At 40.5% G+C, this 288,358-nt stretch overlaps 10 protein-coding genes and 1 long non-coding RNA gene across 24 annotated transcripts; 4 read left to right on the top strand and 7 right to left on the bottom strand.

Moving 5' to 3' along the window:
• Positions 1-16,649: 16,649 nt before the first annotated feature.
• smad3a (SMAD family member 3a) lies at positions 16,650-35,949 on the bottom strand. Its single transcript, XM_062989378.1, has 9 exons — positions 35,710-35,949; positions 27,529-27,722; positions 27,211-27,345; positions 22,668-22,742; positions 21,761-21,811; positions 20,955-21,167; positions 20,734-20,871; positions 20,089-20,233; positions 16,650-16,874 (listed from the first exon to the last, which is right to left on the bottom strand). The coding sequence occupies exons 1-9, from the start codon at positions 35,910-35,912 to the stop codon at positions 16,751-16,753; spliced, it is 1,278 nt and encodes a 425-aa protein (XP_062845448.1). The 5' UTR covers positions 35,913-35,949; the 3' UTR covers positions 16,650-16,750.
• Positions 35,950-48,674: 12,725 nt separating this feature from the next.
• smad6a (SMAD family member 6a) lies at positions 48,675-58,057 on the bottom strand. The gene is made up of 4 exons (XM_062989557.1): positions 56,499-58,057; positions 53,918-53,974; positions 53,743-53,820; positions 48,675-49,597 (listed from the first exon to the last, which is right to left on the bottom strand). The coding sequence occupies exons 1-4, from the start codon at positions 57,184-57,186 to the stop codon at positions 49,062-49,064; spliced, it is 1,359 nt and encodes a 452-aa protein (XP_062845627.1). The 5' UTR covers positions 57,187-58,057; the 3' UTR covers positions 48,675-49,061.
• Positions 58,058-76,907: 18,850 nt separating this feature from the next.
• Positions 76,908-79,873, bottom strand: crybgx (crystallin beta gamma X). The gene is made up of 7 exons (XM_062989314.1): positions 79,858-79,873; positions 79,512-79,533; positions 78,608-78,656; positions 78,246-78,367; positions 77,790-77,925; positions 77,565-77,704; positions 76,908-77,140 (listed from the first exon to the last, which is right to left on the bottom strand). Exons 1-7 carry the CDS (start codon positions 79,871-79,873, stop codon positions 77,008-77,010), a joined length of 618 nt encoding a protein of 205 aa, XP_062845384.1. The 3' UTR covers positions 76,908-77,007.
• Positions 79,874-82,352: 2,479 nt separating this feature from the next.
• Positions 82,353-84,896, top strand: tipin (timeless interacting protein). Its single transcript, XM_062989720.1, has 8 exons — positions 82,353-82,414; positions 82,970-83,120; positions 83,215-83,296; positions 83,381-83,456; positions 83,545-83,667; positions 83,842-83,911; positions 84,006-84,188; positions 84,325-84,896. The coding sequence occupies exons 2-8, from the start codon at positions 82,982-82,984 to the stop codon at positions 84,537-84,539; spliced, it is 888 nt and encodes a 295-aa protein (XP_062845790.1). The 5' UTR covers positions 82,353-82,414; positions 82,970-82,981; the 3' UTR covers positions 84,540-84,896.
• A 236-nt stretch (positions 84,897-85,132) lies between these two features.
• Positions 85,133-93,609, bottom strand: dis3l (DIS3 like exosome 3'-5' exoribonuclease). Its single transcript, XM_062989574.1, has 17 exons — positions 93,480-93,609; positions 91,378-91,531; positions 91,105-91,233; positions 90,860-90,995; positions 90,471-90,638; positions 90,302-90,380; positions 90,038-90,214; positions 89,581-89,750; positions 89,303-89,464; positions 88,946-89,196; positions 88,727-88,819; positions 87,870-88,394; positions 87,630-87,784; positions 87,154-87,332; positions 86,711-86,856; positions 86,451-86,622; positions 85,133-85,690 (listed from the first exon to the last, which is right to left on the bottom strand). Exons 1-17 carry the CDS (start codon positions 93,607-93,609, stop codon positions 85,364-85,366), a joined length of 3,153 nt encoding a protein of 1,050 aa, XP_062845644.1. The 3' UTR covers positions 85,133-85,363.
• Positions 93,610-96,315: 2,706 nt separating this feature from the next.
• muc15 (mucin 15, cell surface associated) lies at positions 96,316-100,284 on the bottom strand. Its single transcript, XM_062989944.1, has 3 exons — positions 99,441-100,284; positions 97,528-97,698; positions 96,316-96,569 (listed from the first exon to the last, which is right to left on the bottom strand). Exons 1-3 carry the CDS (start codon positions 100,180-100,182, stop codon positions 96,448-96,450), a joined length of 1,035 nt encoding a protein of 344 aa, XP_062846014.1. The 5' UTR covers positions 100,183-100,284; the 3' UTR covers positions 96,316-96,447.
• Positions 100,285-111,532: 11,248 nt separating this feature from the next.
• On the top strand, positions 111,533-113,913 carry LOC134304357 (uncharacterized). Its single transcript, XR_010007830.1, has 2 exons — positions 111,533-111,633; positions 113,450-113,913. It is a non-coding gene; the product is annotated as an uncharacterized LOC134304357 (long non-coding RNA).
• An 8,167-nt stretch (positions 113,914-122,080) lies between these two features.
• On the top strand, positions 122,081-123,277 carry fibinb (fin bud initiation factor b). The gene has a single exon (XM_062989879.1). The coding sequence runs from the start codon at positions 122,319-122,321 to the stop codon at positions 122,946-122,948; it is 630 nt and encodes a 209-aa protein (XP_062845949.1). The 5' UTR covers positions 122,081-122,318; the 3' UTR covers positions 122,949-123,277.
• Positions 123,278-127,422: 4,145 nt separating this feature from the next.
• On the top strand, positions 127,423-145,158 carry bbox1 (butyrobetaine (gamma), 2-oxoglutarate dioxygenase (gamma-butyrobetaine hydroxylase) 1). Its single transcript, XM_062989872.1, has 8 exons — positions 127,423-127,498; positions 128,663-129,035; positions 129,177-129,291; positions 136,739-136,937; positions 139,748-139,853; positions 140,154-140,350; positions 141,470-141,636; positions 144,017-145,158. The coding sequence occupies exons 2-8, from the start codon at positions 128,676-128,678 to the stop codon at positions 144,175-144,177; spliced, it is 1,305 nt and encodes a 434-aa protein (XP_062845942.1). The 5' UTR covers positions 127,423-127,498; positions 128,663-128,675; the 3' UTR covers positions 144,178-145,158.
• Positions 145,159-146,244: 1,086 nt separating this feature from the next.
• On the bottom strand, positions 146,245-197,593 carry madd (MAP-kinase activating death domain). 13 transcript variants are annotated; one of them, XM_062989421.1, is made up of 37 exons: positions 197,508-197,593; positions 197,014-197,063; positions 185,210-185,427; positions 184,794-185,071; positions 184,174-184,501; positions 177,549-177,852; positions 177,253-177,384; positions 177,050-177,163; positions 176,862-176,942; positions 173,790-173,962; positions 173,457-173,692; positions 173,205-173,364; positions 172,775-172,878; positions 172,486-172,688; positions 171,759-172,012; positions 171,541-171,680; positions 170,744-170,845; positions 166,684-166,792; positions 166,005-166,191; positions 165,738-165,888; positions 165,253-165,456; positions 163,346-163,402; positions 159,852-159,952; positions 159,663-159,746; positions 158,858-159,016; positions 158,598-158,718; positions 157,772-157,834; positions 157,166-157,286; positions 156,944-157,049; positions 156,739-156,849; positions 156,069-156,176; positions 155,803-155,967; positions 155,567-155,639; positions 155,032-155,138; positions 151,570-151,639; positions 148,517-148,563; positions 146,245-148,408 (listed from the first exon to the last, which is right to left on the bottom strand). In XM_062989421.1, the coding sequence occupies exons 3-37, from the start codon at positions 185,266-185,268 to the stop codon at positions 148,295-148,297; spliced, it is 4,926 nt and encodes a 1,641-aa protein (XP_062845491.1). In that variant the 5' UTR covers positions 185,269-185,427; positions 197,014-197,063; positions 197,508-197,593; the 3' UTR covers positions 146,245-148,294. The 13 variants fall into 13 exon arrangements, with proteins under 13 accessions (XP_062845491.1, XP_062845504.1, XP_062845492.1 ...); XM_062989434.1 differs by lacking the exon at positions 197,508-197,593 and adding an exon at positions 168,716-168,775 and having other exon boundaries at positions 197,014-197,232; XM_062989422.1 differs by lacking the exon at positions 197,508-197,593 and having other exon boundaries at positions 159,666-159,746; positions 197,014-197,231.
• Positions 197,594-201,422: 3,829 nt separating this feature from the next.
• nr1h3 (nuclear receptor subfamily 1, group H, member 3) lies at positions 201,423-211,988 on the bottom strand. Of its 2 annotated transcripts, XM_062989487.1 has the most exons (11): positions 211,940-211,988; positions 207,576-207,686; positions 206,350-206,419; positions 205,680-205,859; positions 204,547-204,813; positions 204,256-204,461; positions 203,498-203,677; positions 203,177-203,279; positions 202,893-203,006; positions 202,319-202,413; positions 201,423-201,930 (listed from the first exon to the last, which is right to left on the bottom strand). In XM_062989487.1, the coding sequence occupies exons 3-11, from the start codon at positions 206,384-206,386 to the stop codon at positions 201,784-201,786; spliced, it is 1,329 nt and encodes a 442-aa protein (XP_062845557.1). In that variant the 5' UTR covers positions 206,387-206,419; positions 207,576-207,686; positions 211,940-211,988; the 3' UTR covers positions 201,423-201,783. The 2 variants fall into 2 exon arrangements, with proteins under 2 accessions (XP_062845557.1, XP_062845556.1); XM_062989486.1 differs by lacking the exon at positions 211,940-211,988 and having other exon boundaries at positions 207,576-207,958.
• Between the last annotated feature and the right edge of the window lie 76,370 nt (positions 211,989-288,358).

The raw sequence follows: 288,358 nt of genomic DNA, 5'->3' as shown, positions 1-288,358 counted from the left end.
TTCTCCTATGCTATTATCGCCATCATCATGAACGCATTTTCCTGCCGAGACCAATTTGAATAAGACGAGCAAGCCGTCTCCGGGCTGTGATATGTGAGTGTGTAATGAAGAGAGACATAGAACGAATGAGAGAGGGAGAGAGAGCTGTAATAATGGGTGCTGGGTAATGGCCCTCCTGAAAAACCTGAAGTGCTTCTAGTTGGTTCCCAGCTGCCAGAGATCCACACAACCATGGGTCATTGACGAGGGGTTGTTACGCACCGCGTACCCCAACATACAAGAAAATCCAAACACGATTGAGAGGGTCTAATATATCTTTATAGCACGGGTACAGCACCCACAATTACATTAATCAAATCAGCACAGACCCCCCCCTACACCTAATTATATACCAAGATGGTCAGAGTACTACGGGGACGTTTTACAAGTAATTAGGCAAAAAAATGATGTCTTAATGGGACATATTTTCAAGTATGCAGCCAATGGTGCTAAAACAACCCCAACAACTTCAAGGAAAAGTTAAAACAAATACAGGCATTTATGTTAAAACTACATAAATTACATATATTAAATGTTTCACTTCACCAAATCCCTTATTGAAAGCCTTTAACAGATTGCAAAAACTTCCTTACACCTCAAAGCTTCCAATCGACCATCTCTTGAATCACAGAGCAGGATAAATGACTCGTTTTAGACTTTCAATTCACACGTTCTTATTTTTACAATTCTTCTCTACAAATGAAAATATTGTAGTCTGGGAAAAAGACAACACTGCCAATGTTTTATATAGACGTAATTAAATGAGATGATTAAAATACAAGTAAAAAGTAAAAATACATAATATGTAATAAGAGAAAAAAATGAGCATAAAATGTTGTAAACTGGTGGGATGCGACCACCTCTACTGTGCAGCAGTACTACTGAGCAGACGCTGATGCCAGTAGTAGCACTCTGCTCTACTGTGCCTACTGCTGCTGAGACTGCTGGTGCTCATCTAAACCTGCTGCCAGTTAAAACTTCCTTCCCGCCTGCTGTATGTGCTTTTGGTTTTGAAATCTGCACCATTTTAAGCCCTTTATGGGACTTAATTTTGGAACACCAGCTATGTAAAGTTGTAAAATTCAACTATAATTACTAGTTTTAAACATGCAAACTATGTAAACAATGTTTTTTTTTTTTTTAAATAGAAGGGGCTTGGAAGATTGCTGTTTAGGCATCTGAATAGATAAGAGGCCTTGTGCGATCCCTTGTTTGTTCTTCACATTTTAAGTTTCTGTTGGCATTGAATATCTGCTTAACTAAAAATGTAAGTATATATATAATTTTGTTGTACAATTTATACACACACACACACACACACATATATATATATATATACAGTGTATCACAAAAGTGAGTACACCCCTCACATTTCTGCAGATATTTAAGTATATCTTTTCATGGGACAACACTGACAAAATGACACTTTGACACAATGAAAAGTAGTCTGTGTGCAGCTTATATAACAGTGTAAATTTATTCTTCCCTCAAAATAACTCAATATACAGCCATTAATGTCTAAACCACCGGCAACAAAAGTGAGTACACCCCTTAGTGAAAGTTCCTGAAGTGTCAATATTTTGTGTGGCCACCATTATTTCCCAGAACTGCCTTAACTCTCCTGGGCATGGAGTTTACCAGAGCTTCACAGGTTGCCACTGGAATGCTTTTCCACTCCTCCATGACGACATCACGGAGCTGGCGGATATTCGAGACTTTGCGCTCCTTCACCTTCCGCTTGAGGATGCCCCAAAGATGTTCTATTGGGTTTAGGTCTGGAGACATGCTTGGCCAGTCCATCACCTTTACCCTCAGCCTCTTCAATAAAGCAGTGGTCGTCTTAGAGGTGTGTTTGGGGTCATTATCATGCTGGAACACTGCCCTGCGACCCAGTTTCCGGAGGGAGGGGATCATGCTCTGCTTCAGTATTTCACAGTACATATTGGAGTTCATGTGTCCCTCAATGAAATGTAACTCCCCAACACCTGCTGCACTCATGCAGCCCCAGACCATGGCATTCCCACCACCATGCTTGACTGTAGGCATGTCACACTTATCTTTGTACTCCTCAACTGATTGCCGCCACACATGCTTGAGACCATCTGAACCAAACAAATTAATCTTGGTCTCATCAGACCATAGGACATGGTTCCAGTAATCCATGTCCTTTGTTGACATGTCTTCAGCAAACTGTTTGCGGGCTTTCTTGTGTAGAGACTTCAGAAGAGGCTTCCTTCTGGGGTGACAGCCATGCAGACCAATTTGATGTAGTGTGCGGCGTATGGTCTGAGCACTGACAGGCTGACCCCCCACCTTTTCAATCTCTGCAGCAATGCTGACAGCACTCCTGCGCCTATCTTTCAAAGACAGCAGTTGGATGTGACGCTGAGCACGTGCACTCAGCTTCTTTGGACGACCAACGCGAGGTCTGTTCTGAGTGGACCCTGCTCTTTTAAAACGCTGAATGATCTTGGCCACTGTGCTGCAGCTCAGTTTCAGGGTGTTGGCAATCTTCTTGTAGCCTTGGCCATCTTCATGTAGCGCAACAATTCGTCTTTTAAGATCCTCAGAGAGTTCTTTGCCATGAGGTGCCATGTTGGAACTTTCAGTGACCAGTATGAGAGAGTGTGAGAGCTGTACTACTAAATTAAACACACCTGCTCCCTATGCACACCTGAGACCTAGTAACACTAACAAATCACATGACATTTTGGAGGGAAAATGACAAGCAGTGCTCAATTTGGACATTTAGGGGTGTAGTCTCTTAGGGGTGTACTCACTTTTGTTGCCGGTGGTTTAGACATTAATGGCTGTATATTGAGTTATTTTGAGGGAAGAATAAATTTACACTGTTATATAAGCTGCACACAGACTACTTTTCATTGTGTCAAAGTGTCATTTTGTCAGTGTTGTCCCATGAAAATATATACTTAAATATCTGCAGAAATGTGAGGGGTGTACTCACTTTTGTGATACACTGTATATATATACTGTACAACAAAAGTATATACACTATAGTATATATATTTAAATTTTTTGCATATAAATGCACATACACACACACACATATATATATATATATATATATACACAATATTACAAAAAGTTGTATATATACTATATACAGTGTATCACAAAAGTGAGTACACCCCTCACATTTCTGCAGATATTTAAGTATATCTTTTCATGGGACAACAATGACAAAATGACACTTTGACAATGAAAAGTAGTCTGTGTGCAGCTTATATAACAGTGTAAATTTATTCTTCCCTCAAAATAACTCAATATACAGCCATTAATGTCTAAACCACCGGCAACAAAAGTGAGTACACCCCTTAGTGAAAGTTCCTGAAGTGTCAATATTTTGTGTGGCCACCATTATTTCCCAGAACTGCCTTAACTCTCCTGGGCATGGAGTTTACCAGAGCTTCACAGGTTGCCACTGGAATGCTTTTCCACTCCTCCATGACGACATCACGGAGCTGGCGGATATTCGAGACTTTGCGCTCCTCCACCTTCCGCTTGAGGATGCCCCAAAGATGTTCTATTGGGTTTAGGTCTGGAGACATGCTTGGCCAGTCCATCACCTTTACCCTCAGCCTCTTCAATAAAGCAGTGGTCGTCTTAGAGGTGTGTTTGGGGTCATTATCATGCTGGAACACTGCCCTGCGACCCAGTTTCCGGAGGGAGGGGATCATGCTCTGCTTCAGTATTTCACAGTACATATTGGAGTTCATGTGTCCCTCAATGAAATGTAACTCCCCAACACCTGCTGCACTCATGCAGCCCCAGACCATGGCATTCCCACCACCATGCTTGACTGTAGGCATGACACACTTATCTTTGTACTCCTCACCTGATTGCCGCCACACATGCTTGAGACCATCTGAACCAAACAAATTAATCTTGGTCTCATCAGACCATAGGACATGGTTCCAGTAATCCATGTCCTTTGTTGACATGTCTTCAGCAAACTGTTTGTGGGCTTTCTTGTGTAGAGACTTCAGAAGAGGCTTCCTTCTGGGGTGACAGCCATGCAGACCAATTTGATGTAGTGTGCGGCGTATGGTCCGAGCACTGACAGGCTGACCCCCCACCTTTTCAATCTCTGCAGCAATGCTGACAGCACTCCTGCGCCTATCTTTCAAAGACAGCAGTTGGATGTGACGCTGAGCACGTGCACTCAGCTTCTTTGGACGACCAACGCGAGGTCTGTTCTGAGTGGACCCTGCTCTTTTAAAACGCTGGATGATCTTGGCCACTGTGCTGCAGCTCAGTTTCAGGGTGTTGGCAATCTTCTTGTAGCCTTGGCCATCTTCATGTAGTGCAACAATTCGTCTTTTAAGATCCTCAGAGAGTTCTTTGCCATGAGGTGCCATGTTGGAACTTTCAGTGACCAGTATGAGAGAGTGTGAGAGCTGTACTACTAAATTGAACACACCTGCTCCCTATGCACACCTGAGACCTAGTAACACTAACAAATCACATGACATTTTGGAGGGAAAATGACAAGCAGTGCTCAATTTGGACATTTAGGGGTGTAGTCTCTTAGGGGTGTACTCACTTTTGTTGCCGGTGGTTTAGACATTAATGGCTGTATATTGAGTTATTTTGAGGGAAGAATAAATTTACACTGTTATATAAGCTGCACACAGACTACTTTTCATTGTGTCAAAGTGTCATTTTGTCAGTGTTGTCCCATGAAAAGATATACTTAAATATCTGCAGAAATGTGAGGGGTGTACTCACTTTTGTGATACACTGTATATGTACTGTTAATATATATTGTAATTTTGCTATATATATACATATAATATTCATTAACATACATATATATTATATTGCAAAAAGTATGTGTATATATATATATATATATATATATATAGCAATTTTGCTATATATACATATAATATACACTCACATATAAACATACATATATATATATATATATATATATATATATATTGCAAAAGGTATGTGTATATACTGTATATATGAACTGTACATATATATGTATATTTATAGTATCTATGTGTATATATAAACACTTTTTACAATTTTTAATGTTAAATTTTATTAATTATTACTATTATTATTTATTATTATTAATATAATTTTTATTCTGTTGCGTATCAAACACCTTTATAAATAAATATATCATTTTTAGCAATTTTATAAATTACTTTCAATACATCACCGCATGTCCCTGTCCTTCATTGTTGCATAAAATTTATACTTGCATTACATGCTTAGCTTACATGATTCTCACACAGCAACCAAAGATAAAAATATAGAACCCAGGTTCTTATGAGCTTTGTTGCACCCATTCCAACATCCTCACCACTGCACCGTCTACTAAAAATAATAATACTTAAAACATCGATTTAATAAATCAAAGTGATAACAGCACTGTAAACAAATCTCTCCTGTCACTCCATCATAATATGTCTCTAAATGTTGTAACAGTCATGAGTTAATCACTATCAGCAGCCGAAAGTGCACCCAGCGTTCCCAGCTACACCAAACATCTGGTAAGAGCAGACACGAGCAAAACAAAACACGACAGCAGAACCAGAACCAGAACCTAGGAGCTCCATTAGCTGACAGCATCTGTGCCACTGTTCCCTGCAGCCATGCTGGCACACCACGGGCGCATGGATGAACCACTGCTAAATGAACAAGCTGCTGCTAAACCAGCTTCCTGCTAAAACGGTTCCGTGTAATGTTTGATATGACATTGACACGAGTAAGAATAAGTAAGCTATTAGCAGATGTGAAAACTCTACAGAACTTCTGATGTTTGAGTTGCTATGAAGTAACTAATCTGTTGGTTGGCTGTATAAACTTAGCATTAAGAAATAGATACAAATTATGGCAAGACAAGCACATGGTATTTATTAGCCTTGGTGAGCATATGAGACATGCTGGGCAATTGAAAACGTCCACTACATGCCCAAAAGTGGCTTGTGGAACAGCTTATTCCAAAACCATTGACATCTGTAAGAAGTTCAACCTCCACACAGAAAGGACCCGGACCGCTCCACCTGAAAATCATACCCAGGACCTTCTTGCTGTGAGGCGACAGTGCTACCCACTGAGCCACCGAGCCTCCTCTAAAATGGTATGTGTTCCTAATAAAGAGGCCAGTTAGTTTAAACAGAATTAAAAATTCCCAACAACACTGCTGCACCTGATGCACTCATACCAGAACAACACACACTACCATGTCAGTATCTTAAACTCAAACATGTGCTTAGCAGGTGACAGTTTACATAGCAACAGATGGGCTACAGTCAGTATTTGTGTACCCACAAAGTTTATCCGTATGGCTGGTGCGGCTCCTAAAACAATCCGTGACCGTACGCACCAGGTAAGTGTACCTAATAAAGTGCTCGGTTCGTGTACATTTGATTCAGCAGCGATCCTAACCTTTAAATTTAAAGACCGTTCTTCAACCCGTTCGCCACCTATATACTTTACTGTTCATCAGTTACAATCAACACAGGCCGTCCCAGTAGATAATCCGGGTCATTTTTCTCCCCCTGCCGCGCGCAGCCCCGGTAAAACCTAGTGTTTGGACTATTAACCCTGTGGCCTGTTTCACTTACGGTCCATGCCGCTATCAAACAGCACAATAAACAGTGGAGCTTTGCGCTCGATAGCCTGCTCAAGTAGAAGGTTATTAGTTGCGGGTCAGCGGCTGGATTTCTCCGCTGTTCAAAACGGCTGCTTTTCGGCAGGCACGGAGATGGGCGGCCATTAATCAGAAGTCTGGCAGCTGCTCGAGTCACCGAAATTTGTTGAGGGGACAGGAAAGATCTAGCCATGACTTATACTATATGGACAAAGTATTAAGACATCAACTCTAATATTTATATGCATGTGCAGCCACTATAATTGCTAAAAGGTGCTATAAATCAGTTATGTAAAGGAAATACATTAGTTTGCATAATCTATTGCAGCAACAGTTTAGGGAAGGCCCATCCTGTTCCAACATGACACAAAGCAAGCTCTACAAATGCATGAAGAAGAGCTCGATTTAAAGGAACTCCAGTGGCCTGCACAGAGCCCTGACCTCAACCCTACAGAACAGCTCTGGAATGAACTAGAACATCAATTGATTAACATCAATGCCCAGGAATACAAACTCTCTTTTGACTGAATGTGCACAAATTCCCATAGTCTTGTGAGACACCTTCTCAGAAAAGAGCCTGTTGCCTGTTAAAGCTGAAAATATCACTCTATTTAAATACCATTTGTTTTGAATGGGATGTCCAGCAAGCTCAAGGTCAGGTGTCCAAATACGTTTGGCCATATAGTGTCTTGTCACTTAACACAGTCAACCGCTGCATGAAGAAATTCAATACGAAACTCTGTTACACAAAAAGACACCCAAACATTCATTCTTTGCAATAATGCTGCCAAGTTCTCTGGGCCCGAGCTCATTTCAGATGGACCAGAAGTGCATCATTGCCTACTGCATGGTCAACTTACAGTATATACTGTATGTCTAAAAGTACCACTGACATGATGGCATATTTGGGGTTTTAGACATGCTGCCACCAAAGTGACATCCATGGCTATTTCAGAAAGTCAATACCAGACCTCACTTTGGAGTGTTTGTGCTTGACTGGCCAGCCAGCAGTCCAAATCTGTCTCCTGTTAAAAATGAATAGAATGCCCTTATTTGTCATATATACATATACACATGTACAGTACAACCAAATCCTCCCTTCACATATCCCAGCTTGTTTGGAAGCTGGGGTCAGAGTACAAGGTCAGCCATTGTACAGCACCCCTGAAGCAGAGAGGGTTAAGGGTCTTGCTCAAGGGCCCAACACTGGCTGCATGGCATAGCTGGGATTCGAACTCTCTGCCCACTAGACTACCACTGCCACAAAAAAGACACCCGTTTTCACTTTTTGAAGAACTTTAGTATCCTGACTATACTATTACTATACTAATACTTCAACAGACTTTCCAGTAGACAAAAGCTCTGAATATACAAGAGCAGGTGGAGATATTCTTACTTTTCATGCACGGAAGAAAACAGTGGCTTGTATCTGGCTCTGTCATGAACAGAAGGCCCAAGGCCTAAGGCAGAAAGCATTGGGCAGCCGCTCTCACCGGTGGGCAAGGGTCCAGCGAGCGCCAGTTGGAGAATCGAGCGGTATTCTGATTGGCATGCACGAGCTGGTACGGGCTCGTGTCTCGAAACAGCTGTGGTGCAGCAGCGTGCGACGCTGCCATCAGGTGTGTGTTAGCGCCGCAGAATGCTGATAGCGCGGTGAATCTGCAAAGAGCCGGTGAGCTCCGACTCGCTGACAGATTTTCTTCCCCCCTGAACAGGGATAGGGGGAACGAGAAGGAGCGAGAGGGGCACAGCGGGACAAATGGCGACCTTTGGGAAGATTAATTTGTTTACCAACAAACGCGGGAGCTGTCATCGGTGTGTGCGGTTGACCTTTATGTTACTGTCAGCAGGTTGTGTAAGTTTGAGTCATCTGTTCATCCTCATCATCAGTTGGGGACGGTTGGACAGTCGGCTAATAGAGAACGTATAGTCAATTTTTTAAAGACCGATAGGCCAGAGTGGGCAGTGACATACATTTAATGCTGAAAAATTGAAAAGTGCAGGTTTAGTGTAAAGACAGATACATAACTATTTTTTTTATAAATCAAGAAATTTAAGAAACATCCCAGCTTTTAAACCTGATCATTATTTATATCATCTGTGTCAGATAGGCGATTAGATCTAACAGGAATATGACATTCTCTGGAATCTGATGTGTTTTGTAATGTAGCAAATAAGGCAGGGGTCGCAGAGAAGAATAATAATAATTAAATAAACTTGCACACAAGTGCCATCTTGTGGAGGCTTTATGTTACATCTTGTAAACCACAGTGGAAAAAGATTGTACCGGGCAGAGCAGAGAAAGTAAGATGCATTGTTTGTGTTGCCTGGGTCACACTTGTGGGTCGCTTGAAAAAAAAAAAAAAAGCATTACATTTGCACTAGAAATAGAACGAAAAAAAAAAGTTTGTATATCTTCTTTTGCTATTTCCGAATGAATACCTGAAAACAACAGTTAACCAGTTAGTACTTTCTTTTTTACTTCCATTGTCTATACTGTACAAATGCAGTGAAGAAATAAACACACTGGTATACGTCTTTAAGGACAACCTATAGCGTTATTAACTGATATTGTAAAAGTACATACATTTAGAAGTGACCTACACATAAGAACACCTGTCCAAATATCTCAAAAGCAAGGTAAGTCAATTCATTAGACTTCATTAGGATGCTGATAGACACAGGACGAGAGTCCATACTGAAATTCAGCAAAAGCAAAACCAGGTTTTGATTAATAGACACTGAAGAGCTTCAAACATTCAATACAAGTGCTAAACCACTCAAGAGTCCCAGGCCAGCAGGTCTGGCTGATTGCCTATTTGACCAACAGAGGGCACCAGAAGCTACTCAAACAGAAAAAATCAGTTGCATTAAACGAACAACTCACTTCCAGCATCATGACAAAGGTTTGGTGAAGGCTTTTTTGTCCCAGCATTAAGTGCCCCCCGTGTACAAAATGAAGTTTATAAAGACATACGTTGACCGGTTTGGTGTGGGGGAGCTCTAGGAATACTCTAATGATGAACTGGAACAACAAAACTGACTACATGGCCAGAAAGTCCCAAAGACATACTTTAGAACTCTATAATAATGATCAAGTCTGTTCAACAAGGTCATTTGTCCATATAGTGTAGGTCATAAAATATATACTAGCTAGAATACAATTAATAGGCAAGACATAAAAGTTACTACACAACATTATAACATCTATTATAAAAACAAACACTAATTCTAACACCATCATGTAGGTAAATCAGAGACGGGACACTGTAGATCAGATCACGTAGGACCAAAATCTAACAGAGATTTGAGTGTTTTCTCTTCTAGCACACTTAATCAAAGCCATAAATGCTTTGCTAATTAGCTGATGAGTTGAATCAAGTGTGTTTAATGAGGTATAATGCAAATGCAGTACTGCAGAATCTGACATCACTGCTCAGTATATAAGACTACAGAGATTGGGATCATACAGGACTTTCTCTATTTAAAAAATGATGCTGCAGCTGAACTCTCGTCTGTATTATATCTGAATGCTGGAATATGAGCAATATACCCTAGAATGTAATGAATCTGCTAAGCATTAAGCTGTAGGGTATTTTCCTTCATCATGGTTCCCAATTACCTATTATTTTTGGATCACATACAGTTACATACAGTAGGTGGATTTGCTGGTCTAAATTATTAAGGTATACTAAGGCCTTGTTGCTGAGGTTGGATGCCTGCATCGTGTCCAGTTTTAATGTGGCACCGGACTGCAACCCTGATCAGGATAAAGCGTTTTTTAAAGATAAATGATCATGTATGTATGTATTATGGTATCACAGTGAATATGGCAAACAAAAGTAAAAAAAACAGAGAGTGGTCTGAGTAGGTAAACAACACAACAGCCAAACATGATCAACATAAAGGTTAGAAGACCATCTCTAAAGAGCTTGATGTTCCTGAGACCAAAGCTGCCAATAAAATTAAGAAATGTAAAACCCATAGGACTGTAGCCAACATCCCTGGACACGATTCCAAAAAAAACATTTGGCCCAAGATTGAACAGATTGTTCAAATGCTCGAAAAGAACCAAAAAACTTTGAAACACATTCAAGTGCACCTTCCATCTCCAAGTCGAACAGTTCCAAGTTGCGCCATCTGTCAAGTGTCTGAATGAAAATGAGCTCCAAGGCAGAAAAGCCAAGAGGATCCCTCTTCTACAAACAAGACAAAATAATAAAGAGAGATTGGATGTTTGCTGGAATTCATGTTGACAAACCACAGTCCTTCCGGGAGAATGTGCTATGGCCAAGTAAAACAAAATTAGAATTTTTGCCTACTGTTAAACTAGGAGGTGGCTCAATGATGTTTTGGGGTTGCTTTGCTTGAATCACTGAAAGGCACAGTGAAGTCAGAAGACTATCAATGCATTTTGGAGTGGAACGTGCAACCCACTGTCAGAAAGCTCATGTGTCCTTTAGTAGGATAATAACCCAAAACACACAAAAAGCTCCCAAGAATGGGCGCATAGATCATTTTTGACCATTTGTCCTGCTATGAGTCCTGATCCTAATCATCTTACACATCTGAGGAAAAAGCTGAAACTTTCCATATAAAACTTAAGACCTGGAGGAGAGTGAATTAAATTACCCAACAGAGAAGTGAAGAGATAAAATAAAAGTACTTTGAACCTGCTATACCACCATTCATTCCCAGCAAAATGAGACACTTTCTGCTGTACTTAAAATACTTGTAGTGAAGACAGATTAGATTCTTAGCAACTATTTGTCACATACGAACAATGTGAATGTTTGAACAAGCACAATAGGGTGTAGTCTAGCTAAGTGAGTGATTAAAGCATGACATGAGTCATGTAAGTGCACATCTGTAGGTGAGAGTGAAAACTGTATGTGCTATAATTATACCAGCGGAGATGATGAGAGTCGCAGATTAACAGCTTCTTCTCACCCTGCCTTCAGGGTCTGCTGAACAAAGCCTCCTGTCATTTTACAATAGAAAGCACTGTCTGTATTGTCTGCTGTAGTTAAAAGCGTAGAGATTTTGTTACCTGTGATACAGACACACTTGGGGAGCCAGACATCACAATGCATCCAGGTCAGTGTAGTCATGTGGATTGGTCTGCAATTCTACACCAGTTCAGTCACAGAGAGACCCTGAGTAATAAAAAATACTTCATATTCTTTCATTAACTATAGAAACTCACTCGCTTTTGATGCTCAATGGTGGTTGGTCCATCAAGGCTCAGTTGACACGGCAGCTTAAGAAGCCCAAATCAGACAGTTTTCCTCATTTGACAGATTTGTGACAAAATGAACAGCAAAAATTATACACAGCACTTAATTCTATACATAAACTATATTTGATAATATGACCAGATCCTAAATCATGCAACTCTTACTCTTACGTATATGCTGTCCTATTAAAACAATCCAATTATAATCAAAACAGTTCTGTCTATACAAACACAATTTTAAAGCTATAACAAGTAGATTAATTCTGAACAATTTAATTTATAGCAATTGTAACATTTGTTTAGATGATAAATTAGAAACACTGAATAAATCAATTTTATATTTTTTTTTACCTAAACACTGCAGCACTCTAAATCTGTTAAACATTAAGCAAGAAAACTGGTTTTACTAAGTATGAGAACATTAAACTACTTTTCAGACAGAAAACACAGCATGACATTTGACCCAAGATTTTTCATTTCTCTCAAGTGTATAAATACAAGCTCATAAAGTCCACCCAAACAATCAAAACTATTTGATATAAAAATGCTTTAATACAAGTACAATAGCAACAAATGATTCGACAATTAAAATGTAGAAACATAACATTTTCTCATATAAAACAAAAAAAACATTAACCAATTTCAAGCATAAACAAAACAAAGAGAAATATCATAGCAAGGAACCAAACAATGAACGAATAACACATTCACTTCAAATGAGACATTTTCCTTTGTCAAGGAGGATTGGTTTTCTTTCTACTGGCAACAGAAGGCTTATCAATCTGAATATCAGCCTGCTTTATCAAACATTATTACAAAGAAATCATAACATGAAACATTTAAGCATGCCCCTTCTCAAAATCCTTGTTTTTTGAACGTGATTCTGTATTTTTCCAGCCATAAAACTCCCTCAAAAATCCGATGTCTTTAACTGCTGTCATCAGTTCCTGTAATTAGGCTGCAATTACTGAATTACTCTAAAATGTTGATGGTTAAACGTCCTCCAAACAGCCACTGTGTGAGACTGAGACTTGGCATGGTTCTTTATAACTGATAGGATGTGCTACTTAAGGAATAACATTTAGTCCTTGACACATCTCCCTTATCCAAACACCATTTACCTTCTTTGAAGCACCTTTGAACTTAAGAACGAGATTTTAATGGCTGATTCTGAAGGCGTAGTTTGTTAAATTAGTACAATACCAATAGCAGTGTGCTAGATTGACATATCATTACTATTATTACTATGCAAATTGCATGTAACACAGCTAAAATAACTGTTTTATTTTATTAAAACATGATTGTTGCTCTGCAAAATACTGGAGATGTTTCAGCTCTTATATTTAGGATCAGTGTGCGATACAGATGCGTTTATACATAAATACAGAACACATAAACTAATTTTAATATAATGACTTTATACTTGTAAAGTTCTGCATTAATTGTCCTAAAGAATTGGCTCGGATGTCATGATCAGATTAGTATACAGCTACCTAAAATGAAAAAAATGGCAAAAAAAACAACTTATTTCTACTCATGACCAAGTTATTATAATTATTATAATAGCTGGACTTGTTTCTGCATTGTATTTTTATATGATTTATACACAGTATTAATATGCTAGTGAGCAAAATCTGACACAATCACTGAAAGTACATGAACAGCCAGCATTATATCATAATATATCAAGTATGGCCCTGCTAAATCCTTTGCTTTTAGGGACTGGACTCTTCTCTTAACCTCGTTATCATAACACAGTTAAGAAATGAACATATGAGAATAAAATCTGCCTGCAATTTTGAATTCACTGACTGACTAAAATGAGCTGAGTGAAGTATACTGTACAAGTCCGTTTTACACAGAAAACAGAATAAGGTAAAAGAAAAATCAGACATTTAAGTTCTATTTAACTGTATGTACAACCAGCTTAAAAACAATCATGCAAACACACTGAGTAGATTTTTGTGTAGTGTTTGCAATATGTATTCATGCAAACTAGTACAAATGTTATAGCTGCTGGTCTGGAAATAGATTTTCAGCTTTTATGTAGTCAGATTAGTAGAAAATATATACATGTATACACACCAATGGGTCTGGGCTGCATTGACAGCATATTAGGCGGGTGTTCCTAAAGTCTTGGTATTTACCTCAAAACATTGCTTTAAAATTAAGATATGTACTTTAAAGTACACTCACATGCACTGTAAATTCTATCGAAAAATACATAGCTTCATTGCATTACGCACATTAATGTACTAGACATTTTTATTACAGTGCAGTGAAAACCTGATGGGGAAAACAATCAATTCAATTGACTTAATAATTACAATAGCGTATATACAAATACTTACAGACACCTTTGTACATACAAAGTAGGTACAAGTACTGTTATTTGGCGAAAAATGCAAATGCAATGCAAATTAGCATATTAACAGACAAATATTTGGTTAAATATAAATGAGTGTGAATAGCTGCGTCCAAAATCGCATACTTCCATACTGAACAGTACCCGAAAGCAGTATGCGAAAACGGTTAGTACCCGGATAACCTACTGCCTGGGCAGCCTTTTTTGAGTATGCAAACGATGCACACTTATAGTCCGATAATCTATCCCATAACGCAACTGGAACTGCAAAGGCGTTCGTAGCGAAGAAAAAAGATGGTGTAAAGCGGAGTAAGACAAACATTAAACTTAAGTGATGATTTAGTACAACCCTGAATAATGATGTTATCAGTAGCTTTGTGGAGAACTACAAAACACACTTGCGTACTGAAAGAGCGCATTGCTTTACCCACCGAGCAGTGCATACTGCCTCAAATCTAGTACATACTGGTTAAGTATGTGATTTCAGACAGCCATAGTTCTTTTTATAATCACAGACAGATAATGAGAGGCAAAAATTAATTTACATTTAAATAATGTAACTGGAAATGAGATCTGTGAAGGCTCTGCAAATTAACTTAAGTTAACTGGCTTTAATATGGTACTTTAGGTTATTGGTTTAGTCTAGTTTTGTTTTTTATACTGCTAGTACTGCGATATTTTAGCATTGTATTGTTTCTAAAGCATCTGCTACATACAGTACATCCAAGGACAAAAGAAAGGAATAAGCATAGAAGACCTAAAAAGACCTTGTCAGACCTGGATAAATACCTAACTGTAAGTCCAATCTCATTCATTTTTAATGCTGAAATTAATTTTTAAAAAGACTGTGTAATCAGTGACACGTCAATCTGCTACAATACCATGGCAAATATCAAAACAAAAAATGTACACAGTATATAGCATGTTACCCTATATGTTACCTCATTTAATAAGTCATAGCACCTTCTAGAGGGAAACATTAAAACAAAATTAAAGAAATATTATTTTACTACAATTTAGTTGTTAAAAGTTACATGATGGCTGTAAAAGTGGCTCAAAAAAGTGTTTGGAGGTTTGGTATATGGGCCCTATATAAAACTCAATAATGCTAATTAAATAAATACTATGATTTTACACTGAATCATACAAAATGCTAACATTTAAAGAAAGGCTGGGTCATAATTTCTTTTAAGCAGGTTCTTATGGTCAGATGGGTGCTGGTGCTCCTTTAAGACAATGTAATAGGACTCTAGATGAGGTCAGTGTTTATGGAGTGTATTAGTAGTTTGCTGAATACACAAAACAGGAGCATGATTTTGGACCTGATTATTACTGCACATTAGTAATAAACTGACAAAATACAACAGGGTGTGAAGGTTGGTTAGGGTCAACTTAAAATACTATTAATTACTTGTGGCACACTGTACAACCAAGAGTTACCAGCCATGACCAGTACATGTTTTCCTACCCTCATGTAGGACGCCACTGAAAGTGCTTCTGGAATTTCCAAAGATCATTCTGACTGCTTCATGAGTATCAGTTCCACACACCTTCCACATACAGGAAAGAGGGCAAAGTGTCAAGTCTTTTCACACAGACAGAAACTAGTAGTCTGGCCAGACACACACAGTGAGCAGACACAGCTGGCACACAGCTCTTATAAGCACATATTAAGAGATTACACACAGACCCTGTAGCCCTGGCATGTTGCCATGTAGACGGATTAAAAACACTGATGGCGAGACCTTTTATCTTTAGTCAAATACAATGACGGCTCTCTGCACCTACCACCGTTCTGTATTCCTACTGCAGGTTTGGCTCATTACATACAGCCAAGTAAGTTAATACTATGTACTTATGTATATTTAAATTAGCTTAAACTGTTAATAGTGGTAAATTTAACTGTGCAAGGCACTGCTTTTTATATCATTAGGTTTTTATTTTGCTTACTTGGTACAGATGCCCCTCTTCATCTGGCATGAGATCACAAACCAAAAAGCTCAAGCTTATAAATTAGATAATGAATATATAGCTTTTTTCCAAAAAAGTGAGATTTCTTAACAGTTCTCATTTGAGAGGACCTATTCTATCCTATTACTGTTCAAACAACAAGGATTTTCTTGTTTTTTTCTTTAAAGAAAAAGATATTGAAAAATAAGCACATGTAAACTGAAATTTATAAAATTCCATTAATAGTTCACTGTACATAAAAGAAACAAAATGATTCCAAACTAAAATATATAGTACATATATTGAAAAAAATATATGATTATATTCACCAAAATAAAAGCTGTACTGTAAGTGTAATACACACTCTCTCTTTGAGAAGAACATGTAAAAGTGCTGCTTAAAGTGTTTTTTAAAAGGCTCTATTTCCTATGTACTCATGGCTTTTTAGATTGTTACCTCTCAGTTCCTGAAGTATCTTTCTTTTCTTTTATCTGTTAGACTGCTTTTTTCACTGCTATGCCTCTTTCTACGACTCGCTGGAGCATCGGATGGAGGGGGAGCCCATCTGGGTGAGCACCTTGTCCAGCCACTGCAGAGGTCCGTTCAGGTGCAGCTCTATCCAGCAGGGGGTGCTAGTGACTGTCTGTCGCCTGGACAATAAATAATACAGAGCTTATAGGCACTGCTGCAAAGCTGCTACACACAAATTCGTGTCTAGACTAAAGGGGAAAGCATAATTTTTAGGCATTTCATTTAATTAAAATGTGTATAATGTCCTTTTTCCACTGATGAAAGAAAAAAAACTGTTCATATATCAACACAATGTGATATTATATGTATTTTATAGAAATGTGGCGATTGGGTGGTGCAGCTTCCAGAGATCTAGGGATGTGGGATTCGAATCTCAGCTGTGCTATCGGCCATGGCTGAAACAGTCTAGCAAGTGGGAGGTGCTGGTCCCAAGCCCGGATAAAAAAATAGGAGGTTGCATCAAGAGCGGCATACCGTGTACAAACACCACTGCTACTGGCTGGTGAAGGGGGTGTGTGCTAGTCTGCAGCCCTCCTAGGCCAGTATGGGTATAAAGGAAAATTTAGTCACATTCAGTCTGCACACGAGCTTACCTCACTCAAAGTAAAACCCAGAGCACTGTCTTTAGGCAGACAAGAGATCAGAACCCAGGCTTAATTTTACACACGAGGTACCAAACATGAGGTCCAAATGGTAAAAGAGCAAAGGTAAACACACCCTCAAAAGCCAATAATACAATACAGATTACATTAATTAAGAAATAAGAAGCTTAATGCTTCTGGTGGCTTTTAGAAAGTAAAGCCACAGTGTTAAAGTCAACAATCAACAAACGAGATGGTCTTGTTGGACAAATGATCAAAATTGGCTGATTATTTGTAATATTGTAATTATAGTTTTAGCTATTACTGTACAGTCCTAATATAGGTGTGGGCTACACTGATGGCAGTGTGTCTGGAATTGAGCTCAGTCTTAAGGCACCACACGACTCCAACAGGGAAGACCATCAGGACCATCAGAACTGCCAAATACTTTCTCCTACATTCCACACCGCTTACACAATGGCCTGTCTCTTTCTCTCCGTTTTATACACACATTTTGTTTAAGGTCTCTGACACCTAGATTTTCTGCTCTGTGTAACTCCTTGATGGATAATTAGTTTTTCATTTGTTCTCAAGTCTTCACCCATTTTCTAACAAAAACAAACACACAGCAATGATAAATTAAATTGTGTTTTTTTTTCCGGTGTCTGTAATTCAGTTTTAATAGCTGCTTTGACATTTCAGGATATGTTCAACCAACGAGCAGCGCACATTCTTCTCCTTCCTTAGTGTCTCTCAGTGTCTGTCAGTGCAGACAGTTAATAATCTAGTCTCAGTGCAGACTGCTACTTTCTGCAAAGCTATTTAACTCCTTCACATCTCTAAATGACGCTTAAAAACAGCCTTGAGTTGTCGGCAGCTCCTTCGAAACTACTGTAAATTCAGATCAAAGGCAAATGAGAGGAAGTGAGAGGTGGTGTAGGACTGATTAAGTGGGATAAAAAGCACGATCCAAAACATCAGATGAAAAGATAGATAAAGTACTATTTGAAAAGGATGTGTATCTGAATATGCACTACAGTGTGTGTGTGTGTGTGTGTGTGTGTGTGTGTGTGTGTGTGCGCATATTGAGGGTGTTTAACCAGTTTTGCTTTTGTAATTAAACATAAACTTACTTTGAGGTGACACTTATTTTATAAGCATACTATACAAAGGAAATTATTTTGTTGTTTTATACACTTTATCACCCCAATATACCCCTGTATTTATTAATTAAAAAGAACCCCCACAGCCCCCTGGCTGACCACATTGAGTGTTTTACCACCACTTTATCCTGGACAGGGTCCGACTCATTGGACAAAAGGTAGGAAACCCAAATCAACGCTCCCCCACTTCCCAGACAGGTCACCGGTCCATCACAGGGCAGACACACACACACTCACACTTAGGGCAATTTCTAGTAGCTCCAATTGGCCTGACTACGTCTTGGCCCGACATTGCTACCCACTGCGCCACCATGCCGCCCTTAAAATACATTGTGCTTGTAAATCTAAAGTGTGTGTTTGATTTAGATTTTTGGTGTCTGGACTTTTAAGCGGTATCCAACCCCTATTGTTTGTATTCCGTATCATATCGTAGAAGTTGTCTATCGTTACACCCCTAGGTAGGTGGTGTATATATTTTTTTATATTTTTAAATGTGTACGGTAATTATTTTTACAGATTTATGATTACTAGCTTCTTATTAAACTTACAGGAATGGTGATCATAAAGTTTACAGTTTAAGCAGACTTTTAAAAACGTGTTATAGGAAAATGTTGAAATGTTTGGGAATCAACCATGCAACCAAAATGTCTATTTTTACCTTCTTTTTTCTTTTTAAAAATCTTTTATTCCCTCACTCTTACTCACCCTTTCATTATGGTGCATTTCCCAGTGGAAATCAATAAATGGTTTCAATTATGGCTTTGGGTTTTCCTTTTCCGGCAAAAAGATTAGTCACGAGAGACGGTATGAAAAAAATACACAGACGGTGAGAGTGGAAAGGGTGCAGACCGGGAAAGTGTGACACTTCTGGGAGCACGGTGGATGTGTGTTTTTGGAGTGGTGTGACCTGCTAACATAGACCTAACAGTTTACATGAGTGGCGTGTTGACATAGGGCTCGTCCAGCGGCTTCGTTTAACGAGGAAGCACCAAAAGCAGGTCAGTCGAAACCAGACAGCTCGGGCAAACAGCTGGTTCACACACCACCAGGTCTCATCCAACTCATACAGTCATTCAGCACGACTGCGTTTAAATGAATTAGCCTAGCACTACCGGGCTTATTCTTACTGATTTTAACCAGAAATAGAAAAAAAAAAACACTGGACATGAAGTTACTGTAATGATTTCAATAAATAAATACTAATTATTACCAGAATGGGTGTGTGCATGTGTGTGTGTGTCTGCCCTGCGATGGACTGGCGCCCCGTCCAGGGTGTTACTGTGTGCCTTGTGACCATTGAAAAGCTGGGATAGGCTCCAAAGGAAACCAAAATCAACACTCCCCCCACTTCCCAGACAGGTCGCTAGTCCATGACAGGGCAGACACACACACACACACACACTCACACACTCAGGGTAATTTCTAGTAGCTTCAATTGGCCTTATCGCATATTTTGGCCTGACCTACTACGCCACCATGCCACCCTCAAAATACATTGTGCATGCAAACCTAATGTGGGTGTTTGATTTAGATTTTTGGTGTCTGAACTGTCCTGTAGCATTAAGGCTCAGTGTTTTTGAAGTACTCACCTGTACTCAGCTCCCCAGCCCTTGACGAAACTCATGCGGATCGTGCACATGCGGGTCAGCTGATACACTGCCTCGAAGCCTTGGTTCACTGACTGGGCCAAAAGGGCAGCAAACTCCTGATTATTGAAAATTTTCAAGTTACAACCTGAGGAAACAATAACACCGATATTAGATACAACTTGGATTAATCACAAACTAAAAGATAACAAAAATGGATTCAAGTTTGAGTACTATGAACATAATCAAGACATAGTCAAATCTACTAATCTCATTTCTATTAATCGCTTTATCGTGTGAAGGGTCACGGCGGGTGAGGTTTCACTGAAAAACACTAGGTGCAAGGGAGGAATATCCTGGACAGGACGCAAATTTATCAGAGGGCTTCAGCCATTAACACACCTGTGCCCAGGACATAGCCAATCATGTCTGTGTAGACGTCAGCTCAAACCTGGATCTCAGTATTTACTTTATATTTAACAAACTGGTGCATAACTACCAAAATCAGTAAAAACAGAAAACAGAAGGACCACAAATGGAGAGGGGTCAACTCTTAAATTTTTGTAAGCTGTATATACAATTACTAAAATAAACAAGATGCTAATAGTAAAAAAAACTGATGCCAGTTATTGATAAAGTTCGTCAGACCTGGTGGAATCTTGCAGACGGTGGCAGGGTGCCATCCGTATCGCTGGTTGCAATTTGGACTTTGAACAAAGATGGCACTGTCACTGAGACACTCAGCAAACACCTCACCTCCGATGTAGTATAAACGCACGCCCCGCCCTGGGGAAGACACAAGTAGACAAAAGTGATATTTTAGTCTGAAAGGACATACGTCGAATTGCTAAACTTGGGGCTGTGCATACCGATGTGTCTCCGTGTGAGCTCAACAGCAGCGTTGCGATTGATATTGGACAGCAGGCCCAGACAAAAGCGCTCCGAGTTGGACGGATCGGTAAAGCCATCTACCGTGAGAGAAGGCTGAGAGGCATGGAAGATCTCGCCAACCCGCTGGTTTAGCTCATAGTATGATATGGAGCACCAGAACACCGGTTCACAATATGTGACAGGCTGCAGGTCTAACAGGGATAGAGAGAAAAGACAAAGACAGTGATGGTAAAAAGGTTAAAAAAGTGAATATTAATGAGACAGATGTTAAGGGTATGTGTTGATTCCCAGAAGTGAAACATTTAAGTGCAGTGGAAACACTAGCACAACTTGGGACCAGAAAATTACTGCCTTATGGTTACGTTTGGTAAACACACCACATTTCCTCTAACCGCTTCAAAAAATAGACAAGAATTTACAAAAGAAAGAAAAGGTTCCCGGATACAGGCAGGACAACAAAGCCCATATCTGCAGTATGAGGAAGTGCAGTATTTATTATTCTAGCAACAAGTGGGAACCCAAGCTTCCAGTTTTATCCCCACATCAGAAAATAAGAGACAGGATACTGTTCTGCATGTGAAGAGTGTGTTGTGTTTGTCCAAGTACTGGTACTGAGATCAAACCGGGCGGAGACAAACGCTTTATTCAGCTGTGGCTTCCTCTGGGGCAGTCACCACAAACTAGAACTTAAGTCACATGTGCAAAAGAACTCAAATACATATACACACACACACACCACAGCTGCGGTCATATGTACACAACCACACATTTTCTGAGATCTTACCCAAGTTACTGGGTGCTGGAGATAATGAGTTGGGTGACAGGTTCGGAGATCCTACAAATAGAAAGCAATATTATCACACATGAAATAATTTCATTTAATAATCAAACAAGACAGAATAGACATTACTAAAAGTAAAAACCTATTTAAAACTATTTACATTTACTGATCAGCCCTTACGGTGTAATTTATTTATTTATTTAATAGAATTTTAATGTATGTTTTACACACCCCGTTACATTGATGACAGAAGCAGGTAGTTACTGGTTACACAAGATTCATCAGCTCACAAGTTTTAATGTCAAACACGGTCATGGACAATTCTGTATCTCTAATCCACCTCACTTGCATGTCTTTGGACTGTGTGAGGAAACCAGAGCTCTCGGAGGAAACCCAAGCAGACCCAGGGAGAACATGCAAACTCCACACAGAAAGGACCTGGACTGCCCCACCTGGGAATCGAACCCAGGACCTTCTTGCTGTGCGGCGACAGTGCTACCCACTGAGCCACCATGCCGCCCGCAAGGTCCATAAAGACGTAGTTTGACAACTTTGGTGTGAAGGATGTCCAGTGGTCTAAATAGGTCTAAAGAAGTCCTGACCTTGATCCTAATGAATTCTTTGATGTTGATTTTAAGCCAGGCCTTGTCCAACATCAGTACCTAAGATCACATATAATCCTGTGACAATGAGTACCAAGTGCCAAAGATACACTCCGAAATTTTGTAGTCAGCCTTCCCAGAAAAGTGGAGGGTGCCACAACAGGAAACAAGCCCAGATAGTTAGCTAGCAGCCTAAGCATGCAGGTTGTGTGACCAAAAGTGTCTTGGTATCAATCATCTAATAGTCACACCATGACAGATTGTCTGAAGCACTTTGTCTATGAACTTTTAACAATGTTAATAATCACCTGTGTCCATGCTAGGGTTCAGCGGATAGTCGTTGGTCTCTCCATCCTCACTGAGGTACCCTGGAGGGGGTGTCTCTGAAACACACATACAGACACAGATTGCAAACAGTTCTACTAAGGTGAGGTGTAAGGACTTTCCTCAGACTAGGGTTCCTGTTAACAGTAAGTTGAGTTTAAACAGCAGCTCAGCACCGCTCAGCCTAAGAAATGGAAAAACTAAATACTTTATTACTGTAACTGACTTCTTCCCCCAAACCTTGAATCAAATACCACTATGACGACGCAAATCCCAAGCACACACTGAGTCGAATCTGCAGAGTAGATGAGCACTTTCCCTTCTGTACAAAAGATTTCTAGCCATTGGATTGAACCCAGGATTCAAAGCAGCTTAGTATTAGTTGTATAAGGACATGGCTTTACAGTAGTACTGTTTAGTCCTGCAGGTTTAATCTACATGTTGCTTGTTATAACACCTACCATATACATTTATGTATGTTGAAATACCTTTTTTGGTTAATCTAAGCCAATTCAAGGTTGTTGTTTAGATCTATTATTTTATTTACAAACTGTGTGAGGTTGATTTGAGTTTATAAAATCCCTTGTAGTTTTTATGAAACTAGTTCACATATCTGTAATTGTGCTGTGCAATGTTCTGGATCTTTTCATTTTGATCTGGTAACACAATGTCTTTGGTATGCACTTATTTGCCTTATGAATTGCCAAACTTCAACGCTGTTATTCATATATACAGTGTATCACAAATGTGAGTACACCCCTCACATTTCTGCAAATATTTTATTATATCTTTTCATGGGACAACACTATAGAAATAAAACTTGGATATAACTTAGAGTAGTCAGTGTACAACTTGTATAGCAGTATAGATTTACTGTCTTCTGAAAATAACTCAACTCACAGCCATTAATGTCTAAATAGCTGGCAACATAAGTGAGTACACCCCACAGTGAACATGTCCAAATTGTGCCCAAAGTGTCAATATTTTGTGTGACCACCATTATTATCCAGCACTGCCTTAACCCTCCTGGGCATGGAATTCACCAGAGCTGCACAGGTTGCTACTGGAATCCTCTTCCACTCCTCCATGATGACATCACGGAGCTGGTGGATGTTAGACACCTTGAACTCCTCCACCTTCCACTTGAGGATGCGCCACAGGTGCTCAATTGGGTTTAGTCCATCACCTTTACCTTCAGCTTCCTCAGCAAGGCAGTTGTCATCTTGGAGGTTGTGTTTGGGGTCGTTATCCTGTTGGAAAACTGCCATGAGGCCCAGTTTTCGAAGGGAGGGGATCATGCTCTGTTTCAGAATGTCACAGTACATGTTGGAATTCATGTTTCCCTCAGTGAACTGCAGCTCCCCAGTGCCAGCAACACTCATGCAGCCCAAGACCATGATGCTACCACCACCATGCTTGACTGTAGGCAAGATACAGTTGTCTTGGTACTTCTCACCAGGGCGCCGCCACACATGCTGGACACCATCTGAGCCAAACAAGTTTATCTTGGTCTCGTCAGACCACAGGGCATTCCAGTAATCCATGTTCTTGGACTGCTTGTCTTCAGCAAACTGTTTGCGGGCTTTCTTGTGCGTCAGCTTCCTTCTGGGATGACGACCATGCAGCACTGACAGGCTGACCTCCCACGTCTTCAACCTCTGCAGCAATGCTGGCAGCACTCATGTGTCTATTTTTTAAAGCCAACCTCTGGATATGACGCCGAACACGTGGACTCAACTTCTTTGGTCGACCCTGGCGAAGCCTGTTCCGAGTGGAACCTGTCCTGGAGAACCGCTGTATGACCTTGGCCACCATGCTGTAGCTCAGTTTCAGGGTGTTAGCAATCTTCTTATAGCCCAGGCCATCTTTGTGGAGAGCAACAATTCTATTTCTCACATCCTCAGAGAGTTCTTTGCCATGAGGTGCCATGTTGAATATCCAGTGGCCAGTATGAGAGAATTGTACCCAAAACACCAAATTTAACAGCCCTGCTCCCCATTTACACCTGGGACCTTGACACATAACACCAGGGAGGGACAACGACACATTTGGGCACAATTTGGACATGTTCACTGTGGGGTGTACTCACTTATGTTGCCAGCTATTTAGACATTAATGGCTGTGTGTTGAGTTATTTTCAGAAGACAGTAAATCTACACTGCTATACAAGCTGTACACTGACTACTCTAAGTTATATCCAAGTTTCATGTCTATAGTGTTGTCCCATGAAAAGATATAATGAAATATTTGCAGAAATGTGAGGGGTGTACTCACTTTTGTGATACACTGTATATATTTTTTCACAGTACCACGGTGGGGTAGCTGGAAAACTGGAAGCTGCACAGCAACATCGATTCTGGAAAACAATGTTTAATCTTTACCTGAGATCACCTTGAGTGTCACATTTTTATGCATTGGTTTCTAACTAATAGTTGTTTTTTTTCAACCACCCAAACCAAGCTGCTTCTGCTTCTGGCTGCCTTAAATGATTACATTAACGAAGACAACATCAGAAATGCAATCATTTGAAATGTACAGTGTGGTCAAAAAGTATTTAGTCAGCCACTGATTGTGCAGGTTCTCCTACTTAGAAAGATGAGGGAGGTCTGTAATTTTCATCATAGGTACACTTCAACTATGAGAGACAAAATGAGAAAAATTGTAGGATTTTTAAAGAATTTATTTGTAAATTATGGTGGAAAATAAGTATTTGGTCAATAACAAACAAGCAAGATTTCTGGCTCTCACAGACCTGTAACTTCTTTAAGAAGCTCTTCTGTCCTCCACTCGTTACCTGTATTAATGGCACCTGTTTGACCTCGTTATCTGTATGAAAGACACCTGTCCACAGCCTCAAACAGTCAGACTCCAAACTCAACCATGGCCAAGACCAAAGAGCTGTCGAAGGACACCAGGAAGAAAATTGTAGACCTGCACCAGGCTGGGAAGAGTGAATCTACAATAGGCAAGCAGGTTGGTGTGAATAAATCAACTGTGGGAACAATTGTAAGAAAATGGAAGACATACAAGACCGTTGATAATCTCCCTTGGGGTCAAGATCTCATCCCGTGGGGTCAAAATGATCATGAGAACGGTGAGCAAAAATCCCAGAACTACACGGAGGGACCTGATGAATGACCTGCAGAGAGCTGGGACCAAAGTAACAAAGGCTACCATCAGTAACACTACGCCGAGAGGGACTCAAATCCTGCAGTGCCAGGCGTGTCCCCCTGCTTAAGCCAGTACATGTCCAGGCCCGTCTGAAGTTTGCCAGAGAGCATATGGATGATCCAGAAGAGGATTGGGAGAATATCATGTGGTCAGATGAAACCAAAATGGAACTTTTTGGTAAAAACTCAACTCGTCGTGTTTGGAGGAAAAAGAAGAACCCAAGAACACCATACCTACTGTGAAGCATGGGGGTGGAAACATCATGCTTTGGGGCTGTTTTTCTGCAAAGGGGACAGGACGACTGATCCGTGTTAAGGGAAGAATGAACGGGGCCATGTATCGTGAGATTTTAAGCCAAAACCTCCTTCCATCAGTGAGAGCATTGAAGATGGAACGTGGCTGGGTCTTCCAGCATGACAATGATCCCAAACACACCGCTCGGGCAACGAAGGAGTGGCTCCGTAAAAAGCATTTCAAGGTCCTGGAGTGGCCTGGCCAGTCTCCAGACCTCAACCCCACAGAAAATTTGTGGAGTCCGTGTTGCCCAGCAACAGCCCCAAAACATCACTGCTCTAGAGGAGATCTGCATGGAGGAATGGGCCAAAATACCAGCTACAGTGTGTGCAAACTTGGTGAAGACTTACAGAAAACGTTTGACCTCTGTCATTGCCAACAAAGGTTATGTTACAAAGTATTGAGTTGAACTTTTGTTATTGACCAAATACTTATTTTCCACCATAATTTACAAATAAATTCTTTAAAAATCCTACAATGTGATTTCCTGGATTTTTTTTTCTCATTTTGTCTCTCATAGTTGAAGTGTAGCTATGATGAAAATTACAGACCTCTCTCATCTTTCTAAGTAGGAGAACTTGCACAATCAGTGGCTGACTAAATACTTTTTGACCCCACTGTACTTGGGGTGGTTGTTAAATAAATGTATAGCATAATAAACAGTAAGTACTAGGGTGCGCAGGTAAATGTACCATGCAGGGTCTGCCAATTTCTTAGGGTTGTAGTAGCTCTCTTTCCTGGCAGGCTTGGAGAGGACTAAGGAAATGTTCACCCTGCACTACACTGTCTCTTTGTCTCTCTCTGCCTTTGTCTGTCAGTCTGACAGCCTTCACCAGTCTTAGTAGACATGGCTTATACTGTAAGACCTTAAAGATAAATTCCTGCTCAAGCATTATGTGTGTATGATGCTATAAGGCCAGCTACTGAAATACATGTCTTTATATGCAATCTGAAATAGGCTTCTGTCCTATATAACAGGGTTTTTCAAATAGGTTGCAGAGAAAAACAATAATAACACACACACACACACACACACACAGAGACTCCCATTCATGCTAATACCTGCAATATAGTTGCTAGAAGGCTCGATGCCAGCTGGAAAGTTTGTGTTTTCAGGAATGGAGTTACTGTAGTCATCCAGAGGAGGGAACTCACTGGGTATCTCAGGGTGGCGAGGGACCAACACGGGTGGAAGAACTACAGAAAAAGAGAGATTCTGGCAACCAATTCTATGGGATTACCACATGCGTATTTCATTCATGCAAAAGTAGCAGCAATGCACCTTTAAAGCAAGGTGATTTTCTATTCTAGCTATGATGTAGTTACTCATAGTACATATGTTGAATGGCAGAATACAGATCTGAATGAATGTAACTTTACCTGGAGTCTCTACACGCTGATAGTGGTAGGGGTTCACACAAACCTCATCCTTCTTCATGTGAAAGGCAAACTCACACAGCTCTATGGCTCTCAGCTCGTGGTGAGACTGCAGGTCCGGCCAGCGCCAAAGCCGGCAATATATGACGTGAGGAAGACCTTTCCTATGAGAAACCTGCAACCTCCCATCAAGAGACCTAACAGACAGAGACAAAGAAATCAGATAATTACTGGTTACACAAGATTCATCAGTTCAAGTTTAATGTCAAACACAGTCATGGACAATTTTGTATCTCCAATTCACCTCACTTGCATGTCTTTGGACTATGGAAAACACCTGAGCTCCGGATGAGAACCACGCAGACACGGGGAGAACATGCAAACTCCACAGAGAAAAGGCACGGACCTTCCTGCTATGAGGTGACAGTCCTACCCAGAGTCACCGTGCCACCAGTTTAATTAATATTAATGGTAATGTAACAGTAATAAACATGCATCATGCAAATGTGTTTATACTTACAAAACACAATTTAGTTGGTCAAAGGTCAATTATAGCTTGTTTTAACATAATCTGTGGTGAAATTCAGAGCAGTATGAGTGTATTTCAACTATAAGATGTTAGGACTAAAGAAAAAAAAGAAACCCTATAGCCCTCTAAATTTGTAGCCCCTCCACTCCACAAATGCATTATGCATGACATTATGCATTAGATATGCATTACAACCCTCTCACCCCATGGACGTTTGAATGCGAGACCGAGTGAGAGAGAGACTGACAGAGAACGTTATCCTAGTTTAGCGAAGTTTTTATTTACACTTCAAAGCGCAGACACCATTCATGTCACAAGCGCTTGCTATATGTTTTTAACAATGGTAAAATACTTACAATGTTTAGCGAGAATGCTGCAATAAGCAGGAATGTCAAACAGTCGAACCTATACCTGCATACAGAGCAATCATCTAAAAGTTTCTTTCAGATAGATTCTTAGATTTACCTTGGCATTGCAGCGCTCAGACAACATTGTCAGTAGAAATACTGTGGGCGAAGCTGACTTTGAAAAGTGATGCTATTGATTTTGCTCTGTGGGGAAAGTTGTTATACAACATTGTGGTGTAAATTGACACACACACACACACACACACACACACACACACACACACATACAGAGAAAAGGTTTGCCCTACTTCTTCGAAATCAGCTTAGTCCAATAAAGCGTCATCTGAACAGAGAGAGGAATCAGATTTGGTTGAAAGGAAAAGTGAGGGAGGGAAACAGAGGATTGGGAGCTGATTTAAAACAAAGAAGAATGACAGCAATGGCACCACGGTTTAAAGTCGATCACTTCTCTTTTCAACATGTGTACAGACATCCAAAATACCTTGATTAATCCACTGCTACTGTTAAGGAGGCTTAACCATGGAATAACAATACAGTAGCTAAAATACCAAATTACTGAACTAACCTGAAAATGAAGCCTAAGAAATCAATAAACGAAACCAAACGAAAAAAAAGCCACCGCCAGAAGCAAGACTCGAGAGTAGAAGACTGACTGGTGACCCAGAAACACCGCATACCACATGATGCAATAGCCAGAAAACTCAGGAACCAGTTTTTTAAAATTCTCATACATTTATTTTGTGTTCAGCTTTTTCGTAACAAAACTACATCTATATGTGTCGTTGAAAGTTAGACTTTATATTGGCTACAGATCTGGTTTATACATAATGATGTGTGTGCAGCTCTGTTAATCGACTCCTACAGAATAACTAATATCAGTTGTTCAGTTGATCAGTTCTAAAAGAGGCTGTATTCATTTGACTAATTAATCTTACATGTTCTGTCTATTTAACTGGCTTCCTAATTTACAACAGCTTAAACAATTAATATTTTTTTTCTTTTTATGCTATCCTTGTTGTATAAAACATAAAACAGAAAGCATGTCAGTGCTTATAGTTTGACTAATAGTTTTAGTGTTTTGTCAAACTTTAAAAAATATATGGACCTATTTCTTTCCAAAATAAGTCTCTTTTAACTCTGTGAAAAACTGGCTTCTCCTCTTGGCGGGCTCTAGTTTTTTCCAGCTTCTGCTAAAGTCATCAGGACCATTATTGTGTAACTAAATACTGAACTGGAGTCTGATCCACAGGTGATATTAATGACCAGCTAAAGAAAGATTATAGAGGCCCAATCTCATGGAAGCAGAATATGTAGGACTTGAGTCAAAAAAGTCCAGGCAGTATCCTCAGCACTAGAATGTATGCTGGGTTTTGAAAGTTTGTTGAGGATTCTACCCAACTGAATTAACTAGCTGCTAAAATAATAAAAGTAAGCATTAAATCCTGACAGTTTGAACACAACCAGACCAAAATCCGTTTTGCTGGGCACCCGCGTGGCTGGACGTTGGGCTGTATTTAGTGATGGCAACTTAAGTCTGCAATGTAGTTGAAGAAAATTACAAAAATAGTTCTACAGAGGTAGGTATGCATACCTGTGTAAAATGTTATGCGTGCAAAGCAAGTTTGGAGCTCCCACCTTATGGCCATGTGATGGTCTGTGCTACTCACTATGTGCACATTCCCCGTTTTGCTGTCTGCAGACTTCAGAAAGTCTCTGAAACAGTGTAAACAAACATTAAGACACGCCCTACGAGCAAACCCTTCCCCATGTCAAACGCACACCCTCGCACACTTCTGAAGCACTTGACAGATTGAAAGTCACGCTATTTTGGTGCGTCAGTCTGGGAGTGGTGGGGGTAGGATGTGTGCTTGTTGGCCGTGATGACAGAGCATCACAAAGCGGGCTTGTTGTCTACGCTGCAGTCTGTTAATTATCGCGGCAGATATGAAGGCGGCGAGCGGCTTTCTAAACCTTTAACCCCAGCAGCAACCACAAACCAAGCAGCAGCCCACACCCTCCCCCGGCTACGCGCGGCATTTTTTCGGGATGACTAACCCAGCCTTTACGACGGAGAGTCTGTGCGTGCACACACGGACTTACACAGTTGGTCAGATCCAACCACACAAATGACCGCAGATTTGCATGTTTGGATAGCTCATACACACTGGGGCAGTCAATACAATTGCAGTAAGGACAATGGGACTGATGTGAAGCACCAGTGTGACTATTATAAGATTATTTAAGTTAATCATGACTGTGAGGTGACCACAATCACAAGTCAGGTATTCCATGATTGTACTGCCATATTAATGTGTGTATCATACGTTGATGTTAAATATCAATATTTAACTGAGCATGTCCCCCTTTTCCAGAAATTTGGTTTGTAAATAAATTAACCTACATTATAACAAGAATATTCATCCAATACTATAACATTATAATATTAACATTAAGTTTACTGAAAAATGTACATTATCAGGACTAATGTAAGGTGAAAAAGGAACTCTGTTTAAATGGCTCCTTATCACCGAATGACTTGTATTCATCTAACAATCACTATGTAAAACTATTTGACTATCCACTTGAACCCAGAAGTTCAACAGCATTAAGCACTTTGCATCACTGCACCTTGTACTTTCACTGGCACACAGGAACTACAGGACCTGCAACAGACATGTTGACTTTACTGTCTGCCACCTCTGAACAAGACCTCTGAGTCATCTTTCATCTCTCGCAGACAACCTTCGCTTAGATACGGGCCACCCACACAAAAAAACACCCGGCAGATCACTTACAACCCAACAATATCTGATCAAACACAGTTTTATCAAACGCAGTCTCAAGTACCAGGAAGATCAACACGATGCCAGACGTATCCTCGGGGCGCAGACGGATTTGACCTTGAGGAGAATGCAGAAGTATAGACACGACGGCAGTCGTCTCTCGGCTGTGCTCGCTGATAACCCTGCTAAAGCACGATGAGAGAGATGCAGAGCAAGAACACACTTTTAGAAGTGTCAAAGCTGTCATAGGTTTCAAACATTACAGAGCACAATCCAGATATCCAGAAGATTGAACCTAGTTCTGGGTTGAAACGGCGGGGAAGTCCCCATTGGCAGAGTATTTGATACCCATAAAGTAAAGTTTCCTGAAAGCAGAGTTTCAGGTTTCCCCCACTGATTTACCTCGCAATCTAACTCACGAGTCCATAAGTTAAATCAGGTGTGTTTAAGAGCAGAGAAAGCCGTGGGCGTCTAGAACTGAACGTGAGAATTCCTGCCTTGAAGAAATACCACAAGTATTTTCCACTTACTATATGTACACTAGGCTAACACTGTAACATTCACAAATGCAAATGTCTTCTCACTATTAAGTACCCATTCATAAATTTGCCATGTAAATAATGTAAATATGTAAAACTACCATATAAAATGAATTTGGAGGTGGCCCAGCATTCTAAAATGCTTGCCCACTCTTAAAGGACCCAGTTATAAGTCCCAGTGAGGCTACAGGCCTAATCAGGCACTTTACATACACAATTGGTTGTGTCTGAGGTAATGAGAAGGCCGGGTGGGGAGTGACCTCTTTACTGCTGCAGCAGAGACTTCTGATGTCTGGTCGAGGCATCAGCATGAGAGGTGGAGGAATATTGAGAGCACAGCATGATCCTTCAGTGGTGTTAAAACTCTCTGGAAGGATTCTTCATGTGTGTTGAAAGCATGTGCTAGTCATCTGCACTTCTCAGCTTAACACTGGTGTTGTGCATGAGGTCACGAAAGCAAAACATAATTGGAAATGACATTAGGGGGAAAAGATGCAAAAAACACAGTATATGTCCATTTGGTCCAAATGTCGCCATCAGATATGGACACTATCTGTTTATCTTAATAAGGCTAAGCTTGTTGTCTGCCCAGGAATGCATTTGACTTTATGATAGGGTAATTCTGTAGATTAAATAAAGCCTTTCCTGTACAACCCAAGAGCTGTTGTGCTTTCATGCTTACTTTCACAACACTGCTGTACCCAACAAGCACAGAGGGCTCGACCACAAAGCCGCAGTCTCACTCCTGAGTGACAAAGACTGATCACTGGCTTCAGGCTTTGCTTTCACTCCTCGAATTCTGGTTTTGAGTCAAACTCAAAAACAACACCACTGCAGGCTAAAGCTTACAGCTCTTTGGCTCAGAATAGAAACACACCTTCTACCAACACCCCAGTACTACAGACTAAAAAGGTTTTTTTTATTTAAAAACTGCTTTTAATGCTAAAAGAAAGATGTCTAATGCATGTAGCTGCGGTCACACAATTTAGTAAAATTTAGTGAAATCAAAGTTTCGACTTTCTAATGTTTTGACCTTTTAATGTGCATGTCTTTTGCATCCTCAGACCACCATGCTACTGTGAAAAATGCAGCCACATGGGCTCTGGAGTATTTCAGAAAACCATCGTCACTTAACACAGTCTGCTGCTACATCAAGAAAGATAACCTGAAACTCTGTTATGCAAAAAGAAAGCCAGACATAAATTCTATGCAGAAATGCTGCCAAGTTCTCTGAGCAGAGACAGAGACGTTAAGACACATCAAGGTAATGTCTCTTGCTGGGAAGTCCATGGTTATTTCAGCAAGACAATGCCAGGCCTCTTTCTGCATGTGCTAAGTACTGCTGAAGTACTGGATAAAGCAAGAATAGGCACAAATTTCATTTGCAAAACTGCAACAATTAGAATCCTTGTTCCTAAATGAATGAACAGTGTGATTAATAGGAAAGGCCAGCATCCACGGTGTCTTAATGTGTACTGCTTGGTATAGCAGGTGGACACCTGAAGTGAGCTTTAAAATGTTCAGAAGATGACAGCTCATGATTCAAACTGAGGCACAAATAGATGACAAAAAACTAAAGCTATGAATACATCTGCAGTTCTCCAATGAGCACCAACTTCAGTAATAATTCTGTCTTTATTTTTTACATCTTGTAAATGCTTATTGGGACTGGATGCTGTAACGGTTCAAGCCATAGTGCAAGCATTAGTGTAACCTTGCTCTAATTAATTAACACAAAAAGTATCAGGCTTATAAACCTTTTTATTTTCAAAACTTCCACATTCTGTACAGTAGCTGGGAAGCTCTGCAGATTAATAAAGGATGTTATATAACATTATCAGGCACTATACCAGGGTGAAAGACTGAGGCAGCCTCTGGTATGTCATTAAAAGGCTTTAAAGCAAATCACAGGTCACTTAAGTTTACTAGATTAAACTCACAGCTTAAATTATATAAAAAAAAGGTTGAACCCACAGTATTTTAATAGTGGTTTATCCAGATATAGATAATATCAGTGTACATTTCAGAATACAAATGTTTTTACACCTTAGTAAAAGAATCCGTGAGGATGTAGAGTACCCAAAACCTAAAGAGATAAATTATGCACTCAATTATGACCATTTTTTTACTTTGTTACAAGCATATATGCAGTACAGCTACTAATGCATGATAAATAAAATAATGATATACAGTAGATACAACCTTCATACTGTATTGGTATAATCCTCAAAAGCTGTTAAATTAAACGGTCACAACTGTAACAAACAGCATCACAGTGGCTCATTGTAACTACACAATGACTTACTGTTGCTAAAACTCTTTCATGTAGCCCGGCATGAACTGTTTGACTAGTGGTTTGCAACATGTGGCCAGTGACACATGGATGTGTGGCATACTCGCCTATTAGGTAGGAAAATAATTAAAACCCTCTATGAATCTGGGATCTGATAATAAACAACACTTTGAGCATTACTGGATCCTGCCTGGACACCAGGACATGGTGCATGGGGCATCACTTACTCACATATTCACAATTTAGACTAGTAAATTTACCTACTGGCAAGTGTGGAACATGGAATATAATAGAAAAGCATTCAAAACTTACAGTGGGGTCTCCAGGACCCGTGTTGCGGTGTGGGATTTCAGCAATACCAATATAAACCAGAGCATCAGTCACTACCTTACTCACTCCCAAAGGCAATTTAGAGACGCCAATTCACCAGCTGTCATTTTAGTTAGGAGGGAACTCTTCAACCTATTATAGAGTGGTTGACTTGCTGTATTTGTAGTTATAGAAAGTGGGAGGAAGCTAAAGTACCTGAAGTACCTGCGTAAACAGTAACCAGAGGTCACATACCTGCTTGCTGCACAATGTATTGGCCTTGATTTTAAATGTATTGCTCATCGGAGGCGGCACGGTGGCTCAGTGGGTAGCACTGTCGCCTCACAGGTCCTGGGTTCGACGTGGGTTTCCTCCGGGAGCTCCGATTTCCTCCCACAGTCCAAAGACATGCAAGTGAGGTGAATTGGAGATGCAAAATTGTCCATGACTGTGTTCGATATAACCTTGTGAACTGATGAATCTTGTGTAATGAGTAACTACCGTTTGTCATGAATGTAACCAAAGAGTGTAAAACATGACGTTAAAATCCTAATAAATAAATAAATTGCCCATCAGCCTTTCAACCAGAGTAGCCAGTTCACCTACTGTTTTTGCTTTTCTAGTTTTGCTTTTCCAACAAATTTGCAAATGCAAACAAACCATTGTTATGTGGCGGAGAACAAACACAAAATTCCAGTTTGCTGTGGTTTTTTTTTTATGGGTGACCCAATTCAATTCACTGAGTATTGTCATAGAGGCCAATACTGGTGTTCAATGATATATGACAGATCTGATCCAGTGGCTTATTTTGTGCAGTAACAGTATTTGATGTTGACTGACAAGACACAGTTTGTGTACTGTGATGCTGGACTTTGATCCTTCTCTCCAGTCACTGTCTGCAGGAAATTTGGCATGTTCTTCACGTGCCTGAGTGTGTGTTTCTTTTATCTGTACTCTGGCTTCTATAAACCACAGTCAAGGTATTCAGGGAGTGTGTAATTATGTGATGCCCAGTAATATTTGTGTATTAAACACTATGATTGAACACATTTGAGATGGTTCTATTTGACACGAGACAAACTACTTGGCCAAATAAACCTCACGCGCACAAGCTTGTTATACAATTGCTGGGGCATCATAACAAACGTGTCAATTCAAATACCGACATGTGTTTTATTTATTATTTAACTTATAAACTTCCTGAGGTAAACAAACAGCTGTCAAACTTGACACACCAGGACACACCAGTACCTGAAGTTAACTTGCTCTTATCTAAGAGGTCTCTGTAGTAAACTATAAGCTACCTGGTGTGTTCATTTGGATGTTTTTCTCAGGTTTCTGAGGTAAATGTTCTTAGACTCACCTCGGAATAGTGATACACTTGGTGTTGGCGTTCTGGGTAGTAATGGCTTTCTCTAGCTCGTCCAGCTGTCCAGTTTTCTTTAGCTTTTTCACCAAACTTTTCACCGCTTTTTCACACCATTTCTCCTCCTGACTGTTCTGCTCTCCCTTCTTCCACCCTAACAGTCTCTTCACTATCGGCGGGGTGAATGGTAAAATAGACATTGTGAAGTTCAGAATTCCTATGTGTACACTTTTAGTCAAGAAAATGTTACCAAAGTAAAGCTAGTCTTTAAAAATAAAAACTTAAAGACGAGTAAACAGAAGCATGAAGCGAAGTCGACTGACTTATTATGCGCGCTCACGCCTTCAGCCGCGCGCGTGTGTGCACGTGTATGCGCGTGTGTGCGTTTACTATCACTGGACGCACTCTAACGGTATAACTCCGCATCGAAATATAGTCCCGCGTCCGGCCTGAGACTTACCCCAAAACGACCATAAATTTTGCCTAATATATACCTAAAATAAACACATGACTAATAATAACATATTATGTCTGTCAAAACACGAAGCGTTCTCTAAAAGCCACAAAACAAAACTGGTGTTTTCTAAAGCTGAATGCATTTTTCTACATGGGCAGTTATGCGGTTACTCTGACGTCTGCAGTGCGTCTGCCTCTAACACAAATAAACCACTGCACTGTTAAATCTCCCAAATTTAGCAAAAGTCACATTTAGACTTCCTCAGACTAAATGTAAAAACAAAAACCCCAAAAAACTATGAATGTGGTTTCATGTGCATCCTGGAGTCAAGTCATTCTAGGTTAATTAAACTAGACCAATAATGCTTGTATTAAATTGTATTAAATGATAAGGACTTATGCATTATTAGGTTTTCATGTATATTAATGCTTTTAGCTGTCTAACTTTAAAATGAAAAGCATCGTATGGGTCTGGCTTGGGTTTCTACACTAAAGGAGGCTATCAGAAGAGCAGGCCAAAGCAATTCACATCAATGACAGTATACTAAATCATTTATAACTAATTTCAAAGTCATTTAATCTTAAACATCTTAAATTCAAGTGACCAATCAAAAGAATAAAATATCTTATGGACTCCCAGTAGTAATATTAAAAAAAAAACATGAATTCTGTTCTGTATTAGCAAATGTGCAGCTGGGTAATGTAACACTCAAACCCTATTGAGATGCTATAGCAAGACACTAAACAGGCAGTTCATGCTTGAAAGCCATTCAATTTGGCAAGATGAAAGCAATTTTAAACATTGAAAATAATGTAAAAAACCGATCTCCATTGTTGAGAACATGTGGTTGCAGTTGTTGCTGTTAAAGGTGGCACAACCCGTTGTGAAGTTTTAGGTGCCATTTTTGTATGTACAGGATAATATAACTGTTTTCAAGCTTTTGTACTTTTTAATGCCTCTCTTATCTCTCTATTGAGAACACTTGTAAAGCCTAAACAGATACTTCAATTACATAGGATGCCACAGAATCAAATTCATATTCTTCAGGAAAAGGCAAGTGAGTTGTTCCTTCCCTCTTCATTCTTTACTGCATGTCTTTAGGCATATGTCCAAGTGCCAATTACTACATCATTCATCCAATTCATCTGATATCATGAAGAGCTGGGAGCGTGGGATTCTTTTTTTTAATGAACTGAACGGGTAAAGGATGCCATGGAGAGTGTGCAGAAAACTAGCTCTGACTTGCACCTCATAACACAAATGCATAGTGCCCTAAAGTTATGTATGGCACAAGTCTAAACAAATATCTGTTATTTGGTAATGAACATGCTGATCAGTATGCTGGGTAAAGTATAAAACATATAATTTAGTATAAAACATATAAAATTATACTATGATAAAATATGTATATCATTAACAGTGACACATGGCTTACTTTGTCTGAATTTATAGCTTTTTATTTATTTTAGCTTCATGCACAATTGACACTAAATGGTTGACTACAGAGGTTATTCTTTGTACCACATCTGTGTCAACCAGTGTGTCAATTTATTACACTTTCCCATTTCTATCCACTTTCTCCAGTGCACTCTGCAGATGGATTTCCATTAATGATTTCCATTATTTTGGCCACTCTTTCACAATATATCCTTTTTAGGTGTGACTCTGTCTACAGTATTGTTCTAACTTGTTAAGCATTCTGTAAATTGGGCTTGATTTCAGCTCTTGCAGGTGCAGGGCTACACCTGGTTCCTTAGAGGCGAGATGTTCCTCTGAGACACGTGTGCGGAAAAAAATACATACCAAGACCAAACCTTTATTTTAAATATGATTCCTTGTAAAAGAAGCATCGTGGTTTTGGGCCACCGTGACCCTTAAGAGGATAAAGCAGTTGTAAAACAGACAATGAATGAATAAATAAATGAATTAATGTTTACAATATTTAACAAAGATAGTTCTGCTCTAGTAGCCATTCTGTTGATAATTATTGTAAGACAACCTGCACTGCAGATGTATGAACAGGGACGTCAGCAGCACTGAGAACGCAAGCTGTGTTAGCCCTGGACTCTTCCTCTCTGTAATGGTGTGTGTTCCTTTCTTAAAACATCAGGCTAATAGTACTAAGAATAGACCTGGCTGCCACTCAGCATGGCTCAGGCCCTTCCGTTTAACTATTTTAGACAACCATCAGTGTATATTTACACATCTAATCGTGCCTGCTGTTTTTCCTTAGCTCACATGGTAACCATCAGGAGAAGCTGCACTGAGCACTACAGGCCAAGAACTTGAACCCTGCTTACTGGTGAAAACATTACTGTTGGTTTTTTTTTTATATAAATGTCTTATTATTCAAACATTACGTCGTAGTCTGTAAAAGCAATTAACTTCAGAGGAGGAAGGAGACCATTTCTCTCCAATGTTCTACGTTGTTTGTGCTTGTATGTGCTAGAGTTAGTGTATTTTGTGGCTGGACAAACCCTAGATGTTCTTCCATGTGGTCCAGCACCTGTTTATTCTTTTAGGGTTTGAGCTCCAGGACAGCTGTTTGGGTGTGTGTGTCTGTAAGTGGACATTGGAATACGTGGGGGGAATGGGGCAAAGAGGATTTAGCAGACAGATCTAAAGAGGAGATTTGGGGTGAGTGGTGTTCGGGTGTGCATTTAGAATTGCCACATAAGATGAGCACAATTAATAGTAATGACCATAAGCATATACAAGTTTCCTGGGGATACATCCATTGTGGATGACCATATTTAAAGGACCCAAAAAAATGGGTATAAAGTGAGGCAAGGAGAATGGATGGATGGATAGAAGGATGGATGGAAATGAAGAGCTGGGGAGTTTAAAGAACACATAAAACACACATTTAAAAAAAAAGTTATTTTATTACTTTTTCATGAACCATAAATAACAAATATCTTTTACTGTTCAATTACTCAGCTCAAGTTATTAATATCATAAAATCAAAACACAGATTGAGAAAATTTTGCCAATTCTGTGTTAAAAACACAACAGAGAGCTAAATAAAGCTGTCAAAACTTCTATCTGTTATTGAGATATACAGCTCTGTAAGGTGTTATTAGGTCTAGTTTAATAGAAAGCTTATGATGAGGTGTTTCCAGCCACAACAGAATTCCTCTTAAACCTTTCTTGGAATTCGATGAAGTCTGATATTTCCCTTCCAACCCCATTAATCCTGTCAGTGCTCAGACAGATCTAAATCTGCAGTAGCACATATTGTGCTGACCCCAACCCCCCCCCCCAAACACATGCGCACACATCCTGCTGTCCCTCTTTGACCCTTTTACTAAGCATCTCCAAACCATCATGTGCCTAAATACGTTTAAAGAATATACATGCCTAAATGCATAGTATAGTAAACATAGCACTGTATAATATCATATTTGTATCAACTTCTTTATCCTTATCAGGTCTGAATCCTCCAGGAAACATTGGGTGCATTTGGATTGGCTTTCCTGAATTGTGTACTTGGTGAATGTGTGGTGTCTTCCATTGTTATTTGTGCCTGGTTCAGGCTGTATTACTTCCCTGCACCCAGTGTCTCTGCCTGGCTCCAGTTCTACCACCATTCTGATCAGGATGAGGCGTTCACTAAACAGGAATAAATAATACAAAAGATACATGAGCATAACTCCCACTGACAGTAAATATTCTTAGTCATACACATTCAATTACAATCAGCTAAACTTTACAATACACTTGAGGATCTTCATGTTAGTGTCAGTGCTGATGTGAGGTAAACCAAAACAACATTCAAACCTTGAGTATTATGCAATAGCAGGAAATGACTGCATGGAATAACCTAAGATTTATGGTGTTATGTGAAGTAAAAAAAAAAAGCCTGAAGCTGAACTATGATTCATTTATAGCAAAATAGGCTAGAGTTAAACCAAAGGTAAGTAATTCGCAATTTCTTGTTTGATAGATGATTTTAAAATTCAGTTCAAATTAGTCACCACAGCACAAAAGTCAGAATCAGAATCAGAATCAGAATCAGAATCAGAATCACTTTATTTCGCCAGGTATGTTACACATACGAGAAATTTGCTTTGGTGATACACTCAATGATACATACATACACAACAGTCCACATAGTAGTACAAGTAAAAGTCAGGTTAGTAAAAGACCTAGTAATTAGTAATTATAAGATACAGGGTTAAGTTTGTACTATGTTCCTCTATTACTACTAATACTACCAATAGTAATAGTAGTTATTGAAGTAAATTCAAGGTAGTTTATAAGAAAGCACTCTAAACAACGTCAACCTCCAAACAAAGCCTGTAGTATATATCAATGACACCAATTACACATAATAAGTTCAAACAAATGTGGTTTGGGACAATGCTGATGTTCTAGGGTTATTTTCCATTTGCCTCAGAAATAGAATTGTAAAGGAGCCAAGATCAGCATGGTGGAACACACCCGATTCATAGCATTGATTATAAACTAGGTTTAGTTAGCATGTTAAAGCCAAAAAGTCTCCAAACTTTAAAGAACTCCAGACGTACAAGGCACTAGTTACACACAGACTGAATATTGTTTAAAATGAAACACTAGATACACACTGAAATAAATGTAGCTATTTTTTCTGACATTGAATAGTAAAACTGTACTTTTATCTAACTGTGATAAGTGTGAGCTAACATAGTTTATTAGCGGTATGCTAGCCAGACTGCTATTATGTGTTGGCAAAAGGTCATTGGCATATTTCAAACGACCCGGTATATTTAATAGTAATGCTGCAGTGTTGTTCCAAGGCCTTTTTAAGCGTTTCTTTAATCTATGTTTTATGCTACATAGATGATTGAAATGGTTTGAAGATTTAAGGAGTTCATGTGAGGTAATAATGAACAGACATGAAGCCAAGCAACTCTAAAATGATTTAGTCTGATAAAGCCATTTACTTTTGTTAAAAACCTCATACGTTTTAACCGACTTTTTTGAGGAGCTTGAGTTTCTCACTGAACCTATTATTCATTTATTCTTTCATTCATTTAAAATAGGTAAAAAGGCCAAAATGGGGTCATGAGGAACACACCCAGCTATATAGTCTAACTGTAATAGCAGTGTGCGCCGTACTACAGTGATGATTCACGTGTTAATATGTACACAGGCCTGGACGCAGCCTGCTGAGCTGACTCTTCTTTTGTGCTGCAAGGTGATACATGTTAGTTTTACCCCACGCGTCATACTCTAATGGTTACTGAGTATTATGGAAATACAGAAAAGGGAATGACAGGGATTGCAAAGTGCTGACTCAGATCTCACCCATATACTTCCATATATAGTCACAGAGGCCAAACTATGCCAAATTATTGTTTTGTTTGGCCAGTACAAATTTCAGGAACTGCAAGGATTATTTTAAATGGATTTATACATACATTCAATTTACTGGCATATTTGAGAACATTTAGGATTGGGATAATTTTTGGGAATGTACTTGTGTAGTTCCCTCTGGTGGTGAAAATGTATTATGCACAAGGAATTGCACATTGTTGAAGTTCAACATACATTTTTAAAATACTAATATAGTTTTTATATACGTGTGAATTCATTATTGCTGTACATGCCTTGTCTGTTTACATATTTGACATACTGTACATTCTACTAGTTAGCTTGATAAATGTTCCATGAGATGGAAAGTTTTATGATTGGGTATACTGGGCAAGGGTGCAGATGTAACATGTTGGCCCCTCAAACAGAATGCTGAATGATAATCATGGATTGATAACTTTCCTGTTGGAACACTTAAGATTTAAAGCATTATTTAAAGATCACGTTTAGTAAGTGTGCCATAGCAGAAAAGCCTGCATGTATAAAGAAAATGTGTACAAGCAGGGAGCAGCAGACTGTATACAATTTAAAATGCAACACTAAATGCACACTTAAATCATGCAGTAAACAAGGCTTAATTTTACATGATTAATGCCCCAATCTTGGAAACTACTTATATACTACTTAAATGCATGGAAAACAGAAACTGGTGAAGCTAAAAGTAAATAGTATCTTTTACTACTGTAATAAATAGTATGTCAAATTAGTGCTCTTTAATTGGTATAGCTATACATCATGTAGTGCATAGCATGCAGTTTGAAACAACCAGGAAAACCGTGTACCAACAGTGAACCAACTACAATCAACACAGTAAAATAACTTTAACTATTTGTTTAGTATAAACTGCAGACCTGACTGTAAAAAAGGGATGCAAAAATACAGCAGTGCATTGAATTATCTCCAAGAGATCTAAAAAGTTCATTTTTAAAACCTTATAAGTGGTTATAAGAATAATTTTGTACCTACATGATCTATGTCAACAGTATCAGTTATACACAATGAGATCACATTACTTTAGCTTATAGTTGAGTAATCACTACCCAGGTTAAGTACCCAGTTGAACATGTTGACGAAGTGTAGTAAAATTATGTTTTATTGGCTCCAGTCCAATAAAACATTTACTTGAACCTTTGCTAATTCCTAGACACCCCTGTAGTTAAGTCACGCTCCTTGGCCCAATGCATTTGCATGGATTGGTTAGTTTAAATATATGAATGACACTTTAAACTCCACTTATAGTGATAGATTTATCTATCGGCAGCTCCTGAAATTGGAAGGCTGGGTATATTCATCATGATTAGGAAGCGTTTGGATTTGATGGAAAGGTTTGCGTCTGCTGGTGTATTTGTGCAGATTAAACAATAGGCCTTTTGCAAGGTTATAAATCACCAGTGGATCACTCAGCTATTTAGGCTTGGGTCCAGGTTTGTGTAACTGGGTGAAGAAAAGGCAAAAAAAAACATTTTGAGCGGGTTAAGCTACAGTGGACATTCAGATCTCGTGTTTCTTTCAGGGAAATATTGACTAGCTACATGGCTGCAAGCCAAAGGCTAATGCCAGATACTGGCTTGCTTCTTAGTCCTGCTCCCAGACCAAGGTCATTGGAAGATTAACTGTTCAGCAATGTAGCACTAGATGGCAGCAAGCACTGCCAATTATAAAGAATCCTCAAGGTCTCCAAGTTTTGGATGAAACTAAAGCCTGTTACAGCTTTATTAAAATACTTTAATCTGGAAAACAAATGACGATGTAATAAAGATATGAAAAGTTGGCTGCAAAAGCACATTACTGTAATGACATATGTGAAGGAGTAAGATGTAGTAAAAGTCAGTGTTACAAATGGGAGTGAAAAATGATAGCATTACGGCAATTTAGTAATTCATCCTTGGCATTTTGACTCTATTAAGTTAAAAAAGTATTGCATAAAATGTGTAAGATTTATTTTGTATATTAAAATATAAAATTCCCTTTTACTACATTAAATTCAGTGGGTGGGCCTGACACCATTCACTTTATAAGCATTCATTAAAAAATAAATATGGCATAAAATATAAAGGCTTATTAGGTTCTTAGTGTGATAAGACAGATTAGTTAACACTACTATGGCTGTGCAATAAAGCATTTTTTAGTTAATACAAGTTTAGCTGTAAACTGGGGTAATTCCAATTTGCATACAAAGGTGCTATTACTTTTACTTTCAATACTACTACTATTACTGATTGTGATTCCACAAATACTACTACTGATGCTTATATTACTTTAATTACTTCAAATACTACCACTGCTGCTTCCACCCCAACAACAGCTACTACTACTAGCACTATTTCCACTGATTCTACTACTACTGCTATTACTTCCATTATTTCAAGTACTACCACTACTACTAATACTACTACTTTTACTTTTACTAATACTGCTACTGCAATTACTATTACTACTGCTGCTACTACTGCTATTACTTGCTCTAGTGGAACTTACTTCCGCTACTACTATACTACTACTTCTACTATTGCTACTACTACTTCCACTTCTAATAATAACAATATAAAAATAATACTAAGACTATTAATAACTGTATTACTGGTATTACTTTCACAAACACTACTACTATTACTCATTTCCACTACAAATATTACTACTATTTCTTCATGTGGCCACTACTACAACCTATAACAATAATAGTAAGGAAACACCATTTGTTTATTTATTTGGTGAGGGCCACATTAATTCAACTAATATGAATATTAGAGTTTACATTACTGTCATCCCTTTAATTAATATACTACATATTGATCCTGCTCATGCAACACAAAGAATATCTCTTATACTTAATACCAGCTGCAGGAAGGTAATAAAAACTGAGAATACCTGTTTATACATATGCCTGGAATCAACCAGCATGATGGGCTGAGTTTAGTGGGAGTGAAGCAGACGAGAAAATGGCTGCATGCGGATGCTGGTATGGAGCCAGTCCGTCTGCCGACCGACTGCCCTCCTAGAGACACATCCGACCATCCGATCCTGCTGCACAGAGAACGTAATCGAAACAGTCTGTCAGCTTTATTCTGTAAATACCCTAATCAATTTCATTACGCAGGACATGGAGAAGTGTGTAAATGTAGAATTCCTGATACAGCACAGAAGTCAGGAGGATCATCACATTTCTGTGTAGAAACATGAGGCACAGTAAACAGTACAAACGTATTATATTATATTATACATGTATTATATTATAATATGTATTATAACATATATTAATAGAAAACCTTCACGTAATAAAATTGGAAGCTCATGGGCAGTCTTTTATTTTCTGTTTATTCATTCGTTTCTTTTTTACCCAATTTAGTCGTATTTAACTGCAACCTTTGCTCCTGCTACTGCTGCCCCCACCCCCCATCGAGGAGGGCCGTGTACTGTCACACGCCCCCTCCAACACATTGTAATAGGAGATTGGAAATGACTACACTGGAGGAAAGCGGGAACATGTTTTCAGACAGGTGTACAGCATACAACAATTAGGCAATTAATATCATACCTAGTGCTTTGGCATGTACAGGCACTGTTGAACACATTTTTAGATCGAGAGGTCAGAGCGCAGGGTCAGCTGTTCGGCGCCCCTGGAGTGAAGAGGGTTAAGGGCCTTGCTTACGGATCCCCAAAGTGGCTGCATGGCAGAGCTGGGATTCGAACTCTCAGCCTTTCAGTTGATAGCACTACCCACTAAGCTACCACTGTCCCTAAATTTACTAACACGTGTGTGTATTGTGTATATGTATATAATTTTTGCTTCTACTTTTTACTTATTGTATGTGTAAGCACCGTTGGATTGCTACTCAATTTCGTTGTACACTGTGCAATGACAATAAAGGCATCTTATCTTATCTTATCTTATCTTAATGCCTCTATCTTAACGAAAAACATACTGTTCTATCTACATTTTAACAATTTTCCAACAGATTTGTGTTCTTAAGACTGTTTACTACATGTACTAGAGTAGGGAAACATTTACTAAAGAAGTACTTCTGTGTCTCTAGATAAGAGTGTCTGCTAAATACTGTAAACGTGTAAGACAGCATTATCGTGTCCAGTGTACCCCACATTATTTTTTACTGCAGTGGTATTGACAGAGTAAACATGATGAAAGACTGGTTGTATAAACCGTAAGACTGTAATACTTTCCAGGACAAACACTTCAGTTTTTTTTGAAGTAAGAGGAAACAACATCCTGTTTTAGAGAATAATGCTTCCATGTTTGGGATAGACTCGAAGGCAAATGATTTTGAGATAAAGTAAGAAGGGTTAAGCTGAGAGAACAGTGTGAGGGAAGAAAAACGTTCTTGGCTGACTTTCAAGAGCAAAACCTGAGGAGCACTGTGGTTGAAAGCTGTTGAAAGAGAGGGCCGTCCCATCCCCGGCTCTCTGTCTCTCTGTAATTACCACAGCGGCTGACAGACATAGTGCTTAAAGAAAGAAAACAGAGCCCAGATTAAGAATAAACACCAACACAAGTGTACACAGAGGACGCTTAGCGTACAGAAAACTATATATCATACTTCAGGGCGTGTGACAGTCTTAGATATACACGGATTTAAAATGCTTTCCTCCTAAGGGTTATATAGCTGCTGAAGGATTTATCCAGATAATGGAAGACCAGAAAGACATACAGATAGAACACACATGGCCATGTTAGGTTTTTATTACTATTTCAGCAACTATTTCAGCACGAGTTCCCAGATCTGCAGAAGATCTAGTTGTATTATAATGAGCTGTTGAATAATGCCAATTACTGACTAAGTGACTTTACCCTTTATTTCACTTAGTTACCTTAATTAGAGCTACCATCCCATCCAGAATCCTCTCTTGGGAGACACGGTTGTCTGCACCTGTATCATAAGATAAGGGCTAACACGTGCTTTCTCAGAGACGTGATACCAGTCACCAAGAAATGCAAAACTGCAGCTCTTGCTAAACAACAGGGCAGGTCGACATGTTTAGAAATGGGAGCTAGCTAAGTGCCCACTACTGTAAACATAAATGCCCCAAATTGGCTAGTATTGCTGTGATTGATAGGGGAGACTAAAATGTCATGTCTTCTAGCAAGGTCAACCATATACTTTGGGATTTAGCTTGAAAATAGTGGGGCTGTTTTACTTGTCTCAGAGAGCGCATGTGTTAACCATCACCACATGTAGAAAGCAGTTGCTTTAGTTGCTGTTGCATCTGATAAAAATGATGGACACACTGTGATTTATGTCAGCGATCCCCAACCTTTTTTGCACCACAGACAGGTTTCATATAAGATATAATTATACAACGAGCATAATAAAAAACAAAGTGCGTAACAATACTACTCGCCATTGACTGAAAATCAGTTGGAACCCTGAGCTTTTTTCAGTGCAATGAGACGCTCCCACCGAGGGGTGATATGAGACAATAACACCCGAAGTGTGTAAAAGCAGGTTGCCAACACAGGAGCCGGCAACTCTTTGAGAAGGAACTGTGATGCATAGTAACACTTCCACCTGGAGCGAGTTAACGCTTAACAAAGCAAAGATGAGAGGAACTGACACACATCAGTCATGTGTCTCCATGCCCCCTCTGCCAGCCATAAATGGCAAAACAGAAGGGCATGATTTTGTAAGCACTCACCCCACTATGTAAGTGTAGTCCAATTTAGAGTCATAGATGTAATTGTTAAGATCCTGAGTCATTATGGCCACAGTAATCTTGGCTGTAACAGAGGCATTGTTCAACCCTGTATCACACACACACACACTCAGTAATACGGTTCACTGCAAGATTAAAGACAAACGGACTGTAACAGTATAGAACCTGACAGTCATCTCAATATTTTTTCGAGGGCTACCGCAGACTACTGAGCCCCTATAGTTGTGGGAAAGCCTGAGCCTGAGACTTTGGTTTTGTTTACACTGAGGATTAAAGGAAACATTTAAAATGCAACAGCCCCCCTCTTTACTAAGGGTTTTCCAGCGTCAGGCCCCATTTTTAAGCTTCTCGGTGCAAATAAAACCAGACAAACCGGCCAGTTTTTCTTCCCTGTCTCCACAGTCATAATGTAGCATTCATGGGCTTGAAGAATGCGTCTGGAGGCCTAGAGGCCTGGGCACCATGGTGAAGGGATATAACGTGCATGTGGCTTTCTAAACTCCTTGTTTGAAAAGGGATGAGGTGGGGCCGGCCTGAATGCTGAACAAGCCGGGCGCAATGGCGGTCGCCTTCCAGAAAAAACAGCAGCTTTAACAATAAAAAAAAAACTGCCTTCCCCCGACCCAGGGGTCCAAGTCCACCTACAGGCCTTGCAGGTCAAGTGGAGTTCAACGTGTACTACGTATTTCTAGTAGCATACACTTACACTTAACTTAAGATACATTTGTATGTACATGGATAATCTGCTCATTATCGGATGTCACAAAACAAACTTAAATCAACAAAAAGCAAGAAAATCCATTTAAAATAGAGACGCTATGCTGTGTTACCGTAAATACTTACCAATAATTATTTACCAGCAATGCGATGACAGCAGACTCTGTAAGATGCAAATAACTGAAACACATAATTTTAACACAGTAAAACACAACATGATACATTCACTCACTCACTCACTCACTTTCTTAACTGCTTATCCAATCAGGGTCGTGGGGGTGGGTTCCTGAAGCCCATCCCAGCTTCTCAGTGGGCGCAAGGCACAGTAACACACATGCACACTCATACACACAGCCATTCACCTATAGCGCAATTCAGCATGTTTTTGGACTGTGGAAGGAAACCGGAGCTCCCGGAGGAAACCCACGCAGACACGGGGAGGACATGCAAACTCCACACAGAAAGGACCCGGACCAGCCCGCCCCGGGATCGAACCCAGGACCTTCTTGCTGTGAGGCGACAGTGCTACCCACTTAGCCACTGTGCCGCCCCAATCTGATACACTAAAATAAATATTAATGCACATTAGCAAACAAATATTCACTTCATGATCAATGAAATAGCTTAAGCTATCAACTATTAATAGTTAATAGCTTAACTGCTAACTATTAAACTAGTTACTAGTTTCAAAAACACATCACTTCACTATTGGAAAATGTATTGGACAGTATAAAAAAATCAAAATAAGAACACCTGACAGTACAACTTATACTCTTGAATACTTTATTATCAATATGGCGATGGTACTTATCATCTGGGTATTGACTGTATGAAAACTATACACCAAAACCAGGTTCTCTGTACACATCTTTTAGCAAAAAATGGCAAAGATTCCATGTGAGCGCACAGAATCTGAACTGCATCACCTGAACATCTTTTTTCCTTATGCCCGTTACACATTGCACCTTATATAAATAATTACACTGTAAAAAGAACTCATTATTTACACATATAATGTCCTTTATATAATATGCATATATAAAACTTTATATTAAATCTAGATAAAATACATTTAGGGACTGTGAATGTATGCGTGTGCCTGTGTCGGAGGGTGAGTTTTTAAGTAAGTGGGCACAGTGAGGTCGTCTCTGTGCTATCTGTGGTTATTAAGCAGAATCTCAAGCCAGCAAGGGCATGACGTTACAAACTGTCTCGAATAGCATGGGCCCCAGCCCTTGGCGAAGCTGATCCTCACGCTGTTTGGATCGTACGGGCCTTCCCGGTGCACCCGGTGCCCGATTTGGCATGACATGTCATAGTCAAACACTTTAATGGAGTAGCCTGGCATTACCCTTGTGACGGTGGGGCTACGGCAACTGAGGAATTCCAGAGTGGGCGAGTTGATGAACACAGGGTGCTGACTGCGATTATAGGCCCACACGCCGTCGGCCTCTTGGCTGAGCAGGATGCCGTGGCCGATCTTGGCTCGGGCCCGCTGGACCGAGGAGCTTGCGTGGCCCGTGTTGGGCAGAAGGCCTAGACAGAGGCCTGTGCCCTGAGGTAGATCATAAAAGATGCTGAGGGAGGAGTCGTACACGGGATAGAGGCGGCCAACGCGGGTCCGGTGCTCCCAGTATGCCACGTTACACCAGTGAGTACGTCCGTGTGAAGAGGGAGACGTGATGGCATCTGCGGGTGAAAGTAAACGCAGAGAAATGTGAATAAATTTGCAAGTCTATGTTATCCATTATACATAATAATTATAATAATGAAAAGAATAAAATATCAAATATTATTTGTTATAGTGTTAACAACTGATATTAATCCAAAAGGCTTAGAATAGCTGAGAGTTCACTTTTTATTGCACCTATATGGCAGAATTAGCTTAAATATTGCTGGAAGTTACTGGATCAGTGATCCAAAAGTTGTTCAAGCCCCAACACTACTAAGTTGCTATGGTTGGACTCCTGAGCGAGATCTTAACCGTCAAGCGCTTGCATTTTATTCGACCACAATTGTAAGTCGCTTTGGATAAAATCTCCATCTAAATATAGTATATCTGACAAGCCAAGCACTTAACTGAGCATCGTTTCGCAGCAAAGTTTCATGTCCGTCCAGTTCAGTGTTGAATACAAGCTGTACCTAATTTCCGTCCACATTTACAGCCAACGTTGCTAGAGATTTGCAACTGACGAGGCAACGGTTCCCACTTAAAGTCCCAAATCTGTCATCCCAGCCTCCAACGCACACCGCACACCCCTCCCAGCATTCCAGTGGGCAGCTCAGGGACTATTCTCCCCCTCGGAGGGCCGCCATTCAGCTCTCTGACAACTTGCAACCTCCTGACCTTCCAGCCGCCAGCCTATCAGCTCTGATTAACTGGCACACAGACTGATAGCATAGTATTTTGCTTCGCAGGCTCCATTGAGGGGGAGGATCTAAAGGCTTGGGCCTGTGGCGCCATTCTGCTTACACTCCTCTCTTAGAGCAGCCACAGAGGCACTGCTAACCAAACCAGGCTTAACGGAAGTGCAGGAAGAGTCAGTGTAGCTTAGAGTGTGATATGAAGAGGAAGTAATACTGGTAAAGGATGTAATTATAGATAGTAATTAATTTATGGGAATAAATGTGTATGGGAAAGAGTATAAATCGCTACTAACTAATAACAATAGGCCACAGTTTGATAATTATTTTTAAAAATTGGGGACTGAAAGAGTTTCTAAAGCAACCTACGCAACACACTAATCACAATCTAATTTGTCTATTATCTGGCTGCTCTTGTGTTTAGGAGTGGCCACAGTGGGTCTAGTCCAGATACCAGACTTGGCACACTTTTTACCCCAAGCTCACTTCCACACAGAACTCTCCTTATTTTTATGGGATTCAGGAAACCCCCCACAGTCAGGCATGACCAGTAATGTCAGTGCAGACACCTGAGATCCGAACCCCCGGCCATGTGATGCGCCACGTCAGTGCATAATTTTCCATCCATATATCTGCACATATCTTAAACAAATCACACCAGTCACACAACAGCAATGTAGCTTTTTTTTTTAACTCCTGCCTTATTTCCTGCTATAAGAGTCTCTTCGAAAGTGGTCGTTCAAATATACACCCTACTTGGACGCCATCAGGGTCCCAAGCAGTGGATTGGCTACAATAAATTGTGAGAAACAAAGGGGGGAAAGGAATTTACATGTCTAATTTATTTATTTAATTGTATACACCCGTTGGCAATGAGTGTGACTAAAACACCAACTTAATATAATGTTATTACGTGCTAACATACTTTTGGATATAGAATATTGTGTACCTGAAATGAATTTTGTTCTTCTATTATATTTTCTGTATTAGGTATGTGGCTAAGGAGTGTCTATAAGCATTAAAACATCAAAGTTGGGGTGGTGTCATAAAGGAAAGTTTAACACCCCTACTATTTGTTCCTTTTACCAGTTACTGTGTGTATACAGAGGTTCAGTCAAATAAGATTTACAGAACCTGATCCTTCTAAAAAGTGGAAAAGAATAATCAACATAAAATCTCCAAAAGTTCACTGAGTACGTAGGAAGCTCATGGGTGGTGAAGCATGTCGTCCATCAGAGCCCGGCTAAGCTTAAACCAACACTACCAAATGAGGGGAGGAGGGGAGCGAAGCATTGCTGTGTGTCCCGCTGAGCCAAAAATGAGATCTCCCTTCACAGATTAGACTCTTCCAGCGTGCTAGGCGGGAGTGAGGGATTTGAGGGAGGGACGTGCAAAAGCCGAAACCGAAAAATGCTTGCAACAGTAATGCTGGTTAACAATGTTAGTAGTGCTTTTGGGAAAAAGGTTACAAGTAACAAAAGGTCCACACATTTCAGTGTTCTTTAAGCGTATTATTTCTGAACACGAATGCTTAAATGCAGCCAATCAAGTCAGTAATTGTGGCACAGCTAATAGAAGCTAATAGAAAACTTAAAAACAACTGGAACTGACTCTGGAACTGACTGAAGACTTTAATTTGTAAGGTCTGGCTTGCAATCAATGTTCCATTTCATCCCAACGTGTTTGCTGCTGGAGTTCCTCTACACCAAACATATCAAACCGTGTCTTTATGGACCTTTAACTTTCACCAGTCATGCATTTATTTAGCTAATTTCATACCCCCGAATTCAATAACTGAAAGGGGTCTCTACAGGTGTCCACATACTTTTGACCATGTAGTGAAAAGATGTTTTTAGGTTTCACTCGTCAACATGTTATGCAAAAAAAGGAAACAGGGTAAATATCGATCCAGTTTCAAAATGAGGAAAACGGTCAGCGTCAGCTTCAGAATAAAATAAACCAGACGCTTCTCTGCGTCACAACAGTTAGAAATCCGCTCACTCACACACACACACACAATGAAAACGAACACACACACACTGTACAGCAACACACCCTTAACTGTCTCTTTCACCGCGCGCTAGAGCAAACTATTTTCCGACAACTGATACAGTCGTCCCTCGTCGACATCTGTAAAGAATCTCGGTGCAGACTGGCAGGATTTCATTAGTTAAATTGCGTGTTGGCCTGCACTCAGTCAGGAAGAGGAAAAGCCACAGCGAGCCCTGTAATTTAAACCTTATTTTAAAATGCGACTGGCTGGCTGCGCCGGAGCCTGCGTTGCAAAACTCAGCAGGAAGCAACAACATGCAAATAATGGAGCAAGAGCTGTGTGTGACACACCAAAAGAGGATCTCGTTGCTTGTCTTCAGACCACAAAAGGCGCTGTAATTATGCGCTGCTCCCAGACTTCCCACTGCCTCTGGAGGCACAGAGGCCCCCGTGCTCACAAAACTGTCCATTGTTGTTCATAATCTAATTTACGGGGAGCCGAGCCTCGAGTTTGGATGTCGGAAAAGTGTGCGGACGATGTTAAGAAATCTTTTTACTGACTCTTGAGAAGCATGGCTCGACTGGCAACAAGGGACATTCCTGGTTGTTAACCTTTTGAACTAGAAACCATTAGCGAGTGTACACACAATTCAGCAGCGACAAGACGCCACAGTACAAAGTCAAAGGTGCGTACACTAGACAATACCACGATTACAAAAAAGAATTAAATACAGGGCCTTCCTTGGTACAGATGAAGCCAAAAGTAAGGGACAAGTAGGGCATCGGGATTTTAATGATTGCAGAACAGTCAAGTCATGTCAAGCCAAGCCAAGCCAAGCCAAGCCAAGCCAGGTCAGGTCAAATCAAATCCAGTTTATTTGTATGACTAAATGTAAATGTGAATAGAATGTGTTCAGTAGGTGCATTCCCTACAGCAGTGTTTCTTAATCCTGATTCTCAAATACCCCTGCGTTACAGATTTATGTTTTCCATTCTTCCAAAGCACCTCATTTAAATAATCAGCTAATTAACAAACATGAACTGGGTGTACAGGAGCAGAAAAAATACACTTATATCAATGCTCTGACCATCATCCAATACACACACTGATCTGATCCTACTGAGTATCTAAACTTACTCCTGCCAACCAAATAAATGTCATCATGTCAGTCAACACACCTCCACGACATAAAATGTCATCAAACACTGTAAGTCTGATTGAAATCGATCACTTTCAGCACAAATACTAACCAGATATTGTTACTTTCTTTCATTAACTTACAGATCACTTGAAATTAAATACAACTGTACCAGCACACAGGCAGTCAGACCAATGAAGATACTTTTTTACATCCACAAAGGTGAGTTTGACTTGTCTTTTACCATTATGAAAAAAGACTGGGTTTTAAATGCCTATATACAAGCACAAAGAAGCTCCAACTCGAATAAAACACTTCATTAAAATTACGTTTACTCACTTGAGTGGTCCCCGGGTGTGCTGCTGGGTGAAACTGTCGCCTCGAGCTCAGTAGAAGGTAATGCTGGCTGTAACGGATCTATAAAGTATATATTAATTATACAACATTAGGTCATCTTAGATATGAAAAAACAAAACAGTTTTATGAAGTTCATAATAAAATGCAGATGAGTTACCCAGAGACTCCTGTCCTAGCTTGGGGGAGAGCTGTGAGTACGGAGGAGGGGGCGAATCTGAAAAATAAATTGCTTGTGTTAGTGTTAGTTTATATTCAGCATCACAAACTAATGAGTTCCACAGTTCCATTATTTACATTTACATTCACTGCATTTAATAAATGCCTTTATTCAAAGTGACATACAATTAATATCAAATACAATACTAGCATTTTAAAAGGCTAGGAGTCTTGCTCAGGGGGGCAACAAATTTACTAACAATACTGCAAAACACTTAGATTAGATACAATGTGTGTATGAGAAATGGGTTGTGGCGGGATTAAAACTGTAAAGCTTTAAATTCTCTGAACAGGGTGCCAATACATTGCAGGGCTTCAGCCGCCCCACTCAGACACAGCCAATCACGTCTGTGTAGAAAAGCACCGCTTGGATTGAAGCCCAAGCTAGCATAAATGGCCGCTGTGTCATCCGAGCGCAACATTTAGATTGTTTATAGAACACAGATTGTTTTAGCACAACTAATCCCACAATTCTTTGCTTTAAAATAATCATACGTATATACAGTACTTATAATTACATAATTAAAATGCTGTGTAATTAGAGCTGTATTTTCCTTCAATGCAGAAAGCAAGGAACGCTCTGGATAGACGACCAGTCTATAAAATAGCACTACATAGTCATTCATGCTCACAGCTAGGGACAGCTTACAGTAGCCAATCTACCCCCTGGCAGTTGTCAGAGGGTAGGAAGTAACTCAGCTCCCAGTACAAGAACAAACAAGTTAAACTCAACACAGATATTAATGTGATGTCCTGTCAGTCATACTAATGCCAATCAACTTGTAACTGTTATTAATTCTAGTTACAAGCTACTGAAGAGTGATTTGTGTATGGACACAATTTTTGATCCAAATGTTCAATTTCTTATCAAATGTTCCACTTTTTCCTTTTCTCTACCATCCTCCCTGCTTATGGAGCCATTATTAGCTTCCACTGTGTCTGCAAACGAATGATTTATCCAGAATTTCTATTGGATTGTTGATTTTAAAAAATGATTATTTGATACTACATACATACAAAAGCATTGTTTACTATATATAAGCGTTTAAGTACTGAGATATTACCTAGTAATTGATTATAATACAGCCAGAGGGATGAAATAAAACAAATCATCTATAAAACTCAATATTACGAAAGACTCGTGAACTAAATCTCCGGTCCAGATTTTATAAACCCCTTAAATAACAGATCTCATGAGAACTACTACACCCTGATTGGGCAGCAGCACTGAGAGCTAAGCTCCAAAGCTCTGAGCGTGTGTTTTTGTGAATAACATAGTTGAATAGCGAGCAAAGGAACTGAGTGTCCCAGTTGGCTAATGAATTGGGAGTTCCACATCCTGAATGAGTGAGTGTCACAGGGCTTGCTTGTCTCTCTGCAATTCCTAGTATGTAAGTGGATCGCAACCAATTATTGTGCAACACCGTGCGAGATCAGAAATGACAAACCATTTGTATAGCCATGCACGTCTTCACATTATTATTTATCTCAGAAAATGCTATTAGGCTTTTCTAATTGTCTGACAACCAAATCGGTTTGGCCTTTATCCTGAACAGACGCAACCACAGCCTTACAGTGATCCTAGACCTTTACATGGGGCTGACTTGCTGGTCTAATTTTAGGCATGTAACATACTACTCATTCATTTGTAGCTTGATTCCTTGATTCCCGGACTGGAAACACTGGGTTTGAAGCATGAATACACCCCAGACAGGGGTGTATCCACAACAGTCCACACTTTCCAGTCCATATTTTTACATTTCGAAGCAATTCAGAATAACCAATCAAATAGCTGGTGATGTTTTGTGATGTTTTATGAAGGTTCAATCACACAGTTCCAAAGTTAAGCATCCAAATCAAGGGGACATGCATACTTGCATACATGTAAAGTGAGGGATATAGAAACTAGCTTAATTAGCTTAGCTGGCTAGCCTTAACCTGTTCCTGATCATAGCACATTTTATACTAAGCTCATTTGTCACTAATTTAATGTGGAATCTGGAATACACTGGACAGGGCACTAATCTACTGCAGGGCTTCAAGCCACTCCTACCCCTCCATCCTTCTCAGACATAGCCAATTATGTCTGTGTAGATGCCCAGTTGGCTGATAGCACCACAGAGATTCAGACCCAGGTCACCAGCAGTGGTTGGGTCCAGCAAAGGATGCTGCACCACCAAAGCACCTTCTCAAATCTTGTAACTGGAATAAGTCTTGTAATTGGAATAGCATTCAGCCAAAGGAGTGCAAACTCTCTGTTCTTCGCCCCTTTTAGTCTTTAGTTTTCAACCTTACATGCCAAATTGTCAACTAAGTAAGGCAAACTTAATGGGTTAGTTTATTTAGATCTTATAAATTACTAACTAATTTTACTTTACATTTTAAGAGACATACTAGCATCTTCCTACATGCGGTGTGCACCCAAGAAAACTAGTAGAACTCCTGAATCAAGTGGACATTTCAAAATATTTGACCATACAGTCCAACACATGAAAGAAATCCTTATTTTGTGGCATCCTCACCTGGTCCAAAAAGGCGGCTGTAATGATAGGGATTGCAGCATGATGCTTCTCCACTGGGCACCCCAAAACTCTGACAGTGGCACAGAGCCTTGAGTGGAGCTGCAAGCTTTAGGTCTGGCCAACGAAAAAACCTACACAGCAGGTACTGAGGAGACACAACATGGCTGCTGACTTGCAGCTCGGCTTGGGGCGCATTAACACAACCGCCCAGTACCGCCCCTTTGGACTCCACTGCCTCTAACAAGATGCCCAACGGCTTCTGTTTCAACTTTTTAAGAAGTGCATAGGTACACCTTTCGAGTTCTTGTTCAAATAAGGTACGAGTTCTTGATTCTCCTGGACCAAGTCCATCACGGTCCTGAGAGTGCTGATCTCTTCTAAACCAACAGCAGGTCACTGTGCTGCTATCACTGTCCTCTGATGTAAGTACTGGATGCCGGTCCAGGACACACATGTCCACCTGGATGTGTTCTTGGTCTAAAAAAACCTCTGATCCTGAACTTTCCACCAAAGCCAGGGTGTTGCTCGATCCTCGAGGATCTCCCGCCTCCTCTCCAGCCCCCTCCGTGTCGGAGACCTTCTCCGGATCTTCTCTGCTCTTGGAGCCTCCATCGGCCTCCACTGCGTCTGCGATCAAACGGCTTCTCCAGAGTCGCCGAACCAGAGCGCCGCGTCTCGTCCTGAACATACGACTCCTTAGCCGTTTCTCATGCGAGCTTTTTCCTACGTCTGCTCCCGATCCTGATTATGTTCAGAGTCCGACATCAAGGCTATATGCGCAAGCCCACACTTACAGCCAAGGGCGCATTCCTCCGAGCCAGACCGCAACATCAGACTCGACGATCGTAGCAGGTCTGCAGCGAAGTGGGGACGCTGTCACATAGGTCCCCAGAAGAAACGGTGCAGTGCCAGGTCCTCACAAGGGGCAGCTTTACATACCAGAAAGAAACGGTGCAGCCTTGAGGTCCCCACAAAACGGTGCAGCGTCAAAGTCCTCACAAGGGGCAGCTTTACATACCAGAAAGAAACGGTGCAGCCATGAGGTCCCCACCAAGCGGCGCAGCGTCACGGTCCCCACAAACACGGTGCAGCGTCAAAGTCCCAACAAATACGATGCAACGTCAGGTCCGCACAACATGGGAATAAGAGTAACTTTGAGAAAGGCTTTATAGATGAATAGACCCAAACAATCCTGTGCATTCGTGTGCAGTGTTTAAATTGTTCTTATATATTACATTTACAGATCATAACAAGGTGGAGTAAAACAGATCTCCAGATCTTTTAAGACCAACCTCGCTCAAGCAGTCCTTAAGATCCGCACAGGCGCATCAATGGATCATTTTCCGATCCGATTTGATCTGAAACAACAGAATCCGACTCCTAATTCCGATACATAAATCGGTTCAGTGCAAAACAAATAGGTGCATTTCATGTGTGCGCAGAAGTCGTGCCCTTTAAATCCAATCGCTGTGTGCGCGAGATGAACGGGGTCCTACAATTGCGCCTTACCGTTCCTTTCTCTTCTATACACACACACACACACACACACACACACACACACACACACACGAGCGTGCGGGATCATTGGCCGATCTTAATCACGTGCGCGTCTAGACTCGGTGGCGGCTGCTGAGCGCGCGGGGTGCTGCGCAGGCGCGGTGTCGGGTTTCTCTGCTCTTAAAGAAGCCACGGAGCAAAGATGTCCTGGTTCTAGTCCAAAATGGTGTAAAAATCTAATAATTTCAATTAGGAACAACAACAGCAGCATAAACACACACTAACACAGAGAGAGAACACATAAATATAAATATGGTTAGTTTGACTTACACACCTTACACCTAAACGTCTGCAGACGAACATATCAAAAATGGAAGGAAATGATAATTGGTAATATGCTTCAGGGACATTAAATTTTTAAGATCTTTTTGTGGTCCCAAGATTAAAATGGTTTTGTTTTTACTAAGGCAAAGATAATAAATCTGTCTTAGAAGACCAGAAATGTTATCGCCACCAGTAGCACAAGCAGTCTATAAGCTAAAACACTATCTCTGAAGACCTTGGCATCCCGGCTTCAACAGCCTGACATGTTATCAAGAAGTTTGCTACTCATGGAACAGTCAATACCTTCCAGGACATGGTAGAAGAAGGAAATAGGCAAACCACAATCTAGAGCTCTTTAGCAATGCATACCAGCACTACGTTTATGAAATGAAGCCTATACAGAAAAGTGCTTCTTACCTACAGTAAAACATGGTGGAGGAACCATAATGTTGTGGGGCTGCTTTGTTGCCTTGGACTTTGAACGTTTTAAAATTAGAGGATTATCTGAGCATTTTAGAGTGAAATGTGCTCCCACGTGTAAAACAACTAGGTTTGAGTCAAATAAAAGAGGTCCTACAGGTGGGTAATAATCCAAAGCACACATCCAAAAGTACACAAAAATGGGACTGTTTTAAACCGGCCAGCAATGAGTCCTGATGTCAATCCAACTGAAAATCTTTGGAGAGAGCTAAAATCTGCTTTTGGGAAAGGGAACTCTGCAAACATTCAAGAGCTTGAGAGAATTGCAGTAGAAACTACCAAAATGGAACTTGGCCCATGATACTCCATCTTATTTACATTAACTAGCATTGCATAAAATGTCTCTAATTAGTTTTGTGGACATTGTGAAAAACTTTTTTTTAACTGAGGGAAGAAAGGTAAAACTCGATAGCAATATGGCCCACCCTTTAAAACACTTCAGTAGGCAGGATGCAGACATGCCCATGTGCTATTAATGGATGAAATCATCAGGGTGTAAATCATAGCTTAACTCCTGAAGACTTATGCTTAGGCCAGAGCTTTTGATCATCCTGACAGACAGGACCATATCTTAGACTATTTACGGGGTGTGTTCTTGTATACCTTTGTGATTACGGTTAGGGTTAAGATGTACCTAATTGGTTACTTTTCAATCGATTTACAAATGTAGGATTAGCAGGTTAGTAAGTATAATTAATATTAAAGGTTTACAACATTCTGCTCAGAGTCATGGAGTCTATTTCAGAGTCTGGAGCCTATCCCAGAAACACTGGGCACAAGTTGGAAATACACCCCAAACAGGGTGACAGTTCATTGCAAACGATTTAGCTAGATTGACGCAATAGTGCATAATGTTCAAAGATTTAGGGATTTAGTGTTTGGGAAAAAAAACATGGACACAGGAAGAACATGCTAGGAAGAATAGCTTAGCAAATCTTAGCTTGATAGCTGTGCAAATGTGTAAAATGGTTAGCTAGTTAAAGGTGCAATTTCCATGCTATAACCTGAGATAGCTAGCTTTCAGGAGCAACATTGTAAAACATGCAAATTAGCCACTAACCAAGACATCTAGAACAAATAAAGACTATAAGAAGCAAATATTACTCGCTGTATGTCTGCACACAGAGCACAGTAGAGGTTTTGTGTTCCAAATACCATCATATATACTATATAGTACGCTAAATTACATTTTGACTTGAGCAAAGCTACAAAATCAAACTGCCAGTTAGGACATAATACAGTATTACTGATAACACTGCTGTCATCCAATAAGGGTTCAATTATTTAGCACCTGTAATAGCAGGTCAGATGAAGTTATAACATTTTTTTGTACAAGCACACATCATGTAAATATGGTACTGTTTTCTGACAGTAAAGTGTGTATAGTGTAGGTTTTTTTGTTCTGTACTTAGTCGTCGTTTTAGTAGCAAGTGACTAATTTAATCATACTCATGAAGTCATTCAGTCATTCAATGTGGTACTACTGTTTTTGCTTGCTTTATGTTAGCAAAGTGAATGTGTCCTGTAATGATGTGGTATTTTTTTATCACCTACTCGCTTAAAACCATGCTTTTAAAGGTGTTAAAAACTTGTGGATGAACTCGATAAAGTGCTACATTATTGCCTTCCTCTCCAAGAACACTGGTGCGATCCTCATCAGTGTTCCAGTCACTTATCAGCTCTTTGAGTGGACGATAACTCGGCTCGCCTGGCGTCAGGTTCATAACTGTTCTGACTCCCATTTAGTCTCATGTAGATAATCTATCAGCAGAGAGGTTTAGAGCTAAGGAGACAGGGAGTCCGGCACCAAACTGCTTCCCAAAATAGTCTCGTGTCCAGCCAGGATCTGGGCAGCCATGGTGCTTTTTGTAAGTGGTCTAGCAAGACCCAACAGAGGAATGTCGTGTCGTATGGGGCAATAATGGTGCCATGGGAAAGACATAAGTGGGATGCCATGAGGTAAGCCGGTCTCGTTCCATAAGCCATGTATGATGTGAATTGGGGTAGACAAAAGTAAGACTCGCAGGGTGGAATTGATCCCAGACAACTGGAGAAATGGATAGTGAGAAATGGATACAGATCGTCGAGTTATTTAACTGGCTGGATAAAAGACGCCGTTGTGAAGTACATTTAAACTTGTACTGTACATGTATTGAGTTTGTAATGCAATAAAGCAGAAATCAGACTTTCTGACTCCAGAGCATGTTCAAGGAATGTCAAAGCAAAATAAGTTAGTTATATTTAATTAAAAATCAAATAAAGCCTTCCAGGATCCAATAGATTCCCAAAGACATTTGTACACGAGTTTTAAAAATACTAAAACAAGATTAATAAGGATTGTTATTAGTAATCACAATTATCAGAATGGAGTACGAGCCTAGAAAGCCGACTTGCTAATTAAAGCTAATTTGCAAGCTATTGCTTATATTTTGTGTAAAATTTTTCCATTAAAATTTAGATAGCAATAAAAAGTAAAATGGTCCACCCGAGTCTTCCTTGTTGGCCCAAATGAACACACAACATACCAGAGAGGAAACCTACCAAAGGGAAACAAAACAGGACTTAAATGGACAGGTTAATTACTTCTCCACAGGTTTAACCACTAAACAACCCTCAAGTTCATCCCATAATCTCCTCCCTCACATTGCATCCACTGCAACCACACCTCACTTGTCACACATAGCATATAGGATATGCATATATTTACATTCATGTTAAACATTTGCATTGATCTATTGATCTACACACGTGAAGGTCTTGCATATTCCAGATTAAACACAATTATATACAAATATACTAAAATTGTCTAGCTGCCAAAACAGCTCTGACCTGTCGAAACATGGACTCCACCAGGCCTCTGGTGTCCTGTAGTGTCTGGCACCAAGATGATAACCAGCACAAACTCGACCAAGATAAAACAGGTACAGAGGAGTAATAAATAGAAGGTATTTCCTAAAAAAAGAGAAAAAGGCATGACCAGTGCACAAAGTAGAATACTGGATTATTGTTGTATTGAAATTATATTAAAATGTCTTTAAAACATATATTTTTATCAATAAGACAATTATTTGGCCTAACTCCAAGTGTTTTTTTAAACCATAGTGGTTTAAATACACTTTTATAACATATTAAAACCATAAGAAAAGGTCACATCCAGTCTCAAGCCCGCTCAGCTTCTTCAGCTTCTCTAAACACTTTCTAAACATGCCTGTGTTTAGACTCAGAGTGGGAAAGCGAATATCTAAGAAATTGAGGAAGGAAGTGAGTTAAAAACAAAGGAAAGGGCAAGAGAGGCAGTATGACGGGGGGCTAAGCGGCTACTGATTGCGGAGGAGGCTCCAAAGTGCTCGGCGCCGACTGAGCGGGCCAGACAGAGAGATTAGCCTCAGCACTTATGCTGGTGCAAATACACACTGTCTGCACTAAACTGGTGTGCTCATAATGCCAAAATGCATGTAAAAATATCTTTAATGTCTTTATCAGCTCATCAACTTATAACTGCATTAGAAAGTACAACAAATATTAGAAAATATGGATTTAAAATAGGTTTTATATGAAACGTGGCACATACAAAGGAAAAAGAACAACCATGACTACTTAGCCAACAGATAACTGGAAATCCATTTGTTGCCTAAGAGAAGAAAAATCAGTGTTTTTAAATGCATTTCTCTCAATCTAGTTGTATCCGATTACCCAATTGTATCTCCTCCACTGCAACAGACCCCGACCCTGACGAGGAAGTCTATACCTAACACACGACCTCTCTAACAAGTGTGCAGTTTGTTTCTTTTTACCTGCACAAGGCAGGATCACACAGGGATCAGTATCACATATGGAGAGTCATGCACTGATCTCCATTATCGCCATAAATCAGACAGCAGCAATGAGGAATATTTCCAGACATAACCAATCACGTTTGTGTTGGTGCCCGGCTGGCCGATAGCTCACAGTTGCTGACTGCTTCTTTTCTCCTGCCAGCGACAGATTTACTCACTACTATCTGTGAACCTGCCATCTCTATCGCATCCCTCGACCAACCAGTAGAGGCCGCGGTTGCAGTGTCAATAAGGGACCCTTTTAAAATACCCCCACCCCCATCAGACATAGCCAATCTTGTTTATGTAAACACCAAGCAAGCACTGCTGAGTTTGGTTTACCAAAACTGCCACAACTAAAACGCAAAATTGTAATTGTGGCTAAATGTGGCTTAAAGTCCAAACATTAAACACATTCACTAAATTAAGTTAGCAAGTTTTATGTCCAAATGAATGTCATGTAATACTCACACAGAGCAGTACATTTTTCAGGGAAGAGATAAATAACTGATTGTGTACACAACCACCTTTCCAAAAGCGGAGCCAGACCCGTCCTGTAGACAGCAGTGGCCTTTGCGTGCATTTGGCCAGCTAGCGTTTACGTCAGCAGGTACAGAGAGCATATCTAATCTCCAGAAGTGAGACGGAGCAGGGGGGCTCAAGTGGCACTGCGGGCTGGGGTGCCTCAGGGCCCGACTGCACTGGTGAAAGGAGACAGAAAGAGAATGAAAGCTAAGGCGGGTAGGAGGGAGGGGGGCTGAGAGACAGGGGAGGGAGAGTAAATCAGCAGAGGAGATTTGAGACAGGAAGAGCATGGCGTCAGTACAGGCTGGAGATAAGGACTTGGGCTTTATACACAAACATGCTTTTCCTCTGCGCCTGGCAAATACATACTTAGCCTATTACTTTCCCTTTTCTTTTCTTTCTGTCTATGTTACTTTCAGTAGAAGAACAAAGCAGGTGGCAACTTCAACTTTTTATATTTCTTGCCAAAGTGCCTATTTACAATTTATCACTGAAATCTGCTTTTTTTTTTCTTTAATTGTTTGTATTATATCATAGAGTCCTTATCAGACTCTAGTCTAAATACATTAACGTTCCAAGATGAAGTTCTGATTTTTTATTTATTTTGGTTTTCAGTGGCATGCCCCTTTTAATTCAATTTTATTTTTATTATTCTACAATACCTTATTTACGTTAATTATGTTTTGTAGAATATGTACAACTATTTTTGCAAAAGTTCCCATTTACATGCTCCATTATTTTTGGCTTGGCTGCTCCAAATTGCCCCCTGATGTTGTCATGCCTTTACAGTGACCATGATCAGGTAAAAAATGTCCTAAGCTAAGGAATGACAGTCTAGATACAGTAATGCTGTATAAATTAGATAACTGTGGGAAATGACTTAGGGTTGCACACTGGTATAGGTGGATAGTAGTAGAGTGATAGTCAAACAGCTCCAGGGTCCTGGGGACCTGGGTTTGAACCTTGCTTCCAGTCACTGCCCAAATGGAGCTTGGCTTGTTATTCTCAGAGTATGTGGATTTTCTTTCAGTATTTCAAGGCACAAGAGACAAGAGAGTGGTATCCTAGTGGGTAGAGCTTTGGGCTATCAATCAAAAGGTTGAGAGTTCGAATCCCAGCTCTGACATGCAGCCACTGTTGGGCTCTTAAGCAAGGCCATCAACCATCTTGGCTCCTGCGCTTTGACCACAGCTTTCAAATGAGCCAGATAAAGACATTCTAATTCTATAGTGACCGAGTAGAGGTTTGAGTGTGATACCCTACAACAGACCCACTGGGACCATGAACAGAATAAAGTGGTAGCTCACTGGACTAATGATTAGAAGGTTGCTGGTTCAATTCCCACTACTGGCAAGTTAGCACTGTTGGGCCCCTAAGCAAGACCCAGCAATTAACCCTTAATTAACCTGCCTGCAGGGCATTCAGTCATAACTGTAATAACTGGAAATGTAAACAAAAGGGTGAAGAAAACATTACCAAATACATACGACAACCTGTTTGTTATTCCTTTATATTTTGCACTTTTTGCAAGGTTAATTTGGGGTTAAACATGTTTTTCTGAATGACACGTCAACATGTTTATGCCGTGCTGTAAAAGAACAGCAACAATAGAGCAGCTGAGCTTGGTGGCAGTTTCTTCCCCACATTTGCAGGGAACAGAAAGCACCACTGCAAGTAAACACGGTGTTAAGCGAGGGATGTTTTGAGTGTTGGACCCACCAGGGGTCAGAGGAACTTTTCCTTTAAGATAAGAAGGAGCGAGGAGACGGAAGGGAGACATGAAGGAAAACACTCAGTCTCTGGGGAAGAATCGTTTTAAGAAAGCCGGTTGTAAGTGTGATGATGGATTGATGTAAAGGCAGTGGTTTGTTGTGTATGTATGTACACCAGTTTACGTGTTTGGCACTTGGTATCTAACCCTGTTTTCCTTATTTTCTTATTTTCATTTATTTTATCACAACCTTCTTTGTGGCATGTCTGATAAAACAATCCTTGAGCTTCTTAGCATTAGGGAATTAATATTCTTAGAATATAATTTACCTTATTATTTCATTAGCATGTATCACAGAACAAGTCTTAATCATTATCTCATACTATATACGATTTAAAAATAATAAATTGTATTATTTTAAAAGACACACTGTGGTATCATGTGCACAGTGTCAAATTGTATCAAATTATTCCACATCAGACCTGCTTAATACTTTACTGTTATGATATTTAGCCAAGTGCTAATGATTATCTTGCATTAGTCACATTGAACATGATGGACTTTTAGGATCAGATGTATAATCAACAAGCGATTTACAGTTCTGACCGAAAAGTCAAGCAACTGAAGGCTAAAGGCCTTCTTTATACAGTATAAGCACTTAATAAGTCAAAGGTAAAAATAAACAAACATTATAATAACCGATTTCTTTCTAGTTAACATAAAAATGGAAACTAAAGTCAGTTAAGCCACTGATAGCAGGTAGCAATGTTATTGTTTATGTGAAGTTTGACTTGTTCTCTCTAGACACAGTGCTTTATGTAAAAGAGTGAGTTTTTAGAACACTGTGATGGATCGGTGCCTAGTTTAAGGCGTTTCTTTCTTTGCACTGAGTGTTCCTGGGATAGAATCCAGACCCACCACAGCTATGATCAGGATAAAGCAATTACTGAAGATAAATGAAGGAATAGAAGAATGAATGAGTTCATAACTAAAGAATATCTACAGTAGAAGCCATAAGTTTACGTACACTTTGAGATTAAAATGATATTTATCCCCTTTGCAGATTCCATGTCGAATAAGTACAGTTTAACAAGTTGTTAAGGAGCACCTAAACGCATTTATTCCAACAAATATAATTTCACTCATGGTTCAGTATATAAAAATTCCAGGGGGTCAAAAGTGTACATACACCAACTTGACTATGCCTCTTTTTTATGCCACTGTGTGCAGTTCAGTATGCATAATTAAAGAAAGGATCTTTGCACTAAGTAGGAGGACTTGGGCTGTTATTTATTGTAAGAAGTTTACTCAGTACATGTGTGTGTCTCTGTATATATAACAGAGAAAGGATGTGCTCAGCATGGGTTAAGCACTCTTGAAAAAAACATGCTTTATATCACAAGTAATTGCATGTGATTTTCCTTTAAACTTCAAAGCATGCAGCGTTGCAGTTCAGGGGTCGGAGGCCACACCACTACCACAGCGCTCCCCAATTTCCTGCCCCTGTCTGGCTTCAAGCAGGACAAGAGGCCCAGTGGTGGCACAGAGCCGGGGGATTGGAGAAAGGTTAGCAGTGGAGATGCTACATATCTGAACCCTGGCACAATTGGAATACAAATTCAATACCTTAAATCTCAGCCTTCATGGTCATGCCACAAACACTTATATATTGGCCAGCAATGTTTTTCTTCATGTACCTGTACTCAGAAATAAGTGATGTATACCTAATAAGGCATAGAATAATAAAATTGGGCGCCAGGTATTCAGATCAAATACTTACATAGGGACTTAAGTATGAATCTTATATTTTTTTTATGTTACTTGTACAACACAATAATATAATTAGAATGTCAATTTAGTTATTCCCTAGTAAAGTTAATTTTTTAATACATCATTATTACTGTAGCTAATAGCTGTCCCATAGTGGCTTTTAATTGTGTCTTACATTTAAAAAAATTTGCTTAAAGGACAAGCACTTGTTTCAAGCGACAGTTTACTTTTATATATGGGGCATTTATCGGACGCTTTTATCTAAAGTGACTTACAGTTATGACTGAATACAATTTAAGCAATTGAGGGTTAAGGGCCTTGCTTGGGAGCCCAACGGTGACAATGCCCCAATTAGGAAATACATGGCAACTTTATAGGCGCAATTTGCACTAGGACATTTAATTGTTTCCAACAGCTTTAATATGTAGAGCTTTATGTTATGCTACCTTTACACACACATGTACAGACAAAAATCAAGCTCTTAAGTGTGTAAATTCAAAGTGGATATATGCACCAAGGTGTCAGAAAAAACACAGCAATGGCTGGATACTTGTTTTCCCTTATCTCTCAAAAATATAACTAAGATTAAATGCTAATGCTATTTATTTGGCTATCAGAGATTAGCTGAAATCCACACTGGAAGGGTTTTGCATACAGGGAGGAGAGTAGAAGATACACTGCAAGATGCAAGCACCGTCCACATATACACAAATGAATTGCACTGCCATGATTAAAAGAATTAGGAATTATTTCACAGCATCACCATTTCTGTCAAACTAACAGAGATTAAACCTAATGACTGAAACTGTGTAAAACAATAAAACATCATTTCTCTTCCCGAATACGCTGGCACTGGAAAAGCTCAAAACCTCTGTGCCTTTTTTCTGCTGCAAGACTTGGATTAATAGACCCCCGAACTCACACACAAACAGTGCTGGAGCTCCAGATCTTGGCTTCGTGGTCCATGTCACGGCTCGCAGCAGGGATTGAGTCTGACATGTGAATGTGGAGCTGCCCTCATTTAGGTGGCCATATTTCTAAGCCTTTAATGGCGGCACTATAAGAGCGATAGACCAGGCAGAGACACTCCAGAGCACTAAGACGGTATTTCATAACCTTTGCAGGGAATGTAATAAGAAAAGCCTATTTGTTCTTGGTGCCTATCAGAAAAAACTGCAGTCATAAGTTGTTCTTACTGTCATTATACAGTGTTGGTGCTGCACAGCTTCAAGTTCAGTTCCTAGCTGAGGTTACAAGTTTACAGTGGACAATGGACTGTAATTGGGTGCCTTTGATTAAAAACATGTTACCAAGGAACTGTTAGTAAATGTGTAGGAGTGTATTGCCCTGTGATGGATTGCTGTCCTGTCTTGCCTTACGTTTAGTCTTTTCAGGGGGCGGCAGACACACTATGACCCTGATCAGGTAAAAAAAAATACGAACACTCATAAATTAAAACAATAATAAAAAAGACTGTTGTCCGATAGACTATACAAAAACGAAATCAAATTGTAATTGTAAATAGCAACACATACTGTAATTCAATTACTTTTATCATATCAGTTCTATCCTGGACTAAATGCTGTTTTTATTCCATCATGTATTGACTATATCTATTTTATAATTGGCAATTTAAATAATGAGAATAAGAATATTATTGATACTGGAAAGCCTTTATTGGTATTTCAGATACTGAAGGTCTAAAGGATTGTTTTAGGAAGGCAGCTCATGATGGCGGCTGCTAGGAGGGCCGTGGCACGCCTGCGTATCAGTCAGTAAAGTGCATTTTGGCTTGTGTTTGTGTTTGATAGGATCAGTAGCACAGTGGGTGGCGGAGAGTCTGATGACTTGAGGGCTGAGCCTTTTTAAAAAGTGCTCTCTGGTTAGCAGGCTGATCCTCATCACCGTCTCCACATGGCCGCCTGGGCCTGAATGTAAACAACCAAACAAGCTTGGGCCTCTCTAAAGAAATGCCCCCAGCCTCCAGGCTTAATTGGAAACAGACTGCGAGGAGAAAAATCACTTTGATATGGTAGTACATGTTTGGTGGGTGGGGTATAATATTGCTTTCTGGAAGTGGCTGCTATTTTGCAGCATGGTCTTGTTCTTGAAAATGTGTAGCAATAATTCTGATAAAACAGAGACGGGATAATGAAAGGATAAGTGTTGTTCAACCTTTTGAAATGACCTGGATCTCTGGATTAATATTTATTATATGTGGTTTTTCTTAAGCCAAGTCATTATAAGAGACCCATGATGTCTATATTAAAAAAAGAACTAAAAAAATGTGTCTTTATTATACATGTTGCTTTTCCATTTACGATAGTAACTGAGAAAGCATGCATTTAAAGCAGCAATAACCTTGAACCTCAAGTTTCAGACTTGCACAATGATCAGGAGGAATTTTTGAACATTCTGGCCACGAACAATCCTCTTCAGACCTTGCAACAGCATCTCAACTTTGTTAAGGTTTGGAGTCTGGCCTGTTCAAACCAAGCAGCAGATAGTTTTCTAAGAAGCAAAAACTGTGCCGAAGCAAAGGGCTCTTGAGCACATATTTATAATATGACTAGCAGAAAAAATGTAAACATACCAGTCCGTGTTTTCAGGCACTGTTTTCATGTTGTTTCAAGAAATCTGTTTTCCAGAAACAGTCATGGACAAAAATATGGGCATCTCTGAAGTTCTTCTCAGAAAAATCATGACGTCTCTGAGAAAGTTGTTGCAACTGCAAATACTTTGGCATTCACATGTTTATTTCTATTGGTATTCACATGTTTGAGTTGTAACAACTCACTGAGGAAAAATAAAAAAAATGGATTACACAAAATTATGGATTAGACAAAACTGGTACCTTCTAAAAATTGTAAGAAATAATGAGATTTTAATCATTTGATGCTTCTTTAATTGTATTCGTATGTACCACACTGACTGAAAAAAGCAGTGTCAATCCCCAGAGGACAACACTAGCTGACCACACCTAACATAGACGAAAGACAAAGTATGATGGTGGATAAAGAAAAAATGGGATACGGCAGCATCAGCTCTATCTTTACATCTTTATCAGAGCGAAAAAGGGGCACTATGCTAGTAGACCCGGGATGACCCCACTCCTGCCACAAAACCATATAAACCCAGACTGGTGAGGTGTCGAGTTTTACAAAACCTGACTAAGCCAGAATCCTTCAGGGAGAACCCTTCTCAGGACAGATGAGACCAAAATAGAGCTTTATGGCGATCACATCATGGTATCATTTACAGAAAACAGAGGCCTTCAAAGAAAAGAACATGGTCCCTGTGGTCAAACGTGGTGGAAGTTCACAGATGTTTTGAGGTTTCTTCACTGCCAATGGCACTGAAATTATGAAATCTGAAGACTAACAAAGAATTTTGGAGCACAATATAGAGCCCAGTGTCAGAAAGCTGGGTCTCCCTAAGAGGTCATGGGGAGGACAATGACCCTAAGAATACTTCAGATCCTGGTGCAGTTGGTAAAAGAGGAGTGGACCAAAACTGCAGAAGAAAGTTAAAAGAAAGAAGAGATTTCACTCCAGGGTATTCCAGAACTGGTTCCTTAACCAAGCTTTGGTTGATCTGGAACTGTGCTTGGGTTCACTTATAAGCCAAGGTTCAAATTTTACCTCAGAAGGCATAGCAATCCTCCTCAAAATGTCTTGGTATTTCTGTGAATCCATGATGCCAGTCACACAGTTAAGACTGCCAGTTCCTGCAGCTGAAAAACATCATCACATCATCATTGACTCATCTCCATGCTTGACAATGTGGATAGTATTCTTCTTGTCATAAGCCAAGGCTTTAATGCACCAGACAAAATGCAGATTCATATGGCCAAACAGTTCCAGTTTTGATTCATAAACCCATAGAACTGTGTTCCAGTACTCTGCAAGCCTAGCCAAACTGCTTCTGGCATATTATAGTCGACCCTTCCTGTGCTTCTTGGTCAAGAGCGGGATGCATCATGGAATCTGGCTATAAACATATGAATTGTCATACCTGACCTTTGTACAAATCTTGTTTAGGTTCATTTTCTTCAGAATAGTTAATAATAAAAATGAGATTATATACAGTATAATTACCAATAATGCTGTAAAATATTTTTCAAGTATGTGTGGCCTTGCATGGGTATGGACTGGTGCCCTGTCGAAGGTGACCATAAACGGAATACAGCTGGTTGTAAAAATACATAAATAAATGTCAGATTGGAAGTACAGAGAGGTAAAAGGCAGGTATGGCTGGAAGTGCAGAGAAATAAATGTAGTATTGCTGATTATACTTGGCAACTCACTTAGCTGACACACATACAAACAGTGTTGAAGATCATTAAGGAGAGAAAGGGAAGAAAGTGAGTGAGTCCTGGCAGCAGCAACAGCTCTGTTAGTTATGGCTGAATGCAACAGAGTGTACAGAAGGCTTAATTGGTCTAGTGTGCGTATGTGTGTGTGAGAGAGAGACGGAGAGAGAGCACACTGGTGATAATTGTGGTTCACAGGTGGCCACTGTGGTGGCCTCACACAGTTTACATCAATCAGGGCCTGGGACAAAAGACATACACATTCCAACACATCACGTCACTTACTGTGATCGAATTTTCCAGTCATGCTGCTCACTCACTTATTTAATTTTAACTACTTTACTAAGATGATTATTGACAAAATTCAGGGCTAGATACACTAAGGTGCAGTGCTTTTATGTGAGCACTTGACCTTAATTTGATGGGTGTTGTGACTTGTTTTTATTTCATCACTATGGGTAATTAAGTGTAGGTTAATGGGAAAAATGGCAAATATACCTTTCAAAATCAAATCCACAACACCATAATGCAAAAGTGTGCCAAAAGTCACAGGTTTTGAATACTGTCTGAATCCCACAGTCCTACAAATTAAATCCCCTTACAGTTTATACAAGTATCTTCTATTTTATCCTTTTTAGAAATATTTTACACTTCTTTACCTCATTTAACCAAAGTTTCTGAAAATGTTCATTTGTCCTCATTACGGAACCAGCCTCCCTAGGCATTTCCTTTCTCTGTTGGCTACAGAGCCGAAAGCGTGTTGTAACAAGACGCCACGCCGCATACTGGCTTGTAGCATCAAGATTTTTCTGATAATCATCCTGAAATAGCTTGTCAGACATTCTGGCATGTACAGTTAAGCCATGCAAGGTATTTCTCGTGAGATCATCTGCAATTAAATCTCACCATACCCTAGACAGTGCGTGCTAGGGTGGTCGGATTGGCTGTTCCAGTATCTGGGGATCTAGAGCTAGTGAAAAGGTATCTGACTGTATAGGAGTGGCAAGGGGGGATGAAAGTGTTATGATACACAATAACGTATAAAATCTTTACATACAGGGTTGTTACACCCTCATGCTTGGCCCAACAATCTTAGATTTGCATATTAAACACATATTTTCTGCTTATTGACATTTCCCTCTCATTGTCAAATTAACCCGTTTCAAAAGCACAGGTAAACTATCACAGGTAAGTCCATGTTTCACAGTGGGTCCATGTTTCAGGTCCCTAGAATATCGACGTTACACAGAATTTTAGAATAAGCACCTTTGGTAACAGATGAGTGTATGAAAGGAAGATCCCCCAAATGCATGGACAGATTGTTTCATTTGCTTAGTACACATGACCTCGGTTAGACCGAACTGCATGCAGTTCTTCCATCTTTAGGATATGTAAACCTGTAGGAATTTCCCAGTTTAGACAGAGGTAAAAACTGGACAAGGAATCAGTGTTGTGTTTGCACAGTGCCTGCGGGAAAGCAAGCTCACTGCAACACCCTTCACACTTTTGTGACAAAGCTTGAGGGTTGCATGTGGTCAGTAAGTGTCATTTTGTAGATGAAAAAAGAGCTCTGGGGAAATTGCCACTCTGTAGCCAAATTCTGCCATCCTGTGTTAAGAACCCAGAGAAACACTGTGCTTTTACAGAGTAAAACAGTGCTATAAGGGGTTGAATGCATGTTATGCGACTGTATTGACTGTACTGTATTGGGTGGGCAGTTAAATTTTGCAAGGGGCCACATGAGAAACTGGGACTGTTGTGGAGGGCATGACCAATAGGCTGAACTTAATTCCATTCAATACTTATTTTATCTCTTTAAGGCAGTACATTGATAAGCTGTTATTGGTCACAATAAATGTTACAATCATGCAGTAAAAACGAGAAGCAGACAGAGTAAAACATCATTATTCACTCATCTTTTAACTTTCACAAAAACAATAGTAAACAAAGGGTGCAGGTTTAACTCTGCACAAAGTGCTACTTTGTTTGGAGTCTAATTACCTTATTTGCTGTTCTTCAGTCCTTTATTCTTGTTGTATATTCTTGTTGGATATCACAAAGCTGGTCCTGACTGCTCCAGTCTTGTAGTATGTGTACAATTTTATATATATAAACAAGTCATTGTTGCTATTACAGTTAAAACAAGCAAAGCTTCAGGTGTGACCTGTGTGCAGCGTTCAAGTTCTTGTATTTCTCTGTGTTCTTGTATTTCTCAGTGTTTAGTACCGTAAAGGCGATTTAAATTGTAATCCTTAAACACAGCGTTCTGTTCTTCACAAACTAAACACACAGCTTTACATTTGAATTAGGAAATAAATACTTAGACGTCAATGTCTTGTTTTAAGCTCTTTTTGTGTCATTTTGTATCAATCGCGTTCATTAGGCTGAAGCTGGAAACACTAACACACACAAAGGAACGTAAATTCGTATAATAAAAAATAACAGTCCCTTCAAAATAAAAACAATACTATTGTATTGTATGTTTGATATACATTTACTTATGTCTGATTTCTAATTACCACTGACCTCATCCAGGCCTGGCTGTGGACCTGTGGCTGTACAATGCCCTGGTGTGTAAAATGTAAATGATCATCAAATGTGCAATAGAATAGAATGAATAGAATAGAATGCCTTTATTGTCATTGCACAGTGCACAACGAAATTTTTGAGCATCTCCTTGACGGTACATGTATGTACACACAGACATATATATACACATGTATTTACAAAATAAACATATACACATCTAGATACAGAAATAAACGTGTGGTTTTAAGAACTTTCCAGAAAAGAAAAGAAGAAGAAGGTTATTGCACGGTCCCTATAAATTGCACATTATTTCCTAGGATGTAAAGTTTGATAGTTTTTGAATACTTTCTATGTATTTAATATTACCCAGCATTGTGTGGGGTTCACATATTTAGGAATTGGGAAAAGAAAACCCCATGTCAGGGTCATTATTCAGATGCAAATGTTCTCTACCAAAGATTATAATTAAATGTCAACCAAACACACACTTCAGTGGCTACACATGAACACTTTAAAGTCCCTGAAACTCATTTTCTACAAACAAAGCAAATGTGTTAAAAGTGTTTGTAAAGTGTTTGCTCATATGATACAGATGCAGTAGACAGAGAACTTGACCTTTGACAGCTGAATTAAAGCAACACATAAAAAGGATGTTTCCACTCTGTTAATAGAGAAGAAAAGGGAAGAATGGAGCAAGGTTGCAATTGCTTTTAGAAATTGATGCTGTTTAAAAGTTGAGAACACTCACTGGCTAAATTGTAAAGTGTAAATAATATGTATGGCTTATTAACTGCATTCTATTGATTGTAGTGGGCAGCTTTCGTGTTTTACTGGTTAAAACATAAATAACTGATCACTGGTTTAACTGGGGGCGAGTTGAGGCGGAGACGCCGATGTGAGCATGTAAACAGACTGGGGAAACGAGCATCTGGGGGATTGAAGACTTGATGGATAGCATATGAAGTGTGGGTTGGTTTGTGTGTCTGAGTAAGAGAGAAATAGAGAGTGTCATGGAACTCATTCATAACTCATAGGGCAGCAGGAATGTGGTACATGGGTGGTCAGTTAGTTTACGATGTCTGCTGTGACCAAGGGCCTTACGCTGGAAAAACAGAGGAACTCTGCCTTCCATGTAACCTACATCTTCAGTGCTACATCTAGCAGGGAATATAAATTTGTAAGAGTCATTTATAATTAAAGACTGCGAGACATAGCATTGTTTTGCTGAAATAACTATGGCCTTCCCAAACAGGATGTCACCTTGATAGCAGCATAAATCTCTCTAAAGCCCTAATAAACGCCTCTGCACAAGTGGTACCTTTACGCACATGTAAGTCCACTGATGCACCCCCATACCATGACAGATGTTGGTTTTTGCACCTTTCACTAAAAAGTCTGGATGGTTTGTAAATCTGCCATATACAATAAATGTAAATATATATTAAACAGGTTTACATATGATTATGTAAATTGAACTGTGATTCTGAAAATATAATCATATATCTATTATGCAGAGGCGTTCATTGGGCATAGATATAAATTATACTAATTAATTCAGCATTTCCCATACTATACACAAATTAAATAATGGTTGTTTAGAATGACCGGTCCCTGAGTACATTAATTGCAGATCCACATTATTTTTTCCTTTGAAAGCAGTTGCTTCAAACAGAAAACATGCAAGCCTAACCACGGCTTTCCTCTACAAACCTCTATCTTTTGTTCTCTTTTATACCCACGCTTTTCCCCTCTGGTCTAAACAAAGAACCCAGAGCTAATCAAAGTTGTGTATAACAAGACATTACATGGCTGCCTATTTTTTGCAATGCTCTGCATCTCTGTGAACCATTTATGTTTAATGTCAGAAGATCTGAACAAATTGTCACACTTTTAACATTAAACTATGTATTTAAAATGCAGAGGAGAAACACTGTGCTATTTTTTTGAATAACACTAGAATGTATAGATGTAAGTTGTAAAATATCAGGATATACAAATAATTCACAATAACCTACACTAGACTGTTGTAAATTCCCTTTTATTATTAACAGACATCAGTAATGCATTCATTTTCACTACGAAGAATCATTACCCTCAAGACGGTATATGTAAAGGTGGGTGGACGGTAGACACCCAGGTTTTTAATTCTCCTAAACTTAAAGTATATATGTATTCACCACCACAATATTTTAGACATAAAGGGCAGCAAATAAATACAAATGAATAATGTGCTTGAGTGAGTGAGTGCTTGGGTCACAAAAAAGGATAATTTACAATACATTTACACATATATTAATGAATACTAAGCATGCTTTGACATTTTATTTGATTAGAATTTTCATCCTGCCTCCCTACAGGATCACAACAACTTGTTGACTGATGTTTAAAGTGTTACATTCTTCAACTGTTTCCCAGACCTGCAATAATAGAGTCATCAGCTGGCTTCATCCTGTATCTCAGCACCATTACTGAAGACGGATCTCTCCGAGAGAGATGGATTTCAGTGTCATTGGGCCAACAGGAGGAAAGCAACTGCCGCTCCCACGGCTCACAGAAATACCCTCTCCCCAGACTACCCCATACAACACTAACGTGGTTGTAGGAGCCAGGAGCCTGCACTAAACCCGTGTGAATTCCTTATTGTATGCTCACATGTACACAGAAGGGGGTGCAGCTGCCCTCCAAGCGGTTAGGGCATTAAGGCCTTAAGCTCTTTAAATACTGCTCAGGGTCACAGGTTGAGAACTTGGAGTTTATAGCCTACCGAAAGAGGTCCATAATATCTGATGCATAAATGACTATTATTATTATTATTATTATTAATGCTTTACGTCATAAACATTTCATGCAATGCATAGGATATGTCATATTTTACAGTAAAGAACTGTTATGAATTAGTAGGGGAACTTTGTGAAGTCATATCCAGACTTGCACTATGCATCCAAGTACGTCTACTTTCTAGAAAGCCTGATTAGATTAGCACTCTGCACTTTACACCTTCAAGGTTGACAGGCTTTTCCATAGTAGAGCTGCAGTGTATACATTTTTGGAATAGCTTATGTGCAGCAAAAAACATCTACATTTAAATGGACAAATCTCATCAGAAATTTGAATCTTGGATCAAATGAGCAGATATAAACAGTTCCACTTCAGTCCACGGGGGGGCAGTATAAACCTCCACTTCTGGTCACTACCTTGGAACGTTAAATGAAGTCATTTAAATGCAATTTATTTATTGCATTTATGAACAAAACCTGTGCTGCACCTCAGGAGTTAATTTAGGTTTTTTTTTTTTTTAAATCATTGGATGGTTGGTATGTTGGAAGTATAGACAGTTATAGTTGAGTTGAGACCCCTGCTCAGTTAATACAGTGTCTGCATTTTTGGCTAATAATAAACCACAATGGAAATTTTTTACTAGTTTATTACCAAAAAGTTGTTTTTGTTGTTGAAACATGGTTGTGGCTGGCATGACAAATGTAAAAACACTGGAAGAAGGGTTGGAAGGAATTTACAGTGTTATAGTACAGGGTTAGATAGAGGAGTTCAGCTAAAGCGGATCCGGCGCATAGAGCCTACAGTGCTGCTCTGAGCTCCCCAATCTGAAAAGTTGTTGAAGTCTTTCTTCTCCAGGATGTAGTGAGCTCCTTTGTAGTTAGGCTCCTGGTACACCACCCAGCTACAAAATGCACACACAGTAAATTCGGTTACACTGGAGGGTTTTCTGCAGCATCTCAATGGGATTCAAGTCAGGACTTGTGTGCTTTGGATCATTGTTCTGCTGCATAACCCAACTGCGATTGAACTTTAGGTTACAAACTGATGGTCAGATATTCTACTTTAGGATTTTTTGATAGAGGACAAGTCGTTTAGGTCCAGTGCTAAAGCAAAGCAGCCCCAGGTTTCCATTAAAACACTGGACGCAAGGTAAAGCCAAGCTGGCCGATAACACCTGCCGAGATTCTCACCCAGATCTAAGTAGTGATGGGCTAGCATTACAGACCGCTGCACCACCCGAGCACCTTCAATAACAGTTGTAATTGTAAATATGTACATTGTAATTATGGTAGATCTACAGAACTACAAAGCAAGCATGAACTCACGCTCCACCCAGCACCCGGATTGAGAAGGCTCTGTTTAGGTTATATCTGGTCATCAGGTTAGGGATGTCATCCTGAAATTCATTTTTTCTCCCAGAGAATCCAGGTCTCTCAAACAGCTGAACACGGGGCGGGTTTGTGTCCTGCACATGCCACACATTCACATTTTAGTGCCATATGCCAAGTCCATAAAATAAGACAATGTAAAGGAATGTGCTCGCGTCTGACCTGCTTTATGGCGCGTACAGATGATATGCGGTCACCTTGGCCACACCACTTATCTGTGCAGTTATAGTCACCGTGGTCAAACATGTCCCACAAATACTGGCGCCCACGGAAGTGCTCGTATTCATAGCCCACCCAGCTGTTCACAACAAACACACCCACATATTAACAAAGTTTAGAAAGACTGTAAATAAAGCTTAGAACACTTGACTGAAAGGGTTTAGGAGTACAAACATATCTTCAAAAGAAGAGAAACCCAGATTAGATGTGGAGTAAATGACAAGTAATCGATTTAAACTTTAGTATACATGTAAAAACTGTAAAGTATAAAAAAATATGGCTATTTTTATACTTTTTTTATACCTTACAGTATTTGTAGGTCTAAAGCAGAACTATATACACATTTCAGGGACCCATTCTACCAGTATACGTATCTGTGGGTCATTTCTATATACTCACGCTCCACTCTCCACCTGCACAGAGTTGCATCTTTCAGGAAAGTTCTTGTCACTCAGTCTCTGACAGTCCGAACTGAGATCCAGCCGCCGACCGGCAAAGTTCCTCTGCTCAAACAGAGTCACCTGATCCAGAGCATAAAAATATAAATAATCCTTCTGTTTATTACATGCACTCTCAGAACAATTAATCCATGTTAATTAAATAGAAGTCCACAAATACAGGTAGAACTGAATGCACACAGATCAATCCTTTTGAAATAAGAGTGCTAGGAATTAAGTTGTTTGCAAATTATGACAATTAATTATGTAAATAATTAGGACAACACTTTACTAACATGCATTTTGCTTAATGTTGTTACTTACTTTACCACTGGATCCATAAAAGGCACGTTGGAGCACAGACCCCAGTTTGCTACAGCATACGGAAAACAGAGATAAAAACAATATTACCACTGTTGTAATGGAACTTTAGTAATGGTCCTCCTGGAAGGGTAAGTAACTACTTTTTATTCTAAACCTAGATCACTAATGTGAAAAAGTATTTGCTCCCTAAACCTTATAACTGGGTGTGACACCCTTGGCAGTAACAATTGCGATGAAACGTTAGATTCTAAATCATTAGAACCCAGCCCTACAGGCAGATTATTTGGAGCTGCTGTTGTTTCTCAGTACCTGGTTTGTTGGGCTACTCCAGGGATCTTAGTAAAAATGTTCATTTCAGCTCATGGAGGGCAGTATGGTGCCCTTTAAATACTGCAGGTCAAGTGAGTTAGGAAGCACTAGAACACTCATTCTGTTGCGCTTTTTCCCTCAGCAGCTTCTCTCAGTATTGATATGCTAAACTCTATGGACACAGTGAACTGTGTTTGTGTCTAAATACATTCCTACACTTACATGCTTTCACATATAGCATGTTCTCCAAACCAGTTCTGTACACACACAAAGCACAGATTGCTTTGTCAACACTTTCTGTTAACAGTTCAGCAATTGTTTTCCAGTGTTATGTTGTTCTTCCTTTAAATGCAGTATTTGGGTACATTTGAACAAATCGAAGTGATTTACTGATGTATTTATACAGTTTCTCAACCACTGAAAAGTTTAAATAAGAACTGTACTCCCTTATATAAGCTGGTGTAGCCTAAAATTCCATTAGTGATACAAGACATTAGAAATTGTGAAGAAATTGTGATTTAAATGTGTGTATTAATAATGTGCATTAATTCTATTTAAATACATAACGTTTAATTTAATTCAAATGAATATTTACCAGGGCAACTTGAGGATCAGAGCTGTTAAGACAGCAAATTACACTGGAGGTCATAATTCTCTGGCTCATCAGTCTAAAACGGATATAAAACAGAAAATTCTGTTCAGCAGGGCAGGTGGAAATAGTGATTTTTTATCTAGTAAAGATGTTATTGTTTACTGTAATGCTATACATTATTTTAGATTCAGATTTTACATTAACAGCACTATTACTCCCCTACATATTTTTGATTATCCTCATCAACATTAGCTTTGCTTACAGAGTCAAATCTGAGTTTCTATTAAATGTGTCTGCCCCAGCACTTTTCTCCTCTCATCACATGTGCTATTGTGAACAGAACTGGGACCTGCTGGATGCTTCATCTCTGTTTTGTGCTTGGATAAAAGCACCTATGGAGAGCAGTGTACGACGTGGAAAACTTTCTAGTATCTTGCAGTAGATTCTAGCAGAAACAAATGCAAGGCCAGGAACAGAGGAGAGCGTATATATGCTCTGGCCCAGGTTAAAGAGAGAAAAAGGGAAGTACAGTAGAGAAATGGAGAAAGGCATTTAAAATTTCTATTCACATTTTTTTTAAATCAAGTCTATTTTGAAATAATATAAAATATAAAAATGTAATGTCATAGTGTAATAGCAAACCATCTAATTGTATATTACATAATACAATACAACATAATATTATACATTTTAATACAGTAAATATATATATATATATATATATATATATATATATACATATACTGTATACTGTATATATATATATATATATATATATATATATATATATATATATATATATATATACTGTATACTGTATACTGTATATACAGTATATATATAAAATCCCTGGGGTATTCAACAAATCTGGAGACGCATTATGTCTCCATCTAGTGGACCAGCGGTGAACTACACACAAACACATAGTTGCACTTCACTAAAATGTTATCATACGTAGCGTAACTCATCATAATATTTATACAAACACACTCTTTAGGGTAAGAAACAACAGAATTTTGCATTTTGTATAGTGCATTCCCTGTACAATAAGTGGAGATTTGATCGTCGCTCTTTTTCGGCCATTTTTAGGAAAAAAAGTTAGTGTTAGACGAGTTAGTGGATTATTATTACTGAATCTGGAGACGCTCTATGTCTCCCTCTGGTGGACCAGCAGTGAACTACATAATGTAATAATTCCTCCCCATACGCACACATAATTGCGTAACTCGTCATAATAACTATACAAACACACTACTTAGGGTATAAATCAAAGGGTTTTTGCACCTTGTCCTGTAAAATAAGTGGATATTAGATCGTCGCTCTTTTTTCAGCCGTTTTTAAGAAAATAAATAGAGGAGTTGGTGGATTATTACTACAGTCGTAAACCTGGAGACGCTCTATATCTCCCTCTGGTGGACCAGCGGTGAACTACATAATGTGCAACACCAGAAGGGCCCGAGGACCAACAGTCCCTGATTACATTATTTTAAGCAATAAAATATGCATACAAATACGCTGTTATTTAATATTTAATAATGTTTTCACACAGCGAACAACAACCAAATGTAAGCATTCAGATGAACAAATCAGAACACACAGAACAAGCCATTTCAGTTTCTAACTGAACTTTAAAACCTTAGAAATAAAAGACGGGGCGGATTTACAAAAATAAAGTTTAACGTATAATTATTACTGCGCATAAATTCTCTTCACTACTCAAATGCTTAGGTCGTTGTTTTAGTACAAGACGTCACGTTAAATTTTGTCCCCGTTAATCGTTGTTCGTACAGTCTGTGTCGCTTTTATTACGTCACACATTAGTATGTCTCATTTACGGGTTTGCCGCTTTGCATCTGAATGACTTACACAGTATTGCTGCCACCATCTGGTAAAAAGGGGGAATTACATCTTGAATTGATATACCTAATTTTTTTCTGTTTGACTGTGCTGGCGGGCCACAAGTAATGCAATTTAAGACAGAAGCGGGCCGGACTTTGGACATGTCTGGTATAAATCAAAAGGTTTTTGCACCTTGTCCTGTACAATAAGTGGATATTAGATCGTCGCTCTTTTTTCAGCCGTTTTTAAGAAAATAAATTGACTAGTTGGTGGATTATTACTACAGTACTATTAAACCTGGAGACGCTCTATATCTCCCTCTGGTGGACCAGTGGTGAACTACATGATGCATTTTAAATTGTGTAAATGTAATTCAACTCGTTTAGTGAATTATTGAATCAAAAAGCATTGCAAACAGGTAGATAATACATTATATATCTATTATTAACAATGCTTATCTGGTGACAGCTTACAGCTTCGACACAAAGTCTCTGAATTTTAATTGCTGGCAGGTAGATTTGCTGCTATGTACAGAGTCCAACCCATTTCAACTCATGTTTATTTATCAGCATCACGTTTGGTCGCTAGATGGGGCTCTTACATAAATAAGTCTAATTAATCACTTTAAAGTCACTTATTAGGATTACAAAACAATTTCTTCTGGATTTTTAAGCCTCATCCGTGTATATATCAACGTTTGTGTCCACCAACATTTTAAAAGCTTCTCTGATTAGACCACATGCACAGAAAAAGGCTTTTAACACTGGCTCTGTCCGAAATCACACACTGATCCCTATTCCCTACAAAGTGCCAAACTAAGTGCATTATAGATCCTCTGCCTTCTTAACATCGTTTGAACAATAACTTACTATAATGCATTTCACAGTAGTGAGTTGGCTTTTCCTTTTATGTTTCAATACACAATTACTAGCATAACACACCATGTAGTGCACTAGTGTAGTGGATAGAGTGTGATTTCGGACACAGCCCGTGTCTGGGAGGCGACTAAAAAAACCCGGGGAAAACAACAAGCTCAAACGGCTCTGTTCCAGTCTATCGTCGAGAAGGCAAGTATCGCTCAGTTTAACTCGACTGAGTGACTGAGTGTTTAAAGAAAGAAGTAAATATATATTGTTACATATTTTGCAGTGCTGGCATGAGTGTGTGGTTAATTAAATATCTGTAACGTATGTAGTAGTATTGTAGGCAGCCACATTTACATTCCTACCTGTTTCTACGAGGTCCCGCCTCCTGCATAGTGATTGGATGCATTTGTAGAAACTTGATGCTGATTTGATGATTTTGTAGACCGATCCTAGCTCAGATAGCGGAATACGGGTGAAAAAGAAACACAACTAATAATAGTACAGAAACTTTTGATAAATTACACGCTTGTTTTTTTTTTAAGCTTTACATTTATTTTTGCCTAAAAGAAACGACGTTATAGACGCATTTTGCTTAAATTTATACCCAAAAGTGTGTCAATGTTGGTGGATGTGTTAAAGAGAGCATAAAATGAGTGTGTGTGTATATACTGTATATACACACACATACATATATTAATGTGAGGGAGAGAGAGTTATACCAACTAACTATACCAGTGGTACTTTTTTCCCCCCCAGACTCCATGAAAAATGCATGATCCATCAGAAAATGGTCTGTTTGGAACTCCTAATTATGACAATCTGGAGGATGAGTCCTTTCCCCCTCTTCCACCACCTTTGTCCCCTGGAGATGGAAATTTTGAAGAGGACCCACTGGGCACTGGAGATGGTTTGTGAATTATGCATATGCATGCAGTTTGTCTTTACTTGGATAACTCCAATACCAATGTTGAATTCACTACATGTACCATTCATGTATTTAGGTGAGATGTCCAAGTTACCTGATGTTCCAGTTGCTAAAAGGAGAACAGTTAAAAGACCCCAGCCTAAACTTGACTCCATGAGGTTCTTACTGTTTACACGTTCTGCATTAATACTGAATTCATATATGCTTTGAACTAATACATTTTCTCCTCCTCGTTGTTATAGGCTGCTCTCTGATCGAGGACTTCCAGCCTTACGGACGTTATTTGCTGATGTCAAATTTAAGGGCAAAGGCCATGAGGTGGATTTACTGACACATTTTCTTTCTATGTGACAATTTAATAGTTTATTAAATATTAATATAGCTCTAATCCCACTATCGACTTTAGGCTGAGGATCTTAAGATTCTAATGCAGAAAATGGAAAACTGGGCTCACAGACTCTATCCAAAGCTACAGTTTGAGGACTTTATTGACAGACTGGAGGTTCTAGGAGGCAAAAAAGAAGTACAAGTAAGTGTAATGGAACAACTCAATCTCTGGGATAGACTGTAATACTGTGTTTGCCAGCAATACGGTAATTAAAGTATTTTATTTCACCCATAGACTAAAATAATGAACAATTCTAATGAAAAATCTCATGTCTGTGTTGCTGCAATGTGTAACAGCGGTCTATTTTTCTTGTAGACGTGTCTAAAACGAATACGTTTGGACATGCCTCTGACACACGAGGATTACGGTGGAAACAACGAACATGGTAAGGAAGCCACCCAGCAATACTGCTCACCGATCTCTGCAGATCACATCCGGTTGTAATGCAATGTTGTTATTTTTTTGTACGTTTTGTTAAGCTGAAGCAGAAGGCCACATGCAGGAAGACGAAAATCCGTTTGGAGATGGTTTCTCTGAAGATCCATTTATCCATTCCACTCCCGCCCCTGCAGCAGTAACTCTTACCGAGGAGCAGCAGCAACGGATTGAACATAACAAACAGATAGCTCTGGAGAAAAGGCTGGCTCGACAAAAACAAATGGGTATAAGATTAGCATCCACACTTATTTCATGTAATACACTGTGGCCATATTTCAGTGTTACTGAGTAAAAAAAAATCTAATAAAATGGTCATATAGTACACAACAAATTTAATTACGATTGTCTAATCTTTTTCAGAATCATCACAGTCAACTTTCCCGGATGATCTGGTTACCAGTCCTACAGCGCACAACCTCAGTCAGGATGACCACACAGACCTAAATCAAACCCCAGCAGAAACCGAGACACCGCTCAAACAGAAACCAGCCGTGTCTCAAAGCCCCCCTCTTAACGAATCCGACAGATCAGTTCCGCAGCTAACAAATGGCATCATTGATGATGATAGCGACTGATCTGCCAATCTTTTGTATATGCAGGTAATTCATTGGAGTCGGCACAAACTGCAGCTGATAAACCATGACGTTCTATCTAAGCTCCAAATGAACCAGGAGAACAGATGGCTTCTACTGAAACATAAACCATTAACTACCTACTTTCATACCTATTAAAACATTGACTACAGATGTTTCAGACAGTTCAGCTCTAACAAAATGTGCACATGAGACTTCATTCAAAGTGATTTTAAGGCACACTGTGAAGGTTTAAGATCAATTCCAATTTAAAGTTATGTTGTTGCTACTTTTAGATTGTCCTGGTAAAAACTGTAACTAACCGTTTTGTAAAGTTTTATATCTCAAATTAAATGAAGACTATAAAAAAAACCTTTCTACTTTTCTGTTATACTTCTGGTGACTGAGATAGCCACGCCAGGATATTCCAGCTTTGGTTGACTTGGAAATGTGCTTGGGATCATTCTCTTAATTTCACCACAGAAAGTAAATCATTCCAGCTGCAGGGGGTCTTTTGTGGTCTGCACCTATAATTAAAAAAAAGCCTGCACAAGCATACATTACATCTAACAACTTTACATTTATTAACAAGTATTAATAATGCAATCAATAAAATATTTCATCTAAAGCATTCCTGGTTCACAAAACACATACATTTGTGCACTGGAAACCAGTTTCTTTCTATAGAAAATGAACGAAAGTGTAAATTTACAAACCTGCCACAGTATTGAATACCAATATTGTTATGGCAACACCTAAGCAATTCTATCCATCTTTAACCAATCTTAGAGTTCACTTAAAATTGGACTGTGGTTGAATTCCCGTAGCTAAGCTAATGTAGCACATGTCTGTGGTTCAGTGATGGTTAGGTCGAGCAAAGCGAGCTCACTGATCTCCTGCAGGAGCGAGTACAGGTTTGGCCCTTTGCTCTGCCTGAACTCCCTCTCCTCTCGGCTCAGTTTGGGTTTCCTTGTCTTCGCCTCTTCCGCCTGGAGTGTGGCCTCCTCCTTGCGGACCACCTCCTGCACCAGCTCGGACTGGGCGCGACCAATCGGACGAGATTCGGTGAGGTCGGTGTGATGTGGCCGGTCACTGATGAGCTCCAGATGCAGATTGTCAGGATGGCAGCGGGAAGGCTGGACAGAGATGCGCACCTGTGGAGCATAAAGAATGAGACATCAAAAAGTTCTATCAAGGAATAGTTAAGCATCTGATTTATTCTTCATTTACTGGTCCTGTAGGATATGTATGTGTGTATAATATTGACACACAACATTGAATGTAGGAACTTGCTGCAGTCCTATATACTGTACTAACCCAACAATATTGAGAGTTTGAACTCCTAAGTTCAAGTCTTTTTGGTGCTTTTGGCCTGGCGTGTCTGTGGGAGGAAAGGTTGTACTCTCCTAATTGCTGTTTGAGCAGGTGGCATGAGTAGTGGAGATATACAGGACACAATTCCAAGTGGACCAAAAATTGTATGCCTACATTTTCCCCCAAGAGTCCCTTCAGTAATAAATTTGGTGAGGTTAGCCAACCACACCTTTAATCCTGAGCCTGAACAGGACAAGTTTATTGTTTCTTATAGAAAATCAAAATGTCTCTGGATTCTCAGCATATCAGCTTACAAAGGAAAATCATTTACCGGCTGAAGTTCAAGCTGTCTCACACAACAAGTAATGAAATTAATAGGTATACTGTAACAATACTGTAATACCTGAATAATGTATGTGCCATAATGTTTATCAGCGTCAAACAGCTACACCTGGCATGCTAGAATTGTTACATAATGGAATGTCTTAGCAACACTTTGAATTTCATAACTGTGGGATAACAGTAGGTGGTGGTTCAACTAAGAATTGGATCAACAGTTTATCTGTGTGGTTATATTCATACTGAAACGTATGTACTTACAGTCACATGGTTGAAGAGGTAAAAGGTGTGTGTTCCTGCACTGGTGCAGGTGCTGACTCTGTCTGGATATCTCTTCAGTGTCCCCACCTGCCACTCGCATCTGCCATCACTCCCAACACTCACCACCTGGTTCTCCCGGTTCTTCAGGTACACTGCACCCTTCAAACCGTAGCTGCAGGCCCACACATAAAGCAAAACATTCATATATACTCAATTCACAACAGTAGCTGTTTTAGCAGACGTGCTGAACTGAATTTTACCGTGGCACAAAGACCAGCACGCCGTTGGCCCTAATGGAGTAGATGACAGCATCGGCCACACAGAGCTCGTCCGTAAGTGGGTCCTTGTCTCGGAAGTACAGGCACTGGAAAAGCTCTACGGACTGTTTTTGAGCATGCTGAGCTGCCTGCAGATCATAAAGAAACATCTACTGTAATATCTACAGTAAATTCAAAAAGTAAAAGTCAAGTATCCTCTGTATATTGGGTAACAATGCATTATATTAATTAGAATCCTGTTCCCAATAAAGAGTGAAGAAAGTTGATGTCTGTGTACTGTTTTGAATCCACTGTAAGCCAAAATGTTACACAGATTGACGACACAGCTTATTAAAAGCATTTCATGTGAAGCCCAGTGTGTAAATGACTTAAAGCCAGAATAAAACACAACATACTGTAGGTATCTAGTCAGATTTCATACTTACTCTGTTTTTGTTGTTGATTTGCTGAGCCAATTCCTCCAATTCCTTGTTGTTAGCTAGGCTCTTCTGTAAGCATTCCTCTTTATCAGACTGGACAGCAGTCATAAGTAGGCGGTGTACTATGATATCAGCATAGCGCCTAATTGGGGAAGTGAAATGGGTGTACCGTTCCAGAGCAAGACCTAAATAAATAAAAAATACATAAATAAAACACAGAAACAACCGAGTTATGTAAAGTTGTGTTGGTTGAATGTGTTGGTCTGGAGAAGCTTCAGTGAGCTAATGCTAAAGCGTAAAGGCTTTGTTAGCACTGAGCTCACGTTAAATAAAAAGATCCAAAACCATATCACTAAGGTATGTATCAGAAAGTTGTGACCCAAGAGTTGTTGTACAGTAATTCAATTGGCTCATCAGTGGAACTGACAGGTTTTACTTTTATCAGTTAAATATGTAGCAAGCAGAGTAAAAATTAAGTGTACCATAGTGGAAATATTGATCCTCGGGGCAAGCTCCGGTAGAAAAGTAAAGGGCGTTTGACATGGCCTGGGTGGCCATCACCCTCAGCAGTCGGTTTACCAGAGGATCCTTAGAATCCACTGCCTGGTCCAAAGAATCAGCCAGAGCCTTGTTTGATCTGTTATAGATATACTGTAGTTAGTTTAGTTCAATAACTACATCAAGGACATATAAAATATTACATGACTGAAAATAATCCTCACCGCGTATCAATGGAAAATCCTTGACTCTTAGCGCTGTCGATCAGCTTGTTAAAGAACTCCTGTCTGGGTGGCGGATGCCGCCTGAGCAACGCCTGGTGTGGGAAACCCTCCTGAATCTTGCGTGCCACCCAGTGATTGGCGTAGATCATGCACTCTGCCACCGTCTCGTGCACCTCCAGAGGCTGTTTGGGCACCAGAGCTACAATGTTCTTGTCCTCATCCAGCTGTGCCCTCACCTCCACACCTTCCAGCTCCAGAGCGCCACCCTTGTCCCTCTGTGAACGCAGGTGTCGGGCCACTCGGGTTAGCGTGTCCAGGGCATTCCGAAGCTCGGCCAGTTTCTCGTCCCGTTCAGAGATCTGTAACCGGGCCAGTTCTGGTACCTCGACCTTCTCTCTGTTTAACAGGCTCTGAGCCAGCTCGTAGTGAAGCTGGTATGAGGAGCGGATGACAGTGCGCCCGTACCACACATTACACACGTTAAGAGATTCAATGTCCAGCTCCCATATGACACTCACAGCGTATCTATATAAAAACAAAGCAAAAGCTTTTAAAGTTTTTTTTTTTTTTTTTTTTTAAACAAATAACACCCTAATTTACTTGTTTTAAAGCTACACACCTCTGGAGATGACATTGCTACTGCCACTGCTATATTACCTGGCTACTATTGCACGTGACACATTATATGGAAACCGGGAGACCACTACTACCAGCATCCTTTACTACTACCTCATATTTCCCTGTCCAAATGTACAAATGAAGCATTGCAATTCTATTTCCTAAGCACAATGAATCCTTGTTATACAGGTATTTGCATTTATATTCGAGAATAAAATTTAGTCTGGTGTGTGGCTTACCTGTCCACCCCTTCCAGCAAAGAGCAGAGGTCAGCACTCAACACTGACGGCAGCATGTCATACCTACGGTCCGCCAGGTAGTATGTAGTGGCCCTGCATGGATACATACAGTGCTTGTTAGAGTGGTAAAGTACCTACTGAGAATTTAACTATTTACTTTAAAAAAAGTAACACAAAGGTAATCAGTACCATGATGCCATACAGGGCAGGAAACATTACCTAGAACGAGCCTCCAGATCAGTAAGGGATCCTTCTTTAACGAAGTGTGTAACATCTGCAATGTGCACTCCCAGCTCCAGGCGCTTTCCATCAGGCAGGGTTCGCACCGACAGGGTGTCGTCTACGTCCTCGCAGCCCACAGGGTCGATACTAAACACCAGGTGTGTGTGGCGCAAGTCCCGCCGAGTGCTCACCTCAGAGTGGTTCATCTGCCAGGGCTGCTCCTTAGAGTTTACAGGCATCTCACGCAACTGGAAACACACAAGGATGCACACACAGTTTAGGGATGGCCACTGGAAAAAAACCAATTCAACATAAATCAGCACTGGAATACTGGTAGTGACTTCCTGCACTTACCTGTGCTTCAGAGAATGGCGACACGTGGATGCAGTTTTCCACCAATATAGTTTGAATTTCAGTCTCCACCTCACCCGTCCTGCCCAGGACTCTAACACTGTGGCCATTGGGATAGAGAGACGTGCTCTCCCAGGAGTCCACGCGAACAACAATCCTGTGGTCCTACACACAGCATTCACACATCTTAGCAAGTCCACCTCACGGTCACAAACTAAACGCATATATGCAGTATTAAGCTTAAATAATGTATTAATATTACAAAGTGTTATCCTGATTACCTGCAGGGCTTCTGCCTGTTGTGTGCTGATGCGGATCTTTGGAATACGACAGTCCCAGGGAATAACCAGGATCTTTTGAGAGTTTCGACTTTGGGACTGCAGTTCTTCCCGAGGGGGAAACGTTACCACATAGTCCCTCCAGTTCCTCTGCACAATACCGACAACAATGCCTGGAAAGAAGTGGTAACCATGTGACTGATAGCCATGGATGTCGGTTATTTATAAACATTATAGACTTAGTCAATTTGGGCAATTTGATTCAGCACAGGTCTTGGGAGCAGCACTAAGTGCACTGATATGTTATGTCATATACCACAATGGCTCGGTTCACGTAATGACCTAGATTTACACCCCTAGAAACTGTAAGGCATTCCGATAGTAGTATGTGGTAGTAAGAAATTATTACCAAGAGTATCTTACGACAATGTTCTGATGCAGGTAAGTCTACTCTGGTTACCTGTAGGCATGGGCTGACTCGGTGTTTCCTCTACTTTCTCCTCCCCTCGCTCCTCTGTTAAAGCCATACTACGACCCCCCCATTCACTCCGCGCCAGCAGCTCCACCGCAACCACATCACCATGTATTGCCCGGTTACGATGTCTCGTCCCGCTGATAAGCACATCACTGTTCAGCTCTGAGGACACAAAATTACACAACATGAGAGTTCAGCACTAAACTGAACTGATTTATCAATTTCAGGAGATTTTTTTCTTTTGCTGACCTGCGTTCTTGCTTGTCGAGCCCTCAAAACGCACAAAGGCCTCCTGCTGGGCACGATGCTTGTTCACATTGAGAGTGCCCTTAATTAGGAAAATAAGACATGACTAAAACCAAAAAACCAAAACCAGTGCAAGAAAGGATTTAATCCGATCTGAAACATGAGGCTTTACCTGAATGAACCTGCCAGATTTGATCCCGGCCTCCAGTACCTCCGCAGGTAAGTGCTCAGTGTACTCCTTTTCTGTTCCTTCGCTCTCTCGCTCTTGTAGAGTCTGAGCGATGGAGGCATACAGCTCGTGTGCTGCCTGCAGATCCGGCCAGAAACTTCCCAGGTATTCCTAAGGTAAAAAATGCTTTAAAAGCTTTTAAAATGGGTACTAGTATAGGGCTATTATTATTTATTTTAACTGAAAACTGTAAGTAAAACCCAGCAAGAGTTTACAGAGAAATTCAGACAATAAATCGAATTCAAATCAAAACTACAAAGCATATGAAATGTATACAATCATACACATTAAAATAATTAAAACACCCAAGTGTAAGAAAAGTATACACTTACTTGAGTTGAGATGACAAAAACACCACTATTCAGGCTGCCATACTCTTTTATGGCCTGCTGATCTTCTGTGATCATAACTACTGACATCATTCCAGCCAGATGGTTATAATACCAAACTGCTGCCTGATACACACACCTACAAGCAAACACATATACATATATGTGGTATTATAAAGTGTCACCTTTCAGCGAAGGAGAATCGTTTGCACAAAAAACACACACACACACACACACACAAGTCTCACCTTGTATGCCATTTCTCTGGTGTTTCTCCTTTATCTCTGGCACAGTATGAATAGCTCTGGAACTCATTGGCAAAATAGATGCAGTCATGACGAGGGTCCTTGAGGAGACTACGTAGTCTCTTATGGTGTCTATAGAATACAAGCACAAACAATAATCATGTTTTATTCACTATCATAACCAGGCTGAGTAATTAAGTAATATGTTTATTAGGAATAATCATTGTAATACTACTAAATGCACACAGTGTTCAATGACTTGTATTATGGGTGTACCTGCGTCCCCGTGCGCTTTGTGCAGCCTGGCATGCTGTCTGGGTAAACACGATGCCATGAAACTCCCTGAACTCTAAAATTTCCAGAAAGTCTCTTACCACTCCAGCATCTGGCACTACATAGTGGGTTACATCTTCAGACAGCAACTTGGCATCTGCAAGAGCATACAGATACAAACCCTGATTAACATTTATACTTTAGTTAACCATAAAAAATGCCTATTATTGGATGTAAGAGAAGAAAACAAACTAGTATTAGACCAATCTGAACAACAAATTAGTGAGAAAATGAAAAAAAAAAAAAATTATTAAGTACTTGTGAGTGTATATATATATATATATATACACAGGGGTTGGACAAAATAACTGAAACACCTGGTTTTAGACCACAATAATTTATTAGTATGGTGTAGGGCCTCCTTTTGCGGCCAATACAGCATCAATTCGTCTTGGAAATGACATATACAAGTCCTGCACAGTGGTCAGAGGGATTTTAAGCCATTCTTCTTGCAGGATAGTGGCCAGGTCACTACGTGATGCTGGTGGAGGAAAACGTTTCCTGACTCGCTTCTCCAAAACACCCCAAAGTGGCTCAATAATATTTAGATCTGGTGACTGTGCAGGCCATGGGAGATGTTCAACTTCACTTTCATGTTCATCAAACCAATCTTTCACCAGTCTTGCTGTGTGTATTGGTGCATTGTCATCCTGATACACGGCACCGCCATTGGATGCACATGGTCCTCCAGAATGGTTCGGTAGTCCTTGGCAGTGACGCGCCCATCTAGCACAAGTATTGGGCCAAGGGAATGCCATGATATGGCAGCCCAAACCATCACTGATCCACCCCCATGCTTCACTCTGGGCATGCAACAGTCTGGGTGGTACGCTTCTTTGGGGCTTCTCCACACCGTAACTCTCCCGGATGTGGGGAAAACAGTAAAGGTGGACTCATCAGAGAACAATACATGTTTCACATTGTCCACAGCCCAAGATTTGCGCTCCTTGCACCATTGAAACCGACGTTTGGCATTGGCACGAGTGACCAAAGGTTTGGCTATAGCAGCCCGGCCGTGTATATTGACCCTGTGGAGCTCCCGACGGACAGTTCTGGTGGAAACAGGAGAGTTGAGGTGCACATTTAATTCTGCCGTGATTTGGGCAGCCGTGGTTTTATGTTTTTGGGATACAATCCGGGTTAGCACCCGAACATCCCTTTCAGACAGCTTCCTCTTGCATCCACAGTTAATCCTGTTGGATGTGGTTTGTCCTTCTTGGTGGTATGCTGACATTACCCTGGATACCGTGGCTCTTGATACATCACAAAGACTTGCTGTCTTGGTCACAGATGCGCCAGCAAGACGTGCACCAACAATTTGTCCTCTTTTGAACTCTGGTATGTCACCCATAATGTTGTGTGCATTGCAATATTTTGAGCAAAACTGTGCTCTTACCCTGCTAATTGAACCTTCACACTCTGCTCTTACTGGTGCAATGTGCAATTAATGAAGATTGGCCACCAGACTGGTCCAATTTAGCCAAGAAACCTCCCACACTAAAATGACAGGTGTTTCAGTTATTTTGTCCAACCCCTGTATATATATATATATATATATATATATATATATATTATATATAATAAGGCAAATAAGACTAGTCCCCAACAACATACTATTATGAAACTAGACTTTTAAATAAACAAAGTACTGTGAAACCTGAACTCAAATAAAAATCTGTTATTAAACCAGACCTTTGAACACACAAACCAGCACAATACCAATGCCCAAACAACAAACCAGTATAGGACCAGTGCCCAAACAACAAACCAGTGTAGAAAGGTTCCCAAACAACAAACCATTATAGGACCAGTGCCCAAACAACAAACCATTAAAGGACCAAGGTCCAAACAACAAACCAGTACAGAAACAGTGCCCAAACAACAAACCGGTATAGGACTAGTGCCCAAACAATAAACCACTATAGGACTAGTTCCCAAACAATAAACCAGTATAGGACCAGTGTCCAAACAACAATTCATTGTTTAATTCATTATTTATTGATAAATGTAGCTCTGTATGCGTTAGTCAAGTTTAACGGACTCACTGTTCTCACATCCCGCCTGACACAGCTTACTTCCACACGGTACCTCGTCTCTTAAATAATGCTCCCTGACCACACGAACCTTCCTCCCACGGGAACTCCTTAAATGTAAAACTTTCTCTGTTTTTAACATTTTTAAAACGCCTAAATTATTTATCAAAACAACAACAGTAACTTCTGCGTTTGGATTTTTCTTCTTGTGTTTTAATGTCGGTTGGTGATTCTGTTTAGGGTGCACTGGCGCCACCAACTGCACTGGAGGGCGGAGAACCAAATTGAAACGACTAACCTCATTAATTAAAGAGATCAGCAATGAAAGGCACAGAACACTTACATTATATTAATAATCCCTGTTGTTTTTCAAATGTAACAGAAAATTCCTTAATATGACATTGAATTTTCCTTATATAACACTCTATTCTATGATAGTTCATTATTTTTTCTATGCTGGGCACTTAAGTAGGTTATGTATGATTAGAGTAAATACACTTCGCTATTGGGTGTGTGTTTATTCCCAAGACTGGTTAATCCCACAGTGTTCACAGTGTTTTTTCAACTGTTTAACATTATTAAATATTAAAAATGGTTTCATATCTACTTAGTATTACTGTTATTTCTTTACTGTGTACATTAAGTGCTTTATCTAGAACTTTATTGCCTTTGACCTTTACATAAGCAAGAACCGAAGGACAATTTATAGACAAAATCTGTATATTCTTGTCTAGGCTAAAAAATCAAATAGGCAGTTGATTATTTTAACTAAATCCTACTACTTCTAAAAATATGATTAATAAATAAATATATAAAGATAAAAATATATTAATAACAATTAGAACTGTACTAGTACAATTATTTCAAAATAAATAACAAAAAATATTGTTATTGACTTATACCACTACTTGTAACAAGCTGGGTTGCCAGGTATAATAGCCCAATACGTGCAAGAATTGAAAATGAACCCACTTTGCAGGATGCTTAACCAGAGTAGAACAATACTGTGATTAAAAAACACAAAAAAGGGTAAAGGGAAAAACAAGCAGTGGCCAAAATAACAGAAACATACACAGCCCACGATGGGGAAAGTGAATAGAAACAGGTTACCACAATACAGCAAAAAATATTTTTTTACTCACAGTCCCACAGTTTACACTGCATTAAAAAAAAACCAAGCCATAACACTTAAGGAACTGTCTGTAAAGATCATGACACTGATATAAAACAAGTTCTCAGAACCACAATGGTCTTTATTTTTAAATGGTAGCAGCTTGTATCATCCTAAATCTCTGGTAAAATTGGGTATGAGTCAATGTGGTAAGAATGAACCCAATGGTAACTCTAAAATAGCTCTAAAAAGTCTAAACATAGATGACAAAATGTTTGAAAGACAACCATCTTTGGAATATGCTTGCAGAGTGGCAAGACAGAAGCCACTGTTAAGTAAAAAGCCTATGACATCCTTCTTGCTACACGGCATAAAAAACACTTAATTAACATGATTAAACAATTCTCTTGTGCAATGGCATAGAAATAGTTTGGGCAGAATAGCAAGCACTCTATCTGGCACATCATAAAACCATCCATACAGTAACACATGTTGGTTGCAGTATCATTCTTCTACAACATGTTGAATAAAGGGTCTGACTACTATATATACATGAATTATTAACCACATATTGTAATTTAACCTTGCACCTAGTGTTTCCAGACTCACTGCAACATTAACCATTAAAAATAAATTATTTAATAATGATGGTATGCTTTTACAATTACTGCATACATTTTCTAAACATACCACTGAATACACCAACATGTATTACAGTATTTGTTATAACAAAAACAATTCAAGATGGAACAAAAGCTCTCAGGTTATTATTTTTAAGATGACTTTAATAGTAAGTGTATAAAACTAAGTGCATGTATTTTTTTTGAACAGTTGTTCTAATAATTTGCATAGAATAAATCATTAATATACTTCTGTAAAATAGCACTGATCTGATATATCATATATTGATATGACAGCATACTTAAGGATGTACACCTTTAACAGCTACTTTGCTAAAATTGCTTTAAAATACAACCACACCTTAACTGTTTTGATAAAAACATTCTAGCAGCGGTCAATACATTTTAACTTTATTTCTTAACACTGCACGTTTGACTGTCTTGTTGCAGTAGGCCTTTATCTCCTTTTCAATTAAATTAAATAATAATAATTTGTAATGAATTATGTGAATATACAATAGGGACCAAAAATCTGAGAGCGCTGGTGAAAATCTTCACGCGGACACGGGGAGAACATGCAAACTCCACACAGAAAGGACCCGAACCGCCCCACCTGGGGACCTTTTTGCTGTGAGGAGACAGTGCCACCCACTTAGCCACTGTGCTGCCCAAAACCCCATTAAGGAATTATTGGGGTACATAAAGAGAGAGAAGATTAAGCATTCAGTACCATCACAAGATGCTCTTATCCATGCATGGATAAGGAGAACCATATTAAACCTTGAGAAGGTTTGCTATGGTTTATAATAAAACATTGTTTTAAATGAGAGAAAATGCTAAATAAAAGCAGGTTTTCAGACTTTTGGTTCCCACTGTACATCAATCGGTTTATCAATATTCATGTATTCATTCATATAACAGTATTTTAATTATTAGACAATACAGCTTATAGTATAAAATGAGATAATAAATTTCTTTCCTTTTAATAATTACTACTGTAAAGTATAAGAAAACACAAAAATGTACATTATTCAAATAAGAACAAATAAAATACATATGCAAAAGATCCATCTCAGTTTGTTCTTTCCAGCAAACTGTGAAAAGACTTTAAGCTCATTAGGCAATTTGCTCATCTTGATTTTGCAAAAGGTGCTTAACATATTTGAAAAGAAACAGATCTAGAGACGTCTGGTTCAAGATCAAGCCACAGCTTATTGTGGAAGTTTTTTTTGGCATAGGAGAATAATCATCAGTTATACTGGCCCCGAGGGAAGTTGGTCATTCGGATGTTGTCCCCTTGTTGTCCAGGATTGTAGTAAGCAAAGCCGCCGAGTTTCAAATCCAGAGGCTCGCTGTTGTCCAGACGGAGAACTGAGAATTAAAAACATATAATACTGAAATAAAGTGTGACTTAAACTAACACTAAAATCAAGCACAGAACATGAACAGTAGAAGAAAGGATTTCTGTAATTCAATCATTTGATTTGTGACAAATACATGGTATACAATGATAGAATAAATAATTATAAACAATTATGAATTTCCTTTCATTTAATTTTCATCAACTGCTTTATCCTGGTCGGGTTGTGGCAGGTGTGGCAGGTCCGGTTCCACCAACAAACATGGCGTTAAAGAACTGTTTTAGGGCCCAGCTCCTGTACTCCATTAAGTACAATAATTGTTGCATTGAACTGGCTTCACATACACTAAATGATCAAAAGGAAGTGGACATCCTTCCCAGTTTTAAGGTATTCCAGTCACTCCTATTGCTAAATGTATAAAATCTAACAATTATATTAAATCAATGATATGCTTCAAACTTTGTGGCAACAGTTTGGAAAAGACCCTTTCCTATTCCAGAATGATTATGCCCATGTACAAAGCAAGATCCATAAAGACATTGGGTGTGAAGGAAATCCATTGACCTGCACAGAGCCTTAACTTCAACCATATTAAAATATGTGGTGATGAATTCTTCTGTGCAGGCCATCTCATCCAACATCAGAATGCTCATAGATTCCCACAGACATACTGCAGGATTCTGTTCATATCTGAGCATCTTGAAATTCTTGCTTGTGATGATCACACAAACCACAGATGGACCCTTTCCTGTAAGCCTGGTAATGCAACAGTGATGTTTAGGCTTCACACCCATTTTATTGTTTTGATTGTCTATTAAAAGGCGAAAGGGTAACACACAAACCCTATTCAAATCATAGAAAAGAGTCAAACATTAAACAGGCATTTAGGTTTTAGTATATGTATAGTAGCTTGTAATTACATGTTAATAATAAGCAATAATATAATTCGATGATTTGGTTGTTTTTACCTGGATCCTGTGGTGCGTCCTCCACCAGTTTCCTGTGTGAGAAATCTCTGTAGCCTCTTCGTTTTTGGATGACATAAATCACCATGGCTACAATTGATACAGCAATGGTAAAACCCAGAAATGCTCCCCAGGCCTGATTTTTGTGATGATCGTTAGTAGCTGATGACAAACCTGCAATCATAAATTATAATTATTGATCAAACAAATAATAACAAAATGCAAAATAACTGTCTATTTATTTAAGTTATTTACAGGTTTTTCTAAAGCATTGCCTGTTAAGATTAATTCACCATTAATCTAGGTTTAATATGGCAGTACAGAAATAGTCAATGATTGTAATAGTGAATGACCATAATCACTTATTAGTTAGATATACTAGGTACACACTAGTAAGTTCCTAATCTGGGAACACAGCCTTTTCCAGGACTTGTTGAGGAAACACAGCACTCATTGTGCTGCAAGGTTAGGTGTCAGTAACCAGAGAGCTTGACCGAGCACATGAAAGAAAACTGCACTGAAACAGTACCCAACGTATAAAGCCTGTAAGAGTTATATAAAGGAAATGAGACACTAAAAAAGTGGGACAGCTAAAGGGTGAAAATGAGTAAACTTGTTCGACTATGGATGCACACTGTGTTCTAGTTCCTAAAAAAACAATTACAATGTTTATGAATGAATCACACATCATATCATCATGTTGCTCTTTAACCTGCTCTTTGGCTTACACTTTAAAATGAACTAACTACATTATGTGAGCCATATATGTAAATCCCAGGCCTATATTTAATCACGAAAGACTAAAATTTTCCTACCTAATCACTATCAATGGCATCTTTTGAAAATAGGTGTTTACCACAGGCATAAATCTGAATATGTACCAAGTACAGAGTTGAGACTTTGAGATGTTTGCTAAGAAGCTCTATTAGGACGTGGTTAACAGAGGCGGTTGATTAATACAGATTAACTATGAGGAAACACACCTAGAGAACACTTAAAAACAATATCTGAAATTGCTGCTTGTGTGAATTCTTGATAGCAATAACAAGTTTGGATTAAAGAGGAAGAACCTGAGAAAGCAGATTTTTACCCCACTAAAAATTTCCTTCTGGATAAATAAAGTCTCTATCTATCTATCTATCTATCTATCTATCTATCTATCTATCTATCTATCTATCTATCTATCTATCTATCTATCTATCTATCTATCTATCTATCTATCTATCTATCTATCTATCTAGAGTTTGTGTGTTTAAATTCATAAAACTGCATAAAATAAACAGCACTGTACTGAAATGCAGATTCCACAAGGATCTGTGTTTCAATGGGAAGAATGAATCTTCAAATAGCTCTTCAAATAAAGTTTCTCCTTCTAACTAAGCACCAGTTCTTGAACTTGCGCTATGCAAGTTAGCCACTTAACTTTTGTCTGTTTCACAGATCTTACACAGCAAATTTTAAATCCTCCTTTTTTCCAATTTTCTGTTCTCAGTGGTAAAAAAACATTGTATGTTTTGTTACAATATGGTTGTCTACTGCTGTTGAGCAGAAAAAATAAGTTGATCAACACTTGCCAAAGTTATGGGCAAAAATACAGAGGTCCCTACTTTGACTCAGTGTATATTGTATAATTTTAAGTCTATAGATTTATTTATTACTACAGGGAAATTTGTCGCAATAATTTCATGTTTTAACCTCATACATGCTACAGCCATGGTGAATAAAGATAAGCTTGTAAAATAAGTCAATGTAACAGTAGTTTCACCAGTTTTAACAGTACTTTTAGACGGCACTCCTGTTTAATTGTTTTCACTAGCTTGACGTAAGCCTGACACAAAGAAAGATAACATACACATAGACGGTAAAACTATGCGTGGGAGTACAAAACAAACAATACAAAAAAGTTTCCTTCTTACCTCTATCCGTGTCCCCTCTGACATTAAATGATCCGCCAGTTCTGTTCATTTCAGTAACAAATTCAGCTGGAGCAGTCACATTTGTGAAATTGTCATTGTAGGGTACCTCAGCTGTTGGGAAAGTCCTTTCAGTGGAATTCTCATTAGTGGGCAACATGGTGGTTGCTGGGACAGTCTTTTCAGTGGAATTCTCATTAGTGGGCAACATGGTGGTTGCTGGAAGTGTCGTGTTGGTGGCATTTACGTTTGGTGGCTTAGTTGAATTTGCAACCTGAGGTGAACGTGTAGTAGTAACGTTTCCTGTGAATGTGACGGGGGTTGTGTCATTAGAAGTCATTTCTGAAGGTACATTTGTGCTGTTGGTGTTGTTTAGATCAGTTTTGTTGGGTGCTGAAGGTCCCAGGTTTGGGGTAGGTGTAGGTGTAACTGAACTGCTCACGTTATCGTCTGAGGTCTCGTGGATTTCATTGCTGTTGAGAGGTACAAAGGGTAGTGATGTCACTGTCACATTTTCATCATTTGGTTTGCCAGTTACTAATGAAACTGATGAGGTCTGGTTTTGAGCGTCATCTCCACTGTTCAGCTCAATGCCAGAGCCAGATGAAGCCCCCAGGTCTTCTTCTAATGCCATGGTGACATTTACGTCTGTATCAGGCATCGCCGTCACAGGGGATGAAGACTGAGCGGAGACATGTTGAAGGCTCAGTAACAGAGCAATGCTAAAGCCTAAGGTCAGCTTCATGTTTGCGTTGAGAACCTATATATAAAAAACAAGTTGCATATGAAAACAGTCAGATAACATTTTCATGAGTCATTGGACTATTGCTTTAGAGAAACTCTAAACCCCTACATAATACTGCTGATCTGAAAACTGCTGGTCTGTATGACCTAAAGTTGGGTTACACCATGATTAAACCATTAAGAAATCAATAACAAACCTAAATCCACTTCATTTGTGATGTGTTAAATAAACACCACCCAGAGATTTAGGTGTTTAAGCTGTGTTGCAAGGAGCTGCCACAAAAGCTGAATTTCATTGCAACATAAGGGCAATGGCTAGAAGATGATTTACCAGACACGTAACATCCCTAGAAACACCACTGGGAGTGCTGCTTGAAAGTGGCCCTGGGCAAAAGCCCAAAATGTCATCCAGAAGTCTTAGAACTCATCGGGCAATAAAGAAAAGCTGTAGGATAGGCCTGTAGAGTTCAGGGATACAGTACTAAGGAGTGATAAATCAAAAATGGAATAGAGGTTTGTATGGCTCAAGAAAAGCAAAGCTTAAGCCTTAAGCCTGAAGATGGGTCAGTGATGATTTGGGGATGTTTTTCTGCAGTAACTGGCAATCTAGACTTTATGACTGGCATCATGGATTCACTGAAATGCCATAGTATTTTGATGAGGAATGTTAGGCCTTATGTGGTAGACCTTGATAATAATCTAACTTTCAAGCAAGACAATGATCCAAAGCACACATGCACTATGTAATATGAATTCGAACCTTGTTACTAACTCTAGTGGTGTGATAAATGTAGGACAGAATGGAGGAACATTACATAACACAGTAAGTATTGCAAGAGGCCTAAATGAGCTTGAATGGCTGGTTTAGTGCCGAGTCATTCCAGGAAAGAATTAAACTTACAAAAACACATCCATAATACAATCCTAAACCATTTCAAAATGAATTGATGGCCATTAGATTTCTTTATGAACACATTCACAGATTTAGGTACTGGTTGTATGACCCTTAACATGTAAACACATCTAGTAGAAAGCCTACATAAAGTACTGTATACAATTACAGAATATCTACAATTGCAAGCTTAACCAAACAAAATAATACAAAAGGTTTGTTACAGGATAAAAAAGCAGTGGTTTGGGACTGTAAACAGCCTTAATTTTCATCTGAATAATGAGTTCATTAAATCTAAATTTCTAAATTGAATTCCCTACATAGATGGAATAATAAAACATAAAGGCAGAACACAAAACAGAGAACTAATTCTTCCATGGATAAAAAAAAAATATATGGAAAAGCTGTGACGAGTTAAAATTCAGACTTGTTTGAATATATGTAAATAATGTGTGTTGTGCCCTTTCCCTCAAAAACCATCGTCATTTAAGTTACAATAAGAAATTACAATACGAAACACTACCTTTTTGATTGGTTCGTACTTTAGAAACATACCAACACACCCAATGAGGTGATTTATTTGTGCAATTTAATTAAACTATTTTAATTCATGCCAATCCAGTGATTCAAAATGTGGATATTATGATCTCTAGTAAATTTAGAGATACTGCTTATACATGTTTATACATTTTTAAACATTTGTAGATTTTAATACAAAATACAGCTTTCAATTTAATTACCCACCTAGCTAATGTATTTTACTTTTATTAAAAGAAGTGTTGTGTCTTACCTGCTTATCCTTGATGAGATTGGTTAGACTAAGATCAGAACAAATGACCACTGAAACCTGTTTGCAATCCGATGCACGTTTAACTAAACTGAAAAGAAGAAAGAGGCTCCAGTCTCACCTGAGGTTATTCAGGAACTGAGTAAAGCACCTGTTGGCCACACCCCTGTATTAATTTGATCTCATGAAGAGCGTCACATGATGTTCACCATGGTATTAAACTATTTTCTTTACCACTTGAATCTACTTTTAGGCCTTACTGACAGACATCTACTGGCAGAACATGTTTTTAAAGAGATTTTACCTGAATTGTTGACTATACAACAATGCTCAGGGAGTGTGCACCTGTCTGACAGGTCTCCGAGGTATTGCAACCATGCCCTGTTGCCATAGCAGCACCCAGGCCACAGGTCCTCTTTCGTCCTGCTGGTATCTATTCGGTGTGTCTGATGACAAAAGGCAAGGAGTTATTTTTACAATGTTGATGACATGCGTCACAAGCCTGTTTGTATTCACATGTATGGGAATGGCAGTGAATAGCTGTGCTTAGAGTAGTGTTTAAACAAACCACCCACTTTAAATTAAATATCTTGACAGGCATCAAAGAGAAGAACGTAGGAGCCACGTCAAGAGTATGAACTTCGCGTGTGGGTGTGTGAGAACTTTTGATCTTATAATAAAATTGTGTGGCTTATTTAGTAACAACAGTTTCAACTTATGGGTTCTTAAGAATTCGTTTCTTATTCTTCATGTATTCTTAAATACATTCTATGTTTTACATTTAAACAAGTTATAAATGTCATTACCTGGTTAAATGTCAGGTGGTGCAATCAGTCTTTATTTATTATCAGTATCAGTATCCAACCTAGAGTTAATCCATTGAGAAGAAACCAGGGTACCCAAAGGACACCTATAAAAACAGCAGTAGAACATTTTAAACTTGCTTTAAGTGCTGCTCCTTTTATACACAAAAATCAATTTGATTTAGTCAACTCATAATATCACCTTTGGCTCATCTAGATGTTATTTTGCATACTTTAGTTGTTGACTTTTCTCATAAGGTTGCAGGTAAGGTGACATTACATGCACATCATGTTTGCCACTCTTGTGCCAGCCAAGTCCTGCAGGGCTAGAGACTAAAAAAGGCTGATAAGTGTCAGGTGGATGGTACCAAAGATTAAGCTGGGAAGGAACAAACTCGGTTTGAATTGTATACGATGATCACCTGAAGAAAGAGCTCAATAATTCAAATCAGCAACTGTCCATCACAAAAGTCAATCACTATTGTACTAAATAGTAAGTCTAATTAGTGCAGATCTAATGAAATAGTTACATATTATATAGCATGTAGGGTGCACACTACATAAAAAAGCAGTAAAATTTGTATTATCCATTGGAAGCTTTGGACTACAGACAAGTTGTATTAAATGTAAGTTTTAATGGTGGAGTGGATTTTTAGAAAAACTGTAGCTGAGCCCACATTCAATTTCAGCTCTGTTCATAAACAAATTTCTAAAAGATGATTTTCCGTCCGTGCAAAATTCATTAGTAGAATGGCAGCTTGATAGGACCGCCCATGAACAATAGGATCAACTGCCTAAATTCTGGTGTGGAAAGCTTGTAAAGGTGAATACAAGAGTTAAGTCTAGTAAGTTTAAGTATTTAAGTACCTCCCAAAACGATGAATTAGGTAGACTAGGCTAACCTAATTGAGAGTAAGAATATGAAGCTCTGTGATGGACCAGTGTCTTGTCCAAAGTGTGACCCCACTTTGTGTCCAGTGCTCGGCTGCAATTTTATAAATCTAGTATTATTTAGTCTTTCAGTATATATACAGATCTGTGCGTCTTCATAATTATTTGACGCCTGATTTAATATAAATGCTTTGTAAGCTATAGTTTAAGCTATAAGAGAACCAAACATAGCTTGAGCAGTAAAAATAATAATAATAATAATAAAAAAACAATTACAAGAACCCCCACCCCCCACTCCTTTTCTTAGATTTTCAACAAATGGAATGATTGTCGATGTAACATGTTACATGACACCAATGCTAGTCTTTCTATTTTTAATTTTTTCTATTTTTACCACAAAAAAATTACCATGGTACTTGATTTTATTTTCTCTAGTGAAAAAACACTAGAGGGCAGAGTTTACTAAACAGCGTTGATATGTTAAGTAAAACGAGGCAGTTTTTAGAAAATGTTTTCTTAAAGACATTGTTCTTGTTTAATGTATAATCACAATAAGCCAACAACCCTGCTGCACCTGCTACACTCATACCACTGTACAACACATTCTACTACGTCATCACCATGTCAGAATCATTGCAGTGCCGATAATGGTCCACCACTCAAACATTATCTGGTTAAATGAAGCCCCTTTTTAATGAATAGATGCAGTATTAATACTAAATATAGTCAGTATTTGTATGCTCACAAAAAGCATTTACATATAGCTCATTAATGTACGTACACGGTAGGTGAACCTCATAAAAATGCCGGTGGGGTAATACATTATACAGAACATTTTCATATCCAAATATTACTCAAAGCCACTACTGGCAGAAATAAGAAGATAGAATTTATACTGGTTTAACTAGATGGGAGCCAGCACAATCATACAATAATAAAAACATTCTGGCCAGTGGATGTTTTAAAAGGCCAACAAACGTCACTTTCTAAGTGGCTCATGAACACTAACCACATCAGTTCAAGGAAGGGTTGTTTATCAACCTCATTATATTCATTATATTCATTATAAATAGCAACCAGAATTAAGCAATGTAAGCAATGGATAATTTGGATAATTAAAAATGAAAATGTACAAAAGCTTAATGAAGGTACACACAACACAGAATGACATAGATATACTTTTCCAGTTATAAATACACTCTAAAAGTACAGAGGACACACCCCTAATGTACAACACAACCCCTGTAAAGTAGTGTTTGCGTTCACCACCCAGATGATTAGGACCCAGTGCAGAAATAAAATTTTTTTAAAGAGAACAATAAAAAATGCCAACCACAAGACAAATATGTGACTGGCTGAATGGAAAAATAAAATAACATCAAATCAAACGGCCACTTTAGAGCATCACAGACTAATGCTCTACAGACTGAGCTGGGTAATTGATACCAGAAAAGCCCATGGGAAGCCAACAGCACTGATCAATTCGATTTGTGATTCACTTAGATTTATTTACATTTCATTTAATTTATCAAACACGATCGGCCCTCAGTCATCCAACAACACTAATCTTGTTTAGGATTCTTGTATTAGATTACCATAAGTAACTTTTTCTCCTCTTTTTTAAGAGATCGCTTCAAACCTGCCATCCAGCTTACCAGCTGCGTCCAAAGACTCAGCACTGAGCTGATCCAAGCTCACGCTTAAAAAGTGCTGAGTGCAGGCGAATCGAATGAACGCTGATGATCACAGTAGCCCGTGGGGAATGTATATATTTATATAGGGTACATGCCCCCTTCCCCAATATTCAGATATGCTCAAAATACCTCCCCCCTCACCATATAGTGATATTAAATTACAAATAAAAATATTCCAAGTACCAGCTTTGCATAATATTAGGATCATTGCTTAATTGCACTGGAGGTTTTCAAATGCAATGTTAACCAAATATATTATTTCAGACCAGAGGGTCACCGAGGGTCAGAAGTAATTAATGGAAACTCTGAGCACAACATAGGAAAAAACATTGAACATTGCATTGACAATTACTCAATGCAAAGAACTTGAGCTGTGCAGCATGAACAACATTGCCATTGTGCTGCATGCATATGATTATTAAATAGAACATTATATTATATCAATATTATTCAGTGACACCATACCAAAAATAATAAGCAACTAGGATGAATACTGTTTGAATTAGATGCCAGCCAGGCCAGGATTACAGTAATAAAATATTCTGGCCAGCATAATACAACAGAGAGTATTAATATAGCTGTTTTCAGCTGGAAATATTCCCTGTAAAGGCCAAGAAACGTCACTTTCTTTCCTTTCCTGAGCCTTTAAAAGCAGCATTGGCTCCCGACTCCTCTAAACAAATCTCTACCTAACATTTAATATAGTCAGTAAGAGACCTGGTGGGTTTAGATGGATTCTGTTCTGTTGTAAATTGCCTCTTGAGTTTTAGAATCAAAAGGCAGAGTCCGTCATTTAAACAGCAGGCCTGCTAGCTATAAAATTTGTGCAAACTGAGCATGTTTTGGTTTTCTCAGACGTGTTACAGACTAAACAAACAAAAGGTTTGTTAATTAAATTACAATAAAATATCCGTAATTGTTCAACAAATTAATATAACAAAATGTTAAAAGCTGTACTTACTTTAAAGTCTGGATAGTTGAAGTGCGGCTTGGCTCAAAACCGTCTGAATGTTCCACAATATGTTCTATGAAGCAATAAGAAAAAAAAGCACAACAGCATGTTTGGAGGAAAATACGCACTGTAAAACATGGTGGAGGATGCATTATGGTTTTGGACACAATCATTAAAGCATTATAAAAGCTAATAAATATTACAGCTATGCTCAATGAGGCTTGACGAAGCCAGGATGAGCGTGTAGAGATTGTTATGGATTTGTGTAATATGGATTTATCGATTTTTATATATTATTTTGATTCAATGTGCTTTTATTTTATTAAACTAAAAACCTGATAACAGAACAGCTTTATAGATACTAGAGCTTTTAGAAAATAAGTGGTTGTAAACAGTGCTCAATAAACATCTGAGTTAAATAAATGATTCATTTTTAATGGAACCAAAATGCTCAGAGAATATAATGATTGTTATTTTTTTAAACACTGAAAAAACTATGTGAATACAAGCTTTATTAAGATGATTAACAAGCATCGGGACATTTGTTCCTCTTAAAAATCAGTGGACACAAAAGGCCCAATTATAAACTAGTGGAAGATTTCCAAACTCAAAGAATTCCTTAAACACATTTCATTAGAGAGGAGCACATTTGTCACAGCAGAACTGCAAAGACATCTATCAAACCATCCAAAGGCTAGGAAAGCCTGCCAATGGCAGCATGAACCAGTCTTTATTTTCTCCTAGTAAAAAAGTCAAATGCTAACAAGTACAGCTGTCTATTCGATCACATATTCAAACAACTTGTGTTAGTCGAGACTGCCAGTGTTTATCACAGCGAAGCAAAAGTTGGATCCAGACCTGAACAATATTACGATGTCTCAATAATGGTCAGCTATTTTTGAGAAACTCAACTAGAACGTCGATGTAATAAAGTCAGCAGGGGCTCTCGAAGCTGTAGCGAGTTAAAGTAAGGAAGTAAGGTCATACAATGACGCAATGCAAACCATAATCAATTAAATCTGAGCACAAGTCCCTGAGCTATTAGCTGTGATGAAAGAGGAATTTACCTTTCGGTCCAAACCTTTCTCAATAAACATAAAATCAAAATGTTCCTTCTGAATCCATAGTGACTCCTAATATTCTCTACTTATGTTCTTATTTTTCGTGTGCTTAAATAAAAAACAATACGTCACATACAGGCTATTCCAAACCCAATTTTGTGCACACCAAAACATCCACAGCTCCTTCCCAAATCACAGTGCAAAATAATGGGTACCTGAGTTGCTCCCCTGTTGCTACTGCAATTATTATTTTAAAGACTTTTTCCATTAGACAGTGAATTATGAATACAGAGATGTGCTTTTAGTAATTCACAAGGGCATTAGTGAAATACCAGTTAGGTCTACTTTCAGTTTATGTGGCTAAGCATTTCTTTATGAATCTTACATTTAAAAGGTCATTGAGGAAAAGGACTTTCTTAAACTGTTGCCATAAAATTGGAAGCACACAATTCTCTAGAATGTCATTTCAAGATGCAATTTATACTGTGGACCAATATAACTTCTCCACCAGAGAGAAGTTTATAGTTGGCACTGTGCATCACAGGAAGAATCTCTCATCATTAGTCTGAGTGTCATGTGGTAAAATAATTTGTTATAATTCCAGAGAACGTGTTTACTCCAGAAATCAATGTCAGTGTGCTGTGCACTGTTTTAGCATTGCACAGTGATTCTAGGCATTTTGTATCACTGCTTGGATCCAAATAGAAAACTAATAATGATTAGCAATGCTTCCAGAAGCAAGTGTAACATACAAGAACAGATAGTTGTGCACATCGTGCTTCAACACAGAAAAGTCTACTATGTTGAGACAAACTAATGTTGCCTCTGATTGTTTTACCTACAAAACAACTGTAACTACAGTAAAAATAATAGTTGAAAAGATGGCATTGTTGAAAATTACTAGGCTCTTTAGTATGACCCATTGTACTGCCAGCGTTTTTCTATAGAGATTCGACCTGTATGGTTGAGTTTATGCCCCTTTTAACAACGGTCTTCTCACTGAATGGCGCATGAATTTAACATTAAAAGTCACAATGGTTACAAAATGTAGTAAACAGATTTTAAAAAGAACAATTTTTCATAGCTGGTCAGGTGGAATAAAAATCAATCAAGTATACGTGCACAACATGTTCTGTATTAAGACTGAAAAACAGTTTTTCCACATTCTGCTCATCATGGATCTTCCCTGGCTATCAGACTCAAAACCTGGAAGACCAGAAAGTCTTTCCTCACTTCCCCACACTCTGTCTCTGTTCCTAACACAGCAGCTGTTTTTTCCATTCCTCCTTGTATTACATAAAGTCTGGAAAATGTAGAGGTTAAAAGAAGCTTTCCTGTCAGGCATCATTTAAGAGCAGAAACCGGTCGACATTTTTGGATCCAAACAGCCCAACATCACCTCAAAAATAATATCTGGTTCTGTTAGTGTCCGGATTTCCCTCTGTCAGTGAATACTTGAGAATGAAGGGATACAGTTGGTTTTGGCCACTATATAAACACTACACATCTTGCTAAAAGCAATAAGATGTAGTAGATCTAAATTAAATTACAATAGGAGAACAATATAATGTACTATGGTATGATGTAGTTAATTGTTTGCATACGAGACAAACATACACATGCTTGAATTCTGTCTTTTTAATGCCGGGGTTTGAACTGGGCTGCCAGCAAAAGATACTGTACCAGTATCTTTGGTAACCACTATAACCTGATGAGTGTGAGTTGGATATAAGGTAGAAATAGACACTGGATGGGATACTACAGTGCACCACACACTCATTCACACTTTGGACAATTTAGAATAGCAAATTTATATAGGCTAATGCTTTATCTGTGGGAAGAGGGAGACAGCTGAAGGAAATCCCACACAGGCGAGAAGATGAGAAGAACATGACAAACTCTACACAGTCAATAACCAGAATTATGTTTGGTTTCTAACTATTTTCAATGATGGTTAGTTTTGCACACCTCCTTTGAGACGTGATCTTCACACTTTCACCAGTCATTAGGACTTGCTGTTGTAGCAGCAGGGAGGTGAAACCGCATTCAGCCTCGACCTCAGACATGAACAATTGCGTCAGTTAAGCACCCTCAGTGGGGGGAGTTTAAAACGTGTTTTAAAAAATGTAGTGTCTCCTACTGACTGTAAATAAATCCCCATGGTTTATCACACGCAAGTACAAAGCCATAATAATAAAGAGCATCAGCTGTTGGAAGAGAGAGATGATTTCCAGATGACCTGGACAAAGTAAAAGAGTGAAAAGTGAACCGAGACTTCAGCACCTTTCTGACATTAATGCTCTGGTGGAGCCAGGAACGCAGTCAAAAAAAAAAAGACGAAGGAGACGAAAGAAAATAACATTTGAAGGAGCTTTAATGAAAGCAAATGGAGGCAGAAGGTTCAGTTAGAGACGTGATGATTTAACATCACACGTCAGTACAGTAGACACACATTTCGGTATTCACATCTGGAAAGAACTCTTTGATTAAACAGATGGTTTTATATAGTTTCTTAATCCATGGATCACTTCTGACTGGGAGATTTTTATCAGCATCGGTTCATTCACAACATGTATGTCATAGTGAGTCACCTGTCTGGCGATGCTGACCCGTCTGCCTCCCTACTGTGATTTAATGATGCCTTGAAGAATGGCATTGCTGCACAGTTAGATATATATACACCCACTCACTCACTTTCTTAACCGCTTATCCAATCTAGGGTCGTAGGGGTGCTGGAGCCTATCCCAGCTTTTTAATGTGAGCAAGGCACACAGTAACCCCATGGATGGGACACCAGTCCATCGCAGGGCAGACACACATACCCACACACTCATACACACCCATTCACCGATAGGGCAATTCAGTGTCTCCAATTAACCTGACTGCATGTCCCAGAGGAAACCCACGCAGACACGGGTGAGAACATGCAAACTCCACACAGAAAGGACCCAGACCGCCCCATCTGGGGATCGCACCCAGGACCTTCTTGCTGTGAATGTTTATTAATCAATTATTATTCCTCCACCACTAAATTTTACATATGGCCACCAGGCATAATGTAACAATGCATTTTTTATGATAACAGGCAGCTGTGGTAAGCATCCACCGACAGGATAGAGCCCATCACATCTGGTACAGACCAACAGAAGGAATACTGTGACTCAGATTGCAGATCATTTCAATACTGGGGATGGGGGAATGTTTTGTGCAGAAAACTCTGTATACTGTATTTGTCACTGGGCAGACAAAGGGCTAACCCCAGACTTACCCCTGTTTACAGCTGAAAGCATCTACAATGGATATTGGACCAATGGAGGAAGATGAGGAAGATCAGCTAGATCAGGGTTTTTTAAACCAAAAAATGGGTCGCAGAGAAAAATAATAATAATTAAATAAACCAATATTAACAGGCACATAAACTTGTATGTGAACACCCCCTTGTGGAAGCTTTATGTCACATCCTGTAAACCACAGCGGGACCAGTAAGCCTCAGAATCTGGGGCTTACAGATCCAGATTTAATGGGTGGGGGTTTGTGTGTAGTGGTGGTTGGTTGATGTTGTGCAATTTGGAGACTCAACTGGTGGCTGAAAAATAGCAAATAATTCAATCAATTTAAAATAATACTATTAGATTTGCTTGTAAAAATGTTTGCCAATTTTTATTTTAAGTCCATTTATCATTTTTAATAAGGACATGGAAAAGATTTATGATGAGGATTAAATAAAATACAGAAAACAGTCTCCACTGTATGAGACATTACAAAAAAACTAGGGCTGTCGAAGTTAACGCGATAATAACGCATTAACGCAATCTCAATTTAACGCGATTATAAAAATTAGTGCCGTTAACGCAAATTCTAGTTCATGTTGAGACTTGACTGGTAGAACAAACGTTTTAATGTCGGACTTGCCACCGTTTTTTATTTGCGGTTTGTTAACATAATGTTACCGAGCGTGGTAGTGTCGTAGTAATGCACTTGCATAATAAAGAAGCTGCCAGTCCTCCATTCACGTAACGCTAGGACGGACACTTCAAAATCCTCCTTTTGGAGTGAACTGGTTTCATTTTTGATCAATATTATTTACCATTGGCTCAGGTACATGTCGAAACAAATGCTTTGTATTTCATTGGTTTAACAGCCTCATTTGACTCCTTATAGAGCTACCACTGGCCAATCGGAGAAGGTCCGCCCTCTAAATGCTAGTCTGTGATTGGGTGGTTGAATTTCGCCCGCCCTCTCTGTTTTGTAAACACCGCGCTACCTGAGTCAATCACTCAGCTCTCATGATCAGGAACGCGGTGAAAATGCCAAAAAGTAAACTTTTGAGGCAGCGATGAACGGACCTAAATATGAAAAGACACAACATTTAGTGAGTAAAACAGTCATTTGTTATATAATTCTTGCTTAAATTGGTCAAAAACTGTTATATGGGTTCTGGATTCATTCTGTGTGTTGCAGTAGCATGTCCCCCTGTTCCTAATATGATGTCCGGCTTTTTGGGGTGTAATGTCCTCCTTTTTGTTACTATGAATCTGGCCACCCTAGTCTAAACACACTCAGTTCGTGTAGAAACGTCCATTAAACCACTGGATAGTATTACTGCCTAGTATGTGAGTGAATAAAACTCCCTTACAGTTTTCTCTTGTCCCAGCAGTTTTTAACATAAGTACATTTAGCATAAAATGTGTTCACCATTGTAATTGTAACATTTCACTTAAAAATCCTTGTTTTCTATAACATTTACACAGATTTTTTTTAATGCGATTAATCGCGATTAACTATATGAAATTCTGAGATTAATCGCGATTAAAAATTTTAATCGTTTGACAGCCCTAAAAAAAACAAAAAGTCTTGCTTTCCTTTCTCACTTTCCTCTGTTTAGTCCTGTCAACACACCTTTGACTAACTAAAAACTAAAATCAGAATAAACACCGCCATTTCCACCTCAGCATAGTTACTTTTCTCTCATCCGTAAAGCTGACGGTGTGTAGGGCACAATGAAAGCATTGTGAACTGCATATGATGATGAGACAGCTCCACTACTATGGCAGCACTACTGGCAGTCAGTTGGAGGTTTGAACCCGACCACAGCTATTCTGGCCAAGTTCGCTCCAACCATTAGCGCACCAGAGCGGGCGCCCAAATCCCAACACTTACCACATGTGGAAGGCATGTGCAGCTCTCCTCTGGCTGAAAGAACTTGAACCAAGATGCTCTCAACAGCTCCATTGTTTGCATGCATCTCACACCTGCAGATTGAATAGAGCTGTTTAATATACACACAGATCTACTGTTCAGTGTATGCGTCATTAAACTAGCTCTTTGATCAACTGTAAGTGTCCAAGTGAATTTACGTATTTATTCATGTAAGTAGCACATCTAACACAATCCTAAACTCATAGTAACAGATTGTACAAACATATATTAAACAATAATTAAGTGGGATTTAACTGGTTTACCAGCACCAGATGCACATCATCGTTTTTCACTTCATGCTTGGATTTAGTGTCATTAGTTTTTATTAACATTTGCTTTTTAGTCTTCCAAATATAATAAAATCCATCTGTAGAGTTATGCAAACCAGAAACCTAGTTTTTATAAGGAAATCATCACTTTAGCACCTAATTTGTCACCATGATCTCACCAGGCTTTGGCATAATTGGAGTTTTCTTCCATTTCTTTGTCCATAATCTCAGGTTCTACATGAATACTTTCTGTCTGAGGTTTTCTTAGGACATCGATTTTCCTAATCACATGCGTTTTCCATTTACCTAATCTGTCCGATTGTCTCAGACATTACATGCTCTGCCAAGGATACGGCTGTGGCTTTTTTTTTCTTTTTTACTATGGACTACATCCAGCAGCAGAGATAGAAAGAAAAGAGCACACACACATACACATACACACACTGCAAGAAAATGCAGTAGGCTTTGCTATATTCGAGTGTTCAACTAAAGAATCCATATGAATCTAACCTTTACCCACTGCATCTGTAGTATCTAACCACGGACAATGAGGTTTGTGTTTATGCATTAAATATATTAAAACCCTTATTCTCAAATATGTGACTAAAAAAGTAAATCTACTTTACAATGACAAATACACTTTCACTATATGAGTTTTTAAATAAAGCAATAATAAATGACAGGTTTATTATTATTAAGTAATCTTTTTATCCTGAGCAGAGCCACAGCAAGTTGGAAGCCTAGATCAGAAAGGCCTGAATACATGCTGGACCAGGCACAGGACCATCACAGGACGTCAAACACAATTTACTTATTCACACCTACGAGAAACTCATCGACTGACATGATTTGGAAAAAGTGAAGAAAGCCCATGTGGATTAAGCCAAACTTTTACTCACAGTAGCTTGGGTTTCTGGAGTTGCTCAGGACAAAGTGACAAATGTTTAATGCTCTTAAAAATGTTAATGCTTTTAAAGTGTTTTCTTGGCACATAGGGATAGCATAACAGACTGCTGTACCACCTGAGTTTTGTATATTTAGGCTTGTCATATTAATTGTACTGAAGCTGACAATTGTAATACAAATGAGAAATGTAAAAGGTGGTGAGCCACAAGCCATCTCTACCCGCATAGACTTGGCCCTTGGTGGATTCTCCTTTTATATTAAATAATGTTTACTTTTTACCAATTTGCCTACTTATTGAGGACTGTTTAAAATGGTAAAATGGTGTTACGTGAATATTTACTGAATATTATGAATATTTTTTATCATGTGTATTGTTAATGGGTATACTGTCTATATATTAACTCTCTTTGGTTACATTCATGACAAAACAGGTAGGTACAACATTCATCAGTTCAAGTTTAATGTCAAACACAGCCATGGACAATTTTGTATCTCCAATTCACCTCACTTGCATGTTTTAGGACTGTGGGAGGAAACTGGAGCTCCCAGAGGAAACCCACGCAGACACAGAGAGAACATGCAAACTCTGCACAGAAAAGGACCGGGACCGCTCCACTTGGGAATCGAACCCAGGACCTTCTTGCTGTGAGGCAACAGTGCCACCCTTTTTTAAATATCTATTTGTCCTCTGACGTAATAATGTCCTTAATAGAGGTTAATAAATTAAATAAAGTTTTTTGTATTTCCAATAAATCTTTATAATTCCTTTTAATTCCTCTAACACTGTTCTTTAAAAAAAAAAATCTAAAAACCATCCTTTCTACACTCCTAAATGTGGGCTTTAGTAGTTCAAATGATTTGTTGTTTATGTGAGGAAACAAATTGTTAAAAATTTTCAGGTGGTTCATATAAATTCAAGCTTGGCTAAAAATCAAAAGAAGTACATACAAGAATAACCACCAGGATTTATGTGCAGTCAGAAAGCCTTGGAACCTTTGGAAATGACATTAAAAATCATTTTGCTGATTCAGCCTTTTCCCTTTGCCCAAAATGCTTCCCCAGAACAATATATGAAATATCTTCCACACATGTGAACACACCGCAGCGCTGGAAACAGATACTATCGAAATGGTTTGCGCCGTAAATCTTGATGACAGCAGTTGCTTTTGGTTGTTGTTATGGCGAGCTCATTGCTGTAGCAACACTATTTATATTTGGTATGAAGTGTTCCACAGCTATAATTTACGTTAAAGAGTTGACAGGGTCGACTTCTGTTCTGTAATGAAGGAACAATATAAAAGCTGTTACCTGTAAATGATGATAGAATCAATAAAATAATAGCGTCTTCTTGTAAAATTGCTTTTTATATAAAATGTCTCCACTTTTTTGTCTTTTTTTAGGCTACTGCTTGATATTTATAGAGTATCTAATAAAGATAAACTTGTCATTTTGTGTTGGAATAATGGCTTCCTAAAGATAAACAGAAAACAGAACAGAAAAATGTGAAGCCACGTGAGCTTGTACAGAATGTTCCAGAATTAAATCATTTTGCACTGTCCTCCACAACTCAATAGTGAATGGGGTAAAGAGGCCCCTTATTACCCCCAGGTTTACCCTCTCATTCACCTATTATGCACATATATTGTGGAACCTTTCAATTACTTATCTCAGTCATCCACATAATTTAAGATAAAATTGAAATCACTAGTCAATCCAATCTCTTTCTATTGTCCACTGCAGATGCTTACATGCCCGTTGTAAGCACTTCTAACATATCAGAATTAAGGGTCCAGGGTGTGTTCCATTGTGTCACTTGGGTCATTTGAGGCAGACGCTTACACTGAATACATTTCGAGCAACTGAGGGTTAAGGGTCTTGCTCTGGGGTCCAACAGTGGCAACCACTGAGCTACCACTGCCCTAGATTAAGATGATTAGGATGAAGTGGTTAGTTAAAATGAATGAATGAACAGCCATGATATAACACAACACTCTTGGACTCTAGTGGGGTGCTCTGGGGCTGATTTCAAATTTACATTTACATTTTCAGCATTTAGCAGACGCTTTTATCCAAAGCGACTTACACAATGAGCAATTGAGGGTTAAGGGCCTTGCTCAAGGACCCAACAGTGGCAACTTGGTGGTGGCGGGGCTTGAACCGGCAACCTTCTGTTTACTAGTCCAGTACCTTAACCACTGAGCTATCACTGGCAAATACCTGGCAGTACCTTAACCACTGAGCCATCACTGGCAAATACTGCAAGAGTGATAAAAAGCATGAGAATAAATGGATCAGGTCAATGGCAGCAGTTTTGCATTCACTGTCCTACTGTCTACTGGTCAGTCTGCATGCCTATTCTCACCTATGGTCATGATCTGTGGGTGATAAAGGTTGCTGGGCTTATTCTCTGTAACAGGGTAGGGAATTCGACAATCTGGAGACACCTAGAAGTAGAACCACTGTTCCATCAGATCAAGAGGAGCCAATTGAGGTGGTTGGGACACCAGACAGAACTAGCTGTTAGCTGTGATGTTTCTCCCTCTCTGTTTCTTCTATTTGGTTGTGATTGTTTACAGCCCAGACACCAACACCCTACATCAAAGAGTCCAAGAATCTCCCGTCTCCAACACTACAAAATAATTGGTGAAATTATCCAAACCAAAACTATGTGTGACAATTACTGTTTCTATTCTTTCTTCAGATTCACACAATTAAGCCATCATGGGCTAATGAATGTCAAAAGGAAGAGCTTGGGAGTGCAACCACTGTTCTGTGATCCACATGTGTTGGCCATTATCGTTTACCAACAGTGGCTTGCACAGACAAGAGTATGTCTCTGATCTCATCAATATGGTGTCAGTACAGCCAACATAACAAATGCTCCAGGGATCTGGAACACTCATGAGCAGATAATCTACAGGAAGACTGCATGAAGGGGTTGATAGATTGAGAATGAGTCTGGCAGTTTCTCAATGTTCTCTTTTTATAACTTGATTCTTCTATGTTTTGCTTCACCTTTGGTGGTTCAAATTCTTATTAATATCAATGAGGGTTCCTAAAAAAAAAAAAAAAAAAAAAAAAAAAAAAATAAACCCTGTTTGGATGTCCGTCTGATTCCGTGTGCGTGTGCGTGTGCTTGGGGGAGGCAATGTCTGACCATGTCAATCTGGCTTCGGTATGTTTCCATTCAAGAAAAAAAAGGTTCTGAAGACCAATAAACCGAAAGCCAATTCAGGGGCTGGCGGCAAGGCACTCGACCACAAATCCACTGGAAAAAATCTCGTAAGCACTTCAGTATGAGCGACTCCAGCATCTCTGGGTTCTCCCACTGGAGGTCACCCCCGTGTTTTCTTCTCTCTTATTTCACCGTGTGCTACTGTGATCACCAAAGCAGTAAATTTTTGTGCTCCATAACACTTTAAACTGCAACTTTAATCATTATTTAAACATAAAAGCTGCTAAGAAAATGCTTACTAAAGCTTTATGATTAATAAGTACTATATTTACTTCTCTCTAGGAATAAAAAAAATCTATAAATTAAGTAAATATTGATGGGACCTAGCAAGCATTTCTGACAAAAAATTAAGGTTAAGTTTCAAAATTATAAGCCATATTCAAACCATCAACCATGATTATATGCTTTCTACCCACAACTAAAAAAGCTTAGGCTAATTAGCTACTGTTAATAAATAAAACTACACTACACTATGCGAGTTAGATGCTAACCTCATTGGTAGTGATCTCATTAACCAAACTACCAAGTACAGTTGTATGCTGTTTGTGACTGAATAAAATCCAAGCAATTGAGGTTTGTGCCAACCTGGCAGTGGTGGGACTTGAGTAAATCACAAAGACAAACATACAGAATTGCTTACAGACTGATTGGAGATGAGGATTGATATCCGTTCCCCAGGACTCACGTTGCTGTGCGGCACCCACACCATCTGCTGCACCACTGTGCCGGCCATAGATTATTTATAATGGTTTGAAATGACCAGTTCAGAGGGATTGTCATGCTTTAGTGCACCCATGCAATTGCCTCACTTAGTTTAATAGTGCTATTAAAGTTCCTTCTTTGCATCATTTCTATATAGCTATAGAGTATTTATTTCATCACAGTACACTCTGTACCCGGGTCATAGTAATAAAATTCCATATAATTACGCTGCCGTCACAAAATTGTCTTAATGATTCTATGAATAGCAGAAACAGTCCGGCTGATTGTGTACTTAAAGTACTAAGGTATAGATTTATGTCTTCAGTCAGTGTGTTCTTTGGTCATCATGACATGGTTTAATTGCAGGATAAGTAAAAGCAGCTTTATATAAGTGCACAGCCAGCCAGGCTGCTATCTGAAAGCTTGCTCTGAAGTCATCGTTGGCCCAAGCATTGGGAACATGTGTGCGATACAGTGGTAAAAACTGCAAGTGTAACTGAAGCAGTCATTAGGTCAACAACCAGCCCACACAAGTAACATCTGAGTCCTTCTGGTTTGACTAATGGTAGGTGTGATTCCCAGTTTAAAAGAATATCCACTAGCTATTGTGTAATTTTTCTTAGCATACACTGGGTGCCTTAAATCTCTTGAGGGCACAAAAAAGGCAGAAGACTATCGAGGCATTTTGGAGCAGAGAGTATAGCCCGATATGAGAACGCTGCGCCTCAGTCACAGGTCATTGGCTTTCAGTAGGATAATGACCCAAAACACACATCAAAAAGCACTGTAGAATTGGTTAGATGTAAGATTGGGCTATTTTAAAGTGACCTGCTACATGTCCTGGTCTAAACTTAATGGAAAGAGCTGAAACTTGCAGTTGGAAGACAGCACCAATTAAACTTGAGGGAGTGCTACCATTGACTTGGCCGGGGATTCGTTAGACACAATTGCCCATCTACACAGGAGGTTGGTTGGATGGATTTTCTCCTTGCTGCCACAGCATCATGCAATCCCACAGTCAAGGGGGAAATCCCATGAAGCATAGCATGTCTCTCCATATGAGTTAAGGCTCTCTGTGATGCCCGTATCGGAGGGGGCACAAATTGCCCAGATACTGGAGGTCCCAGATCATTATTTCACACCCACCAAACTTTGGAGTTGGTACTATGGTCGGTCATCACTTTCAGCATTTCCCTGGCATCTGCCAACATCAGATTTGAAATTTCATATGGTGATCGTATGGTTGTGTGAGGCTGATTGGCCATGTTAACCACATCCACGAAGCTTTTAGGAATAATATTAAAACTAAAACAGTGTTTCAGGTCAGGGTGTGGTTTCTGATTGGGGCATCCCTACTATGCACGCTATCATACTAAGGGATCCTGTATTATGAACTCTCATGACCTGCCGCTTGGATATTGGATACCACTTGGGGTAAATGGATATTGCTCCTAGACATTTTTACTATATAAGTTATAGCTGCCAAAGCAACACCAGCAAAAATGTGGCACTAAATGGCAGTAAACTCTTTAGTACCACCTATCCTTTTTCCAGTCTTTGTCTATGGGAAAGCATGAAAAAAAAGCTGTCTGCTTGATTTTAAGCACCTGTTAGAGAAAACTGGCTAAAAGTGCCAAGAAGTGAGGCTGGAATAGATTTCCAACAGCCACTGGAGAAAATCCTTATATAAAGCTTAATCCACAGTGCTTAAATAATACACTGAGTGAATGCACATGTACAACAGAATTTATTAAAGCCTAACCGCCATCGTTTCAGTAGCCTGTTGTACTCAGATATAACCGCATTCTCATTTTTAACCAGTAGCTTTGTACCCATTTTTTGTATTTTTTATAACCTTTCAACTCAAGGGCTTAAATAACTAAGACCTCTTACTGAACAACAAAAAGAAATGTACGTCCAGAAAGACTGTGTTTTATTGACTCTGTGGAAAGATTAATAACAGATCAAACACTAGCATAAATCCTGCTCTTTTAAATCCAAACTGACCCAAACATGGACTTAGTTCATTTGAGGTTTATAGCAGTACCTTTTTGCCAAGAGAACGGTCTTAATTCATCTCAACCACAAGGGAACCAGGTTTTGAGTGAAGTCGCAACCACATATCAAACGGTTTTAAATATGTTTATGCTACATTATGCTATTGGGGTATAAGTAATCAGGAAATAATATCCTCTATCCACAATCTGGCAACCGGTTTGTATACACACTTTGTATACTCGTGAATAAAGCACTCCAGACTGATTACAATAGCTCATCAGTACAGCCAAACAGCTAGTCAATGGAAAACGGACTCCATTTAGGCTTGACGGCTTATGTAAACATTTGGTAACTTCGGAGGACACGTTTGACGGTGATAAAAGTTCACAGAGCAGACCGTGATGAATTAAGAAGAGCTGGAAACCTGTTCTAAAATCAGGAATGAAAGCCGAGTCAGAGCCATGGGAGGAACCTCAGGGGAACCAGATTCAAATGGGGTTTGAGATGTCTAGGAAAAAAAAAACAATTTATTGCGGTCATAAAAGTTAGAAAAGAATGCAGGGCGGGAAAAAACGAAATTGATACTAGGCATACGGTCACTCGTCGTCTGCTACTCTCTTTCACTTACGTCATGCTCTTTGTGTTTTTCATGTGCTTTGGAAAGGAAGCAGTTCCTCCCTCAATGTTACAAATATCAATGTATATTATTCATACAGTTAGTAAAACTTTCACTTTAATTAATAAGACTCAATACAGACCAAAAGTATGAAAATATTCTATAGGTCATGGGTTCATGTCTGAGTCTGTTTTTCTAAAAATAAATAAATCATTCTTATAAACAGGAATCTGCAAATATCACACCAAAAGCACAAATTACATTGACAAACTAGTTGATAAAGAATCCAACGATGAAAAAAGGACAAGGCACAGCACACAAAATTGAGACCTTATTCTTACTGTAAAGCATAGAGAAGGAACTATCATGTTTGGGGCTTAGACAGCTATACATATATACATATAAAACTTGACAGAAGCTGATGATGTAACAAAGTAATGACTAATTAATTAACAACAGAATGGTTGTCTTGTGACAATGGCTTAGACCAATTAATATCAGAAGAGGAGAGTTCATTCAAGAAATCCAATTTCCAGTTTGGACTGTAGATGAATAAAATGTGTTCGGTGAAGTCAAGAAAAGTACGACTGCTTGGCATTCGTTAAGACACCGTGTTTATGTCTTATTTTTAATTAATGCACAGATTCCAGACTTTGCAGACTTTTCTTGGAACTGTATGCAAGTCTAAATTGCGGTAGTAATTGTGTTTATTTAAAACAGAACCCTCCTATGGAAAATACACACACTGTAATAATTGTTTAGGAGTGGTCATGCTGATGCTGCTCCTAATTTCATCCAATATGTACTGTTTTAAATGACTTTTTCCACTGACATCTGGCATATATCAAAACAAGATCACAATTTACGGAAGAATTTTATAGCGTGTGTGTTCCTGTTCTCATGCACCTGCCAGGACTCCTCTCCCTTTCATAATGACGTCACTGACCAAGCAGCTCCTGTGTAGCCTCATTCCATACAAAGGTCATGATCCTACGTCATCGCTCAACTGCTTTTTCGAGGGTCATTGTAAGTAGGAGCAGATTAAGAGAGGCTGGGAAGAGACCCATCTTGTCCACAGTTAAGTGAGTTGCTGCATTTATGAGCCACCTGGTAGTAAAAACAGAAAAGAGAAAAGCAATGAGATATGCCTGTTGTCAAGAACTTAGATGGAGAATACTAGTATCTGAGAATACTATATAAATATACTATATAGGTGTGTGTGTATGTGTATGAGAGCTACTGGGGCACAAGCTTTAGGTTTTATTGAAGTTTTGGCATCTCCAATAAGTTAAACCATGAATTAACCCTGTGTGTGTAACGCATTCATAAACACTTGTGTAATTTGAGGGGTTAATAAAAAATGTGTAGTTTTATTTGCTGGCAAATAAAGGTAGTGTGTATAACACTATGATCACAAATGTAAGGCTTTCGAGTTGGTGCAGGATAAGATGGTACTATTCCTTAATACACAGTTTGAATAAAAATAAAAGGAAAAAAGCTTTTATTAAAAAAGAGATAATATTAATTTGTAGTATGTAGTATGAGTAAACTAATCCTACTTTTATTTTCCATGCTATACTCTAACCGCCTTTACAATACCTATCTTTATATAAACTTGTAACTGAGCAGACAAAGTAAAATATTTCACCACTAACATCTATATTAATAGTACTTAAAATACATATATAAATATATTACTAGTACTTAGTGCTTAAAGCCCACGGTACTCCAATAACAAACTACTGCTTGAAATAGTCCGGCTGCCAGCTATGCGCTGCCTTCTAAGTGAGGCAGTGTCAGGCTTGTAATTTGAGAGTGGAGCAAGGGGGATCATTAGTCTAAACCTAGTGCTGCCTCGGCAAGCCAGATGTGAAGACAGACAGAGAGCGAGCAGGGAGGACTGAGTGAGGACAATCATTTAAGCTCTGAAGAATTCTACGATTTTTCACTTTAAAAATACTAACAGAGAGAATAAAAGCAAGAAGAGGACATCGGATTCAAAGACTTCCAAATGATCTAATCTGGATATGAATAATTAATTGCTGAGATGTTTGTTATACAAGAGGCTGCCGTTGACGCTTAACGAAGACTGCTTAAAGATCAGAGGACTACTTTGGTTGCTGAATGAATACATGAACATGACACAGGCGCTCGAGTTACTCGCGTTACTCTGTCTGATTCACATGCGAGCCGGCGCCGCGTATATGGGCCTCCTGTACCCGGAGATGTCCAACGGCACTTTTCATCACTACTTTGTACCAGATGGCTACTATGAGGAGAACGACGACCCTGAGCAGTGCCAGATGCTCTTCCGTGTGACTGATGAGACCCGCTGCAGTCTGGACGAGGACCAGGACTCTGTGATTAAAGATGACTTTACCATTCTCAAGCGGCACGTGGAGGATGCCGCGCGCGTCCTTGAGGGCATCGGTCGGAGTGTGGCGGTCGACCTGGATGGCGAGCACAGCTATGGCGAGTTCCTGCAGCGTGAGAGCACGCAGATCAGTGAGGCGTTCGCCAGCTCTGAAAAGTCTCTGCTGGAGCTGGAGGTGAAGTTTAAGCAGAGCCAGGAACAGGAGCTGCGTGATGATCACCGGGTCGGAGACAACTTCCTGGCCATGGTGGTGCACGCTCGTGACTCTATGCGGGAGACGCTGGACGTTGCGCTCGCGCTCAAGGACAAGCACGAACTCCTGTCCCTTATTATTCGCAGCCATGGCACGCGCCTGAGCCGACTGAAAAACGAGTTCCTGAAGGTGTAAAAGAAGCACGTGCTCACCAAAAACAGGACACAAGATGGGTATGGTGATGCCCTTTTTTTAAATTAAGTGCATTACATGGACATTTGGCCAACATAATGCAGCTATTTTGTGCAATAACTTAACAAAATACAGGCTTTTGTATGTAGGTAGACTAAGTATAAGACATTTTACTTTTGCAAAACATCATATATGTCTACTTATTTCTTTTAGTGACTTACCAACAAAATCAGGGTGAAAAACTTGTCCCACAAGTGAAGGGACAAGGTGCACATTTCTTGTATTTGGTCTTATCTCAGTTGTAACAGAGCCATAAGACAGTTGTAACATTTATTATGCGTTTAACAATACAGGTGTGCAGTATACAAAATTAAATCTAACTGTAGTATCATATATTCTAACTATTCTACAGTGTTTTATGTATATTTCTAATTCTAATTTGTGCTAATAAGACTAATTTTGCTGATATCTTCAGAATGACGACAGAGAAATATAGAGGTTTTTACATTTCTGGCTTTTACATTTGTTTTTAATGCACATTGTAAAAAGCGGATGGAAAAGTCATAACGTCTCCAAGTGTTTATAACACATTTTGGTTTACAAAATCCTAATACCTAATTGCTTAAATTAAGGAAGGATTGGAATGCAGGTACTTCAGCTTTGTGTGCGCCTGGTTTTTAAGTTCAAGGTCCCATTACAATTTAAGCTATTTGTACAACAAAGCTGTAAAACAGTCATACAACTATTTAACTGCCTTACATTAAAAAGATGGACACTTTAATGGTGTTATTTTTGTAACGAAATTTTGAGGCATAGAAATACTACAGATTTTTCCACATTGGCTTGAACTGGTTGTTTATGTCTGGGCTTTTACTATCTGCAGCTGTTATCGCATTCCCCAAAATTTTACATTATTCTTGTTACACAACAACTGATACAAATATAGTTTATTTTATTAACTTTTGTAAAAAAAAATGCTTGTGTTGAAACTCATGCTGACTGTAAAGGTATTTACTGTTACAACTGTCTTCCTGTCATAATTGTACGCAGGCTACTATACTGTAGACAATACAGCGGAGTGGGCTGGAGGAAACAACAATTCTTGTCTGTCAGTTCATAAAAGAACCATCAGGTTCTAATCCTCAGGCATTTCAATGGTTTCACAATAAGCACGGTTTGAACAACTTCCTGGCATTTACAAGTTATTTGTATAAACCTAGTAATAATAGCTGTTTTTTTCATTTAGTAGTACTCATTCAAGAGCTTTTAGACATTACTTGAATGTTTTGTTCTGCAAAACTATGGAAACTCCTAAAGGAGTGCACATTTTATCTAAAAAACATTTACTTTTTTATAATCTATGTTTTTTTTTGTTGTGTATTTGCAATCCGACTATTCTTTTAAATGCATACTGCTTGAATGTATTGTATTAAAAAAGCATTTTAATTCTAATTAAAAAAGGAAATATACAGTATTTCTAAGACTGTATGTTCCACGGGAAGTTTGTAAATGTTAATGTGAGCTTTTAAATGCCAGACTGTGACTATAGGTTTTTCATGTTCGTGCAGTATAAATACATATATTAGAGTAATTATTTGCAGAAAGCAACGAGACAGGGCATGACGTATCTTCAGAGAGAACGAGATAACTGCGGGCAGAATTACTGGACTTCAAAGCTTCTACCATGTGTAGTCGCATTCCTGAGAGGTTGTGTTTGTTCCACTTTCTAATAAAAAAAACCTTTAAAGATTTAGAATGCGTGTGATTTTGTGTTGGAATGCTTTAAGTCATCTTTTATACCCAACGGACAGACTGAATGTGGAATCCAGAGCAGTAAAATGCAGACGGGAATTAAGTGAAGAAATGTTGTTTGAAAGCCAAACTGGCTTGGGCTGATTTATCTTTTATGATCCCGGTTCACTGCAGAAAAACCTGGACCAATCCAGACAGCAAGTGCCACACAGACTCACAAACACTCGCGGGCACAACACGCATTATTGGCCATTGCTCAGAGGAAAAAAAAGGTTCTGTAAGATGACTGTGCGGTCCAAATATTTCATTCTAAATAAAAGACGAAAAGAAAGGATTAACAGTAAAAACAGACGTCCCAGCTTAATCATTTATTTATAAACTTCCCATAATCCTATAAAGCCTGTGGAATTAGTCACAGTATACGTTTTTTATTTATAGGAATTAAAAATTGTCACACACACGCACACCACACACATTTGTTTTTAATCTTTAAGACCTCTAAGTACATGTGCCAAGGCAGCATCTGCTAACAGAGCAAGGATTACAGGCAGAGCCTGAGAACAAGTCTTCATCTAAAGATCATGGATTATTTACTGCAGTTTTTGAACCTCGTACAGGTGATCGTGGCCCTTACACAGTCATGCAACCAGCTGCTCGAGTGCAGTTCTGTTTCCCCTAGACAGAATGGGTGTTTCCCAATAAATGTGTGGTTTCAGGACAGCCATAAAGAACAAATAGCCCTGAAGCTCTGTGATCTCTCAATCATACACAGCAGGGAACAGTGTGTCTGACCATTAGGCTTTAGCACTATTACAGGCCAAGCCAGTGATCAAAGGGACCACATTATCATTTCTGAAACCACAGGTTTACAAGAAGAAACTATGTAATTAACTGTAAATTACAGTATTTACACAATAAATTATAAGCAAATAAAAAAAAAACCCACAAAATGAATACATGCTTCAGTGTAGTTAAGAAAATATAGTTAAGTTATTTTTAAAATTAGGCCTGTCGGTTTTTATTAAACCGATGAGGGTTGTGGTAAAGCCTAATCAGGAACACTGAGTACAAAGTAGGAATAGATCCAGAAATGAGCACCAATACATCACAGAGTTTCACACGTTTGCTTATTTACTTGCACACAGGGTCAATTTACACTTGTTGAGCCTGTTTTTGGGAGACCATGTTTATGGGAAAACCAAAACACATCAAAGCTTCCACACTGTGCTCTCTTGCGTTTAAGTTTATCAACATGTAAGCACAGCTAAAACTGTGGAACTGCCCATAAAATCCCTGTTGGTAGCGGCACTACTGAAGGAGGGGGTTTGCCATGGTCCTTGACCGCATGCTTAAGCACTAAACCACTTCGCATAAATTCTGGCACACAACAGTATCTCTGCTCTGTTTTCTGTTTAATATCACTTCACATCAAAGTAATATGTAATCTTCGTCCTGGCAGTTCACCAATCTCATTGTCTCGGATGCCTTTTCTAACAATACGTTCACCCTGCAGCTGTGAGCTGCCTCCACTGGATTTCACAGGCAGTTCTAAAGTTTTAGTCCCATCCACTGTTAATAAAAATACATTTAGATGTTGGCAAATTTAAAACCAAGAAAGCAAAGTGGAAAACAAAAAATGTCCATTTGCGTTTGCCTTTTTGGCACTTAAAGCACGTCCACGCTGAAGACGGAATTGCAAACTACTGTGACTATTGCTGCCTATTGCTATGAAAAAGAAATACAACGTAAAAATTTTGGATTTTAGTTATGACACATATATTACATTATTTCATGAACAAAGGCAAAGCCGAAGTGAAGCTTGGATTTTCTTTTTTGTCTATTAGCATACCATATTAGATATAGCCAAAATGATGATGACAAATTTTTTGATATTATAATATATATGATATAATTATTATAATATTTAAATTTTATTTAAATATTAAAATTTTTATACATTATAATATATAATATAATTATTATAATATTCTTCTAATTTTCTTCTTTTTTTCTTTGTTTTAAGCTAGTAGAGTGTTTATTCTTTCTACATAAATGGGTGGTACTGTAAGAACTGCAATTTCCCTCTGGGATCAATAAAGTATTCTGATTCTGATTCAAAATTAAATGACAAATAGCAGTTTTAATTGTATTTTTATTTTGGTCACAAATGACACATGTAAAAATGTTATTGCAAATGCTGGTATTACATGTCATTTTCCCTTTTGTCCGGATATGTGCACATACGTTTGGAGAAAGAAATGGCAAAAATAGGTTTGCATTTACATTTTATACATTTTGTTCTAATTATAATATCTGTCTTGGCCAGACTTGCATTACATAGGTAGAGTGGGTGCCACACAGAAACATGATTCTGGAGCCTTGGATTAGCTCGTCTGTAAGAAGTTTTGCATGTTCTCTTGTGTCCACGTGTGATTCCTCACAATAACATGCAACACTTAACTCCCCCTAAGTAACAGATAACTAAATTGGTGTGTCTTCTTGCAAAGAAATGCTGTCTTGCACAAAGTGTATTCCCATTGCATCCCATCTTTTTACTGGAACAGCGTCCCTGACCAGGTTAAATAAGTTTCAAAATTCTACTTGAGCAATTCCAGGCCTTTATTTACATTATTTAAATGAATGAATTTCCACACACACTCGTGGTGGGTGTGAACACAAAGCAGAGCGACCTTTCACCCACTTTCGTGCTAATAAACCCTTGCTCACATTACACTGATGAATAACCTACCGACTCCTCTCCTGCTCTCTCTATAAAACAGCTTTTCCTACTTACTCTAAAGGTAAGCTATTTAGTACAGCAGGTTATATTAATAAAATACAGGTTTGTACATTATTTCATACCCTTTTTACTATTATGATACTACATGTCTAACAGTAGCTCATAGTATTATGCTAGTTTGTTTGCTAAGTGGCTAAGGCTAACCATTTTTAGATACTTTTATGCTAAATAACTAAATAAACACACATTCCACCCATACCAACATACTTACCCAAATTCTGCCTAAATGTAACCTAAATTATGGCTACAGCAATTGTAAAAAATAAAAAATGTTTGTTACACTTTTTAAAACTGCGTCAGAAACTGCCTAACAACGCTGTGCTGAAACCGGTAATAGTGAACACATGATGTGTAGCTCTGCGAATCGGTTCCTAAGAGTCAACTCTGTTATTCTAGTTATTCTACGTTTTTGTAATCGAGTCGACTCCTGGACTGTCTTATTTTGAACACAACATCTGACAAAATAACATTAATAATAACGACGTAACAAGAGTGATATGTTGTATTTGCTCGGCTATTAGTAGAACTTAGGAATTTTGTTTTATTACACTGACTTATTGTGTACCCGAGGAACAAGGTTTAATACGTTTATATCAAATATACTACAAATGGAGTGTATTATATACGTAGCGTAATATATCAGTGTGTTATCTATCGAGTTGCAAGTCATTTAATGTATGGTTTACTGTGTTATGTCTTCGTTTTTCTATTGGTTAATTGAATCATTTGGAGTCGACTCCAGCATTTAAGGAATCGAACATGAACTACGGGTTATCAAGGGCGCACTGTCACCTTTTACCTAGTTAATGGACCGCATGGAACTGTAGTAGGTACGTCATGCAGGTTACATAACTGTGTTTTCACTATGGACTGCAACCTTGACGCAGCTGATAACAATACAATTACATACAAAGCCAATGCAAAACCGTATACCGAAATACCTAGTGTATTAAACACACTTCTACACCTACAAATAAGTTGGATCACTGGGTATCAATATAGCTACGATCATTTATCATATCTTTACTTTTTCACTAACCACTTCATCATGGTCACAGGGCATCAAGAATGTTCGTGACCATTATAAACAAACCTATAAAGCTCTTATATTACCCTTTTAACATGTCTCCATTTGAACATACTGCTTCTCACTGCTACCCCCCAGACTGCAGGTCAGGATGTTATCCGGTCTGTCTCGCTGTGCCTCCAAAGCGGCCCTGCAGCTGGTCAAAGGTGTCGGTCGCCCCTCAAAGCCAGTTACAGTTCCTCGCTTTGGGCATCAGACACTGGCCGTGGAGCCTCTACCTACTGTCCGAGGAAATACAGTGGTCAGACAGGCTTGTGCACTGGACCATGAAAGGTTGCTACAGGTGAAGTGGGATGATGGGACCTGTAGTTTCTATCCGTTTACCTGGCTTAGGGATAACTGCCAGTGCCCTCTGTGCACCCTTCAGTCAGCACAAGCACGGAGTCTGCTGCTCACTGACCTAGATGTGAACACTGGAATGGATCAAGTGAAGATCACTGAGAATAACAAGGTAGAATGTGTTGTATGTGTATCAGATCCTGGTCTTCAAACTAGTAGACTAACATATTCTCCCTTTCCTTGAACGTAATACACTGGTGCCTTTGTACAAATTAGAGTCAGAATAATTTCTAGACGAATATTATCCACATAGGTCTTTATCACATGGCCAGACCAACACAGCAGTGAGTTTGAACCCGACTGGCTGAAGAAGAGGTGTTTTTCACCTGAAGCAAGACAAGCAAAGCAAGAAGAGCTGTTCCTTAAAGGTGAGTCAGTGTCACCCTCTTACCTTGACTGGCTGTTGACTACAATAGCAGACGTGTTGCAAGTTGCTTCTAATGTAAAAATGTAATATAATGTAAAGTCAGTGGTCATACAATGTTCAATTGTGTTAAGAGGAGACTTGGGCACTTTCTAAAATCAGCAAGTAACTAGAAAAGTAAGTAGAAATGAGACACTGATTTAGGTAGATTTGCTGTATTTCCTACAGAGAATACTTTTCCAGGTCAGAACTAGGTCAAATAAATTCTGGTTCATAGTGTTAGTGTTACTGCTAGTGATTCTGATGTGTGAATCATCTGTCGAAGAAATGCTGTCGATGCATTCTGAGATAATGACTTTTTGTGTAAAGCCAGTGTAGGAGTTACATTTGCGGTTGCCGTAACGGCCAACCTCATGGCTGAAGCATGAGTCTGTCTGTGAGTTGACATGTTCAAAGGATAGCCCCAGAGTGGAAAATCTCTCCCTGCTTCCTGCCATATGGAATAATAATCAGGGGCAAATGGGAAAGAGTGCTGAAACATGCTCTGAACCAACCCTTGTGTGGCGAAAGAAAACTGCTTAATGCTTCAATTAGTTCAGTTAGATCATTTATGTACACAGAATAAAAAAATGGCAGTGATTTGATTATTTGATTATTATTATTTCTCAGACAGGTGGTATTACAGGCTGTGGTACATCTGTTACCTTTTCAGTAGAGAGGCTGTAGCACTTGGGGTGCGATCCTGCATCTAGAGGAATGGGTGCCTTGAATCAACATGAGTCTCCAACCACTGTGCTTAAGGAGCATTACATGTTAGCCCATTGTCTATATGTCTGTATGGGTTTTGACATGGGTCAACCAATCTAGGGTTTGTCCAGCCTTGTATGTAGGGTTTCCAGATGGTGCCAGACCCACAGCAACCCTGACCGCAAGAAAACAGATAGTAAAATGAATTGGTAGTAGTGAATCATGAAGTAGCAGCAAATTGTTTATATTTTATGGTGAGCTACTTTACTTTATTAACTTACAGTATATTAAATGGACCTGTTATGGTTTATCTTTATATGTGGATGATATTTAGACATATTTTTAATGATCAATGCAGAAATCCAGGTAATTCCAAACTGCAAAAGTAAAGTAAAGCACACAAGTCTTCCAGTCTTTGGACAAGCCTCAGGTTTTAACTGGCTTCTCCCTGACGTCATTTTTCCGCCGGTGAGTGGTGAAAGTTCTAGCACGGCTCATTGCAGTTTTAGCAGTATAACCAGTTCTGTCTTGTTTGGATCAAACCACTTTAAGAACTCTATTAAAACATGGCAAAACAACTTTTAGCTCTGCGTGCTTGTAAAAACAGTCCACAAAATCTCTCACCGAGTCGCCCCGCTCTTAGCAATGGCTTAAACATATTCTCATTCCTTCAAGACTCCGGGCTGCATGTATCCACCTAAACACCCTTAACCCAAAGGGTCAACCTGTACCTCTCGTGAAGACATCTTTCCTATAAAATACACACGACCTGTCTGCAGAGCTAGTTAAAATTCTTCCGGAGCCTGTCGTTCGGCCCTTGATGTGATGCTGGTGTGTTCATGCCTCCTGGCCTTAGTGTTTACTTTTCACAAGTCTGCTTGAGGAGAATCCACCATGATGAAGGGTCTCGTACTAGGGTATTTATCAATTGCTGACACAGGAACTTGTAACTAGTAAATCCAGGCTGCTTAAAATGAAAACATGAAACTTTATAGGTAACTGCTGAGGTATTACAGGGACAAAAATGAGGTTTGCTTGGGAGATTCAGGGTTTTAAGTGACCAAACAGTTTAGAAAATGCACTAGACCCTGTTTTGGGCTACATTTTACACCACATTTTTGTAACCATACAGTGTCCCCAACATAGTTAATACTATATTTAATACGTAGCAGCTCTTTACTGCTCTTTGTGCAGCCTGATACAGCTACTTTAGCAAAGTGTTTCATGCAAAAAGAGAGATCTAATGCACACCTTGACCATTTAATACTCACCCTCCAATTGGCTGTTCCTAATCATGTGACTTGCACCTATTCATTGAGAAATGAGATGAGAACTATAATGCATCTACCCATAGCAGAGTGGTGTTAATCCTTTTCAGGACCTTGCCTTTTGTATCCGCCCTTTACACGTGGCTGCCAGTGTTTGTTTTTATGTTTGCTTAAAGGAAAGTACCTTCAGTCTTCACCTACTAATAAGCCAATCTTACAACCCTCTAAATAACTAAACCCAGTAGGAAAGAAGCTTCACACAAACCTCTTTCTCTTTGAAGCTGCTGTGTTTGTTGGTTGTTAATTATAGCTTGTTTATCTAGACTTTTATTTGCTACTGAGGAGGTCTTTGGTCGGAACTCATTAGCGGTTTTACTGCACATTTAAAAACAAGAACCGTACAAAATCTACCTGATGCCCTAGTGGTTAAATAGTCATTAAAATGCATGATTTTTTTTTTGCTAAAACAGCTTTTTTGTCCAAGGACAACGACATAATTATAAAGAATACAGTTAAAATAATTTAATGATGGAAAATTGGTCTTTTCTATTGGTCAAAGTTGACAGCTGCAATGGAAAATATTCACCCACCCTCATCTTAAAAGGTATCATTGTGATTTGAATTGAAGAAAAATATACAACGAAGGTGCTCGGGTGGCACAGTGGTAAAACACGCTAGCACACCAGACCTGGCATCTCGAACTTGTCGCTAAGCGCCTACACGAACAACGATAATAACTGATGCAACTGCGACCTCTACTGGCTGATTAATGGCATCTGCACAGAGACGAGGGATATTGAAAACAGGGTGTGACTCTTCATACACAAAGCTGATCCACATGTAAAGTCGCCTCCTGCAGGTGAAAGGATGCAGTCGGCTACTGCACACGTGTCGGAGGGGGTGTGCGTTAGTCACGGCTCTCCTCAGTCACAGTGGAGGTCAGCATCAGCAGAGGGGAGGCGTAATGCTCGGGTAACCCCGGTAATAAAACAGGATGAAATTTTAATTATGTACTTATCATAATGCACATTTTCTGCACCCAGTAAGCCAGTAGTTCTCCCATTAAGCCTAAGGAATGAATTTAATTGAGTATTGTGTTTCTTACAATAGGAATGTTCTCTCCGCAGAGCCACACATGTTCAATAGCCTTGCTGTGTATTCGTGCCAATTCCGGCTTTCCCAGGTGTTCTGTATCACAAGCACAGACACATAAGTATATAAAAAGTGCATCAGCCTTGATTCAGTATCCTGGCAGGCATAGAAGACTTTTTCTAATTAAATAACTATATTCATGGTGTTACCTGTTATGTTTAGTAGATGTTTAGGATTCCCTAAGGCAGGGAACATTCTCAATGGAAAGAAACTGGAAAATCCTGTTAGTAGTCTGCTCATCTTACACAATTTAAGTATCTAATAGTATTAAGGTGATTATTTACACTTCTATAACTAAATTTGTGAGTACATTTGTTTTAAACCAAACCATTACTTATCTACCTTCCTACACAGTTTGATAATGCTAGCGCAGTGAATTTAGTTTGAGACACACAGAGGTATTATTTCACTCAAACCCGTCTGGAAACTATGTAAGTGAGACTGATCTCTGATTGGCTCTGACGCCCGAGTGAGCCCTGCCAAAAAACCCTAACATCGCCTGTGTATCGGTGTGAGTTAGAATACCGAGCATCATGACATGGCAGAGCAGCACCGTCTGAACCTCCTTACCCAGGGCCCACAGCTCAGCTCTTTCTCTGTTTCTCTGTGTAATCATAATCTTCTGCTTGCTGTTCCATCTTCATTTACCTCTCATCAACTGTCTAATTGTGGTTCGAGTCTTTTTTTGTTATGACTGGCCAGACTTTATTGAAACTCTTAGTTAAATCTCTTAGTTTAACTACAGCAAACCCTAACATATTCTTGTTTAGTCATTGACAGTGACCACTTATTGTGTCATTGTCTCAGTCTAGGCATTACACGATAGCTACCAATCTGGAAGTTTGAGGGCTAGAATGCACTTTCTCCAAAACACCAGTCTCAGGCATGGATGTCGCAGGATTAAAAAAAACATTACTTTGAGTTTAATTTGATTCACATTGTCACAACTGCATAATGCTATCAGTGCAGATTTTTTAGCTGTATTGGAACCAATTCTGGTGACTGGGGAAGTCAGTGATGTTAATAAAAACCAGTTTGAGATGATGTGTGGTTTGTGATAAGTCAAATAATTAAGAAGCTATTATAGCATGGGTCAACCAAGAAGCATAAGCAATAAACAATAAACTGTGTTTTAATTGTATTTCAGTGTTTATATATTATATTTGTGTTATTTTCAGTATATAAGTGTCAAAAACAACCACATTATTTACATTATTCTAAAATATATACAGTTCTACAGGACCATGGAACGCATTAACAGGTTTCCCATACATCCTTATGGGAAAAAATATCTTGAAACTCAACGTCTTTTAAACACGACGCCACTCCCAGAACCAACTGACGTCGAGTTTCAAGGTACCAGTGTACTTATTTAAACTGACAGAGCTAAACTGGTATTAGGGTGATCAATGCGTGTGAAGGAATCCCCACACCATTACACCACCACCACCAGTATAATTACACACTATTCTGACCCTGTCATTTGCATGTTGCAGCAGAAATTGAGACGATCTCTAAATGTCCCATTTTGTTCAGTCTCTGCCCAATGTAGCCACAAACATCTATTCTTGACTGACAGGAGGAACCCAATGTGGTCTTCTAGTGTTGTACCCCATCTGCCTCAAAGTTTGATGTCCTGTGATGGTTTACTGCTCGACAAAATTGTAAAGTTGTTACTGTAGCTTTCCTGTCAGCTCGCACAAGTCAGACCATTGTTCTACGACCTCCCTCGTAAATAAGCAGAACTAAATGTTTTTTGTTTTTCGCACCATTTTGTGTGAAAATCCTTGGAGATCAGCAGCTTTGGCGCACTTAAACCGAGCCATCTGGCACTGACGAACGTGCCTATTCATGCCTGTAATACATTGATCTGCTACCACATGACTGGGTATTTGGAAGATTAAATATTGTGTATGAATTATTTAAGTCGTAAGCTAAGGTACAATAAGCTCATAGGTACTACTAACCTGACGGGTCATCCAACTGACACAGATGGGCAGGTGAGGGGGGCTTCTCATTGCTCATTGCCACTGCAAAATACGACCTTTGCGTCCGGTCAAAACGCTGGCATGAGTGGTAGGGGATTTACAAGGGGAATAGCATGACTGATAGAATCCACCACTGGCTGGTGTACAAGAGGTGTCCAATGACTACACATGTGGGGGAGAGGGATGATGCAAGGCAAGTCAGCAGCTCTCTTTGGCCAGTGCTGGGGTGGTGCAGGCAGCAGAGTAATCACAATAGAAAATCTGTATGATAATTACAAATAATTAGATAATAAGTAGACTGACTACTTTAAATTACTTGAATCAATCAGTGAATAAACAGACTATTGTCAGTGCTTCGCATTGGTGATGCTTTGCATGTTACATCATGGCCTGGATCAGGATTAAGGCTCTCTAAAGATGACTGCGTTAATAAATCATCACTAAAGTGGATGATGCAATTGTATTGTTTAACATAGAAAAAAAAGCCCACACACTTTAATCAACCAATATTACCCTTTATATTGCCAGCTGTGCAATAGGGGAGACTCATGGAACAGATGGGAACTGGCTGGCTGAGACAAAATTAAACAAACAATATGGTGCCATTTTTAATTAAGAGGTGATAAGTTGAGCAGTCATGGACCACATGGTTTATAACGGTGTACTAAAAAAAGAGGCTGATAAAATGTACATTAAACGAATAGGGTTTGAAATAGGAATGCAAAAACCACCATTATATACACCGATAAGGCATAACATTATGACCACCTTCCTAATATTATGTTGTTCCCCCTTTTGCTGCCAAAACAGCCCTGTAGCTGTGATGCACTGTGTATTATAACACCTTTCTATCAGAACCAGCATTAACATTAACCTGTAATCTGAGCTACAGTAGCTCGTCTGTTGGACTCCCCGTGTACATCAATGAGCCTTGGCCGCCCATGACCCTGTCGCCGGTTTACCACTGTTCCTTCCTTGGACCACTTTTGATAGATACTGACCACTGCAGACCGGGACCGTGTTTAAGTAGTTTGACCTTCATGTTACTGTTAGACCTGAATAAATTCTAAAACCCCGTCAGGTGTAAACAGGTTCATTTTAGCATAAGGTACACTTAAAAAAAACAGGTATGAAACGAGCATTTTTCTCTCTCTCCCGCTTCGCTCTCCACTGCTGAATCCCAGACATAAATCTGCATACGCACACACACCACGGTGGAAACACTTAGAGGAGCCAACTGAAATATGTGTTTTTTCACCCTGATTAATCCCAAAGTGTCTCAGACACACTCTAACCGCCATGTTTTGGCTTCGACCTTGAAGACATACACACAGATGATCCCAATTGAATAGAATGTCAAATAGCTAGCCGGGATAGATCTGCGTTTCCATTACGTATGCCTTTTTTATTTAACGGCTGCCGTGTGGAGCTGTCATTTATTCTGTTTAGCCAGACGTTGAACAGAGAGGAACAGACAGTGACATTAGGACCGTGTGTGTGCAACTATATTCGTCTAACCTTGATATTGAAGGTCCTTCTGTCAGGATTTGTTACACATTTGGCACCTTTTTAATTTCTGGCATAGGATATTGCAATACTACTACATTAGATTGTCAACCTGATTAAAAAAATGTGCAAACAACATAAAACAGATACAAAATGTTTCACAATTGGCTATTGCAATAACAAGATACAGACATGATAGTGTAAACTGTACTTGTATGATTTTAGCAGGCTTAGCTGTCTTGGGATTGTAATCACCTTATTGTCAAAGCTGGGAGAACAATCGTGTTCCAGTCAAAAATTTAAACCATCCTCGTTGAATCCTCGTATTAGAAACAGTCTATGATAGACTGGAGGAAGATTACCACACATTGTTTAGGTCTACCTGTACACCTAAGATAGGTGCTGCACCTGATATACTCATACCAGTACATCTCATACCACCAGGTTATTACCATGTTGGCATCATTACAGTGCTGCAGATGGTCAAATATCAACTGTCGATTGATCAGTAGGGTACAGGGGGGTGGCAAAATGTACAGAGATGTACAAAGATGGGCTACAGTCAGTAATTATATAACCACAAAGTTCATCTGTAAGGTAGATTTAACTTATATAATAATTAATGAATGTATGTTACATATAGGTGTACCTAATATATAATGTAAATACTGTATAATGGTCATACATTGTGTCCATATTTTTTCTGATCCATCCTTCTATATGTATCTGAAATATTTGTATTATGTTTTTTTACATATATTTAAAAGTAAATACCTGTGCATTCTCGTAGAACGTGAGTTCTGGGACTCCGGGCTGAGAATCCCCGTGGCAGATTTTGAAGAGGTCCTGCATGACGACAAAGCCGCTCTGGCTTGGCTTACCGCTCTGCGCCGTTTCGGCATCGTGTACCTAAAAGGGGCACCGGTAGAGAAGGGTCAGGTGGCCAGGCTTAGTCAGAGAATCGGCTACCTCCGACTCACCTTCTACGGGTAAGTATCAAACACACAGTAGTTAAGGTAAAGTGTACATTCACTCACTCACTTTCCTAACCGCTTATCCAATTAGGGTCGGGGGGGGGGAGATATGGAGCCTATCCCAGCTTTTTTTTCTTTTTCAATGGGCGCAAGGCACAGAGTAACACCCTGGACGGGGCGCCAGTCCATCGCAGGGCAGACACATACACACAGCCATTCACCTACAGGGCAATTCAGTGTCTCCAATTAACCTGACTGCATGTTTTTGGACTGTGGGAGGAAACTGGAGCTCCCGGAGGAAACCCAGGATCCGGATCGCTCCACCTGGGAATCGAACCCAGGACAGTGCTACCCACCGAGCCAGCGTGCCACCTCTGCTGCACTCAAAGGCAGCATCCCAAACTACATACTACTTTTTACATAGTGGGTTAGAATAATAGTAACACTAATAGTGCACTAATTTGACATACTGTTTAGTACAGTTGAATGTGATTTATTCTAAGCACTTTGTCACACAAATTAATGAATAATCATGGACCCTACTGTTTAAAATAAGAGTAAATTTGTAGATCCCAGAAGGTGTAAACTAAATACTAATACTGGATGTTTTTTCTGTTATTTGATTGATAATGTCATGCTGTGTATACATATTAAAACCCTTCACGAACATGTCAGTGCCATTGCTATTCAAAGAATAATCCACTACCCAAATAATAGTCCACTACCCAAAAACTAGGCTACACTAATTACCAGTATATACACAGATGCGTCATATACAAGCAATACAAATATTACACTCATGCTAGGTTTCTTCCCGAGACTCCATCTGCCCTCGAAGATAAATAGTTGACATAACAAATTCTCAAACCATGATAAGATGAAGCATTTTGAGGCCTGAATGTCGGCCAAATCAAACAAACTGCTGTAGTTAAATGAGCTTCACTACTGCTGACCTGGGTTTAAACTGAAAAGTCATGAATCAGAAGTGCACTCCTTGAGACTTGTAGATAATCAGTCTCATTAACGAGGTACTCTTGATGGTTGGAATGTTACAGCCTACCTGATGAGCGGTGAGAATTGGCAAGTTAAAATGGAGCGAGCAGTCATCCGAGCCAAAAAAGAAAAAAGAACAGGGGTCCATTGGCAGTAGTCGTATTAAGGAGCTTAGTGACATATTATGGGATGCCAACTTTTCCAGCAGTGATTTCTGCCCTGCTAGAGCTGCCGCTTGTGAAATGCTTAAATGTGAATTCTGCCTTTAGTTAGATGTAGCAGAGCTCCTGCATTGGCTGGTAGAGGCAGCGGTAAGGAAAATGAGCAGATGGAAGAAAACGATCAAAAACAGATTTAATATCTGATAATTAATGTTTAACCACGTCAACAATCCAGTCCCGGACAGGGGAGTTCTTTCGTCGCTGCTTCCACCCCTGGCCTCGATCAAGTAGGGCCTCGACTGAGAGTTTGCATTTTAAACAACCCATTTTCCATGCAAATGCATTCAGCAATGCTATTGATCAGCCAAGCATCTATACAGACACGATTGGCTGTGTCTAACAGGGGGTGGCCAAAGCCCTGTGATGGACTGGTACATCGTTCAGGGTATTCCTGCTTAGCGCCCAAAAAAGCCAACAAATCTATACTTTAATCCAAAGCGACCTACAAGTATCATTGAATACAATTTGCAATTTGAGCAATTGAGGGTTGAGACCCCAAGAAACCCAACAGTGGCAACTTGATTATTTGATATACAAGTACCTTGTTTATTTTCATAATGTTTCCCTGTGGTTGTAAATATGTTTCTATCACCATGAATAGAACATTCTTACAAACATGTGATGATGTGGCAGGAACGAAGTTAAAAAACTTTACAATGCTTTCTCACACAGTTTGGGCTGGGCCCATCACTTTGCATAAACGTCAACTTTTGGTTGTTTCCAGTGCACAATGAAATGTTTTAAAAAAGATATTAGTTGCCAAACTTGTGGAATAAATTGACTGGTCTGTACAGAGCTCTATACTTAGAGATCCCAAACCTTTTAAATGAATTGGAATGCTGACTGCAAGCCAGGCTGTATCGCTTATGATCAGTGCCTAAAAATGAATCCCAGCAACCACGCCCAAAATTGTACCCATGTAGAGAGATGATGAAGGAACATAGATCCACTTAAGGCGTTGGGGACGGTCTAGGTTAGTTACAAACAGTCTGTTAATGTGAAAGAGGCTGGTTGTGGCTTTACCCCAGCTCAGGCCACCCACACTGGAACCCAAAGCCTCATGATGAGCTCATTGTGTCCAATGCTACTGACCGGGAGGAGTCAGAACGGGTGGCCTGGTTGGCAGAGTCCCTTGGATCTGGCTTTTCTCTCAATTGACATTGCAAAGTACTTTCAGATTTAGTAAGTCTAATTATTTTCTTTTCATTTAAACACGAGAGAGAGTCTGCTGTGTCATTTTAAGTATTTATTTAATTCTGCTTATGTTACGCTAGGATATGGCATTAAAGTATAGTGCGTAAACAGGATTTAGGAGAGGAACTTCCCCAGACTTGCCACAATGTTAAACAAACACAATGCGGCAAAGTGCACGGCATCCTGACATGAGGTTCCCCTTCACTAGAACAAAGCCCGGCCTCAGATTGTTATCCTTATTTACCGCTTTATGGATTTGCCAGCCGGTGTCAGCAAATCAAACCCAGCCTGTCAGTCATGTTGGAACTGTATAGCTGTAATGACAAAATCTGTATGCCTACAAGACAATGTTGCCATAACACTACATTGTAAGCATAAACATTTACAAAACCGAGGACCTTATATTTGCGTCCACAGGCACACATGGCAAGTGCAGGATAAACCCATGGCCAATAACGTAGCCTACACGTCTGGCAAGCTGAGCCTGCACACTGATTATCCTGCTCTGCATCACCCGCCCGGAGTGAGTACATTAACACCACTTACAACACACATGCACAAAAATACACCGGGCCAAAAAGTCCTGCAACAAGTATGGGAAGACTACAATTAAGATCAAGAAGTCACATGATCTAAACCACACTGAGCATCAGAATAAGCCAAGCGTTCTGTGACATCACAAGATGACTATTTATTTTAACTCTTATGCTGATAATACCATAACACCATATTAAATGTAGTTTGGCTACATTAATAGAACATCCAGTGTGTATTTCTGCCCCTAAAGACAGTAATACCAATCTGTTTATGTGTGATTTTGCAGGTGCAGTTCTTACACTGTCTGAAGCAGGCGCAGCACGGTGGTGAGAGCGAGGTGGTGGACGGTTTCCACATGGCCGAAGTACTTAGGAAGGAGGATCCTGACGCCTTTAACACCCTCTCATCACTCTACATCGATTACACAGACACTGGGTCCGATTACTGTGACTTCAGCGTGCAGTCCAAGCACCGAATTATAGAGTGAGACATACAGTACATACACACACATACACACACTACTGGCAGAAAAGCACCACATATCACGGCAGTCATTAAATAACACTAATAAATGAAATGATGGAATAAATGGAAGCTACAATACACAGCACTGCATACCTAAATAGTTGAATGTAAACCTAGAACACCCCCCTGTCCACAGAATTAGTTTTTAGCTGCTTTAGACTTCGACATCTTGGACATTTTGACTGATTGCTGACTGAATTGCCGTAGGATTACTAGGACCGCCTCATGGTGCAAATTAACTAGTAAACGTGAGGCACTTGAACGCTATACAAATGGATTTTACATGGAAACGGCTCATTTAACGGTCTGTGAATTAGGTAGGGCCTTATTCATAACAGTACATACAGCTAGTACAGTATTCAGAAATGGCACGTATAAAACTGGACTGGGAAATTACCGGGGGTCCTAGGGTCAGTGCCTTGTGTCAGCAATGTTGTAAGATATACTACTAAATCCAATTCTGAAACTGGGTGGCACAGTGGTGCAGCAGGTAGTGTGGGTGCAAAACAGCAAGACCCTAAAATCTCAGTCTGTGAGGCCAGACCCCAGTGACATATTGGCTGCCTGCCTTGTGCCCAGTGTTTCCCGTAAAACTGGACATTCCACGACCCTGACCAGGATAAAACGCTTTATAAAAGCAGATCACCATATGTTGCCAATTTACTCTGTAAAATGTCTCATATAGTATGTATGCGTGTGACAGACATCTGCATCTTGGCTAATTTTTAATAACGAACACAGTATAAGTTTTGTAGGACACGCTCAGCCGTGCGTGTGAATTTATTGTTATTCGGAATTCAGATGCACGCTGAGGTCACTGAATTTATAGAGCAGACAGCAATGATGTCATATATGTTTCCATCTGCTTTATGTTTTACTGCCCCAGAGGGCCTACGGTGCGTTATGTGAAACAATAAACTACACTCCCAGCAAAAGCAATGATGAGCCAAAGCACAGGTTGAACAGCTTTTAGATATATTTTGTAGATATATTAAAACAGCGCCATCTGTTGTCCAGCTGCAAGAATGACAGCTGTAGCTCATGAGAGGATGTTTGTGACTCTGGTTCTGTGTGCAGTGTGGACCATGAGGGTCGAGTGGTGAGGATAAATTGTAACAACGCTACTAGAGACTCGGTTCTGGACTTGCCACTGGAACAGGTGCAGCCGTTTTACTCCTCGCTGAGGAGCTTTGTGGAGCTGATGGGTCAGCCGGAGAATGTGGTCACCTACAGGATGGAGCCTGGTCAGTCTACTTGAACAAATACTGTACTGTACATACTAGGAGTATGGGAATTTAAAACACTGTAAATGCATTCAGTAATATGGTCTGTTACAATACATACTAGGAGTATGGGAATTTAAAACACTGTAAATGCATTCAGTAGTATGGTCTGTTACAATACATACTAGGAGTATGGGGATTTAAAACATTATGAATGCATTCAGTAATATGGTCTGTTACAATACATACTAGGAGTATGGGGATTTAAAACATTATGAATGCAATTACTAATATGGTCTGTTACAATACATACTAGGAGTATGGGAATTTAAAACACTGTAAATGCATTCAGTAGTATGGTCTGTTACAATACATACTAGGAGTATGGGGATTTAAAACACTGTAAATGCATTCAGTAATATGGTCTGTTACAATACATACTAGGAGTATGGGGCTCTAAAACATTGTGAATGTGACCAGTAATATGGTCTGTTATAATACATACTAGGAGTATGGGGATTTAAAACACTGTAAATGCGTTTAGTAATATGGTCTGTTATAATACATACTAGGAGTATGGGGATTTAAAACATTGTAAATGCGTTCAGTAATATGGTCTGTACAATACATACTAGGGGTATGGGGATTTAAAACATTGTAAATGCGTTTAGTAATATGGTCTGTTATAATACATACTAGGAGTATGGGGATTTAAAACATTGTAAATGCGTTCAGTAATATGGTCTGTACAATACATACTAGGGGTATGGGGATTTAAAACATTGTAAATGCGTTCAGTAATATGGTCTGTACATTACATACTAGGAGTATGGGGATATAAAACACTGTAAATGCATTTAGTAAGATGGTCTGTACAATACATACTAGGGGTATGGGGCTCTAAAACATTGTGAATGTGATCAGTAATATGGTCTGTTATAATACATACTATGAGTATGGGGATTTAAAACACTGTAAATGCATTTAGTAAGATGGTCTGTACAATACATACTAGGAGTATGGGGCTCTAAAACATTGTGAATGTGATCAGTAATATGGTCTGTTATAATACATACTAGGAGTATGGGGATTTAAAACACTGTAAATGCGTTTAGTAATATGGTCTGTTATAATACATACTAGGAGTATGGGAATTTAAAACATTGTAAATGCATTTAGTAATATGGTCTGTACAATACATACTAGGAGTATGGGGATTTAAAAAACTGTAAATGCATTTAGTAATATGGTCTGTACAATACATACTAGGAGTATGGGGATATAAAACACTGTAAATGCATTTAGTAAGATGGTCTGTACAATACATACTAGGAGTATGGGGATTTAAAACACTGTAAATGCATTTAGTAAGATGGTCTGTACAATACATACTAGGAGTATGGGGCTCTAAAACATTGTGAATGTGACCAGTAATATGGTCTGTTATAATACATACTAGGAGTATGGGGATTTAAAACATTGTAAATGCGTTTAGTAATATGGTCTGTACATTACATACTAGGAGTATGGGAATTTAAAACATTGTAAATGCATTTAGTAATATGGTCTGTACAATACATACTAGGAGTATGGGGCTCTAAAACATTGTGAATGTGACCAGTAATATGGTCTGTTATAATACATACTAGGAGTATGGGGATTTAAAACATTGTAAATGCGTTTAGTAATATGGTCTGTACAATACATACTAGGAGTATGGGGATTTAAAACACTGTAAATGCATTTAGTAATATGGTCTGTACAATACATACTAGGAGTATGGGGATTTAAAACATTGTAAATGCATTTAGTAGTATGGTCTGAACATAAATTTGTATTCAAACTTGCTAACCCTGGTCAATTCTGAACTGAAAACAAAACTCTGGCCTATGATTTGTTATACAGCTAAACTTTTACTTTATGTTCCTTGGACTTCATACTGACTCGCAAATCAGAACCAGATTCTGAGCTTGGCGTAATATTTTTGTTATGCATAGTGCGTCACATTATTTTATTACTGACTTAATCACATGGAAAGATTTTGGTCCGATTTTGCTGCTGGAACTGGTGCAGAGGCCAAAGCTTAATATAAGCACTAAGCACATCCAGTAGCATTTTATAATCGTCTTAATGCCTGAAAAAGGAACTGTGAACGCATGTCCGACACCGACATCCTGTTTACCAGTCAGTGCACTATGGAGAGGTCTGGGTGATAAAGATCCCTGGCATCCCTGGATAAGGTTACGGTGGGTGCGGCTTCAGCACAATCACTGGGTGCAATGCAGTACATCCAATGGACAGGGCACCAATACATCGTGTGGCCTCAGCACATAAAGAATCCAACACTGTGACACTTAAAAATACATATATATTGAACAAGAAAAATGTCTATTTTTTGCAGGTGATATGGTGACCTTTGATAACTGGCGCTTACTGCATGGCCGGAGGAGCTATGCATCCCCGGACGGGAGCCTGAGACACCTGGAGGGAGCGTACCTGGACTGGGATGAGGTTATGTCCCGTCTGCGTATCCTTCGCAAGGCTGTCCAAAGAGACGTCTAACGTTCCTCTACCTCTTCTGAAACATAAGTACAGGGTCAAAGCTGAACTCTTGCACACTAGTTTTTCATTATGACAGTTTAATAACTACTGGTTTGAGAACTCGCTCACTTATGAAGTAGGTTTATTTTAAGATCTGTGTATGATTTCTACACACTACAAAATGAAATATGATATGAAAGAATCAGCAAAATGTTTTACTTTTTTTAATGGGTCAGTTATTAACACACTGGGCTGATTTATACTTCTGCATACGTAGCCATGATCTGCAAAGGCTGGCACAGTACAAAAGTGTGCAATATCTGCACATTACAGTTAGAACAGAGTATAAATCAGTCCTAACTTTGCTCCTTAACTTAAACCCTAAAATTAAATGTTGCAATGTTTTTTGTACCTATACAACTGTGATATTCGCCAAAGTCTAGCTCATTTTAAAACGGTTTGGTTTATTTATGAATCATGTGCCAGTTAAGTGCCAACCTGTTTGATAGTACTGTTTTGGTCACAGTGCATTAGACGTACTTTGTAAATATTCTGTCTAAATGATGTCAATGACCTTAAATTTCTTGGAATGAAGCTTGCAAAGCCAGCTAATTATCATGCATACATTTTAAATTAAGCTGATAAATGCCTTTAATTACACTGTTTTCATTGTTTGTCTTACTTGTTAACATTAGATACATTTTAGAAAATGCAAAGCAATGCAAATGTATGGTCTTACATACGTTTTTACATATCATTTTTAAGGTGTGTACGTAGCTATGAACCTTGTTTACCTTTAGCATGATCAATGCATACCTTTTAATGTTCAGAACTTGAGGTCTGAAGTGCATGTTCATTTAAACAGGTTCTGCAGTCAGACAAGGGAAAAACAAAGTGTTTTTTTCTGTCTTCACACATTAACATGACTATTAATTATGTGAATAACAGTGCTGCTAGCATAATGTACATTTATCTTTTTGAAATAAATTAGACTTAAATGACTTTTTGAATGGAATTTAATTGTAGTGCTTTATTTAAATTCTACAGTTCCAATTTCACTGCTCTTGTCTGTTAACACTAACCAATAATGTCACCTAGAAAGCAAGACAGAATTTCACAGATTATATCACAGAATTACCTTCTGTATAATGTTAATATATGATATATTTTTTATTTCTGCTATGCCACCTATTCCTTATCATTACCATACATTATCCATATCCTGATGGACAGTGACATGACAGCAGACGTAATTACATTGTCATTATGTCGTTTAGTTTCATTTTCTGCCTTTATTACCCTTCAGTAACAATTCAAAACTCACCTGTCAGCAAATACAATGAAGCCAGTTCTTCAGCATTTCAGTCTAGATGTCCTGACTACCCAGACCAGTAAGGTTTGATGTGTAGAAGAAAGTAACCACAGCCATCAGGTGTACATTTATAGGCAGCTGCAAGTATACAATAACTGCAAGGATATTTTAATGTACACCTGGCAGCATCTATGTACACCTGACATCTATATACACAGAAATATATGAATTTTATTAGAAGTATATAATTGACCATTTTACTCACCTGTTTGTATGTAATACCCATACCCATAATAATAAAGCAAAAACATTTTATCTGGGGACCGGCTGGGCGTCCACACAAACACAACTGGTATCGAAGACATCTCTTCCTATTGTCACTGTGAAATTAAGTATCTGGATGCCTGCTCAAATTCATTCTTCAAGTCATTAATTCAAATCTTTTAAATCCCTTCTGGTCAGTATCGCCGTGGATCCGATTTCCTCAGAAACTCTGGACGTAAGATAGGAATTCACCCTGGACGGGCGGCAACCATCGTGGGGCCAATCAAGTCTGTGTAGGCGTCTGGCCAGCTAATATCAAGTGCTGGGATTCGAACCAGGATCTCAGCGGTGGTGGGTTTGCGTAATATAGTGCTGTGCTGCTGGAAAACATGTCAAATCTTGATGCAACACAGATTCAGTTCCATATGGTTCATGATTGATCAGCTAACGAAGTGGTTGGCAGGCAGAATGAACAAAACCGATGGAACGGAAGAATAGGCTGGGTACACATCTGGGTTGGACATCTTTTATTGTCATATTGCCAAAGCTGTACAGGTTCTATAAATACTTTTTAAACACTGAAATATTTACACCCATTGTGTCTGTCCCCTTATTCCTCTCATTCACATCAGTAGACATACAGAAAAAAAACGATCAGATAAACTTGAATGCTACAGTGTCTGGTTCTTGCAGTCACTCAGCATTCACATTAAAACATCTGTCTTTGGAGACCTGCTGAATAAATTTTGTGCTATTTACATCTACAGACAGTGGGCCATTAAAATAATAGCTGGTAAAGCAGACGGACAAGCTACATACAAAAAACACTTGAAAATATACCTGTTTAAAATCCAAACACCAGGTAAGATCAATAAAACGTTTAGTGAAGACAGCATAACGTACACAACCTAGGAAGGGACTGTTCAAATATTTCTCCATTAAATTTATCAGTTCCCTCTGACCGATTTGACAAGACGACGCAGCACGAAGACGACCCACATCTGAATGCAAGAGATCTCCAAACACAGCTGCTTCAGGTTCCTAACACCTATTAACACCTCTAGTTGCGAAATGCGTTTGAAAACGTGCGCGGTCGGCTTTTACTTTCGCGCAGGGGACAGCAGAGAACAGTTCGACGGCTTGTTCTTCACACCCACTACAGTATTGCACATCTACTCAACAAACCACGGTTTGTTTTAGAACGTTCAACATTGCTCAAGTGAAATGTACAGCATAGAATTTTTTTTCTTCATTATTCATTATTACGTATCCCCCCGACCCCCTTGTTTTTTTTTTTTACAGCAACATGCAATTCACAGCTGTTCACAGACAAGGCTTTACAGTAAACTAGTACAGTAGGCTCAAGGGTAAAAGCTAAAGTTACACACACCTTGGACTACTTACAGCAGAACAGCAGTACAGGCTCAATGAGACATTACGTTGGTAGCACGCCATAGTCACCTGCTAAGGCAGTGCACACTCACCCGAACATCTTATCAACAACGGACAGGACGGACCAGAGATACGTTACCACTGAGTACACAGGACTATTCTTACAGTCTATGGATTCGGAGACGTGAGCATGGGTCAAGACGGCTCATTCGGCTAAGCCAGCGGATCCTCCAATCACATGCAAGAGATGCGAATATGAAGCGGATATGAAGCGGATTTCTGGCTCGTTTGGTAATGAGAAAACGACAGTATACGACAGTCTACTCTGGATGTGAATAGTCGAGGAGAAGACATTAGCCATGTTAGATTAATTACAGTAAGCATGGTTAGATCAATAGAAGTCTAGAAGGCAAACCTACTATCTACTGTGGGCCTTTGTAGTTGAATATTAATAATAATAATACAATGTTTGTTGGTCTTTTAAACCAACAGGAGTTCAAGTCAAGGGTGTTACTGTGTAGACATGGCAAGATTAGCAATTGAGACTAATAAAACTACTGTGTTTGTGATTGAACAATAGTGTGTAGGACCAGCATTATTGCCCATGGTTAGGGGGCAATACTTCTATTCATGGTTAGGTGAATAGCTGAAAAACTAAGGTTGGCATGGCTGGACCAACAGAAGTCAAGGAAACGATTACACTGCCCATGGCTGGATGAATAAGAGTTGAGGTAAAGTACTGTAGGAATGGTTAAATCATTAGGTAAGCACAATAACAATGGGTATGACCTACACCAGGAGACAGTTGAGAAAACTACTGTAGGTGTAGTAGATGAATAAAATCAAAGGATTTACCCTGTGCATGCTTACATGAATAGAGGAAAGTCTGTATGCGTAATGTGGCGCTCTACACACTCTTGGGACATAAAGTACAGTTTGCACAAAGAGAATCTGGATTTGTAATATTTACTGATCTATGAAGTGATTTAAATACTTTCAGTGGACGGAAGAGTGTAAGGAATATTGTCCAGAAGAGCAGAGCGAGCTACAAGCTCAAGACGGCTGTAAAACAGCAGATGGCCAGGCTGCGCGGACAAGCTGCAGATTCATTCACGGGGGTTTAAGACACAGCCAGTATACAGTAAAGTACAGCGGGCAGTACAGTGTGCACTAGCTGGGTAGTGGACGAGGAGACGGCATCCTGGGTTTGCCCTCTGTCTCCTTTCCTTTCACTGCAGCCATGTAGGAGAAGAGACAGAGCACAGAGTAACAGATCTGATGTGCCTGAGTAAGAAAATAAGACAAGAAAGACAATTTGATTTAATTAGGTAAATGCCAAGCAATATAAAATAAATATACAGTACATCACTGGTGTATATTGGGAGTTCTTACCATGGGAGTTTTGTACCTATGGATCACCACTTCTTTAGTTTCAGGAACTGCAATCACAGGTTAAAAAACAATTTGGAGGAGGTAAGAAATGACAAAATAGGAGGAGAGAAAGAGGGAGAGAAAGACATTCGAAAGAAGACATATTGTATATAGCCTCTGTATATATGAAATGCCTATAGTGGGGACTCAGAGGATCTATTATTCTGAGTCTGAAGCACCTACTGGAGCAGTGCTGGTGCATAACTAAGCACTAGAATTGCAAATGTAAGCATAAAACACTCAAAATATATAACAAAAGGCGAGAACAAAGCAAGCCTCCTGACAAAATAAAGCCTCTTACTCAGCTTTTGGACATTTACTGAACTACTGGTCTTGGTTCGCTGAAGTCTGTTAAATCAAGGTCCGTTAAATGGAGGTTCCACGGTGCATATATACAGTATATATAGACATATTCATTCTCAACTATTTCTCAACCTAACTAGGGGTGACTGCTGTGTAAAACAAGTAGAATTAAGCTATCGATTCACACATGCAATTTTACAAAGGTACACTGTAGGACCAAAGCATGCGGACCCCTGACCATAAGCTTGTTGTACAGTCCAATCCAAAACCATAGGTGTTACTATGGAGCTGAGTTAAGTCTGTGGGAATCTAACTCTAGGCTCCAAATCTAACCGAACAGCCCAAATCATAACTGATTGACTGCTCTAATTAATCCATTGTGACTGAAACTCATTAGGAGGGATGTCCACATACCTGATCATACAGTGTACATTAGTATGTATTAAAGCAACATTTCTAGCAGCAAAGGAACCTGCCTGACCTTCCCTCCCTCGTACACGTCTTATTTTGTTTGTGTGCACGCCTGGCCAGGTCTAATGAGTGGTATCAACGTGTTAAGACTGCTGCACTACCCAAGCACCCCATTTATAAATATTTTGATTAACCAGCTCTATTGAGACAAATTACTGTATAACTATAGTTAAGATATATTCACCTTATTCATTGTCATATACTGTAAGTATTTGTAATAATTACTAATTAAAGTATTTTTTATCATAATAAGTACACTTAATAATGATAAATGAGTAAAAAAATAGTAGGGACAAGGATTATATCAGTAAATGGTCCAACAACTCAACCATAAAGGGTCTCCCCATGTGTTTTTTTTCACATGCAAACATTCCCTGCTAAGCTTAGACCACAGAGAGCTCCGGTGGAACTGCACTACACAATAACCCCACCATGGTGGACGTTAAACAGACAGCATCGTAGCGGGAGTAGTGATCCAGCAGTGATGTCAGGCTTACGACCGCTTATGAAATGGTTACAAGCATGATCACGTGAGCTTAGCAAAATGTCACACAGCCAATGCTATGAAAATGAATAACAGTAGAGAGAGGAAAAACTAGAAGAAGGACCAAGTAAGGGAGAAGGAAGCAGAGGATGAGGAGAGATCAAGATAAAGGTGACAGCACTTTACCTGCTGGAGAATGAAGGTTTTCATAGCAGCAAGGATGAGGGGGCGCATTACAAAAAGGAAGCACAAAGACACGGCAGTAACCCTGGCTAGCCCTGTGTCTGAAACTACCGATAAAAGAGCTGAGCGGAATGGGAAGTAGTGTGGCATTTGATTTTCCATCTTCTATCAAAAACTTATACATGAGGCTTTTGTTTTAAAGGAAAACCTATGGCTGCCCTATTCCCTCTGATGGGTACACTCTCAGTACTGAGCAACTGCTTATTGTATTAATAGTATAAACATTCTATTTGTGCGCGTTTGTCCTTTTTAATAAGTAAAATGTTCATAAGGAGAACAAACAGAACACTAAGTTGCACTTAACGCTGTTTGTGTGTATGGTTTAGTCTTAAATGAAACCAATAATCAATTAGCAGTCCTGCTGGCTGCCACCTGATGGATAAAATAAAATCCCTGTGTACTTAATATATCAACTGGAAGACTCTAAAATGTTAAATATGTTTATTTAATTTAAGAGTTTAAATACACTTGTGACATAAAAATCATGGCTGTCTTTATAAATTATGAATTTCTGAAGTTATTTTTATGTGACTGAATAATTGGAACACACGTATGTCATTTCAAGCAGCAGTAGCTCAGTGGTTAAGGTACTGGACAGTTGGGCCCCTGAGCAAGGCTCTTAACCCTCAATTGCTTAAACTGTATTATAATTGTATAGAAGTGTCTTCTTTGGATTAAATTGTCTGCTAAATGCCACATATGTAAATGTAAATAAATGTAAAAAAAATAAATAAACAAACAGGGGGGGCTCGAGTGGCCAGTGCGCTAGCCCACCACCAACAAAATCCTGAGCTCTCAGGTTCAAATCTCAGTTGTGCTATTGGCCAGCCGAGCCCACACACACACACACACACACTGGGTCTGGGGGAGAAAATGATCGCTGCAGTTCTGGCCAGCTACAGTAGCTCGTCTGTTGGATCGGACCACACGGGCCAGCATCCGTTCCCCGCGTGCATCAATGAGCCTTGGCCGCCCATGACCCTGTCGCCGGTTTATCACTGTTCCTTCCTTGGACCGTTTTTGATAGATACTGACCACTGCAGACTGTGAACACCCCACAAGAGCTGCAGTCTCGGAGATGCTCTGACCCAGTCGTCTCGCCATCACAATTTGGCCCTTGTTAAATCCTTACGCTTGTTCATTTTTCCTGCTTCTAACATCAACTTTGAGGATAAAATGTTCACTCGCTGCCTAATATACCCCCCCCCACTAACAGGTGCCGTGATGAAGAGATAATCAGTGTTATTCACTTCACCTGTCATAATGTTATGCCTCGTCGGTGTATTTTCTTTCCTTCTTATAGCACTCTCTAAGCTTCCATGTGAGACTTCGAGTTAGTACAAAGAAACATGCCTTCCAATTTTTCAGCCACAAGAAAAGGAACACATACGTAAAAGAAATAACAAACACCCCAAGACTGCCATGACATACATGTCACCGGACCTCGACTGCGCTACGGTTTGGTTTACTGCCGTGTCGTGTACGGGCCGAGAATCAAAATGGGGGTAATTACCAAATTCCTCCAGGACAAAGACTCCCTTCACTGTATTGCACTTTTTAATGTGATTCAGCTCTATGAAAACCTAAAACGAAAAACAAACAAAAGAACAGAACACACCGTTAGCAACTCAATCGCACGTGTGAAAACAAACTAAAGAAAACCGAACAAACTGAAGAAAATAAAACACAACAGAACAGTCAGTATGCAGTAAAACGGGGGGGGGGGGGGGGGGGGGGGGGGGGGGGGAGAACCAAAAGTGGCACATAATAAGCAAGCTCAGTAAAAACTACAAGAACTTAAAAGGACTACAGACAGTGAAAGAGAGGAAGTTTTCATGCTGAGATGCTTACACAGGCCAAATGAATAACGTGATCACAGACGTCTGTTTTAACATGAATACAGTGCCCTATATTACCCATCAATAAAGAAATAAAAGAAAACAAGGTTTTACTTAAGATAAATCTTCAATAAAATGACTGCAGCAGTCACCTTAAAGCACAATCCTATAGAAGGTAATTCATTTGAGCAAATTTAGGACAAAAGTGTTGGGACACCCCTTCTAAATTTTGAATTTGTGTGTGCGGGTGCGATAAATCAATTATATAAAAGGAAATAAAATGCTTCCAGCTTCCAGCAACAGTTTAGGGAAGGCTGGCGTACTAAGCAAGGTTTATAAAGACAAAGAAACTCCAGTGGCCTGCACAGAGCCCTGATTTGAACAGCTTTGGAATGTACCAGATCATCAATTGAGACTTTTTTGACCAACATTAGTGCCCAGCCATCCAAATGCTCTATTGACTACTTGGCTGTGATATAGCTGAAACGATCACTCTCTGTCACTCTATTTAAATCCCATTTGTTTTGGAAAGCTCATAACCAGGTGTCCAAATACTTTTGGCCATATAGTGTTTGTATGCAGGCCAATCAAATAACAGATATGAAACACCGCACCAGTTTACCACACAGAGGGCAGACACAATCAGAAAATCTGATTACGACTGACTGGTTGAATGTTCCATATGCTCCACAGGCCCGTGTAAAAACTCACATGAAAAATTCCATCATCCGAACATAAAGAAACAGATTTAAAAAAAAAGACATGAGGTCTGCTACAATAGCTACAAATGGAATAAAAGAACAAAAGGAGAGTATATTTGGGGAAAAACAACTGCTGACAAGCAAAGACAGCAGAGGTGGTGTACCTTCCGCTCCTTGCAGGGAGAGAGAGCATGGGAGAGAAACGCTTTGGATTATTATCGCACAAAAGAGCAGAAAAATAAACCACCCACGCTACGTTCCCACCAGTAACGCTCAGTGAGCTCTCTCAAGTAATAAATATAGAAATGCAAATGAATGAAAAAACATGCCTTGCTAAGAAATGATTGTATTTAGTTGGTTTAAAACCTTGCTGTAAATCCCACTCCATTGCCCTCCAATGCCTCCTCCGCCAGCAGTGCGGACCGGCAACCTCGGGGAAACAAGCTACAGCGCGGATGAAGCAGCATCGACTTCTGCACAACGTCCAGCTTCTAAACTACCCAACTGAGGGAGATGAATTCATTCGATAGACTCCTATTATTGGAATATATTTCACTCTGCACTGATCTAAAATAAACCAGGTTGTGCACAGAGGTTCGCACCTCTGTGCTTTATGCCTATTATTACTGTACACAAGAGACATTTGATTTATAGGTTCTGATCTTATCTAGCTTACCTCGAAGGAACCATAGTACCTATAGTTCTAAAACGGAAAAATTGTGAGCGCATAAACATATACAGGATTTTACCATTACAAGAATGGACAAGGATGTGACACTAAGACTGAGAAACCGTTAGTGCTATGGATCCCTAAACATTAAGGTTTTAATATGTAACCAACCCATTCGTTAGATGTACTGCAATTCCATGCAACACAGAAGGTTTGTTGATTTCCCAGAAGTGTACTGTGCCTTCATAGTCATTATTTCCTTTAACATCCTTAGTATTTTTCTGTCTAAAGGCTTATTTAAAGTCCCACTCCAGTTATGCGCTAATCTAAAATTAGATCCCTTACTTGATGGATGATTATTAATGTCATTTAATTAGTCTCCACCAAATAAGATGTGCTAAAATGATCATTGCTGTCTGCTTTAACCAAAAACGATGGTGGATTTTTAAGCTAGGTATTATATCTGGTCAAAAAGAACTGGTGTGTGTGACTAGTTACACTATCCTTGCTATACACTAAAATATTCATCTATTTAAAACATAAATATAAAAACCTCTCATGCATAATCAACAGATTATATAAATCTTTTAATAAGGCTTCCTTCATTTCACATCAACATGTCAAATGAAGCAAAGCAAAATGCTATGATGGGTTTTATGCTTTTTAGTGCTAAATAAATACTTAATGATCTAAAATAAGTGTCTCTTTTTAAAATCTTTAAACCTTCATAAAAAGTGGATGTGGAGTAAAGCAGTGGAACAAGCAATGGGGTAAAGCAAGGTCACCTCGTTGTATTATTATGCACTCTTCAAGACAACTGGTGCTCATGTGATTAAAACCTTATAATAAATACCTGCCTCTTTACACTGACTTCCCACTATTTGTTTGTATTTACGGTCCTATATCTTACCTCATACCAAACACATTTCAAAATTCACACCAACACACCCACACACTGTAAAGACAAGGGGTTGGTACCACAGTGAATAACAGTTAGTACTGACACAGTCATGTGTGCTGTTTAAAAAAAAAAAATTTTTATTACAAATATCCGCGAGTCATTAGGCAACTCAAATACAAACACACAGCAAATAAAGCCAAAACAAAAAGGCTATTCCTCCAAGAACTTTTCTGATAACCAAATTATATTCAAATTGTCTATATGTATTATATGTACATGTATTTTAACATGTATAGAGTTGCAATTGGAAATATTTCAGTGAGGCAATGACCCCAAGCAGACTTGGTCATGGAATATTCTGGAATGGCCTTCTCAGTCTGCAGATATAAATCCAGTAGATAATATTTGGTGGGATTTAAAGTAAGCAGTTGCAGCATGTAAGCGTTAAACGTCGATAAGCTGGAAGCTTTTGCGCTAGAAGAATTGGGAGTGGGAGCGAGGATTCCAAAAAGAGGTGTTTCTAGCCTTTTAGTGGTTCTCTGTTTACTGAGCCGTCTGGTCAAGTTTCATTAAATTGTGTGTGTGTGTGTGGGGGGGGTAAATATTTCTCATTGCAACTGTATACCCTGCATTTCTGTATATCCCGAACTACTGTGCTATTAGGAACTCTTGCTGTTTGATGAAGTTCTTTGAGGAAGAAAGCCACACAAAGAAAGACAGTATGGAAAAGGCATGGAAGCAAGAGAAAAGTAGAGAATTACTACCAGACAGAAGTAGAAAATGACCAGAAGAGAGAAACTGGTGATGGGCAGGGGTGGGCATAGACATTCATGCATGGTAAACGGACGTTACAGTAGGCTCCTACCTGGCTGTGCATGAACTTTAAATTGATTCCTTCGAGAGTGACCTGGAGCAGACCTCCTTCACCTGTCTTCATATCCTGCACTGGGAACTCTCCTCCTAGTTCTGGACCTATGTAAGCAAACACGTTATCACATTATTATTTAGTTTGGTCTGTAAAGTTGGCCATCTCTCAAAGTGACCAGGAATTTGACCAAGGGTGCCCAAATTTAGCATTTGCAGACAAACAATCTGTTATTTTATTAGCATTCTCCCCTACAACTCCACTGCTTTGCAAGTGACACACGCCCCCTCTGACACATGCTCAGTACAGACTGCCTTTTTTCACCTGCACGAGGCGAGCCCATATGCTGATCAGCCTTGTGCACGGAGAGCCACACCCTGATCAGCATTATTCCACCATCAATCAGCCAGCAGAGGTCGTAATTGCACCAGTTACGAGGAACCCCTGTCCGGCTTACCCACCCTGTGAACAACAGCCAATCGTTGTTGTATTAATCTAACAGGCCCACACACTTCTTCCCTCATTGCATTCGTACCTGGTTTGATGCTTTGTTGTCGTGCCGCTGCACGTTCCATGCTGTCTTTCACACAGTAGTACAGTTCTCGACACTAGTGTGCACACAGATATATAACAGTCAGACCTAAAGCACCTATTCCACTCATCACTTCATTACATGCAGACAAACATAACTGTGATGCTTCATATTATGATTAGGACTATAGTTGAATTAAATGTATTAATGCATGTGAGCAGTAGGAGGCGTATTCAGACCTTCTTGGTGTAGAACTTGTTGAGCTGAGTCTCCTGTCCATTTCTTCTCCACAGACACAGCACTTTGGTCTTGGGGCAGTAGGTCATATTGATCAGCTTCTCGTACCACCAGCGTTCATACACCGTCCCGATGTTGCTGCGCAGTACAATGCAGTCATCACACACCTGCACAGATGCAAAAACACACACATGGGAATAGATGCGTCAGTTATTGAAACAAGATTAAAATCGTAGTCACATGACCTTCATTTACCACTCACACTTACCTCCATGAAGAATATGTCGCCTGTGGTATCAGTTCCCGCATGCACCACAAAAGTCTGCTTCTTTATGTGCCGGCTGCCGCTCGGTCTTATGGAAAGCTCCCTTCCATTCTACAATGTCACACAACACAGCGTAGCTAATGAGTGTCTTCGACCCACAAAATACAACTATGAGGAACTATGAGCAGCTATGAGGAAAAACCCTAAATGACCTTTCCTCCCACAGACACAAACAATTTCTCCCGTTACGTTTCCATCCAAGCCGAGAGCACCACTGAGATTCAAGCTTGGGTGCGGCAGTCTGTGACACTAGCCCACCAGTGCTGAGAAACAGGTTCGAATCGCAGCAGTGCTATCGGTTGGCCAGGTATCTACACAAACATTATTACACATGATTGGCTATGTCTGAGGGGGGTAGATTAAGCCCTGTGAAGGACTGGCGTCCTGTCCAATTATCATGATTTTATAATTGCTGTCATTGCTATTATCATATTATTAAGACTTTGTTGTTAGTAACTTTATTGTTAGTATCTTTAGCGCTAAATAACTTGGCGGCAATGGCATGTAAACCAATAACCTTCTAATTACTTATGAGCTATTACAAATTGTTAATATGTTTAGCAAGGCAGAGTTCAATTAATGTTTGTAGTTCTAGAACCTGATTGGCTGTTACCATTTGTGAAAGCCGGTCTAGGAGCTCGTTGACCTCCTGACTGTATGTCAAGCCAATGTGCGACTTCCCCATCAGGCGACGCACCTTCTTCTTGATGTCATTCTTATTAACCTAGAAAAAAGTGTATGCATGTTTAGTATTATGATGCATGAAGTGAATATTATGATGCATGAAGTGACTGTAAGTAGCTGTATCCAATGCAAACCTTCATCATTAGCATGTAGGCTGTCATGTTGTGTAACAGATTGGCCAGCAGTCTGTCCTCATCGTCCTCCAGTCTCTTACGGTCATGTTCACCCAGTGAAAGGTACCTGACATGAGTGATAACAAAAATGAATTAACTCTACCCCACCAGTGTACATTCACAATAGACCTGTCCAACATCACAGACCAGAAATAAGTCATAAAGCCCAACAAATGAACACACCGGTCAATCATTTCCTGTGGTCCTTGGTCCATACCCATTCCCTCTCTTTCGAGCATTACAGCATCCAAAAAGGCATCCTCCCAAAACTGTAGCTGGTCCCACAGAGTAGAGCGTTCCTTACCTAGACACAATAACGCACACACACACACACATATTAGTGAATGTCATGATGTGGTCAGTGATGATGCGGGATGTTATTCAGCTGTGGAAAGATTTTATTGGATAATTGGACTTTTCAATGATACCATGCATAATGACAATATTGCTTTAAAGCTGTGACTGGAAAAATTCAAATATGTGCATTAAAAAAAGCTGTCAGCAGACGCGGTGCTATTTCTGAAAGTCCCTGCTGGGACGTTTTAAAAGCAAATCTAAGGTGAAATAAATGAATGCATTCGTTACACAGTCACAAAGAAACAGAAATGTAATATTCTCAGTTGACTACACTACATGTAGTGTACATATATTGTAACTATCCTTACTGAGTGCCTACACACACATACACACTTTAAAAAAAGCAATAAATCATGCAATCCATGCGTCATACACATCCCATGCATACACACGCGTGCATATCCCAGGTCATTATTCACAGTCAAGCCCTACTCAGAGAGAAGGTTTCCATGGCAGCATCCTCCAGCTGATCCCACACCGAGCTCTTATCCCTCCCTACGCCGCATTATGAGAAACAGAGAAGTGAGAGAGCAGGGTAGCAGAGCAGAGAAAAAAGTGTTAGTGCATTAGTGGGTTAGCAACAACCTGCACATAGAGTCAAATAACTAGGACACTAACACACCACCGAGCAAGGGCTGCAGGTTTTCAAACCAACCAGGTACAAGCTTGAATTTGACCAATCAGCTGGACCGATCAGTTGAGTCTCATTTCGGCTGAGGCTCTGACCTGGTTGGGATTGAAAGCTGCCGTCATACCAGCCTTTTGCCGAAAGCTAATCAAGTAGTTTAGGCATTCAAGTGTAATTAACTCCACACGAAAACTCTGTACACGAGGCAAGAACACAACCGGTAACAAGGCCGCAATCCTTTGCAGGCCTTCACACACTTACACACCTAATGGGCAATTCAGGTTTTGGGAGATGGGAGCAAACCACAGTACCTGAGGGTACCAGAAAGCAAGGTTCAAGAGCTCGTGTAACTGTGTAAACAATTACAGCTCCCTATTTAGGCAAAAAAGGCTTAATTTGTTCTATCTAGTTTCTCAGCTTAGTGTAATATGATTTAACAGCTGGAGAAACTTATAGGTATATTGGTGTAAAGGTGGGCGGGATCTCGGTGTTATTAAAGTGGGACCTAATGAGCTTCTAGTGTACTAATTAGATATACAATAAAGTACATTAGTGTGGACTGATGCTAAAAGTCACACACGGTTGCATCTGAGCCCAGTGCAATTAAAAGTAAAATGAGTGATGTCCTACCCAGAAGTCCCTCGCACAGGTAGATCCTCATGCTGACATCTTCAGGAGGCAGGATAGGAACCCCCTTAGGCGCACCACCGACAGGTTCCTTCAAGCCTGGCTTCAGTTTATGGGTTTTTCCCTGAGTGAGTAACAAAATATCTTGTATTTATAGGAGTCTCAAAGTGCAACAACTTTTATTCATACATACAAGATGTATATTAGATGATCTAAACCATATTGCATTCGAGAGTTAGAGGATTAAGGTCGTTGACCCTTACAAACACAGAGCTGGTGGCAGGGTTGGTCTCTATCTCGCTGTCTGACAGAGTGGAGCGGGACGCGGCCAGGTGAGGAGAGGGGCGACCGGCCAGTCCGTCTCCGGCTACACTGCTCAGGTCGCTGTCAGCTCCCAGAGTCTCACCTGAGCTGTTACTCACCTGCGAATCAGAAAATGAAGCTCAACACAGGGTCGCAACATCACAGATCTATCGGTATCAAATAGACCCAAATTCTATAGATAATAGTACATAGTGGTGCTGTAGAACACAGTGTTATGAGCTATAAACTACACTGCTGTGAAAAAGTATTCGACCCATCTGATTTCTTCTATTTTTGCCCATTTATGACTTAAGTTTATTAATATAAGATAACAACAACACAAGTAAACCCAAAATTCAGCTTTTAAACAATCATTCCATCACTTCATCAGCTTATGTGGAAACATGATCGCCCAGTGTGTTTCTTACTGTGGAATCATGTACATTGACCTTAACTAAATCTGCAGTCCTGGGTTTGTTATGACCTCCTCGATGAGTCGTCGATGCATTCATGGTGTGATTTTAGTAGGGTGACCATTCCTGCACAGGAGTGTTCCTGTTGCATGTTGTCTCCATCTGTGGATAATGCTCTCGCTAGGGTTCCTTGGAGTCTCAGAGCCTTAGTAATTGCTTTGTGACCCGTTCCACACTGTTATTTGAATCTCCTCAGAATGTGGCATCATGTGTTGCTTTTTGAGACCTTCTATAAACATATGTAGGTGTGTATTCTGTTTTCGTGATGGACTCAGGGTTGGTCGTGCCCTACCACTGTGCTGGCTTCAGAGTCCTGACTGGTGCTCCTCGTCAAAACCGGAGGCTCGGAACTCGCCACCGACTCTGTATCGCTTTTCTGCACATGCACACATGAATTTGAGTTTAGTTGAGTTTAACAAAAAAATCATTATTTCCAGTTTAGTAGTTCTGCTGTGAAACTAATGTGAATTCATAGGCCGACCTGAGATCCTGATGTCACGCTGAGCCCACTGTCTGCACTGATCTGAGACTTTTTCTCCTCTGTGTCACCCCCTTCTGGACGCTGCTTTGCTCCATCTGCCCCTGCAGAGAACACACGGTCAGTCCAGCGCCTCTAGCCCTCTGGAAATTGTTTGGGAGTTTGTTTTATGGACGAAAGTAATCATACGAGAATGCAACAATTAAATGTACATTTTAGGAACTGCAAATCCATAATTAATCTTGCAAACAGGTAAATAGTGGGTTTGAATCGCAACAAAGCTACCGACCAGCCGGGTCTATATCTATACATTCATGACTAGCTACGTCCAGGAAGGGAGTGGGGGGCAAAGCCCTGTTTGGGATATCCTTGCCTTGTGCCCAGTGTGTCCTGATGGAACCAAACCTTGATCATGATAAAGTGATTAATAAAAATGTCTGTGTAGGTGCGACCAGTAACTGACAGTTAATAATTAATCGTTAACTGACGAGCTTTAAGCCACCCACTGAAATGCGACAGAAAGAGCTACAGAAGCTCTTCTGTTGGTCTGTATCTGACACCATAGCCTTCATGTCCTCTGGCATCAATGAATGTTGGTTTCTCAACAACCTGTCGTATGCGTTTGTCTAACAGCTTCATTGTTATTACATCACATTGCTATTACAATGTTATTATAAACTGCAGTGCTTAAAATCTCACTGTTGCATTCCTGTATGATGACTTTTGACTTAAAATAAACTCTACAGAGATGTCTCTTGACTGGAAGCAGGCCAGAAAACAGGGCAAACCTGGTAACTTGGGAAAGACACTAAGGACCAGTGTGTTTATATAACATTTCTATTATATAGCACTAAGCATGATCATCAAAACTTAACTAAACAAAGATCAACATACATTGAGGTAAAGTGAAATTCTGAAAATGCTGATTATACAGTTTCTGTTAACTGACTGGTCAGAATGTAAATGTAGAAATCCCTCATCATGAGCACAAAACCGTTCACTGTTCTAAACCCGCTGCCCTTCTCACTGGCACAATAGTCAGTCTTTCCCAAGCACCCAATCTAGCACTTATCCAGGGCAGAGCCATGTGACTTTATTAAAGGATACAGCTTGCATGAGGCCAATTTGTTCACAATAGTGCTACCTTATCACAGGTTCACACAGACAAAAGCAGTCACACATGCAGGCAAACACACAACCAACCAGTCAGACAAGAGAACAAGGGACAAAGCTGGGCTGCCATCAGTGTGCTAATATAATGAAGATCTCAGTTTCGCCAACGAGCAGTTTACCACTAAACCTTAGATTTTACTGAATAAGTCAATGTGCTGCTTAAAAAGTTCCCTTAGAGCAGTGATCATCCGAAACACATTGTTTCTTTTTTTTATTGTATATGATAAACCATTTGAGTTAGCGTATGTGCTCAACATGGCATGAGGAACAGCAGCTGTGTGTGGGTTTACATTTTTATAATGAGCATGTATGTTGGCATGAGCTCACATGTACACAGCAAATCTAACAACTGCATCAAAGTTGGAAAAAAATAAATACATTAAAAAAACAACCAAAAAAATCCCGACCCTAAGAGAGGTCTGAGAAACAGTATCTGGGTCCAAAACCCAAATCTTAATAAACCCTAAGTCTTCCAAAACGAGTTGATCACATGATCTCAAAATAAGAATACATATCTGGTTACGATTAGGGATGTCCCGATCACGTTTTTTTGTTCCCGATACCGATCCCGATTATTAATTTTGATCCCGATCCGATACCGAGTCTCAAACCGATACTTGTATTTCCTAGATATTGTCTAGATAAAAACTAGATAATACTGTTCACACAGTGCACACTTCAAGTACATTACAGTTATTCAAATTAATCCAATGTATATGTTTAACAACTAAATAGCTCTCCAGTGCTGAAGGGAAAAATGCTGCATCCAAGCTATTGGCTTAATGTTTTGTATTTTTACAAAATCAATCAAAATGATTGAGATAATTACAGTTTTACTTTACATTTGAAGAAAAAAAATCTGTTTAATGCAGTGATACACTAAAAATGAACAGAAATCTGTGTAGCAGCTTAACTTGAATATAAGAAAAAAAGTTATTTAAAAGCATTACAGTAAAACCTGAATACCAAAATAAAATGGAAAGGCTCTTTTGTTATGAAGGAAAGCCAGTTTTTAAAGTGCTTGTATTGTGACAGTGGTTTGATGGACGTTTCTATGCGAAGTGAGTGTGTTTTGACCCTTTGGGGCTTCCATAGTGCATGGAATAGCGTGCCTGACTCTAGCTGTCCGCTATTCGGTACCGTAACAGAAGAAGTTAATAAAGTGTTCTGCTCCCGACAATATGTGAATATACCGTGTATTTATTTCTTTATTAAACGAGTGCATCACTACGTTGTTTTGTAAACCGGAGTGATCCTTGACTCACACACCATATAAATAGAAAAATTCTACAATAATGAACGCAGCTCTGCTCCTACCGCCTCGTGAAACGCTCACAGTGCAGACATTACACCGCTGTTGGACTTGTTTTACTTTCCAATTCAAACTATTTCCACACAGCGGACATGCTGATGTAAAACAAAAGATCGGGATTAGGATCGGGTTTAGTAAAGCCGATTCCGATCAGTTAAAAAATGCCTTGATCGGCCCTAGTTACGATATCAAAGACAACAGGTTATCCGACTAATTCGGAACTATTTAACTAGACTTGAACTCATGTCTAGGGTTTTATTTTTAGTTAAAGTAACAGTGTTGCACTGTGACGTGAAGGTCAGTGACAAACTGTGTTTTTAATGTAGATTAAATTATATGGCTTAAACTTACCTTAGGAAACCTTAGAAAATGAATACTCAATAAAGATAGCAATACAGCTCTGTTTTTTAGACATGCCACTGGATGAGGCAGTCAACACTGCAAAGTGCTTCCAGCATCCTGTCTGTGAAACCCATCTGCCCATGCACTGATTATTAGTGTCAGTTCAGCAATAACAAACTGTCTTAGGCAGAAAAAAAGCTGTTGTCCTGGTACGATTAGGATACATAAGTAGCCAATATGAGAGAAAAAATAAGATGTTCTGACGATGCCATGCTTGCATAATGGCAGCGTTGTTGTCTATTTTAGGAGACTTGAGTTTGAAAGGAAGCAGACGAAACATTAAATAGAACATAGATGGAATACTAAGTAAAGTTTAATATTTTTAGGTGTGTATTCTCATTAAGAGATCAGAGACTAATTAACAGACCCTCGTGTTGATCCAAATTGTATAAAAAACTACACATACCTGTTAAATTCCCCTGAATTTGCAACAGTAAATATGTTGTAATTTATTTTAGGGCCATAAGTTTTAAAGTTTAACCTTTTAGGTAGTAAAATAACCGGGACTAGATCTCACCACACAGTGCAATAGGACTAAAAAGTAAAAGGCACCTGAAGAGGTTTTGCAGATTGGGAAAGTCTAATCGGGTGCTTAGGGAAATGATCTTACTCTGTTCTTTTTCCAAAGCTTTTTGCTTTCTGTTATCCTGGTGCTTGCTCCACAATTCTACCCAAGATGCATTGCAAGCAAGGAGAGAAAGACAGAGAGAGTGTCAGAGAGCTGGTTGAATCGTCGGAGATGAAGGATTTGAGGATGAGCAGATTTATTAAAAATAAATAAATTAATAAATAAATAAATCCCTTAACAATGCAATGTCTGATTTGTTTTAAGATGAGGAGGTTTTGTAATGTTTACACGTAGCTACTGTATATTCAACAGTAAAAAAAAACAACCCACCATATATTCCTAGCTAGTGAGGTCACATTACAAAGCATCCTGGGCTCTACAACCCTGATCCTGAAAAGACATCCAGACCAGAAAACGATGTCCATTTTTTTTTTTTTAGGCTTGGTCTGGCTTTAACTCTCCAAGGTCAGGGTGGAGGCATGGGCGGTGCGAAAGGCGTGGGATGGGAATGAGGGTTCAGCATCGCAAATGCTGAATGGGGTGAAATGGGTTGCTGCAGAAGCAGGAGGTGCAATCTGAAAGACATTCCGTAGAATTGAAGGTGCATCTTTACCCAAGGCCATACAAGGGAAGGTTAGGGAGTCGGGAGTACTTTCCCCTGTACGCAGACCCGGATCGGTCATCAAGCACTAATCTGTGAACTTATTATAGTCTCCATTAATCTCCAGGCTGTTTACAGGGGAGGAGTTTGCGCTTGTTCATGCTGGGGAGGCGAGGCAGAACAGGCCTTTTTCAAACACAGCAGCCCAGGACCTTTATAGTCCTACTTTAGTATGATACACAGCAGCGGGTTCGTGACTTAAAGGAAACTTACTCGCACATGCAACCGGTGGGTTAAAGGGAGGTCCAGAACTGGCAAACGGGGAGTCGGAAACCGACACATTCTAAACATTCCGGTGGGGAATCAATCAATACACACCAACCACATACTAATAAACATCAATATTCCATTAGCAGTACTACACCAAAGACATGAGTAATCATATAAATCTAAATATTTTAATAGTTTTATTTAATGTTAGTCCATCTATAGCATATGTGCAACCACTGTAGGAAAAATTATGTTAACGTCTCCTTGTACCGAGACACTGCTTAAGCTCCAGCAACACAAAAACTTGCATTCAGTTGGTCGGAAACCAGCTGAGAAACAGTTGTACAGTTATAAAGTTATCATTTTTAATAATTGCAAGCCTCATATATTAAGGCCAAAAGTATTTGGACACCTCACCATGACCTTGTTGGACATCCAATTTCAAAAACACATGGTATTAAAATGAGAGTGACCTCTATGTGATCGTTTCAGCCATACATTCACATTACATTACATTTGTGGCTTACAATTATGACTGAAAACAGTTGCTCAGGGGCCCAACAGTGGCAACTTGGCGGTGGTCAGGCTTAAACTTGCAACCTTCTTATTACTAGTCCAGTGCCTTAACCGCCGAGCTACCACTTGCTATACAACAGCCAGTCAAAAAAGCCTCTGTATGGCTTGGACTGGTGTTGGTCAAAAGGAAACCTCAACTGATGTTCAGTTCATGCTGAAACTGTTCAGTGGGGACTGAGGTCAGGACTGTGAAGGCCACTAGAGTTTCCTTAAACTGAGGTTAAGGGCCTTGCTCAAGGGTCTGACAGTGGCTGCATAACAGAGGCTGGATTTGAACTGAAATAGTGACTACATATATGCTACAGATGTGGTAAAAGAAATACATTAATGTGCTTAAATAATTAATGATCAGCTTTGGTTCTAAGTGTTGGTGTAGACAGTTAGTGGAATACAAAATTCAGCCCAGGACCCAAACTAGAGGCTGAGAAAGATACTAGTCTTCACAATCTGGTGATATAACAAGCAGGGAGGCGCATGCAGAAGGGGGCTGAGGTTTACACACCAATAGAAGCAATAAAATTCTCTTCGTTCAGACTCCGGGTGTCAAACTGGTGCCCCCCTTTCCCAGCGGGAGGAGGCTGCAGCTGAATCCTGGGCATCAGGAGCACGCCCGCCGCCCTGGCGCTCTCCATGCGGACGGAGGGGCTCTCCTTGCTGCCCGGACTGCTCGCCCCGTCGGTGGGACTCCGCTTGCGTTTCTCTGGCTCTGTGTCGCGAGGAGTCGCCGCGTGAAACGAAAACGACATATAAAACAGGACCAACGAGGGACAGGAAGAAAAAAAAGGAAAGAGACACGGGGTGGATTTAAAGAGAGTGACTGGCTGACTGCTGAGAAGAGGAAGTGTGGTTAGAAGATTACCCACAGAAAAACAGTTATCAAGTCACTCTTTGGCTATCTGTATTCACTCCACCTAGGGAAGCCTGATGCACAGCATTGTTAACAGACACCCCACAAAAAAAACCCCACATGGCTGGTTTATACGTTACCTTTGGTTTGGTAGTGAGTGCGTGCTATCTCTAACAGACTAAACACGCTAGCCATGCCACCCAAGCCTGCATTAGTGTAGGAGTGTTCCAGACTGGAAACGGTGCACTTCAGCAAGTCCAGCATGCCTTTATACACCTTCCTGTTAATCTCCTACAGACACACACACACTCATGCTTGAGCAGTTGTCAGTGACATACCTATAAAACCTAGATTAAGAAAAGTCCATTCAATAGTAGGCAGCGTTAGTCCACATTCAGCTGACTCACCACATCCCTGATGACCTCTTGCCGAGCGTCCTCTTCTGACTGGACGGCGCGGTTGAGCTTGCTCAGCATGAAGACCCGCAGCTGCTCGTTCTCCAGCAGGCGGCGCACTTTCTTCATGTTGAGCCAGCCGACTCCCTGACCCTCCAGGACGCTCTGTACCACCTCCTTTAGGAACACCTGGTTCTCGCTGCGCACACGGACAAGAGGTACTTGATTCTTTCCAGGCTGTTTTGCTAGTATTCAAGCTAGTGGAAAATACATTCAGATCCAGGATGATAGGACCTCTTGGTAAACGTGGGTAAAAAATATATCATTTTAATTTACTAGATTTACTGGATACAGAACCTTTAACGCAAGTGCAATTTATTTCAAGAATGCCTTGGAAATTATATCACATATAACAGCACTGAGTCTTCCCCTATAATGCATGATGAGATTCTGGTAAAAGACTATGAGTCTGTTCGAAAACCTAGTGAGCTGCCTAAGTAGAGATCAAACATATAAGGCAGATTATTTAGACACACTACTTAGACAGAGATTCCAGCAATTACGTCACCTCAGATTTAGCTTACTAAGCTAACACAGTTAGCCTCAGGCCATTCAAACCAATGGGCTGCGGCGGCACAACCCACCTGCATGCCAGCTAACATCTCCCATCTCCTCTGTGAGGCCTAATTACCTGGTATTGTTGGCTCGACCTTGGGGCGAAGGTGGCTCTCTTTTTACAGTCGGACTGTGTTTGATCACCGAGGACTTCTGATCGACCAGCGCACGAGGAGCACGGGCACCTGAGAAAAACAGACGGTTCATCAGCACGCCACACTACTCAAGCGCACCAAGAAAATTGTCACTCTTTATACTTACCCCATTCGAAAAAAGTCAACTGATGCACGGAAATTGCTAAGCAAGACCGAGAACAAAAATCACAGCGAAGCGAAGCTCTTAATTGTGCACAATGCAAGTATTACGCCAAGTATTACGCCAAGTATTACGTGCACATTCACACACTCCACTGTGGTGTTACAACAGCTGTGTCAGAACTGTTAGCAAATGTTGACAACAAGAACCGGTCGTTTCACGTTGCACACGTTTCCAGTCAAATCAACAGTAGGGGCATTAGGGTAAGTAATAGTAGTACATGAGCAGGAGAGTCAGGAATACACTACAGGTATGATTATGGCTCGCTTTGGTACACACACACATACAGGGAGTAAACAGTGAGATGAATGAGTGGTAAAACAACAAGTGGGTAAGTAACAAACAGTCATGTGATACATGCAAAGGAAAAAAGAGGGAAATGAGCATGAACGGATTAGCTGATCAAGCCACACAGCTGGTCTGTATATATCTAGTGGCTGTGAACATGTGTATTATATAATTCGATAAAGATAAAGAATACACAGGTGAAGTCCCGCAAAAAACTGTCCAACCAATCACTGTTCTGATTCTAAGAAATTAATACCAATAACATCACATGACAAAGTTTATGAATGATTGTGGATTGAAAGATTAAAGTTCTGACTTAATTAGTTACCCTAGTTTAATATAGTAGCAATCTTTTACACAGACAACTGTAACTATTAAGCTAAATACAAATTAATACACAGATAAGCCAAAACATTAGGACCACTCGCCTAACATGCTGTCAATGAGCTTTAATCTGCCTATACATGGACTCCACATCCAGACATCTGAATAAGTCATGATGTATCAGGTACCAAAAATTACCAGCAGGTCGTTTAACCTCTGTATGACGCAGGGTGAATCATCGTACAATGCATCCTGATGCCATCTTTAATGATCCAGGAGACAACAGTAGATGTCGGACCATTCAAACTTCAAGTTTAATGCCTGCATGGTCATTGTAGGTGCGTTCACGAGAAGAAAGGGGTTAGCATGGGAACTTGTGACCACACAGCTCCAGACACAGAAGGACTCAATGCATCAACGATCCACAATATAAGTTCAGTCACCTTTTATGTCTTCTGCCATCAATGAGTCTTGGCCTCCCAACGACCTGTGTGCCATTCATGGTTTGTCCCTCGTCAGACCACTGCTGGTGGGTACTCAGCCCGGCTGCCTGTGAGCACCCCTTGCTGTTTTGTCTGGTCATAATGATTTAGCCATCATCAAAAATCTGCTGCATTAAACATATGAACTACCTTCAGTCCAAAATTCACTATATGTCCTAATGTTTTGGCTCATTGGTGTATAATTTCCTACATATTGTACCTACATTTGTATCCCTAAATTTAGAGCTTATATTTACTGTAACAAAAACAAGACAATTGACCTTGTGCAATGCCAAGCATCAGCCTCGTTGGTGTAAAGCACACCACCATTGTACTTTGGAGCAATGGAGAAATATTTCACTATAGCTTTGGCCTTAAACTAAGTAAATGTAAACGTATCTAGAGAATTATGCGCTTTTAACGTTATAGAAAGGACCCTACTTGTTTCAACAGGACAATGATCTCGTGCTGAAAACAATGCCAATACGGCTCCCTATACACACACTATACTATAATTCCACATGTAAGTTCATAACTTACAAACAAAGTAAAGCAATGAATGCTATAAACACGTAGTCACATGACTATATGACCGGGGACTATGACAAGAAGCGAATGGTGAAAGTAGAGGATGCTGGGAGATGTAGTTGACTGGCTTTGGAGAAGCATGCAGCTCACGCAGCAAAGGGCGGAACCCACCTTCTCCGCTCCCCGGGCCGACCTCGGTTATAATCTCCATTAGAGAATTTAGCCCAAATACTGGACACAGAAGCCAGAATTAGTGCAAAAGGGGGGTTAAAGAGGGACAGAGAGCAACACCGGCCCAGACAGAACCAGTCCAAACATCAACCCACGAGCACAGACACAGGACACGTGGACAGAGCAGAGAGCAAGACGATAAGATAGGAAAGCAAGGCAAATTAGAAAAAGAGCTTGAGAAAACGGGTGGAAAAGAAAGAAAAGCAAGAACAAGGGCAATTTTCTCCATTAATGTGTATAGTATAACATAAATACAAAAAATACAGTATAATTGGTGAATGCCAAACGAGTGGAAAGTAATTCATTAAAGTATAGATGCAGACAAAGTCCAGTATAATATTTTTACCTTTCGGCTGCTCCCATATTTAAGGTTCACCACAGTGGATCGTTCTGGTTGGCATAACAGAACTGGCCTTTCTGACATAATCCACCTTATTTTTATCCAGGCTGGGAACCGGCCCTGAGTGCACACTAACAAATGCACCTCCTAATGGCTAGATTTTACAGAAGGCCAATCACGTCTGTGTAGACACCCGACCGGCTGATAGAACCGCATGGATTCAAACCCTGGATTTGAATCAGGCTGATGGTAGTTATTCGTGGTTCACATGTTGACGATCCACTTTACTATGTACAGAAGTTGAAGGACCTGCTGGAAATGTTCTGGTACCAGGTACCACAGGACACAGAGTCCATGACAGCTTATTAGGTGAATGGTCCTAATATTTTGGCACTGACCAAAACCACACAAATACACACAATTGTGACAAGACCCATCAAACATCACTGAGAAGAGTCGAAGGGTGACAGGGTTTTAATTTACATTCAAAACATGGTATGTTTTTTAAATGTTTGTACCAGTAGTAGTCACACACACACACAGAAACACACACTTAGGGAAAGGAACTATTGATATAACCACAAACATACACACACACACACACACACACACACACACACACAGGTAGACAATTTACACACCTAGCTCAGTGTAAGAGGAAGGTAAAACTCTTATTCTTAAAGGGGCTATAGTTAGGAAAAGGCACAGCAAACCAGTAGGTTTAGTGCAAACTACAGCTAGGAAACATACCAGGACTGTCAGGACTCTCATCATCACCATCTGGACAGTAAAAATAATTCATCCAAAATGATAAACAAACAAACAAAAGAAAGGAAAAGATATCAACAACAGGCATTCGTCTCTTGTAGATGTAAATTTAGGCTCATTTAGATAAATGCGCCACCTCCAAGTCTAGTTAAGACGACTTTAAGTTTGGAAGGGGGTCACATGCAACATTTCTACCAACCTTGCTCTGCTTCTTCCTTCAAATCAAAATTAAAATATTCTTTTCAAGTCAAAGAGAAAAAAGAAAAAAAAAAAAAAAAAAAAAGCCCAGGTAACTAATGTGAAGCAAAATGGGCCGTCATTTTCAAAGGCTGCTTTCATGTGATAAGCGGTAATACTATTTTTAGGCTGGCTGTGCTATTGTTTCCTATAGAGTGAGGCAGATTTGCTGCTTGACTAGCAATTTTTACTGCTTGCCGCTGAACTTACGATTCAATCTGACTGACTTTGACCCGGTCTGCTGCCAGTAAAACCAATAGTATATGACATATAGACAAAACCACGAAGCACGAACAAAGAACAAACGTGGTCTCAACAGAGTCAAGTACCAGATCAGATACAAAGTGAGTCTTTATACTGTAGCTATTGATTTACTTCATACGTTAAAGTGTCTTCTATTATTGTTTGATATTAGCTCTTCAGTCTCGGACTACCCAAGTCCAGCTTTAAAACATCTTAGACAGAGACTTGAGACACAGATAGAACGGCAGTGCAGGACAGAATGAAAAGCAGTGTCAGATATGACAGGATACACAAGCAGCTACAATGCATGATTGAAACAGAGTATAAAAGATGAGTGATATCATACAATGAGCAAGTAGGAAACAGAAAAGCTACTATACCTTTAAGACTGGGAAAAGGTGTGTTCTTCTCTCGGGCTGCTTTGTTAGGCAGAGCCAGACTGGACAGACTGAAGCTGGTACCGTGGTTCTTATATAAGTTACCTGCGAATACAAAATGCATAAATGAACTCGGAAGTATTAGGAATTGTGCATGTAGTCATTGTAAATTAAACACAGACCTTCTGATGACCCTAGTGGTCTGGTGCCCTTAATATACTTCATTTAATATACTATGTACTTTATTAGGATGATCTGCATATGCATGCCGATGCCATGCTCCAATTAACCTCTTAAACGGTGGAAGCGTAGTGCAAAAAAAAACACATACACGGGGTCAAGGGCTTTAGTTAATGTTCACGCTGAGCACTGAAATAGGTAAAATGTGGTCCAAGGGAATGATGGTTGCTGGTGCCTGGCTGTTTAGGCTAGATTTAATAATTAGGTTAGATGATTAACTGTCCTTCTCTCCTCGTGTTGCCAACATGACAAGATTGTGCCAGTTCCATCAAGAAGATTCAACCACTTCTTTCTATGGAAGGCACTCAGATTCTCATCCAATCACTTATCAAAAGCTAGGCAGCTGTAGCCTAGTGGTTAAGGTACTGGTCTGGTAATCAGAAGGTTGCCGGTTCAAGCCCCACCACTGCCAGGTTGCCACTGTTGGGCCCTTGAGCCTTAACCCTCAATTGCTTAGATTGTATACTGTCACAGTACTGTAAGTCACTTTGGATAAAAGTGTCTGCTAAATGCTGAATATGAATATGTAAATAAAAGCATTAGATGAGCAAAACACTCACTGGCAAAAGACATGAGTCCTCCGAAGCCATCATTGCTGTTATTTGAGATGGTAGAGTTGGGTGAGCTGTTCTTAGAGTCTCCCTCACCGTCAGACTCACCAGGTAGCTTCAGGCTGCTGGGCCTTAATGGACGAGATGGCCTGCACATGTACAGATCAGACATTTATAATCAGAAATGATATAAAATGCTGTAGAAAGAATGTAAAAACATGCCATACTTGTTTCCATTGACGTTCTGATTGAAGCGTGGTGTGTAGCTCTCTTCTTGCTCCTCGCTGTCGGCCTCCTCTTCAGCAGGGAACCCGTACTGGGGTTCGAAATATGGGTTATCGTACTCTCGTTTCTTATTCACCGAGTCTGCAGGGGTGGGCTCTGGGGCCGATTTAGCGAATGCCCGGAGAGATATTCCAGGGACTTTGTTCTGTTGAGCCACGCTAACTGACGCCTCCATCTCAACAGGCTCCGTCTGTTCCTATTTAGAAAAATAAACTGTAAGCGACTAATGACACACCCACGCCCACACGGACAGGTGGTTTGCAGCCCCATACGCAGCAAGCTGTGATGTACTGTGTGTTCTGACGCCTCTCTATCATAGCCAGCATAAACTGGCTCGGTTTTTTTGGAGACACTCCGACCCAGTCATGAAGGATTACGATTTGGCCAGTCCCACTAGAAAGACATCAACTTCAGGAACAGACTGTTCACTCGGTGCCTGAAATATCCCTCCTTCCCTCTTGATAGGTTCCAATGCAACAAGATAATCATTTTAATCATGTTCTTCACTTCACCTGTTTAGAAGAACCTTTACATCTGAAGAGAATGGTGGTGGATTGCACCTATTAGCTATTACAGAAATTATCCTATTAAAATATCTATGGGTATGAAACACAAAGCAGGTATTAACCAAATAGAGGTAATAAAACTATGTAAGATATCATTACTGACATGATTTGCTCCCTGGATGACCGTGCTGGGGCTGGAGCTGGCTGTGGTGCTGGAGCTGGAGCGAAGTGGTTGATTGTCTGTGTTCTCAGTAGGAGGCTCTGCTTCAGGCCCATGCTCCACCCCCTCACCCTTGTACTCTTGGAATTCATGAATCTCCACCTCATTAGCATCCTCCAATGCTGCATGAGTCAGGGGATCCACGTCTACAAGAGAACCAGAAATAGCATGAGCTTTTAGATCATTTAATCTTTTAAAGCATGTGTGAGAAGCAAAGGAAAGCCTGACTAACTTGGTGTGTCGCCTTGTATGTCCCCTTTGATCATCTCATTCACAAAATCACCCAGCGAGGAGTAGGAGGAGCTGGAGTCGTCGTACGCCTCGCTGTCACTGCCACTAAAAAAAAATCAGATTAGATATCAATGTCTTAAAAACATAGCTTTACACAAACATATACCTTAGACAACCCTGATATCCGGGGTTGAAATCCCTGCAGTAATATTGACCAGTTGGCCGCCTATACAGACATGATTGGCTGTGTCTGAGGGGGGGGAATGGCCGAACCTAGTAACTGGGAGGTGCACTTTTCAGTGAGCTCTCAGTACTGATCAGCGTCAATAAGAGCTTCCACTTGTAGCAACCCCTACATATGCCATTGTATGGCGCCCCTGGAGCCCAACAGTGCTCCACCCACTAGGCTACCACTGTCCCAAACTGCGTACCTGTCATCTGTGGGATCCGAATCATTCGCATTGTCCTCTGGCGGTCCGCTGATGGCCTCGGCGAGCTGCGAGTTCCCGTCATAGACGCGATAAAACACAGGCTGCAGCTGATGAGCGTACCATTTCGGCTTGTCGCCTATCAGAGACGGGTCGTACACATCTGCAACAGTTGAACATGACATTGTTACAGCATTAATACTGTGTGTTAATCAGAACCAGGTAGGTTTACACTAAGACTCTGTGCATTCTTACTGTTATGGATTCTCTGGAAGGCCAGGTTTGTAGGGTTGAGCGCCCATTCTCCGTAATACTCGACAGCCTGCGTGTGCGAAAGCTTTTCGGCGAAGCTGCTGCGGCGTGGCCGGGAAGCCAGAAAGGACGTGGCCTGGAAGGCGACGACGGGCCGCGGGAACAGCCGCAGAGTGCGCGTGTGCATCTGGAAACCGTGCAGTACGTTCGGAGAGTTGAAGAACCTCACCATGGCCACCCTACAAATGACAAAAACAACTGATAATGTCAAAAAACTCTTCTTGATAATTAAAATATACATCAATGGGTTATTTGGGCATATCATTGAGATCAGACCTTGTTGCCACATCCACAGAGTCTACGTCATTTCCGTAGATGAGAGGGTTAAACTCAGTGGAGGACGGGGACGACTTATCCCTGGCCGGCGGCAACAGAGGCAGATCCTGACCCTCCTGAAACTTTTCGAAGTTTAAAATGGGCTGAGTGTTCAGACTCATACTGGCCAGGGCCTATTGATAAGGAAAAAATAAGGGAAAGGAATGAAAGCCAGGAGTGAACACTTGACACATTCGAAAGTCGAAATTCATTAAGCTAGAAGGCAAAAGGACAAGGACAAGCAGTCTCACTTTAGGCAATAATGCTATAAATACATTAGGGACGGAAAGCAGGGGTGGACAAATGTTCTACTTGCATCTTTTTTCCTGTCATCTACTCATTTCCCTATTCTTTATTTGATCCTGATCAAGGTATGCAGTGTTGGAGCCTACGCAGAAACACTGCACCTGTAAATACACCCTGGACACCAAGCAAATTATAGTCACCAATCCACCTGTTGTGTTTTGGCAGGTAATATGAAACCTAAGTATGAAAAAACCCACACGGACAAAGGACGACCGGTCATTTGTGAATCTCCTCGTAGTGTGGGGGTGCTGAATATCCCTAGGAGGACGGTAGAGGCACAACCTTTTACAGTGCAGATTTGCATACACATTATCCTATATAGTGCTGGATAACATCACTTCAATGTTCCTTTGAATTAGCAAACTGATGCATGATTTGTCCATCACTGCTTAGAAAGTCAGAAAGTTTGTGATCTGTGAAGTGTGACCAAATCTGTTTAATCCCCTTGATAATAAAGACCAATGAATATTAATCTAATTATGATGTCGTAAAAATATTTGCACATATACTGCATGCAAACAAATGATAGTGAATTGCCTGAAATGAGCTGCTGAATTAGTCTGCTAAAAGGTTTCTGTGTTAAAGGGAGTGGGTCCATCACACTTAGCCATTTACAAAGCACTCAGGGTATACTGCTATCGACTGCTGAACGTCTTACCAACACGGCTGGCATTCCAGCTACCCTACGCACCATTAAATGAAGCTGGCCACAGCGTCAAGTCAAAACATACAATCCTCAAGATTCAGACTGCAAACCAAATGGATTTTAACTGTAACTAAAACATGAGTGCAGGGAGATCTGGGCATGCTCAAGCCAAACTGGGAATAGCAAATTGCAAAGCACATCTGCGCTGAATTGTGCATGACGGAAGTATGTTTATCGACAGGGCAGCGTGTAGGATTGTCTACGCAACATGAAATGGGGATTCCGTGCAGGTAGGAAGCATGGCACATTCCACAAGCAGCGATGTAGCAACCTTTGAGTCTGGGGCGAAGATCTGCTTTTGGGTGATCACAGTCAACCTAACCAGACACTGTGGAACACAAGACCAAACAGCATCACATGACTACCCACCCCCCCCCCGACCGCTCAGGGGTTGGGATGGGCAGGCCATGTGACCAGAACGGAGAATAAAATGGTGAGGGGAGAGAACGAAGGAGGAAAGTAAAGACTGAGACAGCGACAGATGAGAGCAAGAAAAAGAAAAATACTACAAGATAGTGAGACACAAGGGCACCACACGAACAGTATGAATCACATGGGGTAAGCCTAGTATCACCAAAAGACAAAATAACCAAATAATAGGATTGTCTGGTTATCAGCATGATAACTTTGGTAAAGGTGACAAATGGGTAGAGATAAAAGGAAACGGATCAAACCATTATTGGTGCAACTATGGTCAGAAATGTCAAAGTAGTGAAATAACTATTGACCCTATCCTAAAAAAGTGGCTCACAAATTAAGTGTCTAAAAGCATAACTGGCCACACAGATACATCATAGGGTTAAAAACAGTATGAAAAAAGCTAATAGTTGGCAAATATAATTGGGGGAATCTTTTAGAGTAGGAAAATGAACCAAGGAAAAAGGAATTGGTGTAATAAGAGGTGCATAGTGTGAATTTTGTGACTGTATCAAATGAAAAGACTTTCCTGTAATAAACAGTACAGTTGGGTTCTAACTAAGTGCAGGGTTTGATTACATATACAACTTGGATTAATTGAGGGTTAATAAAGGGTTCTACAGTAAGTAGTTTAAGTCTACTACTTAAACACTCAGACTATCACTAAGTACAGTAGGTAACCCCAAAATTTGTATTACCTCCAAAAGCTAGAACAAAACAGAAAGGAAAAAAAGGAGGCATTTATTGTACAGAACAACACAATTTTATGATTGATTACTAAGCATGTAACATAGACTCGATGGCCAAAAGTATGTGAACATCCCTCTCACACATTGAATAACAGTTGGGGAAAGAATCATTCCTGTTTCTATGCATAAAGCACAGTCTATAGAGACAGACGTACAGAATTCCAGACCTCCACCACAACACTACTAAATACCTTGGGCATGAATTGAAATATTGATTGCAAATAGTGCATTAGCGTCCGACCTCATGAATGCTCTTTTAACAAAATGGGCTCACATTGCTTCAGAATAGGATGTTCAACCAGGGGTGCACATACTTTAAGCCATGTAGGATATGAATGGGCTAAAAGGTTTTGCTTAATCTAAAGAAAAAAAACTCCAGTCCAGCAAAATTTATTTCACCATCATTGTACAGGACATTTCATAATAAAAATTCTAGATTCATGATTTGCACTGTAGAATTGTACACAATTACACTAATTTATTTGTGCACTAGGTCAAAAGAGCATTTTAGTATCCTAGCTTCCTAGTATCCTAGTCCCAGAGTTTACTAGACTGAATTTGAAACAGTAATACACATTTATATGCTGAGCAATTAATATTATTATTTGTTTACGTATGCTTAAAACATCTATTGACATTTATGGCTTTAAATGGTCAATAAAATGTAATTTATGTGGCTAATCTTATCCAAGGTAAGGCTTTCTAACAAGTCTAAATGTCTTGTTTTGTTCATTTTCAGTGTGTGATTTAAATATGGTGATGAATAGATTGACCTAACTAATGCAATACTACTGTATTACAATGATTTCCCTTTTCCCCCTCATATCTAACTAATACATATTATGCTTGTTTTACCTGCTTCAGATGTTTCTTAAGCTCCACGGCTTCTGGTTCCGGTAGAGGTGGCAATGTTTCTGCATTGTTAGGAGCGACGACCTGTGAAGGAACATCACTTACTGATGAGAATAATTTAGGGCGATAAACCGTTAGACCAGAACGCCATTTGGCCAGAGCGAATGACTGATGGCATACAGATTACTGACCTTGCTGCAGTCTAAATCCACCAGCCAAACATCATCAGGCATCTTAAAGTCTGACTTATATAGAAAGAAGCTGGCGGGTACGCCAATGATGTATGGAGTGGGAGCTAGCAGGAGCTAGTTGGCAGGGGAAACGAGAAGAGAGATTTCATTCAGAGAGTGTATATGTATGGTTATATTACTATTATTATTGTGGTATGTGTTACCTGTTCGGCTGAAGCCATACACGTGGGCAGCAGAGGGATGACAGGGAACATGTATTCCAGGGGGTAAATCATGGCTACAAATGCCATCACACTCATAGAGAGGGCGTTGTAATCTCGTGACTGCAGAACCACCTACGTACAGCATAGAGGATGAGAAGCTGGTAGTCTAACAACACATTACACATAATAAAAGTATAAACAAATATTTTTTTAATATGTTTGAATGTAGTGGCAGAATAAACCAATTTCAGAGAATTTAGAGAACGTGAACCAATATACCAATCTCAGTTTCATACCTTGTGTTCGAGCAGGATACAGCTGAGAACCTGTAAGCAGGCGTCCACCCCCAGCAGCTCCAGAGGCAGATGCAACGGAAAGTCCACCAGGCAAAAGCGGGACGAGTCAGGCAGGGCGAACGTAAGAGCCGGTTGCAGCTCCGGCGGCAGCACCTCCACGTCCACGCGCCGTGTACCTGCTACGGGCATGGGTGACCGCAGGAGCCTATACACCCAGGACTCAATTTCTCTGAGGTCATGGAGCAGTTGAGAGCCCTTTTCCTCCACCGAGAGAGCACCAGCCAGCACACGCCACATGGTGTCACTGGGAAATAAAAAATACGAAGACACGTTCACATATGTGTATATTTGTAAATCTTAAAGGTCAATCTCAGTAGTATTTAAAATACTCCCCCTTAGACTCATCCAATCATGTCTATGTAAACGCCTGTCTGGGAAACAGCACGACTGAGTGGAACAGACCGCTGCACCACCTGAGCAGCATAACCAATATACAGTAATATTGTAATCAATTGACCACTCTCCAGTTATTGGAAATGTTTGGTTCCATTTGTCATTAAATTTAGGAGGTATTTATATTTACCATTTGGTGATAGTGTTAGAGAAGCTTTTTCCTTCAATAAATGTCATAAGAACTTAAAACCTGGGGAGATTATTATATTAAAACCATTTAATGTAAGTCTCTGAAGCTAAATCTCTGAGGCTGAAGTCTTTATAACACACAGCACCATATAATTATCAGGCTGAGACAGACATTCTGGAAAGAACCGGCTAGGCTATTTATATCCCACTGCTCTTACTGCCGTTTTTTCACCTATAGAATTTGTCATTGCACCATTTCATGGATCTTAAAGAAATACACAACCCTGTGCTTATTATGGATGGAAGACATGGGGACAGGATGCTCACACAAGTAATTATCAAGTGTAATGATGATTCAATTCAATACTGATACATCATTCAATAATGATTCATTATTGTTATAATTGTATGAACATAGATGTGCAGAATGTGCAGGGTTTAAGCAGTACAAGGATGTAAGCAGTCCAGGCTATACAAATTTCACACCCTTAAAAGAAGTCTTATTTTTACTAAATCACAAAGGTGCACAGGCCACCCAGATCATTTCTTAATGGGTTTCCCCCTCTTTTTTACCCAATCCAGCCATGGCCAGTTGAAGCACTGCTGGTTTGTGTAGATTGTGATCGCCCGTGTTCAGACAATGCAATTCCATTAGTGGACGTTAAGACTAATCCAGCTGTACATTGTATATCTCGATCTCGACGAAGCAGGTTCAAAGTGATGCCTTGTCACTTTGCCACTAGCCATATTTCACCAGTGTTGACACCAGAAAAGCAAGCTGTACCCTGGAGGTGATGACATTGCAGTACGCAGGATCCAAGAATACGGTCATTAGTCACACTGACTGAACGAACCACTGCACACATTTTCAACCACCGAATACCAAATCAATCATTTCACAGAACAGACAGTGCAGCTTGGTCAGTGACTGTTCCGAAAAAAAAAAAGTAAATAAGGATTAATATGAGAATACTGTAAGACCTTTGTTTACCATGAAGAAATGCAAAAATTGGCATTTGTGCTTCATCACAAGGTCCTTTAATCCTGAAATAGCACAAACACCGGCGGCATCTGGCAGCTCAATGGGGATTATACCACTAAGCAGTTTAAAACAAAGTAGGTAAAACACTGAAGCAACAATCCGCAGAGAGCCACAAGGCTCATTTCTGCAATATTTTAAGCTAAATCACTATAGCTCCTCAATAAAGAACAACCTGCCCTGAGAGAAATCCAATGTAAACATGTACGGCTATTTATTTAATAAGGTCATCAAACGGTTGGCTTGACCTGTCAGGGCTTTTACAGGAATACCATACACTGTTACTATACAAAGCCAAACACTCGGTCTACTGAAGCATCAAGTGTACCAGCATCCGTTGCAGTAAGCTTAGCATGAAAGAAACAAAACAAATGAAATGTTGGGTTGTGTGGGTTGTAATGTGGGTTGTATTGGGGTTTGTGAGAGAAAAAGACAAGGCCATAATTTGCCTGTGTGAAAGCTCCCACCTCCTGCAGCCGGTCCCCAGTGAGCATCAGCAAGCTCAATCTGTTAAAAAGTCTGTTTAAGCTGTGAATCATACAGAAACAACTATCATTTTCTCTCACTAAATAGTTCTGACTGTTCCAACTGGGACGTGAATGATTAATCAAATAACCATTTACGGACCAATCAATCACTGGTTGGTTAGAGCTGTCAGTTAGAAAGGTCATTAAAATTCATTTGACGGCTTATTTTGAATCGAGCCTGGAGCTGCAGATCTCTCAGTGGTACGGAATAAAGGAGCAGTGCTTAAGGAAGACTCAGCCTAATCCACCTTAAAGCGAACGCGCCAGATCTGTTTACAGAGAGTGCTGCATTTATATTATTTAAATAATGGACTGCTTAACTAGTACATATTAACATTTCAAACAGTGAAGCCTCCTGGTTTTAGTATGGAATCTGGGTGCATGTTAAACACATATGTGTGGCTTAGTGGGTAGCACTGTCGCCTCACAGCAGGAAGGTCCTGGGTTCGAACCCCAGGTGGGGCGGTCCGGGTCCTTTCTGTGTGGAGTTTGCATGTTCTCCTCGTGTCTGCGTGGGTTTACTCCGGGTGCTCCGGTTTCCTCCCACAGTCCAAAGACATGCAAGTGAGATGAATTGAAGATACTAAATTGTCCAAGACTGTGTTTGATATAAACTTGTGAACTGATGAACCTTGTGTAATGAATAACTACCGTTCCTGTCATGAATGTAACCAAAGTGTAAAAACATGACGTTAAAATCCTAATTAACAAACAAACAAACACATATGTGGGCACCAGTGTATTTTTAATAATCGTTTTCTGATTAAATGTGGTTAGGAAAAGCTTTAAGATGCCTGTTTTGTACTGGTCTATTGGGCGGTGGTAGCTCAGCAGTTAAGGTAGTGGGCTAGTACTCGAAAAGTTGCTGGTTTATTTTATTTACTTATTTATTTATTTAAGTTTTAATGCCATGTTTAACACATTGGTGTCATTTAATGGCAGTAATAGGTATTATGTATGTGTCTTCATATTTTGGTCCATATTATATGTTCATTTTTATTTTTATGGTTGCAAGGTAGGTTAAAAGTCTTCTTGTGTTGTCCTGTGTGAGAGTCTCTTTGATAGTTTCTGGCATGTGTGCTTGTTCTCTTTCTTTAGTGTATTTTGGGCATTCTATCAAGATGTGTTTTATTTATATAGGTGTTTGGCAGGTTTCACAAGTTGGGGTTTTTTCTCCTTTTAGGTTGCTGGTTCAAGCTCCACCACTGCCAATATACCACTGTTGGACCCTTGAGCAAGGCCTTTAACCCTTATGGTCACAAATGTTATCCACTTAATGTTGTTAATGCTCTCTATCACGCCATCTGTATTTGTTCTCTGTAGTATCTGCATTTACTACGTCTCTTTTCCCAGTTGCTCGGGTGGCACAGTGGTAAACTATGCTAGCACACTACCGCTATATGTGTGCAGAGGAAGGGCGTAATGGGCGTAATGCGTTAACGCATTACGCCCAGTGCTTGCGGGAAACTGGACTTGTGGCGAACCTGACCAGGATTAAGTGGAGGTGCAACATGACACTGACAACAGTATTTCCCCTTTTTTAAGTCTACCCACCAGCTGCTATTCATGTTACGATCTAGTCTTCTAATTAGCACTTGTGCTAAATACAATGAATATATCCAAACCAAATCTATTCAAATGAACAGCAACCTAATGCCTGACTATTAAACCTAAAGTTACTACTTCAGTAAGCTTCATGAATATTAGGACGGCAGGTTTTTTTGATAAGAGGTGTACACTAACTATTAAGAACAACGACTTTATCATTTTAAACAGCCATGGACACCCACTGACAGCGCAAAAAATGGGTATAGGTGTGCGTATGAGTTCAAGTCCTCTGTCTGGACTGATTGTTTGCCTGGGTGCAGATGCACTGAGAGAGCTCGAGTCAGAATTATGATTTGAACAGGGAGTCATTACACAATCTGCAAACGACCAAACGTCTGCCAAGCTCCTGGCAGACGAACAGAAACATGTCATGGCGAACATACACAGAAAAAACCCCAGAAGATAACTCTAAAGTAACATGTTAGGTGGTAATTACATGTCTAATAAAGTAGCCAGGGCTGATACATTTCCTTAAATCTTGCTGGTCCCAAGCCTGGATCAAATAAGGAGGGTAGATGTAAAAACTGTGCCAAGTCTGGTATGCAAACCAGATGTGCAGTGGTGACCCCTCAATAGAAGAGCATCTCAAAGACAAAAAAAAGGGTGCTAAAAAAATTTATTCCTTTATAACATAACAGCAAAATAAGTGTGGAGCTGCAGGTGTTGGGATCCAGGGTCAATTTTTTACAAATTAAAAATTCAGCTCCACTCTCAGGTTGGCTTACTGCTCGCATTTATTCCAAATATTTTCGAGCAAATGTAAAAAAGCTTGGCACAGCACGCCAACAGCAAACAAAATAGCGGGCTGAAAACTCAGCACCGACTTGTCATGGACGTGGTTGCTAGGCTACAACAGAAAAGGCTGTGTGAGGAAAATGGAGTGGGAGAGCGCCATCGCTCACAATGCTTATTGATCTGAATCGAATCTGAGACACTTGTGAAGATTGTTTCATGACAGACACTTGACGGGTGAGCCGCTACTACAGGCTGCCAGCGTTCGGAAACGCCGACCTATTGTCCTCCGCAAAAGAAACCACACCAAATGACTAACCAAACCCAACCAGGGGCAAGAATGAGATAATAGTCACCTTCATCTTTGTCATTGCCACTTGCCTCCCCCTCACTCTCACCCTTTCGCTCTGAAACTCGCACGCTCACTCAGTCAGACACTTATCTCTTCCAGACCACCTGGCCATGCTGTCGCTACATTATGAAGATAGTCAGTGCTTCCGTCTGTTACACATTACTCATTTTTAATAAACTCTATTGTTTTACTTATCTTTTCTTTCAGACACAATTAAAGAGCTCAATAAAGCCACCACATGGCAAACCATTAATGTCTGTATATTATTAATACTACATACACAAAAATAGAAAAACGTAATAATTGAATATGAATTAATCTAATTAAATATAAATGAATACCTATTATAAATAATCTTACCCAAAAAAATCAATTATGAAACAGGAAATTAAGAAACTGGGTGTCTAGGGTTCAAAATATAACATTGCACCCACTAAGACTGTGCTTTAGACTGTGCTGACCACACAAAATTATCTTACTGTTCTAATGAGGAATCTCTACACTATTTAACAAGCCACAGTCATTAAAAAAATGGACACACAGACTGATTTCACTATGGCGAAAGAGTAAGACAAGCCTGCATCGTCATCATTCCTGTTCAGCCTGTACGCTGGGCATAGAATGCTAAGAGAAGCAAAGCTGGAGGATGATGATCAAGGATTCAAGGCTGGTGACAGACACATCAATAACCTTTGATATGCGGATGACACAGCACTCATAGCAGAAAAATCTGGAAGACCTCAAGGCCTTTATAGAAAGAGTTAAAGAACTGAGTGGAAAGATGGACCACTGATGCGGTGGACAGCTTTTGCCTACTTGGATCACAGCAAAGGATCCGGTCAGATCATACAGTGCAGATTGAGTTAGTTAGTTAGTTAGTGTTTAGTTTTTAACGCCATGTCTGCCCTTTGGGCCATGTTCATGGCAGGAAAGGTTGTGATCTGTCTTATTTACGTATTTCATTTGACTTAGAGGAGTTATGTCTGTTGTCTATGTATGTGCATTTATATGTGTTGCTTCAGTTTTGTTAATGACAGGAATTTTAGAAGTGTTGTTGCTTTTGTCTTGGTAAAGAGTTCCTTTATGGTTTTTCAGTGCAGATTGACACTTGGCAGAACAAGAATGAAAGAACTGGTAAGATCTGTATCTCCAAACATAGATCTGAAGTGTCCAGACATATAAATGAATCCTTGACCACATCAGACCTAATCTTTCACTGGAAGCGCTCTTATTTCAGACACATTATGAGAAGAAAAGACATTTATGCTTGGAACTGTGTCGGAAAGAGAATGGCAAGAGGAGCCAGCAAGAAGATGGACGGCTACAATTAAAGGAACAATGAACGAGCCATTAAGACACAAACAGTAAACAGGATATTCTGGAGAAACTCTATCCATAAGGTCACCAGGGGTCGAAATCGACTTGACGGCACTTGATAATAATGCTAATTGTGATGCTACGGAAATGTTAATGGCGAAAGATAAACTTTCTGAATAGCTGGCTGCATAGCATACTGTGTACTGCAATACAAATCAGTATATGTACAGTATAGCATCAGTAATATCACTGTTTTTTTTTTTATTATAAACCATCAATATGTACAATCCAATATTGCTCAGTTCATAGAGTGTTAATCTTAACATAGTAGCAAGGCAACACCCAGCCCCACGCTCCACCACTCACCTAAATCTGGGTCAGTAGTAGTCCTATGCCATTAACGGATAGAATAAGGTGTGGTTGACAAATCTACAGTCAGGACAATCCATGATCTGAGTAAGCACTTACCGCTGAACGCCCTTGGTGATGCCCATTCTCTGGTTAAGTCGCTGGCTGCAGCAGTCCACCATGCGTTTAAGTATGTACAGACACTCTCTGAAGGTGGAGAAGAACGGGTAGTGGCTCAGCACGCACAACGACGTGAGCATACTGTTGCGATTTCGCGTCGAGGCCCTGCTGGTGCGTTTGGGACGCGGCGACTTTCCTTCGCCTGGCTCGCACGGCACTGGCACACCATCGCCAGTCGGCTGGGCTGCGTGGTCGCCCGAGAAAGACAAGGTGGAGGGATCGCACTTCTCGGTGGCCTCAACTGCTGGGTCTGTGTGTGGAGGCTTTTCTGGATGAATGGAATATAGAAAGAAAAAAGCTTAGAAACCCTTGAACTTAGTAGTCAATAGAGGGGTCCACATACACGTATGTTTGCTAATATATTGCATTTTAAGCCATGTAGTTCTTAGCTTTCTAACTAATAAATATTAGGTAAAACCAGAATGTTTATACAGCTGGGGAACAAAGTGTCAAACTGTGCATCATGCTGTACAAACATTCAACTTCATACCTCACTTCATTTAGCTGTAAACAACTAAACCGGGTGCGAAAACAGCCGACGCTTTTCAACTGTCCCTTACCTTTACTTTCTGGGCGTGGACGATGGTGACCTCGCTGAAAGGAGCGGTAGAAGTTGAGGCAGATGCCGTAGCGCGTTACGCCAGAGTCCTTATCAGTCAGTGTGAAGACGAAGGAGGAGTCGTCGCGCAGGCTGACCCGGTGCTGCCGGACGCTCAGACAGCCCTCCGGCTGGCAGAAAAACACGACGTCTGGCGGGAGGAGGAAGTCAGAATGGTCCTCCAGTGGATAGCGTCTCAGAAGCTGTGGCGTCTGAGCCACACTGTCACTACATGGCTGCCTGAAGGGGCCACAGAAAAACAAACAGCTTTGTACGAGACTGGTATTAAAAATCTACAGGCTAGTATCTTGACAGGATATTAATCGTAAAGGTCACATAAAGGTTTAGTCGAAGTTTGTACAATTCACACACTCTTACCTGGCTCCAACTACCACCAGGTAGTCCAGCAAGCGGGGACACATTTTCTTTTTCTCCATCTTTGACTGAGCGGTATTTCTAAGTCATGGCACCTATGGCGATGGGAGGCTCGCTTCACAGAAGCTGTTCAATCAGAATGCAGCGGAGCTAGGAGCAGGTGGGGTTAATTAGGCATTGACCAACCATTGTGTTCAGAAGCGTGCAGGAACTGGGTCCTCCTGGAAGCAGAGAAAAGAAAGAGTAAACAATATAGCAGTGATCAATCATAACCTGATTAGTGTGGCAGCTTATTCTACCGAGCTACGCCCGAGACTGGAACTAAGAATGAAATAGCTGATAGCTAAAACAGATGTTGATTATTCTATCATGAAGGGTTTCCTGTGATTTCCTATAGATTACATTTGCTGAGGCGACCCCTAAAATATACAAGCATAGTCAAAATACTGCGGATCATTCTCAGCACTGCAGTGACACTGACATGGTGGTGGTGTTAGTGTGTGTTGTGCTGGTATGAGTGGATCAGACACAGCAGCGCTGATGGAGTTTTTAAACACCTCACTGTCACTGCTGGACTGAGAATACTCCACCAACCAAAAATATCCAGCCGACAGCGCCCCGTGGGCAGCGTCCTATAACCACCGATGAAGGTCTAGCAGATGACCGACTCAAACAGCAGCAATAGATGAGCGATCATCTCTGTCTAACAGAGTGGACACGGTATATAAAAACTCCAGCAGCGCTGCTGTGTCTGATCCACTCATACCAGCGCAACACACACTAACACACCACCACCATGTCAGTGTCACTGCAGTGCTGAGAATGATCCACCACCCAAATAATACCTGCTCTGTGGTGGTCCTGTGGGGGTCCTGACCACTGAAGAACAGGGTGAAAGCAGGCTAAAAAGGTATGTAGAGAAATAGATGGACTACAGTCAGTAATTGTAGAACTAAAAGTGCTTCTATATGGTAAGTGGAGCTGATAAAATGGACATGCTGTCGTGTCCTTAAAATGTTGATAATAATAATACCACAAATTTAAATAAATAATATTTCCAACCCAAATGTTAGATGAGTGCAATCCTTATCAATGTAAACAGTACTCAAATCACTCAGGCATATAGTCCTTATAGATTCTGGGCAGCAGTCTGAGAATACAAGCACTAAGCAAATGCACGCATTAAAAGCAATTTCATTCATTATTCACGGCAGGTTTTTGTTGTGTGTTTAGGACCCATCAGCGTATGGCTGCATAAAAGCCAAATCGAATAAGCTCACACCGTCGAACAATACCTGCTTTTTATTGAGAACAAAAACGCAATCATCAGTTCATGTTCCAGTACAGACAGGGTTATTATTAGGTGCTTGTAATGTTTACTGTCTGGTTATACCATGCTTACAATCTTTTATCGGGCTCATAGGTAACAAAGGATGGCATGGGAGGATGAACACACTGAGCCTAATGCCACGCACATGCTGTCTACAGTTCAAGTCAACAACCACCAGCACATGGCACAAGGGTTGGCCAGCTTTTCCACTGAGATCTTGTATTATCGACCTGGCCAGGCATCTAAAAGGCACATTTAGCTTGAGGGGAGGTTGACAGGGTTTTTCCGTGCGTCTGAAAATGTGGTTTCTGCTGGATGGTCAAGGTGCCTGAACAAGTGGTGGATGATTCACAAAGAGCATAGTGTGGCTCTCCATACATGATACGACTCTCTGTAAGAATGCATTATGATCAGACCGAACGTAACTCACTGTGTACAATGTAAAATGTATCTGTATTCAAGTCACAACATCTTGGAATGTTTATTTTAGCACTCCATCATGGGTACGTGAACATGACATCCAGTTGTCACTAGGCTGCTCAGCACTGAGGCTAGCATTCAGGAGCAGTATCTGTAGGGAGTAGTTTATATAAGTTTATATAACTGAAATACCAACAGCATGGTTAAGACAGCTTTCACCACTTTAATGAGCTCTGTTTTTTTACGTATGGTAGCTTGTGGTGTGGATTAGTACGTTCAGTATGTCCACAAAAGCAGACTTGCAGTGTACAGCTGCAAATTAGCTTGGATACGCCTCTACAAGCTTTGCACACCTGGATTTGGGCGTCTTATTCCACTCTTCACGACATCCTCTCAAGTACCTTCAAACTAAACGGCGAGTATCTGTAAACTGCCACAAATGTTTGCTGGAGTTTCAGTCTGAGACTTGCCCTGGAGCCAATATGGTGTTGTTTTGGCTGTATGCTTTGGGTCATTGATGTTTCAAAAGTGTTAACTGTCGCTAAGTGTGAACTATCCAACAACAGTTTTCTAGCACGTCAGATATCTGATCTGAGATGCGCGACTGGGAATGAGTGACATGTCGAACAGCCAATGAGAACGCAGGATACGGTGTTAGGGGAAACGCAGGAGAGGAGTGTAAACAGGTGGGACAGGGGGATAATATAGTTTATATCAGAATACACCGCCACACTCACGTTTTCCAGTATTTCTGACCTGATCGTTCTCTACAAAACATAACAACCAACATTGCAAAAATATTTATTAACCTCCAACTCACTACAGAACAATCCATGCTGTTCGTGTTGCCAAATCCACTCAGATTCATTTATTTTTCCTCCTTGATTTCATCACGATAGCGCACAAACACTTTGATCGCTCGCTACTTGTTGACGTGCATTTTTGGACGTGGTATCATTAAACTTCTCGTCACTTCTCACGTGTGTTTTTGTTTTTAAAAAACGGTATTCTAAATAGGTATCGGTATCGGCAAGTACAAAAATACATGTACTTGTACTCGGTTGTGAAAAAATGGTATTGATGCATCCCTAGTAGGGATGGTATTAGTATTAGGGTATTAGGAATGGTATTATTTTGGTTGGCATCAGAACATGGAATCTTTTTCCTCATGTTGCCAGAGTTAACACAATCAACACAACAGCTTCTGGTACATTGGGATGAAAGTGGTATCAGTATTGGTTGATGCATAGGGATCAGGTGATGGTATTAATGGGATAAAAATGATATGCATCTATAGTTCTTACAAGACACAGTTTAACACAGTTTGTCACTTTTGACAAGCAAAACTTTTCCTTGATGATGTGATGTGGTGATTATTCATGTTGATGTTTAGACTATACCCATAATTTAAACTAAAAAGCTGATTGCAATCAGCAACGTTACCATATTCCACCACCTCATAATTAAACAAAAGTGCAGAAAGCATGTCGACAGTGGATTCCCGTAATGTCTTGCACCACTGTACAGACAAATATTAGCCAAAGACCCACTGTGGGTAAGGATCGTCACAGAGTGGAAACCATTCATAAAGATCATGGTAAATATTAGCCACCAGATAACATTAATGATGCTCTGTGCTACTGCTCGATACAAACACACTAATTAAAAAATAATAATAAAGGCGCAACTATGCAGTGTTTACAGTACAGACGCACCTTCTGTTTGACTCAACAGCTTGTTTAATTATAGACAGTGGAACATATCCAGGACCTCCAGAGGCCCTGCGCATGAGAAGTTGTGATGTCACGACACCATGATTGGATCCCATCATGGTTCATCATTGTGAGCCTAGGGCTGGGCGATTTTCACGATTCATTCGGTTAATTCGCATGAACGTTTTCACCCGATGTTAGAATGTGACAATCACGATTGTTTACATACTTTATATTTTCATTAAAATACCAACGTCACGAGGCAGAACCTGACCAGACGCTCGCGGAATATAAATCAGGGAAAGTTTAATATAAAAAGGGCAAAACAGAGTCCAAAACCAGAGGATAAACTAAACAGTAAACGGAAGACAACAAGGATTATACACGGTAACGGTTCGATTCAGAAATGAGGAGCGCAAACACGATCGGCAAAACGAGACACAAACAGAAGAGTTTAATTAAGATTCACTGAATCAAACACCGCCGAACTGAATCAAAACTCCGGAGCCGGTGAGCGCGATCAGGATTGGCTGACCGGGACATGTGACAGTCACGTGACAGTCCGTGAGAGCATGGGATTTGTAGTCCATATAGTTAGAAGCAGAACGTGCCCCCCCAGTGTAGATACTGATACAGACTCACTCAGTGGTGGAAACAGCACAGTACAGGCTCGTGTTCTTTTTAAGAAACCTGTAAAGAACTTTTTGTAGTTCTTTTTCTAATGTAAGGTGGTTCTGCTGCACAATATTTAAAATAAGAGTTGTTTGTGAGCTATTCTTATAAAGGATGTAGATAATTCAGATTTCTATTTTGTTTTAATTATTGTTAATTATTGTGATATTGTTATTGTTATAAAGTTTGAGTCCCTTGAAAGGATAATTATAGGTGGTGGTGTTACTATTTTCTTTAAAATTACAACACAAAAAAAAGAAATTTGAGTCTTATTTCAATTATCGAAATCGTAATCGACAATCGGTTATAATTTTAAAATAATCGAGATTTTTTTTGTGTGCAAAATCGCCCAGCCCTATGTGAGCCCAGATCTCACACTGCAATCAGTTTAAGTGGAATGACACCCCCCTTCCAGCACAGCAGTAACTGCTACTTTTCAAGCGACAGCACAGGGAGCTGATAGCTATGTTTAACTTCTGTCTGGGTAATCACAAGCTCGGACATGAATTATTTTTAGTCCTGTCTTAAAGACCGTAAAAAGCAAATCGAACCACTATTATAGTCACTGGACCATTGTGCCAGCTATTAATAAGGGAATTAATAAAGCAAACACTGAGCTCTAAAAGTAGAGAACTCAGAGACTTCTTGGTATTTTAGAACTGACATCCTTACAGTAACAACGGTGACTCTTGATCAATTTATTGAAGAAACCCATTAATTCCTCTTTGTATTACCTTTGTATAAGACTTAAGGTGAACTTTGCATGGTTAAACAATAAGACCATTCGCTTCTATTCAACAAAATACACAAAGTAAATAAAGCATACATCTGTGCCTCCACCCAGAAAGACAAACACCTTCTCTTCCTCACATGCTTAAACACACACCCACATACACGAGGGCAATTTGGTCTAGAGACCGAATGCTACAAACAAAGTTATTTTTTGGTCCCGATCCCGATTCCGATCATTAATTTTGATACCGAGTCTCAAACCGATACTTGTATTTCCTAGATATTGTCTAGATAAGAACTAGATAATACTGTTCACACAGTGCACACTTCAAGTACATTACAGTTATTCAAATTAATCCGATGTATATGTTTAACAACTGAATAGCTCTGTAGTGCTGTAGGAAAAAAATTGCCTGCATCCAAGCTATTGCTTAATGTTCTTTTATTTTTACAAAATAAAAGTAAACAAACTTAGTGCAGCATTGTAGTAGTAAAACTAGAACACTCAGAATGAAGTGAAGGTCCTTTTTGAGGAAAATCGGCATCTCTGCCGTGTTAGCGGACAGCCGGTTCCTCTTCTCATCACATAATAATAAACTCGCTGTATTCGGCTGAGTGTTTATTTTTTAGGTGCCGTATCAAATTGGTAGTAATTGTAAATCGTTTGGTTAAATTATATCTGGTTTGTTTCTTATGAGCCACCGTACTTGTATGCGTGTTGTAACTGTAACAAACTTTCCTGTGGTTGTATTGTGACAATGGTTTGATGGACGTTTCTACGCGAAGTGAATGTGTTTTGACCCATTGGGGCTTCCAAAGTGCATGGAATAGCGTGCTTGGCTAACGCGATGACTCTAGCTGTCCGCTATTCGGTACCGTAACAGAAGAAGTTAATAAAGTGTTAAATGCTCCCGACAATTTGTGAATATAGCGTGTTTTTATTTCTTTATTAAGCGAGTGCATCACTACGACGCTCGGTTACATAACTAAGCCAATCAGAGTGCTTGATACCGAGATGTCGTTCAGTCTTGTGACACGTAAACTCGTTACGATCCTGAAGTTTTCATACTCGGATTAAAAGTTATTGTTTTGTAAACCGGTGTGATCCTTGACTCACACCATATAAATAGTAAAATTCTACAGTAATGAACGAAGCTCTGCTCCTACCGCCTCGTGAAACGCTCGCATTGCAGACGTTACACCTCGCTGTTGGACTTCTTTCACTTTCCAATTTAAAGTATTTCCACACAGCGGACATGCTGACGTAAAACAAAGGATCGGGCTTTAGGATCGGCCTTAGTAAAGCCCATACCGATCAGTAAAAAAATGCCTTGATCTCAAAGATCGGGACATCCCTAGAATTAAACAGGATAAGTGACAAGAATGACCGAATGCAAAACGGATTAAGCAGCAGTCACACTTTTAATCCAACTGTATAACAATTGTATGCATTGTATTACCAATACAAAGCAGTGTAATTAAAACGTATGCAAGTCTAACACAACATTGTGTCCTGTTGCGTCTTTCATCGAGCACTATATAATCTGATTAGTGGGCAAAATCAAGCCGTCTTAACCAGATTTTCTGCAATCAGATAACAGATATGCTCCAATTATCAAAATATACACTGTACATTATACATGACAACCTGAATAATCAGATCACTACGGAAATCCTTTCATGATCAGATCATTAATGCACATGGAAATACACTCATTGCGGTCAATATTTGTATTTTTGAAGTTCAGCATTAGTTAATTACACGCTGATTTACGTTCAACTAGATGCCCATCTCTACACTCTACATAATTTAGCAGGAGATTTGCGACTTCTGAGATCTCTGCCAGATGGCATTAGGCTCCGGTGATTTGTCATCAAATGACCCTCTTGGGATTCGGAGCTCCGAAGCCGTTAAGACTACCGAGCTAGTCTCTTGAGTAAGCAACACCGGCAACATTTAGATGATTCAGAACCTCAAAAAACGAAACGAAAAGAGTGAACGCTTTCAGGGGGCTTTATGTACACGGCTGAACGACGGCTCTTCAGGCATCTGGGGTGTTGTGGAATTGGGAACCCTTGATTTGTCGTGCTTGAGGTGCTGGGCGGAAAGGTCAAGCTGGAGGGTTCCCGGCTTACTAGTGTGGAGTGAATATGATCCAAACAGCATGCGGGGAGCACCGGTGCTAGCCACTTGAAAAGAATTACGACATTGAGATATTTGGAGTGAGGCTGTGATTCTGAAAGCACGCGGCGATCCGGACCACCAAAAAAAGTCCAGATCGAAAGCATGTACGCGGCTTTCCAAATGGTTGAAGCCCTATGATTGATTGGCGTCCTGTTCGGGGTATTCCTGTCTTGCGCCCAGTGTGGAACTGAGCCCCTGGGACTGACCAGGATAAAGTGGGTCATGAAAATTGACATATTTGTATAAATTAATAATGAATTTAATCTTAGTGTACCTGCTACTAAGGGGCTAGCTGCAGCACCACTAAAAGTGTAGCTCAGTAGACTAATGTGTCTGGATATCAGATTGCGCTAGAACCTCCACCCTGGAGAATAAGGGCCTTGGAGTACAAGGGTAGTCATGGAGTTTGGCATTGATCTGGGATGCTGAGTTGTTTCTGTTGTCATGGCTCTTGCATACAATTATTCAGATTTGTTGATGTAAAAGGTGAACACTAATGATCCAGGAGATCTCATAATTGCAGTTCTTGTCTTTTCCTTTGCTTTTTTTTTTCTATTCTAGTCATGTCCAATTACCCTGAATGCGTCCTCTATACTGATTCGACCCTTTTGCCGCTGACTGAGGACGCCACTCAACTGACTTGCGCCCCCCTCCGGCACGCAGTCAGTACAGCCTGCATTTTTCACCTGCTCGAGCCGAGTTCATACACCGAGAGACACCGCGCACGGAGGGTCACTCAGCCCTGTGCAGGCGCCGTCAGTCAACCAGCAGGGGCCGCAGTCGCACCAGTTATGCTCCGACTCTACCCCTAACCCTGAACAACAGCCAAACGTTGTTCATACTGCCTCCCAACCCAGTCGGAAAGGTAGAGCTGAGTTTCGATACGATGCATCTAGATGCGACCCAACTCTGGCGCGTTAGCGTACTTTACCGCCGCGCCACCTGAGCGTTTTTTTCCTTTGCTTTTAACAGAAATGGACTCCCAGTGGACCACCACTAACCAGATGTTATTTTTGGGATGAACCAGTTTCAGCATTGCAATGACACTAACATGTTAGTGACATGATAGCATATGTTGTACTGGTATGAGTGTATTATACTAGCAGTCAATCACACATCAAGAAAGCAAATAATCTGTCCATTACATCATGGTTCTCAGCCACTAATAATAATAATAATGAACTATTTTGATCACAGTCACTGCAGCAATTCCTTTCTTACTTTTCGAGCAATTGGTTGGCCATTTACCCTACATTATTAATCCCAACTTATACAGCACAGATATAAAACACAGATCAGGTAATTTGGCATGCACAAAGGACACGGAATGGGTAATGACACATTGGAGGCAGATTGCATGATGACGCAGAGGATGCAGATCGTCCAATGACACAGGTGTCAAAGGGACAGCAAAGAGGGCTCTGGGTCAGGGCTAGCAACACAGTAATCAGGTCGCAGGTGATGAATGACGCAGCTCAGCTAATTGTGTGATTCTATGACACGCAGATGAAACAGAAGAGGATGGATGTAGGATGTCATACAAGATCTACACTGTGTGGTAGCAGGATGCAGATGGGGTGGTGACTCGGGACCGTTATTTATCCCTAATCAGTCGCAGGGATTACACAGTGGTTGCACCAGTTCTGAGATCAAGGCATTTGAGTTTGAACGATCAGATCAGAGCTGTGTTTTAATAATAAGACTAAGAAAGTGGGCATTTAACATCAGTACACCTGAATGAACACCCTCTTTGTGTGGCAGAGAAAAAAAGACCAAAGCCAGGATAACAGTGTAAGGTCGACCGTGACTAAGCCGACGGATAGTGAAAGAAACACAGGTCCGCTCAAATTTAATCATCTTCGCAGTCTACGCACTTGCTTTCATGACAGCCTTGCGCAAACGAGAAAGAGAAAAGCGTACGACGAGTACAATGTGGGAACGTTTGATACAGACAGACGCTGAGTCAGGGGCTGAAATAAATAATTAAATAAAGTCACGTCCATAGGACTGGTGCCCTATTAATATGTATTTCTAACAACTAATTAATAGCAAATGTAAGAGAAATGATTGATAGTGGTGCCTTTATGTAGGAATACTACAATTATATTGGTACCAGAATAAAATACGCTACAACAGTCATTCCAAAAGGCTCCAAAGGTCCTGTGCAAAGAAGAGAACCTGTTGGACAGACAACCATTTCTACAGAATACCATAATTTGAACCAGCTTGTATTGCAGAGTGGCAAGATAAAAGTCAATGTTCAGTAAATGGCTAAATAGATTGTAAAGGACCCTGGCAACATCAGGAACGAGATTTTCTGGTCTAATCATGGGGGTGCTTATCAGTAGTAGGACAGAAAGGCTGGTAAGAATTGAGGAATACAAACCCTTCTCCAGAGCACGTGAACTCTGGGAAGACACGACACGACAATAACCCAAAGCATACAGCCAAAACAATCCTGGAGTGGCTTCTGGGTAAATCTCTGCACCAAACATCTAAGGGAAGACCTAGGGTTTGCAGCTCACAAAAGCTCTTCATTCAATCTGACACAGCTTAAGAGGATTCGCCAGGAACGATGTGGATTGATGGGTAAAATGGCAAATATACCTAGTCTAAATCAAATCCAATGCAATGCAATGCAATAAAATGAGCAAATAGACAAAGGGTCTGAATACTTTCTGAAGGCATGTCAATATTAATCTAATGAATATGAATACTTTTATATAATTATAATCCAAAGCTATTAATGTTATGTAATTGCTCTACATTTATCTGTCACATGAGATAAAAGTTAACATCTAATTTAGGCCAACGTATCTACAGTGCTCTCTTTAAAACACTCCCCTCTTAAAGAAGAAAAAAGACAATGTATTAACCAGCCACCATCTCATGAATCGTTTAAAAGGTGGTAGGGTTTCAGATAGCTCAGATAACTTCAGATAACAGGTTACGAATGGTGTAAAGAATGAGTACAAGATACATGAGTACCCACATCCCTTACATGTATTCTTCTATTTAACGGTTTTAAGTGCGGCACCTATATAGAAAGCTGCACAAATAAATGTTACCTAATCTAATTTTAATTCTAATTTTATCCATTAATATCTGGCACCAGCGTAACACAATGAAAAAACCCTAGCGAGTGAAAGCTCTTTTATCTTCATCTAAAGCGAGTGATCCCATGCTGTGTATCAAATTGCCAAAATTACCACTTTTAAGACATCAAGCCTTCGTGTGTCAACCAGCCAAAAAGCCTTTCTGTAGAGAACTGAAGTAAAGATAGCACACAGAAGCACTTGCTCAGGCAATGACGTTTCAATTAGTATTACTAATTTGAAATCAGTTTTATTTATTTATTTATATCGTTTGTGCCTAAATGCATTAATTGTTTGTGATTTCTATTCGCACACCAGTCAAAAATTCTACCAATGACCATTATTAATTGCACATCCCCAATATCAGTTTCATTTTAAACATCTTGCATCATGCACTCAAGTTAAGGACTGGACCATGGTAACAATGATCACACCTGAACCTGGTAACAATGATTGTTCGCCCGAATAAACAACCCTCTGTTTACATTCATGCATTTGCAAATGGATTACAATTATGAAAGCACAATATTAAGTGTCCTAATTAAACAGCATGCATCACCCAGTGCTTTAAACCAGCATAATGTTAAAGGTATTGCATTGTTTTTTCCAGGGGTCACCACAGGGAATCATTCAGGTTTGCATACCTGATTTGCCACAGTTATACGCCGTATGCACCTGATGCAACCCTCCCTATCTTATCTGGGCCTGGGACCAGCACACCGACAAGTGCACCTCCTAAAGTCTAGTGGGTAGTAAGGCTAATGTATTTTACTACTTAGTCACCTAAACACCCAAACTATTTAAGTGTAATAATCTTAACAATTATATAATATTTATATCTTTTAGATATTACAATGTAGGTATGTTTTCCATAATCATGTAGTAATGTCATAACCAAGTAGTAGTGTGGGATATTGTGAAGGCACAGGTTAAAAGTGCCTGTAATGCTCTAACTAACAAAATGAATTTGCTTCTACAAATAGACTAATGGCACAAATAGACTTAGCACAATTAGATTAATGACATTTAGGCTATGAAATGTTATTAATTATAATAGGGTCATTCAATAAGAATATAGCCAGCTACATACTAGCACACTAAGTAGTACGCCCATTCATAGGTTGCGTACTTTTCTGGCGTACTATTTAGTACGTAGTATGCGACTCCAGCTGCCTAGCTATTTAGCCGAGATGCCAGCTAACGGCGATTTTGGTGTCTTTTTTAAATGTACTTACTACATTTAATTCATTTGTTTGGATTAAAATACGATTCTTAGTCTTATTCTTAGTGTATTCTCGTTTTACGTTCACCAACATTAGAACTCCAGCTGGAGGGATTAACAGTACGTTTATTGGCTAAGGCTGCGCCTCAAATCGCGTCCTGTCAAACTAAATAGTACACTTGCTTAGCACCTCTGTTCATCATTTATTTGGCACACTACATAGTGCGTAGTATGCGGATTGGACGCAGTATTAGCGTCTGTCAACATCCGTACTAGTCAAACGCAGATGTATTATCATTATATAAGATGTATGTATAGTTAGTTGTATGAGACAAAAATGCCATGTTTAATGTATAATTTGTCATGTCAGCATTATTATGTAAACAATTTATCTACATATGACTTTAAATGTAAAAATAAGCAAATATTAAAGACTGACCTCCAGTAGCTCGCGAGCTCCGTCTGCTAACGTCAAAGATGATGTTCGTCCTGCTCAGAAATAACCAGCCAACAAAATGTCTGTTTTTTTTTTAAACAAAACCTTTAAATAGACATGGTTTTATTAAGTATGAAACGCGTAAACATTTAAAAACGCCTTCTCTTTGCAGGGTGATGCAGCTCTGTAATGCCTCACAGTGTAAAACCTACGTGCTACTCATTTTCCTAAGATTTTCACTGTACTGAGGCGGTATTGCAAATTACCTCATAGTGTCGACAAAAGGGCACTTAGCACTACGGCGCGTACAAGCTATCTAGTGCACTTTTACACACACAATGTGCAGTTTGGAACACAGCCCTAATGACTAGTTCCGTCGACAATATGGACTGTACCAAATCTGACACAGGCGTAAAGCTGTAATGTGTTTAACACTTAACACCTACGATTATGACATTTTACTACGTTTTTAGGATTTATAATCTGGACCGACATACCATTTTTATACCAATGTAAAGTGAATAAGCAACGACGAGGCGCTATTTGCTATTATGTTGTATTTATACACCTGACAGCCTAGGAAACGCAGCCTTTAAACCTAAATGGGCAATAAAATATGTACACTTCTCATGACGTAGAACTTTCATTAATTAATTTTTTAATACCTTATTCATTATGGTGAAGGTCCGGATGGCAGCGTACGAGTCAAATTTACCATTTAATTTGACCCATAAAGCATTGAAAGAGCGTTTGTATAAAAACTACAAATCCCATGTGCAGATGATGTATGTGAGTGACGTTAAGCTCTACGATTGGCTAATTTTGGCCTGTTCCAAAACATGCCGTGGAGGGAAACGGGAAAAACGACAGATGCGCCTTTAACCGCACAAAAAAGATAATCAATACACACTTGGTGGTTATAATGTCACACACAGGTCAGATCAGGTGTGTAGGCACAATAATGAAAAAGTGAACGTAATGTTTATTTTATTATGTTGGTGCAAACTTAAATTCAACTAATCTACAAACGTTCCTGTTTCACCCCCTTTTTATTCACTTGTGTGTGTGTATATATATATATATATATATATATATATATATATATATATATATATATATATATATATATATATATTCATTTATTTGTATAGTATATTACCAGTGGGGTTCCATAGAGGCCAAATGACACCATGACCAAAAAATAAGAACAGATTTGACTTTTAATAACATAATTTACAAGATAAACATTCTATTCAAGACGGCAGAAGAATAAAAAAAAAAAAAACTACAATCAGATGTTTTAGTTCAATATATTTCAGTATCAAGAATAGTTGAGGTGCTTAGTCATCTACAGTTTAACAAATAAAGACATATATACTCACACACTGGCAGAACGATAGAATTTGTCAGATTTCAAATTAAAATAACATTTATACATATTAAGCAGTTAAGGCGTTAAACATAACTTTGCATTCCTATGCCACACATGAGGTCAGCCAAATCAAGAGGACAGAAATAAAAATAATAAACACAATCATGTCTAAATTAAATGAGCATCGAGGGTTATTAACACTTTGATGAGTACCAACAGTTATTAATGTAAATTGGATTAAAAGAACAATGCAAATTAAGGATGAACAACAAATGTGGGGCTAGAAAACCTAATGACAGATAACATAGATTTATAAAATCTATTTAGATTGGACACATTTATTTTAATTCAGTTCAAATTACAGGTAATAAATAAATAAATGCAAATGCTCATTCCAAATCCAACATTTCTCATGTAAGAGGAGGATATTATGAGCCACGTACAACCATTAAAGGTTATACTTGTATATAAATATAGCAATTAAAAAATTCAAAGCAATTATTATAGCATTTATGGGAAACGTATATATCAGGACCTGATCTATGATTTTTTTTAAAAAGAGGAACAGATCATATCTTAACCCTAGGTGTCATGGCGGCTGCAGGGTTTTATGATCTACATCTGACACCCATTGCTAAGTTAGTTGGTCTTCAAAAGAAAAGCTTGGTTGGTATTAGAACCTACAGCCATCTGAGCCTTTTGTGTACAAGAAGTAGGATCAAAACCCTCAAGGGATGTTGATTTTGTGTGCAGGCTACCAGTTTAAATGTGCACTTGCCCGGCGAACAAGTGGCTCATTCTGCTGACAGGATGATCAATGCTCTCACTGAATACTCAACAATATTCTCAACATTAGATTTTGTACTGGTCAGGGTCGTGTTCAGTTCTGCACCTGCCTAAAATAATGAACACAACACATGGACTTACAGCATACTGTATCTTAGAGCCGAGCCGAGCCACTTTCTGCATGGTTTAGATTATCAATCAGCTAAATAACGTATTAGCTCCTATCTGTTTGGTTGGTAACCTAGAGCTAGACCAGCCCTTTGTGACCAAGACTGAGCACCAGTGCTATACGGTATGGATCTTAAGCATACTCAAAAGGCAGAAACATTATCTGATCCTTGAGAGTAACTTGCAGATACACACACTGACTTTAAAGCCCAGTTTACTTCATATTACAAGCAATGATCGGGTATAGACATAACCATAATAAAATATTTGATATGTATATAATATAAAAAATATAGATTTTCTAAATTCAATGTCATTAATCAGGTTTATTTGTTCTCATGTCTTGTTAACGAAGCTACCCCCAATATTATTTCACGTTCAACAGAAAAGCAATGTGCATCACATCTGTTGTCAGATCTGCCATATTTTGACATTTTGCTACTTACTGTTTGGGTTCTAGGATAATTTTATCTATTTAGTAATCATGTCACCCTGATTAGGGTGGCTGTGAGTTCAGATCCCTCCTAAAAACCTGGACAGGGCATTTTCATTGCAGGTCATCACACTCCCACCTATCTAGGTCCACATAAGGGCTATGCAAAGCAGTAAATCTATTTCATTGTGTGTATTGCTTTGATGGACTGGCATACTTCTTAGATCAAGCAATTCTGGCCGGGATGAATTAAAAGAATGAATCACAATTAAACTGGTCAGTTAAAATGAGTTAAATTGTTAGACAAAACCATCCTGCAAAGTTTTAGATTGGTACAGCAGTGCTTAATACATAAAAGCATAAGGAATGAACACAGACACAAACACCAAAGCAAAAGATAAATCCCTTGTACGGAAGACCCGTTGCATTGTACTGTTCCGTCTTTCATGGACAGAAGTTTACACTATAAGAAAGCGTCGATATCAGTTAACAGACACAACAGTTGATGTAAAACCGAGGTATAAACCCACATTTAGATTCAGATTTTACACATAAAACTCAACTATACAGTAGTTTGATTAAATCGAGCAGCATACTGGTTAGCGTTGACAGGGTCAGTGATACCTGCCAGTCCCTGTAAGTAAGTGGATTTCTATATAAAGCAGAATCCTTTTTAATCTACTAGCAGAATGTATGTCTTCATTTAGCCAATCATAAAGCTTTCTGACATACCTCAACTGGTCAGCCAGCCCAGATTAGACTTTGCACCACATTAGACTTGAGCAAAAAAAAAAAAAAAAAAAAAAAAAAAAAAAAAAATATATATATAGAAGCAAAAAATCCCCTTTATAATGCCATTACATAAAATATTAACTGTATATTGTTGGAAAGATTTTACACTAGACATTTCTTTTTAATAATGCACTACTATGAAATTATATCCAATTGCTAATATTCCATTCCATAGTATTACTGTAATGTCCCTTAAAGAAATTGTGTGTAAGTTTCCACACAGAGAATTACATAAATATTTATCATCTTGGTCAGTAAGCCTAGCTGTTGGGCATTGCACTCGTCAGTGCACTCTCAATGCCAGTCCCAAGCCCAGACGTGTGACAAGTCTGTTTTGCGGATCAGATCTGCTGTGGTGAATCCTAATGTCTATACAGATACATTCAGGTGCAGTCAAAAGAGAAAAAAAAAAAAATCATCTGGGGTGCCTGCTTTAGTGCAAAATCAAAGATGCAAATGTTGGACAAGCTTATCATTTAATTCAGGGGGAAATGATTAGTTTGTTTCTCAAATTATTATTAATACACAATCAAGGATATATTATCAACAAAAATCTGTACAAAATATTCTAGCACATAAAAGACTTAACAGTCATTTTTAAAACAAAGCCTCGAAAGGTCAGATAGGAGCACTGCTCCCTGGCCCTAAAATGAAAGCTTTTTGGCCCCACAAGGTGCAGGGCCATTTAAGCCCATACAGTGTAGAGCCCAATTCCGGTTAGATTCAGCATAGACCATCACCTCATGGACCACAACCCTATTTGAGCTCCAAGGTTTGAGGGGAAATAGTGCTGTAAAAAAAAAAAAAAAAAAAAAAAAAAAAAAAAAAAAAAAAAAAAAAAAAAAAAAAAAAAAACACAAACCATTGCCAAGACCTGCTCAGAGCTCTTGGTACTCAAACCCTGAAAAAACCCAAAAATGATTTGTAGTCATTCATTTAGTTAGCAAGAATCTAGGTCCAAAACGACTACACTGCTGGAAAAAGCAGTGCTGCTAATGTTATTTACCCTGGCTCAGTCTTCAAGCCTCTACTGCTTATACAGTCTGTAGAGAAATCACTATAGTAAGCAGATTACTGCATCCTGCACAGAGTACAAACACAACTAAAGAGGAAGATGAAATCAGACTCCTCAGGCCCGGAAGGTCAGTAAGGCCTGAAAGACTTCACAATCCCCCACCCTTTGGCCATGACACTCTTTCTGTTTGACCGTTCGTAGTCGGGTTCACTCGTGAACATCCCAGATTTCAGAAAGCAGAGGAGGGAGTTTCTTGTCCTGCAGTCTTAGGGCGAAGACCTGCTCCGAGTGGACGCTACTGAGGGTGCGCAGACTCACCAGCTTCATCAGCATGCGCGGGAACATCAGGTGGTCCTGTGGGGAACATCGGACATGACGTACAAAAAAGGTAAGCGAAGTATGTGGTTGTTTTTAGTGAAGCAAAAGTACAAGGATACAAATCTGCTTAAACCCTGTTCGAAAATTAGGTGCGCAAATTAAAACGCAACGTTTCACATTGGTTGAAAAGGGCTATGTCCAATCCTAAGAAGAGAAGCAACAGAATGAACTGATTTTGTCTCATCATTGACTGGGAACACCTCTGCAACCCACACCTCTAATAATATAGAAGTACAATTACAGATGTGTTATTAATCTTCCCTTGCCTGGGTTATGTTATCCATACCAATCAGAAAATACCAGCTCATTACTTCTTTGACCTAAATAACATGTGGAAATTAATATAAAACATATTATGACGTACATTGGGCCTCTTTATCCTGATGTATGAATGCAGAGCATCCACATACGGCTGCTGAAGCTTCTCCACCAAATCATGATCCTGCACGTTGGGTCGGTCTAAATAAAACAAAACAAACACACATACACACAAGCAACAAGAGTAAAACACACTGACAGACACTAATGTACAGTATAATAAGTAAATATTCTGCCGTATGTTACTAGCTAGTCAAACCTCAAGTGAGTATTAAAAATAGCTTTGAATTACAGGAATCTATTTATCATCAGTAAAACAGAACTGTACTGGTTAGTGGACGTGAATGAATAAGTAATACATAACACAGTGCTGTTTATCACAGTGCAGCTGGGATCTTTAGCTTTAATTTAACGTTCATTTTCAGTCCCTGTGCGCTGTTAAAAATCATTTAGTTTAATGAGGTGTGATGGCAATGAAGAATATCTACACACACAAACTCGTGATTACACTGTACTGTTCTTTTTTCCACATTTGGTGTCCTAATCTGTCGAATAAATCCGAACAGTTGTCGGGCTGGATGAGCCGTGTGTGTGTGTGGACGTGCAGGAGGGAGACTGACCCGCTGAGAAGATGTTGATAGCAATAAGCAGAGCGTACTCGGCCTCGTCCAGATGTAGGTCATTCATGCCCTTAGAAAACTCAAAAATTGGGTTGATGAACTCGATCTGAAGGCCTGTAGAGAAGCCAGGTGGAAGAGAGGACGTTTGAGGACAAAATACAACTATAAATTTGAATTAAACTAAAACAGTTTGACAGAAGACAAACTATAGGACTATATCATATCAAATGTCACTTTAAAAGTAGGCTCAAGTCAGATCATGTGTTATTAATGCACAACCGAACCTGCTTTGGCAAAGTCCTCCTTGTTGTAGCTGAAATCCGGCGTGAGGAAAGTGATGCTCTCTATTGCTGGGTTGTAGCGCCGGGACGTCTCTAGTAGCATGATCTATAAAAACAAGACTTGTTGACTTAATTGCACTATGTATTAATATTATTCTGAAATACCAGTAGGGGGCACCAAAGGCCCACCTGTATGACCGTGTGATATTTACACAGGTCAGTTTTTAATCGAAACTGACCCATCGAAAGTACTTTAGTCCATCTGCATGTTTGCATGACACAAACTACGATTACAAAATCATGGCAATCCAAAGGCAGACTGACCTCGATGGTGGAGGTCTTGAGCAGGGCAATCTGGTCCTCTCGGGTGAGCTCAAGAAAGCCGGGTAGCTGTTTCGCGAAGTCCACTATCTCCTGCACTGACATGATGGCCAGCTCGGTGAAGTGAGCGAAGCGCTGCTGCCGCACCTCCCGGTTCATCGGGTCCTGACTCTGCGGCCACGGCTGAGAAAAGGAGATATGGATAACGTTCGGTATTTTTACACCTAGTATTGACAAGACCCAAATATGCAAAAATCCCTGTTTTTGTAAATTCAAGAGATGAAACAGAACCAAGAATATCTGTAGTGCAATGAATCAGTTTTGTTGCAATAACGGGAATTTCCAAATGATAAACAGAACTCACAGCTGCCGCTGACTTAGCTAATACAGAACATTAAACACCCCTTCTGTACTGAGACTGGGCTGGAGCCAGTGATCCTAAAAACAACAATCAAAAGCTGTACCTCTGGCTACGAGTTAAACCCAGCAGCCTATACAATCCATGGCCAAAGTATGTGGACACCTGACCTTGATACGGTTGGAAATCGCATTTCAAAACCATAAACAGTGATCTAACATTGCCCTCCTGTTCCCTGTCTGTCTTCCAGCTATATATAGGTAGTATGTGATCTGAGATGCAGCCAATAAACATGTGACTAGTATGGCTACCAAATTCTTCACAGTGAGCGACTTTCAAGGTAGCACGGTGTAAAGTCATCAGCTCTGCACTACGTAATAAAAAAGAAACAGTATTCGCTTACGGTGACTTTGCGTCTATCGATGAACGAGCGTTTGTTGCACTGTTTCTGCATGGCTACCAATTTCTCAATCATTTCCTGCTGTTCTGGAGCCAGAGGGGGAGCGTCGGCCGCTGGGCTGGGGGCCGCCATCGTCGAGCCACGAGCCACATCATCCTCGTGCTGCTTCTTCATCTTCTTCGACCGGATCTGCTCCTCCGAGAGCACACCTGGAGGAAAAACGATGAATGAAATGTATACACAGAAGCACAGACACTTAGCTCCAGATTCGAATCGGTTGTAAAGACTACTCACACTGCTCCAACATTCCGGCCTCTCTACACTTGCGCAGCCGGCATTGCTGGCACTTGCGACGCATGTACGTGTCCATCTCGCAGCGGCCCGAGTTCTTGCAGACGTACTGCGCTCCTTTGATTACGCTGCGCCTGAAGAAGCCCTTGCAGCCCTCGCAGCTTAAGACGTTGTAGTGGAAGCCAGATGCTTTGTCTCCACAAACGCTGCACACTTCATTCCCCATCATTTTAGGAGCAGGACCCTTTTTCCTCTTCAAAGGCTGCCGCCCTTTTGCATACACAAACATCAATGCAGACGTACAACTAAATAAGTATGTATGTTATTAAACACACCCACGGCTTTATCCATGGCTTTGCATACAGTACCAATACCAATAGTATTTTACAAAGGACAAATTATATTAAGTATCAGAACATCAGAAGGAAAAGGTTTAAGGTTTACATGGAAACATCAACTCCTAAAATATGCCCATATTTGCAACTTACATTATGGTAAACACCTTTCACATTTAATTTAGCCGTCCAGCTAAAACTCTTACTTCTAAGTAAGCACAGTACATTATCAGTGCAGGGCACAGGTAACCAATCAATACTTGACCGATCTCTATTGGCCATACACGCATGGCTTGGTTGCATGCTTTTATTTGGCCTGAACACTTCACAGCATTTACAGAATTTTTAATAGACACTATATCCAAAGCAAACACCTGAGACCTATGGGTCTTTTTTAGCAACCAAGCAATGGTAACTTGGCACTGGGGCCTGAACCAGAGTACATCTGATCAATAGTCCAGTACCTTACTCGCAGAGCCAGCACTGCCCTGTCACTGTAAGAACATTGAGCAAGGCTCCTAACCCCCTTGGCTTCAGGGATGAAGTACAATAGCTGACCATTTCATTGTACTGTACAGATGTATATATGACAAAAAATGTATTCCATATGCCTTATTATTATTATTATAATAATACAAAAAGCTCTTAATATGGAAAGCCGTTTGAACAACTGCAAATTCTACACTTTATTCCTAACAGAACATTTTAATAGACCCTGTGTTTAAATTTTGATGTAAACCTACAGTGAAACTGAAACACACACACACACACACACACACACACACACACACAACACAATACCTGGAGCGGGTGCGCCTGGTGAGAGATCCAGTTTAACGTCTCTGGGTTCCATGTTCGACGTGTTGCTCAGTTCTTCAGGAGAACCAGAGAATGAAACTGGTGGAGTAGGAGAAGCATGAAATTCATGTTTCACTTCTGCTCCTGAGGAGCACTTCTCAGTGACACTGCCCAGATTTACACCTTCAGGAAAAAAACAGAGCCATTAATGCAGTTACACAAGTACAGTGCAATGTATTAGGTACGCTTACATTGTGCCTACAATGACTGGAGACAAAACGTCTGTGGAACTAGTCTGATGGACATAGCGTTCCATCTAAGTAATGTGTGCTAAGAGAGGTCTTGTGTTTGTTCCTTCCAATCGATGTCTTCGAATCTTTAATGACACAACCACAAATGAGCGCACCTACCAAGACACAGTCTATCATGTCTGTGTAGATGCCTGACTGTGCAATAGCACCGCTGAGATTCGAACCCCGTATTTTACCACTGTGCCATCGAGCTTTTGTAAACCCATAAAATTCACTCATATGGTGTAGCTAATAAAATGACCATTGGTGCAGGTGGACCTAATATTTTGATAACAATCTGAGCAGATTCACTTAACAAAGGGAACAACACACACACACACACACCGAGTTAAGGAACAAACCTGCATACACCTCCAACTTACCTCGGACACCAGTATCAGCTGCATAAAGGGTGGTCATTGTCAGCTTGTCATAACTGTTTAAAAAACTGCCCTGAAAGACAAAGATAGACGTTATACACTCACCAATTATTTATGTACACTTATCTGGTAAGTTCTTTTCAGTTCTTTTCTCACTACTTTTACATACAGGTTTCGACTACTGTAGGCTGCTTTGCATACCACACAATATACAAATACCAAAGAAAACGAATTGCAGGATGCATTTGGGTACGTTATTACTTTACGCAAAAATAGAGTGGCCTCTTTGTGATCTTTTCAGCTATAGCAGCAGCCACTCTTCTAAGAGTGGGACTTTGCGCCCATTCAGTGCATAGCTGGGTGCAAACCTGCTGAAAAGTGATTTGCAATGGCGTTTGGAGGCGCATATACATCTTAAATCACTACACTTAAGAAGTCAACCACAGCTGCTGTTCCTTTCCCATAATTGGCCGTTCTGGGGGCTTTCAGACAACCATCTAAATATACTGTATATACGAGACAGCAGCAGATACCCGTGAAATTCCATGTATGTGCAAAATTACTTTACTCTTAAATTATGTGTGAAAATAGAATTCTGGGCAACCAACGGCACTGCTGCTTTAACTTCTTCTTTGTTTTGACCTCCTAAAAGATCATGCTTGTTTTTCCAATGTGTCAGCTAGGACTGAATACAATATTCTTCAACCTAACAACAATAATTATTACATGACAATGGATAATGCAATAGTTTAAGTTTAAGTCCTTTAAGTTAGGGCATCCCAGGGACATTTAGGACATTAAATTGCATTTTAAAAACGTAAATTAGACCTAAACTGTTAACTGGCGGACAGCTGCAATTTCACAGTTCCCACCTAAGTTTTCATGGGTGGGCAAACCCATTTTGCACAGTCACTCTTTCAGTACTGTGGGAAATTGTACATAATTACATCGTAGTAAGCAAAAACCACAATGGCTATTTAAAGATGTCAATGAGACAGCACATTTTAACCGTTTCGCAACCTGATGTGCCAACACTTACTGGTTAAATAGGAAGAGAAAGCTGGGAAACGCCTTAAATTAAGTGAATTTGAAAGTGCTGAATTACTGTTGCTTTGAGTAGATAGTTAAGTATCATGAGAAGCACGTGGAAGAGGAATAACAAATACGACCATGTATAGAATGACAGGACAGAAAGATTCTTTCCTTTATAATCACACAGGAACACATACCTCTGATATAGCTCTTAGTTATTGCCTGTCCATCTTGCCCTGTGTTTTCCTAACAGTTCATGATGTTTATCCTCTCCAGCCGTCTGGACACCGTCAGGACAAACTCCACTCCTGAGAAAAACGACAGACACACAGAGAAAGCTAGATATAGACCAAAAAAAACAAAAAGAAGAAAAACAAGTCTTGTTTTTTCTCGATTTCCTTTTTTTTTAAATTTTATTTAGGAATTGTGGCTCAGTCGGTATAGTAAAGCTTTTCTTATGAAAGGAATACAGAGAGAGGGAATAAAAGTGACAGAAAGGGAGGGAGTGGAACGAGGGGAAAAGGACAGGTTACTAAAGGTCGTTTACATGGCTGTGAATCCCTGCGAGACAACAGTTCAAGCCAACTCTTCCTCAAAGAGCACAACAACAGATCCGCATCTTACCCACTAACTAACACACTTCCGTTGTTGTAAAAATTATTTTACCTATTTTTTTTATGTTTCTTCATATTATTTGCAAAAAACTTCTATGTTGTTGTTATGTGATCAGTTCTGATTGTTCTATGTTGTTACAGGTTGAGCAATACAACATAAAAGACATCCAAAGAGTCCCGATATTGATTTCTAGAATTACCACAGTTAACCTATGTATTTCAATAGCTTGTGGAAACCCTAATCAAATTTGAAACTATGCTTTTTTTTATTTTAAAAAGGCTTGGTAAGTGGCCATCACATGCCCGAATTCACTATCTAAAATGAAATAAACTGATTAAATTGATGGGTAGGGGCTAGGGGGTGCAAGAAAAAAACTTCCACTTGTTTATTTAGGTATGTGTTGTTCTGTGGTAAACTTGCTTTTGTCAACCGTTTCATCCTGGTCAGGATTTGTGCGGGTCGAGGTTCACCAGGAAACACTGGGCGCAAAGGCAGGAATACCCTGAACAGCGCACCACTCCTTCAGCTTTCCCGATTCCAGACACGGGCCAGTCATGTCTGCGCAGATGCTGAGATTTGGAGACTGGAGCGATCAGAAAGAAGCCGAAAGAGCTTAGGAGAACGTGCAAAGCTCATGACAGACAGTTGTCTGAGCCAAAGTTAGGTAGAGGTAGACATACTATTAAATAATGCACTATACGATTTCAAATTCATAGGCAAGCCATAAAAGTAGAATCATAAACAAATAGCTCTGATTGTAGTAAACAATCTCATACCAAACACTATTGTTTGCGTGCTTATTTGACATATAATTTAGCATTATACTGTAGTATAGATAATGTTTACCAACACTATTCCAAACATAGCTTGGAAGAAATAAACATTAATGAATCTCAGAGCAAAAATTCATCCAATGCAAAATAAAACTGACCTAAAATAACCCCACTCCACCCTCTAAGTTCAATGTTCTGTTCAACTTATCACTGTTACCTTTGCCCGATGCACTACGTATGTCATGTTGTCCATTGCTGCGCGCTGTAAAAGCAATAACCAATCAGATCCAAAAAACTAATGTCTGGATCTAAATGTTAACACAACTTACTGAGCCAGAAAGGCAGAAAGGACCCGGACTGCTCCAATAGGCAATCGAACACAGGACCTCTTGCTGTGAGGCCACTGTGCCGCCCGAACGTTCGAATAAGGACATGTATTAACACACATCAAATGGCCAAAGTTGGGCTTTCCTAGATATTCTTTAAAACAGTGTCATTCTGTTACAGGTTTATTTGCATTTTTGCTGTATTTTACTTTATTAAAAGACCAAAAAGTGAAATATGTAGAACAATTTCAATTTTCAGAAAATGACTTCCATGAAGCTGCTACAAAATAAGCATGAGAGCATTGAGGTGAAAGTTAAAAGTGTAGGATGTTTGAGGAAGTGTGCTCTTCCTACACTTTACCCATATCCTGAACCCCAGCTGTGAGAAACAAGCAGAAGGGCGTCTATGTAAACATCATATGATTCAGAGCTAAAAACACAACTTTACATATGACCAAGTGACTGGCACAGTTTTTGAATATTGACTGCAGGATACAGTCAGTACTTTATGGATCCTAAAACAAGGCATTAATCAATAAAGCGTCCGTCTGTGTGTCTATCTGTCTGTCTTTTTACCTCCTACAGTTACTACAGCCTTTTGTTTACACAGCTGAAGGGAAATAGAAGTCCATCCAAAAAACTACTCCACTGTACTGTACTACACATCATCTGAAGGAGTCTTGTGGGATCTGATACTTGGACATTACCAGCAGGCTCTTTAACTTTTGTATACTGTGAGGTGGATCGTCACACCATCAGTGCATCCTGGTGCTCAAAAATGACCCATAACTTGGGTTATTAAATTCCTAATGGAATAGTATAGTATAGTATACAACTACTATAATATGTAAGGATGTCCATGACTAACCAGTAAACTGATAGCCAACAGAGAGGTCATGTTCTATTAATACTGTCAGTTTATAACCTTAACAGGAAAACTTTATTATATTATGCATTTATGTTAGTTAAATAACAAACAAAGATTCAACTCCACATTAAATTTAAGCAGTGAAGCTGCTGCATTATGGCGTCGGACTGTGTGTTCAAACTTTGCGGATCTGAATGTAACATTATTTAAAATAGATACACCGTGTACCAGTATGAAGACTTTTTCTAGTTACTGCTTGTAATGGACTGTATGTTACCGACTTTGTTTAACCAGGGGGTGTGTGAAGATTTTACATACTATCTAGTAAAATAGTATGGATTTGGAACATAGCCCGGGGTTTGTACGCTGTGTGTTACTCGCAAGAGTAATAGAGTAAAAACTTATAAAAGAGTAAATTTATAAAAGAGTAAAAGAGTAAACTTATAAAGATAAGTTAAACTGGTAAAGTGGTGTAATCATTTGAGAGTCTATTCAGAACAGTAGTATGCAATCTCGTAGGCAGATATAATCATGTCAGCAGAGCTACACAGTGTGTATTAAGTCTCAGATCATCTACTGGTAAACTAAATAGCATGTGAAATTGTATCAGATTTCTTGGTTGCTTAATATACAGACACAGGGTTTATACAGTAGTGTTTTTGGGACAATTTGACTCTATACTACCATACTAGAGTGGTAGCCTAGTGGGTAGAGCTTTGGGCTATCAACCGGAAGATTGGCGGTTCAAATCCAGGCTCTGCTATGCAGCCACTGTTGGGTCCTTGAGCAAGGCCCTCAACCCGTATGATGGCTGACCCTGCGCTCTGACCCCGCGCTCTGACCCCAGCTTCCAAAACAAGCTGGGATATGCGAAGAAAGAATTTCATTGTACTGTACACGTGTATATGTATATATGACAAATAAAGGATATCTTATATCTTATCTAAATAGCATGTGTAAATGATAACTGCGTGTCAATACTACATTTACATTGTCAGCATTTAGCACACGCCTTTATCCAAAGCGACAGTATACAGTCTGAGCATTTGAGGGTTAAAGGCCTTGCTCAAGGGCCCGATAGGAGCCACCTGGCAGTGGTGGGGTTTGAACCAGTGACCTTCTGATTATTAGTCCAGTACCTTAACCAATACATTAGTACATAGCATGTATATCTTTCTAATGACATATGTGGTAGAGCAATTATAACAAATACAATACTTTTAAAGTAATTTAAGAAATGACCACCACCACTGATTGTGTATAGATTTTACATACTACCTAGTAAGGTAGTATGGTGTATTTTTAAGTGGCATGTTAGTGGCAACGTCTAAATTCACGTACTACCATACTACGAAGTATGTCAACAGTAATAGCACTCAAGTATTAAGATACATTTCACATATTGTTTAGAACAGCAGTGTGTAATGTCAAACGTAGAGTAAGCAACCCCATAACAGCTTACATACTACCGTACTAATTAGTATGCACAATTATTAACGATATAACACTAGTCCTGGTCGCACACTTGAGCACTACATAGAATGTAAACATGCTAATGAAATAAACTGCAGGTGTAATAACACGACACACCTAACTAACGTAGTAAGCGCTTTAGAACACAGGCTATACATTCGAATTCCATTCAAATAGACGAAATAAGGCTAGAGCAGAATAAATGTAAACAATTGGGAGGTAAGTTTATCTACTCGAACTGTCAAAACCTTGAATGCTAACTATGCTAAAGCTAATGCTAACGTTAAAGCTAACAAATACACTACACAGATGTCAGCTAGGATGTGTCAGAGCTGTTAGCATGCGTTAGCTGATGGTAAAGCTCAACCAATATTAACCCTGTTAAACAGCCCGACAGCGCTTATTATGCCTGTTAAACAACATACGAGGTCAAATACCGGCAATGTTAATGTAATATTAGCCGAACACGGGTTTAAATAATAAATAAAACATGATAAAAGAGTTACCTCAGTTAGCTGAAGTTGTTAGCAGTTACCCATCACGAACTTTCACAACAGCCAACTGTGAAAACAAACCTGGACAACCAGTGGAGTCTCTTCTGTCCAAAATAAAAGTCATTAATGTGATAACAGTCTCAGGGTAAATTATATTTAATATAAAATACACTCTGTTAGGTCATTAGCATTTTATTATTTCTTGTATGTACATTAATTTATTATTTTACAATAATTGTAGTTTGATATCGTTTGATATGCTACAACTAACATACAGACTAACTTCGTATATCTATATATCCTCCTCACCCCCGAGATGGGACGCTTTGAAAACAAACAATATCCTGTAACAACACTTGTTCATTTCAGCCTTTTAAATGACATTATACAAAAAAAAAAAGAAATTTTGCTTGGGGACTGTGAGTTATTTAGTGTCCAGTATACTGGACATTTGGAATTAAGAGCATGAAATGTGCAAGATTCTGAAAAAATTTACATATTATCATTACCATTATAACATGTGACATATCAAGTATTGTACATTTATGGCATAATGTAATACATGTTTATAATATTAAAAAGCATATACTAGTTTATACAGAAGTTAAAATTTACATTTTAATTATTTATATGAATATTTTAAATATTTAATTTAAAACTTTTAATTTTAAAAACTCAAACCTTAAAAATGAAAACTCAAACTTTTTAATTAAAACATTTAGCTTTGTTCATTTCCCCTTTTCTTATAAACAAACTTTCCTTTTATAGATATATTTTAAAAACAAGGAACATTACTAAAACATAAAACAGAATATTCAGTTTGTGAATATTAATTTTAAATTTTAAATTATCCACATATCTATCTTTCAATATAAATATTTTGAAAATAAATGATATCTAAATTATTCAAATCAAAACCTTTTGCATTTCAGCTTTGAGTTTTTCTTTTCTTTTTTTAACGGGACCTTGTGTGGAACTCATAAAAGCAGTTTCGTTCAACTTGAATGCAAAGAAATACATTACATTTTAAACATCTTATGCTTAATTTTTTGGTGCAGCCAGGGTTTCTGCACCTCTGAAAGCTGGTGCTATCACTACCCACCACTGGCAAGTGCTCTGCCCCACTGCATCTAACATCTTGGCTTAGAATCACTTGACTCCCTATCACTATCCTGTTGATATTCATCCCACTACTCTCAACACTGCAGTCTATTACTATCATCTAGTAATTTAAGCACCTTATCTACTGTCAGCCCTTAACATACACGAAAAAGATATGTACAGCACGAAAAATGCAAAAAGTAATACTGATGCACATCTTCTAATTCATAGTTAGCATGACAAACTAAACAACATTCAATACGTTAAATCCAAATGTCCAGCTGGCTGGACATAAAACATTTGCTCGAAATTTAAGTATGCGTAAATACATATTCATCGCTTATATTGTTACCAATCATTACAAAAACCTTCTAAAAATACATCATTTCTAAAACACTTTGGTTATATGTGCACATTAATAGATAAAAACGTATGTTTTGTTCGGTCACGGAGGCAACAAGCGTCTTTCTCAACAGCTGCCATCTTCGGGTCTTTTTTCAAGAAGCTTAAAAAAAATTCTCAATGTCTTTGACCAACCAGTAGAAAGACAGAGTTGTGTTGGAGTGTCTAAAAGTGAGTGTAACAAAGTAAAACTTCCTGTTGAGTTATAAAACCCAGAAAAAAAATGTCCAGTATACTGGACATTAGGAGTGAGGAGGATATATATATATACACACACACACACACATATATATATCTATATATATATATATACACACACACACACACACACACACACACACACATATATATATATATATATATATATATATATATATATATATATATATATATATACACACACACACATATATATATATATACACACACATATATATATATATATATATATATATATATATACATACACACACACACACACACACACACACATATATAATAATAATAATAATACATTTTATTTATATAGCGCTTTTCAAGATACTCAAAGACGCTTTACATAAGACAAATAATCAAAACAAATACGTACATACACCATACAAATCATAGTACAAAATCAAAATAGTACATCAACATCAAGAATAATTAAGATAAAAACAAAGAGAGCAGCATAAGACAGTTCATTAAAAATTAGCTAAATTATGAGAGAGAACAACAAATATAGAACAATTTCTTAAAATTAGACAGAAACAGGACAGATTTACATGCAATCAGGAAACTGAAAACTTTACAAGTTTTAGGATCTAGGACTTCACATTTCTGTCGTGATCTAAGTATAAAAACTATTAAAAAGAATAGCAAAAATAAAAGCATTTATTTCGTGTTGTTACAAGTTAAATGCCATATTGAATAGATGAGTTTTGAGAAGTGACTTGAATTTGGACAGGTCAGGACAATCTCGTAGGTGTTTGGGGAGAGCATTCCATAAAGATGGAGCAGCTATGGAAAAGGCCCTGTCACCCCAGGTCCGGTGCTTGGTCCTAGAGGGTATGGACAGTAGGTTAGCCTCAGAAGAGCGAAGGCTACGGGAGGGAATGTGCTGATGGAGCAGGTCGGTGAGGTAGGATGGGGCCTGATTATGGAGAGCTTTGTGAGTGAATAGAAGAATTTTGAATTGAATGCGTTGAGCAACGGGAAGCCAATGAAGTTTTTGTAGAACAGGTGTAATATGATCACGGGAGCGAGTATGAGTAAGGAGGCGAGCAGCTGAATTCTGGATATACTGAAGTTTTTTTAGGATTTTGTTAGATGTACCATAAAGGATGCTATTGCAATAATCAATTCTGGATGTAATAAAAGCATGAATCAAGGTTTCGGCGGCAGAAAAGGAGAGTGATGGACGTAGACGTGCTATGTTTTTTAGATGAAAGAAAGCAGTTTTGGTGATGTGATTTACATGGCGGTCAAAAGAGAGGTTGCTATCAAAAATTACACCAAGATTTCGGATGTTAGAAGACGGAGACAAAGTGTCATTATCAATGGTAATTTGAAAATTTTTTGTGGTTTTTGCCAGGGTTGTAGGACCTACGATGATCATATCTGATTTTTCACAGTTTAATTTGAGGAAATTAGCTTTCATCCACAATTTCATTTCAGTGATGCAATTTGTCAGAGTGGAGTGAAGTTCAGTATTAATGGATTTGGAGGAGATGTAAAGCTGAATATCATCAGCATAGCAGTGGAAATGTAAACCATGCCGACGTATGATGTCACCAAGGGGGAGCATATAAAGAATAAACAAAAGGGGACCTAACACTGAGCCTTGGGGAACGCCTTGGGACAGTGGAGCAATGGCAGAACTACAATTGTTGATATTAACAAACTGTTGTCTGTTTACGAGATATGACCTTAACCACAAAAGGGCAGTACCAGTGATGTTGACAGAGGATTCAAGGCGGGACAGAAGAATGGAGTGATTAATGGTGTCAAAAGCTGCAGTAAGATCAAGGAGGACGAGAATATTAATTTGTCCAGAGTCTGAGGAAAGAAGAAGGTCATTTGTGACTTTGAGGAGGGCTGACTCAGTGCTGTGCTGGGGGCGGAAACCAGACTGAAATGATTCAAATAGATTATTGGAATTTAGGTGATCTTTGAGCTGTGAGGCAACAACACGTTCCAGTATTTTCGACAGAAATGGAAGATTGGAAATGGGCCGAAAGTTACTCATAATGTTAGAGTCAAGTCCAGGTTTTTTAAGTATGGGAGTAACAGCAGCCAATTTGAGTGATTGAGGGACTGAGCCAGAACTAAGAGAGGAATTGATTATCTCTGTGATAAGTGATGAGATAACTGGAAAACAACCCTTAACAAGTTTTGATGGAGCTGGATCCAAAACACAAGTGGAGCTTCGCATCCCTGTTAAGATCTCAGATAGGTCCAAATGAGACACAGGTGAGAACTGAGACAGAGGCTGGGTAATAAATTGAGATGAGATAGGCGGAGAAACAGAGATGACAGGGGAAACTGTCAGAAAATTGTGGATATTCTCAACTTTTGTTTGAAAAAATGAGAGGTAAGAGTTACACTTGTCAACTGTAAAGGAATTGGTAGTATTGTCAACTGGTTTGAGAAGTTTATTTATTGTGGAAAAGAGAGTCTTAGGATTTGTTGATCCAGCATGTATGAGTTCGGAATAGTAAGTGGATCGGGCTGCCGTAAGAGCGTCTTTGTAATGTTGAAGATAATCAGAATAAATCTGATAATGTACTGTTAGACCGGTTTTCTTATAAAGTCTTTCAAGCTGGCGTTTACGGGATTTCATTTGGTGAAGCTCAATTGTGTACCATGGTGCGGAATGACTAAATGAAACAAATTTGGTTCTCAAAGGAGCCAGCTCATCAAGACATGAAGCGAGTATGTCATTATAGTAATCGACAAGGTCAGATGAATTACTAGACAGTACAGGACAGACAGACATCTTTTTAACAAGAGAATCTGAGAAAGCAGAGGGAGAGATATATTGAAGATTCCTGAAGGATATTTTACGTTTAGCTCTAGTGATGGGCCTAGTGACCTCAATGTCCATGATGATTGTCAAATGATCAGAGACAGTAAGGTCATGGCTGGACGGCTGATGAACTAGGACACCAGTAGAGCAGACAAGGTCAAGAGTATGACCTTTTTTATGAGTTGGAAAATGTATATGTTGTGTGAAATTAAAACACTGTAACAATTCCAAAAATTCCCTGGCAAATTTACAGTTGTTGTCATCAATATGGATGTTAAAATCACCCATAAGCAGTACAGAGGATGAGAGGGCACTAAGCTGGGTTAAAAAATCTGAAAAATCAGAGAGAAAGGAAGCGTTTGGCTTTGGCGGACGATAAACTACAGCAGTGACCAGAGGAGTAGGCCCTGACAACTTGAAAGCCAGGTGTTCAAAAGAAAGAGCAGCAGGAAAAGACAAAGTGGTTATTTTAATATCATCCCTATAGACTGCAGCAACACCACCACCTCGCCCTTCCATACGAGGTTCATCAATATACGAGTATCCCATTGGCGTGGTCTGATTTAACGTAAAATAATCCAAGGGTTTATGCCAAGTTTCAGTGAGACAGAAAAAGTCTAGTTCACTGTCAGATATAAATTCACTAAGTACAGTACTTTTTGTGTTGAGTGAACGAACATTAAGCAATGCCATTTTCAAGTGGTATTGTTGTGTAGTTGGCTGTGAGGAACGAGGAAGAGAACGGAGATTTGCTAAGTCCACTCCGCGTTTCCCATCCCACTCCGTGGACAGCGTTGTCATGGAGACTACACCGCTACTGGTGTGCAAGGCAGCAGCGCTCTGATGACGTGTTTGCGGAGCGACAGTGCGCACGGCTGACCAGAAGGATGGAATAGCGTTACCGTTTCGAAGATAAACAAGCTTTCTCCGGGAGCCCCTGTGAATATAACGAGGCCGGCGAAGGAGTCCAAGCTGTTTGATGACTGAAATACACGATGGAGTAGTGCAGTTGTTGAACTTCCTCAGCTGGTCAACGGAATAGTTCAACATCGTGCCGATCCCAGGAAAACTCATCCACCGTTCACCACCGGCCGCAGACGCGATGTACAGTAGAAAGAACAAAAAGTATCAAAAGCACAAATAAAAGTATCAAAAGTAACATAAAAGAAATAGATCCACAAGGTGTGTAAAAAGATGAAAACGAAAAACGATAAAAATACAATAAAATACGGTAAAATACGGTAACGGTAGCGGCAGCCAAATGCGCCAGCGTCCACCATCACCATGTATATATATATACACACACACACACACACATATATATATATACACACACACACACACACACACATATATATATACAGTGTATCACAAAAGTAAGTACACCCCTCACATTTCTGCAAATATTTTATTATATCTTTTCATGGGACAACACTATAGAAATAAAACTTGGATATAACTTAGAGTAGTCAGTGTACAGCTTGTATAGCAGTGTAGATTTACTGTCTTCTGAAAATAACTCAACACACAGCCATTAATGTCTAAATAGCTGGCAACATAAGTGAGTACACCCCACAGTGAACATGTCCAAATTGTGCCCAAAGTGTCAATATTTTGTGTGACCACCATTATTATCCAGCACTGCCTTAACCCTCCTGGGCATGGAATTCACCAGAGCTGCACAGGTTGCTACTGGAATCCTCTTCCACTCCTCCATGATGACATCACGGAGCTGGTGGATGTTAGACACCTTGAACTCCTCCACCTTCCACTTGAGGATGCGCCACAGGTGCTCAATTGGGTTTAGTCCATCACCTTTACCTTCAGCTTCCTCAGCAAGGCAGTTGTCATCTTGGAGGTTGTGTTTGGGGTCGTTATCCTGTTGGAAAACTGCCATGAGGCCCAGTTTTCGAAGGGAGGGGATCATGCTCTGTTTCAGAATGTCACAGTACATGTTGGAATTCATGTTTCCCTCAATGAACTGCAGCTCCCCAGTGCCAGCAACACTCATGCAGCCCAAGACCATGATGCTACCACCACCATGCTTGACTGTAGGCAAGATACAGTTGTCTTGGTACTTCTCACCAGGGCGCCGCCACACATGCTGGACACCATCTGAGCCAAACAAGTTTATCTTGGTCTCGTCAGACCACAGGGCATTCCAGTAATCCATGTTCTTGGACTGCCTGTCTTCAGCAAACTGTTTGCGGGCTTTCTTGTGCGTCAGCTTCCTTCTGGGATGACGACCATGCAGACCGAGTTGATGCAGTGTGCGGCGTATGGTCTGAGCACTGACAGGCTGACCTCCCACGTCTTCAACCTCTGCAGCAATGCTGGCAGCACTCATGTGTCTATTTTTTAAAGCCGACCTCTGGATATGACGCCGAACACGTGGACTCGACTTCTTTGGTCGACCCTGGCGAAGCCTGTTCCGAGTGGAACCTGTCCTGGAAAACCGCTGTATGACCTTAGCCACCATGCTGTAGCTCAGTTTCAGGGTGTTAGCAATCTTCTTATAGCTTAGGCCATCTTTGTGGAGAGCAACAATTCTATTTCTCACATCCTCAGAGAGTTCTTTGCCATGAGGTGCCATGTTGAATATCCAGTGGCCAGTATGAGAGAATTGTACCCAAAACACCAAATTTAACAGCCCTGCTCCCCATTTACACCTGGGACCTTGACACATGACACCAGGGAGGGACAACGACACATTTGGGCACAATTTGGACATGTTCACTGTGGGGTGTACTCACTTATGTTGCCAGCCATTTAAACATTAATGGCTGTGTGTTGAGTTATTTTCAGAAGACAGTAAATCTACACTGCTATACAAGTTGTACACTGACTACTCTAAGTTATATCCAAGTTTCATGTCTATAGTGTTGTCCCATGAAAAGATATAATGAAATATTTCATAATATATAATGAAATATTATACACACACATATATACACTACACACACACATACAGTGTATCACAAAAGTGAGTACACCCCTCACATTTCTGCAAATATTTCATTATATCTTTTCATGGGACAACACTATAGACATGAAACTTGGATATAATTTAGAGTAGTCAGTGTACAGCTTGTATAGCAGTGTAGATTTACTGTCTTCTGAAAATAACTCAACACACAGCCATTAATGTCTAAATGGCTGGCAACATAAGTGAGTACACCCCACAGTGAACATGTCCAAATTGTGCCCAAATGTGTCGTTGTCCCTCCCTGGTGTCATGTGTCAAAATCCCAGGTGTAAATGGGGAGCAGGGCTGTTAAATTTGGTGTTTTGGGTACAATTCTCTCATACTGGCCACTGGATATTCAACATGGCACCTCATGGCTAAGAACTCTCTGAGGATGTGAGAAATAGAATTGTTGCTCTCCACAAAGATGGCCTGGGCTTTAAGAAGATTGCTAACACCCTGAAACTGAGCTACAGCATGGTGGCCAAGGTCATACAGCAGTTTTCCAGGACAGGTTCCACTCGGAACAGGCTTCGCCAGGGTCGACCAAAGAAGTTGAGTCCACGTGTTTGGCGTCATATCCAGAGGTTGGCTTTAAAAAATAGACACATGAGTGCTGCCAGCATTGCTGCAGAGGTTGAAGACGTGGGAGGTCAGCCTGTCAGTGCTCAGACCATACGCCGCACACTGCATCAACTCGGTCTGCATGGTCATCATCCCAGAAGGAAGCTGACGCACAAGAAAGCCAGCAAACAGTTTGCTGAAGACAAGCAGTCCAAGAACATGGATTACTGGAATGCCCTGTGGTCTGACGAGACCAAGATAAACTTGTTTGGCTCAGATGGTGTCCAGCATGTGTGGCGGCGCCCTGGTGAGAAGTACCAAGACAACTGTATCTTGCCTACAGTCAAGCATGGTGGTGGTAGCATCATGGTCTTGGGCTGCATGAGTGTTGCTGGCCCTGGGGAGCTGCGGTTCATTGAGGGAAACATGAATTCCAACATGTACTGTGACATTCTGAAACAGAGCATGATCCCCTCCCTTCGAAAACTGGGCCTCATGGCAGTTTTCCAACAGGATAACGACCCCAAACACAACCTCCAAGATGACAACTGCCTTGCTGAGGAAGCTGAAGGTAAAGGTGATGGACTAAACCCAATTGAGCACCTGTGGCGCATCCTCAAGTGGAAGGTGGAGGAGTTCAAGGTGTCTAACATCCACCAGCTCCGTGATGTCATCATGGAGGAGTGGAAGAGGATTCCAGTAGCAACCTGTGCAGCTCTGGTGAATTCCATGCCCAGGAGGGTTAAGGCAGTGATAATAATGGTGGTCACACAAAATATTGACACTTTGGGCACAATTTGGACATGTTCACTGTGGGGTGTACTCACTTATGTTGCCAGCCATTTAGACATTAATGGCTGTGTGTTGAGTTATTTTCAGAAGACAGTAAATCTACACTGCTATACAAGTTGTACACTGACTACTCTAAATTATATCCAAGTTCCATGTCTATAGTGTCGTCCCATGAAAAGATATAATAAAATATTTGCAGAAATGTGAGGGGTGTACTCACTTTTGTGATACACTGTATACTATATACACACACGCACACACACACACACACACACACACACACACATATTATATTTTTATATATTTGTTACTGACTGGAAAGTGACACCCATGGGACCACTGCACTGACATTGCAATGACATGGCATTGTGTGCTGTTCTGGTATTATTTATTTATTGCTGTTAATGTTCACCATATCTGACAAACGTGACAATAAATGAAACATTCAGTCACATTGTTCTGTTCATTAAGAAGAAACCCAAGCAGCCACAAGGCACACTTGATAAAATCCCACCAGCCCAACGTCCAGAGGTAAAGATCAAACCCAGGTCCACAAGACCAAGTCTGCAGATTATGTGTATGTTGCCCAGTTAAATATACCTAATATATTTCTTAAAATATCAATATCATTTCTTAAACAACAAATAACTGTTTGTTTGTTTTGAATTGCTTGACTGGAGGCTTAAGAATAAAGTTGAAACGGGTCTGCTATTATTCTGAGGTTTCAGAAAGTACTCTGGCGCCATCAAGTGGACAATATTTGAAACACAGAAATCAGTAGGCACATGGCCTTTGGCATGTGTCTGTACAACCCACATAGACAAATAAAGATCATGGCACACTTCTAACTGACATTAACTGGAGTAGACGCTTTTATTGAGTTGAGGTTATTGACTGTGCAGAGTTTGGCATGTTCCCTCTGTGCACTTGGTTTCCTATTTGTACTCTGGTACTGTGTGATGCCGTAAATTGCCCATTGGTGTGTGATGACCTGTAATGCACTGGTGCCCTGGCTAGGGGGAACTCCCACTATGACGATGGCTTAGTGCTCCAGAGATAGGCTCTGGATTCACTGTGTTCCTAATCAGTATAAAGCAGTTAATGCAAGTAAAGAAATAAATAGAGCATGGTAATGATAATGATGCGTTTGCATTAAAGACTGACGGCCTGTTCGGGTTGTGTCTTGGTTTTCGCCCAGTGGATTGTACCCACCGCGACCCTGAGCTGTGGGGAAAAAAACAGACAATAAATGAATGAATGAATGAATGAAGGAATAATTAGTTATAAGTATGTGAGTGAGTTTGCTGCCCCCTGCGGTTGATGAGTTGAATTACATCCATTCTGTTGAATTAGTAGAGCTGCTTTCCTCAGCTGGCACTGGGCACTGCTCCCAGTCTATTTAAAACCAGAGGAGGGGGTGAATGTAATCAGGGCTCATCTTTGTTGTGTATCAGATTATAAGGGGCCCCTTCCATCCTCGTATGTGGGTGGACGCTTCTTTTACTGCCAGCACAACAGCACAATATTTGGAAGCCTTGAGCAATTGGTTTTCCACTGATGCACAGATTTGAGCTACAATTTTGATGCTATTCCATGTTTCTCGTTAAATACTTTAATTGGTTTTTTGATTTTTTTCTATTTTAGATTTTCTCTTGTGTGATTATTCCTATAACAAGTATAAAAATAACATTAAGATTGATCTAAATTGGCCTAAAAAGGTTATTAGAATCATTCAGATCATTTCTGACAGGATCGTTGATTCAAGTCTTTATAAAGCTTTGCCAGTATGTTTGTGTCAAGCACACAGGCCGTTTCCTCTCCATTCTGCGCCATTCCCTTCCCATTGTAATGCCTTTAATTAAAGTGATTTTATTCACAGGCACACAGCTGGCACCGGCGGCTTTCCATTAGGCATCCGAGTGGCCGTCTCGCTGGTGGGAGGACCCGCTCTGGGACTGCTTCCTGTGCCGCACAATAGTAGTTTCATCTCCCCTCTGAGTTTGTTGTATGTTTTGAATTTATTAATCATTGATTTTAATGCGTGCCTCTTGACGGTGGCAGCTTACCCATGCATTAATTAATTTCTGCCATCCTCTTTATTTCAAAATGGCATTTAAAACAATGCAGGTCAGGCAGGGTTGCCTCTGACCTATAAAGAGATGCGCTGAATGCAAAATGTCAACATTTGCTTTTATTTGCTCATCATTGCTACTCCGCTACAGTTTTTTCATTGTGTTCTTTTTATATTTAATGTCATTGATATTAAAGAACTATTTTTGCAGCTATTGTAGTATCAGTAAATACAGTTCTTTGTAACTGTGGTGCGGTTTGCATGGGTAGAACACTGGAAAAAACATTCTACTAATGTATTCAGTAAATATTCGACAATATTCAAAATTTATTAAGGCAAATTGGATGTAGGATGTTAATTTATTCATAGAATTGTTTTTATTAACCGAATTATCCTGGTCAGGGTTGCGGCGGGTCTGGTTCCATTAGGAAACACTGGGCACAAGGCGGTGATACCCTGGACAGGGTGCCAATACATCTCAGGGCTTCGTCCATCCTTTGAGACGTTCAGATCCCAGCAGTGGTGGGCTTATAGATATAGACTGCTGCACCACTTGAGCACCATGTGCTTTAAATTTAGTGGAAACAGTTTAGGGAAGTACTTTCCCTGTTCCAGCATTATTGTGGAATGTCCAAAAAACTATTTTGTCAAATACGTATTGCTGTGCTGAATATAAATACTTATATTTATGTGTTATTTTGTATTTAGTACTAGTATTCCATCCTAAAAAATTCCTCACAGTGACCTAGCTAAACCTAGGGGGGAAAAATCATCTTAAAGTCGACTAAAATGCATAAAATATGAATAATATATTCTGCCAATATTTAATATATGAATAAACATGTGTTCATCAGCAGTTAGTAGACTCATAAATAAATAAATACTGTTATTATGGTGTTCTGGGATTGCTGCTTAGTTAGCAATCATGCTAACCAGTGTTGTGCATGGTTGCTAGCACAGAAGCTAGCTAATGCTTGACAGCAGTTAGTTTAATGTAGTATGTTTTATTTCTACACTGATCAGCCATAACATTAAAACCACCTCCTTGTTTCTACACTCACTGTCCACTTTATCACCATATAGAAGCACTTTGTAGTTTTACAATTACTGACTGTAGTCCATCTGTTTCTCTAGATTCTTTGTTAGCCCCGTATTACACTGTTCTTTAATGGTCAGGACCCCCACAGGACCACTACAGAGCAGGTATTATTTAGGTGGTGGATCATTCTCAGCACTGCAGTGACACTGACATGGTGGTGGTGTGTTAGTGTGTGTTGTGCTGGTATAAGTGGATCACACACAGCAATGCTGATTTGACAGACTTGCAAGGGCTGATGGTTTTTGTAATTATTGCCTTTTCTTGGAACAAGTGACCATATTAAAGACCATAAATTATAATCAACAATAAAAATGTTGACATATGATTATAATTTGTGTTTTTTTTTTAATGTATGTACAGTGTAGCTTTTATGTTTAGCTTCATTACACAGTAACCAACATTTTGAATAGTCCCTGATAAGAAACATTTAAGGATACATATAAGTTTTTTTTAAAGTTGCCATTAAGCTATTTTAAAACCAAGTGGAACCAAAATATTATGATTGTGATATCAAGCAAAAATCCATTACAATTCTAAATATATCTCAGCTATTTTGCATGCACCCGCTGTCAGCCGCCAAGCAGTCAATCCTCAAGCAAATTGTTATTCTTAAGTTGCAAATAAAGATGCTTTAGCATCAACAATAGGTTGACTGTGTTTATTCGTTCAGGTCTTAAAGGAGTGTGTTAAAAAATGTGCCTTCGGTGAATCTGTGGATTAAAAAAAGACGATTAGATCTAACTTGCAAGAGGCAACGGATTTAAATGTATTCATAGAGGTGTATTTTTTATTTATTAAATACAAACCATCAAAAAAATCCATCTATTCAATCCATTTAAATGAGTAACCGGTCTGTGTGGTTGAAAAGATAAAAGCTGGGCTCATAATCCGTATTGACACGAGGGGATGCGTAAAGACAGTCTAAGACCCGAGTGAACCCCACCCCTGCCAACAGGCCTGATCCCCATTGAGGGATGGAGTCTTAATGCTAAAGATTTCCTGACAGATTGCTTTCACTGCATTGATTAGCACATTCTGTTCGTAAGAGAACCCAACAATGCGTGTGTTGCTTGTCCTTAAAGTGGGCGCTGAAAATAAGGCACAGAAAATTGCGGCAGAGTAGAGGGATCTAAGATTAAAAACATGAGCACCTCTGCAGGAAGATTGAATTTACAAAAAAGTTGTCAATGACAAACTGCCAAAGCAACAATAATGTGGGTTTAATTAATTTAAGGTGGCCTAACCAAGTAATAAACAAGAGAGTGAATACTTTAAATTGTTCAAATTAAGAAGATACTGCTTTACTTTTCTGGTTTTTGTGGGAAATCTTTCTTTGTATAAGAAATGTTCTTTTTTTATTGGTCTTTATGGAAATTTTTTTTTATAGGATTTTTTTGTCTTTTATTTGAAAGTTTTTCTTTTTTTGGTCTTTATGGGATTTTTTTTGGACTTTATGGAAAACTTTTTATTTTTTGGTTTTTATAGAAAATTTTCTTTTCTTTTTCGGCCTTTTTGGAACATTTTCTTCTCTTTTTTTTGTCCTCATGGGAATTTTTTTTGTCTTTATGGTAAATTTTATTTTCTTTTTTTGACTTAATGGAACATTTTCTTTTTTTGAGGGGTTTTTATGGGAAATCTTTTTTGATCTTTATGGGAAATTTAAATTTTTGGTCTTTATAGGATTTTTTCATTTGTATTTATTGGTAAGTTTTTCTTTCCTCATCTTTAAGGAAAATTTCTCGTTTTTTGGTCTTTATATAAAATTTTCTTTTCTTTTTTTGTTTTTTATAGACTTTTTTTTGGTCTTTATGGGAAATTTTCTTTTTTTGTTTTTATAGAAAATTGTTATTCCTTTTTTATCTTTATGGCATTTTTTATTTCTTTTTTGGTATTTATGGGAATTTTTTTTCTTTTTTTTGGTATTTATGGAAATTATTTTCGTCTTTATGGTGAATTGTTTTTTCTTTTTTTTTTTAATGGGAGATTTTCTTTTCTTTTTTGATCTTTATAGATTTTCTTTTTTGGTCTTTATGGGAAATTGAATTTTCTTTTTTTGGTCTTTATGGGAAATATTATTCTTTTTTTGGTCTGTATAGAAAAAATTAGAATGAAACAAATTACAGATTGAGGAATGTTTGGGGGAAAAAGGTGTTTGAAAAACAAAAACGAGTCAGCACCCTGTACAGTAAAATATACTTTGACAAATGTACAGGCCTGACTTTGCCCTGTAGATGCTTGTTGTATCAGCAGGAACCTTCTAGTCAGTACAACACACATCCAGTATTTGACAAAAATTCCTTTACCCCAATTTTAGGGGGTCAGCAATTAGATTCGAGTAAATAGCTCAGCTTTTCACACTGACCCAGCTGACAGTTTCGGTGCTTTTGTCACCCAGTGGTTTTCCTTTGCTGTCTTTGTTCACTGTATTTAAATACAACCCCTGGGCACTACCAGCCACAAAGCCTAAACGCTGCTGCCCTTTCTTTCCTCCGTCCATCTCTAAAGAGAGAAAAAAAACTGAGAGAGAGAGAGAGCAAGTGAGAGCCATCGATCAGTGGCGATCGTTCAGCCGCCCTGCACCCTGCCTTTCATTGTTTTTTATCTTGTCTCTCAAGCCGGGCGAACCCTTGTTGCCATGGCATCGCCCGCACACTGGCAGTGCCACTTCAACCCTTGCTTAATGATCTCTTGGCTGATTGCCTGCTCGTCAGCCTCGCTCGTTCCGACGAGAAACGGCGAGGACGTCTGAAATTCTGCATCATAATCCGTGCCATTCCTGACAATCCAGTCTAGTCGGCACGTTCTAGTCCTTTGCCATTATTCCACGTATCCAGCTCTGCGTCGGTGAAGTGTCCCGGGATGAAGTACAGCTTAAACAGGAAAACCAATTTGCATTCATTTAGTACGGTTTTGTTTTTTAGTCATTACTTTAAACCAGTGCTGCCAGTTCGACGCCTGGTGAGGGATTACTGCTCATATAAATAGCCGCCATTGATTTGCCAAGAAAAAGACACTCTGCCTTCATTATGGAGACAGAAAATCCTAATTTGGAAATGTGAACAAAAACGCCGAGCGTTCAATTCAATTCCGTAATCCTCCATATTGCATGAAATCAGGGGTGTCGGTGTCACAATGCTCAGTTTAACTTGGTGCCGTGATGGAGACAAAGGTAGCGCCCGGAGCTACATCATGATGTACCGAGCAAGGAAATGGGTTCATTGTCACAGTTTCATTTCATCTTATTCAATTTATTTCGCATTTTCAAGCACAGTCTCTTGTACCTTTTTATTGCAATATATGTATTCATCTCCTTCAGATGTATGTGCTTCAAGTGGTTAATATTGTAACGAAGCGCCATGGCGGGGCCCTTAATTACTTTCATATATTTTCCCTCTCGGTCTCGTCTCTGAACTTGCCGAAGTTGAAGTATCCGTGCCTAATTATACATGACTTTGAGGAGATGACGCGTGCTATAGCCTCTGCGTGTTTTATTTAAACGCGGACAGAAGCGGGTCAGATGTTAGCCGGTGCTATTGATCCTCAAATCGAGGCGAAGCTGTCTGTTTTGAACGCCGGGGTCCGGTCGATTACATCTGACCTATTGTTCGCGAGGTAAGAGAAGAGAGCGAACACAATGGGAAGGATTCCGCTCATAATTGGGCTGCTGAAAGTGTTGCTATTTTCAGTTACTCGAAGCACTTGTCATGTCCAATGACCCGTGCCTTAAAGCGATGACTCCTGGTGTATTTAATGTGAGATTTTAAATAGAAGGGCTAAATTGGATGCAGCTCGATGTGTTTAAATAGTCGTAATGTTTTAGTGGTTTAATACAGTTCTTAAATGAGTCTGTTTTGATCTATGTGTTAAGTTTCTCTGACATAAAAACAGGTAGCTGAATTAAAGTGAACGTTAATGAATTATGTGAGGTGTGTTGTAGCAGTGGTGTATAAAGTATAAAAGTACAAGTATCTTACCTGGAGGAATCCTTGTTTCTACACTCACGGTCCATGTTATCAGCTCCACTTATCATATAGGAGCACTTTGTAGTTCTAAAATTACTGACATGCTGTTCTTTAATGGTCAGGACCCCCACAGGATCACTACAGAGCAGGTATTATTTAGGTGGTGGATCATTCTAAGCACTGCAGTGACACTGACATGGTGGTGGTGTGTTAGTGTCTGTTGTGCTGGTATGAGTGGATCAGACACAGCAGTGCCGCTGGAGTTTTTAAATACTGTGTCCACTCACTGTCCACTCTATTAGACGGTCCTACCTAGTTGGTCCACCTTGTAGATGTTGCTGTTTGACTTGGTCATCTTCTAGACCTTCATTAGTGGTCACAGGACGCTGCCTGTGTGGCTCTGTTGGCTGGATATTTTTGGTTGGTGGACTATTGTCAGTCCAGCAGTGACAGTGAGGTGTTTAAAAACTCCAGCACAACACACACTAACACACCACCACCATGTCAGTGTCACTGCAGTGCTGAGAATGACCCACCACTCGAATAATACCTGCTCTGTAGTGGTCCTGTGGGGGGTCCTGACCATTGAAGAACAGCATGAAAGGGGGCTAACAAAGCATGCAGAGAAACAGATGGACTACAGTCAGTAATTGTAATACTACAAAATGCATCTATGTGGTAAGTGGGGCTGATAAAATGGACAGTGAGTGTCATCAACTATTTAAAATAGTTGAGTGGACCAGCAGCTATGACTTAAAATAACTGACCTTGTGACTGTGCCACAAAGTTCACATTATACATACAATATCCTGCCCACCTAACATGTGATTATGTCCTGTGATGGTTTTTAAATGACCGATACAGTGAACATTAATGTTGGACTGAGTTGACTTCCATACTTCAATGTAATTAAATGCAATTAAATAATGCAATTAAATAAATGGAAACAACATTATGATCAATATAACAACTAAACCCTGCAATGTAACTTTGCATCTCATTTGAATTTAATATTTTCATGGTGTTGTTTAGTGTCTTGCTGCAACCTGGCAAAGCCTGACACCTGATTTCATAACGGCGGTCTTTATTTATGCATGCATTTTAAACGTATCCGAGCGTGCGTCTTCGGATTGTATTCTTTCAACTTCAGCATGATGCGCTGTAAATATTAATGCTCTGACATACGCCTGCCAGCAGCTCAGCCGAGAATTATTTCAAGTTGGGCGGAAATTTCAATATAAGTAAGTTCTGCCGTCTTTCCTTAAGTCTGGATGCCTTCCTGGATCGATCTGGACAGCGCAGACCTCGACGAAGATACAAGATGCTTAATTTGGAAGCGTCAGCCAATAAATCTCCTATTTCCACTTCTTTTTGATTCATTGCTTTATTCGATTCGTGTAACAGTAGACGGTAGTTGTGTCTTGTCTCCTTTTTGACTCCATATCTTTGATATGCTCTGCTTTTTATATGATTTGAAGTCCTAAACCAGCCCTTTTACCTGCTAGAAAATTAACAAAAGACGTTTTGAGTTCAATTTCCACTGATGTCAGGTTGTGAGATATGGCTTGTTGTGTTGGGTTCTAAGTCTAACTGTTAACACTAAGCACAAGGAGATAAAACACACAGTTCTGACCCAGCATTACCCATTAATTCACAGCTAGTGGTCTACACCAAAGGCTATTTAAAGCAGGTAATGTTTCTGGAAGAAGTGGCAGAAAATCTCAGTACCCAGACGAAATCTATGCCAATATGATGAGAATGTCAAACTCTTCACAAACAAGACTCAAATCAAGATTCAAACCTAGTTTCCCAAGACCGTAAAGCTGTACACGCAACCTTAGTATTACAACTACCTCAGTGGAAACTAAGAGAAGTCTGGAAGTAACTCAATGTTACATTGGCACCAATGGTAATGTTGGCGTACCTTACCTGTTGCACCACCATTCCACCCACAATGTACTGAAAATACAGTATAATACCAATAATAACAATATGTAGTCCAAAGTTTGTCGCATTTACCTGGAATACTGCACACATTGTCACACTATGCACTATCTCGTCCTCCACCGCTCTTCCCAGCACTTCCCCCAATAAGCAGACATGCCCAATGTTAGTGTATTAAACTGTCGCACAATGAAAGCGCCCACCTTACTGCATGTTTTTGGAAAGTAGGACAGCATCGGGGTACACAAAATAAACCCACATCTGTAGGGGGAACGAACCGCTTCACAGATGTTATAAAAAAGTAATTGCTGCTCACCCCCCTAAACCTAATAACTGGTTGTGCCACCCTTGGTAGTAAAAACTGCAATCGTATGTTTGCAATGAGTCTTTTACATCACTGTGGGAGTTTCAGCCCACTCTTCTTTACAAAAGTGTGCTCCATTGGAGGGTTTTTGAGCATGAGCTACATGTTTAAGGTCTTCTCAGAGCATCTCAATGGGATTTAAGTCAGGAATACATTACCTTTATTTCTTTCTTTTGAGCCATTCAGAGATGGACTTGTGTTTGTGTGCTCCAGATCTTTGTCCTGCTGTACAACCCAGCTGCCCTTGAGCTTTAGGTCACCAATTTAAGATGCCAACGTTCTTCTCTAGAACTTTCTGATAGAGAGCAGAATTCATGGTTTCTTACTTACGACAAGGTCTTGCAGATGCAAAGCAGCCCCAGACCACCAACTTCTACCACCATGTTTGACTTTACGCCAAACATACGTCAACTTTACGCCAATTGTAATAGGATGTCTGTTACGTCTTCCAAAAAGTTCCAGCTGTGACTCGCCAGTGCCAACAATATCATCCCAAAAGTCTTGGAAGTCATCTAGATATTTATGGCCACAGTTTTTTGTGGATGATGACTCTCACTGTGGTTCGCTCCAGCCCTAGTCCTAAACAATGGCTTTGTAAGCCTTTCCAATCTGGAAAATTTCAATAGCTTTGTTACCCATGTGTGTTTGAGATCATCATGGGCTGCATTTTGAGACCTTCTGCTGACTTTACGTTGCCAGACAGGTTGTATTTAAGTGCTGTTTAGATGTGGGTAGTGAAATTGGACCCAACTGTCAATTGAAATGAGTTAACTGGTTGATTTTGTGATTAAGGTGCCAGGTAGGGCTGATATCTATCTATCTATCTATCTATCTATCTATCTATCTATCTATCTATCTATCTATCTATCTATCTATCTATCTATCTATCTATCTATCTGTCTATATACAGTATAATATATATATATATATATATACTCATAAATCTCCCTTGTTATAGCCCCTTGTACTAGATTTGTTAACAAATGACCCGAGATGCTTTTAAAGCTATGAATAGTGTAGTAGTGTGGAGTCAAAAACGGTCAATACAGACGAACTTCTTCCATTACTGTTTGGACTAGTTCGATGATGGATATCTCACATTCACTGCAAAGCGCAGTCCTAAAGCACTTAAATCCACTTCTCACCCCTCAGACACGGCAAAAGTAAGCTCGACTTTTTATCTGCTTTCCTCGCCGTGCACACTCACAGCATTTAAAAAATCCGTTTTACTATTTTATTCCCCCATAATGCGATCTAGCGAGCCAAGCGCTTCCTGCATATCATAAGGTATTGAAAGGTACAATTGAATTAGCCTAAAGAGCTCTGAAGAACAAAGAGTACTCCCGTCCTCTCTTTTTGCTGTAAATTGACACTGAAATGGTCTGTCTCGCGCCCTCTCCAACGGATAACTTGCATATTAACTGGCTCACGGCAAATTGTGCCGAAATGGGACAGAATGCAGTAAATGAGATATCTATTGTCTCGGATCGCATTTCCTCTCATCAGCGTGCTTGATTTCCTCACTCGTGTTGATGGGAGTTTATGATGTCTAATGACATGACCTTGACTCCTGCACTCCCCCCCCCTTCCACTTTCCTCCCTTACAAATGTTTCTTTGTTCCACAAAACTAGATTGTACTTATTAAGCACTAAATGAAGCGTGTGATCTGTATTACAAACCGTTCTACTCTGACACCTGTACGTTAGTCTGTTTACTTTTCAGGACTATCGGCGATATTTACATTTTACATTTAACATTTCATTTGATTGTCGTGTCTACGACCTCCGTCATCAGACAGAAACAGTCTGGGAATGTCACACGCCCCCCCCAGAAAAGAAAAGCAAGAGAAGCTTTAAATATACACACGATTAATAATTAATTCCATACTTTATTCCCCTTTGAAAGTTATTATGCGGGATTAATATTTCATTTGAGTACAAGCTCTACACGACAAGTTCGCTAAGACATAGAATAGTAATGGCATGTAGTTCGACAAGGCTGTGCAGGATCGCAGGGAAACGCTGGAGGTTTTAAATCAGTGGCCTGGTCACATGACATACGTCTGTGGATGTATCATCTTTTGCATCAAACTTCACAAGCTTAAAATAATTTTGTGTTTATGTGAGGTTCAGAAAGAAGGATAATAATATAAGGTCATGTTTTTCCCTCCGTGGTTCCAGGATTTGATGAACGTGTGACCAGAATTATATGGACACCCTTGTTAATTACTGAGTTCAGGTGTTTTAAGCACATTAACTGCTAACAGTTCGCCTGTGCACAAAGATCTTTGGCATCAACCCCAATGAACACCTTTGGGATGAACTGGAATGCACTTTTGACTCAACACACTACAAGCCTTTGCATAAGACCTTTGTAGCTGCAAGCTGTGTATTAAAGTCTGTGGTTTGCCTCATAACGTGCACCTCCAATCAACCTGACAGCATGTCTGTGGACTGTAGGAGGAAACCGGAGCATCCGGACTCCATCTGGGAATCGAACCCAGGACCTTCTTGCTGTGAGGAGACAGTGCTACCCACCAGCCACTCGACATCAATACTTCTACCAAATTCTTAATGGAATTTAAATGTGAATTGAAGTAGAAGCTCCTGGAACATGACTGACACTGACGACAGTTAAACGCAGCCCTGGTTCTAGACAGGTTTGACTAAGGGGGCAGTAAAATGTAATGAGTGGGCGGGTCTTTTACCATACTTGGGAAATGGGAGCTTGATGTGAGAGGTTCTTCCACCTTGTAAAACTTTTATCTTCCCTTCCACCCCATTTGGATTAATGTGATGTCTGATCAAGGTTAACACCAAGTCTCCTTGGGCGTATCAAATCAAGACCAAACCCCCTGTTGAGCAAGCCGAGGGTGACAGTGGCAAGGCTCAAAGCTTGAGAGGAACCAGACTCAGAAGAACCCATCCAACTAAGTTATGTCCAACAACTGGGCGTTCTTTTTTAAGGGTAAACACAGTAGAAGGTGCTGTACAGCTCATAAATGGACTTCCCTCAGAAAGGAAAACAGGTACAGTAACCAGTACTGACCAGTGAAGGTAGTTAGAAGATAATACAGTCTCTGGCCAGGCTGCAATAACCCTCAGTGGTGTTTTTTTTTTAAACTCAGTCCCTCCGTCTATGTTACTCTAATTTGCTATCCCATGCCTCGCTCGGTCCACCCTCTTTTGTCTTGCACTCTACCAGTGCCCACTATTCCTCTCCCTCCGTCTCTCGTTTCCCGATGTACCGCGCAGACACAATTATCCACTTCATTTGAGTCACAGTGATAATGGCTGGCCCGGCCCTCTCAGGGAAATAGGTAGCCGTAATTGTAAACGGTGTAATGAGTGTGGGATCGCGAGCGTGCAGCGCGACACCATTAGACGCGACCCGCTCCTGACCTAGACCCTGACAACAAGTGAGACCCCGTGTGCTCGTCGCGCCTCAGCCTTCCCCAGGACTATTTTAGCTCATGGACAATTAATGCTGAGCGTTCTATAGTTTCCTCCTCTCCGTTTATCCTGTGTATTGATATTGTATGCAGTTTACTATGTCTTACTAGGGATTTCTATTGTATTGCACTTTCTATATCTTTGGGATGTATATTTCTAAAACTTTATGTAAAAATACTACACTGCTACTGAAAGCAGCTCATTGAGTGAGTTTTCAACTGTCAGTCTTAACTATATCATTAAATTTTTTTAATTTAAGTGTAAATACAGTGCAAATAGTTACTGCTAGACTTTTGTTACATTCATTTGGCCAATAACAAGGGAACACAAATTCTACTATGCAATCAAAGATTAAATTGAATATTCAACAGGTAAATGAGGCCCTACCTGAGCCGTTTCCATTGTAATATTCAAATTTTAAGCTTTGTGTTTAGTGATTTAACATTTTGCATTCATGCAGCATTCAAGTGACTCATGTTTACTGGTTAATTTGCACTATGAGGCGTTCTAGCAATCCTATGGCAATTCAGTTAGCAATCAGTTAGTCAAAAACCAGCTAAAAACACAGACGAGTATTTTCGTATTTGAGACGGAGCCTCATCTGGTATGCAAGCAGGCCATTCAACACTTACAGAGGACGTCACTGCAATAAGCATTTTTGAATTATAAGCCCTTATACACTTAAACCCCAGGATGCTACAAGTAACCTTTATGGATGGTCACTGTACCATTTGCATATTTTCATATTAAGTGGAATTGCATATCATGTGACATATTACATACATCCCATGCATTAGATTTGCTTTAACACAAGCAATGTTAAAGTGTTAAAGCAATTAGCATGATTACTAATCACACCAGGCTAAGCGACAAAAACACGTAGACCTTTCCATATTTAACGATCATCTTCTGTATGAACTTGACTTTTACATCATTTTTTCTAATCTAGTCATTTCCAATTCCCAATTGTGAATCAGCTGCCACTTGCATTACCCCTGATCAGATCAAGGAGAGTCAGACCACTACACACCTCATCTGATACATTTCCAATCTGTGGCCCCATCTTATCACCTACCAGTGTTGGGTTCCCACACAGAGCCACGCTAAGCTCCATGTTACGCAACCCCAAGTCTCAGAAATCCCATATCACAGGAGCAGCAGGAAAGGACCCAGTCTGACCTTCTCTAAGTCTGAAGTGCACTAACAGATCAAGCGCATTGGGGTTTGTTTTAATCGAATAAAAGCTAAAAGGTATAAACACACCCCTAAATTAAATGGTTTATTTCTTCTTGTATGATATGTAATGGTATATGCATAGCAGGAGTAAACTGAGCAAACTTTTCCCCCCAAGTGTTACGCAAGTACCAAAAATCATCCTTCTGGAACTGTTATTCCTAAGCCAGTACAAAGACACATTTCCAGTCCTTTGCTGCTATCAGTTTCCATATCCGAGTACTCTGCGAAGTGGAAAAAGACCCCCTGTTTAACATCTTCTCCACCTGCTTTCAGCCTCACGCAGGTTGTTGAGTTTTCTCTCCCCCTTCCCCCCCCGCTGCCCTCGAGCTCCGATCCGGCGGCACCTGTGCTCAGACAGGTGAGAACGCCTCGGTGTTGTGCCCCAATTATCCTCCGTGACATGGTGTCAGTGAATGATCTGCTTTCGGAACGGCGCGGCGGCGGGAGGCCCGTCGACCCGAGGCGCTATTAATCTGAGCGCGGAGCAGCTGAGGAGCCCCACTCCTGCTCGTCTTGTTCGTCTGATGAGCCGCTTATCACGCGGTCCTGCTGCTTCCAGAACGCGGAGGTGTGAGGCACTTTTAAAAAAATGCTTTCTAGTAATTAACCCCTGCACTTCAATTTTTTTGCCTGCCTCAGAATAAAAGGTAGGAATGATACATCAATTGAACAATACTTGGACATGGAAGACTTGGAAATCTTGTTATTTAGTGTTTTTTATTGGTGTCTTTGCATAGCCTGTCCACAAACCTCACTGCCTCTTTGGAATCCCTATATATTACTACAGCAACACATATGTAAGCCTTCCATCTGGTTCTAGGGCTACTTTATAGTCTCTGTCTTGAAGGAAAGGGCTGAAAGTGGTTTATTGGAACCAGCAGGGGGACATTCTTATAAGATGTTCCAACCCTAATTGGCTTTTCTTGATTCTAAAGAGCAAAGAGGTGGGTTTCAAACCAGAAAAAGCCAAAAAATGGGCCCTCTTGTGGAGGCTTTATGTTACATCTTGTATACCACAGTGGGACCAGTCATAAACCAAAAAATGCATGACCCACCTCACTGAAATGAATGGGGTGAATGTAAACCTCTGTTCTGGTTTAACATTAAGTATCTAGGTCAACTTAACACACTTGTAAATGTGTGTGTCTTTTGTGTGTGTATCCATATATCCCATGTCTTTAAAAGGAAACCGTGTACCGTCTTGCGTCAGACTCTAAATCTGTTTTATTTTAATGAGAAGTCCATATCTGATTACGACGACGACGATCCGGTAGACCCTGGTGTCATGAATAAAAAATGTACCAAGTAACAGGAATTAATATGTGACCTTTGGATGGTAACATTTAATTTTGAATGTTTGAAGGGAAGCTTAAAGGTGATTTGGACTGGCCTATAAGGGCTAAAATAGATCCGTGGGAGAAAATTGGTTTGAGAGAAAAAGGGGGTCGAGGCGCGCTGTGTTTAATGGCATGGCAGATATTGTTTCGAGTTATCGGCACATCCTGTTATCATTAGCGTACTGTAAAGTTCTCTGTGGCGAAGATGAAAAGACTAGCCAGCCTGAAATCTGTAAAAAAGCCAACATCTGTCATGATATGGGTATTAGTGACTTACATACTGTAACGGATTGGGCTAGACGGGACAAGAGTGGTGGACACACACGCAGAGATGTACAAGACAACAAACTAACACAAACAGGGGCAAACAGGGCTAAGTCTAAGTCAAACCAAATAGCCTCTAAAGACCGGTCCCCAACTGCCTCCTTATATCCCCCTTAAACGAGGTGCAGCTGTGGGTAATTAGCAGCGAGGACCAGTCATAATGAGGGGTGTTGGCTTCAGCATGTGCTCCTGGAGAGTGGGGCGTGCCACATAAACACACTCCAGGAGCACAATTGATGCAGATGCACTCCATGGAAATCCATGGTTATTTCAGCAAGTCAGTGCCAGGCTTCGTAGAGTGCATTTGCTCGACTCACCTGCCAGCAGGCCAGATCAAAAGAAATGCCAAGCTACTTATAAAAGACAGTAAAATCTATAGTTGCAATACCTGTTAACAATCCAAAACCTAACAACGTATGAACGTATGATGGGGGTATATGTTTCTTCTCACTACAACAACATGGCTTTGTAGAGTGCATCTGCTTGACTCACCTGCCAGCAGGCCACATCTTTCTGCTATTGAAAATGTATGGTACATAATGAAGAGGTGAATCAGACCACAGCAACCACAGACTGTTAAGCAGGTGGGATCTTGTACAAAGCAAGAATGAGCAACAATCAGTATCCTTATTTTCTAAACATTTAAAAAGGGTAATTAATAGTAAAAATGATGGTAAACTGTGGTAAACAAGGTACACTTATCTTCCAGATGAATTCGTAGGCATACAGTTACATCTGTAGCCAATCAGTTGTTCTGTGCACTTTGTCATCTGCCTGTAGACCCCCACAGGACCCTCACTGACCTCACAATGTTTCTCTCATTATTTAGCACTGCAATGATACAAACATGGTGATGGCATAAAGTATTAATGTGTGTTGTTCTAGTATGATTGTTTTAGGTGCAGCAGTGTTGTTGGGATTTTTAAATACAGTTTACACTTACTGGTCTCTTTATTAGGAACACATACTGTACCTGAGACTAGAACTAGTTTATTTCTATAAAAATCCCAACACTGCTGCACCTGATAAACTTATTTATGTGGGAATTGGGGCTCCTGGGAAGGTCCCTTTTAATGAACACATGGGGTAGAGGTGTGTGGGCGGTGACAAAGTGTACAAAACAACAAAAGGCCTACCGACAATAATTGTATATCCACATAATTCATCTATATGGTAGGTATAGCTAATTAAACATAATTTTTTGCAGCATTTTGGACCATTTCTTTTCAATTCGCTTACATGGACAGACATGCACTATTTCACAACTCCCCTCAATACGTAGCATCTGATATATAGGTGACTAAATTAGTCATGATGTCAAGGGTGGACACCATCGCACACAGATGAAAACAAATGAAGTTTTAGGAAAGGGGGCGGGCGCAGGAGGCAGAGATGAAGGGCGTCTATGAGGGAGACATCTGTTGTCCAGCTGAGCTTGCTCACATTAAGAGTCCCAAGAACACGCTCATATTGGCGAGCACAAATTACCAAGGGTGCCAGCTCTTAGGGTGCTGGCAAAGAAGAGGGGGTGTATTCCTCATGCAGGATCAACACTTGCAATGCACTTTTAAAGCACACTTCTATTGCCATTGTTTCCTCAACTCGCCAGCAGATGGTGGTGTTGGCGCTGCTTAATGAGGCACCTGTGGAAAAGGTTCCTGAAATGCCAGCACGGTCTACTGAGGAGAGGTAAAGGATTAGTCCTGAAATCACTCACAAATGCCATAGGAGTAAAGAAAGCACGTCGTTGCCTTAAAGTTTCTCACGTCGAGGTCATTAGCGAGCGGCGCTCGTAGATTTCAGCTCGATGCCGTGTTGCACACAATTCCCCCAACATATGCGCCTGTGATCGGGGGTGCGTGACATCATCTAAATAAATCATGCCAAATCATTGTATTCTCAACAGGCTGTGAGTTCTCGCCAGGCGTCGTTTGGCGCGTTTGTCGCAGCCTCGGATGCGTTCGCTCATAAGGCTTTTAAAACAGCGCCGCCTTAACCTTCAGAGCAATTATAGCAACCCATTGATCAGGGCCAAAATGTGGCACGTCCACTCGTCCTCTCCCGGTAAGCGAGAGAGTGAGAGCAATTCTGTGGATTTAAATGCAGTCAGGCACATTATCGGGCAGTGCGCAGTCAGCCGCAAACATTCCTTAACCTCAGCCTTCTCAGTGAACCCCTCCTAGCTTTTAACAACTGCCGACATAGCTTTGCCCTGTTCTGTGATCATGCTTGGATGAAATCTGTCAAACAGCTCCCTGAGTTATTAGGCTGTCTACGGCTGACCTTTCCGCAATCAAAGATATATGACTTAAGGGCTCATATTTGCCATGGCAACGGGTCCAATTTGCCGCCGTGAGAAAAGGTCTAATTGTTGCAGAAATTTAATGATCTAGCGCGACATCGGGGGCTGTGAGATTTTATGAACTGTTTACGCTATAATTTTCTTTTGTTAATGCATTCCCAGCTTAACTCCTTCGCTTCCAGGCCGCCTGCAGCTAAGGGATGGCTTTTTTTTATGTGGGTGCAGGAAGGAAGGAAGGGGGGGGGAGACACACTGTATGCCTAATTTTGGTTGCTTTAACCTGTTTGCAGCCCTTGTTTATTACAGATACATTGTGGTTCTGTCAAAAAATGCCTTTTTATGCGTTGCACAAGGTCAAACACACCTGACATTGAAATAGGTTTATGGAAATGATGCGTCTATCAAAACATATTCCAGAGAATCCTGGATGAAGAGTTTAAAATGTAAAAACATAATCAGTGTGTGTGTTGTAAAGGTTCTATTGGTAATAGGAAAAATCCATGAATCCATGAAGTCAATACAGTTCAAGTCAAACTGATCAAGGACATAATGATTTCTGCTAATGTCCTTTTTATATGACTGAACACAATGTTCTTAATATGTGTCTAAATAATAGTAGAAAAATCCAAATAGATTAAATGAATAATTTACCAGTGTATAAATCTTTACACTTTGGTTACATTCATGAAAGAACAGGCAGTTCACATCAGTTTACAAGTTTAATGTCAAACACAGTCATGGACTGCAGGAGGACACCGGAGCACCTGGAGGAAACCCAAAAAGACACAGGGAAAACATGCAAACTTTACACAGAAAGGACCCGGACTGGCCCACATGGGGGATTGAACCCAGGACCTTCTTGCTGTGAGGCGACAGTGCTACCCACTGAGCCCTGTGTCCATATAAATGAAGCTAATTTGACTGCAGCTATGCAGCTGTAAAAAATACATAAAACAATGCATGGTTCGAATTACAGGTGGATTGGAGAGTCTGACCATCCTGAATAGTAGATTAGGACCCTGCCAAAAAGAGGTAGAAACAACAGTTCAGGAGTGTCGGTGAAGAGAAAAACCCAAACTGTCACCGTATGCTGGGAAGAAATGTATCCTGACAGTCAGATGTAATTACAGGACCTTCAAAAAGCAGGTCAGCCATAAAGAAAGCTGCTAAAATACAGGTGACACTGTTCACAGTCCAGCAAGCTTTATAATGCCATGGACTTTTGGAATTTTGGAAGAGGGGCTTCTTGCAAGGCAGCCTCCTGGCCAGTGTAAAGCCTGCTTGACTGTAAACAGGGCTTCTTTCCTGTTTCTTTCACATGAAGGGTACAGTATGAATTATCCTTCCAACCTAGATAAGAGACCATTGGTACATGTAGCTTTAATGCATGCTGTCAAACTAGCCCTATGTATGTTTGTATATGAGTGGACAGTGAGTGGACATGATATTTAAAAACTCCAGCAACGCTGCTGTGTCTGATCCACTCACACCAGCACAACACACACTAACACACCACCACCATGTCAGTGTCACTGCAGTGCTGAGAATGATCCACCACCTAAATAATACCTACTCTGTAGTGGTCCTGTGGGGGTCCTGACCACTGAAGGACAGCATGAAAGGGGGCTAACAAAGTATGTAGAGAAACAGATGGACTACAGTCAGTAATTGTACAACTACAAATGGAAAATGGACAGTGAGGTGGTTTTAATGTTATGGCTGAGCAGTGTATATAGATAGATAGATAGATAGAGAAAATTGCACAGAAGCATAAAGTTAAAAACCTGGTTGTAAAGCATGGTGAAGGGTGCACTGGACCTAGAAGTCTTGCAGTAATCAAAAGAACAATAAATTCAAAACTGTGTCAATTTATTGTGCGTATTTTAAACTCCGACCCTCTCGGGTATTTGTAGAAAAGGGTGTGACGATGCCGTGTATGTGATTGTGTGTGTGTGTGTGTGTGTATTGGGAGAGGGGGGGGGGGATTAATACAGAGTGGTTAATCTTAGTAACTTTAATCTGTTTGCAGCTCTTGTTTATTGGGGAGCCTGAAATGCCTCTCTCATGCATTCTACAAGGTCAAAGAAATTAAAACATCTAATCAGTTAATTAGTTTTATCAGGAGAATCCGACAAGTATTCGGAGGGAAAATAGAGGGATAGTGGAACAGAGCGGGCGGAACAGATTTCGACTCCTCGTACGGAGCAGAATTAACATTCTATAGGATGTACAACACCGTAAAAAGCTGATGAACGTCAGACGTCAGACGCCCTCGTTCCCTCTCTGCTTATTCTTTCCTACGGCCCATCCATGCACGGCCGGTTTATTAGTTGCCGGAGTAGACTTAAATTTTAGATCTCATTAAATATTCCAGATAAATTCAGCATATTTGAGCCGTTCATACATATTCAGTCTTGGTAACAAGGATCAGAATATTTTGATTGAGCCCGTGCAGCCACGTTTTGAATTTTCTTTTTGTGAGCAGATAATTCCATTTAGAGCAGAATGAGCGGAATCACAATTGATTTCATTGTTTTCTATTTTCCGCTCTCCGTCGTCAATTATATATAAAAAGGCGGCGTTTTCGGGGGGCTGTGATTAGGCTTGCATAACGTAGCCGTTCTAACTTGTCTGTATTTAATATTAACGTTACTTGTTTCGGAGATTTTTTTAAATACCATGTTAAATAATGCGCATAAAATGACCTGGTAAAACCTTCACTCATTTAAAAATACACCTTGACACTAAACGTCAATTGGTTCTGTGAGTGGTGTTGAGTTTCGAGGTATTTTTTCCCATAAGGATGTATGGGAAACCTGGTAATGCGTTCCATGGTCAAGGCTTATGTAAAATAATGTGGTTGTTATCAGGAATAACATTATGACCACCTTCCTAACCGACTGGTCTGCAGCTATGCAACCCCGTATTCTGACATCTTTCTATCAGAACCAGCATTAACTTCTTCAGCAATCTGAGCTACAGTAGCTCGTCTGTTGGATCGGACCCCACGGGCATCAATGAGCCTTGGCCGCCCATGACCCTGTCGCCGGTTTTGACAGATACTGACTACTGCAGACCGGGAACACCCCACAAGAGCTGCGGTTTTGGAGATGCTCTGACCAGTCGTCTAGCAATCACAATTTGGCCCTTGTCAAACTTCACTTTACTTGCTGCCTAATACAGTGCCGTGATGAAGAGATAATCAGCGTTATTCACTTCACCTGTCAGTGGTCGTAATGTTATGCCTGGTCGGTGTAAAAAGCTGATTCTTACAATTTCTCAGAACGTCGAGCTCTAACACAAGTTTAAAAGTGAAACAGTGAGGAAAATCCAGTTAGGGGACGTTGAGTTACAAGGTACCATTGTATGTCGGAATAGACCTGAATGTACAATACAACAATGTCCAATGTCCTCAGTTACCCAGAGTGACTTTTTAATATAGAAAAACATAAAATCCCTAAGTGCTAATATAATAACAGTGTTCCTAAACTGTTGCCTGGGTATCTCGACCCATCCTGGCTTATAAAGACCAGTCCCAACATTTTTGAAAGGTGTTGCAGACACGTGAATTTCAATAAGTGTATACACTGATCAGCCATAATATCAAAACCACCTCCTGGTTTCTACACACACTGTCCATTTTATCAGCTCCACTTACCATATAGAAGCACTTTGTAGTTCTACAATTACTGACTGTAGTCCATCTGTTTCTCTGCATGCTTTGTTAGCCCTCTTTCATGCTGTTCTTCAATGGTCAGGACTCTCCCAGGACCACTATAGAGCAGGTATTATTTGGGTGGTTGGTCATTCTCAGCACTGCAGTGACACTGACATGGTGGTGGTGTGTTAGTGTGTGTTGTGCTGGTATGAGTGGAGTTTTTAAATACTGTATCCACTCACTGTCCACTATATTAGACACTCCTACCTAGTTGGTCCACCTTGTAGATGTAAAGTCAGAGACGATCGCTCATCTATTGCTGCTGTTTCAGTCGGTCATCTTCTAGACCTTCATCAGTGGTCACAGGACGCTGCCCATGGAGCACTGTTGGCTGGACGTTTTTGGTTGGTGGACTATTCTAAGTCCAGCAGCGTACTGAAAACAATGAACTTGATATAGCCAAACATTAAATATTAGTTAAAATAGATCACAGATCACAGATTTCTTTATGCACGTTTCACATACTGGCCCAACTTTGCTGAAACTGAGATTTGTATGTTTTTAGCCGCTTTTGAAAACGCTCGGCGCCTGGTGAATATTGATTGATTAAGTGTTCTAAATCTTCGCTGCCTAGTAGCAGTAAGCCGCATCACCTGTCTTTTCGAATTTCATTTTTGGAACATTAAGCAAGTCGGCGCTTGATCTAAAACACAATTTGGAACATATTCTGTCAGAAATTGTGCGATCTATGAAGAAGCTAATCCATTCTGTGCTTTAAAAAGCAGAAAGACTATCTTAAAATCAATTCTAAGAGGGAACAGGCAGCCGGTGCAGTAATGCTAAAAAAAGGGGGGAACGTTGGTTCTTTCTTGTATCTGTTAATACTGTGATTCTGGTATTCTGACAATGTTACGGTCGGTCTGTGGGGGGTTTTGATAATCATATAAACAATACATTACAGTAGTCTGGGATGGAAAAGACCAATGTGTCAGACAGTACCCATATATATATATATATATTATACTCTCTCTCTCTCTCTATATATATATATATATATATATATATATATACTGTATATATATATATACACTATATATATATATATATATATATACTGTATATATATATATATATATATATATATATATATTCTGTGCATTTTTTATATTGGCCACTTTATTAGAAACACCATAATAGATGCAAACGGGTTGCTCTTTGTGAGGTAGACAGGTATCGTAGTGACTGTCTGCAGAACAAGTACAATTTTAATACTTTGCCTGACCAACACACCCAAAAAAGTTGGATTTAGAGTAAAAATTAGAGTAAAAAGCTACACAGTTTTGAAATTCCATAATAAGTAGGTGAACTAGTAACAAGTGAAGGTATCATGACTGGTTTTAAAAGGAGGACCTACCAAAAGCTCAGTCTTTGCAAGCTAAACTGAGTCATGGCTCACCGTTTTGTGCCAAACTTTATAGGAACTGTCATTTACTTCATTGGAAATAATTGAAAATGGTTTAGCCATCAACAATACATATTAGTGTAGAAAGATTTAGGGAATCTGGAAAAAATCTCAGTGTAGGAAAATATTCATCAATAAAACATGCTAGCACACCAGTGCTGACATCTCGAACTCGCGAGTCAAATTTATTTGAACATTGTCTCAAAGCAACTTTACAGAATCCAGGACCAACAGACCAAAAATTCCTATTGAGCAAGCCAAGGGTGACAGTGGCAAGGAAAAGCTCTCATAAAATTACAGGAAGAAACCTTGAAAGGAACCAGACTCAGCAGGGACCCGTCCTCCTTGGGTGGCCTGGAGGATAGGTTAAATATGGCTATAAAATCAGCTGTGCTACCAGTCGGCTGGGCGCCCACATGAGAGGATTCCTCATAACTGCCGCAATTACGACATCTGCTGGCTGATCGATGGTGCCTGCACGATGAGACGGGGGATCATGGGGGTCAGTGCGTGACTCTCTGTTCGTGATAAGGATCTCCATATGATCCCGCCTCGTGCAGTTGGGTACAGTTCGTAGTTAAATACACACAAATACCATGTTGTTACATGGCCTGTCATCTAAATACCTTATTAAGGCGCCGTATTTATTAGATACCGGACAAACATATGCAGTGCTATGAAATAAAAGTGAGAACTCGCTTGTGTGTTGGTGCGTATGTGTTAAATGAGTGTGTATATGTGCACGTAAGTAAGTGACCCCCATTAAGGCCGGTAAAGAAGAGCGCTCGGCCGTTTGTTTAGCTTTAAGTCGCAGGAGTGGCAGCCGGGCCTTGATTTATTAGCGCCGTGTGCCAAATGACCATGATGAAGTGCATTTCCATTTGAAAAGACTTCTGTGCTCAATCTGGAAAAGTTAAGAGGGAGAAAACAGAAACGGCATGACCGGAGGATGAGGAGGTGGAAGAAAAAAGACGAGGAGGAAGGGGGTACTATATTAAAACGAGATTTAAGAGTGACTAAGCGGGGGATAGCTAGTGTGCTCGTGAAAAGCCTTGTCATGTTTAATATTTAATCTGGCTGCATTTAGTGTCAGCAAATAATACGTAAATCCGGAGATTTAAGATGAAAACCCGTCTTAAGGCTGTCTGGGTCTTATGCTAGGGCTTAATGATGATAAAACGATATATGAGGCACGGCCACGAGCGGGACTGTCACACGACGAGGACGCAATATGGCGTGCAGCTTGCATGCCTTACACATCTTTATCAAGTTCAGGCGTAGTTGGAGAAACACATGTGTTTACATCATTCTAAATAAGTTCCTCTGATGCTGACAGTTCAGCTTAAGCTCCGCTCTGTTTTGCTTTTTTACATCCACGGTCCTTATTTATGCGAATTCCTCAACAAATTTTGATATATGGAAATATAAACCACAAGGTTGCATTGTTTTACTGAAGATTTATAGCAAGACTGAACTTAATTCGCAAGAAATATGTGCAAACATGTTGGAATTGCTTATACAACGTTCAATTTGGTTAGCAAGACCTGTAAAAATTGGCTGCAAAGGCGGGAATATATTCCGGACAGGTTGCCGATCTATCACAGGGCAGACATCCCAAGTTGCAAAAACTCATTTCAGGGAGGTACCCGGACCCGGACCTCGACCCCGACCCCCCAAGCCCCCCCAAAAAAGCTAAAAAACCTCTCTCACACACCAAAGGATATGGGTGATAACAAAACTTTTAGGAGCAAACACATTAATGTGTACTACATAGTGCACTAGATAGTGTGAAAGATAATAGATTCATGTTCCCTACATAGTGCACTAGATTGTATATTAGAAAATAATTGATGTTCCTTACTTAGTGTACTAGATAATAGACTTACGTATGTTTCTTACATAATGCTTTAGGTAGCGTATTAGTTAACGAATTTAGGTTCCCTACATAGTGCACTAAATTGTATATCAGATAACGGATTTATGTTCCCTACATAGTGCACTAGATTGTATATCAGATCATGGATTTATGTTCCCTACATAGTGCACTAGATAGTGTATTAGATAACGCATTCATGTTCACTACATAGTGCACCTAGAAAGTATAACTAGATGATGATTTGTGTTCCTTACATAGTGCACTAGATAGTGTATTACATAATCAATTATGTTCCCTACATAGTGCACTAAATTGTATATCAGATAACGGATTTATGTTCCCTACTTAGTGCACTAGACAGTATATTAGACAATTGATTTATGTTGCCTACACAGTGCGCTAGATTGTATATCAGATAACGGATTTAATACGCGATCGGGAATAAAGTCTGTATCGCCTGCGTGCGCGTGTGTGTGTGTCGCTCTCGGCCGCTCGTTCTAGATTCCGGGAGATTTTATCTGACTCGCGGGCATCAGGGAGCCGCTATGTATATGCGGGAGACTCCCGGAACTTCCGGGACGCTTGGGATGTCTGACAGGGCACCAGAAATGCTTACACCCTAAGATTGACCCCAGGTCCCCAGTGTATGAGATCGGTGGTTTGGATTTAAAAAAAAGGGCGGCACGGTGGCTTTGTGGGTAGCACTGTCACATCACAGCGAGAAGGTCCTGGGTTTGATTCCCAGGTGGACCGGTCCGGGTCCTTTCTGTGTGGGGTTTCCAGAGTCCACAGACATGCAGTCAGGTTAACTGGAGATACTAAAACTCCCCCTGTGTATAAGTGTGTGTGTGTGTGTGTAAAAAGGATAAAGTGGTGGTATAACAGACAGTTCCTCATCCTAGAGATGGGCATCCTGTACGCCAAGATCACACCACGAGCACAACAGGCAATACTAAAGGAGGAGGCATCAAGAAATGCTAGATATAACATTTACATTTACGGCATTTATCCAAAGCGACAGCAATTGGGGGTTAAGGGTCTTGCTTAGGGGCCCAACACTGACACAATGGGGCTTGAACTGGCAGCCTTCTGATTACTAGTCCAGTACTTAACCACTGAGCTATTACTAAAGGGTTCATATATTATTTTTACGTGTTTAGCTAGATTGCATTTGTCTACTATCGGTCATTTCAAAGCTTTTAAAGCACAACTAATAAAGGCGGGTTTTGATTCCTGGCCTGCTCCGCTTCTGAAATCTGGAACGGAATCTGTAACGTTCCTTAAACCGAGAGCATGATGATTCGCTTAAGAACACATTCGTGGCCTCGATAGCTTAATAAGCATAGTTTCCGTTGGCGCGCGCTGACTTGTCATTGTGCGTCTCGCAAGGTGAGATTCCGTGTGTGTGTACGTGTGATAGTATGTGTGTGTGTGTGGCGTCTGTTGCTGAGCGGTGCGGTGATGAAGCGATTCTTAAGTGAAAATACACCTGTCTTTAGGACAAAAACGTGACACTAATTACCCGCCTAACCCAAATCCCCTGCCTCCAGATGTTGCTAAAATACAGAGCGACAGAGACGGATTGCGCGCCTGTGATTTAACTGGGGTGCAAATATATGACTTTAAATAATCTTTTCCTTGACCCCGATGCAAAGACATTTAAAGTAAGCACTACAACATGTACACCCATCTGGCGATTTATTAGGTACACCTTTGGCTACACTTTTCATACAGTAGAATTTGACACAATTCTAGGTATAACGTCAGTTACTGTGGCCCATCTTTTGCTCTGTACACTACACTATCACCCTCATGTACCTCAATTATGGATCAAAAAGGACCTCCACAGGCCCTGTTTAAACAGATCATGTTTGCAAGGCACACTACCATGTTAATGCTTAATAATAGGGCACTTAATAAGGCTCTTATAGGTTTACATTTAAAGATGAGCCATTCTTCTCCTTGGCTCTCTGGACTATTTTTGAAGGACATTCCTAGTTTTTAAGGCTTTTCATTCAGAAAGTTCACAAGATAAGACACATTTATAGTTTAATGTTATATAAAACCCCATAAAGTATCAGAAAGCTCAAATTTAGCAGATGTTGTTTCCAATCACCATACCACATTTTTGTTATTGAGTTATTGAAGTGGAAGTAAACAAAGTCCATATGTAAGTTGAATTATTAGTACTTCATAGTGTCATTATAAAGATCTGTCAGGTTCTGTCCATACAACAGTTCTTCATATTAGTCTGTGAAAAAGCAAGCAAGTCCCTAATATCCCAACAACACTGCTGCACCTGCTATGCTTATATTTAAATACAGCACACACTAACTACCATGCAATTGCCAAGTCAGTGACAAGTCTAACAGCATCTGGTTTGTAGGGGCTGTTGGGGGGGGGAAAGGGCGACCTTCTGATTCTGGACAGAGACAAGTGTTCCATGTACACTATATGGCCAAATGTGTGACCCTTAGCTCCAAATTATGCACATTAATAGGCGATGTAGGAGTGTGTCTGCTGGAATTTTTGCCTAAAAGCATTAGTAAGGTCAGGGACTGTTAGATGAGTTGGCCTGGCTCACAATCAATGTTCCAATACATCCCAAACGCCTGATCTCAGAGGCTCAGAGGCTTCCCTCCTTCCTTTCATCCATCCAGCCAGCCATCCAGCCAGCCAGCCAGCCAGCCATTATATCCATCCATCCATCCATCCATCCATCATATCAATACATCATATCCATCCATCCATCCATCCATCCATCATATCTATACATCATATCCATCCATCCATCCATCATATCTATACATCATATCCATCCATCCATCATATTCCTCCATCCATCCATCCATCCATCCATCCATCATATCTATACATCATATCCATCCATCCATCATATCTATACATCATATCCATCCATCCATCCATCCATCATATCTATACATCGTATCCATCCATCCATCATATTCATCCATCCTATCTATACATCATATCCATTCATCCATCCATCCATCCATCCATCCATCATATCTATACATCATATCCATCCATCCATCATATTCATACATCCATCCATCTGATTCTATATGATTTATTAAACCTAGCAATGAATATGGCGGAAACACCTGAATCAATAAATAGGAGAAGTGTCCACATACTTCTGGTTCTTAATGTGCACAAATATGTACGCCTCTTTGGCTAAACCCGCCCCCTGTTGGAAGGTAAAAATAGGCTTTCTGAGAGCTTTAATAGTACAAACCCTTAAAAAACTCACAGGTATCAGTTATAGGAACTTAAACAGACCCAGACAGAAAAGACCAGAGCAAGCGACCCAACTTCTGATCATCCCTTGCTCATCTTTTTACACTTTGCACTGTTTATCTTACATTTCTGTCCAATTTAAGATCCGTCGGGCAGGTAAAGAGGGGATAAAGAGGGGGTGTGATGTGTAGGCACTACAAGCAGTCAGCGCCTGTGTTCTTTTAAAAGACAGGATAATGAGGGTGAAGATCTATTTGCTCAGCACAAGGCGTGTGTTCCTACTGACGTTAAAAGTCGTAAATGTGTGTGTGTCAGAAATCCAAGGCACTCGAGTTATTTTTTTTTGAGAATCTGAGATCAGGTCGTAAAAGCTGGACGGTCTGTTTTAGATCACATCTCTTTTTAAGTGAGCTCGTCAGAAATTATGTCATGCCCTCAACCCCTCCGACTCCAAGCCGCCTGACTGAAAATGGCAGAGGCAGATGGACGTCCGGGCTCTCCCTCGGCCCGCTCCGTCCTCCTCCCTCATTGCCATGTGCCCCATGCCTCCCTGTGTAATATCAGTCATGAGCGTTCATTCTAATTATTTGTGCAAATGTACTAATTAGTTATCAGGTGCCCCCTCCATCAGCCTCCCAAGCATCCTTTGTATTCAAAATAGGCCGCGGCGCATGGGAATTTTACAAGCCATCAGCAAATATTTACCACTTCCATCTCATTATGTTTGGAGTGGCCGTATGTGCTAAAAAGCTGACCGTGAATATCTTAAGGCTCTGCACACACGCTTTAAACTTTGCCTTGACCTTTCCGGGCCGGCTGACCACACTGGAGGAACGCTGGGGTCCCCTCCCCTGCGGACGACTGTGTATCTACATGTGTCTCACTGCTGAGCTCTGGTGCGCTGGTGCCGGACACAAAGACACACACACACACACACACACACACTATGCCAGATGTATGGAGATATAGCACACTAGTAGAGTTTAGTACACATTTGCCTAGATTCTACTAGTTTTGGTAACTTTTCTGTTGTTTTGATATAGCCATCTCCCATATGTGATCAGCTGGTTGATATCTGGACATAGCATATCATTTAAATCCATTCTTATCAATTTTATCAGGTGATCAGGCCAAATCATGCCAGCAAATATTCCCAAACAATAGGGGTCAGGTCTTGACTGCTTTATTCCCCGTAAAACACATTAGACAATAGAGACATTTCCATAGAAACTTTTTAATGCATTCTACCCGAATCTAGTCGTATCCAAATACCCGATCTCATGCCGACCTCCACATCTGAACGAGGAGGGCCGTGATGAACGCACGCCTCCTCCGACACACGTGCATTAGCCGACTGCTTCTTTTCATCTGCATGAAGCGGGTTCGTATGGGGATCGTTATTGTATATGGAGAGTCACACACCGATCTCCATTATCCCTCGTCTCTGTAGTGTAATGTAATGGTCTTCACATAGCCCTGACCCTAACCTATTAAACACTTTTATGGATGAATTGGAACGTCTTTGTGACCGAAGCTCCTGCCATTTTCGTAGAAACTTTTTAATGCATTCACCCCCGAATCTAGTCGTATCCAAATACCCGATCTCATGCCGACCTCCACATCTGACCGAGGAGGGCCGTGATGAACGCACGCCCCCTCTGACACATGTGCAGTAGCCGACTGCTTCTTTTCACCTGGGGATCGGTATCGCTTATGGAGAGTCACACACCGATCTCCATTATCCCTCGTCTCTGGGTTGGCGCCATCGTTTAGCCAGCAGGGGTCATAAATGCAGCAGTTATTAGGAATCCCATCTTGCATTTCCACAAGCCAATCATTGATCGTTTAAGCACCCAGCCTGCCGGTAGCAGAGCTGAGATTCGACACATGAGTTCAAGCATGGTAGAGCAGCTGCTGTACAGCAATATGATCCCAGGACCTTGGTTCGGTCCTTGTCTCTATGTACCCCAGGTTCCTCTCAACTGCCTGTGTTCCTGACTTGTTTCCAATATTTTGGGTGCATCATGACCCATAGTAGCACGTTCGTATCCCGTTTAGAATCTGCACTCGTTCTCTCCACTCGAACAGTCACTCATCTGTACATATACGTCCCTATTTTTCCCATTACCAAGCAGTTAATTTTTCTCTAAACTCCACTTCAATTTGATTCACATGTTAGTGAGTAATATATATCAGCTTTAGCTTTGTGACCAGAGAAAAAAAAACGCTGACTGTTTTTATTTCCCTGGCTCAGTGATTAGGAAGTCCAGAGTTGTCAATACAATAGCAATGAATGATTGGAACAAGCCCGAATTGAGGCTATAATCTTTTTCTTTCCCATGCTTCCATATTGCTAGTCTGCATTTTTTGTTTAAAAAGAAAGTGATTAATCAATAATTAATTTGAAGCAGAGGCACCGATGGATGTGAAATGGTGGAAATATTTTTCATAAATCTGTTCTTTATTACTGGTGCCATTGAACGCTGCTGGCCGGGGCCTCGTCGCTCACGTGTTTCGGCACGGATAAAGTAGCCTGCTCGTTTTTGAAGCTGTTTTGAAGAACTTAAAATGTATTTAGTCTATTATTCAGAGGAAAAGAAGCATTTAGGATTCAACACAGGAGTCTGTTGACTGTTGTTTGTCTTTATTGTTCGATTCTGAAACATTATATGATTAGGTTATCAGTCAGAATAACAATTCTAGTCCTAATACTAACCGTGATCCTAAATTTGCAATGACCATTGTGTTTAAGGTGGACAAGAGGACACCAAATCCACTTACTGTATGGGGTCCAGCATTAAGGCCTGTACTGTTACCTTAGTTATACGTTATACACATGTCGGGTTGGTTTCTGTGCTCACACCCTGTCACTGCCCCTTGTTTTGATTGATCACCTGTTACTTATAATTATGGATCATTCCTGGGGTCATGTGACCCCCCTGTGTTCTGACCATCACCACACATTCCTGGACTTATCCTAATGTAGCACTTACTAAGATATCAGTCAGAATACTTTAGTGGTTCTGTACTGAACTGTTTGTTAATCTGCAGTAACGTAGGTTGTCGTTCTTAGTGCTGTTATATATGGAGATGCCAAACTATCAGGTTGGGGTTCTAACCACACAAACATCTGGACGTATGTGAGTTCAGACTAATGTTGGACAACAAAGCCTGGCCCGCAGTCTGCATTCCAATTTATACCAAAGATGTTCAGTAGGGTATAGGTCAAGGCTCTGTGTAGTCTACTGGACAGCAAATCAGCTCCAGACTGGCTTCCTTCATCATACTTCACAATAGGCATATTTTTCTCTAGAGCATTTTACAGTACATTTCCAGTTCAACCTTTGTCTCATTTGTATAGAACATCACTTAGGAAACATGTAAACGATGTAAAGTACCAGGTATTTAAATAATATGCTTACTTATTAATCCCAAAGTGTATGCCAGTTAGAACAAAAGTACCCCATTTAAGGATTTGAGGATTGCAAGGCAGTTGGGGTTGTGTCTATTATTATTATTATTATTTTATTTTATTTTATTATAATAAACCTCATTATCCAAGTCAGGGTTCCACTGGAATGGACAGGGCGCCAATTCAAGGCTCTAACAACCATTCTATGTTAAATGGAATGGTAAATTTATGGGGAGTGCAGGGTAATAGGGTGTATATAAACGGCTTATTGTATGTACACTAAATAGCCATATGTCAGCCCTCCTAATTATCGAGTCCTGGTCTTTTAGCCAGATCTACTGGTAACCTATTGTATTGTATTGTATTGTATTGTAATAGAATATAATGCATTTATTTGTCATATATACATATACAAGCCATTGTACGGTGCCACTGGAGCAAAGAGGGTTAAAGGCCTTGCTCAGGGGTCCAACAGTGGCTGCATGGCAGATCTGGGATTCAAACGCTCAGCCTTTTAGTTGATAGCCCAAAGCCTTTTAGTTGATACCCACTAGGCTACCACTGTAATGTAATGTAATGTAATGCTACCCTAACAGATACTATTTTAAATAAATGCACACAAATGTCCACACATACACACTCCACATGTCTCTCATATAGTTTTGGAATAGGACCTTCAATAACCCCATAGTCAGGTATCCCCATAGCCTTCTAGTGAACAGAACAATCCATCTACCATGTAAATCTGCCACTAAAGCAGAATAGAACCGATTTTTATTCCGCAGAACACTCCTGATGGAGCTAAACCTCGATTTTGGAAAACAAAACGTCCTTAAGGAGCAAGTTTACAAGTGAAAGAAGTGGAAATGTATGTATGAGATCACACATGCGCTCGCTTTCACCGAGTTATCTCCTCTGAGATGCTCGTGATGCTCTCTAGGTTGCAGAAATGTACCGGTTGCATCGGAATCAGTCTGTCACACAGATTCCCTCGACGGCTTTAGGTTTCATCGGTGATCCCTGCAGAAAAAGGCTGTTTTAGGAATTCTCAGCCAGGAAGAAGACGCGAGAATGCGCTTTTGTGTGGCTCCAGGATTAAATCAAAGGCTTAAGGAATCGTCCAAAAATATCGACTGACATCACCTCGGATATCCAAAGATCCTGTGTGTTGTGTTTAGCGGTGAATTTAAGGTTAAAGACAATGCTGTGGAGAGACTAGGGCTTTGAAGTGCACGCCAGTGCCTGTCCTCGCAGCAATATTTACCCCCGGCCCTTCCTCTAGCATTGTTCAGATAAATCTCCAAAGATAGTTTTAAGCGCATTCAACGTTCAATACATTTTGTTACGTCCTTTCACCTGAAAATGCTGGGTTTATTATTTTTTAAAGCGTTTTTAGGGACGGAGACATAACATCCTCTTCCACTGAGGAAGAGAAAGGTGGTGACCAAAAACAGAGCCTGTCTGGTCGCAGCGGCTGTGTGCTATAGCTGCCGTTTACTGTAAGCGTAAAACTAAAATATCTCCTGGAAAAACATCATCAAACGGTAACGCTACGTGCCCGAAAGTGTGTGAACGGCTGACCATAAGCTTGTTGGACATCCTATCCTAAATCAATGGGCATTAATATGGAGTTAAAGTGTTTGTGGGAAGAGGTTTTGTGAGTTCAGACGTTGGACAAGGTGGCTTGTCCCGCAGTCCGCATTCCAATTTATACCAAAGATGCTCGGGGACACACTTATACTGGTAAAAATCCCACTCCCAGAACTGCTGCGAATATGTCCTATCATTTTATGATACACCTGTTATGAATGGGTGTGAAGAAAACACTCACTCACTTTCTTAACCGCTTATCCAATTAGGGTCAAAGCTTTTCAATGGGAGCAAGACACACAGTAACACCCTGGATGGGGCGCCAGTCCATCGCAGGGCAGACACACACACACACACACCCATTCACCTATAGACTGCATGTTTTTAGACTGTGGGAGGAAACCGGAGCTCCCGGAGGAAACCCACGCAGACACGGGGAGAACATGCAAACTCCGCACAGAAAGGACCAAACCCAGGACCTTCTTGCTGTGAGGCGACAGTGCTACCCACCGAGCCACTGTGCCACCCGTGGAGAAAACAGCTCAACTTAATTATTATAATCGTTGTCCACATAATATTGGCATACATCAATATCTGGCGGTTCTGGTTTCACCAGGAATACCCTGGACAGGGTTTCATTCCATCACAGGGCTTCGACAATCCCACTTAGACATAGCCAAATAATAGAACATGTCTGTGTAGTCGCCCTCGGCTTGCTCAACAGGGGTTTTTGTATCTGTTGGTCCTGGATTTTGTAAAGTTGCTTTGAGACAATGTATATTGTAAAAAGCGCTATATAAATAAAGTTGACTTGACTTGACTTGACAACCCGGAGTCAAGGAATAATGCGTTGATCCGCATATGGACTAGCCTCGTGCAGGTGAAAAGATACAGTGGGCTACTGCACACGTGTCGGAGGGGTGTGTGTCAGTCTCAGCTCTCCTCAACCAGGGTGAGGATCAACATCAGTAGAGAGGAAGCATAATGCAATTGGGTAATTGGATATGCTAAAGTCGGGAGAAAAAGGTAAGAAAATGCATTAAAAAACAAAAAACTAAAACATTTAGGGACAATTTAGAGCAACCAATCCACCTTCTGGGATGTATTTAGGAAGTGGAATGATATTAAAAATCAAAGCCCTGGGTCAAAGCCCAGGATCAGAAATTGTACAGCGCCCCTGGAGCAGACAGGGTTAAGGGTCTTGCTCAAAGGTCCAACAGTGACTGCATAGCAGAGCATGAATTTGAACCGACTAACAGCCCAAAGCTCTACCCACTAGACCACCAGTGTCCCTAAATACACTAATAATAACAAACTAAGCATCACTGAAGTGTGTGGTAGGGAGTGTTCAGGTCCAATAATAAGCAAATACGAAAAGTTACAGAAGAAATCAGGAAGATTTCATGGTACACAAAGAAGAAAGCAGCTGCTTCCATACCATATGGTCTCGTCTCGGAGGAAGGTGAGCTCTGTCCATTCATGATTTTCTGGCTAGACTTCAAACAGAGGTGAATTAATAAGAAAAGTTTGAGATGTCACCGCCTGGCCAGAGAAGAAGGAAAGAAAATAGAAGAAAAGCAAGCTTGTGATGGCGAGAGAGCTGAATAACGTGTTATAAATACATCCAAGCTGTCCCGATGCCAGGCTGACTCACATATAAGTACGATAAGTCCCACAGTCGCTGCCCGACGGAGGAGAACTGGATTTCTCACCAAGCTGGATTTCTGTAGAACGTGTGAGGACATGACTGAGGGGATGAAGAGGGTGGATAATAACGGGGCGAGAGAGCGGCTGGGGCGGCTTGCGCCCGAGCCAAAGTGTGGTGGGGTTTTAATGATGCATCTGGTCGAGTCAAATGATTCTGGACACATGGCAAAGCCCAGTTTGATGGTGGCTTTGATGCCATCCATCACACACACTAATACACAAACGCACATACACTCACCCTTATAGTCACGAATGCGCGAGGGGTCACTCGCCTCCCTCTTTTAATGATCTGGCAGGCCACGAAAGGTAAATGATAATTCGCTTTAAGTGGAGCTGTTAGGACTTAAAGCCTCGCAGGCTTGGTTTGGTTTCACTTCACCACATGGCCACGTTGGCGTGTTAACATGCCGGACCCAGTGATGAATTCGTGAAGGGTTTTGACTCAAGACGGATCAGCCGGGCCCGACAGGCTCAACGCAGACATGAATTCAAATCTCAGACCAGCCTGGTTCAAACAAACAGATGGGATGGGGCTTGAACCAGTAACCATTTGATTACTAGTCCAGTACCTTAACCATCAGGCTAATACAACCCTATTATGTTACACTCTCACTCTCACTCACTTTCTTACCCGCTTATCCAGTTAGGGTCGCGTTGGGGGGGTGCTTGAGCCTATCCCAGCTTTTCAATGGGCGCAAGGCACGCAGTAACACCCTGGACAGGGTGCCAGTCTATTGCAGGGCAGACACCTATAGGGCAATTCAGTGTCTCCAATTAACCTGACTGCATGTTTTTGGACTGTGGGAGGAAACCGGAGCTCCCGGAGGAAACCACCTTCTTGCTGTGAGGCGACAGTGCTGGTGACAGTGCTACCCACCGAGCCACCGTGCTGCCCACTATTATATTAAATTTTATGCACTTTATCCAAAGTGACTTACAGTTGTGACAGTATACAGTCTAAGCAAATTAGGGGTAAGGGTCTTGCTCAAGAGCCCAACAGTGGCATCCTTCTGATTACTAGTCCAGTACCTTAAGCAGTAGGCCACATGACTGCCCGATTACTACATGGATTATTACATGAATCGGTGGTACCTATGTGATGTGATGTTCAGTGTTATTTACAATGGCATCTTTGGCACAATAAACTCTGGGCAGTATCCGACTGGTCAGTGAAACTACACACAAACCTACTAAGTGAATCCAAATGCAAACGCACCTAATCAGTGAATCACAAATACACACATTAACGTACAGCAGAAGTGGAAACTGGAATATAAGTGATATTACCAATAACAGCATTTGATCTCACCTGACTGGTATATTACCTTCCTATCACAATGATGATTGTCATTTGTGACTGTAATAACACGTCCAAAGCTTTCCATGCCTTAACCCTCAGTCAAAATAACACACCTGTAATAATGCAAAACACTCACCATTGATGTTCAATGCTTGCACCAAATTTATTAGACACTGCATTGTGCTTAAGGTACTGGACTAGTAATCAGAAGGATGCCACTGTTGGGCCCTTGAGCAAGACCCTTAACCCTAAATTACTTAGACTGTATACTGTCACAACGGTAAGTCACTTTGGATAAAAAAAAAGTCTGCTAAAATGCCTAAAATGTAATATAATAGCGGGCAGCACGGTGGCTTGGTGGGTAGCACTGTCACCTCACAGCAAGAAGGTCCTGGGTTTGATCCCCAGGCGTGGCGGTTCGGGTCCTTTCTGTGCGGAGTTTGCATGCTCTCCCCGTGTCTGCGTGGGTTACCTCCCACAGCCCAAAAACATGTAGTCAGGTTAATTGGAGACACTGAATTGCATGTGTGTGTATGTGTATGTGTGTCTGCCCTGCGATGGACTGCCGCCCCGTCCAGGGTGTTACTGCACTCCTCATGTGATTTAATGTCTACCCGAGCTTTCCAGCTGCATGGCATCTGTATAAATAATAAAAAGTTTATTTCACAGTTACGTATAGCAACCGATCATATAGAATTTAAGAATAAGCAAATACAGTAGCTATAAATACACTTTTAATGGTTAGTGGTTCTTTAATTCCTGATTAGATCTAAAGAGCAACGTCTGTAGGATTAGTCCGTGCTCTGGATTTAAGGTACACTAGGACATTATTTGAGCAAGTAATCTTATTGGCTTTGCAGAATTTAAATATAGTGCTGTAATTTTAAAGCTTTAAGATGCGTAGGTTCCTAATGTGTGCTAATTGTGTCCGTGTGAGTCATTAAAACCCAAGTAAGCTTGCTTGTTTTATGTTTCGTTATAAAATGTTGGGTCATTTTTTAGCTGGTGTAAACACTAATATCGTCCGTACAGGCCACCTGATAATAAAACGTCAAGGGAGCGAAAATATGCACATAGAAATAGCCTACGCATCTACTACTAATAATGGAAAAGTAATGTTTGACAAGATGACCCAGCCCACAATCTGCATTTCAGTTCATACCAAAGATGTTCAGTAGGGTTTAGATCAAGGCTCTGTACAGTCTACTAGACTTCCTCCACACTAAACCGTTCGAACTATTTTTAGGGACCTTGTTTTCCTTTTTTGTGCACTGGGACACACTTATACTATATATAAATCTTCAAAAAGTTTCCTCACTTTTATATTTTCATTGGAAACAGTGAGGGCGGAGGGGAGGAGTACTAATTCATCATGTCTGAGAGACTGAAAGAGAGCTTATAGTCTGGATGTTGCACCGTCTGATTTCCACCTTCTTGGACCACTCGAAGAAGCTTTAAGGGGAAGAAGATTTTCATGTGATGATGATGTGAAAGCAGCGGCGCATCAGTGACTACGCGCTTAACCAGAAACATGTTTTGCTGATGGTATTAAGAAGTTGGTACGACGAAAAATGCATCACAAAGGAAAATTGATGCAATTTGTTTGGAAATTCTTAATAAATCGAGTTTAAAAAAGTGCGGAAACTTTTTGAAGAACGCTTATATGTGTTATGTTCTATATTTTTGATACACTGTTGAAAAAATGGGTGTGACAAAAACAGCTCAAGTAAATTATTAGAATTGTTGTCCACATATTATTCATTTCACCAGAGAACACTGGGCGCAGGGCAGGGTGCTGTTCCATCTCAGGTTTGTTCACTCCCCCCACAAACTCATGAAGGGAGCAAATACTTTTTCACAGCGCTGTATAGCTAAGTGCTGGGGGTTTGTCCAATAATCTTTAAGCAACACACACACACACATGAATCCAGCAAAGAGAAATCCTAAGATCTAACGCTGTGTCAGAACCGAGCGACTCCCTCGTAACTCTGGGCGGTAAATGTGGCAGTTTCGCCAGCAGGCGCAGTAGCTGCGGCAGCGGGAGCAGCGGAAGACGGCGGGCTCCGAAGCCGCCTCGCAGCGGTACAGACAGAGAGATGAAAAGACTTGCGATGGGAGCGAACGCGTCCCCTGAGGCTGGTAATCGGTCAGCGCTGAAGGGAACGCGGGCCTGCTTTTGTTCCCGTCAGTAACGGGAGATCAGAGGCGAGGTACCGGGCCTGTAGCGACGTCCTCTTACAAGTGATCAGAGGCGGATCAGGGTGCCGTGGCACGTGGGTGTCCTCGCTTTCTTGTGTTCTTTTCCTACCAGGCTGGCAGATCTTTTCCTGAGGGGAGGAAAACAGAGGTTAAGCGCGAGCTGAAGAGTCACCGGTGTACACGCTTGAAAAGGAGAGTTATCTTCCCCCCATATTGTCCGCCCGTGTCTATCACTTTCCTCCCTCTCACATGGGCAAACAGTGGGGCGTTAAAGATCTCTTATCCTCTCCCCGAGCGAGGGAACCGCAAACTCGGCACTCAGAGGCAATATTTCTCCTCTCTTCCCTTTTTATTTCTTTTAAAGTTGAAGCTTAAAAGGTAATGCAGCTTTTTAGGGTTCCAGACGTAAAGTGAGATGGGAAATGTGATTCTGAAGCATTAGATATTAACACTTGAGTATTGCTGTGGGAGGGAGGCGGGCGTTTCGATCATTTAGTGATAGAAAGATGGAAGCCCCAGGGGCGATGCCTTAGGAAATGTAGAAAACGTTTAAAAGGCCTGTTCCTCTTACAGTAATGGAATGAAAAAGGCTAGATATCATTATGTCTGTTTGCCTGAAAAAGAAAAATGATCCTCACACGTACTGTAGCTTAGCTTGAATGTTGCGAGGAGGCGCGATTTTTCGTCTTGACTAGATGAGTCAACGTAGGTGATGTTCACGATAAACTGTGAAGTCAAACTGTCCTGCACTACTAAATCTCCTAACCAATCTTTCAACTCTGGCCAGGGTCTGCTACAGTTCCAACTAGGTAACTGTAAATGTTTCAAACATCTGGATGACCAGCCCGGAGCGACCGCAAGCAGTTACTGCACCTTAGGACTTACTCCCATATAGATATACCATATAGAAGCACTTTGTAGTTCTACAATTACTGACTGTCGTCCATCTGTTTCTCTGCATGCTTTGTTAGCCCCCTTTCATGCTCTTCTTCGATCGTCAGGTATTATTTAGGTGGTGGATCATTCTCAGCACTGCAGTGACAACACCTTACTGTCACTGCTGGACTGAGAATAGTCCACCAACCAAAAATATCCAGCCAACAGCACCCTGTGGGCAGCATCCTGTGACCACTGATAAAGGTCTAGAAGATGACCGACTCAAACAGCAGCAATAGATGAGCGATCGTCTCTGACTTTACATCTACAAGGTGGACCAACAAGGTGGTAGGAGTGTCTAATAGAGTGGACAGTGAGTGGACACGGTATTTAAAAACTCCACTCATACCAGCACAACACACACTAACACACCACCACCATGTCAGTGTCACTGCAGTGCTAAGAATCATCCACCACCTAAATAATACCTGCTCTGTAGTGGTCCTGTGGGGGTCCTGACCATTGAAGAACAGCATGAAAGGGGGCTAACAAAGTATGTAGAGAAACAGATGGACTACAGTCAGTAATTGTAGAACTACAAAGCTGATAAAATGCACCTTAGTACATTCAGACCTATACGTGTTGCTCTGCCTTCTTTTGGAAAACAAGAACCCCAAGGTTACCTGAAAGTCACTGATCTTCTTCCAAAAAGCAAAAACTTCTTTTTCATGCCTTTGCCATTCCACATCTGCCAGGGCGCCGTGCCCGACCTTGACTGTTAGCGACTATTATATATTTACCAGCTCCTCTCGATAAGAGCCGTCTTGTCTCTCTTTCCCACAAACAAAGCTGCATTATTCCCAAAACCACATTTCAGTTCAGTACTGGATTACCCAGTAGAGTCAGCTAATAGCTTTGAGTAAGACACACACACCGGTCTGCGTTTGTGTGTGTGTGTGTGTGTGCGTTAAGTGTGTCATGTGTTTTTGATAGGATGTCGATGTTAAGGCGATGGAGGCGCGCTGAGGTAAAATTGATGATTAATTTGATGTTTGATGCAGCATGAGGCTTTTGGCCAAGAACTACTGGCATTGAGTCAGACCAACTGTTTAAGGTAGAACTGTCGACAGTAGTGGATCTATTGATTGTTTACTCTTTACGCATGACATCTAACTTAAAAAAAAAAGGTTAAATTGATTCAAAGAGTGAGGGTATAATGTCATGTAGTTTGAGAATCGCTTAGATGACAGATGTGCAGGTACAGCACCAGTACAGCTGTGTAGAAACAATAACCAGTTGTTTACCGAGGATAAATATAGCTAACTGTTAACGCCACCTTATCCGTGTAGCGCCGCGCGTCGGGCTCACCTGTGTGCCGTGACTGGCGGTGTTTAGCTGCCGCTCTAACCCTGTAGTGTGATAATGTGGCTAGCAAATGTGTGATGAGGGGTGTGGAGGTTAGATTGGATGTTGTGTGTGTTTGTGTGTGCATGTGTACATGTGTGTGTGTGTGTGTGTGTGTGTGATTTTGGGAGGGGGGGTGGTTACCACGGAAATGGATGTGTTGGCCTCATCAACGAGCTCCCAGCTGGTGAGGGCTCGGAAGCGCGTCTTGGCAAGCACGCGGTCAGGGGGGAGTTTGCATCTGTGCAGCCTTGGCACTCAGCTGGAGGGGGGGGTGGTGGTGGGGTACAAACGTCAGGTCTTAAAGGAGACCCACCCACCCATCCATCCAGCCTTTGAAAGACAAGGGTGGGAAGAACAATATGTGTGTGTATATACAGTATATATACAGTGAAAAAGGACTGGGTACAGGGTCAGGGTCCTTTCAGGGTGAAGTTTGCATGTTCTCCGTGTGTACATGAGGGTCAAGTCTAAAGACACGCAGTCAGGCCAACTTGGAGCTTTTAAAACGCACCGTGTGAATGTGTGCGTTTGTATGTGTGTGAACTGGCAACCTGTCCGAGGTGTATCCTAGTGAATCTGACCCACCCAATCTGTGTTCTACACCCCCCTCCTTCCCCCATTAGATTTCACCCCCCCCTCACAGTTCAGGATGCTTACGAATCGGAGAGCTTGGCACTTCTTCTTGTTGTCTTTCCTCCGTGGTGGTGAGGGCTTTATGCTGTGAACAGTCTGGAGCTTTAGGTTCCGCCCGGTGTCACAATTGGCGCGTGACGCACAGGGGTGCGAACGGAGAGGAACTCGCGAAACGTCAACTTCGGATGAGCTGAGACGACACCAGGACTCTGCTCTTTTGGTTTGGAGCGTGCACAGTGCTTGAACACAATGCTGAGGGGTTGTGACATTCATGTCATGGTACAATTAGTATGGGTGTCCATATACTTTTGTCCAATTATATTATGTGTATGTCCACAGAATGCTCACCACAACTTTCTCATTGGTCCTCTGGGCTTAACAGGATCTGAGCACCGTATCAGAACCAGAGGATGACCACACACTAAAGGTCTACCGCCAGCAGATGTCTACAAGCACAACATGAACAAAAGCCGCTCTTGTCCCCTCCAGTGTCAGAACGGGGTGAAGAGCCGACGCCTGACAGACAGACAGTCACCACCACAACCTCTTACTTCACCAGAACCATCAGGAGGCATGTGATGAAGGACAGACAGCTCATTTCCAGGAGGGTTAGGACTAGCTTTAGGGTCTGTCCCAGTCTCCTCCTCTGGAGCAGACAGGGTTACGGGCCTTGCTTAATGACCCAATGGTTTCATAGCAGAGCTGGGATTTGAACTCTTAACCTTTGCATGGATAACCCAAAGCTCTACCAATTAGGCTACCACTGTCCCACAAGAGGTGCAAATGGAAGGAAAGTCTAGTTCCCTCTGAACTACACTTCAAAGCATTCCCTGCACCTCATCAAATGTCACTTACATCAAATGGGGTACCTGGGACTAAGCTAAGTTTGAGGATGCGGTCTTTAGTAGTAGTTCCTTCTTCCTTCCTATCTTTGTAATTCCTTCCTTCCTTCCTTCCTTCCTTCCTTCCTTCCTTCCTTCCTTCCTTCCTTCCTTCCTTCCTTCCTATATTTATAATAATAATAATAATAAATTTTATTTATATAGCGCTTTTCAAGATACTCAAAGACGCCTTCCTACCTACCGTTGTAGTTCTTTCCTTCCTATATTTGTAGTTCCTTCCTATCTTTGCATCTCCTTCTTTCCTACCTTTGTAGTTTCTTTCTTCCTTCCTATCTTTGAAGTAGTTCCTTCATTTCTATATTTGTAGTTCCTGCCTTCCTACCTTTGTAGTTCCTTTCTTCCTTCTTACCTTTGCAGTTCCTTCCTACCTTTGTAGTTCCTTCCTTCCTTCCTTTGTAGTTCCTTCCCTCCTTCCTTTGTAGTTCCTTCCTTCCTTCCTTTGTAGTTCCTTACTTCCTTCCTACCTTTGTAGTTCCTTCCCTCCTTCCTTTGTAGTTCCTTCCTTCCTTCCTTTGTAGTTCCTTACTTCCTTCCTACCTTTGTAGTTCCTTCCTTCCTTCCTTTATAGTTCCTTCCTTCCTGCCTTTGTAGTTCCTTTCTTCCTTCCTACCTTTGTAGTTCCTTCCTACCTTTGTAGTTCCTTCCTTCCTTCCTACCTTTGTAGTTCCTTTCTTCCTTCCTACCTTTGTAGTTCCTTCCTTCCTTCCTTCCTTTATAGTTCCTTCCTTCCTACCTTTGTAGTTCCTTTCTACCTTTGTAGTTCCTTCCTACCTTTGTAGTTCCCTTCTTCCTTCCTACATTTGTAGTTCCTTCCTTCCTTTGTAGTTCCTTCCCTTCTTCCTTCCTACCTTTGTAGTTCCTTCCTTCCTTTGTAGTTCCTTCCCTCCTTCCTTCCTACCTTTGTAGTTCCTTTCCTACCTTTGTAGTTCCTTCCCTCCTTCCTTCCTACCTTTGTAGTTCCTTCCTACCTTTGTAGTTCCTTCCCTCCTTCCTTCCTTTCTTTGTAGTTCCTTCCTTCCTTCCTACCTTTGTAGTTCCTTCCCTCCTTCCTTCCTTTCTTTGTAGTTCCTTCCTTCCTTCCTACCTTTGTAGTTCCTTCCCTCCTCCCTTCCTTTCTTTGTAGTTCCTTCCTTCCTTCCTTCCTACCTTTGTAGTTCTTTTCTTCCTTTTTGTCCTTCTTACCTTTGTAGTTCCTTTCTTCCTTCCTTTCTCCCTCATAGTTCCTTCCTGCTATTCCTTTAAAAGTGCCTTCCTTCCCTCCTTCCACCGTAGTTCCTTTCTTCCTTCTTCCTTTGCAGTTCCTTTCTTCTTTCCTTCCTTTTCTCCTTTTCTTTGTTCTTTACCTTTTGTAGTTCTTTCCTTTTTTCTCACTTCTTCCTTTTTAGTTTCTTCCTTCCTTTCCTTCTTGCTTCGTAGTTCCTTCCTTCCTTCCTTCCTTCCTTCCTTCCTTCCTTCCTTCCTTCCTTCCTTCCTTCCTTCCTTCCTCCGCTTCCCTTCCTTTCTTCCTTTATAGTTTTTCTGCCTACTGTCCTACTTTTCTAACACACTCTAATACTTAGTCTTAAGAATAGGACCCAGAAGAGATGCTGTGTCGCTTACATATGGTCTAAATTTATGTTTTTTAATAAATTTGTAAAAACCCCTTTTCCTTATTGCCTCAGTTTAGTAGTCTCCAGTTTCCAGCTGTAGCATTATTACTATTTTTATTATTATTTTTTATTATTATTTTTTTCTGTGGGACTTGGGAGACTACATCTGCCACAACATCGTTTCATATCACAGATCGTGGCTAAGAATATTGACATACTTGCAAAAGAGTGCTAGACACTTGATTTACTAGGTGCTAATTAGTTGAAGAAAGTAACCTTTAACATCCGGGTCTGTACCCATGGGAACCCCAGCTGCCGTTCTGCTAGTAGCCGCCCTGTGCTTGCTTTCTATTCAGTTCATACAGGTGAAATTTAGTCTAAGCTTTAATACTGTGCTAATGGTTTAAAATAATTTAACTTGAACTTGATGCACAATGGGTAGCACTGTCACCTCACAGCAAGAAGGGCCTGGGTTCAGTTCCTTTCTGTGTGGAGTTCTTTGTTTGCATGTTCTCCCTGAGTCTGTTTGGGTTTCCCCTTTGGGTTTAAGAAAACTGGAACTCTTAAACATTGCCCTATGTATGTGTGTGTATGTGTGTGTGTTTCTCTGTAATAAACTGGCAACCTGTCCGGGGTGTTTTCTGCCTCTCGCCCAATTAATCTGACCCACCGCGACCCTGACCACGATAGAGCAGGAATAAAACAGACAGTGAATAAATGAATGGATAAAGGAATGATATATAAACAACCAGACAAACAAACAATAAATAATCGATCAATACTTAAATTACATTTTAGAGTGTGTCTGTGGGAGTTTGTGTCCATCAGTGAGATCAGGCACTGTTGTTGAATAAAAATAATAATAACAATAATAATAATACTAGTTAAAAAAATACCATTTAAAATAAATAAATCAAATTAAAAATAATAATAATAGTAAAAAAATACCATTTAAAATAAATAAATTTAATTAAGAATAATAATAATAGTAAAAAATAATACAATTTAAAATAAATACATACATAAAATTATTATTTATAATAATAATAATAATAATAATAATAATAGTAAAAATAATACAATTTAAAATAATAAATAAATAAATAAAATATTTATAAAAATAAATAAACTTAATTTTAAACTTATTATTATTATTATTAACTTTTTGTGAGGAGTTTGGTATGTTCTCTCTATGTCCCTACTTGTTTCTTCTGGGTTGTCAGCTTATCAGATGTACTGTAGGTAATTTGTAAATTACTATAAATTAAACATTGTAAGTGATTATGTAACAAGGTGGGTGATGCCACCCCACCCATCCCAATGAGTTGGTCCCCTTAATCTCAATGTGCACTTAAAAATCAATAAATAATAATAATAAAAATAATGAGTAAATACATTGTTTTACATCTGGCTTTTGGTCACTTTTTATAGGAGTTTGATATGTTCTCTTTATGTCCACACTGAATTTGGTAATTTGGCTACTATAAATTATGGCTATGTTATGGCTATGTTGGTCATGGCTGATTGTTTATAGGTGTCAAACCTATCTTACTACCTCACTGGCTAAATGTGATTAACATACACAGATGTAGGAATCCTTTCCTTCTCCTCTTGGTTACCTTTGCTTACCATCAGGTTTTACCCCCTTCCTTTCCTGCCCCTCCTCTCTGTTCATCTGAGCTGATCTAATGATTCATGGCGCTGCATCGAGCCGCTTGTCGGAGATCAATCATCCCGGTCTCTCGGTCGGAGCGTTCCTTCGAATGTTTGAGCAGAGGGTCATTAGAGAGAACTGTTTGGAAGTGTTTTGTGAACCTAAGCCGCTTCAAAGGTCAGAGAATCCGTAGAAGGAGGCTTTTTGAAAAGTGCCGTTGTACGTCTGTACGCGCCGAGCGTTTGCGTGTATCAGAGAGGCCTTGTCAGGCTCGTCGTGACTCGGCTGCCCTTTGTTAGCGTGAATGCTTAAACAGTCCTCCGCCGGGCTCGAACCCCGGATAAATAATTTCCGCCGCCTGTCGCGCTGATTTGAGACGTGCGAGGCTGCGGGTCGGGCCGCGAAACCAGACGAGACGAAAGGAGGGGAGGACGGATGAGATGAGATGAGATGCTGGCGTGGAGAACATAGCGCAACAAGGAGCTTTGTTTTATGTGGCTTGTCTATACCTACTAATGAGAATCTCCGCTGTGATTTGCATTGCATCGCGTAGCTAGCATGGCGTAGCTCTCTGAACGACTCTTGAAAGGATTTGAGCTCTGGCTTTGCGAGATCAGACCTGTTTTTAGCTCGATTTTGCTCGGGATGTGTTGTAGCAGCAGTTCTATTGTTTAAAATTGAAAAGTTTTTGTGTCTCTACCTGATGACCTTGCGATTGTCTGATTAAAACGGATGTTCGTTCGCCACGGAGCTAAACGAAAGGACTCCCGCTGTTTGCAAGCAAGGAAACTTCGATGATTGGCTTATAATAGCAGAATTTGACACTAACTTTTAATTGATTGAGCCTGTTTCTGCTCTCAGACTTGCTTCAAAGCCGATACCACAATGAAATGTTCATCATCTCCGCCTCAGAAGTGACATTTTGGGGTAACTTCATCTTTAGCTGAGAAAAGTGCCAGACCGCAACGCCATATGTGCTTAAAGCTCCTCTTTTTACTATTAAAAATAATCCATGTATAATAATAAATGCTTTAATATGCTTTTGATGGCGTACACTAGTACACTATGAGCTTAAAAGTATAAAGACACCCCATATGCTTCCAACTTTGTGGGAACAGCTTGAAAAAGACCCGTTTTTGTTCCAGTCAGACACAAACTGAGGTCTATAAAGACACAATTTTGAGGAACTCCAGTGTCTCGCACAGATTATCCAACCTCACTGATATGTGCCTCCAATATCTAGTCTGTTTTGGCCACCAGAACATTAGCCAGTCATGTCCATGCATAGGTCTAACCGGCCATTAGTACGCTGAAATTCAAACTCTGGATCCCTGAATCCCATTAGCAGTGGACTAGCCTACTTCACCCAAGCTATAATATATATAATATAAAAGTAATGATAATAACAATAATAATAATATTAATAACAACAATAATAAAAAGAATAATATTAATAATAATAATAACAATAATAATATTAACAATAATAACAACAACAATAATATTAATAACAACAACAATAATAATAATATTAATAATAATAATAACAACAATAATATTAATAATAATAATAATAATAATAAAAACAACAATAATAATATTAATAATAATAATAATAAAAAAAAAACAATAATAATATTAATAATAATAATAATAACAATAATAACAATAACAACAATAATAATATTAATAATAATAATAATAATAAAAATAATAACAATAATATTAATAATAATAACAATAACATTATCAATAATAAAAGTAATAATAATAATAATAATAGTATTAATAATAATACTCTGCCAGAATGTTTTGCGTCAAAAATATTTAATCACCAGCTTAAATGATTTTTAAATTATGTTTTTGCTTCAGGATGTAATTTTTCTTGTTAGTGATTGGTGCTGGCTACTTTTTGCCCGTATAAATAGGGCTAGTTTGACTGCCACGCATTATAATAGGAAAATATAAGGAGCTTTGTCGAGAAAAATAAATTATAGATTAATGCAAGACCTGCAGCAATAAGACAGCAATGTGGCACGTTCATTACTTCTGCTTCATTTATCAATAACATGCAGTGTGATCTCTGTTTATTTAAAAAAGCTGAAAAACACACTGCTTATAATTATTCATTTAGAGTGTTTCACTCGTTTCCAGCTGCTTTGGGGAGTCTCCATTTTTTTCTATGATTGCTTATTAGATTCTTTGTAACAGTTGTGTCTGGCTAAGCACATACACATCGACGCTTCACTTCAGAATCTTAAGTGGACTTAAAACAGAATTACTACATATATAAAACAGGCACTTTGTAAGGCAGGAGGTGCTGATAAAACCTAGACTTGACCTTTCCTGACCGTGTAAAACCAACTGCTGTACATGTTTGTATTGAATAACTGGTTAAACCATCCAGCAGTCTCTCAGTAATGGATATCTGGCAACGTGTCCGTCTTTATGAAAACTCGCCTCGCACCTGTTAGGGTGCCTGCGACGTTTGGTGATAGTACCATCAGGTCACAGCGTCGCAGGCGTTACAGAACAACAAAGAGCTCGGCCTTAAATACTAGGCCAGCTCATTAGGTGCTAACGCGCGGCACCTGTGATTCCCCTATTTAAGGGGGTGTCATCTGGTTGCCGGCGTCGCACCTTTCTCTTTATTTCGGTACAGTACTGCTCAAGTCGCTTCGTTTTTCAGGGACAGTTTTGGGTAGCCCCGGGCGCTTTGTAGAGCGGCGGGTGTGTACGTCGAAAGGCGGAGGTATTATAGGATTTTGGTTACCTGGTAGGGAAAGGTGGTGCGACTTCGTACAGCCCTCGCGCTGTCTTTGTTTTGCAGCGCAGCGTTCCTTGCTGGGAATTGCGGTTAGCATTTGGCTATCATTAGCCTCAACCGCATCCTCAGCTCTTCCTCTTTGGCCGTTCTGCCTAGCGGATTCCCCAGATCCGGTTTGGTTGTGTGGGTTGGGCTTCTGCTGCCTCCCGCCGTATTCCCGGTTCGAATCCGCACCTCAGCAGAATCCTTTATTCTTTAACTCTCACACCGGCTCTTCCCAGCGGACTTACCACCGCTGGTGACACGCCGGCCGATTGTTATTGCCTGCTTTTTGTGTTTTATTTTCCCTTAGCGATCTCACTGTTTTTCCCGAGCGCTTGCGTCGGCTACGCCTCCTCTAAAGCGCAAGCGTTATTTCCGTAAACCGCGCTCTAATAGCGCAGCGAGCAGCGCGAACGCCTCGTGACTAGGCGATCCGGGTTCGCGCCTCGCCTCCTGTGTTTTGTTATTTTTGTGTTCTCCCCTCTCATTCAGTTTGCCAGCGGTCCAGCGGCGTCACTCGGCACTTTGCCTGAGTTGTTTTTTGTTTTCGTTATTTCTCTTTGTTCTTATTTATTTGTCATTTAATAAAATCCTGTTTTTTACTCTGCATCCTTGGGTCCGTCTGCATTCCTCATAACAGAAAGGTGCGACCAATAATGGACCCAGCAGAGTCGCCCCCCGTGACTGATGTTTTGCGTCACCAGGGGGTAACCTTGGGCAGACACGAGCTGGCGCTTAATGAGCTCGCCAACCGAATAGCCGAGATCGCCCAGCTGTTGCCGGCATTGGCGGTCAGCTCGGAGCGCCAGTCGCCCTCCACTCCCGCTTCCCCAGCCACCGGACCAGAGACCCCTTTGCCGCCCCCCGAACGTTTCTCGGGTGAGGCAAAAAAGTGCAGGGGGTTCCTCCTCCAGTGCTCCCTCATCTTTGAGTTGCAGCCCGCCCGCTTTCCCTCAGAGCGCTCGAAGGTCGCCTACGTGATCTCATTACTCACTGGCAAAGCCTTAGAGTGGGCCACTGCTCTCTGGGAGCAGGATGCCCCGGAGTGCTTCTCAGAGTCCTCCTTTCGGGAGGCACTCAGGGACACGTTTTTTCACCCAGTGGGAGGAAGAGACGCGGGTCCACGCCTATTAGAGCTGTCGCAAGGGGGGCGATCAGTAGCGGAATATGTGATTGAGTTCCGTACCCTTGCGGCAGAGTGCGGCTGGGATGAAGGGGCGCTGCATGCCATTTTCCACCGCGGGCTGGGGGAGAAGGTCAAAGACGAGTTGGCTACTCGTGAGCTCCCCACCTCACTCAAGGCCTTTTACGCCCTGGCCACCAATATCGACACCAGGCTCCGACAGCGGGCCCGGGAGCGGACGTCGTACCCTCTTGGCGCCCGATTCCCAGGACCGTCCCGTCCGGTGCCCCGTGACCTGGATCCCGAGCCCATGCAGCTAGGGACGACCCAAAGGCCCACCTTACCTTCCGACCCCCCCTCGAGAAGCCGGGCTCGGTTAAACGAGTAGGCCACCCTCGAGGCGGGGAGTCGAGGGTGGGCCGACCCACCATCCCTCAACATGGTTTGTTCCTGGATGCCGTGTTGCTCTGGGGCTCGGGTTCTACGGACCTCCTGGTGTGTGTCGATTCGGGTGCGGTGGAGAGCTTCATCGACCGCCGCCTGGTGCACAGGATGGGGATTGCGCTTCAACCGCTACGGGTGCCCATAACCGTCCACGCTGTGGACGACCGAGCGGTAGCTGGGAGTCCCATAACTTACCAGACGCGTCCCCTCACGATGCGTCTGGGGAACCACGAGGAGCGGATCACCTTTTTGGTGACCCAGGTCCCTCAGCTCCAAGTGGTCCTGGGACACTCCTGGCTCAGAAAGCACAATCCCCAGATCGATTGGGTATCTGGGTCAATCTTTGCTTGGGGAACCAGGTGCCATGACGCATGCTTGCTGCCAGCGAGTATGTCGCCGGCGCCACCATCGTCTGAAGCGATGGCCCCCGATCTGACCCAGGTACCCCCTGTGTACCATGACCTACGTGAGGTCTTTAGCAAGTCCCGGGCGCGGGACTTGCCCCCCCACAGACCCTTTGACTGTGCCATCAACCTGCTTCCTGGCACTACTCCTCCTAGGGGGCGCCTTTTTTCCCTGTCGGCTCCCGAAAGGCAAGCCATGGAGGAGTATGTCAAGGAGGCAATCGATCAGGGGTTCATCCGTCCGTCGTCCTCCCCAGCTGGGGCAGGCTTCTTCTTCGTTGGGAAGAAGGACGGATCGTTGCGCCCCTGTATCGACTATCGGGGTCTGAACGCCATCACGATCAAGGATCGGTATCCACTGCCGCTGATGGCCACAGCTTTTGAAGCACTTCAGCGAGCTACCATTTTTTCTAAGCTCGATTTACGCAGTGCGTATAACCTGATCCGGATCAGGCAGGGGGACGAATGGAAGACTGCGTTCATTACGCCCACGGGACACTACGAGTACCGGGTGATGCCCTTTGGGTTAATGAATGCCCCCGCGGTCTTCCAACGCTTTATCAATGAGGCTTTGCGGGAAGCCCTTGATAGATACGTCTATGTATATTTAGACGATATCCTGATCTTTAGCCGGTCCATTGAAGAACACGTTAGGCACGTCCGTCGGGTTCTCCAGCTGTTGTTCGAGCAACGTTTGTTCGTCAAGCTAGAGAAATCCGTTTTTCATGCCCCATCTATTTCATTTTTGGGGTTTATCATTTCCCAAGGTGCCATACGTATGGATCCGGCTAAAGTGAAATCTGTGGAGGACTGGCCAACTCCTAGTTCCGTACGCCAAGTGCAAAGATTTTTAGGCTTTGCAAATTTTTTCAGGCGGTTCATTCGGAACTTTAGCACCGTCGCCGCTCCTTTGACGGCCCTGACAGGCAAGGGACCGTTCAAATGGTCGATGCAGGCCCAGCAAGCCTTTAACAGGCTTAAGACTCTCCTTACCACTGCTCCGGTTTTGCAGTTGCCCGACCCAGAGGAGTCCTTCATAGTAGAAGTAGATGCCTCTGATGTCGGGGTTGGGGCAGTGCTGTCCCAGAGAGTGGGTCCCGAAAAGAAGCTCCACCCATGCGCTTTCTTTTCACATCGTCTAACTCCCACCGAGCGTAACTACCCGGTGGGGGATAAGGAGCTTTTAGCCATCAAGCTAGCGCTTGATGAATGGCGACATTGGCTTGAGGGGGCGAAGCATCCCTTCCTGATCTGGACAGACCATAAAAATCTGTCGTTTATCCAGCAGGCTAAGAGGATGAACTCCCGGCAGGCTCGGTGGTCCCTATTTTTCAGTCGCTTCCACTTCACCCTGTCTTATAGACCAGGGTCGAAGAATGGCAAGCCTGACGCTTTATCCAGGCAGTGGGAGTCGACCGGACCCAAAACCGAGCCTGAGCCTATCATCCCCCCGAGTCTGATTGCTGCCCCAATGGTGTGGGGCATATCAAAAGTCATTAGGGACGCCCAAGCTGTGGAACCCGACCCCGGTGGAGGTCCACCTGATCGGCTGTTTGTGCCCACTACAGTCCGTCATCAGGTGTTGGAATGGGTCCACGCGTCCCCATTTGCGGCTCATCCAGGAGTTTCTAAGACCCTGGAGCTACTGCGCCGAAGATTTTGGTGGCCGGGGATGGAGATACAGGTCAAGGACTTTGTCCGAGCCTGTGCTATCTGTGCGACTAATAAGAGCACTAGAGAGCGTCCTAGAGGACTTCTCCATCCATTACCAGTACCGTCAAGACCGTGGTCCCATCTGGCACTGGATTTTGTTACGGGCTTGCCCAAATCCAGGGGATTCACGGTGGTACTGGTGATTGTTGACCGGTTCACTAAATCTTGCCTGTTCGTTCCTCTGCCCAAGCTACCGTCTGCCATGGCGACCGCCCAGGCGATACTGCAACATGTGGTGAGAGCACATGGGGTCCCATCCGACATTGTGTCGGATCGGGGCCCGCAGTTTATCAGTCAGACCTGGCGGTCTTTTTGCCAACTCCTAGGGGCAACGGCAAGCTTATCCTCGGGGTACCACCCCGAGTCCAACGGGCAGTCGGAACGGGTTATCCAGGATCTGGGCAAGATGCTTCGGTGCCTCACTGCAGGGAATCCAGCCACTTGGGCGGATAAACTGTTGTGGGCTGAATTCGCCCACAATACCCTGCACCACGCTGCATTAGGAATGTCACCATTTGAGGCACAGTTTGGGTACCCTCCTCCACTGTTTCCCGAGCAGGAACAAGAGGTGGCGGTCCCAACTGTGCGTCAACACATCCGTCGTTGCCGTGCCGCTTGGCGAAAAGCAAGGCAGGCTCTTCTAGCCGCGCAACGCTCCATGAAGCGTACTGCTGATCGCAAGCGGCAGCCGGCCCTCATGTTCCGGCCGGGCCAACGAGTTCTCCTGTCGACGAGGGATCTCCCCGTCAAAGGTGCCCCTCACAAGCTGGCACCCAGGTACATTGGCCCGTTTAAGGTGGTCAGACGGATAAATCCGGTGACATACAGGTTGGAGTTGCCCCCCAGGATGAGGGCACACCCAACCTTTCATGTCTCCCAACTTCGCCCATTTGCGTGCGAGGGAGCTAGACCCCTCCCCCAACCTCCCGCCCCTCGTATCATCCAGGGTGCCCCTGCATTCACGGTCCGCCGCCTCCTGGATAGCAGGAGGGTGCAGGGTAGCACCCAATACTTGGTGGATTGGGAAGGTTACGGCCCCGAGGAGCGTTCGTGGGTACCGGCTCGCCAGATCCTGGACCCCGAACTGATCCGTGAGTTCAGGAGAAACCGAACCGCGGGTCTTGGGACCTCGGGAGCTGTCCCTAGAGGGGGGGGTACTGTTAGGGTGCCTGCGACGTTTGGTGATAGTACCATCAGGTCACAGCGTCGCAGGCGTTACAGAACAACAAAGAGCTCGGCCTTAAATACTAGGCCAGCTCATTAGGTGCTAACGCGCGGCACCTGTGATTCCCCTATTTAAGGGGGTGTCATCTGGTTGCCGGCGTCGCACCTTTCTCTTTATTTCGGTACAGTACTGCTCAAGTCGCTTCGTTTTTCAGGGACAGTTTTGGGTAGCCCCGGGCGCTTTGTAGAGCGGCGGGTGTGTACGTCGAAAGGCGGAGGTATTATAGGATTTTGGTTACCTGGTAGGGAAAGGTGGTGCGACTTCGTACAGCCCTCGCGCTGTCTTTGTTTTGCAGCGCAGCGTTCCTTGCTGGGAATTGCGGTTAGCATTTGGCTATCATTAGCCTCAACCGCATCCTCAGCTCTTCCTCTTTGGCCGTTCTGCCTAGCGGATTCCCCAGATCCGGTTTGGTTGTGTGGGTTGGGCTTCTGCTGCCTCCCGCCGTATTCCCGGTTCGAATCCGCACCTCAGCAGAATCCTTTATTCTTTAACTCTCACACCGGCTCTTCCCAGCGGACTTACCACCGCTGGTGACACGCCGGCCGATTGTTATTGCCTGCTTTTTGTGTTTTATTTTCCCTTAGCGATCTCACTGTTTTTCCCGAGCGCTTGCGTCGGCTACGCCTCCTCTAAAGCGCAAGCGTTATTTCCGTAAACCGCGCTCTAATAGCGCAGCGAGCAGCGCGAACGCCTCGTGACTAGGCGATCCGGGTTCGCGCCTCGCCTCCTGTGTTTTGTTATTTTTGTGTTCTCCCCTCTCATTCAGTTTGCCAGCGGTCCAGCGGCGTCACTCGGCACTTTGCCTGAGTTGTTTTTTGTTTTCGTTATTTCTCTTTGTTCTTATTTATTTGTCATTTAATAAAATCCTGTTTTTTACTCTGCATCCTTGGGTCCGTCTGCATTCCTCATAACAGCACCGAAACCACTTTTCCAATCCGCAGAATTGAAACGGAATTAAAATCAGCTGGATTGGGTTGATTTTTTGGTTTTGTGGAACCACATGTAAAGTGGCTGTAACTTCACCAGCGAGTGTCTGCCTGCCAGCCGCGGCACCGGTCCAAGTTTTATTTAGCAAATCCTTTTAAAGGACTGAACTGTTCGAATGTTCCTGTGCCAGCTGAACAGCTCATACTGTCTGAGCTTAAAAAGTATGTGGACACTCGTTTATAAGCTTGTTGGATATCCAATTCAAAACCTTGGACACAAAATTTCAAAACTTGTTACAAGCTTTTGACAAGATTGCGGAGTGAGTCTGTGGGAATTCGTGCTTTTATGTCTGCTTGCTAGTTTGACCATGAACAATCCAAACATTTAATGGTCAAGCACCTTGCTTAACGGTCCAACAGGGGCACTGTTGACACAACTAGACACCTTCTGTCATAGAGAAAATAATAATAATAATAATAATAATAATAATAATAATGAAACACAAAAATATGTCATTACTATGATTCTTTGTAGCTGTTGGTTGTTGTTAGCATAAAGCTAGCAGTGAAGAAAATTAGCTTAACTCTGCTCTAGTAACAGGTAGCTTTGGAGTTCCTGTTATAGAGAAAATAATAATAATAATAATAATAACAATAATAATAATAATAATAATAATAATAATAATAATAAATGATTATAATAATAATAATACTACTAATAATAATAATAATAGCTTGGAGTTCCCAAGGACCTTAGTATAAAAATATAATAATGATAATAGTAATAATAATAATAATAATAATAATAATAATAATAACAACAACAACAATGATAATAATAATAACAACAATAATACTAATAATAACAACAACAAACAACGCTAATAATAATAATAATAACAACAAACAACAACGATAATAATAATAAAATTAATAGTAATCAAATAATAATAGTAGTAATATAATAATAATAATAGTAACAATATAATAATACAATATAATATAATATAATATAATATAATATAATATAATATAATATAATATAATATAATATAATATAATATAATATAATATAATTAATATAATATAATATAATAATAATAATAATAATCACAATAATAATAATAAAAACCTAAGCATGACTTTTTGTGCTGCACAGCTCCAAAATCCTGGGGATCTTTGCTTGATCTTTACCTCTGGTAACTCCCTGTTTAGAGTTTAGTATGTTCTTCATATGTCTATGTGGCTATCCACGTCTGTATGAAGTTGCATTGCTTTTTGCAGCTGTAACAACATCCCTCTTCTGTGAAGGCTTTTCCCATTGTTTTTGAATGTGCTTGTGGGAATTTGGTCACTGATGTTGGACAAGAAGACCTGCCTTGCAATCAACTGTATAGTGGGGTGAGGAGGGTGTTCACATACTTTTGTCCACATAGTTCACAATGCAGTTTTTTATATGTTGCAAGGAAGCGCAGGAAGGAAATCCACATGCTGGTGAGTTTCTTTTGTCTTGCAGCTTGTGTCTTGTGTACTTAACGCCGGCTTTTTAATTTTATTTATCTTTCTGCTTTGCTTTTCAGATCTGCAGAAAAAAAAAATCAAAAGTAGGACGTGCAGTTACTCCAGTGCCGCAGCTTTTTGAGATGTTTGTCTTTTTCTCCTTAAAGACCCAGAATTATTTCTGAAAATAAACAAACAAAAAAGTGCCTCTCAATTTGAAGAATATTTAATTGTTTTTTGATGACTTATAACCGTGGGAATTCGACATCTTAAATATTTAAAGACACCCAACCCGGAGTGGAACCGAATTTCCATTTGGTATTGAACCCTCCCTCAATAATTATCCGCCTCTGAAAACAGTAGCAAAGCATCGACGGCGGCCTAGATTGGAACAGACCTCGGAGCCTCGGAGATCTGGGCGAAGACTGTGGCCGCTCTGCCAGATGGTGGCGGCAGTGAGCGTCCTCCTCCTCCTCCGCTCAGCTCTGCCAGCCAGTGATTATAATTTATGATCCATTTCTATTATAGGTGGGGTGTGCGGAGATAGTTACAGTAATAATTATCAGGACTGAAGTGTTTCCTAGGCAACCGGGGCCTTTTTTTTCTCTCCGTTCGTGCTGGTGCGGAGGGGGGGAGAGAGAGCGCCTGTGTTGCATGACATGGCTGGGATAGAGGAGCCACGGACGACGTTCCTGACACTTGACACTTGAGCTGGCATGATGCGTATATGTATATATTTTACACACTGTATGCAACAATGACATTTTTCAGTTGCATTATAATAGATCATAATTAAGGTGTTAGGATTAAAAAAGATAAGAAATGCTCTATGGTGTCCCACAAGGTTCTACTCTGGGACCTTTATAGTTCTCACTTTACATAAAGCTCCTGAAACTTAAACATAATCCTGACTTACTTATTATTTTTGCCTTCAACTTCTGTATGTTGTGAGAGCATCCTGGTGTTAATGCAAACATGACTGGCCAATCACAGGATCTTGAACAAATAGCCGCTTTGCTCAGCGCCCGGCTTGAGTGGTGCTGTAACACCTCACTAAAGAAATAACCATCAAATCCACTCTAAAAGCATCCACATGCATCTGTGTTTATCTGTATTTACATCACTGTATGGTGGTTTCACTTTTAAACTTGCATTATGCAACTCGGGACGCTGCATAACATCGACATAGGAACGCTTAATTTCTCTCAGTTATTACTAGTTATACACTGATCAGCCATAACATTAAAACCACCTCCTTGTTTCTACACTCACTGACCATATAGAGGCACTTTGTAGTTCTACAATTACTGACTGTAGTCCATCTGTTTCTCTACATACTTTTTTAGTCTGCTTTCACCCTGTTCTTTAATGGTCAGGACCCCTACAGGACCACCACAGAGAGGTATTATTTAGGTGGTAGATCATTCTCAGCACCTCAGTGACACTGACATGTTGGTGGTGTGTTAGTGTGTGTTGCGCTGGTATGAGTGGATCAGCGCTGATGGAGTTTTTAATACCGTGTCCACTCACTGTCCACTCTATTAGACACTCCTACCTAGTTGGTCCACCTTGTAGATGTAAAGTCAGAGATGATCGCTCATCTATTGCTGCTGTTTGAGTTGGTCATCTTCTAGACCTTCATCAGTGGTCACAGGACGCTGCCCACAGGGTGCTGTTGGCTGGATATTTGTGGTTGGTGGACTATTCTCAGTCACACTAACACACCACCACCATGTCAGTGTCACTGCAGTGCTGAGAATGATCGACCACCTAAATAATACCTACTCTGTAGTGGTCCTGACCATTGAAGAACAGCATGAAAGGGGGCTAACAAAGCATGCAGAGAAACAGATGGACTACATTCAGTAGTTGCAAAACTAAAAGTGCCTCTTTATTATAAGTGGAGCTAATAAAATGGACAGTGAGTGTAGAAACAAGGAGGTGGTTTAATGTTATGGCTGATCAGTGTAAGTGCTCTGTACTGCCAAAAATTAACGTTAAGTGTCGCTTTTAATCACGTCATATCAAACAGTTCGTCTCATTGGAGGAGCCCATTCTGTGTCGATTAAAAAGCATGTTACCACAACATGTAAGCAAAAAGTTCTGCACTTGTGAACCAGCTAGACTGATTCACTAAACAACAGTTAAAAAAAATCAATTACGCCTCAGACCTCACTAGAGTACGCGTATGAAGTGCTGTTGCTTTTTCGTGTGTTGTGTAGTTGGCCAGTCGGAGCCCAAGACGCCTTTTCACCTCGTCCTCCAGGGCCCCACATAAGCCCTAGTACAATTACGGGGCGGCCCTAATTCCTTATCATAAAAATCTAATGGCGGTGCTGTTGAAGAAATAGCCGTGTTGAGGCCGAGCGGCGCGGAGAACGCGTTCTGGTCTGTGCCATTAAACCCAGCATGTGAACCTTGATACTTTTCTTAATTCAGTGCTTGAGAGCAGACCAGGGAGTCGGAAAGTCAGTCACCTTTGGTGTGAACCCGGGTTCGATATTCGCGCCTGTTTACGCACACTTCGGAGACCCGTTAGAGCCAGAACGGCGGATTTACCGTCTCGTTGCTGCTCGTATTTGGACGGCTGCCTTTAAACTAATGATACTCTCGAAGGAGACCTATTGTGGGCACTTAGCGTTGGAAGAATACACACAACACAACTTCTCTGTGGAATCAAGTTGCTTAATTTCAATTACAGCTGTCCAATGAAAAATGAAATTAGATTGGAATGGAGAGGGCTGGTAGTCAGCGCCATTGGAAGCCGTCTTGGTTATTGCAAACTGCAGGTCTCGCCAGGATTTTAGAACCTTCTTTATGGTTGTTGTGCACTAAAATGCTAAAACTGGCAACCTTTTTATATTTCTTTAATATTTGTAGAAAGCTTTGACCCTATTATCTAGTGGTCTGAACCTTGACAATGCGGCAAACCATCCAAGAGCCAAAACTGGACATGACTGAGATGCAGAAGAAGGACCAGTTGCTCTGGTATGGTGATCGAGGTGACTGATGCATAGTTGCATCATGATAGGTCCTTATAAATGTGTTAGGATAAAAAAAAAAAAGAAATGCTCTATAGTGTTCCACAAGGTTCTATTCTAGGACCTTTATTGTTCTCATCTTACATACATCTCGCAGTATGTTCTGGAAAATGCTTTATAAGTATTAACTAGCCAAAACTGGACATGACTGAGATGCAGAAGAAGGACCAGTTGCTCTGGTATCTCTGGTATGGTGATCGAGGTGACTGATGCATAGTTGCATCATGATAGATCCTTATAAATGTGTTGAGATTAAAAAAAGATAAGAAATGCTCTATGGTGTCCCACAAGGTTCTATTCTAGGACCTTTATTGTTCTGGAAAATGCTTTGAAAGTATTCACTAGCCAAAACTGGACATGACTGAGATGCAGAAGAAGGACCAGTTGCTCTGGTATGGTAATCTGGGAAAGGGGAGTAGGTGGAGGAGCACTAACAGGGTGGTAGTGGCAGCACAACTCTGGGATCTGTTATGTCCCAAAAAAGAAAGTCTTGACCCTATCATCTAGAGGTCTGAACCTTGACGATATGGCAAACCATCCAAGGCTGGGAGCTGACACTTGATTGGCTCTGCTCCTGGAATTATGGAAGTGGCAAACCTGTCCCCTCTATCCACAGCTCTCAAAAACCTGACCCATGTCCACCAATTCCCTTTTAGATTGGTAAACATCTCACAGTATGTTCTGGAAAATGATAGATCCTTATCAATGTGTTAGGATTAAAACAAATAAGAAATGCTCTATGGTGTCCCACAAGGTTCTATTCTAGGACCTTTATTGTTCTCACCTTACACACATCTCACAGTATGTTCTGGAAAATGATAAATCCTTGTGTTAGGATTAAAAATATATAAGAAATGCTCTATGGTATCCCACAAGGTTCTATTCTAGGACCGTTATTGTTCTCACCTTACATACATCTCACAGTATGTTCTGAAAAATGCTTTGAAAGTACTGACTGAGATGCAGAAGAAGGACCAGTTGCTCTGGTATGGTGATCTGGGAAAGGGGAGCAGGTGGAGGTTCCGAAGGTAGTCACAGCGCGACATTAAGAGCACTAACAGGGTGGTAGCGGCAGCACGACTCCGGGATCTGTTATGTCCCGGAACAGATTGTGCGGTGGAGCTGGCGGCCGGCGGCTGGCATCGGCACCGCTGGGAATGAATCAGAAATGAGCTCGACACTCACATGGGGTTAAAAAGCTCTCCGCGGCCTCACTCACTGAAGCCCGGCTAATGTGTCACCATCGTGGCGCGGCTGCCAACAGGAGCGGTTTAGCGGTCGGTATTAAGTACAGTGTTACGCTAAAGTTTCCACCTCGTCCCCGTCTCACTTTTCTTCTTCGCCCCTCTCTCCACCCTGAAGTGCCCTCTTTAATTGAACAGTCATCTGTCGGCTGTTTTCTCCTCTCTCCGCCACCCCTCCCCGATACCAGTCCATCAGATGGCTCTAGCCGGCCCCGTCTCTCTATCTCTCTCTCTTTTTTTCCCCTCTTTTTCCTCCATCGTGCCATCTGCTTCTAGCCTGGCGACTGGCGAGAACCGTGCCATCCCTCCCTCTCGCCCTCCCTCCTTACGTCCCTCCCCGTTACCATTGTTTGTTTGCGAGGGGCGCTGCGCCTTTAAGAGGTCTGCCTGCTTCTCAGGCCTAATGTCATTAATCTGTACAAACTTGGTGTGACAGAAGCAGGAGGCACCGCAGATTGATGACATTTTATTGTTATTGCACTGCTACTATTAACTGTTCGACACTTCTGCTCACATCCCCCCCCCTTGTTGTTTTTTACCTCCGTACACACACATCCAGGCACATCCAGAGACCGAGCCAGCCTCAAATTGAAAACATTGCCATCCTGATTTAGAGACGAACTGATTAATTTAAGTGCAAAATTGCTATTTTGATGTTACATTTCTGCAGTTTATTCGCCGATGTGTGTGTGTGTGTGTGTGTGTATCCTCCGTGCGGTCGTTACGTTTAATTGTGATTTTTAAGACACCTTGATTTTGCCTGTACAGATGGGGATAGTTGTGTTTTCCCTAAAGTACGAGAGCGCAGATGAATTATGTGGATATTATGGGGTGTGTTTATTAGCATGGAGAGTGTGGCTCGATGCAAAAAAAAAAAAAGAGTGGTTTATTGATCCGCATCGCCTCGGCATTCGTTTCGTGCTTTTAACAGGAAATCTTTCGGAGCGATTCATTTCTGAGATTATAAATTTAAAGAAGATCATTACCTCATTTTATTCACTTGTATCACCTAGGGTGCATGCTGATCGCTGTGCCACTGTGCCAATTATTTCGAACTTCGTCTGGAATGTACCTGCAGTCGCTTATTTGTGCATTTATTTGGCGCTCCTACCTTGGACCTACACCCACCACCTGTTTATTCTACCCTACATATTGCAATTCGTACATCACAGTGGCTGTTTACACTTCTTGACCCATTGACATGAGGCCTGCACTTCTACACCACACACAGTACACTTTCCATAGCAGTTATAGCCATAATAATCCAATAATCCCTCCCAGCATTGGGTTTCAGCCAATGAACACTGTTACCTAGAGGCTGTTGGACTATCCGTAACCAACAACATAGTTGTGCCTAATATTTATACCACTGATACACACCCATCTGTTTTATGGTGATCCTTTCCATTAATACAAGGGTTAAAAAGAGCATCTAGAGAGTTTAAATACATTGTTTGGTCTATTTAATACTTGTTTGCAAAGTGGAAGCAAGCTCTTAAGGAGCAACAACAGCTCAGCAAGTTTCAAGCCGCCTCCATACACTATAATTAAGAAACCCTACATACCAGAAGCGTAGGATGACCATGTACACTGCCAAGAATCTACTCAGTGTTGAAAAGTGCACTAACATTGGACTCTTGAGCAAAGGAAATGCATTTTTCTTGAATGTATCTGTCCATATACAGTATATAGTACCAGTGCAAATTATGTGGACTAATAGTAGGAATAATTGTCTGGAGCTTTTTTTCATGGTTAAGATATATCCAGGACCTTTGGGATGAATATTAATGCTCCCCTCATGTTGTTTGATGTACTGCTTTAATAATATATGTTGTATTATTTCAAGTCAATTGAGGGTTAAGGACCTTGCTCAAGGGCCCAACAGTCGCAACTTGGTGATGGTGGGCCTTGAATCGGCAACCTTCTCATTACTCGTCCAGTACCTTAACCACTGAGCTATCACTACCCTGGTGGTCACCAGGTATCACTGGTGGTTCCGTCTGGTTTATAAAAGAAACACCAGGTTCAGGGCGGGTTTACACCCTGGAGAGGGTGCTTACCTGCACCTAGGGGCAACTTAGTGCAGCCAAGTCACCTCCTTGATGTTTGAAAGCTGGGAAAATATATTATCCAAAGAGGCATAACAGTGGCAACCTGGCACCTTATGGACCTTATGATTACTAGTCCAGTATGTTAACCACTGAGCTGCCATCACCCACTGAGCAAGAAAGCAATAGACTGTTTGAGAGGGCTGTTTGGACAGGGGAAGTTCTACCACCTGAGTGCTAGTACAGTGCTAGTTCTGATTGGTGGATCAAGACGAGCTAGACTTGTGGCTTAAAGTTCTCTAAGGCAGGTCGTGGCACCAGTGTTTTGCCAGACCCACCATAACCCTGACCGAAATGGCACGGGTAGTAAAACACTGTATTGTTCACGCTCTCTGTGCGTGGGAGGGTTGCCCTGACACATGTGGAACCCAAGGGTTGTGCCAGGGAGCCTCGGCTATACAAGGTCAGACCCAGAGCTCATTAAGAATCGGGAGGGGGGGTGTCCCACTTGTCCCGTTCTCACTAACCTTATTCTGTAATTAGCCATTGTTTCCTCTTAACACTCAGACCAGGAGGGAGGGGGAGAGGGGGAAACCTATTAAAGAACATGAATCCCAAACCCACTACCAGCTCATAGGTCACACAGAAGTGTGCACACACACACTAGTCTCTTTGCCCACACACTGCTGCTCTGATTAAGCTATGGGCCACTGATACAGCACTGAATAGCATCTATATCATTCTATATATTATATTAAGGACATATACAAACAATATCAATAAATGCAGGAGGAAATAATCCATATTTAGCCTTGCAACCTTTGAGGTTACCAGATTTTTCCTGAATATAGCATGCTTGGACTGTATTTACTGAATGTAACCACATTTTCTCACCCTAAAACCTTCTATTAGTCCATATTCCCACATACTTAGGGGGCCGGCATGTACTTCAGGGTACAGTAATGCAGAAGTTGAAGTTAGACCATGCACGGCGAACCACTAACCGCTTCAGCGGAGTCGTAATACAATCTCTCACAGGCTGCGACATTTACCATTCTGTCATTCCGCGAAGTAACAAATCTGCGACGTTTGGGCAGACTTGTCACCGAAATTGCTGCTAAATTGCATCCAGCGCAGCCTGTATTGCATCGGGTGCGGGTCTCATCAGCATTGATCCCTGTCTATCAGACGAGGAAGTCTTTATAAGGCTGAAACACGGGAACGAACGGAGGAACGTCAGGCGGGAGTACAGACATGGGCGTGAACGGTGAGCGGGACAGACTTGATGGGATTGCGGAAACCTACCAGGACCGTGATGAATGTCTGAAATTGGTTTGTCTGGAGCTTGATAAGTCATTTGTTTTCATTAACTCATTGCTAGCTTAAGTCTACAGAGCGGGGCTGATCGGGGAGGCGCTTAAGGGGCCGCACGTCGGAGACGAGGCCTCCGCCGTGCCTCCGCCGTGCCCCCGGTCCTTCCTATTGCTCTAAAAGAATTAGTCGAGCCCGCTCAGCCCACGTCCCTGTGGCCGGCTGATCAGATAGGTGGCTGACAGCAAAATATCATTCACCGCTCTGCTCTCGTTGGAGCATGTCTATTAAATATTGACGAGGCGTTATCTCCGGGGCGCCAAGGGAACGTAAAAATAACGCACAGGATGGAAATAGGGCAGGTGGTGTATGATAAGGTGGGATGTACAGGATTTTTTGCCATTGTTCTTCACAGCAGTGGTCGGTAGGCTTTAGAATCAATCCTTGACTGTTTTGCCACAGTTCTGCTTTAGAGCACGGTCGCATGGGTTTATGGGAGTACTGAATTGCTCCATGATTGTTGTAGCTCTAATTTAAGCCCAATTTAAGTCGTTAGATTTTTACAGTAACCTAATCTCACCCAAGATGAGTCCAGGTCAACGACCCAAGCACTCCATCATCATTTCAGGTCTAGTCCTATAAGAAGCATAGTTAGGTATCTGTCCACATTGTCCCTAAAGATGATGATTTGTTCTGCGTGCAGGTGCCAAAAGCACTTAAAAATTGGCATGCAGACTCTATGCTTTCACTGTACAGTACCAATATTCCCTACAGTGGTAAAAAACGATCAAACACACCAAATGGCACTACAAGACCTAATGGCAGTATGAACATAGAGACACTTGGTGCCTTGTGAACTCCAAGTGCAGCCCTAAACTGCATCATAACCAATATTCAACTGTTTACCTGTTTATTTACACTGCCACTCAAATTGCATGGAATCATACAGTCATAGAAATTATAGTCATTTTAATATACTGTCTACTGCAGGCTACAGTGGGCACAGGTTTACTGAAATTTAGTTTACTTTGGTTAAAATTTTGGCATAACGGCATGAATTTATGATATTTTGTGAGGTCAGGGTGATAGTTTTGCGTCTGTGTAATGGTAAGGGGAAATAATTTCAATGCCGCAGCCTGTCTATGGTCTTATGTTAACCATGTGCACCTTTTTTGCTCAAATCTACCTCACAGTTTATCATCTCAAACAAGTGTACTCCAGGTCCCTTCCAGACTCCAGATCTAAATCCAGTGACGACACATTCTGGTGGTTTTAGATCAACATGAACGTGTCATCTCAAATACAGTTGTGGACCAATGTCAGCAGATATTGTATGTATACACTCACCAAGCACTTTATTAGCCATACTGGAATATCTGGAACATACAGTCATCAATTACTTAGCTTACTAAGCTTCACATACTATACATGAACTTTGTGGGTATACAATTATTGACTGCGGCCCATCTGCTGCCACCCCCTGTATCCCATTTATCATTAATAAGGTAAGATGACATTTAAGTGGTGGACCGTTCACAGCACTGCAATGACACTAACGTGGTGATGACATGGTAGGGTTGGTTGTTCTTGTATGAGTGCATCAGGTGCAGCAGTGTTGTTTGGATTTTTTTTTAACCTACCGGCCTGTTTATTAGGAACACATACCCTGTTAGTACGTGTTAGTAGGTGTGTGTTAATCTTCATAGTCTTTTATCAGTGTTAGGGTTAGGGTTTAGGGTTAGGGTTAGGGGTTAGGGTTAGGGTAATTGCAGTTCTGACATTGGTCCAAGACCCAAAATTCATCTGGTCAGTAAGGGTCCAATGGGGGTTCTTTTTGGATAAATGGAACACAGGGCAATAAACAGGCTACAGTCAGTGATTGTATACCCACAAAATGTATCTGTATGCTAATAAAATCAACGAACGCACGCACTGTATATAACAGTACACAAGGCCGGTAAGAGATAAATAGGTGAGCCACATGGTGGCACTGCTGAAGGGGCGTGTGAGGCTTCCAGGCCTTGCTAATTGGGAGCTTTCACTATTGATAAGCAGATTAGACGTGAACCCACACGGCTTCCATGTTGGTGCACACACACAGCGGGAAAGGACGGCTGCCGGAGACTTCGCCAGACATAATGGAAGTGCAGTGATGTATAGTAGACAGACACTACAGCACGGTTAACACACCTTAAACACTTCAGCGTTTTTCATCCTAATATTTATCCACCACATTTGTCATGAATGAACGATTGCTACACACCAGAATACCAACACGGTTCCCGCCGACGAGAAGAGAGCCGGAAACGGAGCTGAAGACGTGTTAACTCTGTCTTAGCCAGGAGTGTGCATACAGACTCACACGCTCTGCAGTCGAAACTGGCATGCAGACTCGGTGCTATCATCGTACTAACGTTCCCTACGGCGGGAGAAAACTATCAGACACCCAGAATAAGCCAACAGCACGACAGCAGTTAACAGAATCAGGAACAGGGAGGCAATATGTGCCTTGTGTAGCAGCAGGTTTAGCCCTAAACTGCATCATTGCCAATATTGAAAATAGTGCCACAACAAAAAATCTCAGGCTACAGTGGGCACAGGTTTACTGATACATATTCTGATCTATATTTATTTATTTACACTATCAAACTAATATTTATCTACCAAATCTGTCACGAATGTATGATTCCCCATAGACAAGTATGCCAACTCGATACCCAGTAATGAAAAATAATCCAACAATCCAAAAACCAGTCGACTTATATTAAATCCCACTTAATAAGCCTGTTGCAGTTAAATTCACTTAATACTATACAGTGTGTGACTGTGGACACAAATGTAACTGTACCCACCACACTAGTATTAATTTAAGGTTGTAGGATAGCGGAGCTTGTCAGAATAGCTTGGTGTAATTAGGGTCGTTGCTGGAGCCTATTCCAGCTTTTCAATGGGTGCAAGGCACACAGTAACACCCTGGATGGGGCGCCAGTCCATTGCAGAGCAAACACACACACATCCATTCACCTATAGGGCAATTCAGTGTCTCCAATTAACCTGACTGCATGTTTCTGGACTGTGGGAGGAACACGGGACGGACACGGGGAGAACATGCAAACTCCGCACAGAAAGGACCAGGACCGCCCAGCCTGGGGATCGAACCCAGGACCTTCTCGCTGTGAGGCGACAGTGCTACCCCTGGATGATTTCTTTGCATATTGTCGTACATAGTAGTAAAGAGTGGCATTGTGTGATCAGGCATAACATTATGACCACCTTCCTAACTGACTCGTCTGCACCTATGCAGCCCATTATGCAACAAACTGTGATGCATTATGTATTCTGACACCTTTCTATCAGAACCAGCATTAACTTCTTTAGCAATTTGAGCTACAGTAGGTCGTCTGTTGGATCGGACCACACGGGCCAGCCTTCGCTCCCCACGTGCATCAATGAGCCTTGGCCGCCCATGACCCTGTCGCTGGTTTACCACTGTTCCTTCCTTGGAGCACTTTTAATAGATGCTGACCCCCTTCCCCATGGTTGTATTTTATATGCTTATCTTATCTTATTATTTATCTAAAATGAAGATCTAATAACATATAACATATAACATATAAGCTCAGGCACCTGACAGGGTATAAGTACAGTCCGAGTTAACTGTACTTAAATGCTTTGCACAGAACACAATAAATAAAGGTACATGAATATGCGGCTCCGTCCAGGACTGAACGGGTTAAACGCATCAGCCATAACAGAATAAAAGCAAGCAAAATCAATAAGAGGAAAAATAGGAAAATGACATGCCTCTCCAGTTGGGAGATCTAATCTCCAATATCCATTTACAACACCAGTACTAGCTTTTGCAATTACAGACCATTTCTACTTGCAGCCTCTGTTCTGGAGCAGCATAAAAACGTACAGATACATTTAATACAGAAATGGTTGATTGTTTATCATTAGACCGTGTTTAATCAAATCAGCATCATATACTGTATCTTAAAAATATGATTAAGAATTCAGATTGCTGTGTGAGGTCAGTCGGTCACATTAATAAAGATTGGCATGGTCGTGTTTTGAGCGACCCTCCATCCTCGTCCCCTCATTCCTCTTCCTTTCCTCCCTTCTTAAGGAGCGCTTTGTAGTCCCGACATCCGTCTTATTAGACCCGGTGTGAAGCACTTGCCTCTGTCACTG

Source organism: Trichomycterus rosablanca, chromosome 27, assembly GCF_030014385.1.
Source record: "Trichomycterus rosablanca isolate fTriRos1 chromosome 27, fTriRos1.hap1, whole genome shotgun sequence".
Lineage (NCBI taxonomy): Eukaryota > Metazoa > Chordata > Actinopteri > Siluriformes > Trichomycteridae > Trichomycterus > Trichomycterus rosablanca.
Note: the sequence above shows the minus strand (reverse complement) of the source record. Positions and strands in the feature narration are given on the sequence as shown.

Bases quoted from the DNA above. Each gene is read 5' to 3' on its own strand.
- madd (XM_062989434.1), bottom strand. From the start codon at position 185,268: ATGGAGAAAAAGAAAATGTGTCCCCGCTTGCTGGACTACCTGGTGGTA. The intron at 177,385-177,548 runs GTATGAAACTGA...TGCTGTACGTAG, and splicing joins GTATCCTGCTCGAACACAAG to GTGGTTCTGCAGTCACGAGA. The intron at 168,776-170,743 runs GTATAGTAGCTT...TTCTGTGTCCAG, and splicing joins ACCTTTTCCCAGTCTTAAAG to TATTTGGGCTAAATTCTCTA.
- smad3a (XM_062989378.1), bottom strand. From the start codon at position 35,912: ATGTCTATTTTACCATTCACCCCGCCGATAGTGAAGAGACTGTTAGGG. The intron at 21,812-22,667 runs GTGATTATTAAC...TTCTATTTGTAG, and splicing joins GAACCCTAGCATGGACACAG to GATCTCCGAACCTGTCACCC. The intron at 20,234-20,733 runs GTCTGACGAACT...TTGTTTCCTCAG, and splicing joins CGTCTGCAAGATTCCACCAG to GTTGTAACTTGAAAATTTTC.
- muc15 (XM_062989944.1), bottom strand. From the start codon at position 100,182: ATGAAGCTGACCTTAGGCTTTAGCATTGCTCTGTTACTGAGCCTTCAA. The intron at 97,699-99,440 runs GTAAGAAGGAAA...TTATGATTGCAG, and splicing joins CAGAGGGGACACGGATAGAG to GTTTGTCATCAGCTACTAAC. The intron at 96,570-97,527 runs GTAAAAACAACC...TTTAATTCTCAG, and splicing joins GGACGCACCACAGGATCCAG to TTCTCCGTCTGGACAACAGC.
- crybgx (XM_062989314.1), bottom strand. The intron at 78,368-78,607 runs GTAAGTAACAAC...GCTCTGGATCAG, and splicing joins TTTATGGATCCAGTGGTAAA to GTGACTCTGTTTGAGCAGAG. The intron at 77,141-77,564 runs GTGAGTTCATGC...TGCATTTTGTAG, and splicing joins ATCCGGGTGCTGGGTGGAGC to CTGGGTGGTGTACCAGGAGC.
- fibinb (XM_062989879.1), top strand. From the start codon at position 122,319: ATGAACATGACACAGGCGCTCGAGTTACTCGCGTTACTCTGTCTGATT.
- bbox1 (XM_062989872.1), top strand. From the start codon at position 128,676: ATGTTATCCGGTCTGTCTCGCTGTGCCTCCAAAGCGGCCCTGCAGCTG. The intron at 136,938-139,747 runs GTAAGTATCAAA...TTGCGTCCACAG, and splicing joins CTCCGACTCACCTTCTACGG to GCACACATGGCAAGTGCAGG. The intron at 139,854-140,153 runs GTGAGTACATTA...GTGATTTTGCAG, and splicing joins CTCTGCATCACCCGCCCGGA to GTGCAGTTCTTACACTGTCT.
- nr1h3 (XM_062989487.1), bottom strand. From the start codon at position 206,386: ATGACCACCCTTTATGCAGCTGATACTGGTGTCCGAG. The intron at 203,280-203,497 runs GTCAGTCTGCCT...TTGTTTTTATAG, and splicing joins TCAAGACCTCCACCATCGAG to ATCATGCTACTAGAGACGTC. The intron at 201,931-202,318 runs GTACGTCATAAT...TGTTCCCCACAG, and splicing joins TCAGGATAAAGAGGCCCAAT to GACCACCTGATGTTCCCGCG.
- smad6a (XM_062989557.1), bottom strand. From the start codon at position 57,186: ATGTTCAGGACGAGACGCGGCGCTCTGGTTCGGCGACTCTGGAGAAGC. The intron at 53,975-56,498 runs GTGAGGATGCCA...TTTATTTTTCAG, and splicing joins CAGCCGCCTTTTTGGACCAG to ATTCGCCCCCTCCTCCGTAC. The intron at 49,598-53,742 runs GTGAGTAAACGT...TTTCACCCGCAG, and splicing joins CACACCCGGGGACCACTCAA to ATGCCATCACGTCTCCCTCT.
- tipin (XM_062989720.1), top strand. From the start codon at position 82,982: ATGCATGATCCATCAGAAAATGGTCTGTTTGGAACTCCTAATTATGAC. The intron at 83,668-83,841 runs GTAAGTGTAATG...TTTTTCTTGTAG, and splicing joins GAGGCAAAAAAGAAGTACAA to ACGTGTCTAAAACGAATACG. The intron at 84,189-84,324 runs GTATAAGATTAG...AATCTTTTTCAG, and splicing joins GGCTCGACAAAAACAAATGG to AATCATCACAGTCAACTTTC.
- dis3l (XM_062989574.1), bottom strand. From the start codon at position 93,609: ATGTTAAAAACAGAGAAAGTTTTACATTTAAGGAGTTCCCGTGGGAGG. The intron at 90,381-90,470 runs GTAAAGCCTCAT...TTCCTAATTAAG, and splicing joins AATCTGGCAGGTTCATTCAG to GGCACTCTCAATGTGAACAA. The intron at 87,785-87,869 runs GTGAGGATTATT...TATCTATAACAG, and splicing joins GGATTTTCCATTGATACGCG to ATCAAACAAGGCTCTGGCTG.